A 288,358-nucleotide genomic window follows, 5' to 3' on the forward strand; every position below is an offset into this window, starting at 1 on the left:
CAAAAATTCTTTTGACATACGTAAGATTTATGCCAAGTTTTGTCAGCCTACGTCAAGTGGTTCGGCAGTTAAAGAGTTTTTACCCAACATTTGGGTAAATACTCGAAATCGGGGTACCCTTATATGGGGGCTATTAGAAAACGTGGACCTATGTTGACAAATTTTTGCAAGGATATTTTCTTCATATTGAGAACTTATTGTGCCAATTTTCAGCCACTATGATTGTACAATGAGGCAAATAGACAAAAAATACCTTAAATCGGGAGGTACGGTTATATGGGGGCTATATCAAAACATGGACCCAGAGACCCCATTTTCAATGCTAGATATTCTCTTGACATAAGTAAGATTTGAGCCAAATTTTGTCAGCCTACGTCAAGTGGTTCGGCAGTTAATGAGTTTTTACCCAATACCCGAGTATTTACCCAAGTATTTACCCACTTGTTTAAAGTATTGTAAAACACCGACGTAGCCAGGGGGGGGGCCCGGGGGGCCCGGGCCCCCCCCGAAATGTTTGGGTTCCCATAGGATATTAGCGTATGTTACACATTTTTAAATTTTTTAGTAAAATTTTAAACTGTTTTAAATTGTTCAAGAAATATGTAAAGTAGTTGAAAGTATTACACATAAATATTTAACTACATTGGTATACATATTATCCAACATATTTGAAAATATAAAAATAATGAACAAGTGAGGCTTTTTGATCAATTTTATGCATAGTTCTTGTTAAGTTTTAAGGTGTGTTTAAGCGTTTAATCGGAATTTTAGGCTGACTGTAAGTGTTACTGAGTTCAGAACAAAACGTATATTTGTATTTATTGAACGTTTGTAACATATTTCGTCCAAAACTTTGGCTTATAAACAACATCGACAAAAAACATTTTTGCAATATTTTGTTTTTGACATTTTTTATAAGAGTAATTCAACAGTGTTTGTATATTTTCTCTAACACGTTTTTATAATGAACTATTTTGAAATTCATAACAATTACAAATTCTTTATTATGTTTGAAATTTGCAATAGAAAAACTATATCAACCATTTTTTATGATATAATTTCTGTTCCACCGCAGTGTCGTAAATGTCTATTGGACAAAAAGATTTTTCTGTCGAATTTTGTTTTGTTCGACCTTTGGAATGTTAACAAAATCAAAATTATTGAGCTTGAGGCCAATGTTTATATTTTACTAGCTGAACCCGGTGCGCTTCGCTACCCCGAATAAGGTAAAATATATTTTGACAAATTTATTTGTAGGCCAATTTTCGTCACTCATTCCAACTTTCATTAAAATCGGGTATATAAAGCGTGTTTGGTGCATCAAATACATGAAATCGAACGAAAATATATATGGGCGCTATATCCAAATCTGAACCGATTTCAATATAATTTGGCAAATTGATTTCTAGACCAAATTCCTGCACAGATCCAAAATTTGGAGACATTATCTGTTACCATTCTATAGATATTTGCATAAAAAATCTAAATTTTTGGAGGTACCTCCGATTCTGATGCTATTTTTCCGGATCAACGCGGAATTTCAGACAATTTTATAGCCTATGTTACTTTCAGACCATGTAGTGATATACTCTGAAAATTTCAGGAAAATCAGTTCAGCGGTTTTTGAGTCCATAAACTTCAAACAAACAAAAAAACGTACATTTGCAAAAACACATTTGCATTTGAAAAACGATAAGTTCTAGGACAGAGAAGCCATTACATAGTCGATACGTCCGAAGATTTGCTTTACCACCAATGAAACCAGGTAACGTAATTTGGTGACTATGTGGGTTCGAGTCCTTGGCTTTCCTTTTTCACTAGCAAATAATTTCCGATCATCAAGCTTAACTCTAAACGAGAAAATTAATAAAAATCATTAAAAATGATATTCGCCCTTACAGGCAAAATTTCAAAAAACAAACGTACAAACATTTTTCTACTTTATATATATTGATGATTTATTACATATTATTTCCAATATTTCAAAATTACAATGAATTTCATCTTCAATGATTTTTCTGTCGATTACTCTTTGAATAAAACCAGAAGAAAACGTCATATAAACCCACAGCAATTGTATTTTGGGTAGTACCTTCAACTTTGCGGACAGGAATATACCATGAGCCTGTGTGAATTGAAACTTTCATCTATAGAAAGATCGAATAGCATCTACACAGCCAAAATACTTAAATCAAAAAACTATGTATTAGGAGATTTTCAGAAATTTGTAGCCATTTTGGACGTATGAACTTGCAAACAAAATATGCGGAGGAGGTATGGAGAAATGAACTGGACCGACATAGTTCATTTTGGGAGTAGATCTTATTTTGGGAGTCATTCATTTTAAAAGATATTGCGCCCACCAGTCATTTCAGTTCGCCACAGTATAATTTTCATCTTTTGACCCTTATGTTAGGAAATATGGACTTGCCCACGAAAAACATAATACCGCTCTAAACACAAGGAATACCTTCAGTAAAATTTTCTAATGATCCTCAAATAGACCTTAAACTGCATTTAAACGACTATTTTGAAGGTTTGTGAGAGAGGTACCCCAGTACGGCCCATTTTCGAACAAAAACTAAGTTTGGGAAAAATATATTTATAAATCCAAAGTTTGAACCAAATCTGTTGCTCCTTTCAAGAAAACTCGCGCATACCACTTTAGCTAAAATTCTTGAAATTTGGGGGAAAATACCTGAAGAAGTAGACCGTGCGCACTAGTCACTACACATGATTGCTTTAGGAGTTCTTTACAGCTTTCGGGCCATTTGCTCTGGAAGTATAGACTTGCCTCTGAAAAACTTGTACGGTAGTAATAGGAGCCCCGAGAACACTTGTTGCAAAAAAGCAGAGCGTTTACAGAGAGTTTTTTATTTATTAATTTATTTATTTCATATTTTTACTTATAACTAATTATTAGCATAAAGGAAGTGAAGTCATGACCATTGAGGTCTTAAGCTTACACAGCTTATCCAGAGAGGTCTTAAACTGCACTTCGCTGAAAATTTTTGAAATACTCTGCGGAAGTTTGCCGAAAGAGCAGATAGATCAAAATATCACGAAGGCCAAATTTTGGACCGAATCGGTTGATCTGTTTGAGAATTATCGTGCCCCCAGGCGGCTACGCAGACGAACGGCCATAGCTAAGTCGACTCCAAGTTTTCTGAAACAGATTTCTTCCAAACACACTTTGGCCCTAAAGCCATTATTTCGATGAGGCACATTTTGGCTAAAGGCTGAGAGTATAAAAAATGTAGATTGGGAAAAATTGTGTTTATGGATTTTTGCTAAAAGAATGTATAGATGTATAGACCTTGGAGTGGACGACATAATTTCATTTCAAACGAAGTTAAGACTGTATTCCATATGTTCCCTTGTTCCTGATAAATTTATGAGAAGATCCAGAATTTCTATAAGTGAAGTCCGACGATTAGACGCCAAAATTAGTCTTTTGACAGATGCACGATTTGGCGACAGAATTTGTCATTTACATAACCGCGATTAGGTGCTAGAATTCCTTGATGGATAGACTAACTATTGCTCAGCATTAGTTCTCGGCCTTCAGAAATTTCTTTGCGATATGTAGACATCGGATTTTTGCATATTTCTGAAAATTATAATGTTGAGATATTTGAAAACTAAATGTTATGATATTTCTAAGGTTTTCCATTGTATTCGCTTTTTTTGGTCTTACCGAAGTGATATCACTGAATTTCATAACATTCACTGTAGATGTGAATTATATTAATTATATATGGCAGTGATGGCCAAAATCACACATTTGCAGATTTTAGCTTGCGCTAGTGTGAGTGGAAACGTAAACAATGTGTTAACCGAACGAATGTGTTTACAGTGTACGTGTGTGTTGTATGCTCGCGGGCATAGGGAAGTTGTTGTTGGTGGCCATCACTGATATATGGCATTATTAATGTATTCATTGTTATTGTCAAAAAAGTTCAAAAAAAAGATAAAATTGGCCAAGAAGTCTTGCGCCATATGAACTAAAAAATAGCATTGAAAATTATTTCATCAGTAGAATAAGTCTAAAATAAGGTTTACATCTTTGCTAAATAAGACATTTTCGCTAACATGAACTTTCAAAATTTTGGTCAGGTGGGCCCCCCCCGAAATGAAATCCTGGCTACGTCCCTGTTGTAAAACTATCCATTTTGAATCGATTTCATAGCCTAAACCCAGAAATAGGGTCTAAGATGTTGTATTAGCGATTCAATATGGTAAATACCCAAATAAATACCCACAAATGGGTATTTACCCAATTTACCCAATTTACCGGGTATTTACCCATTGGGTATTTACCCACTGTCCATCTCTACTGTCGCCAAAAATTCCTATGCATAATATGCATCATTATGTTTTTGGCTTCAGATGGACAATTCCGAATTACCTTGTCAATTCGTTTTTTATATCCTCCACCATATGGAGGGTATAATTAAATTTGTCATTCCGTTTGTAACACATCGAAATATTTGTCGGAGACCCTATAAAGTATTATTGAACAGCATAAAATTCTATGTCGATTTGATCATGTCCGTCTGTTCGTCCTTCCGTCCGTCTGTCTGTCTGTTGAAATCAAGATACAGCTCACAATTTTAAAGATAGAGAGTCAATATTTTGTACAGACGTTTTTATTACTTGCAGGATGGTTGGTATTGAAAATGGGATATCGGGTACCTCCCGATTTCGGTATTTTGAAGGTTTTAGCTTCATATCACACCGAAATGGCTGAAATTTGGTACTTTGGCTACGTTGGTGGTATAAAACTTTCCCCCAGAACTTTGTCGGTATCGGTCCATGCCTTCATATAGCCTCCATAGAACGGTACCTCCCGATTTTCGGTATTTTGAACGTTGTGTCCTTAATATTCCACCGAAATGGCTGAAATTTGGTATTTAGACTTCGTTGGGGGTACTTAAGCTTCCCCTTAAAAAGGGTCGGTATAGGTCTACATCTCCCGATTTTCCGTATTTTGAAGGTTGTGGCTTCAATATTCCACCAAAATGGCTGAAATTTGGTATTTAGTCTTCAATGTGATATAAAACTGTTCGCCAGTAATTTGTCTGTACAGGTCCACGCTTTCATATTGCCCCATTTCCGACTAAAATTCGTCGGTATAGGTCCACGTTTCGATATAGCCCCTTAGAACGGTACCCCCGATTTTCGTAATACTGAAGATTGTGACATTAATATCCCACCGAAATGGCTGAAATTCGTTATTTAGTCTTCCAAGAGTTATAAAATATTCCAGAAGAGTATTATCAGTATAGGTCCACGTCTTCCTATATCCCCATATAAGCGTATTTCTTGATTTTCGGTATTTTTAAGTTTTAGCTTTCATTCTCTTACCGAAATATAGGAAATTTGGTATTTAGTCTTCTTTGAGTCTAAAAACTTTCCGTCAGAAATTTGTCGGTATAGATCGACGCTTTGAAATAGCCCCCATAGAACGGTGCCTCACATTGTTTTACCGAAATTGCTGAAATTTAGTATTAAGTCTTCTTCATGCACGAAAGGAAACTAATTATTCCATTTTACTTCAATACACCTTGTGGTGGAGGGTATAACAAGTTCGGCCCGGCCGGTGCCCACTATTGGCCACCATAATATTGCTCGATATGTGAGACTTGGTGTAAATATACTGATGTACATCCATAACGTAGTGGATTAAACTTCCTGACCTCTCTCAACCTGGGGAGCTGCCTTTAACACCCGTTAAAGGTAGTGAGCTAACATGTGCCTCGCGTTTACCCATAAGAACGACGGAAACTTGGGTTTGGTCGTCGGGCATCCTACTATGAAAATGCCAAAATTGGAAAGGCGAATGCCAAATTTGGACTTTACAGCGTTAAAAAACATGGTAGTTAGCAGCACCAGATTTATGCATCTCGATATTCATAAGGGCAAAAAACGCCCTGACTGTCTCTAGATCAAAGAACAATAAATCAAATTGATTACGTTGTGATGAATGGAAGTCATTCATCCAGTGTATTGGATGTACGATCGTTTCAAGGAGCAAATATAGACTCGGACCACTACCTTGTGGCAGCAAGGTAACGTCTGAACTTTGCAAATAAAGCAGGAACAGATATAACACGGAAGTTTGACATCGGTAAGCTGCAAACACAACATATAGCTAAAGCATATTCCACTCAACTAGTCCAATTGCCTAATGAAAGCACTCCTCTTCCCGATAACATATTAGCACAATGTCAAAATTGTGTCCATGCAACAGTCGCAAAATCCATACTTGGACCAGAGACCTCCACCAAGAAACCCATGATATGACCAGGAGTGTCGTGCTGCTACCGAAGAGAAATATACGATACAAATGGCTACTTTACAATCAGTAGCAACGAGTAGCGCAAGAGAGAGGTATCGGGAGAAAAAGACAGAGGAAAAACGTCTTTTCCGCAGGAAAAATAAAGAAATTGAAAATCGGGAGTGTGAATAAATCGAAATGTACAGGAGTCAGAATGTAGTCGGAAAATTCTACATCAAAACATCAAACTGATGGCTTTGGTACAGGCACATCCTCCTGTAGGGACCAACTAGGTAATTTGCCAGCTGATACATATAGGGTTCTCGGGATATGGAAAGAGCATTTTCCAAACTGTTGGTATCCGATAGCAGCAAAGACGGCGAATATAACACAAATCCAATCCCAGAAGATGGCATGGAACGTATACCGCCCAGCCAAGATGTGGAAAAGACAGCAATAAACCGACTGAAGAATAATAAGGCAGCAGGGGCCGATGGTCTATCAGCAGAAAACAGGAGGCAACACGCTGATAAGGTGTATGAATCAGCTAGTTAGCACCATCTGCCAGGAAGAACGCGTAGCAGGTTTTTGGAACCTGATCATCCTGTGTCCCTTCCACAAGAAACGAGATTAGACTGTATGCTCTAATTATAGGGGCATAAGTCTGCTCCCTATAGCTTATAAGATAGTGTCAAGGATATTGTGCGATCGACAAGAGCCTATGACGAACGAAATAAGTGGACCATACCAATGCTGCTTTAGATCTGGCAAGCCCCTCCATTGACCATATATTTAACCTGCGGCAAAACTTGGAGAAGACCCAACCCATCTTTTTGTAGGTTATAAAGCAGCCTTCGACAGTCCCTACGCTTAAAGGTATTCCAATACATGTCTGAATTTGGTATCCCCGCAAAGCTCATTCGGCTTTGTAAGATGACTTTAACTGATACTGAATCCTCAATCAAAATAGGAAAGAAGCTATCGGAAGAGTTTAGTACCAACAGAGGTTTCAGACAAGACCAAGTTGAGGGTGTCGACGCGCAATTCCAAGAACTCGGACCAACTGCGGAAGTTCGTTTCTATAATTTTGAGGTAGTTATAGACTTCGTCTACATTGCCACCGCCATAAACACAACAAATAATTTCAGTAGTGAAATACGAAGAAGAATTGTATTGGCCAACAGATGCTACATTGGCTTAAGTAAGCGGTTTAAAAGCAAAGCCAAATCTCTTCCAAAAAAAGTAAATAAATAATTTTGCAGTGCTTGGTGTGTTCGAGAGAAAAATTCTTCGAAACATCTACGTCGTATGAACAACGAGCTGTATCAACTATACAACGACTTCAGCATAGATAAACGTATCGAGATACAACGATTGCATTGGCTGGGCCATGTGATAAGAATGAGTGATGATGGACCCGTTAAAAAGGCATATAAATACGGGACAAATGAAATAAGACATTGGGAAAATACAGCATAGAGAAATTGAGATATTTTCTTAGTTCGGCTTATGGAACAAATGTTCTGTAAAAAGTGAGTAAGTACATCCATAACAACATTGTGATATAAACTACGAATCCAATATGGGATTTGGTTGAAACTTTACATCTGGTAAAATTTCTTCCACAATTACATCAAGTTCCAAGAATGTCTATACCTCAGTCACAAACGTTTGAAATTTTCGCTTAAATGTAGTTAAAGGGTCGATTTGTAAATTTTACGGAAGGTATTTTTTGCAGTCCTGTTTACAATGATATAGTGTTTTTCGTGGGAATGTCCATGCTCCCAGACCTAGTTGTCCTAAAACTCTTATTAATCCTGTCGGCACTAAGTAAAATTATTAATGAGCACAATAACTATCAAAAGGTGTGACTGAAATAAGCCCAACTTTTGCGCATTTTAATATTTCTCTCAAACTTAATCAAATTTGAACATGGACTATATCGGATAACTCCTACCACTACCTTCCACCCAAAAGTTAAAAAATTTCGCTTAAGTGAAGTTTAAGAGCTATTGGAGGATTGTTTTGAAATTTTCACCGCACGTACTCCTTGTGGTCCTGTATACAGCGATAAAATATTTTTCGTGTAGTTCAGTTTAAGGGATGTTTCTTTTGTTTGAACATATTCATCGAATGTAATCCTTGTGATTCTGATTACAACAATAAATTTTATTCGTTTTCAAGTCCATGCTTTCTGCCAGAAAAATTCTACGATATCGAAAGGCATGACTCTAAGAATTGGAACCCGTTCCAAGATGGAACAAGTGGGTCTTTTACTTCAGGCATCTCCTTGGTTGAACACCTTTGGATTTAAATCCAGTTTAAGACTTTAAGCGGCTGTATTGTGTTGTGTTTCATTTTAATTTTTTCTAGTGAAGGTGATACTCCCCTATATATGGCCCCTGAAATATCCCGATATAAAGGTCTCTTAATATACCTGTCGCACAAAAGTGGTTTTTTACTTTCTGGTCACAATAATGGACTGTCAGTGGAATAAAAAAAGCTGGATGTTTATGATACATATATTCGTTAAATATCTGAGTACAATTATGTAGGATGAGAAGTTACGCCACATTTTGGCCTATTTACCATCGTCATTGATTTTATTTTTTAATAAATTGTAAAATGAACTCTTAGCACATGGCATACGAGTACAATCCACCCCTTTGCACACTGATTCGTCATATAACTGGCATTTTATAAATATGTGTACATTTTATTTCAATTACACAACTCAAATCGAAGGAAGTCGGTCATGGAGCAATTCTTTTTGTGGCTTTAATTAAATAACCTTTTAACCTCAACTCAAAAGAAAAACCCAATTCACACACACGTTCAAAGATATTTAGATAAAATGGAGACAAACAATCAACGGACGGACAGACAGACATACATATGGAGAGACAGATATTTATCATATCATTTACATTCACTTTAGTCTAATTTATAATACATGCCAAGTGTCAAAATGACCAAAAGTCTGGCAAAAAAAATCATTTCAAACCGATCAAAATATAAACTACGGCACACAACAACACCGATGACAAACTAAAAATAAATACAACAAAAACCATAACATAACAAAACAACAACCACAATTCGGGGCACCCAACTATGTACTCCATTCCCGAGGTATCGTTTCCAATTGCTGTGGTTGGGGCCAACAGAAAAAAAAAACAAATGAAAACGAAAGTCAATGAACGAACGCAATGTTCTGTGGTGCAGACTGACGTTGCTACTTCTAATGGTGGTGGTTCGGCTGCTGTGGTTGTCGCCAAACAAACAAACAAACTTTGCATTACATTCACGGGTATCACATAATGTTACGGTTTAATAGATTGCTATGCCGATATCCCAATGCAAATACACCGAAAGCTCCACCTTTAGGCCTGGGTAACCTAATTTTTTTGTTGGCTCTGCTTGTTTGTTTTTAGGCTCAGCAAACAAATGGAAATGCACATTCAAATACACATTGCCAGAGCGCCAATACGGCTTAGGCTAAAACAGGCAGATCTAATGATTTTGAATTTACCTCCACCTTCAAACGTAACAGTGAAGTAATAAAAGAAACAATAAAAAAAAACAAAACGAACAAACGAAACACCCAAATGCAATTCAAGAAAGGCACACCTTAAGACATTTTGAAGATTAAAGAAAATTTACAAAGCACACACACAATTTGGCAATAAGGACTATTGTGGATGAGATATTCAATATTTATACCTTCAGACTTTAGGCCAAAGAGGATACGATTAAAAATGTGCCTCATCGAAATATTGGGTTTAGACCCCAAATATGTTTGAATGACATCTCTTTTAGACAACTTGGAACCGATTGAGCAATGTCAGTTCGTCCGTCTGTCTGACTGGCTGGTGCGCATGATAGCTCTCGAACGAAGCAACCGATCGGATCCAAAATTTAGCATCCCTAATATTTTGTCCAAGATTAGTTTAAGTTCCAAGACGGACCGATATGGTCCACTCCTTCCGGTACATCGCTACAAAATCTTTCGTTTGGTTTTTCAAAACATTCGCTAAAACTGTGCGCACGATAACTCTCGAAGCGAGTAACCGAATTGGTCATAACTTTGCATATGGTAATATTACTTTCAGCATTTTGCTGGAAAAGGTAATACGAGATGCAAATGTCAGAAGAAATGGCACAATTTACACCAATAGCCACATGTTACTTGCTTATGCTGATGACATAGACATCATGGGAGATCAGTAAAGGAAGTAACTGATACCTTTAGGAAGGTCGAAGCAGAATCTGCGAAAGTGGGTCTGGCGGTAAACTGCGAAAAGACCAAATTGATGGTGCCGACGCGCAAAATTTTGAGGTAGTAAAAGACTTCGTCTACCTCGGCACTGCCATACACACAACAAACAACATCAGTTGTGAAATAAGAAGAAGAATTGTATTGGCCAACATATGCTACTATGGTTTAAGTAAGCAATTTAAAAACAAAACCACATATCGTCAAACAAAAATAACGCTTTACAAAACACTGATACTATCCGTGCTAATGTATGGCTCCGAAGCATGGGTACTTGCGCAAGCAGATAAGGCAGTGCTTGGGGTGTTTGAGAGGAAAATACTTCGAAAGATCTACGGGCCGATTTGCGTTGACGGTGAATATCGACGTCGTATGAACCACGAGCTATATCAGCTATACAAAGACATGAATATAGTTAAACGTATCGAAATGCAACGATTGCGTTGGCTAGGCCATATCATAAGAAGGAGCGATGATGAACCCGCTAAAAAGGCGTATGAATACATGCCACATGGCGGTGCATGCAGAATCGGCAGGCCTAAGCTTCGATGGAGCACACAAGTGGATGAAGAAATGAAAAGGCGCGGTATTCCAGAAAGCGAAGCTAAAAACAGTGAGAATTTGAGATCTTTTCTTAGTTCGGTCTATTGAACAAATGTTCTGTAATGGGCCAGCTAAGTAAGTAATATTACTTTCAGGCATAGATCGGGTTTGAATATGGACTATATCGGTCCAATCCTTCGGGTATCTCCAATATAAAATTGGGAAAAGTGAACTTTAAGTCTCCTCTCTGACCTTCTCGCATTTTTTCATCATATTGTCCTTGAGGCCCCCTTTACGATGGTACAATTTTTTTTCGGGGCAAATCCATACTTCCGGAGATAATAGCCTAAAAGCTCAAAAAAAAAAACCTTTGACAGAATCAACTAAAACGGCAAATCCGCAAGATAATTCTCGCAGGGAGTTTCTGATTGATCCAAACTTTGCACATCGTATTATTACTTCTAGTGATGTATTAGGTTGGAATATGGACAATATTGGTCCCGTCCTTCGGGTACTTCCCTCACAAAATTTGGGAAAAGTACAATTTAACAGCTCATCTCGGATCGTTTTTAAATTTTTTCTTGCGGGCCCTTTTACGACGGCTCATTTTTTCAGAGGCAAGTCCATACTTCCTGAGGTAATGGCCCAAAGGCTCCAAAAAAGCCTACCGGCGCCAACTACACTGGGTAGCACGTAAGATAAACCTCGAAGGGAGAAGCCGATCTGGTCCAAACGTTGTATATCGTTTTATTCCTTACAGCCTCGAATTATGTCTGAATATGGGACCACTGTTTCGGGTACCTCCCATACAAGAAAGAGTGCAGCTAAGGACTCGTCTGAGATTGTAAATTACATTTTCTTAAATTTTCGCAACATAGTTCGAGGCTGGGGGTATATCTCTGTCGACGCAGCTGACCGGTACTTTCTTACTTGTTTCAATTCATATTTGCTGGTTATTCCCATCAAAGGAAATTGATCGCTTGTTAACTTTTGAATTTTCCTTTGCAATGAGCCGTGAATATCGGAAAGAAATTGTCCTTTCCTTATAGCAGCCAAGATACCCAAATCGGAAGCTGCAAACATAAACGTTTGCAAAAATACAACACTCCTTGTTCCAATAAAGCAATGGCAAAAAATAGTCAATTTCCTTAAAACAGCCATTAATCTATATTTGGTTACCAAAAATCCCACAAATATGACGAAGAGAATCTGTTAACTCAAACAGACACTTAATATCTGAAAGAACCCCTGTAGCTAGCTATTTGTATCAAATGGTAAAGACGCCAGAACCTAGCCAAAGAGAGGACAGGGAATTAATTTTTCGACTTAAGAATAATAAACAGAAGGGGCTGATGTATCAGGATAATCACAAAATCTGCTAGTCCCGTTCAAAATATGTGATAAGGCAGTGTGTTTAAACTTCAAATGCATAAGCGTCGTACCCATCGGATATAAAATCGGATATGTCAAGCATATTGAATGAATTGACTAAAATCTATATGTAGTTAATGAAATCCGACAATCGGGAGTATGATGAAAATACTAATAATATATTGTTCACATAGCTAATTATCTTCAAACGTCAACCCATCTGTCTACTTGTGACTTGGTGACCTCTGTTCGCGCAAACGAGGCTCTGGTGACCGATCATGGGCGGTATTACCCTAACTCGCTGCATGGAAGAAATACCTGCAGCACTACCAAAATATCTGTAATAGCCAACTCGAAATATTTGGGGAATAAGGTCTACAGATAACTGCGTTATTATGACGGACAAGGCGGATGAGCCCGTATAGGTCAACGGTGGCAACCACACGCAGAGAAAAAAATATGATTGATCCAACAATATTCGAAGAGCAAAATATGTATTGTAAAGATATTGTTAAATTCCAAATGTAGTATTGTGATTCCAACAATTGGGTTTTGTTAAATCCAAAAATTGTTTTTGTCAACTGGACAATAGTTCTCTCTTTTCTTCGACAATTTTTTCTCTTCTCTCGCTATTCGATGCCGTGTTGAAAAAACAATTATGGTGAGTTTTGTTTGTATGACATGATTGCCTTTATTTTTGTTTTTGTGTGTATGTATACCAACAAGGAGACTCTTGTTTTTATTTGTTTCTGTTTTGTTTCATTCTTCTATCTTCATTGTGCTTTGAGGTTTGGTGTTATACCGGAGTTTGTGTGTTTAATTATTCCTTATGTTGTGGTGGGTGCTTGTGGCTTTTTGTTTGTCTTTGTTGTCAGCCAATGCAGCAAAACACGTATTGTGTTCATCAATGATTGCTATATTATACGCGACATTTATAACCAAGTTATGCGAAAAGTGTATATGAGAAGTATACACACTCAAATCAAAAATTTCTGGGCTGGTTTTCTGGGTTGACAATACTTTTTGTAAACAAAATTAGATTATGATAGTTCCTACAATCGGTATTGTTAACGATTTTTACAATATTGCGGAAATTCTAAAGTTGTTTTTGTTTTCTATGTTTGGAACAAAAGATGGTATTTTTCGATTTAGATTACAATTACAATTAGATCTCAGGATGTTTGGACTTTCTCCAGAAAATTTGTCTTTATTGTGATCAGGACCATGGTAACATTTTCTATTCTTTTTTTTTTAGTTTTGTGATGAAGCCGGGTTGGAAGAAATATTACTAGGTGAAAAATTTACTCTAACTCGGCTCTTTCAATCGACAGTTATCTTGGATACCATTCAGGCGGACAGACATGGCCAAATTTATTCCCCATCTGCTGTAACGGATAAGGTTTTAACATACGTGAGATTGTGAATTTACCGCATGATCTTTTTTCATGATTGTAATGGGTATTTGCAGATATTGGGATAGTCCTTAAATATTATTCTATGACAACGTAAAATTTCATATTAAATTTATGAATCGAAACCAACAATCATTGTGTGTGAATTTATGGTGTTGCCGCAGTTACGCATGCGTGGTTGGATTGTTCTGTTGTCTATTTTTTAATGGTTTTGTAACACTACAACGTAGTGCGTACATACAAACAAACACACATATGTGTCATTGCAGTTTTTGTTGGTTGTTCGATCAGTTCGATCATTTAACTAGGAGTATAACTTTATTTGTTGTTCGGAGACACTGCTAATAGAATTGAGTTCTTTTGCTCTTGTCTGGGCCCAGACTCTTTAGTCTGCAACACCAAACAGTCAACAAGTCCAACAGCTAATATACAATCTACGAACATTGTTGGCAAGAGAGCAATGTGCTTAGGTGGTGGGTTCATGGTTTCGGAAATGTTGTTGTTGTTGCTGTTGCTGTGGTAGTCGATGTTTGGTTGCCCGAGCATGGGCAGCAAACATTGTGTTTGTTCAAAAAATAAAGTTAAAGCTTGATTAGAGATTCAATTCAAAGGTTTCTAAAAAGCAACACCAGCAACAACAATATTGGATGCTGTGTTCGCCGTTATTGTTAACAATTGCAGCGTGTTCTCTGTAAATTGCTGGCTGTTGGGAGTTAGGCTGCTAAGCTATAAGAAATTAACAATTGTAACGTGTATATAAAGCGTTTTGGTCATTTGGTAAAGTCATCAGTTCAGCGTTTTCTTGCAAACGGTTGGTATCTTTACCAAACTATTTTCGATTTTGTTCTAAAGGAAGAATTTACATTAAAATTGAAAAATAATTTGAAAAATACTTTGCTTTTCTTTAATAAAATTCTGTTGTTGTTTGTTATAGATCACCGATTTAATTCTAGTTATTATTGCTTGGTCGTAGTTGTTGTATTGCGTGAGTGCGTGTCCTTTTGTTCTTCATTTGTGATAACTAACTTGGATTAAAAAAACATACTAAGATGAAGGTATATAAATATTACAAAGAATTTAAATGAATTAAAATAACGCATGAATAACGAATAACAATAAAAAACTGTAAATAGCTGAATGTGGAATAAAGTGAATAATGAATAAGATAGACTTTAATGAACAATGATGATGATGACAATAGTTTTAATGTATCACAGTGATAATGAACTGAATAACTTCGGAGTGTACCTTGATTGAGAAAGACCAACTTTTATCTTAAACTTGAGATTGGTTAAGTCAATGCAATCGTAGATTCGATAATTTGTTCAATACCATAATTATCGAATATATTATGTTTATGTATTATGATCGGGGGACCCAATCGACATAATTTGAGGGTTTTCGAGTAACATATATAAAATTCGTCCTAAAAACGTGGACCTATATTAACAAATTTCTGGGCGAAAGTTTTTCAAAGAAGAATAAATACCAAATGTCAGCCATTTCGCTAAAACCTTTAAAATACTAAAAATCGGGAGGTATCGTTCTATGGGGGATATACATATATCCCCCTAGTCCATTCTCAATACCAACATCGGTACCAAATTGTAAAGCTCTAACAGACGGATGGACGGACAGGTCATATCGACTTAGAATTTCATGCTGATCAATAATATATTCACTTTATAGAGTATCCGACGAATATTTCGAAGTGTTATAAACGAAATGACAAAATTATTATACCCTCCATACTTGTACTTCTAACGTATATAGAGTTTTTTTTGAGTTTTTTGGGCCAATTTCTCAGGAAGTATGGATTTGAAAGGAAAAAATGTAACGCCTTAATTATGTTGCAAAAAATTAAAAACAATCCCAGACGTGTCCTAGGCTGTACTCTTTCTAAACTTTGTGTGCGAGGTACCCGAAAGAGTGGCCCGATGTAGCCAATATTCGGACATAATTCGAGGCTGTATTTACAACGTTTGCACCAAATCGGTTACTGCCTTCGAGGGTTATCTTAAGCACTGCCCAGCTTAGTTGGTAGCGGTACACTTTTTTTTGGAGATTGTGGGCCATAACCATGGACTTGCCCCCGAAAAAATCACGCCATCGCAACAGGGCCCACAAGAAGAAATTTTTAGAAAAAAATTTCAAAATGATCCAAATTTTGTATGGTAGGTATCTGAAGGACGGCACCAATATTGTCCATATTCCAACCTGATACATGGCTAGATGAAATAATACCATGTGCAAAGTTTGGACTAATCAGAAACTTCCTGCGGGAGATATCTTGCGGATTTGCCATTTTAGTTGGTGCTGTCAAGGGTTCTTGGAGCTTTTAGGCTATTATCACAGGAAGTATGGACTTGCCAGATATCAGATACTAGAAAGAGCGGACCGATATGGCCCATCTTAGAACTTAAACAAAGTTTGGATAAAATATTACGAATCCCAAATTATGGATGGTTGATTCGAGAGTTATCGTGCGCACCAGCCGGACAGGTGGACGGACGGCCATTGCTCTATCTACTCCAAATTGTCTGAAGGCCGTGCTAATAAAACGTTTGTCATAGAAGCTTTTGTATAGAAACGAAAAAACTCACGTCGCTGCAGAACTAAAAAAACTTCCTGCGATGCAAATTTCGAAATTATCCGCAAAGAAACCTTAAACCAGCGAACATGTTGGAGCTTTTTTAGGACTGATATAGTCTATCTTTGTATTACGCTGTCTAAATTTGAACCAAATCAGACAATCTCCTCGATAGTTGTCGTAAACACCCACTCTTTCCATCAGCTCCCCCACAGAAGTTCAACAATTTTTCACTGAAATAATGCCCACGATACTTCGGATCGATCAACCGATTTGCTCCCAAATTAGGTTCTCGTAATATTTCTTCCAGATATAGATCAGTTTCGAATATGGACTATATCGGTTCACTACAGTGGACCCACAACATTTTAATTTTTTTGGAAAAGTGCAGTTTAAGAACAATTCTCGAATCGTTGTTGTCCTCACGGTGATTCAAGGCCCAAAAACCTTGCCGATTTGGCCGAAAAAATTTCTTGCAAACGTACATCAAGTTCCCAGAATGTGTATAACAGGTAACCCCTTCGTCTACCTCCGTCACAAAAGTTCAAAATGTTCGCTTAAATGCAGTTTAAGGGCTGTTTGAGGTTTCCTTTGAAATTTTAATGGAAATTAGTCCTTCTGATTCTGATTACAGCGACATACTTTTTTTCGTGGACAAGTCCATCCTTCGGCCTTATTGAGCACGAAAAATAACATTTTTCATTAATTTTTTACAAGAAATCTACCAATTTTTTTCTGAAGATTTTGTCTTCACCTAATAGGTCACACCTTGAGCTACTTTCGATTTTTGTTTTTGTGAAAAATATTGCACAGTGTTCTGACAAATGGCCGCCTACGAAACACTGTTTTTTACTAAAGCAGTTTGCGGTGCCCACTCTAGGTAGAAAACGAATGAACCGATCACCATATGCTTTTGTGGGATCATTAAGAACCTAATAATCTTGTACTTAAGCAAAACGCAATTCAAAAACCTCACTTTTTAAAAAATTGTGAACTGGAAGTCGAAATTCCGATTTTAACTAAAACAAGTAAGAAAAGCGTTAAGTTCGGTCAGGTCGAACTTTTCATACCCTCCACCACCAATTTCAGCCATTTCGGTGGATTAATGTGGGCACAACCTTCAATATACCGAAAATCGGAAGGTACCGTTCTATGGGGGATATATGATGGCGTGGATCTATACCTACAAATTTCTGGGGGAAAGTTTTATACCCCCAACGAATACTAAATGCCAAATTTCATCCATTTCGGTGTTATAATGAAAATGTCAAAATACCGAAAATCGGGGGGCTATATCAAAAAGTGGACCTATATAAACATTTTGTGGTAGAAATGTTTCTTAGCCTCTGGAAACACAAAATACAAAGTTACAACCGATTCTATGGTCAAATGGGACTAATACATTCAAAATATGTTAAAGTGACGCGTACTTTATATGGGGCGTTATATGGGGGCTATACCAAAACGTGGAGCTATATAAAAAAACTTTGGTAGAAATGTTTTTGGCCTCTGGAGACACAAAATACCAAATTACAACCAATTCGGTGGTAAAATGGGACAAATATCTTAAAAATTCCTTAAAACGACGACGCGTCACGCGTTATTTTGTACGGGGGCTATACGTGGACCTACATAGCCCCCTTTCAAAACCAAAAGTCCTACGTACATATAATAGATTTTATCAATATTTCATCCACCTACTTCAATCCGTTCGGACGCTATCGGACGAATTGCACGCTGATCAAGAATATATATAGTTTGTGGGGTCTACAATGATTATTTCGAGTAGTTACAAACGGAATGACAAACTTAATATTCCCCCATCCTATGGTGGAGCGTATACAAATTGATAGTTTTTTTGCCGTAAAACCATCAAAATTTGTAAGTGGCCATAACCCCTTGAAGACCTAAAAAGATCCTACTGTTACCAACTAAAATGGCGAAAAAGAAAGAAAGAAAAAAATAATATAAATCATAGAAAAAATCAAATATTTTTTGTTTTCTGTTTATCATCATATGGACTGATGCGGTTACCTTGTTTCATATACCTTGTACTATGTAAAGTTTGGGGTCTAAAACTATTATTTCAATCAGGCTAGACAATATCACAAATTGTCTGCGGTGGCAAAAAAGTTGTCTCCGATCGGGCTAGACAACATCACAAATTCTCTCCGGTGACAAAAAAACCTTCAGTGTAATGCTGATTTACATTTATTATGTGGAGTCTTTAGACATGCTGTTTGGACTAGTCGATGAAAAGGATTCCCATATCGCAAAATAGAATCGGGCAGCACTCATTGACGTTGTGACTTCAGGGCTGTTCATGGGAAATTTATTTTGAAAATAGTCTCGTTTGGGTTGTTTTTCCTATGTCTTTTTATTTAATTTATGTCAGACGTTAGCAGCTTCTCGTCAAGATATTTTAAGATATTTATTATACATTGACTAGGGATGAAAATATTAAGCTAATTATTCCGTTTGAAATCACTGGATACAAACCTATTTATGCCCAATAACTCTTTTTATGAATGTAGTTTAGATATAACAGCTACATCCTGTAGTGACATATTTTGAGGAATTAAGGCGTATGACATTCTAGCCGGAGATAAAAGTAACTTATTTACACAAAGTGTGTCACAACTCAAAAATATCGATTTTGCAGAATAACACAACTTGTTAACTCGAAAAATGCATGTGTTGAGTTATTTATGACACTCTTTGAGTAAATTAGCACAGGTCCCTACTATAAAAAACTATTAATGAACAGAATTATAAAGACTTTCGGCTTTATTTTTTTCAGTTCTTGTAGGAGCCTAAAACATTAAAATTTTGCAGTACTAAACCTAAACCTAAAGTACTAAACTTTAAATTTTATTTAAATTAAAAATTTAAATTTAGAAACTAAAAAACTCTTTTAATAATAATTTAATAATGTTTTGTTGTTATTTATTATTTATTTTAAAAAGTTCTTCATTGCAATTGCCTTACTGGTCGCTGTCGCTCAAGCCATTCCAATTGAATTGGGTCATTATGGTCATGGACCACTGCTACATGCTGCTCCTGTTTATGCTCATGCACCCATTGCAGTACATGCTCCCGAACCAGTGGTATGTAACAAATTGCACCAAGCATTCTAATAATACACATTATTGCCCACAATCTTTTTTTATTGACAGGCTTATCCCAAATATTCATTCAATTATGGCATCAAAGATCCCCATACAGGTGATATTAAATCACAAACCGAAGAACGTGATGGTGACGCTGTAAAGGGTCAATATTCATTGGTTGAACCTGATGGTTCAGTACGTACCGTCGACTACACCGCTGATGATCACAATGGCTTCAATGCTGTTGTCCACAAGACCGCACCCAAGGTTATTGCTGCTCCAGTCCATGCTATTCATGCTGCTCCCGTATATGCTCATGGTCCTGCACCATTGCTTCACCATTACTAGAAGACAAAAAACGAATTAAGTGAAAGGAAGAAATGATGAACTATGCTGTCAGGGATGAAGGATTTTATTGTGATGACTCTTTGTTGGAGTCATTGTAGATTGTGTTTTTAGTGGGGGTCAGTGGGCAAAGAAATTGATCATGAGCTGGATTACGGTATGGCCTAGAATTTATAAAAATTTTATTTTTTAATAATGATTTTTTTCATACACAACAAAATACGTATTTAAGTTTTAGACATTTACGAAGTTGTTTTTAAATGACCGCGAACATCAAGGCGAGAGAAGTATCATTGTATTAATTATAAACGGAACGAGAATGAAACAAACATAATATACATTTTCTTATAACGAAAGGTATTTCCAGTAATTTAATTATTTTACTTTTGCATAATTTGTCATATTTATTTTCCATCTCAAACACAAATGGTCCATAAGAGCAAGGAAACAATTGGGAGATTTACAAAGAAACGTTTTGCACACATGGCCAATATCCATAAAATCGTGTAGGCATTTTATTGGAAAGCCTGGTAACAAAGAAAACCACCGTCTTTATTTTTATTGTTCTCAATACTCATAGTCTATCTTAACTTTAATTATATTTCACTTTTGTAAATAATTTATTTATTATCTCAAACTGTCTAGTGAGCTTTGTTGCTTGGGTGAACAATGAAAGTTCTGCAGGATTTTATTTGCCAAAAATTGGCAATGTGCTTATTGTTTCGGGAAACGAAAACGATTTTGAATCGCTTTTTTAGGTTTTGCATAATATTTATGCGGGCTTGATTTGAATCTCGAAGTGCCATTTAAACAATAAACACAAGAATCGCAAGTGCATTAATTGTAAATCTTCCAATACAAACATCCGTTCTTTTGTATTTCTTTTACACCATTTGTATGTATCTTTTGAACTGTGTTTCATGTGCATTTATTATATAACGTCTAGAAATTCTCAAATCTCATAATAATCTTAACTTTTATTTCATAAAGAAGAACTCAGTCGTATATTCACTCCCTCTCTTCTACTCTGTTTATTTCTAAATCCCATACTTTTGTTTTCCATTTTCATAGAGATTTCTATGTTACTCCCATGTTTCTTCTCTATGAATTCATTACTCGCTCTTTCCCTCACTCAACCACTCATCTATTTTTTGTAATATTCTTATGTGTATATTTTATAATTAAATTTCACAAATCGTTTGCAACAAAACAAAATGTTAATGTAAATATTAAAAAAAAAAAAAGAAAAAATATTAAAATAAAAATAAAATGAAAAAATAATTTAATGTGTTTTTATTCAGTAACAACGGTTATGTATTTTATAATTTGTTTAAATCTCTAATTGGAAAAAAATCATGTTTGTTTCTTAAGTCTTTTGATTGTAATTCGTCATTAAATGAAACAAGTAAGAGCGGCGTTAAGTTCGGCCGGGCCGAACTTGTTATACCCTCCACCACGATTTGTATTGTAAAATGGAACAATTTCCCTTCGTGTATGAAGAAGACAATATTTTAGCAATTTCCGTAAAAAATGTGGCTAAATTTCACAATAACCACATTCGGGAGGTACCGCTCTGGGGGGAAAGTTTTATACCCCCAACGAAGACTATGTACCAAATTTCAGCCATTTCGGTGGATTATTGTGGACACAAACTTTAAAATACCGAAAATCGGGAGGTACCGTTCTATGAAGGAGTGGACCTATACCGACAAAATCCTGGAGGAAAGTTTTATACCACCAATGAAGTCTAAGGACCAAATTTCAGCCATTTTGGCGGATTATTGTGGCCACAACCTTTAAAATACCGAAAATCGGGGGGTACCGTTCTATGGGGGCTATATGAAGGCGTGGACCTTAACCGGCAAATTTCTGGGGGAAAGTTCTATACCCCCAACGAAAACTAAGTACTAAATTTCAGCCATTTTGGCGGATTATTGTGGCCACAACCTTTAAAATACCGAAAATCGGGAGGTACCGTTCTATGGGGGCTATTGGAAGGCGTGGACCTATACCGGCAAATTTCTAGGGGACAGTTCTATACCCCCAACCAAGACTATGTACCAAATTTCAGCAATTTCGTTGGATTATTGTGGCCACAACCTTCAAAATACCGTGAAGGCGTGGACCTATGCCAACAAATTTCAGGTGGAAAGTTTTATACACCCACCTACCCATCGTTGTAAAGGTGATATTTTATACTCTCATTGTCAGGGTTTGTTGTAACATTTGTCATTATAATTAAAATTTCAAAAATTAAAAATTGGGTTGGATTAGCGATTATTGCAGCATCTTCGTTGTTTGACCACCTACGCCAACCTTCTTTACATCATTGTAAAGCTGATGTTTTCTACATCCATTGCTTTCTCTTTTGCTATACACCGTACAGAAGGGGAGATATTCGTTTTTTGCCCACTCCGGCCCCTGAATATTATCCGACCATCACCAAAATCATCATCAATAGGCTTCTCCCCTTCCGGGACCCCCATCAACCCACAAAATTTCGTGACGATCTGATCAAAATTGCGACCTGTAGCTTGATTACAGGGTTTAGATGGACAGACGGACGGGCGGACTAATATAGCCATATAGATTCAGTTCGTCGAGACATGAATTTTGGTATATATGTATATGTAAGTATAGGTCTACGACCATTATTTTAATGTGTTACAAACGTTTAAGCCAAAACCAACTTATAATATTCTCCCCACATAGCACTATAGGTAATTTGCCCAGTTTTTGAGGCAAAAAGTCGATTTTGCAACTTTTAATAATAATAATTTTTTAGTTGGCATTGAAAGAAGAACATGTCAAAATTTATTAATATGAATGATATTTTTCAAAATAGAGTCATTATCGCGGTTTAAATTGCAGTCAAAGTGAGAATTTCGATGAAGAACTAAAAAAATATATATTGTAAGGTATATTTCAATGTATTTAAAACCGCGGAAATATAAACCAAATATAAATATGTGTAATATGGAATAGATTGACAATTGCGAGAGGAATTTATCTATATATATAAAAGAGCTTAGTGAGTGACTGAGTTACTGAGTGACTGACATATCATCGCCCAGACGAAACCGCTGAAGCTAGAAAGCTGAAATTTTGACTGTGGGTTGCTGTCGGTGTGTAGGGGTGAGATAAGGCTGGGTTTTTGGAAATTCGACCTAGAAGGGTACGAAAAGTACTAAAAGGTACTAAATATGGTACCCTTTGTATTATGCAAACGGGAAGAGCTAGAATTCTGAAATTTGGAATGAGGGTAACTGATGGAGATTTAGAAAGATGTACCAAAGGGTTTTTGGAAATTCGACTTATAAGTGTACGAAAAGTTACTAAATTTGGTACCAATTGTATATTTTGAGCAGATATAGCTACAATGTTCATATTTGGTAAGGAAATCAAGGTTAGGAAGTGGTGTTGATATATGGAAATTATTTTTGAAGTTCGTACTTATGTGAACGAGTAGTACTAAATGGTACTAAATTTGGTACAATTTGGATTTGGGTGAACGGATAGAGCTGAAAACCTGAAATTTGGAATTTAGATTACCGTTGAAGCGTACGATTGAGATATGGGTGTACTTTTGGAAATTCATACTTGTGTGTACGAAAAGTACTAAATGGTACCAAATTTGGTACAATTTGGATTTGGGTGAACGGATAGAGCTGAAAACCTGAAATTTGGAATTTAGATTACCGTTGAAGCGTACGATTGAGATATGGGTGTACTTTTGGAAATTCATACTTATGTGTACGAAAAGTACTAAATGGTACCAAATTTGGTACAATTTGGATTTAGATAAACGTGGAATCCTGAAATTTGGAATTAAGATTACTGATAGAGTGAATTTAGATAGACATGGAAACCCGAAATTTGGAATTAAGATTTTGAAAATGTTTACTTATGGGTACGAAAAGTAGTAAACCGTACTAAATTTGGTACAAATTAGATTTGGGTGAACGGATAGAGGTGGAATCCTGAAATTTCAAATTAAGGTTACTGTTGGAGTGTAGGATTGAGGTAGTTTTGGAAATTCATATTTATGGGTACGGAAAGTACTATATGTACTAAATTTGGTACAATTTATATATGGGTGAACGGATGGAGTTGGGATCCTGAAATTTCAAATTAAGGTTACTGTTGGAGTGTAGAATTGAGGAATTTGGGGGAATGAATAGAGCTGGGATCCTGAAATTTGGAATTAAGATTACTGTTGGACTGTAGGATTGACTTAGTCTTGGTAATTCGTACTTATGGGTGCGGAAAGTACTAAATGGTACTAAATTTGGTACAATTTAAATTTAGGTGGACGGATAGAGATGTAATACTGAAATTTGGAATTAAGATTACTGATGGAGTGAAGGATTGAGGTAGTTTTGGAAATTCTTACTTATGGGTACGAAAAGTAGTAAACAGTACTAAATTTGGTACAAATTGGATTTGGGTGAACGGATAGAGCTGGAATCCTGAAATTTGGAATTTAGTTACTTTTGGAGTGTAGGATTGAGTTAGGTACGGAAAGTACTAAATGGTACTAAATTTGGTACAATTTAAATTTAGTTGAACGGATAGAGTTGGAATCCTGAAATTTCGAATTAAGGTTACTGATGGAGTATAGGATTGAGGTAGTTTTGGAAATTCATACTTATGGGAACGGAAAGTACTAAATGTACTAAATTTGGTACAATTTATATTTGGGTGAACGGATAGAGCTCGAATCCAGAAATTTGGAATTAAATTACTTATGGAGTGTAGTTTTGGAAATTCATACTTATGTGTACGAAAAGTACTAAATGGTACCAAATTTGGTACAATTTGGATTTAGATAGACATGGAAACCTGAAATTTCGAATTAAGGTTACTGATGGAGTGTAGGATTGAGTTAGTTTTGGAAATTCATACTTATGGGAACGGAAAGTACTAAATTTGGTACAATTTGGATTTGGTTACAGAGATAGTATACAATGATAAAATTTGGAATTAAGATTTCTGTTGCAGTATAGGATTGAGGTAGTTTAGTCAATTCCTACTTATTTGTACGAAAAGTACTAAATGGTACTAAATTTGATACAATTTGGATTTGTGAGAACTGATAGAACAGGAAACCTGAAATTTGGAACAATGATTACTGTTGGAGTATAAGAATGAGGTTTAGGAAAATCGTACATATGTGTATTAAAGCTACGAAATGGGACTAAATGTGGTACAATTTGGATTTGGGTGAACGAACAGAGTTGGAGTTCTAAAATTTGGAATTAAGATTACTGTTGGAGAGAAGGATTGAAATATAAAAAAATATTTGGAATCGTACCTTTCTGAACTAGATGGTACATGGTACTAAATTTGGTACATTTTGGAGTTGGGTGAACGAATAGCGCTGGAATCATGAAATTAAGACCTAAAATTACACTTGAAGTGTAGGATAGAGATATGGATGTAGTTTTGGAAACTTATCTTTTGTGTTCGAAAAGTAATAATTGGTAGTAAATGGGGGTACAATTTCAATTTGGATGAAAGAATAGAGCTCGGATCCCGAAATTTGGAATTAAGATTACTTTTGCGGTGTAGGATAGAGATATGGAGGAGGTTTTGGAAATTCGTACTTATGTTTACTAAATTTGGTACATTTTGGATGTGTGCGATCGCATAGAGCTGGAATCCTGAAATTTGGAATTAAGTGTGGGATTAATATATGGAGGTAGACTCGGAAATTCGTACTTATGTGTATGAAAATTTATAAGTGGAACTAAATTTGGAACCGTTTGGTATTTGCTAAACTAAGGAACTGGAATTTTGAATTTTAGTATTAGTGTTGGTGTGTTAAGGAATAGAATTGGGATTCGAAAATTTGGTGTTAAAGTCGCTGTTGGTGCGTAGGGATGTGGTTGTGGAAATAAGTTCCATAAGTATACGAAGAGTACTAAATCGTAGTCAATTTGTTATTGGATGTACGGATAGAGCTGGAGTGTAGCGTTGGTATATGGAGGTGGTTTGGGAAATATGTATGTACCATGTATGTGGTATTTGGTATACGGATAGCGCTGGAATTTTAAAATTTGGTTTTAGAGTCCCTTTTCGTATGTGGGGTTTTAATATCGAGAAGGTAGAGGTGTATGGTTGAGGTTTTGGAAATACTGTAAGTACTAAAAGAGTTGAGCTGGAACTTTGGGATAGCAGTTGGTGTATAGAGTGGAGATAAGGAGGAGGTTTTGTAAATTCGTACTTATGAGTACTAAATGGTACCAAATTTGGTACAGTTTGGATTTGTGAGAAAGAGCTGGAATCCTGAAATTTGGACTTAAGGAAATTACTGAATGGTACAGAATTTGGTATAGTTTGTTATTGTGTAATGAGGATGAGATAGAATTTTGAAATCTTAGGAGGAGATTTTGGAAATTCGTACGTATGTATATGAAAATTGTATCTGGGGAAACATATAGAGCTGGAAATGAGAATCCCGGTTGGTACATAGCGTTGATACCATTTTGGTATTGCGTGTGAGAATAAAACTGAAATTATGTAATTTGGAATTATAATATTAGTGTACTAAAAGTTCCAAAGGGTAATAAAAATTAAGTGTACTAGAAGTACTAAATATTACTAAAATTTTTAGTATTAATATTGAGTGAACGGCTAAATCCAGTGCTTTGAGATTTGGGATTTCATTAAAATCGTTATGAAAATTCGAACTTAAAACGTATGACATGTTTCTACATGTAATGCCATAGGCATTAGGTGAACAAGGAGTGCAAAAACTGTTAAATTTTAGATGAGGTCCAGGATTTGAAAAGTTGTTTTATATATTGTACCATTGGTTTTATGTGAACGCGAAGTAACTTACTGAAATTAAGTAATTAAATTAGAGATATGTGATCATTTTTTTACAAGAAGGTTTTTATCCCTTAATTGAAATACCTTAAATGAATTGACAGCTGTTGATGTTTTGTGGTGAGGTATACCTTTTTTTTGGAAATTCAGACTAAAGGGGTACGAATAGTACTTAAATGAAATCAAGTATCAATTAACAACAAAATTTTCATACCTCACCATTTCCATATGAAATATTGTTTATTCCTTTCCGCATACGAAGTAGCGGGCATTTTGCTAGTTTAATATATAATATAGCTTAAACATTTTGGGTAGCGACCAAAAAACGCAAAAAGTCAGAAATAAATATTTTATTTTTCTTAAACTCACTTCATATAGACTTATACTAAATTGGCCGTGTTTGGCCGTGATTTTGCCACCTAGAACACATTACAGAAAGTCTTCTGCATTGGTATTACTAGGTTTCAAACCCCGATTTTGCCCGTTTTTTGATATTTATGAGATTTTATTAGGTTACTTCCCAGTAAAAAGTCCTAAAATTGTGGAAGTTTAGTTTGAGAAAATAAACAATAAATGTAAAAAATATTGTTGTTTACAATTTCATTGCAAGTAAAATAAGTAATGGCGACAAATTGTTCGGTATATCCGTGGTTTTCTATAAACGGTGCGGCAGTAGTAAGCTTTATTTTATGTCTCTATTACATATTAATCATTGATACGGTTTAAGGGAGTACTAAACTCTTCTTTATTAGCGTATATTCAAAAAATATACAAAACTGTAGTATCAATTCGTTTAAAAATCTACTCGCGGGTACAAAATTTTTGTTACTTACTACCGTGATCGTTTTTAACAGTTTGTTGTGTATAAGAAAACTAATAAAAATGGCATTGGAAGAAATAGCTTTGTTCGTTATATACGTAGTTGCTTATAACCGTTGTTCGTTATATCCGAATTTATCTGTAAAAATCTTTGTTTTATCTCACTTTTACACATAACCAATTTAAAAAGTTAAAAAATCCTTTAATTCCGCTGTTATTAATTTTTGTCTCAAAAACAGGGCAAATTACCTATAGTGCATAGTGGTGAAGGGTATAAAACAACACAGAAGTTGGACATCAGTAAATTGCAATCACAACAGATAGCCATTGCATATGCCATTCTAGTGCCCAATTTCTTAATGAAAGCACTCTTTGGACGCGTACCCGACAAGAAAGGAGATAAGACTGTGTGCTTAGTCTGCTCCCTATTATGTACTTATAAGACAGTGTCAGGGATATTGTGTGTACCACTATGATCAGCGAAATAATTGGGCCAGACTAATGCGGCTTTAGACAAATTCGGCAAATCCTGAAATAGACCCAAGTGATGTCGATTATAAAGCAGACCTACGTTCACATTTCCAATGTCTGAATTTCTTATCCCTGCAATGCTCATACGGATATTAACTGATACCCGGTCCTCAGTTAAAATAGGAAAGAACCTTTTCAAACAGTTTAGTACCAAAAACGGTTTCAGACAAGGAGCCTATTCAACGATCTGCTGGAAAAGGTCATACGACATCCAAACGCTAAATAAATTGCACAATATACACCAATAGCCACGTGTTACTTGCTTATGCCGACATCGTGGGTCGCTTATTAAAAAAATAACTTATACTATTAAAAAAGTCGAAAGAGAATCTGCTAAAATGGGTCTGGCAATGAATGACTACAATGCCAAGTTAATGGTATTGACGCGCTGTGGAAGTTGGTTCCTATAATTTTGAGGTAGTTAAAAACTTTGTCTACGGTTCCAAAGCCTGGGTACTTGCGCAAGAAGATAATTCAGTTCTTGATGTGTTTGATAGAAAAATTCTTCGAAAGATATACGGGCCATCAACGCCGTATATCTCACGAGCAGTATCGGCTATACAACGAAATAGTTGCAGTTAAGCGTATCGATAATAGTATCGATTGCATTGGATAGGCCATTCATTGCATGGCGGTACACACAGAACTGGAAGGCCAAGGTTTCGATGGAGAAAAGAACAAACAGAGAGGAATGGAAATATTTTCTTAGTCCATTTTTATATTAGGCAATTTTACTTGCGGCAATTGACAGTTTGATGGAGAGAGGTGAGGCATATGGTAACCTTTTGCCTCTCAACACCCTCTCTCACCAACAAACTGATAATTGCCGCAAGGAAAATTGCCTACTGGACAACTGTTCTGTATACCAACTATGTAAGTAAGTAAATAAGCAAGTAATATGCATGTGTCGATGTGTTACAAACTACTGAGTCAATACCAATTTATAATACTCTGCCCAGATATTGGTTTAGGGTTAAGATCATATTTGTGTTTTAACTCTTTTGATTATAATTAGCCATTAAATAGAAAGATCGGTAAGTGGTTGGTTAATAATGAAATATTAGTAATTCCTTTCTTTCCACAAAATTGCTTATAAGGTTATAATCAGGACAACATGAATGAATAACGTTAAAAGTTGCAGCACTATTAACTTTATTTCAACTGCAACTGTGTAGAAAATCAGTTACTAGATTTGAACGAAACGGACACCAAAGCGAGTTAAATAAAACACTGTAAAAATAGACCTATATTGGTTTTGGTTTCATATTCATGTATTGTCATCCAAATGTGGAAAGTGTGCAAAGTTTCAGTTCGATTGGCCAACTGCAACTGTGTTAAGAGTGAGTTAATAGATTTTAACTAAAAAGCGTGGTACTGTTATATGGGGGCTATGGGAAAAAATGGAACCATATTGGTTTTGGTTTCATATTCATGTATTGTCATCCAAATCTGAAAAGTGTGCAACGTTTCAGTTCGATTGCTCAACTGCAATTATGTTAAAAATGAGTTAATAGATTTGAACAAAACGGACCCCAAAGCAAGTTAAATAAAACACTGTAAAAAATCGTCGGACGGATTTTAAATAAATCGCAGTCAAAGTTCACATTTTTAGTTTTTTTTTTAGATTTTCACGATTTTGCTTGGAAACCGCTAGTCCTATCAAAATGGGATTAGAGAAAATGTTGTAGCAGTGACCTCAAAAATGATGAAAACCTAGGAACAAATCATAGAGGTCAATCCTCTAGAGAATTTTCAAATCTACAACATTTTTTTAGCCCCATGTCGATAGGACTCGCGGTTTTTAAAGCAAAATCGCAATAAACCTAAAATAAATTTGAACTTTGACCGCGATTTATTCTTGTTTCTAGATCTTTCTCATCTATGAGCATTGCTGTTAGAGAATCCGCAAAAACTTCCCAGGTGTAAGCGGCTTTCATTTAAAGTTAGTTAAGGTGCACTGTACATGACATTGCCTTATAAGGTGGCGATACATTTGAACTTTTACATCTTAAAAATGGTAAAACCAACAAAAATGTCATAAAGGCCAATCAATTTCACAGCTACAACATTTTCTCTAACCCCATTTCGATAGGACTTGCGATTTCAAAGCAAAATTGTGAAAACCCTAAAAATGTGAACTTTGACCGCGATTTATTTAAAAAGCCCTCCAGCAATTTTTTTGTTTTTGGATTTTTCTCATCTATGAACATTGTAGTATACTATGCAACACTGAAAATGCAAACAACTTCTAGTATGCATTTTTTGAAATTACATATTGAGACTACAAAAATCCTAGTAGGGTTTTGTCCTGTCAGATCCAGTTCGGATTTTATGGTCTCATCTAAAACGGGCTAAAACTACAGTTTTTTTGCATTTATCTGGCCTTTATTTCAAAAAAGATTAGAAGTTTGACCTTGCTGTCTTTGACAATATTGTAGCCCTTAACTAATAGAACTTATCCATGTAAGTCATCAAAGTCGATAACATATAGAAAATTTTACATAATTGCTGAAATTCTGTCAGTATCAGCTAAATTATTGGGAGTTGAACCAAGTTACCTTTTGCAAAAGTCTTCCAAATAAAGGTCCCATATCATTGAGCTAATTTTAATCGGTGTACCCTCATGATATGAGAGAAGTCTCCCTTGTCCCATCTGGGATGTTTGTGAAACAATTATTATTATTATTATCTTCAAAACAGTAAAATTTGCTTGATGTTCTTAATATTCGCGGAAATGTAATATACAACTCTTCAAAACATTTCATTGTTGTAAAATTCCTCTGACGCGTTGTTTCCAGCATTTGATAAACATATCATCAATGTATTCAGATTCTAAATATGATAATAAATTGCTTGTGTGAACATTGTTTGAAATATGTTTTGTAGAAGGTATGATATGAAATACCGATTAAACAATGTAAAATAAGCATTTTAGAGTTTCAGAATTTTCTAAAGAATTGTTGGAGACATTATTTGGAAAATTTTACGAAAATTTACTAGGTTCAACTAGCAACTGTTCAGCTGCTACTGATCAGAATTCCAGAAATTACGTAAACTTTTGTATATTTATCGATTTTGATGTGCCAAATGCAGTTCTTCCTAGTTCGTCTGTTTGACATAAAGGTTCTACTACATTAGGGCTACAATATTGTTGAAGACTGCAAAGCAAAATTCATTTTAGTTTCTGGGATAAAGGAGTGATCAGTAGAAAAAGGGTCGGTTTAGCCGGATTGAGATGAGGCCATAAAATTCAAACCCGATTCAACAATACAAAACCCAACTCAGGTTCTCAATATGTAATTTCAGAAAATGCCCACTAGGAGTTGTTTGCATTTCCAGTGTGGCACAGTGTAATTATCTAAGTAAGTTTTTAATAATTTAATAAAAACAAGTAAGCTAAGGCTATAGTGGGACGGGGCCGACCATGTGATACCCTACGCCACTACCCCTGGTGGTGTAGGGTATCAAATCAAAATTTCTTTTTGGAACAAATAAACTTATTGTAAGAAATAACTTTGTGGATTCTGCCACCTTATCACATCAAGCTTAAATAATAATATAATTGTTCCACAAACATCCCAGAAGGGATAGGGAGTGCGAGTCCGAGTCCGAACGGTGTGCCCTAAGACACCATCTGTAAAGAAGTTTTACATAACTAATATACTCGTTAAATGTCGCCAACATTACTGTGGGTATTTTGCCACCGTTGAAAATTTAATTTTAGAAAATCCAGGTCAGGCCACTTCAAATTTTCAACGGTGGCGAAATACCGCCAGTAATGTTGGTGACGTTTCCTGAGTATTTCAGCCATGTAATACTTTTCTAAAGGTGGTGTCTTAGGACACGCCGTTCGGACTCGGTGATAATCAGTAAGTCCCATACATCGGAGTGCACTCATTGATATGACAGAAGCCTCTCTTGTCCCTACTAGGATGTTTATGGCACAAAATTGACTAGTTTAGCCACTGCTGATAAATATTTAAATTTTCTTAAAAAAATTTATAGAAAATCCAATGGGACTCGACGTAATTTACATGATAGAGACAATTTGTAGAATGATAGTAATATGTGGTTATCTACACAAAACCCATTATATATTAGACAGCAGGCTCGTTACCTAGCAGATTGGCATCAGGGGGAAAGGTTAGTAATTCTTTTTCCATATGTAGGCTACTTTGGCGGTATATGCTATCCAGGAAATAAAATATAGACCAAAAATATTACTTTTTTATTTTTTTATACCCTACACCACAATGTGGAAAGGGTATTATAAGTTTGTTTTGGTAAAAATTCATGTAACACCGCGAAATATTCGTCGGAGACCCCCAATGTGGTATACCAATCTTCATATCTCGACGAGATAAAGCGATTTTGAGATGTGTGTCCGTCCGTCCGTCTGTCCATTATAAATTGTAAACACGCTCCAGACCGCAATTATGGACCGATCGTCACGAAATTTTGTATGGAGGTCGGGTTCAGGCCAGAATAGATCCCTATTCTTATTGGTGATGATCGAGAAATATTTAGCGGGTGAAATGGACCAAAAACAAAATTTTTATCCGATTTTGTAGCGGCTCTGTATGTCGCAATTATAGGCCGATCGCGTCGAAATTTTAAATAATGTAAGATTATATGACAAAGAGGAAGCTTGCAATTTGAGATGGTGATCGGATGATGTTTAGAGGGTTAAATGGACCACAACTTTTGTGTGAAAATTGTGAAAATTTTTAATATACCGGAAATATCTTTATTCCTGGACCACACATTCCGCCCACATAAATAATATTTGGAAGGACAACTCTTGCCCTTTCAATTAATGCCAATTATGTTGATTTATGTGGTCAGATAATATATCCAGTGTTTTGCTTGAAATGTAATCAAAAGCATACTAGAGGTCGCAATTATCAATAGTCACGAAATTTTGCACTAGGTAGGGGTTTAGGTCGAAGAAGATGCCTACAATTTTTGATGATGATCTGATATTATATAGAGGGTGCAATGGACCATTACTTTTGTATGCTAAATAAAAACATTTTATTTTTGGTCCATATTTGAAACCCTGGAGGCCACATACCGGCAAAGTCGCCTACGTATGAAAAATTAACTACCGATCTTTCCTCTGATGAAAATTGCATTATAATGCGTGCTTGGTAACGGACCTACTTACTTACTTAGCTGGCCCATTACAGAACATTTGTTCTATAGGCCGAACTAAGAAAAGATCTCCAATTCTCCCTATTTGTTGCTTCGCTTTCTGGAATACCGCGCCTTTTCATCTCATCATCCACTTGTTTGCGCCATCTATTCCTTGGCCTGCGTGCACCGCCAAGCGGTCCGTGTTTATACGCCTTTTTAGCGGGTTCATCATCGCTCATTCTTATGATATGGCCTAGCCAACGCAATCGCTGCATCTCGATACGTTTAACATTATTGTTGTGGTTGTATAGCAGATAAAGCTCGTGGTTCATGCGACGTCGATATTCACCGTCAACGCAGATTGGTCCGTAGATCTTTCGAAAAATTTTTTCTCTCAAACACACCAAGCACTGCCATGTCTGCTTGCGCAAGTACCCAGGCTTCGCAGCCATACATCAGCACGGGTAGTATCAGTGTTTTGTAGAGCGTTGTTTTTGTTTGACGAGATGTGGCTTTGTTTTTAAACTGCTTACTGAAACCAAAGTAGCATCTGTTGGCCAATACAATTCTTCTTTTTATTTCACAATTGATGTCGTTCGTTGTGAAATAAAAAGAAGAATTGTATTGGCCAACAGATGCTACTTTGGTTTCAGTAAGCAGTTTAAAAACAAAGCCACATCTCGTCAAACAAAAATAACGCTTTTAAGTCTTTTACTAAGTCTTTTACTACCTCAATATTATAGGAACCAACTTCCACAGTCGGTCCGAGCTCAATGGACGCATTGCGCGTCGACACCATCACCGTTTACCGCCAGACCCACTTTAGCAGATTCTCCTTCGACCTTCATAAAGGTATCAGTTACTTCCTTTACTGATCGTCCCATGATGTCTATGTCATCAGCATAAGCAAGTAACATGTGGCTATTGGTGTAGATTGTGCCACTTCTTTTGACGTTTGCCTCTCGTATAACCTTTTCCAGCAGGATGTTAAAGAGATCACACGAAAGGATGTCTCCTTGTCTGAAACCTCTTTTGGTACCAAACTCTTCCGAGAGGTTCTTTCCTATTTTAACTGAGGACCTCGTGTCAGTTAAAGTCATTTTGCAAAGACGGATGAGCTTTGCGGGGATACCAAATTCAGACATGGCTTGGAATACCTTTGAACGCAGCGGGCTGTCGAAGGCTGCTTTATAATCGACAAAAAGGTGGTAGGTGTCGATCTGCATCTCTTGGGTCTTCTCCAGGATTTGCCCCAGGGTAAATATCTGGTCAATGGTGGACTTGCCAGGTCTAAAGCCGCATTGGTATGGTCCAATTATCTCGTTGACCATAGGCTTTAGTCGTTCGCACAATATCCCTGACACGATCTTGTAGGCAATAGGGAGTAGACTTATGCCCCTATAGTTAGATCATACAGCCTTATCTCCCTTCTTGTGGACGGGGCACAGGATACTCAGGTTCCAATCGTCGGGTACTCGTTCTTCCTGCCAGATGGTTCTAACTAGCTGATGAAAACACCTTATCAGCGTGTCGCCTCCGGTTTTGAACATCTCGGCTGGTAAGCCATCGGCTCCTGCTGCCTTATTATTCTTCAGCCGATTTATTGCTGTCTTTACCTCATCTTGGCTGGGCGGTATACATTCAATACCATCTTCTGGGATTGGGACTGTGGTATCTTCGTCGTCTTCGCTGCTATTGGATACCAACAGTTTTGAAAAATGTTCTTTCCATATCCTGAGTACACTATCTGTATCAGTTACCAAATTACCTTGCTGGTCTCTACAGGAGGATGTGCCTGTACCAAAGCCATCAGTTTGATGCTTGACTCTTTGGTAGAATTTTCAGACTTCATTCTGGCTCCTGTACATCTCGACTTTTTCAGCCTCCCGCTTTTCCATCTCTCTCTTTTTCCTGCGGAAAAGACGTTTCTCCTCTCTCCTTTTCTCCCTGTATCTCTCTCGTGCGCTACGCGTTGCTACGGATTGTAAAGTAGCCCTTTATGGCGCATTTTTCTCTTCGGTGGCAGCACGACACTCCTGATCATACCATGGATTCCTTGGTGGAGGCCTCTGGTATCCATGTATGGATTTTGCGGCTGTTAGCATGGAGTGGGCAATGCTTTGCCATTGCGCTGATATGTTATCGGGATGAGGAGTGCTTTGATTAAGCAATTGGGCTAGTTGAGTGGAATATGCCGTGGCTATCTGTTGTGATTGCAGCTTACCGATGTCTAACTTTCGTGTTGTGTCTGTTCGTACTTTGTTTGCTACGTTTAATCGGGTGCGTACCTTTGCTGCAACAAGGTAGTGGTCCGAATCAATGTTTGCGCCTCGGAACGATCGTACATCCAACACGCTCGATGAATGTCTTCCATCTATCACAACATGATCAATTTGATTTCTTGTTTCCTGATCTGGAGACAGCAAGGTGCCCTTATGAATATCGAGATGATTAAATCTGGTACTGCTAACTACCATGTTTTTTGCAGCTGCAAAGTCTATCAGCCTCATACCATTGTCAGATGTTTCACTGTGGAGGCTGAATTTCCCGACTGTTGGGCCAAAGATATTCTCCTTTCCAATTTTGGCATTAAAATCGCCTAGAATGATTTTAATGTCATGGGCAGGGCAACGGTCGTATGTTTCTTCTAAGCGCTCGTAAAATATATCTTTGGTCTCTTCGTCCTTTTCTTCAGTGGGAGCATGAGCGCAAATAAAGCTGATGTTGAAGAATTTAGCTTTTATTCGAATTGCAGCAAGTCTGTCATTCACTGGAGTGAAGCTGGATACCAGATGTTTTAGTCTCCGACTAACTACAAATCCGCAACCAAACTCATGCTTTACGTCATGGCAGCTATAATACAGTGCGTCACCTTTAGGTGTTGTTGTGACGCCATTCCCAATCCATCGTATTTCCTGTATGGCAGTAATATCGGCCTTGTACTTTTCAAGTACGTCTGCCAATGTGAAGACTGCACCTTCTCTATAAAGAGTGCGAACATTCCAGGTGCAGATTCGCAGATCATGGTCCTTAAAACGTTTGCGGGGTTCGTCAACTTTAGAGGGGGTTGTTTTTCTCTTCTTTCGTTTTTTCATAGTATGCTGTTTTTTCTAGGGGAGGGTTACTAACCCGACGCCCAAACCCAAGTTTTTAACGTTCTTATGGGAAAACGCGCGGCACATGTTAGCTCACTACCTTTAACGGGTGTTAAAGGCAGTTCCCCAGGTGTCACCACGGGTAGGTCAGTGTCCACTTGAGATGAAAGAGGGACCAAGATAAATCCTGGGCTTTGCCATGTTAAAACCGGTCAGGACCGTTGCTTGGTATCTTCCATCCCCTACGTCACCCAACGGACCTACTACCTACGATATAATGAGTTCTGTGAAGAAAACCATAATGTTACAAACTGTCTCTATCATGACAGACAAATTCCCAGTTTTTACAAATTGCGTGGAACCCTATCATATTACCTGTCCAAAATTTAAAGATGTAGCACAAATTGCTAACAACGCCAATTTTCAAATTTAAGAATATTTCTTAAAATGTACTGTATATAATTGTTCCACAAACATCACAGTAGGGACAAGGGAGCCTTCTCTCATATTTTTGGCTTCTAATTAAATTCCAGTCGAAATATATCACATATGCAAAAATATGCGAAATGTATAAATTATGCATATGCAAATATAATTTTTGCATATGGAAAATTTCTGTATTTCACATATTTTCGTATGCTACATGTATTACAATAATATCTTCTAAAATGTTTATGTGTACATTTTTCTGTTTGAAATTCACTTCAGACAAGTCAATAAAATAGAGAAATCTGAAACCAGAGCCACAATCTTCAAAATTTCGAAAACGGGGAGCTTTCGTTGTATGGGAGCTATATGAACGCCTAGACCTATAACGACAAATTTCAGATGGAAAGTTTAATACCGCCAATGAAGACTTAATACCAAATTTTAGCCAATTCGGAGGGATATTGAGACCATAACCTTCAAAGTACAGAAAATCGGTAGGTTCTGGTTATGGGAGCTATATGAAGACGTGGACATATGTATAACGACAAATTTCAGGTGGAACGTTTTTTTTTACCTCCAACGAAGTTTGAATACAAAATGTCAGCCATTTCAGTTTGATATTGAGACCACAACCTTCAAAATACCGGATATCGGGAGGTACGGTTTTATGGGAGCTATATGAAGACCTTGACCTATACCGATAAATTTCAGGTCGAAAATTGTGATGAACGAATACTTAATACAAACTTTCAGCCAATTCGATGGGATATTTAGGACACAAAGTCTTGCATATGGTTTAGCAAATATGTCAAAATATGCAGAAAATTATGTCCAGACTAAATGTCCGTTCTAAAATTGCTTATTGGTGCCACCATGGTACAATTGTTTGCACACCCGCCTTGCACGCTGAAGGTCGGGCGTTCGATTCCCGGCCCGCAAACATCAAATTTCCAATGATGGCAAAATACCCCTCAGTAAAGTTGGCGACATTTTCTGAGTATTTCAACCATGTACTTCTCTACAGGTGGTGTTTTAAGACATGCCTTTCGGACTCGGCGATAAACAGTAGGCCCCATACTATTGCTGTAATATGAATCGTGGTACACGCCCTGTCCTTCTGCGATGTTTATAGAACAATTATTATATTGTTATTTAAGCTTAATGTGATAAGGTTGCAGACTCCAAAATTTATTTCTTACAATGAGCTTATTTGTCCAAAAGAAACTTTGATTTGCTGAAAGCTAACTGGCCGGGTAGTGGTGTAGGGTATCGTATGGTCGGCCCTGTCCGACTATAGCATTTGCTTACTTGTTTTTTTCATACAAAAGTAACGTTACATTGCACCCGCCAAAATATCAAATCATCATCCAAAATTTTAGGCACCTTCTTCTACCTAATCTCTTATCCCGTGCAAAATTTCGTGATTATTGAGCTATAATTACGACAATTAGCGTGTTTATGATTACACTACAAACAAAGAACTAGGTACATTAGACTGTAACTCTGTTATATTATCATGTACACCAACACAATTTACATCAATAGAAAGGTCAAGCGTTCCTCTTCAAAGTATAGCTTACTTGACCGGAATATATCTTCCAGGAATAAATATATAAGCTGTATATTATATTTTTTCACAATTTTCAAAATGTTGGTCCATTTAACCTCCTAAATATTACCTGATCACCATCTCAAATTACAAGCTTCTTCTTTGTCATATACTCTTACCTTGTTTAAAATTTCGCGTTGATCGGGATATTATTGCAATCTACAGAGCCGCTACAAAACTTGATTTTACGTTTTTGGTCCATTTCACCCGCTAAATATTTAAATAAAATATATAAATAAATAAAAATAAATATTTTAAATATCTATTCTGGTCTGAACCGGACCTCCATACCAAATATCGTGGCGATTGGTCCATAATTGCGGCCTAGAGTTTAATTACAATTTATAATGGACAGGCGGACACACATCTCAAAATCGCTTTATCTAGACGAGATATGAAGACCGGTATACCAAATTGGGGGTCTCCGACGAATATTTCGCGGTGTTACATGAATTTCTGCCAAAAACGAATTTATAATATGCTTTCCACATAGTTGTGTAGGGTATAATTACGGTGTTCTTTGGACGAAACTTCGTAATACAGTCGAGATCATCGTGCTTACCACGATCACCCACAGTTAGTTTACTAGGTTACTCTAGGGTTAGGGTATCATCTCCGGAAACACGGATTTTATGTCAAGGAAGATGCCAAAACAAATGAAGATAATCATCGGCTAGTATTTGGCGTATTTTGTCTGAGAATTTTTGGTACGTATTGTAATTTGTGCTGGACACATTTCGGTCAAGTAGCTTACATATAGAATATAACTGTTGATCTTTCCCTTGCAGCATAATACAACAAGGAAGCGGTTAGATAACGGCACTTCTGTCTAATATATAAGTGTGTTCTTTCACTTTATACGGTTTGTGTATAAAAAAACACATTTTCCGGTTTGTGTATAAAAAACACATTTTCCTTCTATACGAGTACTACAAAATTTAGCTGTATCAATAGATTAAAAATCAAAAACAGTGGTTTTGGCCAGGAAAATAGAATTTAACCAAAGTCGTGCCAAGGGGATGGCGGGCATGCTTACCATTGCACCGCGGCGGATCTAAAATATTGCGGATTAGAAAATACCTTTTTAACATTAAAGTCCCTACGAAGTCTATCAAAAGCCAAGATTGGCAGACTCACCAAGAGTGAATACCTTGTATTATGACGTTTAGGACCTTTTAAAATTTTAAATCTTTTTTACAACAATTGTGTCATATGTTTGAGAACAATTCGTCCTTATAACTCAATTCCTAGTGTGCCACTGATGTACATCGGCACCTGAGTTTTCCTTTGTTTTGAAATGCTAAGGTGACAAGTGATGTAAAATAACTCCACTTGTATCTTGATGTCTGTTTGTTTGTTTTACAGAACTTCTCTTAAAGTATTAATTTTTGGCAACATAACAATACCATTCTGCAAGCCAGAGCAAAGTGCAGCTGCAGACATTAAAAAAGAAAATAAATAGCATGGCTTTTTTGTGTTTGAGAAAAAATAACGCCGCCTTGCTATTGAACAGAATTTGTGCAAATGTGTTGCCATTAGAAAAACATTTGTGAACTGTGGCGTGAGATTCAAATGCTCCAACATGAGCTGGTGCAGTATTTTACTTAGCTGACAACTAAACGACTAGACTATGTGTCATGAATGGTGGCGGTAAGAAGCAATGTACTACGTGTACGTACTTACATATAACTGGGAGCGTAAATTTTCTTGGGCTGAATAGCTAGCTGCTATAAGCCAGGTTGCCTTGCTGGCTGGCTAGCACAATTGGTGTGTGTGTGTGTGTGTTTTTTTGCATCTTTAAAGTTTTTTGTCTGCCAAAAACTGCAGTCGTCAGTCTGTACAACAAAAGCCAGCATTAAGGTTTTTGTAACAGCATCAGATGGATGCTGTAGTATTCAATACGCGCCGTAAGCAGAGCCAGCTGTATTATTTCTAACCAAACAATGGAAACGCGAAACGTATATAAATACTTTTGGTCATTTGTTGTAGGCATCAGTTTAAAATTTTTCTTGCAAACGGTTGGTGTTAGTACCAGAAATATTTTGCTTTGATTCAAGTGTTCAAAGGTTGTGCTGTTCTGTTTGTAGGTCGTTCGTTGGAAGTTTGCGGGAGTGTTAACGTGAATGCGAGTCCTTTTTATTTTTTGTCTGCAACATTTTTAACGGAATAATTGCAATATGAAGGTATTACAAAATAGTAAAAAATAAAAATGATTTTCAATAAAGCAAATGAACTGAAAAAAGCAAATCCTTATTGTTATTGAAAATGTAAAGGACAAGTGATTTTATGACAATTTTAAAAAATAATAATAATAATTGCGAGTATACGATGGCAATAATTGTGGGAGTTGAGAAACTAATGGAACATTTTTAATATACAACCAATATCTAATTGTGTTAAAACAAGTAAAAAAGTACCAGTCGGCTTTGCCGACAGAGGTATACCCTCAGCATGTGCATATTGAAACAATTTTTTCCCAAAATACGTATGTATTTAGGGGGTTTTAAAAAATTTGGCCGACAAAAATGTTGATTAGGATTAAAGATCAAAAGTTTTGCGGAGGAGATACTAAAAGGAATGGATCGACATTGACCGTTATGGAAGTGGATTTCCAGCCACAACATATGGTGTCATAAGGGGTTTTTACACTCTTCGGGCTGTTTGCTCAAGAAGTATGGACTTGCTATTTAATATCGTAATTGAGGCAGCGAATGCAAGTTGCTTCAACAAAAATCAAAGTGATTCAATATCAGGTCTTAAAGTGAACTTATCCGAAAATTTTGTGTGGGAGGTACCGGATGGAGTGGACAAATATAGTCCATATTTGAACCTGATCTATATCTGGTAGATATATAAGGATGTGTAAAGTATAGACCAATTCGGCCACTCCCTTCAAGAGTTACCGTACGAACAATTTTTCGAACATTTTTGAACTTTTGTGGGGAAGGTACCCGAAGGAGTGGACCGATATGGCTTATCTTCAAACTTAAACTATGTTTGGACAAAATATTACTAAGGCCATATTTTGGACCGAATCGGCAGATCCGTTCGAGAGTAATCTTGCGCTCCGGTGTCATAGGGGTTTTTCTGCAACTTTCATGCTATTTTCTCAGGAAGTATGGACTTGCCCCTGATGAAACTTGTACCGTCGTATGTAGGGCAGTGAATACAAGTTGCTAAAACAAAAATCAAAGCGATTCGAGAGATGGACCTAAACTGAACTTTTCCGAAATTTTGTGTGGGAGGTACCCGAAGGAGTGGACCTATTGAGACCATATTGTTACCTCATATTACTCTGGTAGAAAGTTTACGCTATACAAAGTATGGACCAAATCGGTCGCTCCCTTCAAGAGTTATCGTGCGCACAAACTTTCCGAACATTTTCGAACTTTTGTGGAGGTATCGGAAGGAGTGGACCGATGTAGCTCATCTTCGAACTTAAACTAAGTTTGGGCAAAATATTACAAAAGCCAAAATTTGAACCGAATCGGTTCATCCGTTCGAGAGTTATCGTGCGCTCCAGCCAGCAGGACAGACAGACAGACGGACGGACATGCGTCCAAATATACTTGGGGTCTAAAACCATTATTTCGATGAGGCACATTTTCATCGTATCAAAGTGTATATACCCTCCTTAGCCTAAAGGCTGAGGGTATAAAAAGATACAAACAAAATAGTGTGGAAGCGGGCAGCACTAAACCCCTACTCTTCCAAAAGTACTAAAAATATATTTCCACGAGTATTCCAAACTAAAGAGGAAAACTTCAAGTGATTGATATGAAAATTTACTGAATTCACGCTGAAGATACCTTAGGAGTTGAAAGGATATTCCAAAAAATCGTGTTCGTCAAGAAAAATCAGTTAAAATTTTTAAATGGCATCACTGATTAAAATTGGTATACAAAATAAATGTTGAAGTTCGAATGGGTAGAACATTCAACTCCTTCCAGTATGAGGCATATTTTTTACTTTTAACTAAACTCAGGTCAATTTTGCATAAAATGTAGCTAAAAAACTGTGCTGCTGTATGGGGACAATATCATAATGTGGACTTTTAGGTCAGCTGAGAACTCAAAATTCAATTTTGCAACCAATTCAGATGGCTAAAGGAAATGCATGTTGCAACTTGTTTCAGATGAAATATACTGGAAATATGCCTACAAATTCAAACATTACGAATTAGTCGTAAATTTTATGGTATTTAAGCCAAAACTGTATTTACGCTGTGGGAATCTGTAATTCAAAATTGATTGGAAATGTAAACATAGTCTACAAATAACGCATAAAAACGTGAACGAGTGCAAATTTCCTAAAAAATAATAATATATTTTTGGGAATTATGCCCAGAGATGGTTAGCGGACATAAGTCGCAAAATCACTTTTGGAGTTATGTCCAGATACCTGTGGGATACACCAAAACGGGGAGATACACTTTTTAAAATGATTTCATCAGAAGCATTTTTTACAACTTGAAATGAGTCAGAACAACAATTAATCGATTGAGAAAAGAAAATTAGTACGGTAGTGAAAGGTGGAGGACATGATGATATGTAAATCTTTATGAATATTGGACTAGATAAACCATGTTTTAGCATGGCATCCCTGTAAAATTTATAGGACTATATAGGATAATCTTAAGTATTACAAAATCAGTGATGATTTCAGAGAAGTACATCGTGTTTTTTTAACCGCCTACATGGATAAGGTCTCATTCTTTATTTTTCATTAATAAAATATTTTCAAAGGCAGAAGTCTGAAGCTTTAACATAATTGTTTAATACCTGCAGCCTTTAGCTTTATGTGGTTACATATACTTTGTTTTGAACCCCAAGTTTGGACGAAAGCCGTGCAGACAATAATGCTTGGTTTACATTCGGCGTCGTTTCGTGATTTCGAAGGCGTTTCGTGATTTCGCGCGGAATCAAGTAAAATTTATCATGATTTCGCATACAAAAATTATGAATCGTTTGCTTTTGAAAACAAAAAAGGACATGTTTATTAGGGCTTTATTCTTTTCAAGTTTAACAAAATACCACACTTATTAACAAATATTGTACTGCCTCTATAAGCGGTGTTTTAGTGTGCGGCATGTCGTTCGGACCTGGAGGAGGTTACATGTCAATGATATAAAGCCGTCTTTATGGGAAATAGTTTTTTTCTTATGAATAAATTTGTTCTTCAAAAATATATATCCCTAATATACATCGAACATAGAAATAAATACATAAAATGTCGTATGGAATTTGACACTAACACTACAACCCAGTTCAGTCAGCTGGGTATTGCTGCTACCTTTTCTTGTTCTACCATGTTATACACAGGAATTCATGATGCCTGTTCCAGCACCTACAAGAATCTAACATTTTTACTACAATATCAATTTTTCATTATGTTATCGAAAAAATAGAAACATTTTGTAGATTCTTGCAGTACTACGCGAAATAAAGCAGTAAATTTCTATATTGTCGTATATTTTTAACAACAAATTAAAATTGCAAAAATTTGTTTTGAAAATTCATGTTCGATCAGATGCACATATGCATCTACCTTGATTATTGTGATATGTTTGAAATCAACAAAAAATTAGTGTAAACAACGGGGTGTATTTCAGGATTTCGTGAAATCCAGTGGATTTCGGAGCATAGGTATAAACCAGCTATAAGAAAGTCCAGGCCGGATAGGGCTAGTAAGTCTGAGTGGCTGGTGCGCACGACAAATCTCGAACGGATCAACCGATGTGGTCCAAACTTTGAATCTAGTAATAGTTTATCTAAACTAAGCTTAAGCTCAAAGATGGGTCATATACTTCTGGACCTCATCAGAAAAGTTAAACATTTCCCGCTAAATATTACGCATGATAACTCTAGAAGGGTGCCACCGTGGTGCAATGGTATGCACACCCGCCTTGCACGCTGAAGGTCGTAGGTAGGTCCCATATCATTGAGCTAATATTAATCGGGGTGCACACATTGATATCAGAGAACTCTCCCTTGTCCCGTATGGGATGTTTGTGGAACAATTATTACTCTAGAAGGGAGTAATCGATTTAGTCCAAACTTTTCAGGTTCAAATATGGACTATGTCGGTCCACTCCTTTTAGTATCTCACACACAAAATATCAAAATTGTTCGCAAAAGTGCGATAGTTTTGATTGTTTTTGCAGCAGATTGCCCTCTCATCCCCTATTACGACGGTAAATCCTGAGATTATGACACAAAAGCTTGAAGAGAATTCACTCGAAAACTTAAATTTTTTTCAAACTACATCATGTTTAATTGTGCCCTATATTGGACAACACCTTCGGGTACTTGCCTCATAATAGTTCAACTTTTTCGCGGAATAACGGTACATTTAAAATTGATATTTTTAACAATGTTAACGATGACCTTTTTTTGGCTGTAAAATTGCGATAGACGTGTAAATTCTGTGAACATATTATTGCGGAATCTTTTGTATTTTTGACATACCGTAATACCCTAGACAGACGGCAGCGTTAATTTGCATTAACTGCCTTAATTCAAATTAATTCGTGCATTATCCACATTCTTAATGCACAAAATCAAAGGAAATTTAAACTGAATTTAGGTATTTCAATATGGCAATGCTGTAAAAGAGAGCCCATATTCATGTAGGAGAGAGAGAGAGCATATTAATGCTCTGAGACACAATTTGCATTGAAAATCAAATTTCCATGTTTAAGAAAATAAAAAAGGAAAACAAATCAGAAATTTTCGAGTTTCTTTCAAATAAGTAGTGGTCTTTTTCGAATAGAATAGCAGCTAATCGTTTTTCAAGCCTTCTAACAAATCTCTTTTTAAAATTTTTATTTTCACAACAATTTGCATTACCCAACATACCAATTCTATCGAAAATTATATCTTCTACAAATGTTTTTTAAAATTTTGCAATATTTTTATAATATTAAAAAGTCTCAAAAATATCGCGAATAAATTAAATTTATTTTTGCATTATCGTGGTGAAAAATGCAATGGTAGAAAGTATATTTGTTTCGCATATTTTGGCGAACTTTTGTAAAACTTTATGAAATAGTCTGCTGGGTACAAAAAAAAACACAAACAGCTGTTTCATAAATGCAGAAACTATCGTCTGTCAGGGTAAAAAGTTAATTCAAATTAAGGAATTTTTAATGCAAATTAACTCTGCCGCCTGTCTAGGGTATAATAAATTCTTCAATTAAAATAGAGGTTTAGTATGGAAATTAGTCGAGTTTAGCTCTGATTCTTTTTTCAGTTTTTCATGTATCTTGTCTAGAATAATGTCTTAAATTTTTACCTGCGAATTCCTGCGACTTTTAGTTTTATAGCAATTTTTAGAAAATATGCCAATTAGGGAAGGAAGTTTTTTTTTTTAAGTTTGGTTCAAATAAAACTACGATTATGGGAAACATTTTGATAAATAGAATCAGATTTCACTTGAAATTGATCAAGGCATAGCAAATAAGAAATTACAAAATGAAAAAGTCCGTCCTACGGTTCCCACGATATGGGTCGAAGTAGGAAAGTTAATGCAATGATGTGTCTCCAAAAATTAAATACAAGTTTTTATTACTAAAAATTGCAGAAGGGGTTCACTTTTATTTCCACCATAAACTACATATGTACATTCAAATCAGATTTCAGCTATTTCGGTCAGATGATGTTGGTGATGTTGGGGCTATATCAAAAAGTGGATCTGTACCGATAATTCTCTGTCAGAATATTTTTTACCCCCAACGAAGACTAAATGGCAAATTTCAGCCATTTAAGTTAGATAATGCGGCTAAAATCTTCAAAATTACCAAAATTGGGCGGCACCTTCCTATGGGAGCTATATCAAAAAGTGGACCTGTACCGACAACTATCTCTCGGAATATTTTATACCACCAATGAGGACCAAATGCCAAATTACAGCCATTTCAGTTGGATAATGCGGCTAAAATCATCAAAATTGAGAGGTATCGCCCTATGAGAGTTATACCAAAAAATATATAAAAATACAAATCGACCAAATATATCAATAAATGAAGTAAAATTGTCAATCTAAAGCTATTCTTATCATAATTATGGATAAACATAGAATAAAACATCGATTTTTATTGTCTGCACGCTAGATCTGCATTTTTTCCCACTGTACTACGGTTGCCAACTAAAAATGCTGGTATTGTGACAACCAGAAATATCAAAAAAATTAGCCCCAAAATTAGGTACAGTTCCAAGATGGACTATTTAGGTGTATTCCTTCAGGGGTTTCACCCGCAAAAGTTTTTTACTTGTAAGCTTTATACCAGTTTAAGGGCATCTCTCGGATAGTGTTAAATTTCAATAGTAGTGTTATGAATACAGCATTTTAATTTTTTTGCTAGGGGCACACCGCTCGGCCCTTAAGTTGCTTGTAGGTGTTGTGGTATTTGTTAAAACGCTATAATTTTTTTCCATACTTCTCTCGGTAATGGGTCCATCTCGAATTGTTGAATATGGTCGGGCCTTCTCAGTATCAGACTAAGGATGATAGTAATAGAGGCTAGGAAAACCACGCATGTTACTTGCAAAGCATCGATTTGTTGGATTTTACTCACGAGTGAAAATATTCGCGTGGAAGTACTCGAAGAGTAAGAGTAATACAAGAAGATTACTCACACGTCCCTTACAATACATTCTTTTGTTCTCTTTTTGGCTTTTGTACACGTACGTGGTGGATACACACGACCATACAAACGGTGGAAAATACATTTATCATTCAATCCCACGGCAGCGGGTTCTTTCGTACCGGATTGACCCGAAAACATAGTGTTTCGGCCGCCGGCTGCCAACCCAGCATCAAACCTATGCTTCTACGTAGGTTTCATGCTGCTAAAAGAAAACAACAACAAATTGATTTCTAGACAAGACACTAGGGTGACTTGATAAAGAAAAATACTTCATATCTACACATTTGTAAAAATGTTTGTATAAATAGAAGGTATCAAAATCAGCCTTTGTCTTCTAGCCATCAATTAACATTCAAAATACCCCTGACGAGCTTTGGCAACCACCAAGCGAAACGGTCCGTAGGGTAATTGGTTGAATGTGTGTTGTGGTATAACGCTAGAATTCATTTTTCAATACAAAAACTCCTTAGGCCATGTTAGCTCGATTAATCCATAATTAATAAACTTTCATAAATAATTGGCCTTCGTCCTAAAAAGACAATAATAAAAATAAAAATTCACAGCAGAGCCCGGCTGCCCCGGCTGAGGTTTGAACCTGGGTCCTCTCCAACAAATAGACAATGTTGTCGAGGTCCTAGCGCTCTAGGCCACAGCCAATCTATCATCATAACTACTGAAAAAGTAGGCATTGCAATTCATAAAGGAAAACCCCCTTTGATTGTACGTGTGTATGTATTGAGAAATTGATTTCTAGACAAGACACTAGGGTGACTTGATAAAGAAAAATACTTCATATCTACACATTTGTAAAAATGTTTGTATAAATAGAAGGTATCAAAATCAGCCTTTGTCTTCTAGCCATCAATTAACATTCAAAATACCCCTGACGAGCTTTGGCAACCACCAAGCGAAACGGTCCGTAGGGTAATTGGTTGAATGTGTGTTGTGGTATAACGCTAGAATTCATTTTTCAATACAAAAACTCCTTAGGCCATGTTAGCTCGATTAATCCATAATTAATAAACTTTCATAAATAATTGGCCTTCGTCCTAAAAAGACAATAATAAAAACAACATTTATCGTTTGACTCGCTTTCGCTCTTAGAGTAAACTCTTACTCTATTTCTAACATGTTGACTCCCACTCTTATTTCCTTGTAAAACTCGTACTCTTCAAATACTACCACTCGGGAGTGGTATGCAGAAATAGAATAAGTTCGATTTATTTATCCACTCGCAGGAGTACTCCCTCTCGAATTCGAGTAGAGAGTGAAATTCTCTCGAATTCGCGTATTTCGTCGCTTTTACCAAAATTTAGAGTCTTCTATAACGTGTATATCAGTAAAAGGTAATATGATATCAAAACAAAACACATCTACTTGGAGTTTAAAACAAGAATTTTGTGTTAGTCAGTGCTCCCAAAACATCCGCGAAGAGACAAGGGAAACTTCTCTCATATTAATGAGTGCACGCCGATTCCTAATGATTCAATGATATGGGACCTACTTTTTTCACATGGGAAATGTAAGCCAATATTACACTGAAGCGATTTTCCACCGCCGAAAATTTTGACGTTCTGGTCGTAAATTTAACCGCAGACTTTCTGAGTGCAATGCGGACGAGCTTACCACTTAACACCACGGTGGCTGCTAAAACACAACTTTGTTATTTTTAGAATTAAAAAATATTTTTTTGCCCAAACAAATACTACACTCTAGAAGGCGTGGTACAATCCATGCCATTGTATGTTTCCAAGATATGGGTATCGGATGAGACTGTATCTTGTGTAAGCTTACGATGAACATCTGTGAAGTCTCATACGAATTTTTCAAGGTCTTGCAAACGGAATGACAACATTAAGGAACTGTTCATTTTATAATTGATGGTGTAAAATAGGCATTAGTTTATGCGGTTGCAATAAGTTACTGAAGCTTTGGGGGTAATGAGGTTATGGTTATATAAAGGCAACATACTGGAGTAATAACTGTTTCTCATTTTCGATTTCCTGTTTTTTGTTTTAAACATCCGTTTTTTCTTTCAGTTCTTTATTGCCATAGCATTATTTATTGCTGCAACACAAGCCAGTCCCGTTGAATACGGACACTATGGCCATGGAGCAATTTTAGCACATGCTCCAGTGCATGCTGTTCATGCAGTCCATGCGGAGCCGGTGGTATGTTTTAATTTAATTGTTTTTTGTTAATTGCATCTTTTCATATATTCCATAACAATTTCATTTTAGGCTTATCCCAAATACTCCTTCAATTACGGCATCAAAGATCCCCATACAGGTGACATAAAATCTCAGGCTGAAGAACGTGATGGTGATGTGGTCAAGGGTCACTATTCGTTGGTTGAACCAGATGGTTCAGTGCGTACCGTTAACTACAGTGCCGACGATCATAACGGGTTCAATGCAGTTGTTCATAAATCTGCACCGGCAGTACATGCAGCACCAGTTGTACATGCTCCCGCTCATGGTTATGGCCATGCCCCCTTGTTACATCATTATTAAAAGGAATCAACGAATAGCTGAACATTGTGTGAAAGTAGGATGATAATTTGTAAATTATGGGTGTTGGAAGAGAAATTAAAAAGGACATTGGATTGAATACATGAACTGGAATAATGTTTGACATAGGATTTTTTTCTTAAAGTTTTTTCTTAAACTAAAGATATGTATATAAGTTTTTTTTTTTTTGTTTTTGTAACTACAAATCAGCTGTCATATTTAGGATCACTTACAATATTTTGTTTATTATTTAGATTTAAGATATGAATTTATTTGTCTGTTAGTACAAGATTGAAACAAACATTCTGTTTCCTTTTCTCCGAACCTCTTATATGTATTTATTTCAATATTTCACTCGCTACAACTTTTTCTATACGTAACTCAGTTTGTGGAGAAATCACACGTTTTATTAGAACATTTCAATTTGCCACAATGTCCATTAGCAAAGCCAAACCACCGTCTACATTTTATTACGCTCAATACTCCTAGTCTGTCATAACTTTAATTTATTTTCACTTTTGTAAATAATTTATTTATTTTCTTTAACTGTCTAGTTAACTTTGTGATAGGAATTTGTGGCAATTGGATTCTAATACCGGACAAATGTTTGGCTTATTGCCTCTAGAAAGTCAAAAACAAAGGTTATGGAATTTGCATAATATTTATGCCTGGGTTTGTAATCTCATGGTGCCATTGAGGCAGAAGCCAACAAAGTTTCTCTAGCTGAGTTGCATTTCTTTTTTTCATCTGTAAATTTCTATCTTAGGATCAAAAACTCGTGCCGGTTACTGTGCATTATTACAACTAATTGCGAAATTTATCTCTTGTTTCACTTACGCGTTAGTTTAAGCTGCAAAATATTCCAATCCTTATCAGTTTTATTAGTTGTAAATAATAAAAATATTCCTTACTCTATTTTAAGCATCTTTGTTATCATAATTTTCATGGAATATATATACACCTGTGTATATTCAATTTTTACTTTTTCTGGCGTCTCTCTCTGTTTCTTATATTTAACATTATCACTCTCTCATTATGTTGTATATAATACGTGTATATATTAAAGGATTTACATCCTCCATGCATTTACAAGAAATAAACTGTTTTTGTTTAAACAAAATATGAAAAAGCAAATAAAAAAAGTTAATATATTAAAATCTTTGTGTTTTACTATGATATAAACCGTTTGGAAAATAAGAAAGAAGATATCAATGGTGTTTCCCAAAATAAATATACCCTCAGCCTACACGCAGAGAAAAAATATTTTTCGCTTTTGTTGGAACAATAATATCTATTTTTGTTCCAACAATTAATTTGTTTTGTTTAAGCATTGCAATTGCAAATCCAAAAATACCAAAGTTTGCTCCTAAAAACAAAAACAACTTGCAAAATTTCTCAATATTGTAAAAATGATTGACAATACCTATGGTAGGAACTATCATAATCTAGAATTTTTCAAAAACTATTGTCAGCCCAGAAAACCTGTTACTGAAATTTTTTATTTGATCGTATACACTTGACAAACACTACACATAGCCAGGTTTTGCCAGGTCTAGCTAAAAAGACAACAAATTGGATGAAGAAACATAACTACTCCATTGTGCTCATCCTCCAAGCACCTACCCCAACATAAGGAATACCACACACGCACAACAATTACGAAAAGAAAACACTAATTACGACCAAAAACACTTTTCAGATTGTGGTGTAACTCAACTACCAAAATACAAAGAAGAAACAAATAAAAACTAAAATTTCATGGTGTACACACACAGTAAAGAACAAAGATAAAATAAAAAACAAAGATAAGGGGAACTCATACAAACAAAACTCACCAAAATTATATATTTTTCACCGCGCCATCGAACACCTAGAGAACAGAATAAAACTGTCGAAGAAAAGAGAATAATATTGTTCAGTAGTCAAAAACTATTGTTGGATATGACAAAACAATTATTGTAATTAACAAAAACGATTGTTGGACTCACAATATAACATGCGGAATCTAACAATATCTTTACAATACATATTTTGCTCTTCGAATATAGTTTGATCAACCATATTTTTTTCTCTTCAAGAAAGTCATACAGTCTGATGGAGCCAAATATGAGATATCCTACACCACTACTACTGGGGGCATGTTTTGGTTTAAATTATATGGAAAACAAGTAAAAAATTATCAATCGGGTTTGCCGACAAAAATATACCCTCAGCCAGTCTGAAATTAGATTTTCTTTCGTGGACAAATCAAACACCGGCTACACAACCAAAATCCTTGTCGTTAATTGAATTAATCGAGTTAACATGACCCCTAAGGAGTTTTTATACCCTACACTATGTGGGGAGGGTATTATAAGTTGGTTTTGGCCAAAAAGTTTGTAACGCATCGAAATAATGGTCGTAGACTCATACTTATATATATCAAAATGAATGTCTCGACGAGCTGAGTCGATCTGGCTATGTGTGTCCGTCCGTCAGTCCGTCCGTCCGTCTGTCCGTCTGTCCATCTAAACCTTGTAATCACGCTACAGGTCGCAATTTTGATCGGATCGTCACGCAATTTTGGGTGTTGATGGGGTGATGGGGGGGGGGGGGGGGAGGGGAAGAAGCCTATTGATTTTGGTGATGGTCGGATATTTAGGGGTCGGAATGGGCAAAAAACTTATGTGGATAAAAAGACAACGTTTTTTTCCAAAGCGAATATCTCAGCTTCTGTATGGGGTATACCAAAAGCAAAACCTGACAATGAAAGTAGGAACTATCACCTTTCTAATGATGTAAAGTAGGTTCTTGTAGTTGATCAATCAACGAAGATATCACAATAGTCGCAAATAAACCCCAAATTTTCATGTTTGCGATTTTAGTTATAATGACGAATATCACAGATTTGGCTGGGGACTTTCCAAAAGCAAAGCCTGACTATGAAAGTAGAAGATTCCACCTTTACAATGATGCAAACTAGGTCGGCGTAGGTGACCAAATAGCGGAGATATCACAATAGTCTCTATTTCATCCCATTTTTCCATTTTTTTGGAAATCACGCTACAGGCCGCAATTTTGATCGGATCGTCACGAAATTTTGAGAGTTAATGGGGATCTCAAAGAGGAAGAAGCCTATTGATTTTGGTGAGGGTCGAACAATATTTAGGGGTCGGAATGGGCAAAAAACTTATTTGGATAAAGAGACAACGTTTTTTTCCAAAGCTAATATCTCAGCTTCTATAAGGGGTATACCAAAAGCAAAACCTGACAATGAAAGTAGAAAATATCACCTTTCTAACGATGTAAAGTAAGTTCTCGTGGATTATCAAACAACGAAGGTATCACAATAGTCGCAAATTAAACCCAAATTTTCATTTTTGCGATTTTAGTTATAACGACGAATATCACAGCTTTGGTTGGATACTTTCCAAAAGCAAAGGTTTACTATGAAAGTAGAAGATCCCATCCTTACAATGATGCAAACTAGGTTAGCGTAGGTGACCAAATAGCGGAGATATCACAATAGTCGGTAATTCATCCCATTTTTCCATTTTTTTGGAAATCACGCTACTGGGCGCAATTTTGATCGGATCGTCACGAAATTTCGAGGGTAAATGAGGGTCTCACAGAGGAAGAAGCCTTTATTTGGAGAAAAAGTGACGTGCTGACATGTTGCAAAATATTTTGATTTTGGTGTTTCTTTGGAAAAGCCGAAAAGTGAGTGTGATTCTCATTCATATGGGAATACTAGACACTTAAAGAGTTCGGTTTTTCGCTAAAAAAGGCATCATTTCAAAAACTGAGAAGCCAATTGATAATTCCCTTCGCCGGGATGAAATCATGATATTGGTAGCGATCAGTAAAATTTTGCAACACTGTCAGTTCGTTTTGAAAAACATTACTCTCTGTAATAGAGGGTAATAAATGAAGTTGAGCCAATGGGGGAATACTCCACTCAAACAATCGAGAATGAGATTGAACTTCAACAAAAAAAACAAAACAAACAAAAAGTCAATATATATAAAATATCACCTTTACAACAATGTAACTAGGGTTGTGTCGTTCCGGAACGAACTAGTTCAAAGGAACTACTCCACAAAAAGAACGACCGGTACTAGGTCCGACTATGCGGTTCAGCTAGTTCCTTTTGCTTCCTCGTTATTTTTCTCCCATTCTTTTTGCTCTTCTCTTTCAGTTAGTTCCATCAGTTCATTTAACATCAGTTGTCTCTCTCTCCCTGTCTTTTATTAGTGAATAAGAAATCTCATAGTGTCATTTCGTTTTTCATTTCTTACTAAACTGATCATTGCCGAATTAAAAAAAAAAACAATTGAAGTATTTTTAATTAGCAAAACGACTGTAAATTTGTTTTAAATATTTGTTATCTACCATGAACGAGTATGAGTGTGGGTATACATATAAAGGTTGGTACTAAAAGGAACTATGGAGCTAACTGAACGACCTAGTTCCTTTTGCGGAACGGAACGGAAAAGATCGAACCGCAAAAGGAACGAGATTGCCCAACTCTAAATGTAACGTAGGTTGTCGTAGGTGGTCTAACAACGAAGATATCGCAATAGTCGCTAATAAAACCCTACTTCTAATTTTTACGGATATCACACCTTCGGTTGGGGACCTTCCAAAAGCAAAGCCAGACTAAGAAAGTAGAAAATCCCATCTTTGAAATTATGCAAAGTAGGTTGGCGTAGGTAGTCAAATAATAGAGATATCGCAATAGTCGTTAATGCATCCTTTTTTTCCACTTTTTGTGCCATCACACTACAGGTCGGAATTTTGATCGGATCATCACGAAATTTTCTCACAGAGATACAAGCCTATTGATGTTGGTGATGTCGACAGTAGTCAAATATAAAATTAAATATTAATTATTTTGGCTCAGTTCGCCTTAAGTCATTTGGTATAAAAGCCAGATAGGTGAAAACGTTCGTATCTCCATAAAAGAAATGTTTTCGAGTGAAAAGATTATTCACAGAGGTAGTGGTGTAGGGTATCGCATAGTCGGCCCCGTACCGACTATAGCCTTTTCTCACTTGTTAGTATTAATAAATTTAAAATACCGTTTGGTTTTTAGAGCTCTTTGGTCATTATTTCAAGAAGCATGGACTTACCCCCAAAATATGTAGGGAATTCTAATTGAAATCGGACACTTTTGCAAAAAGTGGTTTTTGATCTCCTTTATTATACCCTACACCCCTATGTGGGTTGGGTACTAAAAGTTGGTTTTGGCACAAAAGTTTTTAACGCATCGATTTTGATTTGATGTTGATTTTGGTGATGGTGATGGTCGCATAATATTCAAGGATCGGAATTGGCAAAAAACTTATTTGGAGAAAAAGTCAATATCTTATTAGAATGCGAAGGGGTATAACAATTGCCCAAAAAATCACCTTTACAACGATGAAATGGTGAAACAACGGAGATATTGCGATAGCCACTAATCAAACCTAACTTTTTATGAAAGTAGAAAGTAAAGTAAAGTAGTAGATGAAAATAGTAAAATCCCACCTTTACAATGATGCAAAGTAGGTTGGCGTAGGTGGTCAAACAACGGAAATATCACAATAGTCGGTAAGGCATCCCATATTTATTTTTTTTGTAATCGATAATATAGGATAAGATATTCTCTACATTGATGCAAAGTATGTTTGCGTAGGTGGTCAACAATGGAGATATCGCAAAAGTCGATAATGCATCTGATTTTTATTTTTTTTGTAATAGCCCTACAGGTCACAATTTTGATCGGATAATTACGAAAATTTGGAGATTCATGGGGTCCCAGAGAGGAAGAAGCCTATTGATTTTGGCAATGGCCAGATAATATTCAGTGGTCGGAATGGCCAAAAGTCTTATATGGAGAAAAATTCAAGGTTTTATTCTTATGTGAATATCTGCGCTTATAGTAGGGGTATTCCAAAAGGCAAAAAATAGAGTTATAATGACGCAAAAATATGTTGGCGTACATGCCGATAACATATCAGCGCAATGGCAAAGCATTGCCCACTCCATGCAAACAGCCGCAAAATCCATACTTGGATACCAGAGACCTCCACCAAGGAATCCATGGTATGATCAGGAGTGTCGTGCTGCCACCGAAGAGAAAAATGCGGCATATAGGGCTACTTGCAATCCGTAGCAACGCGTATCGCACGAGAGAGATACAGGGGGAAAAGGAGAGAGGAGAAACGTCTTTTCCGCAGGAAAAAGAGAGAGATGGAAAAGCGGGAGTGTGAAAAAATCGAGATGTACAGGAGCCAGAATGAAGTCCGAAAATTCTACCAAAGAGTCAAGCATCAAACAGATGGCTTTGGTACAGGCGCATCCTCCTGTAGAGACCAGCAAGGTAATTTGGTAACTGATACAGATAGTGTACTCAGGATATGGAAAGAACATTTTTCAAAACTGTTGATATCCAATAGCAGCGAAGACGACGAAGATACCACAGTCCCAATCCCAGAAGATGGTATTGAATGTATACCGCCCAGCCAAGATGAGGTAAAGACAGCAATAAATCGGCTGAAGAATAATAAGGCAGCAGGAGCCGATGGCTTACCAGCCGAGCTGTTCAAAACTGGAGGCGACACGCTGATAAGGTGTATTCATCAGCTAGTTAGCACCATCTGGCAGGAAGAACGAGTAACCGACGATTGGAACCTGAGTATCCTGTGCCCCGTCCACAAGAAGGGAGATAAGACTGTATGCTCTAACTACATAAGCCTACTCCCTATTGCCTACAAGATCGTGTCAGGGATATTGTGCGAACGACTAAAGCCTATGGTCAACGAGATAATTGGGCCATACCAATGCGGCTTTAGACCTGTCAAGTCCACCATTGACCAGATATTTACCCTGCGGCAAATCCTGGAGAAGACCCAAGAGATGCAGATCGACACCTACCACCTTTTTGTCGATTATAAAGCAGCCTTCGACAGCCCGCTGCGTTCAAAGGTATTCCAAGCCATGTCTGAATTTGGTATCCCCGCAAAGCTCATCCGGCTTTGCAAAATGACTTTAACTGACACGAGGTCCTCAGTTAAAATAGGAAAGAACCTCTCCGAAGAGTTTGGTACCAAAAGAGGTTTCAGACAAGGAGACAGCCTTTCGTGTGATCTCTTTAACATCCTGCTGGAAAAGGTTATACGAGAGGCAAACGTCAAAAGAAGTGGCACAATCTACACCAATAGTCACATGTTACTTGCTTATGCTGATGATATAGACATCATAGACCGATCAGTAAAAGAAGTAACTGATGCCTTTATGAAGGTCGAAGGAGAATCTGCTAAAGTGGGTCTGGCGGTAGACGGTGAGAAGACCAAGTTGATGGTGTCGACGCGCAATGCGTCCATTGAGCTCGGACCGACTGTGGAAGTTGGTTCCTATAATATTGAGGTAGTAAAAGACTTCGTCTACCTCGGCACCTCCGTAAACACAACAAACGACATCAGTTGTGAAATAAAAAGAAGAATTGTATTGGCCAACAGATGCTACTTTGGTTTAAGTAAGCAGTTTAAAAACAAAGCCACATCTCGTCAAACAAAAATAACGCTCTACAAAACACTGATACTACCCGTGCTGATGTATGGCTCCGAAGACTGGGTACTTGCGCAAGCAGACATGGCAGTGCTTGGTGTGTTTGAGAGAAAAATTCTTCGAAAGATCTACGGGCCAATCTGCGTTGACGGTGAATATCGACGTCGCATGAACCACGAGCTGTATCTGCTGTACAACGACATCAATATTGTTAAACGTATCGAGATGCAGCGATTGCGTTGGCTAGGCCATATCATAAGAATGAGCGATGATGACCCCGCTAAAAAGGTGTATAAACACGGACCGCTTGGCGGTGCACGGAGAATTGGCAGGCCAAGGAATAGATGGCGCAAACAAGTTGATGATGAGATGAAAAGGCGCGGTATTCCAGAAAGCGAAGCAACAAATTGAGGGAATTGGAGATCTTTTCTTAGTTCGGCCTATAGAACAAATGTTCTGTAATGGGCCAGCTAAGTAAGTAAGTAAGTACATGCCACTTTTACATTTATTTATTTGAATTGTACTGACGAATACCCCATCTTTGTTTGGTTGCGTTTCAACAAAAGTAACCTATATCAATGAATACATTCTGAGCAAAATTGGTCAAATTCTAGTGACGCAGAAAAAATCCGTAGATATCCCAATTTCCAATTTGTGGAATTTTATCTTCATGGCGGGTTTTTCTGTTGGACATATTTCAGAGGGAGAGGTTGATAATGAAACCAGAACATCTGAGTTTTAAATCAATACTTAAGGTGGCATTGATGGTGAAATATTAGCGTTATAGCGCCTTTTGCAATTTTGAAGTTTTTATTTTAATGACAAATACCTCTGTTTCTACTTGGTGTATGTCGACAGTAGTCAAATATAAAAATAATTAATAAATTATTTTGGTTCAATTAGCCCTAGTTATTTGGAAAAAAGGGAGGGTGGATAAATTTTATCTCCCAAAAATAAATGTTTACCAGTGAAAAACTTATGCATGGGGTAGTGGTGTAGGGTATCATATAGTCGACCCCGATCGGACTATAGCCTTTGCTCCTCAGCAAAACATTTCAGTATATTTCAAATTTTTTGACAAAGATATCGCGTCTTGAATAAGTGAAATTCTGTAAACACTATATGCAACGAAATACCTATAACTTTAATATTGGTCCAAATTGCACGACGGGTTTTGGTACAATTTTCCGATTTAATATTGAAAACCTTTTTTATCAGTGAATGAATTTCAATTTTCTTGAAATTTGTTGGTACTTAACTACGACTAATTGCAAAAATTTTAAGTCCTATTTGGTAGTGGGATTCGAATAATTACAATTTTTTCTTTTTTTTTTAATTTTTCAATACAAATTTTCCTTTATACCAGTGTGAAACATTTGTTTTTTTTAAACTTATATATGTTTTATTGTTTTTTAGGAATTTATGTAGCTTAAACATCATAACATACTTAATTTATGGATTTTGAAACTGATTCAGAAATTATTGTACCAGCATTAGTGAGAAATGTAAGCCTGCACTACACTGAGGGGATTTGCCAACGCCGAAAATGTTGATGTTCTGATCAAGGATTGAAACGCAGACTTTCCGGGTGCACTGCACCACGGTGTCTCCCTGTTGGTTAACGCATGATATTTTAGAGCCTTTCGACCATTATTTGTGGAAACATGGACTTGCTCACGAAACTCATTACGTCGCTGGAAACAGGATCTAAAGGAGTAGCTTCGGTAAAAATGTCAAAACAATCTTCGACCAGCCCTTAAACTTCACTTGAGCTTTTGTGACGGAGTTGCTTTTCGATATGGACTTTCTTCGAACTTGATGTATGAAACTTTCGGCTGAATCGGACACTCAATTCGAACGCAATCGTACTCATGATACAGTTTAGTTGTTGTAGTTTAGTTGTTTCCAAAAATTTAGTTGTTGTAGTATTTCTTTTCTTTCAAAAAATTTCACAACTTTTCGAGATATGCTGTTAACCAGAAATTGTGTGGTATAGCCCATATTGAAATGCTGTCGTAAATTCTGTTCAATTTAGATGAAAGTTGGAAAATGCCACCGAATCCGGACTAGAGATAAGTTTGCAAATTATATTGAAATCGGTTTAGATAGCTTCCATATATAGATATGTTCAGCCGATTTCATGTATTTGATGCACCAAACACAAAATTAGACATTTTGATAAAATTTTACACAAAAATAATAAAAATAAATAAAAATAAGCACTAAAATAACATTCTAATATGCCTGATGATCGGACTTAACTACCAGTGAAACGTAGCATAATGGTTGAATGTGTGGGACTTCGGTGGATTTCTAATATTTCAATGTACCTCATAGGTCATAACGACTCAACTCGAAAAAGAGTTAATTAAAAAACTGTATCGTTTTTTTGGGCCACCCTAATGTACCGATATGGTCAATACATAAACTTAGTTTGAAACAAGTATTTGGCTGTACAGTCAGGACGCGGGTTCAAAGGAAATTGAATGACACTTGTAGATTTTAAACGCAAAAAATAGTTTTTTTTAGGGTAATTCACGCATCAAAATTTGGCCTTTAGACTGCAATTACTAGAGTGATGTGAGGAGCACACTCATGAGATATACATTAAACGACAATATGGGATCCCTCCTAAAACACTTAATTTTAAAGAACTTCAGTCATACTTTATAGAATATGTTAACAGTTCGCGAATTCTGAATGGGTGAAACTCGGATTCATCGATTGTAAAACATTTTTGGTTTTTACCATATACTGGATCTTAGGCCATTATGTCGATATAGTACCTTTTTGATCATATCTTTAGTCATAAAACTGATGGAAGTAAGCACAGAGAAAGGTCGCAAAATAAATTCTTTTTAACCATACAGGACATATTCAAATTGATTTTCACATCTCATTTGCTTGTGCATGTAAATTCTACATTCTTGTTTTCCGGCTTTCTTTGGAAACTATTACGCCACATACATATATATGTATGTATGTACAAACATGCTGCTGCAAAAATGTTATTTAATTTCTCGTGTAATCAAAACATAAATTTTGTAACAAACCACTTTCTGATTTGTTGTTGTTGTTATTTTTTGTAACCGATTTAAAGTTGGATAGCATCGATGGCACACACATCGTAAATCGCAAAATATTGTTAATTTGCCGACTACACATTTGGATATTACATTTGCAATAAAATGTTTGGGAGTTGACTGTTTGAATGCAGGCGTCGTTCGTCCGTCTGTCGCAAGTGAGAGTATCCAGTCGCCAGATTTATTAATTATCGTGTTTCGGAGCAGAGCACAGTAGAAATTTCCCAAAGAAAGTTAATGTTTCAACTTTACCATGCGATGAATCCCATTGTTGTCATCCATAGGCCCACTGTATCATGACCAAAAAGTCTATCTCATTACAAATTATACGACGACGACCAGTCGATAGATGAAGCAGTGCCTTCATTTTTCTGCATATTTGGCATGATGGCATACCAAACACAATTGACGACCAGCATATAAAGAGTTTTGGTCATCTGAAGCATTCAACAGTCAAACGTAATCTGCCAAAGAGATTGGAACCGTAGCGAAAGTGTTGCAGAAATCGTGAACAACGTTTTAGTGTATCAATAATAAAATCGGAAATAAACTCTCCATCACAAAAAAGTGAAAAATGAAGGTATATTTTGTGTTATATAGATGGCAAGATGAAATAAAATAAAAACGAATGAAGCTATTATATCAAAAATGTTGAATTATTGACAAATTATCTATATGTGCCTACGAATGAATGTGTGTAATATGAAAAAATATTGTTTGAAATACCGTGCCTAACGAAAGATAAAATATTTTCCATCCACAATGTTTGTAACACTAAAGAAACTATTTTAAGTAGATGAAAAACATTGTATTGTTGAAAAAATAAGAAACAGGGAGCAGCACTGCAAGACAGCTTATCCTAACATAAGTTGCATTAAATAAATTCGTCCTTATAAATACTTACAAAGTGTTTAAGAAATATGTTAAAACTTAAATAAATATTTTTACACAAAGCAAACCTGATTTTCTAAAATATCAATAAATTAACCTCGAGACATCGGCAGATCGTTTGTTCCCAAACCGAACTAAGAATATATTTCCGAACGAGTGTTTTCTCGCAATTTGGTACATTTTTCTATTAATTTGTTACCGCGTATATGATCGAATTGTGCGTATATATGTGGCTTTCTGGTGGCGGTATTTTCAATTCATTCTCATGACATGACCTAGCCAACGCAATCGTTTAACTTTGGCTATGGAAGTGTACAGCTCCTCATGCTTCAGATGCTTCGCGGCAAAATCGATTAGTTGTCAATGAGAGACGTACCTAAAATTTTTTGAGCGACATTTTTGAACATTTCGAAGCTGAAAATCTTCATCTTGTCGTACTTTTATAGCGGCTCTTAAAATAAAGCACGAAAAGTGCATTGAAGGAAGCGAGTTAGAAGGTCGAAGTGCTCTATGAAAATAATCCTCATTCGATTTGACTGCAGACATGTCATCTCAAAAATAAGCTAAAACAACAGTGAACAAAGATATAACGCTAATTCCCGATGGCTAACAGGGTCTCAAGCAACAACTTTATCACGCCATAACGTGGAAGTTCGACTCACGGCGGATCTGTCCTTCGGTGTTCTTAATATACTCACCAAGGCCTTTCTTCCCAAAGAGGAATTTTCCGTGCCCCAGACTTTCACCTCCATTTTGTTGCACAGTGATATAAGTAAACAAACATTTCAACAAAACTGCCAAAGTGAATCTAAAATTTATTTCAAAACTTGTGTAATATTTTTATACCCTACACCACTATGTGGGGAGGGTATTATAAGTTGGTTTTGGTAAAAAAGTTTGTAACGCATCGAAATAATGGTCGTAGACATCTAAACCTTGTAATCACGCTACAGGTCGCAATTTTGATCGGATCGTCACGAAATTATGGATGTTGATGGGGGTCCCGGAGGGGAAGAAGCCTATTGATTTTGGTGATGGTCGGAAAATATTTAGGGGTCGGAATGGGCAAAAAACGTATGTGGATAAAAAGACAACGTTTTTTTTCCAAGCGAATATTTCAGCTTCTATATGGGGTATGCCAAAAACAAAACCTGACAATGAAAGCAGAAAATATCACCTTTCTGACGATGTAAAGTAGGTTCTCGTAGGTGATCAAGCAACGAAGATATCACAATAGTCGCAAATAAAACCCAAATTTTCATTTTTGCGATTTTAATAATAATGACGAATATCACAGCTTTGGCTGAAGACTTTCCAAAAGCAATGCCTGACTATGAAAGAAGAAGATTCCATCTTTACAACGATGCAAACTAGGTCGGCGTAGGTGACCAAATAACGGAGATATCGCAATAGTCGGTAATACATCCCATTTTTCCATTTTTTTGGAAATCACGCTACAGGTCGCAATTTTGATCAGATCGTCACGAAATTTTGAGGGTTAATGGGGGTCTCACAGAGAAAGAAGCCTATTGATTTTGGTGATGGTCGGATAATATTTAGGGGTCGTAATGGGCAAAAAACTTATTTGGATAAAAAGACAACGTTTTTTCCAAAGCGAATATCTCAGCTTCTATATGGGATATACCAAAAGCAAAACCTGACCATGAAAGTAGAAAATATCACGTTTCTAATGATGTAAAGTAGGTTCTCGTAGGTGATCACACAACGAAGATATCACAATAGCCGCTAATAGAATTCAACTTTGAATTCTTGCGATTTTAATAATAATGACGAATATCACAGCTTTGGTTGGGGATCTTCCAAAAACAAAGTCCGACTATGAAAGTAGAAAATCCCATCTTTACAGTGATGCAAAGTAGGTTGGCGTAGGTGGCCACATAACGGAGATATCGCAATAGTCGGCAATACATCCTTTTTTTCATTAATTTTGATCGGATCGTCACGAAATTTTGGGGGTTAATGGGGGTCCTACAGAGGAAAAAAATTGATTTTTGATAATGGTCGAATATTATTCAGGGGTCGGAATGTGAAAAAACTTATTTGGAGAAAAGGCCAACGTTTTATTTCAAAGCTAATATCTCTTAAGGCAAGGTAAGGGCAATAGCAAATATCATAGGTGGTCAAACAACAGAGGTATCGCAATAGTCGGTAATGCATCCCTTTTTCAGTTTTTTGTGCAATCACACTACGAAATTTTTCAGTTAAAAGCTTATGAACAGGGGTAGTGGTGTAGGGTATCACATAGTCGGCCCCGACCCGAATATATAGCCTTGGCTCACTTGTTTTTAATTATGACGTTGCCGATGTAAATAAAATCAAAATTTTACTTTTGATCTTTCTTTTGATCACGGTAGACTCCGTGATTTTTTAACACTTCAACAACATCTTTTGGCGACGAAAATCGTTGACCACACATTTTTGTGAGGGAATCAAATGAAGTAATTGGGTTCCAAAGTCATGGCTGTACGGGGATGAACATCAATAGACATCGGATTTTTGCATGTTTTTTATTTCTTAACCGATTAGACTCAAATTTTGTATCTACTCGCATATCAAAATCATGCAAAAAATATGCAAATGAGTACGGCAAATTACAAAGTAGTTAAAAAAGGTTTTTCCCATAGTAAGAAGTATTTCCGGAAGACCGGAGAGAAAATTTCAACACGATAATGTTCCATTTTAAACACTTCGATTAGCCGATAGCCTTAGATGCGAGTGCTATTTTTTTTTTTTATATAATTTTATTGTTATACCCTACACAGTATGTGGAAAGGGTACTATAAGTTTGTTTTCCGAAATTGCATGTAACACCGCGAAATATTCGTCGTATACCCCACATGTGGCATACCAAAATTCATATCTCGACAAGATAAAGCGATTTTGAGATGCAGCAAAGACGCTTTGTATGTCTAATGTTGATGAAATTTGGAATGTGTGACGGTGTTTGGTCTAGAAATATATGTGGCAATTATATCGTAATCTGTTCACATTTGGATTTAGCTCTTATATCTATTCACAGTGGTGTAGGGTATCATATATTCGGCCCCGAGAACTTTGATCCTTTCCTTACTGGTTTCCCTTTGAGTTAAAACCAGCCTTTTTATCATGTATGTATGTAATCTTATGTATGAATGGCCGGACTGGTACGATAAAAAAGTCATATAAAATAAATTCCGTGGAAAACTAATACCCAGGGTTAGTGGTGTAGGGTATCACATGGTCGGCCCCATCCGACTATAGCCCTCTCTTACTTGTTTTTTATGTAGCGTTACGTTGAACTATTTAAAAAGGGGTTTTAGGTAAATATTGACACAAATTATATAAATTCGATAGAGAGAATGCACAATATTTTAGATACAAGTTTGAAATTTGGAACAGAGTATACTATATTAGTCCTTGGATGTTTAGAATTGAAAAAGAGCCATATCAAACAACGTTCTGTATAGTCCCCATACAAAGGTTCCGTCCAGTACTTTCAAGATTTAAACCAAATTCTCCAACAGCATTGACGCAATAACTAAAACATCGTTCAAATGAATATTACCCTTACAGTTTGGTATATCTCAGAGTTTTCAACCATATTACCTATAATTCCCCAGAGAATTGCTAAAATAGGTCCACGTTTTCGATATTTCGGAGCTATTTCCTAACTTTTAAATGTATATATCCGCCTGTAATATATACATTTAAAAGTTAGGAAATAGCTCCGAAATATCGAAAACGTGGACCTATTTTAGCAATTCTCTGGGGAATTATAGGTAATATGGTTGAAAACTCTGAGATATACCAAACTGTAAGGGTAATATTCATTTGAACGATGTTTTAGTTATTGCGTATATATCCGCCTGTAAGGGTGACGTAGGGGATGGAAGATACCAAGGAACGGTCCTGACCGGTTTTAACATGGCAAAGCCCAGGATTTATCTTGGTCCCTCTTTCATCCCAAGTGGACACTGACCTCCCCGTGGTGTCACCTGGGGAACTGCCTTTAACACCCGTTAAAGGTAGTGAGCTAACATGTGCCGCGCGTTCACCCATAAGAACGTTAAAAACTTGGGTTTGGGCGTCGGGTTAGTAACCCTCCCCTAGAAAAAACAGCCTACTATGAAAAAACGAAAGAAAAGAAAAACAAACCCCTCTAAAGTTGACGAACCCCGCAAACGTTTTAAGGACCATGATATGCGAATCTGCACCTGGAATGTTCGCACTCTTTATAGAGAAGGTGCAGTCTTCGCATTGGCAGACGTACTTGAAAAGTACAAGACCGATATTACTGCCATACAGGAAATACGATGGATTGGGAAAGGCGTCACAACAACACCTAAAGGTGACGCACTGTATTATAGCTGCCATGACGTAAAGCATGAGTTTGGTTGTGGATTCGTAGTTAGTCGGAGACTAAAACATCTTGTATCCAGCTTCACTCCAGTGAATGAAAGACTTGCTGCAATTCGAATAAAAGCTAAATTCTTCAACATCAGCTTTATCTGCGCTCATGCTCCCACTGAAGAAAAGGATGAACAGACCAAAGATATATTTTACGAGCGCTTAGAAGAAACATATGACCGCTGCCCTGCCCATGACATTAAAATCATTCTAGGCGATTTTAATGCCAAAATTGGAAAGGAGAATATCTTTGGCCCAACAGTCGGGAAATTCAGTCTCCACAGTGAAACATCTGACAATGGTATGAGACTGATAGACTTTGCAGCTGCAAAAAACATGGTAGTTAGCAGTACCAGATTTAATCATCTCGATATTCATAAGGGCACCTGGCTGTCTCCAGATCAGAAAACAAGAAACCAAATTGATCATGTTGTGATAGATGGAAGACATTCATCGAGCGTGTTGGATGTACGATCGTTCCGAGGCGCAAACATTGATTCGGACCACTACCTTGTTGCAGCAAAGGTACGCACCCGCTTAAACGTAGCAAACAAAGTACGAACAGATACAACACGAAAGTTAGACATCGGTAAGCTGCAATCACAACAGATAGCCACAGCATATTCCACTCAACTAGCCCAATTGCTTAATCAAAGCCCTCCTCATCCCGATAACATATCAGCGCAATGGCAAAGCATTGCCCACTCCATGCAAACAGCCGCAAAATCCATACTTGGATACCAGAGACCTCCACCAAGGAATCCATGGTATGATGAGGAGTGTCGTGCTGCCACTGAAGAGAAAAATGCGGCATATAAGGCTACTTTACAATCCGTAGCAACGCGTAGCGCACGAGAGAGATACAGGGAGAAAAGGAGAGAGGAGAAACGTCTTTTCCGCAGGAAAAAGAGAGAGATGGAAAAGCGGGAGTGTGAAAAAATCGAGATGTACAGGAGCCAGAATGAAGTCCGAAAATTCTACCAAAGAGTCAAGCATCAAACTGATGGCTTTGGTACAGGCACATCCTCCTGTAGAGACCAGCAAGGTAATTTGGTAACTGATACAGATAGTGTACTCAGGATATGGAAAGAACATTTTTCAAATCTGTTGGTATCCAATAGCAGCGAAGACGACGAAGATACCACAGTCCCAATCCCAGAAGATGGTATTGAATGTATACCGCCCAGCCAAGATGAGGTAAAGACAGCAATAAATCGGCTGAAGAATAATAAGGCAGCAGGGGCCGATGGCTTACCAGCCGAGCTGTTCAAAACCGGAGGCGACACGCTGATAAGGTGTATTCATCAGCTAGTTAGCACCATCTGGCAGGAAGAACGAGTACCCGACGATTGGAACCTGAGTATCCTGTGCCCCGTCCACAAGAAGGGAGATAAGACTGTATGCTCTAACTATAGGGGCATAAGTCTACTCCCTATTGCCTACAAGATCGTGTCAGGGATATTGTGCGAATGACTAAAGCCAATGGTCAACGAGATTATTGGACCATACCAATGCGGCTTTAGACCTGGCAAGTCCACCATTGACCAGATATTTACCCTGCGGCAAATCCTGGAGAAGACCCAAGAGATGCAGATCGACACCTACCACCTTTTTGTCGATTATAAAGCAGCCTTCGACAGTCCGCTGCGCTCAAAGGTATTCCAAGCCATGTCTGAATTTGGTATTCCCGCAAAGCTCATCCGGCTTTGTAAAATGACTTTAACTGACACGAGGTCCTCAGTTAAAATAGGAAAGAACCTCTCCGAAGAGTTTGGTACCAAAAGAGGTTTCAGACAAGGAGACAGCCTTTCGTGTGACCTCTTCAACATCCTGCTAGAAAAGGTTATACGAGAGGCAAACGTCAAAAGAAGTGGCACAATCTACACCAACAGTCACATGTTACTTGCTTATGCTGATGATATAGACATCATGGGTCGATCAGTAAAAGAAGTAACTGATACCTTTATAAAGGTCGAAGGAGAATCTGCTAAAGTGGGTCTGGCGGTAAACGGTGAGAAGACCAAGTTGATGGTGTCGACGCGCAATGCGTCCATTGAGCTCGGACCGACTGTGGATGTTGGTTCCTATAATATTGAGGTAGTAAAAGACTTCGTCTACCTCGGCACCTCCGTCAACACAACAAACGACATCAGTTGTGAAATAAAAAGAAGAATTGTATTGGCCAACAGATGCTACTTTGGATTAAGTAAGCAGTTTAAAAACAAAGCCACATCTCGTCAAACAAAAATAACGCTCTACAAAACACTGATACTACCCGTGCTGATGTATGGCTCCGAAGCCTGGGTACTTGCGCAAGCAGACATGGCAGTGCTTGGTGTGTTTGAGAGAAAAATTCTTCGAAAGATCTACGGACCAATCTGCGTTGACGGTGAATATCGACGTCGCATGAACCACGAGCTGTATCTGCTATACAACGACATCAATATTGTTAAACGTATCGAGATGCAGCGATTGCGTTGGCTAGGCCATATCATAAGAATGAGCGATGATGAACCCGCTAAAAAGGCGTATGAATACATGCCACATGGCGGTGCACGCAGAATTGGCAGGCCAAGGAATAGATGGCGCAAACAAGTGGATGATGAGATGACAAGGCGCGGTATTCCAGTGTGCAAAGCAACACATAGAGAGGAATGGAGATCTCTTCTTAGTTCGGCCTATAGAACAAATGTTCTGTAATGGGCCAGCTAAGTAAGTAAGTAAGTAAGTAAGTATCCGCCTGTAATATGAAGTTTGGAAATCCTTTTGGTGGGAGAACCTCCATGCAGAAAGTTAATAAAAAAGATCCACGTTTGAATACAGGGATTGCATTCGCGAATATGGTTTAATATGGTGGATGATATAAACAGTTCGGCCAGAACATGACGCCTTTTCATCTTCTTAAAAGTACGTATCCAGATATCACACTCTAACTTCTTTCCCATTAAGAATGCTTTGTATTACTTTTGCCTTATTAAGTTTTCAATTGAACACATTTTTGACGACGAGGACTGATTCTGATAAAAAGATCTATCTCAAAAACATTTTATTGTTACCATTAATTAATTAATTGAAATAAATAAATCCGAGGGCAGATTAGAATTGGATCGAATATTTCCAATCAAAAATTCTCTAGCGGGCACATGCTAGTTCTATATAGTATGACTGAAATTCTTTAAAATGAAGTGTTTTAGGAGAGATCCCATAATGTCGACCATTAAAATTAATTTACGTGGAAGCTGTGTTGGCATCAATGTTGAAAAATGGGTTGAAGCCAACAAGTTTCTTTCCGATTTCTGGCTTAACCTTACATTTTATAGACCTACGCCCAAAGTAATTCGAATTCTTCCATTTGTAATTTGGATTTTTCCATTTGTAAATCGAAGTTTTTCATTTGGAATTGAAAAAGTTTAAATTACAAATGGAAAACTTCGAGTTTCATATGAAGTAATTCGAATTACAAATGAAAAATTTAATTTGCAAGTGAAATAATTCGAATATCAAATGGAATTCTCAAATAACAAATGAAATTATTCGAATTCTAATTGAAATTCTCAAATTACAAATGAAATAATTCGAAATTCAATTGGAATTCTCAAATTACAAGTGAAATATTTCGAATTAAAACTGAAATTTTTCGAATTACATGTGAAAATGGTGTAGACAGAATTCAGTTACACATTCCAAATTTTATCAAAATCGGACGTATATCGAAGCTTTATCCAAGTAATTCGATGTATATGCCTAGAAGGAACTATGGGCCTATCTCGTTTCCTTTTGTATGTTACATGCAAATGCACAAAGTCAAAATACCTCTTACCACAATGTGGTGTAGTGTATAACACTGTGTGTAATTTTTTGAGTCATGGTAAATTAACCATATTCTGACACCTCAGCATGATAGAGGACCAAAAATAAGAAGACACGTGTCCCGGCGTTTTTCCCTATCACTTCGAGTTTCGCGGTTATGGGTAGAGATGTACAGTGGGTAAATACCCAATGGGTAAATATCCGGTAAATTGGATAAATACCGGGTAAATACCCATTTGTGGGTATTTACTATATTGAATCGCCAATACAACATCTTACACCCTATTTCTGGGTTTAGGATGTGAAATCGAAATGGATAGTTTTATAGTACTATAAACAAGCGGGTAAATACTTGGGTAAATACCCCAGTATTTACCCAAATGATGGGTAAAAACTCTTTAACTGCCGAACCACTTGTCGTAGGCTGACAAAATTTGGGTCACAACTTTCTCATATCAATAGTATTAAAGGTATTGAAAATGGAGTCCCTGGGTCCATGTTTTGGTATAGCCCCCTTATAGCCGTACCTCCCGATTTAAGGTATTTTTCACCTATTAGCCACATTATACAACCAAATTGGCTGTAATTTGGCACAGTGAGTCCTCAATGAGTATAAAATATCCTTGCAAACATTTGTCAACGTAGGTCCGCGATTTCTTATAGCCCCCATATAAGGATACCTCGATTTCGAGTATTTACCCAAATATAGGGTAAAAACTCTTTATCTGCCGAACCACTTGACGTAGGCTGACGAAATTTGGCTCAAATCTTATTTATATCAAGAGAACATCTGGTATTGAAAATGGGTTCTCTGGGTCCATGTTTTGATATAGCCCCTATATAACCGTACCTCCCGATTTAAGGTATTTTTTTATCTATTAGCCACATTTTATAACCAAATTGGCTGTAATTTGGCGCAGTGAGTCCTCAATGAGTATAATATGTCCTTGAAATTTGTCAGCGTAGGTTCACGTTTTCCTGTAGCCCCCATATAAGGGTAACCCGATTTCGAGTATTTACCCAAAAGTGGGTAAAAACTCTTTAACTGCCGAACCACTTGACGTAGACTGACGAAATCTTGCTCAAATCTTACTTATATCAAGAGAACATCTGATATTGAAAATTGAGTCTCTGGGTCCATGTTTTGATATTGCCCCCATATAACCGTACCTCCCGATTTAAGGTATTTTTCACCAATTGGCCACATTTTACAAACAAATTGGACGTAATTTGGCACAGCGAGTCCTCAATGAGTATAAAATATCCCTGAAAACATTTGTCGACATAGGTCCACGATTTTTATAGCCCCCATATAAGGGTACCCCGATTTCGAGTATTTATCCAAATATAGGGTAAAAACTCTTTATCTGCCGAACCACTTGACGAAGGCTGACACTTACGTTAAGTGGTTCGGCAGTTAAAGAGTTTTTACCCACTTTTGGGTAAATACTCGAAATCGGGGTACCTTTATATGGGGGCTACAAGAAAACGTGGACCTACGTTGACAAATTTGTGCAAGGATATATTATACTCCTTGAGGACTCACATTGCCAAATTTCACCCAATATGATTGTAAAATGTGGCTAGTAGTTGAAAAATACCTTAAATCGGGACGTACGGCTTTATGGGGGCTATATCAAAACATGGACCCAGGGACTCAATTTACAATACCTATAATACTATTGATATGAGAAAGTTTTGAGCCAAATTTCGTCAGACTACGTCAAGTGGTTCGGCAGATAAAGAGTTTTTACCCCATATTTGGGTAAATACTCGAAATTGGGGGACCCTTATATGGGGGCTATAAGAAATCGCGGACCTACGTTGACAAATGTTTGCAAGGATATTTTATACTCATTGAGGACGCATTGTGCCAAATAACAGCCAATTTGGTTGTATAATGTGGCTAATAGGTGAAAAATACCTTAAATCGGGAGGTACGGCTATATGGGGGCTATACCAAAACATGGACCCAGGGACTCCATTTTCAATACCTTTAATACTATTGATATAAGAAAGTTTTGAGCCAAATTTCGTCAGCCTACGTCAAGTGATTCGGCAGATAAAGAGTTTTTACCCTATATTTGGGTAAATACTCGGGTATTTACCCAAGTATTTACCCAATTGTTTAAAGTATTGTTAAACTATCCATTTTGAAACGATTTCACATCCTAAACCCAGAAATAGGGTGTAAGATGTTGTATTGGCGATTTAATATAGTAAATACCCACAAATGGGTATTTACCCACCGTACCTTATATATCAATAAACAACTTTCTAGAATACGGGAACTTTGTAGAAACGGTTCTTAATGTCCAAAATAGGAAAACAAGTGTTATTTTTATCCTCTTTTCTCCGATTTCGGTTCATAGCTACCAAACCGCTCAAAATTCAAGAACACAATCCGCTACAATAATGTAACAAAGATATCAGTAAACAACTTTCTGGAACATACGAACTGTCTATGAACGGTCCTTAAAGGTGAAAATAGCAAAAAAACTTTTAAAAATATTACATTTTTATACTTTTTTCTCCGACTTTGGTCAACAGATATCGAACCGCTCACAAATTACGTATACATCCAACTACTAAAATCTACCTAAGATTTCAATAAACAACTTTCTAGAACATATGAACATTCTAGGAATGATTCTTTAAGTTGAAATTCGTCAAACAAATTCCATTTGTTTGCAAAGTGGCTGTAAACAACAAAACACACGGACGTATGTCTATAGCAGCAGCCCATCATTAGTTGATTAAACGCTGTTCTGACTTCATCTTCAATAGGTGATTCTGAATCAGTTGTCATATTCCCCTTATCATATTTGCAGGGGAAAGTGCCTGGACCATGACCATCAGTAAAGTGTTTTACTCTTTGGTAAAATTGTGTGGCTTCATCTGGTTCATGTACAACTCAATTTTTTTCATTCTCACATTTCTTTTCTTATTCTTTCTTTTCTCTTTTTTCCCGATATTTTTCCCTGACATTTCGTGTTGATACTGGCTGCAAGATTGCGGCGTTCTTTTTTCAAAAGCTTTTCGACATTCTTGATCGTACCACAAGCAGTTTTGGGGGGTCGTCGTTGGTACCCCAGCGTAGTTATTGTATCGGTTTAAAGGAAGGAGCCTATTATTTCCCATTACACTTCCACATTATTCTTATAGAAGTTTCGTTGTGTTTGCAGCTTCTTCCAATCGATGTTCCGATTTTACCCTCTAATTTTTACATAAAAATCTCCTAGGTCAATCGTAGAATAGAATATGTCTGTAATTTCTTTATCTTCGGTCGGACATGGGTGCAGACTCGTGTAGAAACTTTGCTTCAATGTGGATTATTGCGATTCTTACATAGACTGGATTATTTGTGGAGACAATAAATTTCATTTTTCGATTTACCATGGATCCAACACCTAACTCATGACTCGTTTCATGGCTGCTATAATGCAGTGAAAATTTGTTTCTCTCTGTCTGATTTTTTTATGAGTTCTTCCATCGTAATTACAGCAACGCGATAATATCAATGTAATACTTTTCAATGCATACGTAGGTTCGCAGGTCATGGCCCTTAAAAGGTCTGCGGGTCCGTCAACATTAATGGAGTTCGTTATTGTTTTCTTTATTTTTTCTTTCCTAACATGACAAAGCAGACACTGAACTGTGAGCAGCTTTTTCCGTAACAGACGCTCTTGGGAGTCGTTAACCTAGCGCGGTCTTTAAGCACGTCACCTCTTGTTATACCCTCAGCTTTTAGGCTAGGAAGGGTGTATACACTTTGATACGACCACAAATGTACCGACTCCAGACAATTTGGAGTCGATTTAGCCATCTCCGTCCGTCTGGCTAGATGGCTGGGGCGCCGATAAATCTCGAACGGATCAACCGATTCGAACCAAATCGGTATCGGCATTGTAATATTTTACAAAACTTAGTTTAAGTCCGAAGATGGGCCAAATCGGTCCACTCCTTTGGGTACCTCCCCCACAAAAGTTCAACATTTTTCTGTAAAATGGTGTGAAGGATAACTCTTGAAGGAAGCAATTGAATTGGTCCAAACTTTGCACATCGTATTATTCCTTCCACTCCATATAAAGAGCACCTCTCGGAACGCGTTGAAATTTTTTTCAGTAGGTTGTCCTTGCGGCTACCTTTATGACGGTACAATTGCGCAACCCATACATCTTGAGATATTAGCTTAAAAGTTCCATGAACCCTGACGGCACTTATAAAAATGGCAAATCCGCAAGATAATTCTCGCAGGAAGTTTTTGATTAGTACAGACTTTGAACATCTTATTATTTTAACCAGTCATGTACCAGGTTAGAATATGGGCAATGTCGGTCCACTTCTTTTGGTACCTCCCACACAAAATTCGGAAAAAGTGAAGTTTAAGAGCTCCTCTGGGTTTTGTTGTTTTTTTTTTGGTCAGTGGCTGAGGGTGTATCTCCGTCAGCACAGCTGACCGATACGTTCTTACTTGTTTAAAGGAATGTTCCTGTGACTTGACTTACAAATTAATTATGGTAAAAAGGCTGATGCAAAACTTCACACCATGAATTAACATAATGTTGGAGGCATTTTAATATTGTATTATAATAGTTTCATGCTTCGCAGATTCGGCTGTGATATACCCATGTCTGTGCTTGGTTGTTGCGAAATATTTTTGTACAAACGAACAATTCAATGTCCAAAACGGCTAGTAAACGACTCTTTCGTAATGCCTTCGCAAATATACGCTTTCATTGCCTCAATAGTCAAGCTTTACGCTGTACTGACAGGATGGCCGATTTCGTCAACTCTGTCTTAGTTATCTTGGCTTCAAGTTGGCTAGACGATATAAATCCATAATTTTACCTACATGAAAAAAACAACTACAATTGTTTTCTTTCTTTGCAGTACTTCATTGTTCTAGTCTTGTGCTTTGCTGCTGTTCATGCTATTCCTATCGAGCATTATGAACATGAAGCTATTTTGGCAGAAGCTCCAGTTGCATATCATGGTCATGAAGAACCAGCAGTAAGTTACATCATGCACAACAATGTTAGTAATATCATCAATGGCTACAATAAATAAATTGTTACTTTTTCAGGCCTATCCAAAATATTCCTTCAGTTACGGTGTCAAGGATCCCCATACAGGCGATATAAAATCCCAAGTTGAAGAACGTGATGGGGATGTTGTTAAGGGACAATATTCATTGGTGGAACCAGATGGTTCAGTGCGTACTGTGAACTATAATGCCGATGACCACAATGGTTTCAATGCTGTTGTCCATAAGACTGGCGCTTCTGCTCATCCCGCACCAGTTTATGATCATCATTACTAAAATTCAATTGTAAAATCGTAGATGTTTTGTTTTTGTATTTCTAGTTTCAAACACAAATGTATTTGTTATTCAAAGTATTTTAAGTGATATTAATATTATTAATATATAGTTTTAACTTTAATATACGAACTTATTGTAAATAAGATGTGGGTATGTAGTAAACCAATGATAATATTTCGTAATATATATTTTTAAATATGTGTAATTGTAATAGTCAAATATATGTATGTATTTTCCAAAGTTTATATAAATATTATGTTCTGTATCCTATACGTTCTATACACATACTGAAACCTATTTGTCTCTCTCTCTCTTTGGTATAGGAATAAAGAATAAATTGTTATGCCATGACTACGGTCTTCAAGAAATTTGATTTACTTTTGTATTAACGAATGACAAATGTGGGACAAAAATAGACTTTTGTTATAAAATACGCGCATTATTACGTCGGACTTCGCGATGGTGGCAGTAGCTTTTACAGATAATATGCTAGTGTGGGTCTGGCGGTAAACGGTGAAAACGTCAAGTTAGTGATACAAAGTCACAAAACATCCGCAGGATAACAACTTTGATGTAGGAACATTCAGTGGTAAACATTAATAAGAAAATCTGGTAAAAGCGTCAAATTTTGCGAACGATTGCACTACTATGGAAGTTTTATAAAGAAACAAGTAAAAAACAAGTAAGGACGTATCAGTCAGCTGTGCTGACGGAGAAATACCACTGACCAAGAAAAAACAACAAAACCAAACCAAACACAATAATTATGCCCTATATAAAATATATTGATTTTATATCACGAGTTTGTTTTAAAATCTGTAGGTACCGTCACGTGGGCTTATACCAAATCATTGACATATACCAAAAATTTTGGCAACCAAACTTCCTCATAAAGGACTCAAAGTATTAAATAACATTAAACTTAGTTTGTAAGAAATTTTTGAAAAAGTTTTAGATTTATCTTGCACAATATCCGACAGGGTTTTGAAACGTTTGGGCCATTATCTTAGGAAGTATTGACTTACTCCGGAACAAAATGTGCCATTGTAAATGAGGCCGCTCTAACAATCTACTGAAAATGAGTCAAAACGATGCGAGAGAAGCTGTAACGTGACGTTATCACGTACATATATAACACAATAACACAATACTGGCTACCACTAAATTCTCTGCACAACAACACGATACCAGCCACCAGCCAGTACGCTGCAGACATACTGAACAGCCATTCAATAGGCAGCAGTCATCACATTTCATCCGTTTACATGTTGTGTTTTAAGATGTAACCCAAAGGAGAATTCAATTCCAGTGTAGTTTCGCAGTTACAATTTTAACGCACACTGTGAATAATTCTCATTTACTCTGTACTCCAGGCCACTAAAGTATTTCAGGTTTACTTGAGAATGGCGAGTTTACTACTGCAGGGAGTTTGCTACACGGGCTGGAACAAAAGGTTGCTCTAAGTCCCCCAACTTACGCCTAGGTGCCTAGTGTTGGGAATACTTTTTGAGAGCTACCATTAAGTTGTGGTGGCTGATACATACACAGGGCCTTCGGGTCAGGTGTTCCACTGGGCCTTCTGGTCAGCAGTTCCACAGGGCCTTCGGGTCAGCTGTTCCACTGAGCCTTCGGGTCAGCAGTTCCACAGGACCTTCGGGTCAGCTGTTCCACTGGGCCTTCGGGCCAGCAGTTCCACAGGGCCTTCGTGTTAGCTGTTCCGTACTCAGTAGCGCATGGTAGATACTAGATCGTAGCCTAGACTAACTCCCGAACATCAACAGCCGAACGCCGAAGCCAACATTCATCGTACTCCCGAGCATCAATAGCCGAACCCCGAAGCCAACATTCATCGTACTCCCGAGCATCAACAGCCGAAGCCGACATTCATCGTACTCCCGAGCATCAACAGCCGAAGCCGATATTCATCGTACTCCCGAGCATCAACAGCCGAAGCCGACGTTCATCGTTCTCCCGAACATCAACATCCGAGCGCCGAAGCCGACATTCATCGTACTCCCGAGCATCAACATCCAAGCGCCGAAGCCGACATTCATCGTACTCCCGAGCATCAACAGCCGACTGCCGAGCCCATCGTGTTGCCGAACAACACCAACCGAACACCGAACCCGTTGAACAACAGCAGTCTCCTGCCGAACTCAACAATCGGCTGCCGCACGCATCTCATACCCGATCACACATAACCTATCACCGAGTACACCGATTGCATCGAACGTTGATCCCATAAACGTCCATTGACCGCCCTCCTGATTATATACAGAACCCGTCCCGATTATCCACGAACCGTTATCCTGATTACCGTCACACCAGGTTCCCGACTATCTACGAACTGCAGACTTCGGCAGCCTACAAGCAAATCAACAACAGCCGATTCCTACGAGTCGCCAGAGTAAGGATAGCCACTGTATTGATACGTCCACTCATCACGAAGCCCAGCTCTCGAATCCCAGCCCTCCTGGTCACCTTCACGCCAACGATTGTTTCATTACCATTCAACATATTCTTATCGTATTTATTCCCGAGTAATTGTAAATTAGTGCTTTGATCAATAAACTCTGAATTAAATCCCCAGGAAAGGGAGAATACAAGTCTTATAATTTCACAAGGTTTAGTGGGTCCTTATGGAGACCCTGGACGCGACTGGCCCTACCCCAGCCAACGAGAAAACCACGTTACAAAGCTCCTAAACTTCACTTTATCCGAATTTTGTGTGGGAGGTTTCCGAATACTGGACTGGATGAAATAATACGATGTGCAAAGCCTCCACCAATCAGAAATCCCCTGTGAGGATTATCTTGCGGATTTGTCATTTTGGTTGGTGCCTTCAGGGTTTCTTGGAGTTTTAAGGCCAATATCTCAGGAAGTATGGACTTCCGCAAGAAAAAAATTGTACTGTCATAAAGGGAGCCGAAAGGAAAACTTACTGAAAGAAATTGCAAACCCATCCGATCCCTTAAACTTCACTTCATCCGAATTTTGTGTGGGATGTACCCGAAGGAGTGGACAAATATTGTTCTTATTCGAACCAGATCTATATCTGGAAGGAATAATACGATGTGCAAAGTTTTGACCAAATCGATTGCTCCCTTCGAGAGTTATCGTTCAGACCATTTTACAGAAAAATGTTGAACTTTTGTGGGGGAGGTACCAGAAGGAGTGGACCGATATGGCCCATCTTCTTAAACTAAGTTTGGACAAAATATTACGATACCCAAAATTTGGTTCAAATCGGTTGAACTGTTCGGGAGTTATCGTGCGCACAATCCAGACAGACAGACATTTTTGGTATCAAAGTGTATATACCCTTCTAGCCTAAAGGCTGAGGGTATAATTACACTGTGCAACATTTTTAAGGTGATCTTGTGCAAACAATTCGAACTGAGGATTTTTTGAAAGTACATACCCAAACGACAAGAAACCCTAGTTGGGTTTTGTTGTGTCAGATCCAGCTCGGATTTTATGGCCCCCATCTAAATATGGTTAAATATTGAGTTTTTAAAGAAATTCGGGGCTATATCTCTGAGACCAATGCGAATCTTCTTCTGACCTCTGAAGCAAATTTGTAGGTTAGGATAGGAATAAAATATTTGGAGAAAGAATGAACTTACAAAGCTGTGATTGAAATACGTGTTGTAAAAGATATGCTGCAAAATACCGCTGAAACAACATGAAGTAACCATTTTAGAGTTTCAGAATGTTCTAAAGAATTAATGAGAACTTTATTTGGAAGATTTTTGCAGAAGGTTACTTGGTTAAACTCCCAATAGTTTAGCGGATACGGACCAGAATTTCAGCAATTATGTAAAATTTTCTATATTTTATAGATTTTGATGCCCTAGATGGAGTTTTTCTTATGTGGTCTTTTCAAAAGATAAGATCTACCAGTTTAGGGCTACAATATTGCTTAAGACAGCAAGGCCAAATTCCTATTCGTTTCTGAGATAAAGGCCTGATAAATGCAAAAAAGTGTCGATTTGGCCCGGTTTAGATGGGGCCATAAAATTCGAACTGGATCTGACAGGACAAAACCCTACTAGAGTTTTTATAGTCTAAATATGTACTTTCAAAAAATGCATACTAGAAGTTGTTTGCATTTTCAGTGTTGCATAGTGTTATCAGTCGGCTTTGCTGACAGAGATAAATTCAAAATTTCATCTACGGCAAAAACTGCACTTAGATACAAATGTTGAACTTTTGTGGGGGATGTAACCTATGGTACCTCCATTTTGGAAGTTAAACTACATTTGGACAAAATATTAGGAGATCCAAAGTTTGGATCAAATTTGTTGAAGAGATATCGTGCATTCCATTTAATTGACATTTTTTAATATTCGGGGGAAGTACCGGCAGTTGTGGACTTGGAACTGCAACTATGACAAAATATGACCAAGGATAAATTTAGGCCCAAATCGGTTGATCAGTCCGCATCGGATTTCAGTGTACACCATGTAAGTCTACTATATATTTCAAGGCGGTTAATAAAGAACATTTGATGTAGCATCACACACTATAATTGGGATAAAATATGTGTAAATCGCGTAATTATCAAAATCGTTTTGCCTGCATGTGATTTTCATTTAGAGCAAAGCCATACCATTCGAAATAAAATTTGGACGCTAAGATGTAGCATCGGCTGCATCTTAGTATTAAAAACCCCATATAACTTCGCTAACTTCAAAGTGCATACAATTTCTGTTCGCATACGGTTTCGGTGTCACCATGAAAATCTACATCCATATATATCTACAAATTTCAAGGCGATCAATCAAGAATCGTGGATATAGCATCATACACTATTTTTTATACCCTCAGCATTTAAGCTAACGAGGGTATTTACGGGGATTTCTGAGTGAAATCGGACACTTTTTCAAAGTGAGGTTTTTGATTTCCTTTATTTTTTGCTGTGGTGATGCTGCTTATCCGTAAAACATTTTAGTATATTTTCAGATTTTTTTGACTAACGCGCCTTTAAATTGTTAAATTCTGTAAAAACTATTTGAAAAGAAATAATCATAACTTCTTTAACATTGGTCCAAATGAAAAAAATCGTATCTTTTGTATTTTTTGTTGTTTTATCAGCTATCTAATAAAAATATAAAAAAAAATGAAAAGTGGAATTGGAAGGAATTTTCGCGACTTTATATTTAAAATCAATTTTTAACAATAATTGTACTCTTCGATTTTCTTTAATTTTTTTTTTGCATTCGCGTTTTTTTGTGTCCGCGGCAGTTTTAGCCATTTAGTATTTCAAATTCAAATCCTCTTGGTCGATTATTCGTCTCGGATGCCTGTTCATATAATTCCCAAGCTGTAGTTTTTTGAGCATCAATTTAGTTAGTTTATTGTCCGGCTAGTACCATAGACGATGTTTGACGATGTTTAAGATAAATTCCCAAATAAAAGTACAAATGTTGAAAAATTAATTTTTTTATTTTTTTTATACCCTATACCACAATGTGGAAAAGGGTATAATAAGTTTGTTTTCCCAAAAATTCATGTAACGCCGCGAAATATTCGTCGTAGACCCCTCATGTGGTATACCAAACTTCATATCTCGACGAGATAAAGCGATTTAGCGATGTGTGTCCGTCCGTCCGTCCGTCCGTCCGTCTGTCCGTCCATTAAAAATTGTAATCAAGCTAGAGGCCGCAATTATGGACCGATTGTCACGAAATTTAGTATGGAGGTCGGGTTTGGACCAGAATAGAACTGATTAGTTTTTGGCGATGATCGTGAAATGTTAAAGGGATGAAATGGACCAAAAACAAAATTTTTGCTCGATTTTGTAGCCGCTTTGTAGGTCGCAATAATAGTCCGATCGGCGCGAAATTTTAAACGTAGTTTTGGTTTGAGATGAAGAAGTAGCGTGCAAGTCAACGGTATGATCGGATAATATTTAGCGGGTTAAATTGATCAAAACTTTTGTGTGAAAATTGGTAAAATTTCTAATGCACATCTTATAACTTTATCCCAAGAAGACGCGTTTAGTGGTATAGGGTATCACATGGTCGGCCCCGTCCGACTATAGTCTGTTCTTACTTGTTTTTTGGTAAAATAACAAATGTTTCACACTGGTAGAAAGGAAAATTTGTATTGACAAATTTTTAAAATTTAAGAAAAAAAGTTGTAATTCGAATCCCACTACTATATAGGACCTAAAATGTTTGAAATGAATCGTAGCACTGTGTGACACGAAAAAAATTAACCATATTCTGACACCGCAGCGTGATAGAAGACGAAAAATAAGAAGACACATGTCTCGGCGTTTTTCCCTTTTACTTCGAATTTCGCGGTTATGGGCCCCCAAAGACCTGAGGCTTTGATGTCAAAAAGGACCATTTTGTCAGGCTCATATCTTCTAAACCGCTAAGAATTTTGGTTTACTCGTGGAGGCAAAGTTGTAGCTCTCATCTTAAAGAATAATAATTGTGAAGACGTAAAATCCATTCAACCTTATCTTCAAGGTCAAAATCGTTATGGTCAAGTTTCCGTTATAATTTTTTCTCAGATTTTGGCCTACAGATATTAAACCGATCAAAATTGAATCAAACTACCAACTACAAAAATGTACCTTAGATCTCAATAAACAACTTTCTAGAACATACGAACCCTGTACAAATGGTTCTTAAAGGTCAAAATAGCAAAACAAATGCAATTTTTATTTTCTTTTTTCGGTTTCTGCTCCGTAGAAATTAAACCATTCAAAATTCAAGAAAACATTCAACCACAATAATGTAGCGAATATATCAGTATACAACTTTGTGGAACATCAGAGCCCACTACGAATGGTTTTTAAAGGTCAAAATATCAAAAAACTTCAGAAAATATTCGATCTTTATAATTTTTTCTCCGATTCTGGTCCATAGATACCGAACCGTTCAAATTTCAAGAATACAAGCAACAACAAAAATTTACCTAAGATCTCAGTTAACAACTTTGTAGAACATATAAACATTCTAGGAGCGGCCCTTTAAGCTCAAAACCATTAGTTTTACTCATTCTTTCCTGGTCAGGTCCGTAAATAACAAACCTTTCAAATTTTCTAGAGTGTTGAACAGTTTGTTATTTCCAGACCTGAGCATTAACCATAATATAATTGTTAGTGAATTTTGAACATGAAGGACCGTTCCTAGAATGTTCATATGTTCTAGAAAGCTGTTAACTGAGATCTTAGGTACATTTTTGTAGTTGCTTGTATTCTTGAATTTTGAACGGTTCGGTATCTATGGACCAGAATCGGAGAAAAAAGTATAAAAATCGAATATTTTCTGAAGTTTTATGCTATTTTGACCTTTAAAAACAGTTCGTAGTGGGCTCTGATGTTTCACAAAGTTGTATACTGATATATTCGCTACATTATTGTGGTTGAATGTTTTCTTGAATTTTTAATGGTTTTATTTCCATGGAGCAGAAACCGAAAAAAGAAAATAAAAATTGCATTTGTTTTGCTATTTTGACCTTTAAGAACCATTTCTACAGGGTTCGTATGTTCTAGAAAGTTGTTTACTGAGATCTAAGGTACATTTTTGTAGTTGGTTGTTTGATTCAATTTTGATCGGTTTGATATCTGTAGGCCAAAATCTGAGAAAAAAATATAACGGAAACTTGACCTTAACGATTTTGACCTTGAAGATAAGGTTGAATGGATTTTATGTCTTCACAATTATCATTCTTCAAGATGAGAGCTACAACTTTGCCTCCACGAGTAAACCAAAATTCTTAGCGGTTTAGAAGATATGAGCCTGACAAAATGGTCCTTTTTGACATCAAGGCCTCAGGTTTTTGGGGGCCCATAACCGCGAAATTCGAAGTAACAGGGAAAAACGCCGAGACACGTGTCTTCTTATTTTTCGTCTTCCATTACGCTGCGGTGTCAGAATATGGTTAATTTTCCATGACACAAAAAATTACACACAGTATAGTTTAATACAAAAAAAAAAAAAAATCAAGAAAATTGAAGAGTACAATCATTGTTAAAAATTGATTTTAAATAGCGAAATTTGCATCCAAGACCACTGTACAACAATTTTTTTATATTTTTTATTATATTGCTGAAAAAACAACAAAAAATACAAACAAATATTTTTTCTCTTTGGACGAATATTAAAGATGTTATGAGTATTTCTTTACATATAGTTTTAACAGAATTCGACTATTTCAAGGCCGATATCTTTGGAACCTTTAGTCAAAAAAATTTGAAACTATACTAATATGTTTTGCTGATGAGCAGCATCGCCACAGCAAAAAAATAAAGGAAATCAAAAACCTCATCTTGAAAATGTGTCCGATTTCACTCAGAAATTCCCATATACATTTTCATACGGGCAAAATGTGCCTCAACGAAATAACGGTTTTAGACCCCAAGTATGTTTGGACGAAATCATTTTCCGACAATTTGGAGTTGATTAAGCCTTGTCTGGCTGAGGCTCACGATAACTTTTCAGTATGGACTTAATAGGTCCACTTTCGGAAAAGTTAAATTTAGGTCCTGCTCTCGAATCACTTTGATTTTTGTTGTAGCAACTTGTTTTCGATGCCCCCACACGACAGTACACTTTTTTTCAGGGCAAGTCCATACTTCCTGAGAAAATAGCCTGAAAGTTGCAAAAACCTCTTTGACACCGTGTGTAGCGGTTGGAGCGCAAGACAACTCTCGAACGGATCTTCCGATTCGGTCCAAAGTTTGGCATTCATAATGTTCTTTCCAAACATAGTTTATGTTCGAAGATAAGCCATATCCGTCCACTCTTTTAGGTACCTCCTCTATAAAAGTTCAAAAATGTTCACTTAAATGGTGCGCACGACAACTCTTAAAGACAGTAACCGATTTGGTCCTTACTATTCATATCGTAATATATCTACGGGACATAGATCAGGTTCGAATATGGAGTATATGAACCTATGTTCACTCCTTCGAGTACCTCCCACACAAAATTTGGGAAAGTTCAGATTCGGACCTGCTCTCGAATCGCTTTAATTTTTGTGTTAGCAACTTGTATTCGCTGCCCCCATACGACAGTACACTTTTTTTCAGGGCAAGTCCATACTTATTCGAAAGCTGTAAAAAACCCCTATGGCACCAAGTGTAGCGGCTGGAGCGCACGATAGTTTTCGAAGGGTTCAGCCGAATCGGTCCAAACGAATCCCTTTGATTTTTGTTGTAACAAATTGTATTCGCTTTCCAAATTATGACTGTACATGTTTTTCGGGAACAAGTGCTTACTTCTTGAGATAATATTCCAAAAGCTCCAAGAAGCCTGGCGGAACCAACTAAACTGGGTAGTAGGTAAGATAACCCTCGAAGGGAGAAACCGATTTTATCCAAACGTTGTATATCGTATTATATAGACGGTAGAAGTATTGTGAGTTACTTCTTTTATTTAGGTCTGAGGCTGAGGGTATATCTCTGTCGGCCAAGCCGACTGTTACTATTTTACTTTTTTGGGATAAAATGAATGTAGCTTCCCAATTGGTGATGTTACCCTTTTTGAGTTGGCTTCTACTTTTACCTTGACCGGAAAATCGTAAAAAGTGTGGTTTAGTCACAAATCGAGGGATAACCAAAACAAACACGTTGGCTTCAAGCCATTTTCACCCATTTTTAACATAAATATTGTAATTTTATTTTTTGAAATTTTGCCTGTTAGGGCGAAGATCATTTTTTTAATGATTTTATTAATTTTCTCGTTTAGAGTTAAGCTTAATGATCTGAAATTATTTGCAAGTGAAAAAGGAAAGCCATGGACTCGAACCCACATAGTCACCAAATTACGTTACCTGGTTTCATTGGTGGTAAAGCAAATCTTCGGACGTATCGACTATGTAATGGCTTCTCTGTCCTAGAACTTATCGTTTTTCAAATGCAAATGTGTTTTTATACATTAACGAATATTTGGCCGTTGAAATGTATTTTCTTCACAACAACCGCTTTTTGCGATGCCTTTGAAGTTATGAGTTTTTGGCTTTGAACGCTAACACGCCGTGACAACATTTTTTTGATATGTTTTCAAGGACGTGGGTTCAAATCCCAGCCGGGCTCAGCCTATTTTTTATTTTTTGAAATTTTGCCTGTTAGGGCGAAGATCATTAGCCATTACCATTACATAGTCGATACGTCCGAAGATTTGCTTTACCACCAATGAAACCAGGTAACGTAATTTGGTGACTATGTGGGTTCGAGTCCATGGCTTTCCTTTTTCACTTGCAAATAATTTCAGATCATTAAGCTTAACTCTAAACGAGAAAATTAATAAAATCATTAAAAAATGATCTTCGCCCTAACAGGCAAAATTTCAAAAAATAAAAAATAGGCTGAGCCCGGCTGGGATTTGAACCCACGTCCTTGAAAACATATCAAAAAAATGTTGTCACGGCGTGTTAGCGTTCAAAGCCAAAAACTCATAACTTCAAAGGCATCGCAAAAAGCGGTTGTTGTGAAGAAAATACATTTCAACGGCCAAATATTCGTTAATGTATAAAAACACATTTGCATTTGAAAAACGATAAGTTCTAGGACAGAGAAGCCATTACATAGTCGATACGTCCGAAGATTTGCTTTACCACCAATGAAACCAGGTAACGTAATTTGGTGACTATGTGGGTTCGAGTCCATGGCTTTCCTTTTTCACTTGCAAATAATTTCAGATCATTAAGCTTAACTCTAAACGAGAAAATTAATAAAATCATTAAAAAAATGATCTTCGCCCTAACAGGCAAAATTTCAAAAAATAAAAAATAGGCTGAGCCCGGCTGGGATTTGAACCCACGTCCTTGAAAACATATCAAAAAAATGTTGTCACGGCGTGTTAGCGTTCAAAGCCAAAAACTCATAACTTCAAAGGCATCGCAAAAAGCGGTTGTTGTGAAGAAAATACATTTCAACGGCCAAATATTCGTTAATGTATAAAAACACATTTGCATTTGAAAAACGATAAGTTCTAGGACAGAGAAGCCATTACATAGTCGATACGTCCGAAGATTTGCTTTACCACCAATGAAACCAGGTAACGTAATTTGGTGACTATGTGGGTTCGAGTCCATGGCTTTCCTTTTTCACTTGCAAATAATTTCAGATCATTAAGCTTAACTCTAAACGAGAAAATTAATTAAATATTGTAATATTTGCAATAATTATACCCTCAGCATTTATGCTAACGAGGGTATATACACTTTCATACGGGCAAAATGTGCCTCATCGAAATAATGGGTTTAGACCCCAAGTATGTTTGGACGAAATGTGTTTCAGACAATTTGGAGTCGATTGAGCAATGTCCGTCCGTCTGTCTGTCCGTCTGTCTGTCTGTCTGTCTGGCTGGCTGGAGCGCACGATAACTCTCGAACGGATAAACCGATTCGGTTCAAATTTTGGCTTTCGTAATATTTTACCCAAACTAAGTTTAAGTTCGAATATGGGCTATATCGGTCCACTCCTTCCGGTACCTCCCCCACAAAAGTTCGAAAATGTTCGGAAAATTTGTGCGCACGATAACTCTTGAAGGGAGTAACCAAATTAGTCCATACTTTGCCCATCGTGAAATATGTACCAGGCTTAGATAAGGTTTCAATATGGACTCAATCGGTCGTTTCCACTGGGTACCTCCCACACAAAATTTCGAAAAAGTTCAGTTTAGGGTCATCTCTCGAATCGCTTTGATTTTTGTTGTAGCAATTTGTATTCACTGCCCTTCATACGACGCTACAAGTTTTATCAGGGGCAAGTCCATACTTCCTGAGAAAATAGCCTGAAAGTTGCAAAAAACCCCTATGACACCGTGTGAGGTGGTTGGAGCGCAAGATAACTCTCGAACGGATCTGCTGAGTCGGTCCAAAATTTGGCCTTAGTAATATTTTGTCCAAACATGGTTTAAGTTTGAAGATAAACCATATCGGTCCACTTCTTCAGGTACCTCCCCCACAAAAGTTCAAAAATGTCCGGAAATTTTTTTCGTACGGTAACTCTTGAAGGGAGTGGCCGCATTGGTCTATACTTTACACATTAGGGTGGGGCGATTTGTGTGGAAGGAAAAAAACCTTAATGAGCCCTTCGCGTTTCTGATTCCTGGGATTGAACTGAGCAAAAAAGTCCACTGGACCATATATCTACCGTGAAAATCGAGCCTCCCGATTTTGACTTTAAGTTTTTTATTGACGTTTTTTGGATATTTTGGCATATATCAGCCAAATCATTGAGATTTTCGATTCAACACAAAGATAAAAATTGTAGCCAAGACAGTAATTAGGAACTCTCTAATACATCGTGAAAGCAGTGGAACGCTCCTTCAGGCAGTTTTGGTCTTGAGAAAGTTCAAACTTTTCGGAATATGTCGATAAATGACATTGTGCTACAAAATTTGACCCGAAAAATATTCAAGTGTTCTGATGCAAAATTATATCGTGTTGGGATCCATGGACAACGACAATGCCTTTATTTCGTTTGGGTCACTTCGTTTTATTTTTTTATAACGGTAAAAGTAGTGAAAATCTGGGTTTCTTACATTTTCAAATTTAAACGGGCATATCTTATTTTTTCCACAACGGATTTCTTTTGATCCTTCTTCCTTTTAAAGAGGTGAATAATGTCTTTTTAATAAGCTATTATTGTTTTAAATCGGGTAACAAATGGCTAAGTTATAGTGGTTTATGTCTGAAAACCCCCACAAAAAAACCTATAAAGGAATTTCTCATAATTTTCAAAAATATAATGTTTTTTTTTGTTTTGTTCAATATTTATTTTGAAAATTATGAGAAATTCCTTTATAGGTTTTTTGTGTGGTTTTTCAGACATAAACCACTATAACTTAGCCATTTGTTAACCGATTTAAAACAATAATAGCTTATTAAAAAGACATTATTCACCCCTTTAAAAGGAAGAAGGATTCAAAGAAATCCGTTGTGGAAAAAATAAGATATGCCCGTTTAAATTTGAAAATGTAAGAAACCCAGATTTTCACTACTTTTACCGTTATAAAAAAATAAAACGAAGTGACCCAAACGAAATAAAGGCATTGTCGTTGTCCATGGATCCCAACACGATATAATTTTGCATCAGAACACTTGAATATTTTTCGGGTCAAATTTTGTAGCACAATGTCATTTATCGACATATTCCGAAAAGTTTGCACATTCTTAAGGCCAAAACTGTCTGAAGGAGCGTTCCAATGCTTTTGCGATGTATTAGAGAGTTTTCAATTACTGTCTTGGCTACAATGTTTGTCTTTGTGTTGGATCGAAAATCTCAATGGTTTGGCTGTTATATGCCAAAATATCCAAAAAACGTCAATAAAAAACTTAAACTCAAAATCGGGAGGCTCGATTTTCACGGTAGATATATGGTCCAGTAGACTTTTTTGCTCAGTTCAACCCCAGGAATCAGAAACGCGAAGAGCCCATTAAGGTTTTCAAATCGCCCCGGCCTATTACACATCCTAATATATCTACCAGATATAGATCAGGTTCAAATATGGACTATATTTGTCCACTCCATCCGGTACCTCCCACACAAAATTTCGGATAAGTTCACTTTAAGACCTGATATCGGATCACTTTGATTTTTGTTGAAGCAATTTGCATTTGCTGCCTCAATTACGATGGTAAAAGTTTTTTAGGGGCAAGTCCATACTTCCATACAGCCCGAAGAGTGTAAAAACCCCCTATGGCACCATATGTTGTGGCTGGAGATCCACTTACATAACGGTCAATGTCGATCCATTTCTTTCAGTATCTCCTCCGCAAAACTTTTGATATTTAATCCCAATCAATATTTTTGTCGGTTCAAACGCCCAACATTTTAAACCACCCTAAATATATACGTATTTTAGGAAAAAATTGTTTCAATATACACAGGCTGAGGGTATACTTCTGTCGGCAAAGCCGACTGATACTTTTTTACTTCTTTTATCCAAAAGCACTTAATTTGTGTAGTATAAAACCACAATTCGCGAGCTATAAGAGGGCAAACCTTGGCTTCAGCTATGTTAAATTTTCAAAAATATTGCCCACAGATTTCTGTCATTATAAGATATATCCTAAGAGTCCCCATCAGTCGGGAAATTCAGTCTCCATAATAAAACTCCCCCTCCTTTCGATAATATATTGGTAAAGTGCCAAAGTATAGCCTCTATGCAACCAGTAGCAAAATCCATATTTGGTTACCAAGGAACCGATGGTATGACCACGACTGTCGTGCTGCTACCGAAGCGAAGAATGAGGCATGTACATGGGGCTACTCTGCAATCAACAATTCGTAGCACAGGAGAGAGTTCTCTGGAGAAAAGGAGAGAAAGGTGTTTTCCGCAGGAAAAAATGAGTGGATATCTATTTTTAGTTAGTCCGTAGAGGATCACCTAAGTAAATAAGTACTTATTTAGTCATGGGTGTACATCGGTATTTTTTGATGGAAAGTCCTAAGAAAGGCAGAATAGCATTGAATTTTTCATACTTGGTCGAGTATATGTTATAGGCCCATATAATTTAGGGAACTGAATGGCAATCAGTTGTAATTTTGTATTTCAAATTCTCAACGCTTTTTAACTTGGTCACAAAAATATCAACATATTTATGTGTTGAATTTTCTAGCCAACTAATCAATGCGACTGTTTTGAAATTCTATATCTTAAGACAGTATTTCATTTTACCTTCATTTAATTGCATATCTATGTCACCTTCCGGATGTTATTATTACACATGAGTGCACTTTTATCTTTCCTCTCTTAAATTCCTCCGCTATTCCTCTCCGTTATATGGAAAACATTTCTTTGCAAACCTTTCCAGCGCGTGTGATATGATTTCATGTTAAAACATGTCTAGATTATGTTGCAACAGAATATCTGTTGCAGTATTCAAAACTTCAGTTGCACTTAACAAGAAGGTGAGGCGAGGCGTAGTTTTCACATGAAAGATTTCTATACATTGGCGAATTAGTGGGTTGTCGTCTGTGTTGCTGCTGCGTCTGTGCATACGTATGCTCCAATTAACAGTGGGCTTGTGCCGTTGATGTTAATGACATAATGGATATTTATTATGAAATGACCAGTGAGTTGTCAACGTCAAACTTTCATAAAATCTAAAGTTAACCACTGTTTGTCATATCAAAAGTTTGATTTACTTCGAAGGTTTCTTGTTGTTTGTTTGGTTTCTAATTTAGCAACAGCAGAGTTTGATTTAGATGCTGCACTAGCTGCTGCAAATTAAAGTTACGGTAGCTTAAGCGGCAGCAACAACAACAACATCCTTGGGTGGCATTTGCCCACAGTGTCTACGGCCATGGAAGGAATTTTGTATATAAAGTGTTTTGCATATTTGAAAATTATAACAGTTAAACATTCGCCACCAGTCGGTTAATAGCACCACGAAAAAAAGTATTACGAAAATTGTTCGAAATATAAAAATATTCTTGGAAATTAATTTTGTGTTTATTTTTATTAAAATTTCAGTTTTAAATCCTTGTCGTAACGAGTGAAAAAATAAATAATACTTGCCATAAAATGAAGGTATAAACACAACAAGCGTTTTAAAATAGTGTTTAAAATTAGACAAAATTAAACCGGTATTCGTAAAGGATAATGACTATCGAAATCGTAAATAACACCTAAAAATGAGTTAAATTAAATAATTACACGAAAGGATAAATAAAGTGGAATACATATTGTGAAATATATGAAATTTAGCCTTTTAGGGCACCCTTGGTCACCTTCTGTGTAAATGCCTACATGTAATAGGGATAAAAAGGATTACCTGCGGTAATAATTTCAAAACTATACCGGACATGGCCTTAAACAGCACATATAATTTGATATTTGTTTTCCGGCAGGTGTCAGAAGTGGTGGCCGAAAAATACAACTGCGTCTAAATCCAAATTCCCTTTTGAACGCCATTTTGATTGATGGCTTTAGGGTTTTTAGAAAATTTCGTGGTCTCTGTCATGGGTGGTAGGAAACCATACACCCTACAACAAAATATAGTATTGAATATGGGATCACAAGAACTATCAGCTGTACAAAAAATTAACACGACAGAATAAATGGTTTTAAACTGGATTAAAGCCCAAAAATTTTGAACACTTTGTCTTCAGATTCACATCGGTGGATGAACGCCTAAAAAAGTAGGATTAAAGCTATATTCTTCAAATGATATTAATGTTCAACGAACACGTGTATCATTGGAATACCATATTTTTATACGTGGATACCTATTGCGTACAAAGTTTATGAATAACAGCAAACTTTGAGATCCGGAGATGGCAGCTTTTTAGCACCATATATGCATAAATCTACAAGACTTATATTGAGGCAACGTCGAACTTAATTGAAACAAGAACAAAGTTGTTAGGTTGGGCCGGGCCGAACTTTTTATATCCATATAATATTCTTAACAAAAATGGAATAATTAGTTTCCTTTCCTGTTCACAATTTAAGGTGCAAAACTTTTTCGACCACGGATACTCCAAATGCATAAATTACCTAATCTAAAAATGTAATCAATCAGTGCGTACTTTTATATCGGGTCTATACCAACGTGTGAACTTATCTTGACAATTTTTGTAACTACCGAAAATCGGGAGGTACGTCTGAGAACCTCAGATGGCAGATTACAGCTAGTTCAGTTAAAATTTGTAGCTGAAACCCTAAAAATACCGAAATTCGGGAGATATCGTTTATTGATTTTTATTGAAGAAGTTTAGTGACCACTGATAAGCTCAAGTGTCAAATACATACAGCTAGTTCTGTTAAAATTTTTAGGTAAAATCCTAAAAATACCGAAAAACGGGATATGGGGGCTATATCAAAACATGGGCCTATTTTGACGATTTTTCGAAGAGAAGTTTCGTGGCCACAAAGAAACACAAATGTCACATTACAGCTAGCTCGGTTACAAATTTTAGCTAAAACACTTAAAAATACCGGAAATCGGGAGGTACTGTTATATGGGGGCTATAGCAAAACATGAACCTATGTGGACGATTTTAAGTGAAGAAGTTTCGTGACCACTGAAAACCTCAAATGTCAATTTACATACAGCTAGTTCTGTTAAAAATTTTAGCTAAAATCGTCAAAAAACCAAAAATCGGGAGGTACCGTTATATGGGAGTTATATCGAAACATGGAACTATATTAACTATTTTTCGTGGGGAAGTTTCGTGGGCAAAAAGAAACTCAAATCTCACATTACAGCTAGTTCGGTTAAAAATTATAGCTAATACCCTCAAAACCTGAACCTATGTTGACACTTTTTGGTTGAGAAGTGGTAGAACCACTTACTTACTTAGCTGGCCCATTACAGAACATTTGTTCTATAGGCCGAACTAAGAAAAGATCTCCATTTCTCTCTGTCTATTACTTCTCTTTCTGGAATATCGCGCCTTGTCATATCTTCATCCACTTGTTTGCGCCATCTATTCTTTGGCCTGCCAATTCTGCGTGCTCCGCCAAGCGGCTCATATTTATACGCCTTTTTAGCGGGTTCATCATCGTTTATTCTTGTGATATGGCCTAGCCATCGCAATCGTTGCATCTCAATACGTTTAACTATATTGATGTTGTTGTATAGCAGATACAGCTCGTGGTTCATGCGACGTCGATATTCACCGCCAACGCAGATTGGTCCGTAGATCTTTCGAAGAACTTTTCTCTCAAACACACCAAGCATTGCCATGTCTGCTTGCGCAAGTACCCTGGCTTCGGAACCATACATCAGCAGGGGTAGTATCAGTGTTTTGTAAAGCGTTATTTTTGTTTGACGAGATGTGGCTTTGTTTTAAAACTGTTTACTTAAGCCAAAGTAGAATCTGTTAGCCAATAAAATTCTTCTTTTTATTTCACAACTGATGTCGTTTGTTGTGTTTACGGCAGTGCGTGGGTAGACGAAGTCTTTTACAACCTCAAAATTATAGGAACCAACGTCAACAGTTGGCCCGATCTCAACGGACGCATTGCGCGTCGACACCATCAGCTTGGTCTTCTCGCCGTTTACCTCCAGACCCACATTAGCAGATTCTCCTTCGACCTTCATAAAGCTATCGGTTACTTCTTTTACTGATCGTCCCATGATGTCTATATCATCAGAATAAGCAAGTAACATGTGGCTATTGGTGTAGATTGTGCCACTTCTTTTGATGTTTGCCTCTCGAATAACCTTTTCCAGCAGGATGTTGAAGAGATTACACGAGAGGTTGTCTCCTTCCCTGAAACCTCTTTTGGTACAAAATTCTTCTGAGAGGTTCTTTCTATTACAACTGAGGACCTCGTGTCAGTTAAAGTCATTTTAAAAAGCCGAATGAGCTTTGCGGGGATACCAAATTCAGACATGGCCTGGAATACCTTTGAACATAGTGGGCTGTCAAAGGCTGCTTTATAATCGACAAAGAGGTGGTAGGTGTCGATCTGCATCTCTTGGGTCTTCTCCAGGATTTGCCGCATGGTAAATATCTGGTCAATGGTGAACTTGCCAGGTCTAAAGCCGCATTGGTATGGCCCAATTGTCTAGTCGTTCGCACAATATCCCTGATACGATCTTGTAGGCAATCGGGAGTAGACTTATGCCCCTATAGTTAGAGCATACAGTCTTATCTTCTTTCTTATGGACGGGGCACAGGATACTCAGGTTCCAATCGCCAGGTACTCGTTCTTCCTGCCATATGGTGCTAACTAGCTGATGAATACACCTTATCAGCGTGTCGCTTCCGGTTTTGAACAGCTCGGCTGGTAAGCCATCGGCTCCTGCTGCCTTATTATTCTTCAGTCGGTTTATTGCTGTCTTTACCTCAACTTTGCTGGGCGGTATACATTCAATACCATCTTCTGAATTGAATGGTTGAATCTGTGGTATCTTCATCGTCTTCACTGGATACCAACAGGTTTGAAAAATGCTCTTTTCATATCCTGAGCACACTATCTTTATCAGTTGCCAAATTACCTTGATGTTCTCTACATGAGGAGGTGCCTGTTCCAAAACCATCAGTTTGATGCGTCACTCTTTGGTAGAATTTTCGGACTTCATTCTGGCTCCTGTACATTTCGATTTTTTTCACACTCCCGCTTTCCCACCTCTCTCTTTTTCCTGCGGAAATGACGTTTCTCCTCTCTCCTTTTCTCCCAATACCTTTCTCGTGCGCTACGCGTTGCTATGGATTGAAAAGTAGCCCTATATGCCGCATTTTCTCTTCACACTCCTGATCATACCATGGATTCCTTGGTTGAGGTCTTTGGTATCCAAGTATGGATTTTGCGGCTGTTTGCATGGAGTGGGCAATGCTTTGCCATTGCGCTGATATGTTATCGGGATGAGGAGTGGTTTGATTAAGCAATTGGGCTAGTTGAGTGGAATACGCTGTGGCTGTCTCTTGTGATTGCAGCTTACATTTAGGTGTGGTTGTGACGCCTTTCTCATTCCATCGCATTTCCTGTATGGCAGTCATGTCGGGCTTGTACTTTTCAAGTACATCTGCCAATGCGTAAACTGCACCTTTTCTATAAAGAGTGCGAAAATTCCAGGTGCAGATTCGCAGATCATGGTCGTTAAAACGTTTGCGGGGGTCATCAACTTTGAAGGGATTTGTTTTTCTTTTCTTTTGTTTTTTCATAGCGCCCAAACCCAAGTTTTTAACGTTCTTATGGGTGAACGCGCGGCACATGTTAGCTCACTACCTTTAATCCTGGACTTTGCCGTGTTAAAACCGGTCAGGACCGTTCCTTGGTATGTCTCATCCCCTACGTCACCCAGAACCAGCAAGAACATCAAATGTTAAATTACAGCTAGTTTGGTTAAACATTGTAATAAAATCCTCAAAATACCGAAAATCGGGAGGTACTGTTATATGGGGGCTATACCAAACCGTTGATCGATGCAGCCCATCTTCGAACTTGACCTTTCTATGGCAAAAACGCTCTCTGGTGCCAAAATATAGCGTTCTAGCTCAATTATTGTGGTTACAACAGACTGACATGGCTATATCGACTCAGAATTTTATCCTGATCGAGATTATATCGTCATCATAAATGCCCAAAGTTGTAACTAACAAAATAATAACTTTACAGGAGAAGCAAAAAAATTTTATCAAATGAGAAACTGTTTTATGGAATATTAATCTTATGAGGGCGAATATTCGGGATATTATCAATCTATACGAATGGGAGTAAGTAATGAAACCAAAATGCGTTACAAATCAAAAAAAAAAAAAAACTTAATTTACCCTCCATACTATGGTGGAGTGTATAAATAGCTATGTTGATCTCTAAAATACATGGAACTACTAACTAAATAGCCCTCTAATGATGACAACGTCTAAAATAAATTTCTGTATTGAAATCCCAGTATCTAATTTTAATAAAATTTCTAATACAACATTCACTTTCAGTTCATCATTGCCATTGCTTTCCTTATTGCTGCTGCAAATGCCATTCCTATTGAGTTGGGTCATTACCAACATGGACATTTGATTCATGCTGCCCCGATTATTGCGCATGCTGTGCATGCTCATGAACCTGAACCAGTGGTAATATAAAAAAACAATAACACAATACATATGACTTCACATATTTTCCTTTCTCCCCACTTCTAACCTACATAGGCCTATCCAAAATACTCCTTCCACTATGGTGTTAAAGATACCCACACTGGTGATATCAAATCACAAGCTGAAGAACGTGATGGTGATGTGGTAAAGGGTGAATACTCTTTGGTGGAACCTGATGGTTCAGTACGTACCGTGCACTATACATCCGATAAGCATAACGGCTTTAATGCCGTTGTTCACAAGACTGCCCCTGCTGTACATGCTGCTCCAGTTCATGCCATTCATGCCATACATGCTGCTCATCATTATTAAAAGAAGAAAGAACGAAACAAACAGAATTGATCTAGAAACGAGTTATAGTCAGGGATTTAAGAAAAGAAGTGGATTCTGGCTGGCAGAACAGAAAACAATATATTACAAAACCCCTAAATGAGTTGTTAGGTTGACACAAGACACAAATTATTTTTGTTTTAGTTTTTTTTTTTCATTTGTATAAGTTTACTGTAAAAGGTAATGCAATTTAAAAAGTCACTTGATAACAATTATGGAAGTTTTTTATACAAAATAAGTTCCATGTGGAAAATGTTTAAATTGCATTATTTTTATTATGCGCTTAAGATTTTTCTCTTTTTTCATTCTCTTTATTTCTTTTTATTTTTCATTAAATTTTATCTTCCTTTTTGTGTAAATATTTTTGATTCTCTTGTCTTTTGTTATTTCTGCAATTGTATTGACTGACAGGATTAAAACTAATCCTTCATTTTGATGTGCCATTTCAAAGTTGTTATGAATTTTGTTTTAAAAATTGTGATATTTCTGATAAATTGACTTTTTCTTTACTTGTCTATATTTAACTTCTAATTTCTCATATCTTACTCATACATATGCTAACTTTGTTATTCTATTTTTAATCTTCATCTAAACATCCTTTCATATGCAGTCCATTGTACATAATATTGAAGCTTTTGAAATCTATCATTTATACACATTATGTAACATTTTCTCATTGTATATAAACAAGCATTTTTTAGTTTTTAAGGTATACCATACATGCAAGAATAAATAAAAAAGAAAATAAAAAATTAAAAATTAAATACATATTGTTTTAATTAATTAATTTTAATTTTTTAGCAACGCGAAAGTGTCCACCATTCTGGCTATAGCCGAATTAATGATTTCTTCTGCTTTTCGGCACATATACATCCCAAGTCTGCTATAAATCAATATAACGGAATTCTCTATATAAAATTTAATCGGTTGTTGTCGAGAAATTTGCCATCGTTCAGAAAATTTTGCCACATTTACCCAAGTTCATCCTCCCATATTATAGGCAGTGCTATATTGATGTGCAGTGCTGTAAACATTGAAACAACATAGCACATGATGCATGCTGTGCTTATGAAATTTTCGCAGCATACCACATAACCATGGGTGCCACTGTGGTGCAATGATATGCAAACCCGCCTTGCACGCTGAAGGTCGTGGGTTCGATTTCCCGACCAAGCAACATCAAAAATTTTCAACGGTGGCAAAATACCCCTCAGTAATGTTGGCGACATTTCCTGAGTGTTTCTGCCATTTAAAACTTCTCTACAAGTGGTGTCTTAAGACACGCCGTTCGGACTCGGCGATAAGCTGTAGGTCCCATATCATTGAGCTAATATGAATCGGGGTGCACTCATATGTTGTCGTATGTTGTTTTATAAGGTACTAAAATTTCCCTCAGTGTATTAAATAGCGGTTATTTTCATATCAGATTATTTTCCTCTAAATCTGGGGCATATTTCCAAACCATTAAATGGCAGACATGTTCGCGGAAAAACCATTTTATTGAACAAATCATCATGGTTTTTTAAAAAATTTTGACCTTTTTCATAAATATTTTGAAAATATTCCATTTTATCAGCATCCGAAGCACTCGATTGTATCCGTCGAGGTTGTCTGTGTCATATTCTATCTTATTGTGAAGAAATATGACATAATTGCGCGACTCCTATTGATATTCCGATATGTTTCCAATATCTGTCAATTTAAACCCTTTAACGCTGGTATTTCGGTGTCCGCGGAATAATTTATAGGTTTTCTTTGGTGAAAAATTATTAGAAAGCCTTGCTTTATCGACTGAAAGAAAATTTGGCTTTAATATCTCAAAAATTCGCGAAAATAAAGTGACTGTTCTATCCTGATGACCAAAAATAAATGCCTATTTTTCATAGTACTATCGGAAAAATGATCAGAAAATCATTTCGCGAAGAACTAGAAACATAATTTTTTCTGTTTTTGATATGGAACATTATCGACTTTACATCCCCACAAGATTGAAAACGCAGATTCATTCGTTTTGGGATAAATAAGCTAACATTAACAAAAATGTAGGTGTTCTATTCTACTGACGTGGAGTGTATACTATATAGGTCCTCTTCTTCGAGTACTTCCCACCCAAAAGTTGTAAAGAGTGCAGTTTAAGCCCGTTTTGCTTCTTTTTGTAACAACTTGTTTTCGCCGCCTCCATTACGACTGTACACGCTTTTTCAGGGAAAAGTCAATACTTCTTAAGGAAATAGTCCGAAAGTTTAAAATACCCCTATGGCACCATCTGTAATGGCTGGAGCGCACGATAAGTCTCGAATAGATCAAAATTTGGACTTGGAATCCCTTTGGTTTTTGTTGTAACAACTTGTATTCGCTTTCCCCATTACAAGCGAATACAAGTCCTTATTTCTTCAGATAATGGCCCAATAGCTCTAAAAAAATTGCCGGCACCAACGAAACTGGGTAATACGTAATATAACCCTCGAACGGAGAAAACCGGTCTGGTAAAAACATTGTACATCGTGTTTTATAAACGTAAGAAGTATTGTGTGGTACTTCTTTTCTTTAGGTCCGAGGCTGACTGATACTTTTAACTTGTTATTTAATATGTTGTGTTCTAATTGCCCCATATTTCCATGTTTATTCACGTTTCCGCTATTGCAAGATTTTCACTATTTCGAAGATCTTAGTCTAGTTTTTAAGAATATAGGCTATAATGTCGATTTTGGGATTCCTTTTGATTAGAGAATCTCCATGTAGAAAGTTGTTCAAAAACTACTTAAAAGTTAAGAAATTTACATTAAGAATAAAGTTTTTGTCAGGAGTAGGGCGATACAGACTGCGTCTCGAACACTCCGAATCCTATTAGCAGTATTGATGGGCTTTCCCAAAACTTAGTTGAACAAATATCTCAAATTTAATATTTGTGAACTCGGCAGAATGTTAGCTAAGTCCGGAAAAAAATTCGATTTGGTCTGTAAAAATTTTTGTTCCTGCTGTATTTTCTACTTTTGTTACGTAAGATGCGTATCTTTCGTAATTGAACGAGTAAAAATTTTTCGACTCCATGACATTAAAAACTTTGCTGGACACCGTTAGCTATTTACTGGAAGAATTCAAATATTTTTAAAATTATTATTTTTTCGAAAGTTAAATAGTTTTTATAAATAAGATGTAATAATGTAATGGGAAAACAGACACTGACCTATTAACCGCTCGCTCCGAGACAGTCGCTCACGGAATTCACATGGGGTCCGCGGGGTCGTTAAGCTCGCCATCCCTTTTAAAGGAATGTCCCTGCGGTAAACTTTCAGGCCCTATACTCCACAGGGAGTGAAGGATAATAGAGGATGAGGATTTATTTGACGTATTCACAATGGAATTGACATTTAAAACCCAGTGCCTTTATTAAGTCCGGTTATACATAAACGTACTATAATAACGTAATAGTTTAATATATTAATGATTCTCACGTCCTTCGTTTTTTGGCTAGTGTCGGTCACGATTGAATTCATTAAACCAGTTTTTCATAGTGCTATAGGATGGTCCTTTATCGACATACAAAGATTTTATTTCATCGATGCACTCTTGCCGTGATTATCCACGTCGAAAGTTGTGAAAAATGATCTTCAAATGGTAATGTCTGTTTTTTTTGGACAAAAAATCGCCAAAAAACCGATAAATCGGCAAATCTGGCATCACTGCTTTGGCCCTCTAGCTGAGCGAGCCTTGACGTTTCTCGTAGCGTCTTGACGTTCCATTGTCCTATTCGTAGCCGTGTTCGTATTCCAATATTCGTCATCAAGTTGGGATTATGATTTTCTCTTGTAGTTGTTTCGTTAATCGTTGAGTTTCAGATAAGTGGGTGATCGGCCCTCTGTATCCTATGATGGTGTTGGGGCTGCCAACTAAAGACACCATCCCGCCTTTAAGGTAAACACATTTGTATAGCGAATCGCTTGATCCAAAAAATACATACATACATACGAATTTCCAAAACTACCTTAATTCTACAGTACAACAGTAATCTTAATTCAAAAATTCTGGATTCCAGCTCTATCCGTTCCTCCAAATCCAAATTGCGCCATTTGGTACATTTCGTGCCCATAAGTACGAATTTCAAAAACTACCTCCATGTCTCAATCCTACACTCCAACAGTAGTCTTACCAAATTCCAGGATTCCAGCTCTATCCGTTCCTCCAAATCCAAATTGTACCAAATGTAGTACCACTTAGTACTTTTCGTACCCATAACAAGGAATTTTCAAGACTACCTCAGTCCTACAACAGTAATCCTAACTTCAAATTTCAGGACTCAAGCGCTATCCGTTCACCTAAATCCAAATTGTACCAAATTCAGTACCATTTTGTACCCTTACCTACCACCTTAAACCTACACTCCAACAATACTCTCAATTCCAAATTTGAGGATTCCAGATCTATTCGTTCACTCCAATCCAAATTGTACCAATTTTAGTACCATTTAGTACTTTTCATACACATAAGTACGAATTTCCGAAACTTCCCCAATCCTACACTCCAACTGTAATCTCAATTCCAAATTTCAGGTTTCCAGCTCGATCCGTTCACCCAAATCCCAATTGTACCAAATTTAGTACCATTTGGTACTTTTCGTATACATAAGTACGAATTTCCTAAACTACCTCCGTATTTCAATCCTACGTTCATACAGTGATCCTAATTCCAAATTTCAGGATTCCAACTTTATCCGTTAGCTCAAATCCAAATTGTACCAAATTTAGTACCATTCAGTACTTTTCGGTAAATGGTACAATATTTAGTACCTTTTAGGACTTTTCGAACCATTCTAGTTCGAATTTCCAAAAACCCAGCCTTATCTGACACCTTCGGACCAAGAGTGACCCTCACCCAAAATATGAAGATTCTAGCTTTACCCGTTTATCCTTGGCGTTGATTACGACTTTTGTTTCAACCGAAGTTGTTGTTGTTTTTAAATGAAATCGGCGAGCTATTTTCAAATCTGGTCACGGTTTTTCTCTTATTCATGAGATATTTCGATTTTTACGAGTTTTACCCAGAATTTCGTTATTTTCGTATACAAACAAATATTTTTTTGCGGGTTTTTCGTCACTAATATATTAAGAAGATGTTAAACGCTCGATACAAAACGTTTTTTGAAATAATTGTGGCGAATATATATCAAAAAATATACAAAACATACGATGCATCTTGTAAAAATTGCATATTTTGAATACTTTAAGCTGTAATTACGTCATCGGGGGAAGTCATAGGAGCTTCATATGGCATTCCGGATATGCTCAGGGTGTCTACTATATAGTCCTGTATTCAAATATATAATATAAAATTCATAGCGCCCACGATTCGCCAATAACCTAAAAATCGTCATGATTTCATTTAGAAACAACAACAACTTCGGTTGAAACATTCAACTTCTTCAATTTTGTTGAGCAGTGTTATCAGTCAGTCAGTCAGTCAGACAGTAATCATTACTGAACTCTTTTATAATATTAGATTATTTAATTAATTTATCTCTTTTAACTTTAATATAGACCGAGAACTAGAAATCTGGCTCGAACAGTAAAAGAGGTGACATTTAATAACGGGCATTAATATATTTTTATTAAGTTCAATGAAATACTACAAAGAAATCGAAAGATAAATTAAAACAAGAACATTTTGAATAGTTGTTCTTAGTGTCTGTGAAAAATAAATTAATATTCAGTCAAATTGTGTAGCATTTTTATAACTATTGATACCGTTTTAGTAAGAAATTAAAATCAAAATGTTTTGTGATATTCTTCACAATAAATTTTGTGCAAAGAGTCAAATACATTTTAAAACGAAAGACTTAGGCAACAAACACGCAATCGATATACCATCTATGATATTCCTCTTCCTCAATCTAACAACTTTACATTCTTATGGTCTTCCCCTGATTAATTTGCATTTAATTCTAATTACCATTGCTCAATAATTCGTATAGAATTCATAATTATTTTTTTATTTCTATACTGACCATCTTTCGTACGTTTTTCCATTGTCTTCTTCTTTTTTGTTGCTTTCAGTCATAGAATGTGCGAAAAATTATGGCAGCTATTACGCCACCTCAAGCTATAACCATTCAATTTACAACTAACCACAATAATTGAGTATTTGCGTGTGTTTGTTGGTTTGTTTATTTGTTTTTAGAAAACTTTCTTGACAGCGTAACTGAGTGGGTAGAGTTCTATTGGTTAGCCCTGCGAGTATTCAGTTTAATTTCAAACGCTATCGAGTCAATAAGTTAATAGAAATTGTAGGGAAATTTTAAGCGGACAATTGTTAAAAGCAACATTGATATTCAAATAATGAATCGGCATGAGCGTTTATCATTTTGTGTTCGAGTAAGTTTGTTGAACTAGAAGTCGATGTGATGTCATTAAATGGCAATTAAAAAATTTGCTTGACAATGAAAGTGAAATTGATCAAAATATTGTTTTGACGTAAAAATGTGGTGTCTTTGCTGTGTTTACAAGATTGTGTGGAATGTAATTGAAGTAAATTCCTTTTTGGATATTCTTTAAAAAAATTACATGGTTATAAAGGGAGAGCAAAAATTGTGTAATAGATGGAATTGATTGTGGAAATAGAATGTTTAATTAGTACAAAAAATATTCTGGATAATGTGCTATGTTATATCGGCAAAAAATAATATTTATTATAAAAAAATTAATTAATTAATTAATTAAATTATTAAATTATTATAAAACAAGTAAGCAAAGGCTATAGTCGGACAGGGCCGACCATACGATACCCTACACCACTACCCTGCGAGTTAGCTTTCAACAAATCAAAGTTTCTTTTGGACAAATAAGCTCATTGTAAGAAATAAATTTTTGGAGTCTGCAACCATATCACATTAAGTTTAAATAACAATATAATAATAGTTCCACAAACATCACAGAAGGGACAGGGCGTGCACCACGATTCATATTACAACAATAGTATGGGGCCTACTATTTATCGCCGAGTGCGAAAGGCATGTCTTAAAACACCACCTGTAGAGAAGTTGTACATGGTTGAAATACTCAGAAAATGTCGACAACTTTACTGAGGGGTATTTTGCCATCGTTGGAAATTTGATGTTTGGTGGCCGGGAATCGAACGACCGACCTTCAGCGTGCAAGGCGGGTGTGCAAACAATTGTACTATGGTGGCACCAATAAGTAATTTTAGAACGGACATTTAGTCTGGACCTAATTTTTTGCATATTTTGACATATTTGCTAAACCATATGCAAGACTTTGTGCCCTAAATATCCCATCGAATTGGCTGAAAGTTTGTATTAAGTATTCGTTCATCACAATTTTCGACCTGAAATTTATCGGTATAGGTCCAGGTCTTCATATAGCTCCCATAGAACCGTACCTCCCGATACCCGTTATTTTGAAGGTTGTGGTCTCAATATCAAACTGAAGTGGCTGACATTTTGTATTCAGTCTTCGTTGGAGGTAAAAAAAAACTTTCCATCTGAAAATTGTCGTTATATGTCCACGTCTTCATATAGCTCCCATAACCAGAACCTACCAATTTTCTGTACTTTGAAGGTTATGGTCTCAATATCCCTCCGAATTGGCTAAAATTTGGTATTAAGATTTCATTGGGGGTATTAAACTTTCCATCTGAAATTTGTCGGTATGGGTCTAGGCGTTCATATAGCTCCCATACAACGAAAGCTCCCCATTTTCGCCATTTTGAAGATTGTGGCTCTGGTTACAGATCTCTCTATTTTATTGACTTGTCTGAAGTGAATTTCAAACAGAATAATGTACATATAAACATTTTGGAAGATATTATTGAAATATATGTAGCATAAGAAAATATGTGAAATACAGAAATTTTCCATATGCAAAAATAATATTTTCATATGCATAATTTATACATTTCGCATATTTTTGCATATGTGATATATTTCGATTGGAATTTAATTAGAAGCCAAAAATATGCAAATTTTACAAAAATAGGTGTTGCATAAAATTCCACTGTCTACATATCATTGAGCTGATATTAATCCGAGTGCTCTCATTGATATGAGAGAAGGCTCCCTTGTCCCTACTGGGATGTGTGTGGAACAATTATATACAGTACATTTTAAGAAATATTCTTAAATTTGAAAATTGGCGTTGTTTAGCAATTTCTGCTACATCTTTAAATTTTGAACAATTGGACAGGTAATATGATAGGGTTCCACGCAATTTGTAAGAACTGGGAATTTATCTGTCATGATAGAGAAAATTTGTAGCATGGGAGGAAGATGTGGTTCTCTTCACAAAACTCATTATATCGTAGGTAGTAGGTCCGTTATCAAGCACACATATTATTGCAATTTTCATCAGAGGAAAGATCGGTAGTTAATTTTTCACATATAGGCGACTTTGCCGGTATATGGCCTCCAGGGATTCAAATATGGACCAAAAATAAAATGTTTTTATTTAGCATACAAAAGTAATGGTCCATTGCACCCACTAAATAATATCAGATCATCATCAAAAATTGTAGGCATCTTCTTCGACCTAAACCCCTACCTCGTGCAAAATTTCGTGACTATTTATATATAATTGCGAACTCTAGTATGCTTTTGATTATATTACAAGCAAAACACTCGATATATTATGCTGTAACTCTGTTATCTGACCACATAAATCAACATAATTGGCATTAATTGAAAGGGCAAGAGTTGTCCTTCCAAATATTATTTATGTGGGCGGAAGGTGTGGTCCAGGAATAAAGATATTTCCGGTATATTAAAAATTTTCAAAATTTTCACACAAAAGTTGTGGTCCATTTAACCCTCTAAACATCATCCGATCACCATCTCAAATTGCAAGCTTCCTCTTTGTCATATAATCTTACATTATTTCAAATTTCGAGGCGATCGGACTATAGTTGCGACATACAGAGCCGCTACAAAATCGGATAAAAATTTTGTTTTTGGTCCATTTCACCCGCTTAATATTTCTCGATCATCACCAATAAGAATAGGGATCTACTCTGATCTGAACCCGACCTCCATACAAAATTTCGTGACGATTGGTCCATAATTGCGGCCTGGAGCGTGTTTACAATTTATAATGGACAGACGGACGGACGGACGGACAGACACACATCTCAAAATCGCTTTATCTCGTCGAGATATGAAGATTGGTATACCACATTGGGGGTCTCCGACGAATATTTCGCGGTGTTACATGAATTTTTACCAAAACAAACTTATAATACCCTTTTCCACATTGTGGTATAGGGTATAATAACTACAACAAAATATGGACTAAAGCTGAAATAAACACATAGATGTAAAATTCTGCAGTCCAACAATAAAAAAACGCCAACAACAATAATAGGCATCAGCACGGCCTTGTTGACCAATGCGTAATGCAAAAACAACTTTCTTGTTGTTTTTACCCCCGCTTATTGAAGCAACACTCCTATGTTCGTATTCTTTGCGAAGCAAAGACGACATAAAAAGAGTGGTGGATATGAAATTCTTTAGTTCGACTCAAATTGTAGGGTAAACAGCTTTAGGGCCATACAGCAAATTTCTCATTTTATTTAATTTGCTAGATGGCTTTATTGACCTGTTTATCTATACAGAGTCGGCGAAAAAAGGGAACTGATGAAGTTGTTTGGTGACAACTGAAACTATAGTATTCCCTACCCTTCGCCCGCAACTAATCAATTTCATATCCACTTTAAAATATTTTGTTGTTATTCAAACAATTGAATTACAACAAAATATGGACTAAAGCTGAAATAAACACAAAGATGTAAAATAATAACATTTATTTACAAAATTTGTGTTGTGTTTGTGTTAAAATAAAATGTTTATAAAAGAGATCTTTGTGGGATATCACAAAAAATTGTAACGGATCAGATTGAGGTGTGCTGTTAGTAACGTGAAAGCCTGACTGATGCGATTTTCTTCTTGCGCTCTATCCAAAAATAATCGGCGAAATTCCAAAATGTCGAAATTGACTGGATTTTCAAAAATTATAGTTATTTCTTTTTGAATTCGTGTCTTAAATCTTCTAAATAACTGAGTGTACCTAATGCCGATATGTTGTGACAGGCCAAGCCGTTGTAACGCATAGCTTTAAATGTTTCTGCAAAGGATTAACCAGTAGGCGAATTCAGGCCTTAGTCCAACGAAAGAAGGAAACTATAAAATATTCTTCGCGAAGCTTAAATAAAGATGTTGTACACATATATTCTTGATAGAAATATTTGTTATTTATTTTTGATTTAAAAATAGGTTTTGACAGCATATGAAGGCTACACGTATTGGTATCAACCAAAAAATTTTAAAAGACATTTTAAGGAAAAATTCTTCTTTCTTAATGGTATACGTTAGCATGGTTTTTAAAAATTGCGCTTTTTTATCTATAATAAAAGAAAATTACAAATATCTCCAGATTATTGGGAATAGTATTGTAGGATATTGTTAACAACTCCAAAATTTAAAAAAGCGGTCGTGAAATTGTATAGGAAAACCACTAAACCAACAATTACGGACTGGTTGTTCTACTTTAACAAACTCTTTTATAATTTAATTTTTCGTTTTAGTTTCTTCTCCTAAGCCTGATAATATGCTATGCCGCGGCTCAAAATGTGCCGGTAAAACATGAAGAACATCAAGAGACAGAGCATAACGGCAGCGAACGTAAACGTCCGGTAACATCATACTACCGCCACAATATTTATGGTAAGTAAGCACAAAACAAAGCTTTGTGTATAGCTTTCACAGTAACAAAAGAGTAAATGTTCAAACCAAACTTATCATCCACACAGGTCCCAATACATATGCTTTTGGCTTCGAAGTGCATGACAAAGCCACTGGTAATATACAATTCAGAGATGAGAAACGTTTTGGCAATGGCAGCATTAAAGGCTCCTATGGTTATGTTAAGCCGGATGGCAGTGTTACCGTAACACATTTTAGGGCTGACAAAGATCAAGGATACTCAAGTCAGACGGAAAATTTCCAACCAGGAGAAAGCGATAAATGGGCAGATAATTGGCCCACCAAAAAACCAGACATTCTTACGGAAAAGCCACCAGAATCTGTTCAGCCTGAAGTAAAATATGATGAAAATGAAAAATTAAATTTAACTTCAGTACTATTGCCAGTGGAACCCCTAAAAGCTGAACATGGCATTGACTTGAATCCCTCAAAATTGGAAAAGGCAATAGTCAATCCGGCGGTATTGGAAGTTATTAATGGTGAAACTCCTCTCTTGGTCAATGATAAGCAAAAATCAACGGGTATAGGTTTTGCAACATTTAATGAATTTATACCACCCGAATTTCCCATAGCACCATTTGAATTGCCTGCATCCCCAGCAAATGAGGTAACTCCTAAGAAAATCGAAGATTCCAATGAAAAAAGTGACAGCAAATCCCACAATAAATATGATGAAAGAAAAATCAACAACTCTGAGAAAGTTTTAAATGCTCCCGATTTGGGACCTTCACCTATCGATAAATATGTCAAGTCCAAAGAAAATAATGCCGAAAAATCTTTGCCTCCAGAAACTTTACGAAAAGTTAATGATGTTGAGCCAGACGATGCCTTTTATGGTGCAGCAGACCCAAAAAAATTAGCAAAAGTTGACAATGTTGAGATAGATGAAGATGTTTATGGTGCAGCAAAGGAAGCAAAGGGACGATCATTAAAATTTGAAAACAGTGCCGATTGGTATGATCGAATTATTAGTCAAACTCGTAGGGAATATTTGCAAGATGTGGAGTAATGAGTATTTGTAATAATAAGTTTAATTAATGTATGTATATCCACAAAAAGAATGAAGTTCTTTAAAATGATTGAACTTCGAAATTAGCTGGTCTATTAGATATTTAATGTAATTTATTTATATTGTGAATAATAAATAGTTTAGAAAATAATTGCATAATGCGATATATTGAAATTTAATCTGTTCTATTGGTGTCAATTTTATTTTGAAATGGTTCTAAAATAGTCTTTTAATTTTATTTGTTATGTCCGAAAGTACTACAATAAATATGACCGACTCTGTTTAAAGTTTTCTCATTGGAGGAGATTTTTTTCCTGGCTAAGATCTACCTATAATGACGAATGGTCAGCCGACTCTTAAATATGTAGCGTGGTTGTCGATTATGCCTAACGAAAAAAAGATTAGGCGTAAAAAGCGAAATAAGCAACAATGTACAAAAATAAATATGCGTTCGGTTGCTTATTTAGCCGTGTGTGTGAATATTGTGTAGCAGTCGAAGTGTACAGCTAATGCTAATGTTTTTCGATGCTGGCTTTTAAACCCTGATTTTGACGATTTTAGCCAAATTTTCCAGTCGATTTGGCTGTAATTTTGCATTCTGTGTTCTGAGGGAACAACATACCACCTTGCACGAAATGTTTAATATAGGACCACGTTTAGATATAGCTCCCATATAAACGTACCTCCCTATATTCGGTATTTTGACGATTTTAGCCAGATTTCCTAACCGAGTTGGCTGTTATTTTGTATTTTGACTTCGGAGGGAAGATCATCCGTGCAAAAAATGTTCAATATAGGTCCAAGTTTATGTATAGCTCCCATATAAACGTACATCCCGATATTCGGTATTTTAACGATTTTAGCTAAATTTTCCAACCTATTTGGCTGTAATTTTGCATTTTTAATTCTGAGGGAACAGCATATCTCCTTGCAAAAAATGTTCAATATAAGTCCACGTTTCGGTATAGCTCCCATATAAACGTACCTCCCGATTTTCGGAATTTTGGCGATTTTACAGGCGTGATATAAGGGGAATAACTTACAGGGCGACAAATGGTGGCAGCTGGATTTCTTTTTATCGTAAACTAGAGACTTCCCCTGTATTTAAAAAAAAATATGGACTTGCCCTTACGGGGCTAACATTAGTAAAACACAACATAAATTTTTAGCAATGATATTAAAAATAGCACAAAAAGACATTTACAAAGAATTTATTTTTAAGGAACTTAGAAAACGAATTATGATTTTCTTTTTTCGTAAGAATATTGTCAATGCCATCAACTATAAATTTCATTTTGGAAATTGTACATTTACCTCTTAATTTTTTATAATTTCACTCATAAGCTACGAGTGTTTTGCGGATCTTTTTCTTTCGTTTTTAAGGTACCACATACAAATCTCAACTTCTTCGACTTAACTTGGATAATAAAAAATAATGTGTTTAGAGAATATTTATTTCAATCGCAATCAAATTTGTCGACATAAATTTTTCGATTTTTGTCCACGTGCAGAACCACAGTGGGTAGTTAGGATTGTTGTCTTTAAGAAACTTTAAAAAAATACCGCAGCGTTTACATGTAGTGAGGTATTTTATTTTTCCACAGGTACTAAATTTTAGTGAAATTTAAAATTTAGTGGACTAGAACTTTTAGGGAACAACACCGAACAATATTTCAACAATTTTTTTTGAGTTTATGAAGAACAAGAACACTTAAAGTCATGCTTGATCTTGCACAGAAATTTAGCACTGACATCTGGCTAGCTGTTTGCAAAATATGGTCCAAGTACTTATATTTTGTGTAATAATCTTGTGATGTTTGGAAGTCAAATTTCAGTGGCCAACTTAAAACGCGCTTTTTTCGAAAATTGATTTTTTGCGATGTTTCACTCTGAAATAAATGAGTTTTTATAGGAGTTAAAGGAGTGTTATGAAAACCTGAGGAGCTGTTTTTTTTTTAAATTTTAAACAAATTTTACATTGAAATATTACGTATTTTTATAGTTTATTCATTGGGGTTTGATCTTTTTTAAAATATTGGATCATTTAAACAAGTTACAGAGTTTTGACCAGTAGTGGAATTCTGTAACAAAGTTTTTGAGTTACGCACAATAATCGTTAAAATTAAAACGCAAAATTATGAATGAAAAGTGTCAATAACAGTTGACAACACTATAAATATCGGTAGGACATAGCGACAACTTTTTTATGGTTGTTAACTGAACCGAAAATTTTCGTTAATTACCGAAAGTATGAACATTTTAATTTTACCGATTTTTGTCGGTAACTCGAAAAATGAGTTGCAGAATTCCACTACAGGAAAAAGCAATTCTGAACTACTGTGCGGCACAAACAATTCATTATGTATGCGATATATTATGTATGCGATATTTCTTAAGACACGTCATTAGTCTCGGCGTTAAATATCAGCCCATATTAATCGGGATGCACTATTTGATATTATTGAAGTTTTCCACAGGGTGACGTAGGGGATGGAAGATACCAAGGAACGGTCCTGACCGGTTTTAACATGGCAAAGGATTTATCTTGGTCCCTCTTTCATCCCAAGTGGACACTGACCTCCCCGTGGTGTCACCTGGGGAACTGCCTTTAACACCCGTTAAAGGTAGTGAGCTAACATGTACCCATAAGAACGTTAAAAACTTGGGTTTGGGCGTCGGGTTAGTAACCCTCCCCTAGAAAAAACAGCCTACTATGAAAAAACGAAAGAAAAGAAAAACAAACCCCTCTAAAGTCGACGAACCCCGCAAACGTTTTAAGGACCATGATCTGCGAATCTGCACCTGGAATGTTCGCACTCTTTATAGAGAAGGTGCAGTCTTCGCATTGGCAGACGTACTTGAAAAGTACAAGACCGATATTACTGCCATACAGGAAATACGATGGATTGGGAAAGGCGTCACAACAACACCTAAAGGTGACGCACTGTATTATAGCTGCCATGACGTAAAGCATGAGTTTGGCTGTGGATTCGTAGTTAGTCGGAGACTAAAACATCTTGTATCCAGCTTCACTCCAGTGAATGAAAGACTTGCTGTAATTCGAATAAAAGCTAAATTCTTCAACATCAGCTTTATCTGCGCTCATGCTCCCACTGAAGAAAAGGATGAACAGACCAAAGATATATTTTACGAGCGCTTAGAAGAAACATATGACCGTTGCCCTGCCCATGACATTAAAATCATTCTAGGCGATTTTAATGCCAAAATTGGAAAGGAGAAAATCTTTGGCCCAACAGTCGGGAAATTCAGTCTCCACAGTGAAACATCTGACAATGGTATGAGACTGATAGACTTTGCAGCTGCAAAAAACATGGTAGTTAGCAGTACCAGATTTAATCATCTCGATATTCATAAGGGCACCTGGCTGTCTCCAGATCAGAAAACAAGAAACCAAATTGATCATGTTGTGATAGATGGAAGACATTCATCGAGCGTGTTGGATGTACGATCGTTCCGAGGCGCAAACATTGATTCGGACCACTACCTTGTTGCAGCAAAGGTACGCACCCGCTTAAACGTAGCAAACAAAGTACGAACAGACACAACACGAAAGTTAGACATCGGTAAGCTGCAATCACAACAGATAGCCACAGCATATTCCACTCAACTAGCCCAATTGCTTAATCAAAGCCCTCCTCATCCCGATAACATATCAGCGCAATGGCAAAGCATTGCCCACTCCATGCAAACAGCCGCAAAATCCATACTTGGATACCAGAGACCGTTACCAAGGAATCCATGGTATGATGAGGAGTGTCGTGCTGCCACCGAAGAGAAAAATGCGGCATATAAGGCTACTTTACAATCCGTAGCAACGCGTAGCGCACGAGAGAGATACAGGGAGAAAAGGAGAGAGGAGAAACGTCTTTTCCGCAGGAAAAAGAGAGAGATGGAAAAGCGGGAGTGTGAAAAAATCGAGATGTACAGGAGCCAGAATGAAGTCCGAAAATTCTACCAAAGAGTCAAGCATCAAACTGATGGCTTTGGTACAGGCACATCCTCCTGTAGAGACCAGCAAGGTAATTTGGTAACTGATACAGATAGTGTACTCAGGATATGGAAAGAACATTTTTCAAATCTGTTGGTATCCAATAGCAGCGAAGACGACGAAGATACCACAGTCCCAATCCCAGAAGATGGTATTGAATGTATACCGCCCAGCCAAGATGAGGTAAAGACAGCAATAAATCGGCTGAAGAATAATAAGGCAGCAGGGGCCGATGGCTTACCAGCCGAGCTGTTCAAAACCGGAGGCGACACGCTGATAAGGTGTATTCATCAGCTAGTTAGCACCATCTGGCAGGAAGAACGAGTACCCGACGATTGGAACCTGAGTATCCTGTGCCCCGTCCACAAGAAGGGAGATAAGACTGTATGCTCTAACTATAGGGGCATAAGTCTACTCCCTATTGCCGTGTCAGGGATATTGTGCGAACGACTAAAGCCAATGGTCAACGAGATTATTGGACCATACCAATGCGGCTTTAGACCTGGCAAGTCCACCATTGACCAGATATTTACCCTGCGGCAAATCCTGGAGAAGACCCAAGAGATGCAGATCGACACCTACCACCTTTTTGTCGATTATAAAGCAGCCTTCGACAGTCCGCTGCGCTCAAAGGCATTCCAAGCCATGTCTGAATTTGGTATTCCCGCAAAGCTCATCCGGCTTTGTAAAATGACTTTAACTGACACGAGGTCCTCAGTTAAAATAGGAAAGAACCTCTCCGAAGAGTTTGGTACCAAAAGAGGTTTCAGACAAGGAGACAGCCTTTCGTGTGACCTCTTCAACATCCTGCTAGAAAAGGTTATACGAGAGGCAAACGTCAAAAGAAGTGGCACAATCTACACCAACAGTCACATGTTACTTGCTTATGCTGATGATATAGACATCATGGGTCGATCAGTAAAAGAAGTAACTGATACCTTTATAAAGGTCGAAGGAGAATCTGCTAAAGTGGGTCTGGCGGTAAACGGTGAGAAGACCAAGTTGATGGTGTCGACGCGCAATGCGTCCATTGAGCTCGGACCGACTGTGGAAGTTGGTTCCTATAATATTGAGGTAGTAAAAGACTTCGTCTACCTCGGCACCTCCGTCAACACAACAAACGACATCAGTTGTGAAATAAAAAGAAGAATTGTATTGGCCAACAGATGCTACTTTGGATTAAGTAAGCAGTTTAAAAACAAAGCCACATCTCGTCAAACAAAAATAACGCTCTACAAAACACTGATACTACCCGTGCTGATGTATGGCTCCGAAGCCTGGGTACTTGCGCAAGCAGACATGGCAGTGCTTGGTGTGTTTGAGAGAAAAATTGTTCGAAAGATCTACGGACCAATCTGCGTTGACGGTGAATATCGACGTCGCATGAACCACGAGTTGTATCTGCTATACAACGACATCAATATTGTTAAACGTATCGAGATGCAGCGATTGCGTTGGCTAGGCCATATCATAAGAATGAGCGATGATGAACCCGCTAAAAAGGCGTATGAATACATGCCACATGGCGGTGCACGCAGAATTGGCAGGCCAAGGAATAGATGGCGCAAACAAGTGGATGATGAGATGACAAGGCGCGGTATTCCAGTGTGCAAAGCAACAAATAGAGAGGAATGGAGATCTCTTCTTAGTTCGGCCTATAGAACAAATGTTCTGTAATGGGCCAGCTAAGTAAGTAAGTAAGAAGTTTTCCACATCCATCTGGGGATGCTTGTGGGAAATATATGAGGTAATTATGTCCATGTCAGTTACATAGAAAAAACTTTTCCGTTTATCAAAATATGTATTTTATAACTACCTGAAATGTAACTAACTTTTTGAAGGACGATGAAATAAATGTTATTATATTTTCAATAAATAACTACGGGCATGCCAAAAAACTGAAAATGTTTGGAGAACTGTTTGATAAACACAATTCGTTCATCGGCAAAAAATCAATAAAATTTAATTGAATATTTGAATAAGTTCATCAAATCTTTATCATTTTTGTTTTGTTCTGACAGGCAACATAATTAGTGTGACGTTAAATAGGTTACATGGTAGACTGCCACTTTGTCTGATATCCATTCAATACAAATGACTTTGAGAGTTTTTTCCTTTTTTAATAACCAGTAAACTTTATCCAGCTCAACATAATTATAAGAACGTCAAACTCATGAATGGCTTGGAACACTTCTTATCTTATTGGGATGTCTTTGACATATGGGTAGAATCATGAAGATTGAAGATCTGGTTTGTACGGGATATTGCTTACTAAAGTTCTAATCGCTGGGTTTGGGTGATAGGTGTATTTCTTGGCTTAGTAATCGTGGTAGACTAGATGCTGCATATTTGGCTTTCGTAATAAATACCGTCATCACAGTTTTTCCAGGGCTTACCTCTAGCACATTACTTGTGGGCCAAGTACCTAGTGATTTCAGGGCCCCGTTCATTATGTCACTCAGCACGAATGAAAAAAATCAGATTCATGTATCACAACATCGTCCTTGTAAGCAATTAACTTAATCCGCATGTGGTCAAGTTTGATTAGAATTCCGTTAATATCAAGAAGTAAACTGAGAAAAACTCGCTTTATGAAAATATATGCCTATTTTAGTATTTTTACATGGTTCACCAGAATAGAACCGTGCTAAACATTTACGTAAATCGATTGTTGGTTGCGGCAAAACAAGTAAAAAAGTTTTATAAAACAAGTACAAGTAAAGTAAAGGCTTGGCCGACAGAGATATACCCTCAGCCTATGTATATTGAAACATTTTTTTCCCAAAAACCGTATTTATATAGGGGGTTTTAAAAATTTTCGGCGTATAAACAGACAAAAATATAGATTAGGATTAAAGAGCTAAAGCTTTGCGGAGGAGATACTTAATGGAATGGATCGACATTGACCATTATGGAAGTGGATCTCCAGAAACTACATATGGTGCCATAGGGTGTTTTTACACCCTTCGGGCTGTTTGCCCATGAAGTGTGGACTTGCCCCTGAAAAAAATTTTGTGTGGGAGGTGCCGGATGGAGTGGACAAATATAGTCCATATTTGAACCTGATCTATATCTGGTAGATATATTAGGATGTGTAAAGTATGGACCAATTCGGCTACTCCCTTCAAGAGTTAACGTACGAACAATTTTCCGAACATTTTTGAACTTTTGTGGGGGAGGTACCTGAAGGAGTGGGCCGATATAACCCATCATCGAACTTAAACTAAGTTTGGACAAAATATTACGAAAGCCAAATTTTGGACCGAATCGGTTGATCTATTCGAGAGTTATCGTGCGCTCCAACCACCTCACACGGGTTTTGTGCAACTTTCAGGCTATTTTCTCAGGAAGTATGGACTTGCGCCTGATGAACTTGTACCATCGTATGGGGGGCAGTGAATACAAGTTGCTAAAACAAAAATCAAAGCGATTCTAGAGCAGGTCCTAAACTGAACTTATCCGAAATTTTGTGTTGGACGTAACCAAAGGAGTGGACCGATTGAGTCCATATTGGAACCTCATCTAAGTCCGGTAGACATTTCACGATTTGCAATGTATGGAGCAAATCGGTTACTTCCTTCAAGAGTTATCGTACGTACAAATTTTCCGAACATTTTCGGACTTTTGTGGGGGAGGTACCGGAAGGAGTGGGCCGATATATCTTCGAACTAAAACAAAGTTTGGACAAAATATTACGAAAGCCAAATTTTGGACCGAATCGGTTGATCTGTTCGAGAGTTATCGTGCGCTCCAGCCAGCCAGACAGACATACGGCGGACATTGCTCAATGACTCCAAATTGTCTGAAACACTTTTCGTCCAAATATACTTGGGGTCTAAAACCATTATTTCGATGAGGCACATTTTGCCCGTATGAAAGTGTATATACCCTCGTTAGCATAAATGCTGAGGATATAAAAACATATATAATTCAAAATAAAGGCCGAGAGTGTCCATTGCTAACAAATATTGGGCTGAAAATTTGTAATAGGGTCTAGGAAGATAATGAAAATCGATGTTTAGAAGTTTAAGAAATTCGTATAACAATTTCCAAGAGTATCTATATTGGATATAGAGTTTGGGGTTAGGAATTCCTGTCCTGGGATTTCCCGATTTTTTTTGGACGGGATTTCCCGAGAACATTTTTTGAAATTCCCGGGAAAAGGGGTATTTCTATTTTCATATATAAGTCATATAATATTTGCCTTATAGTTATTTCATGCTGGAAATACAGCGATAATTCGTGCGCAGATAATTTGTAATCCTCGATAATTCGTAACAAACTTGTAAAAATCGCTGTTTTAATGAATTCAATCGTTACCGACGCTCCCTCAAAAACGAAGGACATGGAGCTCGTCCAAAAACGGTCGTTGTGCCAGAAAACATTGATGCCGTGCGTGAACTGCATTATCAGATCGTCATGTCATACGAGTATATCGGGAGATAATGGCATCCTTGGGCATTTCTTCCACTAGCATACATTCGATATTGCATGAAAACTTGTCCATAAAAATGTTTGTTCTCCTTGAATCCAGCACAATTTGGCAATCGCTCAAAAAAGGCTCTTATCGATTGGTGCAAAGAAATTTTAAAAACCTACGATCGCGGTGCTTCAGAGCACGTTTATAATATCGTCACAGGTGACGAATAATGGAGCGTATAAGCCTGAAACAAAACAGCAATCGACCATGAGGGTCTTTGAAGACGAGCCAAATCCAACGAAAGTTGTTCATGGAAGAAGCACTTCGAAGCAAAGGGTCGCCTGTTTTTTCGGCTAAACTGAACATGATTATAAGGCTTGAAGAACGCTGTACCGTTAATTCTCAGTGGTGCACCACAATTTGTTTGCCTGAAGTTCGGAGAAATTCGAAAAACCACCCTGTAGGAAGTCTGGGGTCAAATGTCGACATGCCACCGTTTTGTCTACTACTAGGGTGACTTTGTCAACATTTTGTCAAAAATCTTTACTTTTACTTTCTTTAATAAAATATACTATTTAAACAATAGTGTAGTTTTTTAACTAAGTTCATTATATGTATTATACTACGTTTGAATTAACGATATCCACTGAATTTCTAATTGTACTATTATGGATCTAACTTTTAAATTTACCGAGTTTCAAATAGACCAAAAAAATCTAGTAGTGAAACTCTGGTAGGTAAAAATGTCCCCATATGGCCCTTCTTCAACTATTGATTCACTACATCCAATATCTCTATTGATTCGCTACCTCCAATGTAAACACATGGTCCCTCAGCAACTACTGATATACTAGCTCCAATGTCACTAGTGACTTTCGAATGACACGTTCATACATGTCTATAAGAAAATAACATGAATTGCCTAAGTGTGTCAGTAGTTGTGCTTATAATGTCAGTAGTAAGTCAGTATATGTGACATTTCCTACAGGGTAATAAGAGAAGACAAGTCATTGTACACCATGACAATGCGAGTACTCACACATCGATTCAAACCAGCGCCTTTTTACCGGACACAACGTGGTATTGGTACTTCGCTGTACAACTCTGACTTGGCACCCAATGACTTCTTCGTATTCCCTCACATCATGAAAAAAGGGGTGGTCAATGATTTTCTTCGTGAAAAGATTCTGTTAAAGTGTTCATTCTAAGTGGAAAAAGTGATTCAACAATTGGTTTGAGCACATGAAAAAGTTTATAAATCATGCTTTGATGATAAACATTCACGTTTTCATTATTAGGCCGAAGACTTTTATAGAACCCTCGTACTATCAAAATTGCCCGCTACTTCCAAATTTCAGAATTCTAGCTTTTCGGTGGTTTGTCTAGATTCTACGATTTCCAAACCCACATTCTTATTTCAACCTTACCCAATAAAATTACCCTAATACCAAATTTCATAATTCCAACCGTTTTTTCAATACCAAATTTTGTATTATTCATATATTTCCACATCTATTTATTCTTTATTCTTTATTATTATCTATTTACTTTTTTATTTGTTATTTAAGTTAATAACAACAATTTTATCCTTACCGACCAAAACGATAAACACTAAAACATGAATTTCTGCTCTAACACACTCTTCATTGAAATTGTGCAAATGCGAATGTAAAACCCATAAAAATAATGAATATTCAATTGTGGTCTTACACCGTTGGCTTGCTGATCCAGATAGGTGATCGATCAACAGACATACATATTTTTTTATAATAATTTTTATGTTATATGCAAATGACCGTTTTTCTATAATTTTACTTTGTTGTTTTATGCTGTATTGTTTTACACTGTGGTTCGCAGATAGGTTTTCTGTGTCTGTATGTATGCGTGAGACGAATTCCTTATGAATATCAGTCACCTTAATCACCCGGAAGATATTCCAAATATTTCACCTGTTTCTTCTATTTTATCTGTGTTCATTATATACCACTCTATGTTGGGTTGGTTTTTGTTAGATTTTCTTTTAATATTTCTTACTTTTCTTATTTTTTGTTTTTATGTCTTCTATTGAAAATTATTTTTTGATTGTTTGGGTTTTGTGAAATATTGAAAAGAAAAATGTGTTGCATACAAATACAAAAATATGTTTGCGTGCAACTAGGCCTTAATGTAAAGTGGCCAACAACAAAAATATTACTTTACAAATTCAATACGTTTATTTTTCATCATCATTAGCTGTATTTTGAGTGCCTTCGTTTATTTCTTCTTGTATAGATTTCCACACAAAAATAGTTTGCTTAATTTTTACTTTGGAAAATAGTTAAAATTTTCAAATACTATATTTTGTTTTTCTTGGACTATTGTTAATCCAAATCCCTCTGGTGATGGGTGTCTTAGGTGTATGATGAAAATTTGAGTTTAAGTGGGTTTGTCTTTTTTAATGACCAATGGAAAATTTTACCACTTTGGCTGTGTAGGATTCATAAACATAATTCTTGAAACATTTTATGTTTTCTTATTTTTTAGTTTTTGTAAATTATTGTTGAAGATATAAAATGCAACGATTTTCAATTTTTTTTCAAATTATTTAAAGGTATTCTGTCTTTGCAGCATCAATCATACCAAAAATCGATCCATTTGGAAAATTGTTAGACTATTTTCGAATCATTATTATTATTATCATTATATTTGCATTTGCCTTTTGTACAAAATTTTGAAATAGTTACCAATGTGTGTGTTTGTGTATATTACCGATTTGAAAGTGTAACAAACTATCCCGTTAAATTGTAATTATATATGTATATGTAGTTGAAAGTATTGTCTACAAAAAAAAAAAAAAAAAAAACAAAACTTGTAGATGTGGTTAATGTTGCAAATTTCTTTGTTTTTTCATTTGTTAAAAATTGCCCCAAATCGTTCGTTGTAGCCTATATATGTATTTTCTTATCCTCCCTTCTCTTGCATTCAATTGATGCGAAAGACAAATGTTGTGGGTGTTGTTTGTGGTTATTTATGCCACAAAAGCAGTGCCATTATTATGGTAATTTGATCAGACAGGTTGCCAAGTCTTTTTGCCGCACTGTTTGTGTCTTGAGTCTTTTGTTTAATGTTATACAAATGCTCGAAAAAATGAAACATGAGCATCACCTAACTTTTTTGCGGGCGAAATTTGTGTATGATTTATGGCGATGAATAAAAGGAGTAGTACAAATTTGCTACATTATAGTTTTCTTTTCAGATCGAATACAACATGTGTTGTAATATTAAAAGAAACATGTTTACATCATGTGGGAGTTTTCATCATATACATTTTCCCAGGGACTGATTGATACTCTACATAAAAAATTTCAGCCCGTCTTTATCGCGGAATATGTACGACACACCTTGGAAGTGTATAAGTAGCATTCATTGTAAACCAACCACCTATCCTGATCATTTTTATCTGGGCAAGTCTGGGACAGAAATATCGCTCATTTACTTAAAGAGTGGCATAACTCAAAAAACGCGTTTTCTGAGTCAGCGATTTCTATATTTTTTACGACTTCTACTTTATCTTGTGTCAAATTTTCATGCTGATATCTCAAAAACTCGACGAGTTACAGGTCATTTACTACGAGGTTCGCATAACTCAACACAAACGTTTTTGGAGTCTATGAAGCACTGAAACACTTCAAATCATGCTTGGTCTTGCACCGAAATTTAGCACTGACATCTGGCTACCTGTTTGCAAAATATTGTCCAAGTAGTTATAGTAGTTTTTATACCCTCAGCCTTAGGCTAACGAGGGTATTAACACTTTGATACGGTCAAGAAAGTACCTCATCGAAATAATGGTTTTAGACCCCAAGTATGTTTGTACGATATCCGTTTCAGACAATTTTGAGCCGATCTAGCAATGTCCGTCCGTCTGTCTGTCTGTCCGTCTGTCTGGCTGCGCACGACAACTCTCGAACGGATCAATCGATTCGGTTCAAATTTTGGGTATCGAAGTATTTTGTCCAGATTTGATTTAAGTTCGAAGATGGGCCATATCGGTCATTCAGGTACCTCCCCCACAAAAGTTCAAAAATGTTCGGAAAAATTGTCCGCACGATAACTCTTGAAGGGAGTAACCGAATTAGTCCATACTTTGCACATCGTGACATTTCTACCAGACATAGATGAGGTTCCAATATGGACCCTATTGGTTCACTCTTTCGGGTACCTCCCACACAAAATTTAGCTTAAGTGCAGTTTAAGGCCTGCTCTCGAATCGCTTTGATTTTTGTTGCAGCCACTTGTATTCACTACCCCCATTACGACGATATAATTTTTTCAGGAGCAAGTCCATATATCCTCAGAAATCCGCACGAAAACTGCAAACAACCCATATAATACCATGTATCGTAGTTGGAGTGCACGATAACTCTCGAACGGATCAACATATTTGGTTAAAATTTTGGGTCTTTCAATATTTTGTCCAAACTAAGTTTAAATTCGAAGATAGACCATATCGGTCCACTCCTTCCGGTACCTCCCCCACAAAGGTTCAAAATTTTTCGCCAAGATTGTGGGCATGATAACTCTAGGAGGGAATAACCGAATTGAGCCAAACTTTGCTATTAGTAATATTACTTTCAGGCATAGATCGAGTTCTAATATGGACTATATCGGTCCACTCATTTGAGTACCTCCCACACAAAATTTGGAAAAAGTATAGTTTAACAACTCCTCTCTGATCTTATTAATTTGTGACGCAGCAGGTTGCACTTGCGGCCCCTGTTACGACGTTGTAATTTTTTTTCGTGGGAAAGTCCATACTTCCTGAGTTAAAGACCCAAAAAGGTCCAGAAAATCCTACCGGCACCACCTAAACAGGCTAATGTGTAAATAACCCTTTAAGAGAGAAATCGATTTAGCTCAAACTTTGCAAATTGAAAAGTAAAATTGTAATATATTTAAATTCAGAAAATTAACTACAACATATTTAATTATATAGTCTGTAAGGAAAATATCCACAGACTAATAAAAAAAAATATTTTGTTGGGAGAACCTCCATGCAGAATGTGGTGAAAATAGATCCACGTTCGAATACAGGAATTGCATTCGCGAATATGTTGAATAGAGATATAGAGTGTTTTAATGTGGTGGATGATATAAACAGTTCGGTTCGAACATAACGCCTTCTCTTCTTTAATTAAAAAAGTTTTGTATTATTGTAAGAAAATAATATTCTTTTGTTTCATAAAAACACCAAAACTTTACTATTGTAAACATATGAAAATGCATAACTTTTGTTTTCTGGAAAACAACTAAAAAAGTATCAGTCGAGTTTGCCGACAGATATATACCCTCAGCCTATGTGGGTTGAGACTTTTATCTGAAGGCAGAATACGGGCTACAACACCAAAATATTTTTCCTAAAAATTGTGTAGTCAGGGACTTTCAGAATTTCGCGGTTTTTTTTGGACGTATAAACTTTCCGACAAAATATCGAAACATTAATGTATATAATATCACGATTGTAGGAATTGCGAATAAATGCGTATGTTGTGCTTATAAATTTGATTTCGAAAAAAGCGCAAAAGTTTTGCACTTATATACTCCATTTTGGAAAGCAAGACCACAAAAAGTACCAGGAATGCATCCGAAGATGTTGTCCCATATAGATCCTCTTGGTACTTGATATACATAGGGCAGTTCGGAAACTTCTTAGCCTAGCACAAAAAGCGCGGTATAAACAGAAAAAAGTTAAGTGTTTTGGATACTTCCATCTCTGTTATGGACACATGTTAAATTTTGTTTCGATCTGACAACTCCTTCATATAGAAACAGGTGTTCAAAAAAGACGCATCCGCAATTTTTAAGGTTTATCGGGATAAGAAATTCATAATGATATGGTGAATGTGTCAGGTGAAAGTGTTCCTTCATATGAAACAGTAAAAAATTGGGTTGCTGAATTTAAACGTGGTCGTACAAGCATTGAAGATGAACCACGTTGTGGACGTCCAAAAACAGCAACAACAACAGAAATTGTAGCCAAAGTGCATGATATGGTATTAAATCATCGACGAATAAAAGTGCGTGAAATTGTTAATATCATGGGCATCTCAAATGATCGAGTCTATTTAATTTTGCATGAAGAACTACAGATGAAAAAGCTTTCTGCAAGATGGGTGCCGCATTTGTTAACAGAATGAAAATTTCTCAAGCTTGTTTGGATCGTTTTAAGCGAAATAAAGTGGATTTTAAGCGTCGTTTCATAACTGTTGATGAGACATGGATCCACCAATATACTCCAGAGACAAAAGAACAATCCAAACAATGGACTGAAGCTGGAGGAAGTGCCCCAAAGAAGGTAAAAACTATTCAATCGGCTGGTAAGGTTATGGCGACGGTTTTTTGGGACTTCAAAGGTATTTTTTTGATTGACTATCTGCAAAAGGGTAAAGCAATAAATTCAGAGTACTATTGCAACCTTTTGGATCAATTAAATGTACAAATTCAAGAAAAACGTCCTAGCTTACAACACAAAAACATTATTTTTGATCAAGACAATGCACCAGCGCACAAGAGTGTTTTAACAATGGCTAAAATCAAAGAATTAAAGTAAGAGTTGCTGGACCACTCACCTTATTCTCCTGATTTAGCTCCAAGTGACTTTTACTTGTTCCCAAATCTAAAAAAATTCCTTGCTGGCAAGCGTTTTACCTCAAATGAAGATGCAATTACAGTTGTAAACCACTATTTTGAAGACCTTGAGGAAAACTATTTTAATCAAGGCATAGAATTGTTGGAAAAGCGTTGTACTAAGTGTATTGAAGTTTCAGGAGATTATATTGAAAAATAAAAATATTTTTGAAAAACTAACTATTCTCTTTCATTGATAGGCTAAGAAGTTTCCTAACCACCATATGTACGTCTACAAGTAATTTTAGGATGTCCAAAGTTTCGGTCAAATCGGATAATTGAAATTTTGTGTGGGAGGGACCTGAAGGAGTGAACCGATATAATCACTATTTGAACCTTGTATGAAGAAAGTGGTCAAAAATATTTCCCGTGTAAATATCCTGCGCTGGATACAGCATTGTGCTGCTGTTAAGATTGTTATACGAAACCGTGAGCGTAGCGTTATTCCTTCTTTCCCCTCTGGAGGGGGTGGGGTATATGGTATGAACTGTTTTATCCTGTTAATACAAAATGTCTTGAACAGAAGTACCGATTATCTTATGATGCAAAAATAGGCATGGGGAAACAAAACAATCTACAATACATCATAAAAATCAACGAATTTACCAGGTTAAATATACCAACATTTTCGTCTGAGAATTGGTAAAATTTTTAATTTTGATCTTATAGCGTTCATCTTGGAAAACACGTTCCTATACCCTCCACATAACACATTCTGAACTAAAATGGAATAATTAGTTTACTGATAGGTGCAAAACTTGTTCGACCACGGATACCCCAAATGCTTAAACTTGGTCAATCTGTCGATACCTTTATATGGGTATATACCAAATTTTAAATGGAGAAGTTTCGTGACCGCTGGAAAGCTCAAGTGTCAAACTACAGCTAGTTCGGTTAAAAATTTTAGCTAAAAACTCAAAATACCCATAATCGGGGAGAAGCGTTATATCTTGAGAATTTTAGTGGAACAATTTCTTGGCCAGTGGGAACCTTAAATGTCAAGTTTCAGCTAGATCGATCAAAAAATGTTGCTAAAATCCTCAAAATATCTTAAGTCTGGTGGTACTGCTTTGAAAAAAATACATTCGGGTGTCTTTATCGTTTTATCTCAATTATTGCGGACGCTAGAGTTATTAAAACAAACGGACGGACATGGCTAGATCGTCTTAGAACTTTATCGACTTTATCGTGATCAAGATGCTGGTGATGCTGCTCATCAGCAAAACATTACATGTATTTTTGTGACTAACGGTTCCTACTTCTTTTATATTGGCCCAATTTGAAAAAATCTTTTTTGTATGTCTTTTTTAATTTTACAGGCTATTTAATAAAAAATAGAAACAAATTGCACAGTGGGTTGGGATGCAATTTTCGCGATATAATATTTAAAATCAATTTTTAACAATGATTGTACTCTTCGATTTTCGTGAATTTTTTTGTTTTAAACTGCGATCAATTACAAAAATGTAAAGTCCTATTTTTTCTATTTTTTTAAATTTGTCAAATTTTTTTCTTTATACCACGGTGCAAATTGTGTTATATTACAAAAAAATAAATAAATAAAATAAATAAAAAATTACATTTTTCAACATGTGTTTTGTTATTTTATGTAGGAATTTATTTTAAACATCTTAAAAACTTCGTCATTTTACGATTTTGAAAATAGTTTAGCAGGTTACTGTACCAGCCGGACAATAAACTGACAAAATTGATGATCAAAAAACTACAGCTTGGGAATTATATGAGTGGGTATTCGGCTCGGTTAATATACCAAATATCGAAGTGATATTTTCACTACATTTTTGTAATTTATCGCAATTTAATACAAAAAAGTTCATGAAAATCGAAGACTACAGTCATTGTTAAAATTTCATTTTAAATATTTAATCGCGAAAATTGCACCCCAAACCCACTGTGCATTTTTTTATATTTTTGATTAAATAGCTGATAAAACAACAAAACATACAAAGAAAGATTTTTTCAAAGTGGACCACTATATAAGAAGTTGTGAGTATTTCTTTGCATATAGTTTTACAGATTTCGAAATCTGAAAATACACTGAAATGTTTTGCGGATGAGCAGCATCATCACAGCCAAAAATAAAAGAAATCAAAAACCTCATTTTGAAAAAGTCTGCGATTTCACTCAGAAATCCCCATATATACTTTATATGGTCGCAAATGATAAGTTTGGTGTGTTACAAACAGAAACATCATCATTGTTTATGATATAACATCATACATTTTTACGGGATCCGGATTTTCAAAATTATTTGTTTATGGAAACATTTTTATGGAAACATTGCCATTGTACTCTTTAAAAATAGCTCCTAAATTGATTTTTATGGATTTAAGAGAATTGCTACTTAAAAGTTTAATTTTTAAAAATTGCTACTTAAAAATTAGTAAAGGCCAATAGTTTTTTTTTAATTGTCTCATAGTTATCGCTCTGTAAAATAATCGACGTTATTTAAAAAAATATATATCCGTTTAATATCCTAATTAGTGCAATGATCTGTAAAATGTTCCTCATTATCTTGTTTCTTTATTCGATTTATTAATTGGTTTCAAAGTTGTCACCCTGTATTTATTGTGATAAATGAATGTTTAAAATCAATAAATTTCTGGCTACTTCCCCACAAACCGGATATTATGAAATTTTCCAGTTTTTTTTGTTTGTTTTTATAGCATTCAGGCACGGACACTTTTCCAAACGACTGCTGCAGAGGCTATGATGTCAGTTTTGTGTTTTATTACGCTGATTTGTTGTTTCGCTTTTTTTCAAAATTTTCCAATCCACATATTTGATAAGCCATGTTGTTGAACAGGCCTACATTTCATGCTAACTCGGCATTCACAAACGACAAACGGGAATGGAAGCTTGATTTTTCAGTTGATGTCAGCGATAAAAAACGTTAAAAACAGATGAAATATATTTGCAATAATTTCAGATGAAAATAATTGTAGTAGCAGTTGTTGTTGTTGTTATGAAAACAGACCACCACAAAAATGTCATTGTAAAATATGTGGTCTTATGGAGGGATAACCAAAAATGAAACAAATTAAGGTTTAGGTCAAGGTTAACTTGATTTTCCAACAATGTTGTCTCCATAATATTTTGTTGCCTCTTAAGGTGTTAAAAAGAAAAAATTATTGTTCGTGCACAATAATGGGAACAATTTTCGTTTTACTTTTCCGTTTGCATGTTTCATTGCCATATCGCAAGCGTCTAGATCGCTTTGGCATGCATTCGTACTTCCACCCACGCCCAATACGTGACGCCTTGTTTGGTTACTTTCACAAAAGCCCCCAAGAAAACTCGCTTACGAAGCTGTGCCAAATTTCGTTTTAAGATTAAGTTATTAGATGCAAAGAGGTCTGCTGCCAGCCATGCTAAGCAGTCGGTAATGTTTTGCCACAGTCATGATATAACATTTCCTATCAGTGATTTTCTAATTCCACTTAATGTTACATTGTTGAGACTTTGACTTCAAAGAAATTTTGAATTAATTATGACACAATTTTAAACATTCATTAGGCATGTTGGTCATAAAATCAATTCCCTCTTCAGTCTATGTATGCGTGTAGTTGTATTAAAGCTATAATCATATATTTTACAAGATATTGCTTAGTTTGGTTTAACTTGTGGTATTTTCATTGTTTGAAAGAGAAGATAAACAAACGCAATGCATTGAAGAAGCTCAAATGTTTGCAATTTATTCAATTTCCACTTTAAAAAGCGTTAAATTGTTGCGAAGCGAAATATTTGGCTATGAGCGAAAACTCGTGCAACAAATAATAATTATATAATTTTGGAAAATATGTTTTAATAATCATCGTGTTTTGCGAAATTGTGGGAATCAATGAAGAAATTAAATACCTGGTAAATTACTGAGAAAAAATATTGAATTAATATAATATTTTTCGCAAGTCTACATTGAAAGGAAGAGAAAGTGTGGGAATTTTTATTTATTGCTATAAACATATCAGTGTAAACTTAATTTTATATTGTAATAATTTTATTAAGAAGTACACATATTTATACCCTATACCACAATGTGGAAAAGGGTATTATAAGTTTGTTTTGGTAAAAATTCATGTAACACCGCGAAATATCCGTCGGAGACCCCCAATGTGGTATACCATTCTTCATATCTCGACGAGATAAAGCGATTTTGAGATGTGTGTCCGTCCGTCAGTCCGTCCGTCCGTCCGTCTGTCCATTATAAATTGTAAACACGCTCCAGTCCGCAATTATGGACCGATCGTCACGAAATTTTGTATGGAGGTCGGGTTCAGATCAGAACAGATCCCTATTCTTATTGGTGATGATCGTGAAATATTTAGCGGGTAAAATGGACCAAAAACATAATATTTATCCAATTTTCTAGCGGCTCTGTAGGTCTCAATAATAGTCCGATCAACGCGTAATTTTAAATAAGGTAAGAGTATATCACAAAGGTGAAGCTTGCAATTTGAGATGGCGATCGGATAATATTTAGATGGTTAAATGGACCAAAACTTTTGTGTGCAAATTGTGAAAAATTTTAATATACAGCTTATATCTTAATTCCTGGAAGCGACATTCCGGACAAGTGAGATATACTTGAAAGTGGAACGATTGACCTTTCAATTGATGCCAATTATGTTGGTGTGCAAGATCAGATAACAGAGTTACAGCCTAATATATCCCGTTATTTGTTTGTAGTGTAATAATAATCTCGCTAGAAGTCGCAATTATACATCAATAGTCACGAAATTTTGCACCGGGTAAGAGTATAGGTCGAAAAAGATGCCTACAATTTTGAATGATAATCAGATATTCTTTAGCGGGTGAAATGGACCATTACTTTTGTATGAAAAATATAAAAATTTTATTTTTGGCCGATATTTTAATTTCTTGGGGACATATATATTTCGCAAAGTAGCCTACATATGGAAAAAAACTACTGACCTTTCCTCTGATGTAAATTGCAATAAAGCGTTTGCTAGAAAACGGGCCTACTGCTAATATATAATGGGTTCTGTGTAAAGAATCACATTTTTATACCATGCTACATATTGTCTCTCCAAAAGTTTATGTAACACCACGAAATATTCGTCCTAGACCCCTTATTCGGTATGCCAAAATTCATACCTCGACGAGATAAAGCGATTTAGCGATATGTGTCCGTCCATTAAAAATTGTAAACAAGCTTAAGGCCGCAATTATGGACCGATTGTAACAATTTTTTTAAGGAGATTGGGTTCGGGCCAGAATAGAAATGATTAGTTTTTGGTGATGATCGTGAAATGTTCAGGGGATGAAGTGGACCAAAAACAAAATTTTAACCAATTTTGTAGCGGCTCTGTAGGTCAAAATAATAACCCGCAAAATTTTAAACAAAGTTTGAGTTTATGATGAAGAAGAAGCGTACAAACCAACTTGAAGATCAGATAATACTTAGCGGGTTAAATGGACTGAAACTTTTGTATGAAATTGGTAAAAATTTCAATAACGTAGCGGTTAAACAACGGAAGTAGTAGTACTACATAAGTGGGTTTCATTACATTTTAGTTTTTGTGAACTAAATGTTCCTTTCCTGTTACAAAAATGTCTTTGTCATGCTAGATAACTTTGCTTATGACCAAGCATTATACATTACATCTCTGATATTTGGTAATTAAATTTTCACAATCATTGAAAAGAAGTTCCATGGAGAGCGATTGTCCAGGGATAGTGGTGTAGGGTATCCCATGGTCGGCTCCGTCCGACTATAGACTTTTCTTACTTGTTTTTTGCTAATTACGTCAGAATTTGGTTGCCGAAAATAGAGATCGACGGTCGCAAACTGTAAAAATGACTTGTCAAAATGAATGAGGGAGACCCTTCGCATATCAATGATTCCTATTGGCTTAATGAAATGGGACCAACTTTTGATCGCCGAGTCCGAAAGGCGTGTCTTATGACACTACTTGAGGAGAAGTTTATCGTGGCTGAAATAATCAGGAAATGAATGTCAGCATTGCACTGAGGGTATTTGCGACCGAATTTTGATGTTCTGGTCAGGGGTTGAACCGCAGACCTTCTAAGTGCAAGGCGGACGTGCTTACCACTGCACTACTGTGGCTCTCAAGGGCATTTACCGATCAGCACACAACGATTGTCTTATAACAACAAAAAAAATTTAATAAACATAAACAAATGTCAATAACTTATTAATTGTTTGATATCGATTTATCGATTACCTTATAGTAACCAGGGACGTACGCAGGATTTTATTTCGGGGGGTGGGGCCACCTTGACCAAAAATCATGAATGTTGGGTAGGGTTACGTAACCCTATTTTAAAGGCTGTCAGTTGAGTTTTTATTAATTATTGAGACAAATTATATACATTCAATAGAGAAAGAGTTCACAATAAATAATTTTTAAATTTTTCACAGAGTAATATACATTCCCAACAAAATTTGAAGGAAGGGGTTCTATGTGATGACGTGATTTCATGACATATTTTGAATTGGTTCAAAGCAAGTCGTGAAAGATCCGATATTTTCATTAGCATTTAAACCCATGCAAAGGAAGTCCTGAAAGATCCGATCTTTTCATCAGCATTTGAATCATTTGTACAGATCACTATAAACAAACAAGTCGATTTGTACTTCCCTACATGTAGCGACATCAAAACAAAAGGGTATACATTTCCAAAATAGTTGTTATAAAATTACAAACTTACAAATTAAATGTAGGTTTACGAACTAGAAATTCTTAAAGGAGTGCTGTTGGAGTCCATGTCGAAATCTGAACTGGTGATGAGAAGATAGTAGAAAAGCTTTCGTTAGATGAAACAAAATCAGTGGCTGAGAGTGGACGAAGTAAACTGCAGCGGCGGTGATTAAATTGAAATTTTGGGTGTAAACTTTATGCTGATAAATTAGTTCTAGTTATTTCATGAATTAGTTTGAATTAATAAAGAGTTTGATTTGTCATGAAAATCATATTTCAATACAGAATTTTCCATTTTCCAAACAAGACATGAAAATGCCATGCTAAAGGGTTGGTGAAAATGGCATGTCAAAGCAATTGTCAAAATGGCATGCTTAGGATCCGACAATGAATGTCATCTTCAGATCCGAAAATAAATGACATCTTATGGTGGTCACGCTCATATAAAGTTCATGAGTGAAAATGCTAAAAAGATGACATGCCAGATCACTTGCACCCATGATTCAGTAGCATCCTTGGCATCGAACATTTTGCTGGGTAATTATGCATTACTTCTTTGATATTTTGAATTGAAAATGAACCATTTTTGGTATTGTTATCCATATTTTTAAGTTATTAACCACATATGCTTAACCACATTATGGTACATCCACATTCGCTCTTAATTAGCATTTTGGTTTCTAATTTCCGCTGAGAATTGCCACTGTTTCGCAAGATTTTCAGTAACCGAAGATCTTACCCTAATTTCTAAGAATATCGGCTGTTATACGGATTTTGGGATTCCTTTGGTTGGAGAACCTCCATGCTGAAAGTGACTAAAATAGATCCAAATTTTAATGCTTATCGATACATCGCTCTTTTATTTCAGCCCCATGTTCCAAAAAGTTTTTAGTTGGATAAATCTTTGACCCCCATAAATTACATCTTATAAACCTTTTAATTGGAATTTGGTATACTGTAATATGTCAAGGTATTTTATTATATCTTTTAAATTATTATGAATTAAATATCTCCAAAAAGAAGAATAACTCGCATCGGCGAGTGCATATTGGAATTGATTAAATCCGCGCAATCCAAAAAAAAAGTAAAAAAACATTAAAAAAGAAAGCGTTTGCAATTTTGGCCATTAAGAACCGTTTCTACAGACTTCCCCCCTGTTTTTGTAAAAAAATTTATTCTTCTCACACGAATTGTCAAATTTTGTAGATCGATTTACTCGCCTTAGCGCAAATGTACAGCGCTGATTTTTAAATGAGGAATTCTTTACTATATATGGAACGCGTCTACGAAAAATTATGTATGTATGTCATCTGGGGGCAGAGCTATGGATGCCTAAATTATTACGAATATAGACGAACGAACAAAAATTAGTTACAAAAACTGGGGGTTCGTATGTTCTAGGAAGTTGTTTATTGAGATCTGAGGTACAATTTTGTAGTTAATTATTTGCTTCAATTTTGATTGGTTTGATATGTGTAGACCAAAATTCGAGTAAAACTTATAACGGAAATTTGAACTTGACAATGTTGACCTTGAAGATGAGGTTGATGGCTTTTATGTGTTTACAATTATTATTCTTTACGACTAGAGCTAAAACTTAGCTTCCACGAGTGATCCCAAATTCTTAGCGGTTTAGTGGATATAGTCCTTTGGAGGACTAGACACTTGTCAGAATAGGGTTAATAATTTTTCTATCTACAGATCGAAATTCGGCTTCACAGAAAATATATTTTTCCCCAAAATATTTATTCTGTGAGTTTTCAAAATTTTGTAACCTTTTTAACGATTGTGGACGTTCCAAATAATGCTTACGTTTTTCTAATAAAATGAATTTGGATTAAAGCGCAAAAGGGTTTAACTTTTGCGGAGAATGTTTCTAAAGGAATGTGCCGAGTTAGTCCATTAAACAAGTAGATTTTATTATGAGAGTCATTCCTTCCAATAGTAATCGCGCCCACCAGCCGTATTAGTTGGTCAACGTAGAAGATGGCGTAGAAGATGGATATTTGCGCACAATTTTAGCGAAAAATGTTTAGCTTTTGTGATGTAAGTTTTCCAAACTTAGCATAAGCCATATTAGTCCACCCCCAATATGCTAAGTTTGGAAAAATATTATGTCGTCCAAAATTTGGACCAAATCGGTTAATCCGTTTGAGAGCTGTCATACGTCCAGCCAGAGAAGCAGATCGGGCTAAATGACTGCAGATTGTCTGACTCGGATTTCGTCCAAACTTATGTGTAGTCTAAAACCATTATGTCAATTTTATTGATACTTTTCATTCATAATTTTGTGTGTTTAAAGTTATCGATTTTTGTCGGTAACTCAAAAAATGAGTTACAGAATTCCACTACTGAAGTATGAAGTAAATGAGAATTTGTATTATATTATGTTAAGGATGAAGAAGGCAAGCGAGGCTGCCTATGTATCGTATATACTTTGATACGAAAAAATGCGCCTAATCGATAAAACAGATTTGGTCCAAATTTTGCACATATCAAGCTTTTTGTAGAAAATTAACTTATGTTGAAACTGATGTATGGGGTATTGTAACTCGCAATCATTTTTACTATACCATAACTTTTGACCGCATTTCGGTAAAATAAACTGTTTTAGCTCGATTCACCGAGGCTTTTCTTTAAATAATAATTTGAGCGGAAGCTGTGGTCGTACTAATGTAAAAAAATCGGAAAAAATCGTTGAAGGAAACGAGTTTCATTATGTTATTTTCCAATTAGTGATTTTACAACACAACGTAGAGCTTAATGCTCAAAGGAGAAGTTAAAGAGTACACTTCAGAGTTGAAGTTTCTAATGTATGATTTTTTTAATATATCCACTGTATCTACCTCAAACGGATGCTGACATTTTGAAGACTGAAAAATGGGTTTTTTTGAATCTTTGCTCTAATCGGGACGCGCAACTGTACTCATTTAAAAACTGATTATGAGATTGTAGTACTCGCGATTACGCATCACAGTAATCTGCGCCCAAATACGAAATTTTTATGCGTACGTTTTTCTCATAAACCTATTTTTTTGGTTTAAAATTTACAAACGTCATTCGATTTCCGTGGAAACCCGCGTAAATTTAGTTTTTTTACGTTCTGAATCTAACAAACCACGACGCCTAAAAATCCACCCAGTATATCGGCGGAAATGATACCCCTCAAATTTCGAAAATTTGTAAAAAATTATTTAAAACGCGTTTTGGATGTGTCAGTTCTACTTAAATAAATAGATCGATACGCGTGTTTAAACTGCGCGAAAGCAGATATTTAAAAATTCTCGTAAATCCACAGATATAATAGATTTTTCTAAGAATTTAGTAGGATGCTACATCCACGGTTCTTGATTGATCGCATTGAAACGGCATAGAATGATGCATTTTTTAATGGTGGTTATTGAAATCGGATGCGCATAAAATGTAAATGAACTTCGCGGAAATTATGACCATTTTATGTTTGGTTTACATTCGGCGTCTTTTCGTGATTTCGAAGGCGTTTCGTGATTTCGCGCGGAATCAAGTAAAAATTATCATGATTTCGCATACAAAAATGAAATCATCTCATTTCGTGATTTCAGCGAAATCAACATCGAAATCACAGTACACATGATATACAACCCTGTTTGTGACTAAAAAAGTACCAAAAGTTGCAACACTTTTCACGTATCACAATAAACAAGGTAGATGGTCAATTGCTGCAACAAAAAATTTTAGAATCAAAATTTGTAAACAATGTGAAACAAATATTAGATTACTTTGTTACAATGCTATTTTTCATTGTGTTCTCGTACTTTTTTAATGGTAATGTTAGAAAAAAAGAGCGAAATGTCTAAAATTGCTTCCCCATACAAATTTCTAAAAAATTCCGGGAACGAAAAAATGACGGAAATTGCAAAAACTGCAGCAAATCAACGTATCAGCTATCTTTTTTAGATGATAATGAACATGTTGCTAGTTTCTACTATGCCAAAATTGTATGGCAGAAAACAGGAGAATAGGGTGTTATTCGGCGCTATTTTTGTTTAAAGAGAAGTGTAAGTCTTGCTAGGCTTCCGAGTACGGGAACGGGTTCTATACACAATTAATACGATATATAGATAATTTTACGATAATTTTCGAAATAAAGTTGTAAAGTTCTATATTGTCGTATATTTTTGATGACTAATTCAATTTGCAACAAATTGTTTTGAAAATTCATGTTCGATCAGCTGCGCATATGCATCTACCTTGATCATTATGATATGTTTGAAATCAACAAAAAAATAAGTGTAAACACCGGGATGTATTTCAGGATTTCGTGGAATCCAGTGGATTTTAAAGCGCAAGTGTAAACTTGGCATTACTGTATTTTGCACCCTAATATGCAGCAGATGCCACATCGTGGCCGCCAAATAGAATTTGACAAACTGTACATCAAATAAAAGGGATTGATTCGCTGTGTTGGAAAATGGGATGCGCATAATGTCATTTTCATAATTACGCGGTTTATATGCGTCTCAAATGTTTTAATATTCAATATAACATAATTTTAACGTTATGCCACAATTGGAATTCCTTGTGATTTAATATATGGTTCTAATAACATTATCCAATAGGAAAACTATAAGTGAAAAATTTGTTACAACGGAATATCATCATTATTGCGTGAAATTTTTACGAAAATGCCGAAGAACTCAAACATTTTTTTTCCAACTTTTCCTATAAAACCATAAAAAAAAATAAAATTAGAATAATATGATTTTAATTTTTTCGTAATATTTTCTTCGTATTTTTGCAAATAACATCAATACTATAGGTACAACCTTCACAACTTAGCAGGATCTGAAAATGAATGTCGCATGATAGACTGCAGCAATGTCGTTTGAACAAAGGCTCTGAAAGATTTGACCTGTTTATGTTGTATTGTTGTTTAATATTTGGAGAGATAGCAAAGCATATTGGGCTGTCGGGCATGGCCTTATAGTCAATGAATGAATACTGACTATCGCAAATGTTAGTATGCAACATTGAAATCAAAATATATTGGGGATAAAAAGCACTATAACTTATTGAAAACAACAAACAATTAGTTTTGTTTGATAGATACGAAGATAGTCTTCGGTGATAACAATGAAAAGTGGGCAATATTTGCATTCATTAGAAAATGTACGGTTCAAGGCCCAAAAAGCCCAACATTTATATAGCAAAATTTAGTATGCACCGCAGATCTCTTGTGGAACTGTGTAACAAATTCTTTATATTTTTGAACAAAATATTATTAAATCTCAAGAGGATATTAGTTAGTTTTATTGATAGTTATATTACTTATAGTGACAAATCCAACGCACACTGAATCGTAAAACCCAGAAAAATTGGTCATCTTTAAATATAACTACTGTAGCGACAAAATTCCGGGTGTTATGTCCTCTTTATGAATTCTAAAGCCATGACATGCTCAGAAAAGCTAAAAAATTTCAATATGCGGTGATCGAGTTTCAACTTGTCTTGTTTGAAAAAACTCGAATTTCTTGAAGGAAACCCATAATTTTGGGGACATTGTCATTTTGGAACGTGTAATAATCCTTTATCTTTAAACATAAGGACTTTTCTTTTGAGTTAATTTTATCACAAATTGTGAACCGTTTCATATTCCCAACAAAAATAAATAGTAGGAGAACCTCAATTTACGTTTCGTGTCCTACAGTTATACTGAACTACCGGTTTTTTAACAGTATCGGATATACTTCTCGTGTATCTAGTGTCTAGAGTACTACTAAAGTGTAATGTACTTCTTTTAACTGATCTATTTAGTTGCATTGAGGTTTTCCTACTATTTATTTTTGTTGGGAGTATAAAAAGGGGCACAATTTGTGAGAAAATTAACTCAAAAAGAAAGTCAATTTTTGTAAGGATTAATGATTATTACACGTTCCAAAAATGACAAATGCCCAAAAATTCGATTAAATCACCGCATATTGAAACTTTAGACCTTTTCTGAGCATTTCATGGCTTTAGAATTTATAAAGAGGACATAACACCCGGAATTTTGTCGCTACATTATTTGTATTTTCAGATGAATAATTTTTCTGGGTTTTAAGATTCAGTGTGCGTTGGATTTGTCACTATAAGCACTATAACTGCCGTTAGAACTAATTTATATCCTCTTGAGGATCTTAAATATCAAGAATTTTTTACACAGTTCCAAAAGGATTCTGTGGTGCGATATTATTTTAGGCTTTTTGGGATTCGAACCGTACATTTTCTAATTAATGTAAATATTGCGCACTTTTCGTTGTTGTGACCGAAGCCTACCTTCGTGTCTATCAAATAAAACTAATTGTTTGTTGTTTTCAATAAGTTATAGTGTTTTTTATACCTAATACATTTTGATTTCAATGCTGCATAATAATTTTTGTGACAGAAATCTGGTTTTCAGTCTAGAACAAGATTGGTATATGATTCCATTGACTATAGGTTTTGAAAATATTTGGTATACTATGGGGGAGGAGTTTTATAATTCTATGGTTTGCAAATATCTTCTTGTCTCCATAAATTACCAATTCATATTACATTAATTTCGAATTTTTGTTTCGAGTGTTATGAAAACACTCTGAAAATAATATAAAATGTTAAACAGCGATTTGACTTAGTCGTTAAGTATATGAGGAATCATCTAATTTTTTATTTAAAACTAAATTTGGTTTACCTCTTGATCTTTCCTTAGTTTGGTGCACATTATCGTTAATGCTACTTATATAGTTCAAATTAAACTTCCCTAATGAAAATCTTATACAATAATTAAATGATTAATACTGAATAAATTTATTCATATGGGACAAGAGAAAACGCAAAGCAGATCATACCGGTCGGTGTCTTTCTTTGTTTGCAAATGTAACATTTGCTACCAAGGAAGTCATGTGGATGAGGATGTCTGTGCTGGTTTTTAGTTTGCCTGTATGTATAATACATACATAAATATATTTCTCCATATGAAACAGTCACACACAAAAGTCTCCTTCAGAGTCCATGTCATGATATTCCACATTGAATGGGAGCCGATCAGACACATGATCACGTTAACGTTAATTAATCAGGCAAATAAACAACTATTTCTTTTCTATTATTTTTTATATTTTTCAGTTTTATAATTTTTTTTCTGCTTTTGCTTTGCACACAAAGTCTAACTGCGAAAGCATGCCAAACCACATCTTGAGCAACTGTGGCGGTAAGGAAGTAAATCGGGAAAATATACTGTTCACATATTGTTAGTGTTGGTTTTGCCAGAAAAAAATGTGTAAGGGGTGCAATGAAAAAAAGGAGAAAATAAGACAAAGTGGTCAAGAAAAACAGAAAAATAATAATATATGTCAGTTTGTAGTTTGATTTAACTTAATTTCCAATCTAAATATGTTATGGGCAGGCAAAAGCCGTTTTCGCCTATTCTTGTTATGGCCGCGAAATTAATAATAATCAATTAATTGTGTTGTTTAACAACAATTTAGCAATGAATGAAATTACTTGATCATGCCATGATCCAGCTAACAAACCTAAATTGGAACAATAACAACACCTGAGTTCAATGACATGTATTTATGGTCACATGTCCATCTGTAAAAGTTGGTCATAGCTATTTCTTTTACAGCACTACCGGTCCGTCTAAAATATTTCAAGTGTGATTTAGTATTAATTTCCACAATCTTTATTATTTTAATTGGTTATGTCAAATATGAGGATAATGAAGTCGAAAACAAGTGTTATACCGGAGAAAAAAACCGGTTTTCAAATAAAGCGGTTGCCAAATTATTTGATTACGTTCCATATTAAAGAAAGTAATTACAGATGAGAGATATTAAGATTGGTAAAACATTTTGAGTATTGCACTGTTATTGTAGGGATTACATCCCACGTATTAAGGGGTGACCCCCAGTTTTAAAGCCCAACAAAGGCCTTTTTTCATGATTCATTAAAAAACTACGAAACTTTTTTGGTATTTTTTTTTTGTCGGAAGAAGGATGTCTTAATCTATTTATTTTTAAAAAATATTAGGTAGTTTTGTGACAAATGGTCGTCTACGAAACCCAGTTTTTATTAAAGCGTTTTGCGTTGCCAACTCTAGCTAGAAAACTAGTGAACCGTTATCGTATAATTATGTGGGCTTATTTACAACATAAAGATCTAGCACGGTGCTCTTGAACCAACTTTAAATGAAAGGGGCTTACACCTGGAAAGTTTTTCGGATTCTGAAACTACAATGTTTATATATGAGAAAAAAAAAAACAAAAAAAAAAAAATCGCCGGAGTGCTTTTTAAATAAATCGAGTTCAATGTTCACATTTTTAAGGTTTTTTGGTTTTCATGATGTTGCTTGGAAACCGCTAGTCCTGTCAAAATGGAATTAGAGAAAATATTGTAGCTGTGAAAATTCTCTAGAGGATTGACCGTAATGATTTGTTACTAGGTTCTGCCATTTTTGAGATATAGAAGTTCAACTTGGGACAATGCACTGTCTGTATCGCTTCGCCTTAACTAACTTTAAATAAAAACCACTTACACTGGGTTTTTGCGGATTCTGAAACTACAATGTTCATAGTTGAGAAAAATAAAAAAAAACAAAAAAAAAACCGGAGCGCTTTTCGCGATCAATGTTCACTTTTTTAAGTTTTGTTAGGGTTTCCCGATTTTGCTTGGAAACCGCTAGTCCTATCAAAATGTAATTAGAGAAAATATCGAAGCTGTGAAAATTCTCTAGAGGATTGACCGTTATGATTTGTTCCTAGGTTTTACCATTTTTGAGATGTAGAAGTTCAAGTCACATTTTAAGGCTTTTTTGTTATGTTTTCACTATTTGCTTGAAAACGGTAGGTCTTATCGAAATGGGACTACAGAAAATCTGTAAAAATTCTATACAAGATTGGATTTAAATTTTTCCTAGATTGTACCATTTTTGAGATATATATTAGTTTAAGTTGGGAAATTGCAGTCATGACATTGTTGTATAAGGGGACGATAAAGTCAGTGAATTGTCCCAATTTGAACTTCTATATATCAAAAATGGTAATACCTACGACAATATCACAAAGGACAATCTTGTAGAGAATTTTGTGGTTTCCCAGCCATGTGGCTCGAATTTATACGCCTTTTTAGCGGGTTCATCATCGCTCATTCTTATTACATGGCCTAGCCAACGCAATCGCTGCATCTCGATACGTTTAACTATATTGATGTCGTTGTATAGCAGATACAGCTCGTGGTTCATACGACGTCGATATTCACCGTCAACGCAGAGCGGTCCGTAGATCTTTTGAAGAAGCACTGCCTTATCTGCTTGCGCAAGTACCCAGTCTTCGGAACCATACATCAGCACGGGTAGTATCAGTCTTTTGTAAAGCGTTATTTTTGTTTGACGAGTTGTGGCTTTGTTTTTGAAGTGCTTACTTAAGCCAAAGTAGCATCTGTTGGCCAATACAAATCTTCTTTTTATTTCACAACTGATGTCGTTTGTTGTGTTTACGGCGGTGCCGAGGTATACGAAGTCGTTTTACTACCTCAAAATTATAGAAACAAACTTCAACAGTTGGTCCAATCTCAATGGACGCATTGCGCGTCGACACCATCAACTTGGTCTTCTCGCCGTTTACAGCCACACACACTTTAGCAGATTCTCCTTCGACCTTCATAAAGGTATCGGTTATTTCTTTTACTGATCGTCCCATGATGTCTATATCATCAGCATAAGCAAGTAACATGTGGCTATTGGTGTAGGTTGTGCCACTTCTTTTGACGTTTGCCTCTCGTATAACCTTTTCTAGCAGGATGTCAAAAAGGTCACACGAAAGCTGTCTACTTGCCTGAAACCTCTTCGGAGAGGTTCTTTCCTATTTCAACTGAAGATCTTGTGTCAGTTGAGTCATTTTACAAAGCCGAATGATCTTTGCGGGGATACCAAATTCAGGCATGGCTTGGAATACTTTTGAACGTAGCGGGCTGTCGAAGGCTGCTTTATAATCGACAAAAAGGTGGTAGGTGTCGATCTGCATCTCTTGGGTCTTCTCCAGGATTTGCCGCAGGGTAAATATCTGGTCAATGGTGGACTTGTCATGTCGAAAGCCGCATTGACACAGGATGCTCAGGTTCCAATCGTCGGGTACGCGTTCTTCCTGCCAGATGGAGCTAACTAGATGATGCATACATCTTATCAGCCTGTCGCCTTCGGTTTTGAACAGCTCGGCTGGTAGGCCATGAGCTCCTGCTGCCTTATTATTCTTCAGCCGGTTTATTGCTGTCTTTATCTTATCTTGGCCAGGTGGTATACATTCAATACCATCTTCTGGGATTGGATCTGTGGTATCTTCGTCGACTTCGCTACTATTGGATACCAACAGTTTGAAAAAATGCTCTTTCCATATCCTTAGCGCACTAACTGCATCAGTTACCAGATTACCTTGCTGGACTCTACAGGAGGATGTGGCAGTTCCAAAGCCATCAGGTTGATGTTTCATTCTTTGGTAGAATTTTCGGACTTCATTCTGTCTCCTGTACATCTCGATTTGTTCACACTCCCGCTTTTCCATCTCTCCCTTTTTCCTGCGGAAAAGTCGTTTCTCCTCTCTCCTTTTCTCCCGAGACCTCTCTCGTAAAGTAGCCCTATATGCTGCATTTTTCTCTTCGGTAGCACTCCCGGTCATACCATGGATTCCTTGTTGAAGGTCTCTGGTATCCAAGTACTGATTTTGCGGCTGTTTGCATGGAGTGAGCAATGTTTTGCCATTGTCCTGATATGTTATCTGGACGAGAAGTGATTGGATTAAGCAGTTGAGCCAGTTGAGTGGAATATGCTGTGGCTATCTGTTGTGATTGCAGCTTGTCCATGTCCAACTTCCGTGTTGTGTCTGTTCGCACTTTGTTTGCTACATTTAATCTGTTACGAACCTTTGCTGCAACAAGGTAGTGGTCCGAGTCTATGTTTGCACCTCGGAACAATCGTACATCCAACACGCTTGATGTCTTCCATCTATCACAACGTGATCAATTGGATTTCTTGTTCTTTGATCTGGCGACAGCCAGATGCCCTTATGAATATCGAGATGCTTAAATCTGGTACTGCTAACTACCATGTTTCTCGCAGCTGCAAAGTATATCAGCCTCATACCATTGTCAGATGTTTCACTGTGGAGACTGAATTTCCCGACTGTTGGGCCAAAGATATTCTCCTTTCCAATTTTGGCATTAAAATCCCCTAGAATGATTTTAATATCATGGGCAGGGCAACGGTCATAAGTTTCTTCTAAGCGCTCGTAAAATATATCGTTGGTCTGTTCGTCCTTGTCTTCAGTGGGAGCATGAGCGCAAATAAAGCTGATGTTGAAGAATTTTGCTTTTATTCGAATTGCAGCGAGTCTTTCATTCACTGGGGTGAAGCTGGAGAACAGATGTTTTAACCTCCGACCAACTATAAATCCGGAACCTAACTCATGCTTTGTGTCATGGCAGCTATAATACAGTGCGTCACCTTTAGGTGTTGTTGTGCCGCCTTTCCCGTTCCATCGTATTTCCTGTATGACAGTAATATCGGCCTTGTACTTTTCAAGTACATCTGTCAATGCGTAAACTGCACCTTCCCTATAAATAGTGCGAACATTCCAGGTGCAGATTCGCAGATCATGGTCCTTAAAACGTTTGCGGTGATCGTCAACTTTAGGGGTTTGTTTGTCTTTTCTTTCGTTCACCCATAAGAACGTTAAAAACTTGGGTTTGGGCGTCGGGTTAGTAACCCTCCCCTAGAAAAAACAGGCTACTATGAAAAAAACGAAAGAAATATCCTTCTACAGACATAATATAACGATTCTGAGTGTGGAGTACTTCATATACAATAATGAATCGACAATGACTACAATACGAATTATCATTCACCATACTCCCTCATTATGAGGAATAGTATATGTATATGAAAAACTTTTATGGCAACTCTCATAAATTATTGGGAATTCCCGAAACGCACAAAACTTGTCCAGCATGCCATAAATGTATGTCCAAAGGCTTAATGTCAAGTTTTACACTGTTTACAAGGCATACGAGTACGCAGCATAGACAATTTTATTTGAAATTGCACGCATTGATACATTTAAGCAAAATTGGTAACAAAAAATAAACAGATCTCGGGGGAAGGCAACACACATACAGAAATATACGCTGATACCAAAACAAAAAAGAGTATTTTCAATAAAAAGGTATGAAAACTGAAGTTTTCATACGTACCTACATGTTTATTTTTATGGCAACCACATTGATTATTGGTAATGAAGCAATCAGAAATTATGTCACCCATTAAAGCATCGAAAAAAAAATAGACGAAATAAACTTCAATTTATTATTTTTTTCCAAACAACATTACGAAAGTTCACATGATTTGAAACTACATAGTGAATGGTTTGTACCTGATATTATTTAAATAGCAGTGAATCGTTCGCTAGTTAACATTTAAGGATACGTGCAATGACCAGAGGTAGTATGTTGTCGTTTTTTGTTTTGAAATATATTCCCACACTAACCTATTCCTCGCATCTTTGTTGTGACCATCTACCTGACCGTACTCGGACCCTTTTTGTGTGACAATCTTGAGAACACATAAAACAAGTGGTGTCTTAACCTATTACCCATGTTCATTCAAGCGACCAACTACGTGCTGCATGCGATATAAACACAATAACGACTTGTTGGTCCAGTTCCTTGTTATAGTCTTTGCCTAAGCATATTTGATGTAAGTGACTCGACAAGAAGGATGTACTAGGAAATGCATTGTACATATGACTGGAAGAGTAACATAAATACACTTGAAAAAATATATTATTTAATTTAAATTCTTGCCTCCCCGTGTCACCGATTTATTATTCATGGTCCCAGCGGATGTTTTCGGCAATGCATAACCCACAGTAGATACAGTTATTGCAGAAGGGGTACTACTTTGCATGCCACACGACTTTTCAGCAGATATATACTCTTTCTTTGGCTTTCTTTGCAAGTGAAAAGGAAAGCCGAAGACTCGACCCCACAAAACCACTACTATGTGATTTGTTTCACCTTTGGTAGAGGCTCATCAGACGTATCGGCTGCGGAGTGGCTTCGCCGTCATCTAACTTTTCCTCTTTCAAATACAATTTTTTTTTAAAAAGATGGTCAATCGCTTAGCGTCGGCTTTGGGAATTATGAGTTTGGCTCTGAACGCCAACAACAGTTTTTTTTTTCAACGACGTGGGTTTAAACCCCAGCCTGGCACAAGCTGATATATCTGATGAGCCTATACCAAAGGTGAAACATGTCACATAGTGGTGGTTGTGTGGGTTCGAGTCTTTGTGTGGGTTCTCATTTCACTTGCAAAAATCATCGGTCATTAAGCTCGACTCCAACGGGAAATTAATATTAAAAAATTATCTTCGCCTTAATAGGCAACATTTTCAAATACACATATATTGATTTTTATTCAAGGCTTTTCGATAAATTTTTTATATGGGTATTTCTTTGGAAAAAAGTGGTTTATGATATCCTTTATTTTTTGCTGCACCTCAGCAATCTGTATATGTATTTTCATATTTTTTTTGACTAACGGTTCCAGAGATATCGTGCCTTGAAGAAGTCAAATTCTGTAAAAATTATATGCAAAGAAACATTCATTACTTCTTTAAAACTCATAAAAGCTTTGTTCCTTTACTTTTTTAATGGTAATAGTGGTAAAAGAGAAAAGTGTCAAAATTGTTCAAAATTGCTCTCTCATGAACATTTTTACCAGAAAAGTAAAGGAACGGAAAAATGGTAGATCCGGCAGCAATGTCAGAAAAAAACATAAAAAAATAAATTTTCGTCTTTTATTTCACAGTTTTTAATTTAGTGTTGTCAGTGTTCGACTTTTTCTTCGGTTTTTCGTCCATTTTGTGAAATAATCGTCAAACAAAAGTCGAAAAATCAGTTGTGCCATGTTCTATCTGCAGAAATTTTGCTGGTAGCCTGTGGTAGAAGAGAAAGCCATTTTCGCTCTCTCTCCCCTCTCACTCTCTTAAAAATTGCTTCCAGTTTTGCCACTTTTCGGGGTTAAGGAACGCTTTGCAGGTTAAAAATGGTAACAAATGGTTAAAGTGGTATCCTCAGGTAAGTAAAGGAACACAGCTAAAACAAAAACATTCCCGGAGGGACTTTCAAATAAATCGCGGTCAAAATTCACACTTTTTGTGTTTTTTTTTTAAGATTTCACGATTTTGCTTGGAAACCGCAAGACCTATTGTAATCGGACTAAACATTTCGTTTTTGTTTTAATTTTAAATTTTCCTTTTTTTATTACATTTTTATTTGAATTTTCCTTAATGTAAACTTAACATGAATTTCTTAGCTGATAATTTTAGTATTAAAATAGTATGTAAAATCGCCATTATGTTAGCTGTAATAGATACAAAATAGGAAAAGAAAATGAATTACAAAATGAAATAAAAACATTAGTTGTGTTGATACTTACCCGCTAACTGCAAGCCTTCTTCTCTTCCCGCCTAAAACCGTCAAGAAAATCCTAAAAAATAATTAAAAATTATAAATAATTTGATTTTATAATTTACACTCACCTTGAACTAAAGAGTGAACATTGACCTTAATTGTATGATCATATGGTCAAAGATGAGAAAAATCCAAAAACAAGAAAAAAAATCGCTGAGGGGGTTTTTAAATAAATTGCGATCAAAGTTCACAATTTTAGGTTTATCTTTTCTTTAGTCTCATTTCGGTATGACTTGCTGCTCCCAAGCAAAATCCTGAAAACCAATTTATTTAAAAATCACTCCAGCGATTTTTTCTTGTTTTTAGATTTTTCTCGTCTATGAACATCCGCAAAATCTTCCCAGGTATAAGCGGTTCTCATTCAAAGTTAGTTAAGGAGCTCCGTACTTGAGATTGTTTTATAAGGAGGCGATACAGTCAGTGCATTATCCCAATTTGAACTTCCATATATAAAAAATGGTAAAACCTTCGAAAATATCAACATTTTCTGGAGTTCTATTACGATAGGGCTTGCTGTTTCCAAGCAAAATCATGAAATCCTAAAAAGACCCCTGTGAACTTTGACTGCGATTTATTTAATTTTAAAATTAGTTAAGGCGCACCGTGTGTACTCTTTGATTTTCTTGATTTTTTTGTTGTATTAAACTACCCAGCAAAAATTCGTATTCGTTAATCATTATGTAACCAATTATAAAGTAAGGTAACAAGGTAAAATTACTAAGTAATGACTAGTAGGATGTACGTCTACAAATCAGAAGTTCGCATGATCAAATCCAGCAGAGAGCAAAATAAAATAAAAATATGAAGTGCGTTCCACCTCAACTGTTCAAAAAATAGAACATATATTTTTAGTTTATTTTCAACTTATAGTGGCCATAAAATAACCAGTTATTCTAGTGATTATAGTTATTCAGATGTCCTTGTTGAAGTAATGGGTTAGTAGGGGATTTTGTAGATACTATAAAAACCCATTACTTGGTAATGATTTTTTGCTTGGTAACGTTATATTTTGGCTATATCAAAAATTATTGCAGGGATGCTCCTTACTCATTAAGATTCCAAAATGTAAGTTTTAGCCAATGTGGGTCAAATTGGCTTGACCAGAAACCTTGAAACCCCTGTAATTGGGCGGGACCGTTATATGGCGGCTATAATAAAACATGGACCCACCTCCATAATTTTTGGTATAGAAGTTTCATTATCACTGGGGAGCCCAAATGCCAAATTATCACAGTGTAATTGTTCTACAAACATTCCGGAAGTAACAAGGGAGACTTTTCACATATCAATGAGTGCACCTCGATTCATATTAGTCTTAAGACACCACTTGTAGAGAAGTTTTACATGGCTGAAATACTTAGTGCCGGTCCAAATTAGAGTGATTTCATGGAAAAAATTTCATGAAATTATGCGTTCTTAGTTCCATACCAAAGTTCGAGTTCCATACCAAAGTAATTTCAAGAAATTGCTATATTGGGGAACTCGATCTAAGAACGCCTGATTTTATGGAATGATAACGATAAATCTTGATAATTTGGTCCAGACAAAATCGACAAATTTTCCCGCGAGTTTAGGTATTTTTTTAACGAAAAAAAGTAATGTTATAGGTACTGTTTCTTCAAATATAACGGTACAACTAACGAAATGTTCATTTTTCTCTCTCAGCTAGCTATTTTTCTATCACTTCGTCTAATTTTTTTTGGAAATGTTTGAAAAAAAGTATTGCTTTTTGCCAAAACATTTTGAATTAGGACACAGTGTGCAACTGAAAAACTCACTTTCCTTTTCGCCCCTAAAGGGGAATTTATTAGTTTCCTACCACAATAATAAAAACAACATACCTCTTTTTTTCTCACTAATTTTTCCAGTTTTAAGAATCATAAAAAATCGTCAACACTTTTTCAAAAGAGATACATTCGAAAAGAAAAGATGTTCATCTATTTCTATTGTCAATATCTAATTTTGTTCATAGGTGATGTGGTTTTTCGTTATGAATGAATTATGAATGAAATGAAAAGGGTCAACAAAAGATGACATTACTCTTGCTATCGGTAAACTTAGCAACAATTTTATTTTGCTAGTTAACTTATCGAAAATTTTTGTTAATTACCGAAATTATAAGCATTTTAATTTTACGGATTTGTATCGGTAACTCGAAAAATTAATTACAGAATTCCACTACTGAACAGGAACAATGAGCACCAATTATCGAGTTAAGACCTTGGAGAGCCGTTCCTAGAAATCCTAAAAAATTCATACGTTCCAGTGTTTACTAATAACTTACTTTAATTTTTTAGATGATTGTTTTTTTTATTAGAATATCCTTGAATTGTCAACGTTTCGGTTTGTACCAAATGTAGACTTTTTTACTATTTTTTTGTTACCTTTAACAACAATTCCTAGAAAATACATATGCTTCAGAAAGTTGTTAACTGTGATTTTAGGTAATTTTTGTAGTTGGTTATATCCATGAAGTTTCAATGGTTTCTATAGACCAGAACCGGAGAAAAAATTAAAAAATTACCTTCACCCCTCCATAAAAGAAGTTTTGAAAAATTATATTGTTATACAAAAATTGAAACAAAAAAAAAAAATTGCAGATGTTCTGATGTACTATTTTTTTTTATTTTATAACGGCAAATGCGTGACTAATATCTTTCGAATAAGCTATGTTTTTTTAAAAAAAAAATATAGCTTATGGTTATATAGTTACGGTATATATAGTTATGGTGATTGAAGTGTACAAAACGCTTAAAAACATTAAAATACTTTTCCTCGAGCTCTAAGCTACTTAGAAGATACCAAATAGTATAATTTATTTCTTATTTTATAATATTTAATTAATGTATTATTTACAAGTACGCTTTCGAAAATTGGAAAAATCAATGAATTCAGTTGAAAAATAGATGAGATATGTATAGTATGGAGGGTATATAAAGTTGGGGTTTCCGTTTGTAACGCATTGAAATACTTATTTGCAACCCTATAAAGTATAAATATTTTTGATCAGAATAAAATTTTGAGTCGATATAGTCATGTCAGTCAGTCTGTCGAAATTAAAATCGGTCCAAATTATTATATCGGTCCAAACTTAGTGTAACTTCGAAGAGGGCCATATCGGTCCACCTTTTAATTATTTGTGATGTCAAAATGTGTTGAATACATATTTTTGTTTAATCATTGAGAACGGTTTTATTTAAGAAAACATAGATGAAATTCTTTAAAGTATGTTTGGACGATCTATGTCTGGTAGAAATATTATGATGTGCGAAGTATGGCCCAGAGTTGTCGTGCGAGCCATTTTAACGAAAAGTTTCGAATGTTTATGGGGGAGGTACCTGAAGAAGTGGACCGATATGGCTCATCTTCGAACATAAAATAAGTTTGGATAAAATATTACGAAGGCCAAATTTTTGACTGTATCGAGAGTTATTGTGCGTCCAGTCAGCCAGACGGAAGCTAAAACGACTCCAAATTGTCTGAAACAGATTTCGTCCAAACATAATTGAGGCGCTCAGATCTAACCAGAAATAACTATTAAAACAATTCCATATTGCATTGTAGGCATAAAAATGTCATACCAAAACGTGCACCTACACGCAGAAAAAAAATATTTTTCGCTTTTGTTGGAACAAAAATATCTGTTTTGGTTCCAAAAATGTATTTGTTTTGTTCAAACATTGTAATCCAAATCCAAAAATACCATCTTTTGTTCCAAACATAGAAAACAAAAATAACTTTCGAATTTCCGCAATATTGTAAAAATCGTTAACAATACCGATTGTAGGAACTATCATAATCTATTTTTGTTTACAAAAAGTATTGTCAACCCAGAAATTTTTGATTTGAGTGTATATACTTCTCATATACACTTTTCGCATAACTTGGATATAAATGTCGCATATAATATTGCAATCATTGATGAACGCAATACATGGTTTGCTGCATTGGCTGACAACAAAGACAAACAAAAAGCCACAAGCACCCACCACAACATAAGGAATAATTAAACACCATAACAAACTCCGGTATAACACCAAACATCAAAGCACAATGAAGATAGAAGGATGAAACAAAACAGAAACAAATAAAAACAAGAGTCTCCTTGTTGGTATACATACACACAAAAACAAAGATAAAGGCATCATGTCATACAAAACTCACCATAATTGTTTTTTAAACACGGCATCGAATAGCGAGAGAAGAGAAAAAATTGTCGAAGAAAAGAGAGAACTATTGTCCAGTTGACAAAAACAATTTTTGGATTTAACAAAACCCAATTGTTGGAGTAACAATACTACATTTGGAATTTAATACAATACATATTTTGCTCCTCGAATATTGTTGGATCAATCATATTTTTTTTCTCTGCGTGTATGTTCGCAATTTTGAGGGGGATATTGTATTTTCGGTGGATACATTTTTAGAAAGCCAAATTTCAGCCAATTTAATAACTTCCAAATACCTAAACCTTAAATTCAAAATTAAAGCAAATATATTTGTAGATAAAATTTTGAAAATAACTGAAATCGGGCGGTACCGTTATATGGGGGGCTATACCTATGTCCATAATTTTTGGTGCATATTTGATCATCCTAAATGCCAAATAATGTCTAATTCCGTCTTTCCAAAACTTCAGTGTCCTATCTCAATTTTTGTGGATGATCAATTTTACCATAGTAAAATGGAAATTGGTGTTCGATATTGGGGAGAACACTATATTTGTAGAAGTAAAAAAATTGATTTATACGCTGTTTTATTGATTAATTTTATCATTTTTGAATGAAAAAATGATTAAAGAGTGGTATGGGGTCTTCTATGGGCCTAGAAAACTTTTCCCCGGAAATGTGTCAGCACTGTTCCACGTTTTTTATTACCCACCATAGAACGGTACCGCGCGATTTTCGGGAGTTTTCAGGGATTTAGCTGCATCATCCTATAGAAATGGTTGTAATTTAATGCATATTTAGTCTTCTTTGGGGCTACTAAACTACCCTTCAGAAATTTGTCAGCACTGGTCCATGTTTTAAATAGCCTATAGCGATTTTAGGAGTTTTCAGGATTTTAGCCGTACTCTCCTACAGAAATATCTGAAAGTTAGCATTTAGTCTTCTATGGGGCTATAATAATTTTTCCCCTAATTTGTCAGTACATTTCCACCTTGTGATATAGCCACTGACATTTTTGATAAGTACCAGAGTTCGAAATTTCGATCAGTCGACTTTGCACATATGTAAAGTCGTGCTTGAGCATCTAAATCATCTTCTTTATATTTTGTGGAACGGTTCCAATATATTAACAATAATTCACCATGATTACTTTTTAAATTTCATTTTTTTTTAATTTTTTCAATTAATTTAAAAAGTATCCAAAATATAGGTTTCAAAAATGTACCCCTACCACAAGGGAAGAATTTTTTATTTGTTGACAGATGAGACTTAAAATACATACATACTTGTTTAAAATTTGTTTACTGTTAAAAAAATCGAACACCAAGTGCCAAATGGGTTAAACAGGTAAACAGAGACATACATATATTAACATTATCTAGGTATGCTATATGTTTCTGTTAAGAAATTACTGTGCTCGAACCACAAGAGAATATGCATCAAATTTCATTAGATGTATATTTCGCTTGTTACGGAATATATTCTGTAAAATGGTGTGAACGATAACTCTCGATGCGAGCAATCGATTTGGTCCAAAATTTGCACATCGTATTATTTCATCCAGTCATGTATCAAGTCGGATATAGTCCATATCAAGCCCGTTCTTCGGGTACCTCCCATTCAAAATTGTTGTTTTTATGTACATTTTCTCTATAAATTGGGTGCAATTTAGCATTAAGGGTTCATAGTGATCAAAATACTTCTCCGCTAATAGTTGTGGACGTAGGCCCACGTTTTGGTATTGCCCGTAAACAACAATACCGCCCAATTTCAAGTACTGTGCTAAATTTTAGCTGACCAGATAAGGTTAGGTGGTAGGTAATTGGTTTACGAAAAGGTCAAACAAATTCGGTTAAAATTGTGGGCAATGGTACGGAAAGTAAACTATCTATTCCATATTAGTTCAGAATACTTCATGGTGGACGTTTGTTACATGTTTTTCATTAGGTAAGTACCCAAATAAAGTTTTTAAAATTTTGTATGTAAAAACTATACACATCACAAAAAAAAAGTTGCCCCCCCTAGATTTGATCCTGGCTACGCCCTTGTCAGTATAGGTTCAAGTCTTCCTATATCCCCATAGAAGCGTACTTCTGGATTTTCGGTATTTTTTAAGTTTTAGCCACATTCTCTTACCAAAAAATAGGAAATTTGGTATTTAGTCTTCTTTGAGTCTAAAAACTTTCCGTCAGAAATTTGTCGGTATAGATCGGCGTTTTTAAATAGCACCCATAGAACGGTGTTTTACCGAAATTGCTGAAATTTATTATTAAGTCTTCTTCATACACGAAAGGAAACTAATTGGGGTCAAAACCCAAGTTTTGTTATCTGGCGTTGTAAATTAAATTTAAGATGCCTTCGGCATCTATATCAAAACCAGACAGCCGGAGTTAGTCTATATTAAATAAGAATAGGCGCAGAGCTCTTTACCCATTGAATGATAAGATGACACAAAATTTATTAATACAATATTCTTCTACAATACAATATAATTCTTAGCCTACCCTCTCTAATATAATTCTTATCAATCTATATTCTTAAAATACCACCATTTAATTATCGTAGAATTTTCCCACAATGCGTGCCATAAAAAGAGACATAAAACCTTCAGTGCACACAACTGATAAACGTAACTACAGAGCAACTAGTTCAACTACCACTTCATGTGGAATCTTGGAATCTTATTTAAACTACTCAATAATCAAATCAATAGAATATCAAAATCTGTTTTTTTCAAAATGTGTTTTCATGTAAGAAGAATTTCTCTCGTGTCAGGCAAATTTTTAAACATTGCTTATCCGGTATTTTCCTCTTAAGCAATTTACATCGGTAAGGTACACACTACATATTAAACAACATCCAAATATGAAGTGGCAATTGAGTTTGTTGCTTAAATCTTCCAATTGTAAAATACGATATAATTCATTTTTTTGAGTGTATCGTCAGATTCCAATAAGTAAATCGTTCAATTTTTTTCGTTACCTTTATTTAGTTTGATTGCTTTTATTTTTAGACTTTTATAAAACCACAAGCCACCAGATGTTTTATTTGGGTAACCGGGTAATTGTTGTGTGGGCCACAAAAAGAAACACGTACAAACATAGATAATATTTGCCTATGAAAAACCTCTTCATGCTAATGCAGTTAAAGTCATCGTAAAGGCACCAAAAACAAGCAAGCCTCTGCAAACAATCAACTGTAGGCACCTAAAGCATACCACTTTTCATGAAAAAATACTCTATTAAAGAAAATTATACACACTAAAAACCAAAAACAAAAAAAGTGAAACCTAATGTTGCACATTGCACCTGCTAGCCCCTAGACGGACTGACACACAACCACAGACATCTAAGCAGACGTATAGATCACAAAGTTAACAACAAACAAACTGTTATTAAGGATGTTAAAGTGTTTGACTTTTGTTTGATATGGCAACAAGAAACAATACAAACTACGGCTACTTGTATTTGTTGGCCAACAGACAAGACAAACAGATGGACCACAGACAGACAGACTAACTGACATCATGGCAAACTGTAAATTGCTTACTACCAATTGCAATTGCAACTGTAAATTCAATGTGGTTTAATGGGAAAACACTTAAAAATCACTTGAGAGGAATTGGACATTGATTGCATTATGATTTTGTTTCACCTGGCTAAGTGTAATAAAGTATAATGTTGTAGTCATAATTATGTACTATTTTTAACAGATTAAACATCTTAAATACCTACAGACATCTATGTATGAGTTGTTATTTCATGGAAATTTTGAAAATTAATTCATTTTACGAAAAAAAAGAATGCGATAAAATTGGCATTACATTATTCTTCTTTTTTCGTGGACCACATGCTAAAAATTCCCAGGCAAATATTATAAACTCCTTTCAGAGGGAACATGATATATTGTAGTGTGTATTTCTTGTTATATACAAAAGCATTCCGCAATGCTCTAATTTATATAATTAATAACTTTATCCGCTAACTGGTGTATGCGGTGAACAAATGAAGTAAAAATACACATTTCGTTAATGGTTTTTTTTTGTTTTACTTCATAAGTAATTTTTCTATAGCAATTGAAGTAATTTCGACACATTTTCCATTTTAGCCATTGTTATTATTTTTGAAGTTATTTTAAACAACAAACAATACAAAAGCAACAATTCGCCTCGTTAGCCGAAAATTTCAAATTAGACCTTGATGTTAACATAATTGCAGTTTAACTTCGTTTAGTGACTCAATTTCGTCAAGTTATGTGCCGTCGTTTTAATGGCGATGATTGCCACTCACAATGGGACTATCTGATTTTTAACCTAAATTTGATTTGACTGCATTTCGTTATCGTCCATTGCAAGCTTAGTTTGACTGCCAATCAGCCTGTCAATTTGTGTCGTTACCGTTTGCCATTGCAATTTGGGGAATTGCATGTTCCTTAAATTCCCACACAAAAGCCAAATGACCAGAGGATAGATATTTTTGGTCGTGGATGTCATTGGAGCTGTAACATTTTAGTTTGCAATTATTTTGGTCAGTCTTGTTTAGGGAATCGTGAACATCTTGTTCGAGTTTACAAACAGCATCTGCAGCATTTTGCTTATTTGGTTAAGATGATGGAAACTCAAATGTTGAGATATTTTCAAGAAGTTACGAAATCCTTTATTTCATTATATTTTATTTTTAAAATGCAATGGCTTTAAAGATAGGACCATTTGAATTTTTATGATTATTTACACACACCAATAAGTTATAAAATACTTAAAATTTAGCACTAATTCAATAGGAAATTACATCATTTTCTTTGCCTTTCTAAAAAAACGCCAGCTCCTGTTAGTCTCACGTGATAAAATATTTATGATAAACGATCGACTTGCCACACTCAATTATCCCATATTGCAATTTTTCTTATGGTTTAATAACAATTTATTTAATTGATGGATGGATTTATTATAGAAAACTGTCATATTGAAATGATCTGAATTTAGTTAAAAGGATATAAGTATGTATTAATATGTGTATGTGCTTGTTATCAGTCTTGCATAAAATAAGTAATAAATGTAATTGATAAAGTTATAATTAACATGAACGCATTAACTTGGCTCAATATAAAAACTAGGCCAGCTGATTGCTTATTGCAAATTAAAAAAAAAAATCCCTAAATATTGTATGTATGCAGGAGTTAACACATACATACGTACACATGATCGGTTAAGCTTTATAATGTGAATTGTTATAGACAAAACTATGAAAAATGGTCAATATGCAATAATGATATTTTTTCTTAGTTTCTACTTTGCCATGTAATGGAGGTTATTATGTTTGCATTTCTCTTAGAGTTGTATTTAAAAGTGGTAAAAAACAGCTACAGTAAGCTGGTCGGAACATATGGTACCCTGCACCACCGCAGTTGAAAATTAAAGGCGTTAAGGTCACAAAAAAAGTTTAGAGTCAAGTCTTTCCTTAGAAACACAATTCGATAAAATTATAATTACACCGTAGATTTTTGAACACAAAGAGTCGTTAGTTCGATACTCCATGAATACAACATCAGAGTTGTCACTGCACAATGGTTCAAAAATCGATTTTCGTGGCCAAAACCCTAATTTTTTGTCGTAACTGATTTTTGATTTCAACATGTTTACTATCGACTATTGTATATTTTTAATCCTTTATTTATTCCGCTTGGGAACATAGGGCTCCTACAAAAGAATTCCATCTTACTTTATCGTTACAAATATGTTTTAAATTATCTAAGTTTGTATTTTGCTTTTCAATTTCATGCCGGACGGTTCTTCGTCACGTGTTTCTTGGTCGCCCAGGACGTCTGCTACCTTGTGGGTTCCATTCCAAGGCCATTCTAGCTATGCTGTACTGTGGCTTCCGTAGTGTATGGCCTATCCATTTCCATCTTCTTCTTGTTATTTGGCGGATTATGGGTTCTCGTTTGCCATTATCCATAGATCAGTGTTTGTGATTCGGCATCGGGTTATATGAAGGCATCTGTTCACGAATGTCTGAGGTCTTTGGATTATATGTGACGTAGTTTTCCACGTTTCGCTACCATAAAGTAGGGTCGATTTTACACACGCGTTAAAAATTCGTAATTTGGTCTTCATTGACAATTGTGTTGATCGCCATATTTTATTTAGTCGACCGAAAGCGGCCCGCGCTTTGTTGAGTCGGTTTTTTAAATCATTATCGATTCCTCCATCCTCTGCCATTACGCTACCAAGGTAACAAAAAACCGATACGTATTCAATTTGTTGGTTTTCAATGTGAATATGCATATTTGTGGTGTTATTTACCCGCATTGCTTTTGTCTTGTCTATGTTGATTTCTAGACCCACAGTTTTGGCCAGTTCGACGAGCTCATTGGGTTTTCCTCCACATCGGTGAATTTGTGCGATAATAAGCAGATGTCATCTGCAAAGTCAAGATCCTCTAATTTTCGGTGCAAATTCTAGACGATTCCCCTTTTCTTCGTTTCAAGTTGTAGCATAATTTGATCCAATGTTACGGCGAATAGGAGTGGGGATAACGGACAACCTTGTTTAACACCTGTATTTGTTTCAAATATATCACTTGTGGCTCCGTTGTGACGCACATGTAGTTTGTTGTTTGTATACATAGCTTGTATCATGTTTATTATTTTCTGTGGTACCCTCTTTTTTTAATGCCTACCAAATTGCACTTCGCCGTAAAGAGTCAAATGCTTTTTTGAAGTCGACGAATACCAAATAAAGAGGGGATCTCCATTCAGCCGACTGTTCAATAATAATGCGCAATGTATTTGTCTGGTCCACACAATTGCGATGTGGTCTGAACCCAGCTTGTTCGTCGCGTAGCGATTCTTCCATATATAGTGACAGTTAACTGGCTATAAAATTGGTCCTTAACTTCTTCTTCTCTATCCTCAGCCGGTGCATAGCATTGCACAATCGTAACATATTTTTTGAATCGCTGTAGAAACGGGCCATTGTAATGCGTTCGGAAATTGGGCTCCACGAATAGAGGGTTTTGCGCAGTTCCTTGCTTATTATAAAGCCGACACCGTATTCGCTTCTTGTTTCATTTCCGCTGAACAGTACAAGGTTTTCATTAGCAGACATAATCTCTCCATTCCCAGGCCAACGCATTTCGTTTATACCCAATACGGCAATGTTGTACTTTTTTGTCTGCACCTCAAGTTGCGAAAGCCTTGAGGGTTCCCTTAACGTACGAACGTTCCATTGTCCTACTCTTATCCGGTTTCGTTTGCTAAAGGTCGTCATCGTTTCGGTTGATTCAGTTTCTGTTTCTCTTGTATTAGTTTCGTTAATCGGTTTGTTTTTCAGATAGATGGGTGATTGGTCCATCGTATCCTATGATGGTACTGGGGCTGCCAGTTCATAGCCACCATCCCGGCTACATGTACACACGCTTATATAGCGAGCCGCTTGATACAAGCAGACGCCCGCTCGCAGCAAAACTAATGTTTCTATATGCATGGTATTGGTTATTTTAGGGGTGTTAAATTCTCGCCTCGTCGAACCAGGGATCTTAGGCACTTGGACATTTACTCCGAGACTCTCCCCCCAGCTCCGCTGAGCTGTCCGCGACTGCTTATTTGATTCACAGCTACCCAATATAACTGCTGGGCGTCCCACTATCCGCAACCTGTGGACGCGTCCGGCAGCACTCAGCTATACTTAGCAAAGGCGACTATTGTATACTACTGTATAACTGTATAAACTTAGGTCAAAATATTGGAAGTGGTGGCGTGGCGTTCCCCTGACAATTTGATGACAATTTTTCTCATATTTCTGAGAAACTACAACTCATTGTTTTTTGTTGTTGTTTTTGGTTAGGTAGGTAGGATTGAGCTAATTATTTCTCAGGTACTAAGTTTTAGTGAAATTCCAATTTTAGTGGACTATAGCTTCTTTCGCCCGCTAAAGCACACAACTCTACTGAACTTTTGTGAGGAAGTGGAACGATATTTTCTGAGAAAGCACTCTTGGAAAACACTTGTACATTTGCACAGCTGTTCAAGCCATTGGCTAAAAATAAAAAATCTGAATGTACATTTTTTGGTAAAACTTCTGGCATCTCTGACAGCTATTACATGGAACTTTTAAAAATATTTTAGTTTTTGTTTCGTTTGAAGGGGTTCTTCTTAAGAATAGCTCCAAAAGTCGAAACATTTGACTAATATTTTTTGTAGTGAGTACAACTTACAATTTAAGTGCAATTAAATATATTTAGAATATGGCGAAACTAATACTTATTGCCAAATATTATAAAGAATTTTGAAGGAAGATGTAATAGCTTTTTTATACCTTCAACATTTATGTTAACGAGGGTGTATACACCTTCAAACGGGCAAAATGTTTCTTATCAAAATAATAACCCCAAGTATGTTTGGATTACATCCGTTTCAGACAATTTGGAGTTGATTTAGCCATGTCCGTCAGTCTGTCAGGATGGTTGGAGTACACGATAACTCTTGAACGGATCAACCGATTCGGTCCAACATTTGGCTTTCGTAATGTTTTGTAAAAATTTAGTTTATATTCGAAGATGGGTTGTATCGGTCCACTCCTTCCGGTGCCTCCCCCACAAAAGTTCGAAAATGTTGGGGACATTTGTGCACACGATAACTGTTGAAGGGTGCAACCGATTTGGTCCATACTTTGTACATCATACAATTTCTACCAGACATAGATGAGGTTTCACGTCGGATATCTCCCACACAGAATTTCGGAAAAGTTCAGTTCAGGACGTGCTCTCGAACCGTTTTGATTACGGCGGTAATTTGGCCTTTGTAATATTTTGTCCAAACTTAGTTTAACCCTTCGTTGTAGACCTATATTGTTTGTGACATTCGTGACACATGAGATAGACCAGTAAACTTAATTAACATTTCCGTATAAAAAGTTTTAGAAACATATTCTAAGATCCTAATCTATTCTATTCTAGGATACTAATCATAAATAAATAAGGCTAATTCGTCAAAAATCACGCCGAAAAACCATATATCCATAAATAAATATTGAATATCGTTCGTTCGTAATGGCATCAGTTGAGAACCGCAGGACCGATTTAAATAAATCTTTTTTTTTAATTTTCGTCATAACCCAACTTCAATTTTCAATTTCAACTACTGAACTGATTTTCCTGAAATTGTCAGGAAATGTACAGCGATGGCCCCCGCTGAAAATAGGCTACATATTTTGTTGAATTTCGGAAGGGGCTGGGTACTTCCCCTATACCCTATTTCTTTAAAAATGCTATATCTTCTTTATAAATAACAAGTAAGCCAAGGCTATAGTCGGATGGGGCCGACCATGTGATAACCTACACCTTTACTACTGGGTATTAGCTTTTCACAAATCAAAATTTCTTTATGAAACAAATAAACTTATTGTAAGAAATAACTTTGTGGATTCTGGTACCGTACCACACCAAGCTTAAATAATAATATAATAATTGTTTCACAAGCATCTCAGAAGGGACAAGGGAGACTTCTCTCATATCAATGAGTGAGTGTACCCCGATTAATATTCGCTCAATGATATGGGATCCACAACTTATCTCCGAGTCCGAAAGGCGTGCCCTAAGACACCACTTGTAGAGAAGTTTTATATGGCTGAAATACTTAGAAAATGTCGCAAACCTTACTGAAAGATATTTTGCCACATTTGAAAATTTGATTTTGCCTGGCTGGGGAATCGTTTTGCAAAAGGGTGGCAAAGCGACCCATGCTGCAATGTATAAAAATATAGTAAAGCTTTATTGCCAGGAATGTCTCTTCCAGGAAAAAGATATAAGCTGTATATTAAAATTTTCACAATTTTCACACAAAAGTTGTGGTCCATTTAACCCTCTAAATATTATCTGATCGCCATCTGAAATTGCAAGCTTCTTCTTTGTCATATAATCTTGCCTTATTTGAAATTTCGAGGCGATCGGACTATTATTGCCACCTACAGAGCAGCTACAAAATCGGATAAAAATTATGTTTTTGGTCCATTTCACCCTCTAAATATTTTACGATCATCACCAATTAAAATAGCGATCTATTCTGATGTGAAATCGGTATGCAGGACGATCGTGACGATCGGTCCATAATTGCGGCCTGGAGTTTGATTACAATTTATAATGGACAGACGGACACACGTACGGACACACATCTCAAAATCGGTTCATCTCGCCGAGATATGAAGATTGGTATACCACATTGGGGTCTCCGACGAATATTTCGCAGTGTTACATGATTATTTACCAAAAAAAACCTATAATACCCTTTCCACATAGTGGTGTAGGGTATACAAATCTAATGACGTTCGTTGGTAATGACATTAGTTGAGAACGGCTGAACCGATTTAAAAAATTCTTTTTTTGAAATGTTTGCCATAGCCCAACTTAGGTTTTTATGCAAAGAAAATTTGACCGTGCTCAGTTTTACGACCACTTTTTTTACATTTTCAATTTTAATCTTTTCACGGAACCCCTGTACATTCCCCGGTAAAAAAGTCTACAAATTTAGTTGAGTTTCTGAATTATTATTTACAATAACTACGAAGGTATCGGTTTGGAAATTAATTTCGTCACCATAAATGCCCGAAGACGTAACCCACAAAATCAAAACTTTACAGGAGAAGCAAAAAACGTTATGAAATGAAAAACTGTTTTATGGAATAATTATCTCAGGTGGTCGAGTATTTGGGATATTCTCAATCCTATACGAATGGGAGTAATTAATGAAACCAAAACCGCAGAAACACTTGGTTTTGGGATCCGTCATTACAACAAAATCTGCAATATTATCACGTTTTTCGAAATGCCATTTCTTGAATAGGATAGTTATTTTTGACCGTAGAAGCTTGAAATTTACCCAGAGCATGTATTTTAGCTTTATGTATCAGATCCCATCAAAAAACGAATTTCGATTTGCGTGTGGGTTACGTCATCGGGCATTTATGGTGACGATTTGCTAGATAATTGTGGTTGTGTCTCCGCAATTACGTACATATTTGGACCCAAAGGCTTGACAACGCGCAAACAAAACTACTGAACCGGGTTTACTGAAATTTTCAGGGAATGTACAGGGATGGTCCCCTGTGAAAATATGCTGCATATTTTGTTTGATGTTTAAAAAAAGCTACATTTGCAATAATAACGAATGTGTCGAAAATTATGTTATCCAGGGTTATTTATGTCCAGTGCATATGAAAGGAAGCATGACTATGTGATCGATTTACTGGGTGTAAATCCTCTTTATTACATGCAAAATACTAAATATCGCACTATGTAAACGTTGAAAGACTCATCAATGCATTGACAATCCACTCAAAACCATATCTTTACCTTATATCAAATTCTTGGGAAATCTCAAGGAAAGCAATTTTTGTCGATTATTGGCTGATGTCTATATCCTTATACTTTTAAAGTTGTTCCAAACATTGTCTGAATTTTATCTTGCGGGGATTAAATGACATAAGCTGGACCTTGGTTAAAATATGAATGAACTTCTAGTAGTTCAGTACTAAACGACAAATATGGGATAAATATGGTATCTTTATCTGGTAAACTGCCATAAAATCAAGTTTATGGTATCGATGTGCAAGATTTTCAGTATCCTCTGATCAAATGTGGAAGATGTAAAACTACAATTGAAACATACAATAGATAAATTGGCAATAACAAGTAAAAAAGTGTCTGTCGGCTTTGTCGACATACATATATGAGGAAAAGTCAAAATTTTTTAGTTTCCATGAAGCCAAGGTTTGCGCTATTATAATACGCGAACTATTGTAGTTTACCAGTAACTATGACTATTGCTGGATTATTTTAGATGTTTTTGTACAAAGCTCAAAAACTTAGCAAAAAAATTTAATTTACGTGGTAGTTACGACCGCGTAAAGGAAAAAACATAGGTAAAAACACGTTGAAGCTAAACAGGTTTTTTACATTGCTATTCGATTTCTGATTAAACCATTCAAATGACGGACATCTGTCCAAAGTAAAAGTAGGAGAATACAAAATGAGGATTACACTTCTAATGTATCACTTTCCAAAATTTCCACTGCATCCACCTTTTATGGATGCTGACATTTTGAAGCCGGATTTCAGCTGTTTTTTGTATTTTTTATGTAACTGGGACGCGCATTCGGATATTTCGAAAAACCAATTATAGGATTAAAGAACTCGCGATTTCGCATAATCTGATATGTATATTGAGTATGTAGCCCACACAGCAGCAGAGTAATCTACTGCCAAAGGCCAAAATTTAGTGTGATATTTTTTCTAAAAAACCTATTTTTTGGGTACAGTGTTTACAATATCGTTTTGATTGTGCTGGTACCCCGCGATATTTTAGTTTTTCGACGATCCGGATCATATGAATCACAGATCATAAAAAGCCATCTACTAGAACGGCGGAAATGGCTACTGCAAAAATTGAAAAATTTGCGAAAAATGTTTTTCAAAATATCGCTGACTAATTCGCGTTTTATGTGGTTCGTTTCCATTTCAATGAAGAAAGTGAATCATCACTCGCGTTTGTGCGAAAACAGCGGCTTGAAAAATTTAGTGGCATGGGAGCTGTATCCGATTTATCCAAAAAATACTGTGTGATGCTACATCCACGGTTCTTGATGGATTTTATTGAAATATGTTCAGATCGATGTATTTTTTCACGGTTGATAGTGAAATCGGATGCGCATAAAAAGTGTATGCACTTTGTGCAAAATATAAGCGTTATACAGTTTGTTGCACACTAAACTGCAGACGATGCTACATCTTAGCGGCCAAAGTAAATCCTGGCAAATGTGTACAAATTAAAAGAGAAGAATTCGCTGTATTGGTAAACCGCATGCGCATCAAGTGATTTTGAGGATTTCGCGATTTACACGCATTTCAAAATGAACATTACCCGATACAATTTTATTTCAAGATTATACCCCATTTAAAGGAACCCAACATTTATTTGAAAGATATCCATATCTTCTGCTAGATGTTAGCGTGTTTTCGAGAAGTGATTAGAATAAAAAATGTGATTTATTGCGTGAAATTTAACTAAAATAGAAGAAAAACTCCGACCTACCTCCGACAAAATGTAAGAATTTTGTTCAACTAACTCACAAAATAAATTTTAATAAATATTTTCTCTTACAAAAATTTTATAAATTTCCTCAATATATTTTTTTGTTTTCGCTATAATATGAAAACCACTAAACGGATTTGTATAGTTTTGGTTTCATTTGAATCTTCGCGATGTATAGATTACGTACATATTTTTTATATATTTTTCAGAGGCATAAGCAGGTTGAATTTTATTAAAACAAGTTGCAAACTACCAATTGTTTGGAATTCTTTCCTAATTTCCGCGAAAATGCACAACTTTTTCACTAAAGTTATGGGACCTAAGTAAACATATAGTATGTAGGGAGCCCCTAATTAAGAGAGTTTCTCAATATAATGATTAGAGTCTTTTAAAGATTTTTTACTTTTTATTAGAATTGAAACCGCCATAACTTTTGCGCGCAACAACCAAAATTAGTATCACGAACAGATTTAAGAATGGCATTTTTTTCCCAATCTATGTACCAAAAATCTTTCATGTAGCTTAAAAAAAAATTTTTAATTTTTTTTTTATGGAAAACTAAAAAATTTTGTCTTTTCTTCATATATATCTTCAGCCAATGTGAAGTGAAACTTTCACCTACGGACAGATCGAATGTATTTAAGGTCTCTTCAGAATTTTCTGACCCTGTTTGGACATTTGAACTTGCCGACAAAAATTTGGATTAGGAATTAACTGCACTAAGACACAAATGTTGAACTTTTGTGGGGGAGGTAACCTTAAGGAGGACCGATATGGGCCATTTTAAAAGTTAAACAAAATTTTGACAAAATATGTATTAGGAGATGCAATGTTTGGACCAAATTGGTTGCCCCATTCTAGTAATATCGTCCTAGCATTTTAGTGTCATTTGTTAAATATTGGGGAGAAGTTGTGGACCGGTATTGCCCCATGAAACTAAGTTTGGATATAATATGACAAAGACGAAATCGGTTGAACAGTTCGTGTTCTCCGACCGCCGCATAGGAGTTTTTTACACCTTTCGGGCTGTTTTCCCAAGAAATATGGACTTGCCCCTGAAAAAACTTTTACCATCGTAATGGAGGTAGCGAATGCAAATAGCTTCAACAAAAATCAAAGTGATTCGAGAGCAGGTTTTAAAGTGAATTTATCCGAAATTTTGTGTGAGAGGTACCAGAAGGAGTAAACAAATATGGTCCATATTCGAACCTAATCTATATCTGGCAGATATATTAGGATGTGCAAAGTATGGACTACATCGGTCACTCCCGTCAAGAGTTATTGTGCGCACAATTTTCCGAACATTTTAAACTTTTGTGGGGGAGGCACCTGAAGGACTGGCTTATCTTCGAATTTAAACTATGTTTGGACAAAATATTACGCAGGCCAAATTTTTCGAATCGGCAGATCCGGTCGAGAGTTATCTTGGGCTCCAACCACTACACATGGTGTCATAAGGGCGTTTTGCATCTTTCAGGCTATTTTCTCAGGAAGTATGAACTTGCCACTCATGAAACTTGTACCGTCGTATGGGGAGCAGGTAATACAAGTTGTTGCAACAAAAATAAAAGCGATTCGAGAGCAGGTCCTAATCTGAAATTTTGTGTGGGAGGTACCCGAAGGAGTGGACCGATTGAATCCATATTGGAACCTCATGTAAGTCTGGTAGAAATTTCACGATGTGCAAAGTATGCTCAAATCGGTTACTTCCTTCGAGAGTTATCGTGCGCACAAATTTTCCGAACATTTTCGAACTATTCTCTTCCCATCTTGATAATCATGTAATATCATATCATTTTATCCAATATAATTTTCTTCTCTAATTTATCAACTTATAAAAGGGAGCGCGTCCTGCGATGCAAAATTACCGCCAAATTGTCCAGCCTTATCGAGGCAGTCCTTATGAAATTTGCCGATGTAGTAACACATCGTTGACATGACAGATTCATCGATTTGTTTATCGATCTGCTGAGAGCAACGTTATGCTAGTTTATCAGGTATTTCATTCCTGTTTCAGCTCAAGCGGTGGCTCAGCGTCGTACGATGCTATTAAACTTCCATAGACAGCTTCAATGAAAATTCATCCAATGCTGTTAGTGGGAAATTCGGAAATTGCTGTAAAGTACAGCTTTCGTGTTTACGGGGTTTATCACAATACGGTTGCGGTGATATTTGTGAATTTGTCATAGAAATGTCTTTCTTCTCAAGGAAGAAATAACGGGTGTACATCCGAAGTTTTTTAATGTAGATATTGATTGAACAAGTTGGAGATTTGCGTCGACACGTTTCTATCATAAGCTCGTAATAAGATGTCCTCTTTAATATAAGAAATACGGTCCTAGTTAATCGGTTTGAGTCAATCGTTATAAAGTTCGTATCTTCCATCTGTAGGGTATAATAATTGCGAGCTACGACCAGCAACAGCACCGACAACTATCAACCCCCTTTCTGAAATTGCAATTGGTTCAAATTTACAGAAAAAAGAACTGCTGCTTACAAACAATAGAGTGTGAATATGGAGCTCTGATGATTGTTGTTGGTTTTGTTAAACTATTTTCTTGTTGTTATTATTTTGTAAAAATAAGTTTATTTATATTCGAATGCACATATTGTGGCTGTCGTTGTTGGTATTTTTGCTGCGCTTCATTTGTGAATGTTATATTTCGTCTGCGTCTGTGCAACAGTTGCAGTCGCCACCACCGCCGTCCATACATTTCGATTTACCGCTTCTCCACTTACCCTCACACGTACCAATACACACACACAACAGTTCACTCTTTGCTGCTGATGTTGTTACCAGGTTTTTGTACAATTTGGCTGATGTCTGCTGACTGTATGGATAAAGCCAACAATTTCTTCCTAAATATATAAAAGCAACAAATTTTCATTTGAACAACATTATTCCGCGGTGGAAATTCATTTGGTTAACAACGCTTCTTGTTTTCCTGCAAAGAAATAACGAATAAAACACAAAACAGATCAGCTTTAAAATAGTGATCTCTTCCAAAAAATAACAAAAAAATAAATATTTGTTAAAAGTTTTATTTTTTAATAATTTAAAAATATATAAATATTTAAACAAAAATGGTCCTTAAGGTGAGCTGCTGTAAATGTGGATTAAGAATATTTGATGCAACAATAGAAAAAGGACTTATAACAACTGAAAAGTTAATGATAATGTGAAACTGAAATAAATTCAATTTAATAACAAAAGTGACAAAAAATTAAAAAATCACAAAAAAAGAATTAAGATACAAAATCAAAAGACTTAAGACAAAAACCCAAGGAAAAAAATAAATTTCAGAGAAAAACATAATTCACCAAACATTGTGAAAAAACATTGAAGAAAATATGAAAAATATTTGAAGTGCTAAAGGAAAGCGTGGAAAGAATAAAAATATTAATGAACTTAAGTAATATGCGAGTACGAGTATTTTTATAACAAATCCTAAAGAAAAATATTTCATATGTATATTCTAATAGTGCCTAAAATTCAAATATATTTCCCTTCGTCTCCAACAGTTTGTTATTTTCGCTTCTGCTTTGTGCCTAACTTTGGCCTATCCCTTGGATCATCATTACTACGAAGGTGGTCACGAGCAAGCCGCCTATGAAGTAGCCCATGATTATGGACATGAACATCAAATTGAACGTTTGGGTGAGGGTTATGGCCATGAGGAACATCATGAAGAGCAACATGAAGATGAACATGTTGATTATTATGTAAGTGTCGCAGCAGTAGATGAACAAGTTATTTGTCTAGAGTGCATTTAATGTGTGTGCTTTCGTTTTAGGCACCTCCCAAATACGCTTTCAAATATGGTGTAAATGATTATCACACCGGTGATGTTAAATCTCAACATGAAACTCGTGAGGGAGATTCTGTAAAGGGTAAGTTGGAAAAGGATATGCAATCCGAGAAGACAGTAAGACAGCAAAAACTTTATTAAAAAGGTTTTTGTTATCGATATAAGGCATGAGGAAATAAGAGCTTAATCCATTTTATGCACTGAAATAATTTGCTCATATTGCTCAAACACGCCTTCAAAGAAATATAAGTTCTTTCAGAAAAAATTCCGTATTATACAATTTATCTCTTCAGGGAGCAAATCTTAGTGGAAGTATGGTAACATGGGGCGCCTTCGCCACTGTGCGGCTACGCCATCGCCGATTTTCTCGCAAAATATAAGTGCTAGAAAAAATCCGTTAAAAGCTAAATTGTGAGTTTAATGAAGATCTTTCATCTCCCAAAAGTTGGCAGTTGTGTCATAGGAATGATAACAGACGCACGCGGTTTTGTGTTTTCAGGGTATTGGGAAAAATAATTATGGTTGGTATTTTTTGTGATATCTTCTTTACCTTTTGTGATATCAAAAACACATTTTATACCGTTAGAAGACAACTGCTGAAGAATACAAATCCCAATAATTCGCATGAAAAAAGCAATTGCAAATGTCAATATATTAATATTATGAAATATGTAAGGGGTGGGGCGCCTACGCCATGATAGGGGCGTGGTGGGTTAATGTTAGAAATTTGTCATGTTTATCTTAAATTCTTTATACCATAGATATACCACACTATAATATGAAGTTAAAATCAAATATTATCCTAAACGTATCTTGTTTTAGTTATATTATGATTTTTGTACCTAAATTCAAGGCACCTACTTCAATTAACCGCTAGAACCGGTTACTTTTTGTGAATTTAAAAATAATTTTTGATTATTCAATAGGAAACATGTTCCTTTTGTGCATAATGTTGATATTTAAGGAAGAGGTGTGGTAAATTACAGTTTTAGAGTCCGTTGGAGAATGTTCAATATCGATGGCGAAGCTGCCCCATGGGTGGGGAGGCTTCGCCACTTTTTACACATTTTGTAAATTCTCAAACATAATATTTTAAAAAGAAAATTATAACCATTTATATATCAAAACTTATAGTCAAGATATGCTAATATTTGTAACAAAAAAAATATTTGAAAAAACTTTAACGGTGTCGGTATGAGAACATTTTGAACAAAAACGTGGCGAAGGCGCCCCATGTTACCATATATAGTGGAATTCATTAATCTACTTCATATGAATTGTTTGGTATATTTAATTAATTGACAAAAGTCAAAAAGTCCGTATCAAAACCAGTTAAGAATATTTACTACCAACCATAATTATGGCAAAAATCTATTGTTGTTGCGGATCGGGGCTATTGGATTGAATAATTTGTTTGTAGTTGGAGCATAATTGAAATAAAACAAGTAAAAAAGTATCAGTCGGCTTTGCCCACAGATATATACCCTCAGCCTGTGTATATTGAAACTATTTTTCCCAAAATACGTATGTATTTACGGCGTTTGAAACGATAAAAATGTTGATTAGGATTAAATATCAAAAGTTTTGCGGAGGAGATACTAAAAGGAATGGATCGACATTGACAGTTATGGAAGTGGATCTCCAGCCACAACATATGGTGCCATAGGGGGTTTTTACACTAATCGGGCTGTTTGCACAAGAAGAATGGACTTGTCCCTAAAAAAATTTTTACCATCGTAATTGAGGTAGCGAATGCGAGTTGCTTCAATAAAAATCAAGGTGATTCGATATTAGGTCCTAAAGTGAACTTATCCGAAATTTTGTGTGGGAGGTACCGGATGGAGTGGACAAATATAGTCCATATTTAAACCTGATCTATATCTGGTAGATATATTAGGATGTGTAAAGTATATACCAAATCGGCCACTCCCTTCAAGAGTTACCGTACGAACAATTTTTCCGAACATTTTTGAACTTTTGTGGGGGAGGTAGCTGAAAGAGTGGACCGATATGGCTTATCTTCAAACTTAAACTATGTTTGGAAAAATTATTACTAAGGCCAAATTTTGGACCGAATCGGCAGATCCGTTCGAGAGTTATCTTGCGCTCCAACCACTCACACGGTGTCATATGGGTTTTTTTGCAACTTTCAGGTTTTTTTTCTCAGGAAGTATGGACTTGCCCCTGATGAAACTTGTACCGTCGTATGGAGGGCAGTGAATACAAGTTGCTAAAACAAAAATCAAAGCGAGTTATCAAAATCAGCCTTTGTCTTCTAGCCATTCACATCCGATTTGCCTGATGAGCTGAATTAAACCACCAGCGAAACGATCGTAGCATATTGGATGGCTGTGTGGGACTTCGCTAGAATTCACTTTTTCAATACAAACTCCTTAGGGCTTAGCTCGATTAAAATTCAAAAAATTTTTGTTTATCCTACAAAATTTAAAAATTTTTTTGATCACATACTTACAAACATTTGACCACATATTTTGAAAAATAGAACGTTAATGGCACATTCTATATTACATACATCCAAAAACCTCTATTAAAAATATCGGGAGGACACTTACACTTCATTATCCACAAATCTATGACAATCCTTTGTATAACAAAGTCCGATCTCAATATGCTTCGAGGTTAAAAAATGCGGAGTAGTGCGAAATTGTATAAATGAAGACTAAAGTTTTTTGGAAAGTCTGAGCCAAATCTTTTGACCAAATTGGCTGACATTTCACATTTATGATACTTTTAAAGATATATAGTCGACATTTTATAATAAAGAGGACAATCCAAGATTTATTTATTATTTTAATGGTTTTAGTCATATTTTCCAATCTTATTGGTAAATTGTAAATTATTATTATTTAGGACTAAACATTACTGTAATTTACGAATTTTCAAAGAGGCCAAAAATATTGTTTTTCCAAAAGATCCTACCCTTGGCAACTCAAGTGCGTTTTTGTAAAAATTACTTTTGAAAATGAAAGCCCTTAATGTATGTACAAGTTAAGTTTGTGTTACGGCGTGATGATGAATAGCTTTAAGACTCTGTTTGTAGTTATTGTACCTTCGTTTTTATATTACATGTCTTCAATCAAACGGAATGGAAAAATTTTGTAGACTATTTCATCCTTCTAGCACAGCTCTGTTTATTTACTTATTTTTTTGACAAAATTGTCAAGCAAAAGTTTTTAGGTGGGGTCTTCAAAGACAAGAAATTGTATTATATTCTTTGTGCTTTTTTCCAGGCAACCCATGTGATTATGTATTCAGAGCATTTGTAGAATATTTAAACATTAAAAAATCTCATCTTCTTGCACTTTTTCTACGGTTAAAGAAAATGGACGAATATGAACTGTGTTATCCAGAATGTGCCTTAAGCTGAAGATCTGGTCATTGCCAGGTTTAAAGAGAGTTGATTTATGCCTCTGTTCCTATAGCTTGGTTTTATTGCTGATTACTAAGTAGCACTGTTTGCTGCATTCGTCTGTACGTATCAGCACTATATACTAAAATTGGGCAAAACTGATGGCCGTAGAGATTTTACAGCTTTATTGTAATTATCTCAGTCAGTATTGACTTATAATTATTTCACAAACATCCCAGAATGGACAAGGCAGTCTTCTGTCATGTCAATGATTGCACCCCGATTCATATTAGCTCAATGATATGGGACTTACTGAACGACGTGTCTTGAGACACCACTTGTAGAGAAGTTTTACATAGCTCAAGTCCTCAGGAAAAGTCACCAAAATTACTCTAAGGCGTATTTTGCCACAGTTGAAAATTTGCGAAGACTACCATCTGAAAAAATTTCGAAACGATCCTACTGATGTCTATAAACTGCACATTTGCAACAATTTTTGAAATTTTGTGTGGGAGGTGTCCGAAGTAGTGGACCAATATATTCCATATTCAAACATGATTTAAATTTAAAAGCAATCATTTGTGTTGGAATGGCTATTTAGAGCATTTGTGACATTATCTCAGCATTCATACCTGCCTGTCCCAAAATTTTTTGTCGATACAAAAAGCTTTCCTTCACTGCGCTTGTGGCAAAAATACTGTGTGGAGGTAATCGAAGAAGTGGAACAATATTGTTCAGATTCGGAAATCTGGAAAAAAAACGTACACACGGGCATGGCTAAATCGACTCCAAATTGCTTAAAATGATTTTGATGATGATTAATGAGCTTTTACCTAAAATTAGATAAAAACTTAATTAGGTGATGCAATAAAAAAAAAACGTTCCCAAAAATCATGTTTAAATTTGTATACATCAGCACTTTGGACATTTTTTTGAAGTCACTGCAAAAACCAACAACAAAAAAAGTGATTCTAGATCTGCTATTAGGGAGTTTTTTCCGGAATTTGTTGTAAAGTGAAGATCTGGTGGGTTGTCAAGTCTAAAGATATTTTTATTATTCCATTGTCCACATGATTTTTAATCGATGGATAGTTGAATTATATCTCTTCCTTGTTACTAATGCATTCCACAGCTTGGTAAAGCTCCCTTTCTATATTTTTAGCACGCTATCTTTATCTGTAATCTGATTTCCTATTTTTAAAATATTCGGATTTTATTATTCCACTTTTCTCTTTTCCTGTCGAAAATACCATTCCGTTTCTATCAATCCTTCTCTCTTATACTTATGTGTTGTTACTGATTGCGGCGTAGCCCTGTATACTACATTCTTCTCTTGGGTAACATGACCATGACACAGTGTGGCCAAAATAGGTTTTAGTGACAAAAATCTAAGGTTTCCAAATATTTTAAGATAGAGCTTTGAAATTTGGAGGACATGTTTTTCAAATGAAAGTTTTATATGGTGCCTATATCAAAATGTGAATCTATTTTGACAATTTGTTGGCCACGGCACTCTTGAACCAACTTTAAATGGAAGTGAAGTTTTTGCGGATTCTGAAACTACAATATTCATAGATCAGAAAAATCAAAAAACAAAAGAATCGCTCGAGCGCTTTTTAAATAAATCGAGGTCAAAATTCACATTTTTATTTTTTTAGGTTTTCACGATTTAGCTTGGAAACCGCAAGTCCTAACGAAATGAGATCAGAGAAAATATTGTTGCTGCTAAACTTCTCTACAAGAATGACCTTTATGATATTTTCATAGGTTTTACCATTTTTGAGATATAGAAGTTCAAATTTTGACAATTTACTGACTGTATCGTCTGTACTGTCGATAAATTCGGTTCGAAAATATTTTCTGTAATCCCAAATTACATAAATTACAACTGTCGATAAATTCGGTTCAAAACTGTTTCCAAAACACTTTAACAACCTTATAGTGGACGGTACTGTTATGAACGGATAATGTTTTGTAATGACATATTCTACTCCAAATTTTTATCTAAATTGGTTGAATTTTGTAAGTAAAAAATTAAAATGGTGGCAGCTGAAATATTGAGATGTTAGTAGTTCGAGAACTTCTAGAAATTTGTGTACAAGTGGAATATATATGAAAAACGACTTAAAAGTATTTATTTAGAAAGGTTCCAAGGCGAATTCGGATGCCTTATGGAACTTTAAAGTAAATATAAAAACTTTATACCACATCGCAGTACACCAGACATCATTCTATTGAAAAAAAAACGAAGTACAAATTCCAATAACTTCTAATGATAAAATCCAAACAAAATCGAGCATTTTTTTGAACAAAAAAGAGCAAATTATATGGATCGTTACTTCCAAAATACATATACAACCAAATAAATTTGCTACCTTGTTTTCTATCATTATCACTTCAACTACATTTAATACAAATATTTATTTATCATTGAATTTGACCACGAACCTTTTAATGGTACTGAGGTTTACCTTGTATATGAAAGTGAGGAAAAATAATATCGCTGTGAGCGAGGGTGTCGAATATAGTACGACATTACTTATAAAGAATGATCACATGGCTAAAATACTCAAGAAGTGCAAAACCATTATTTAAAGACAGCTGAATATGTCATTTTTGTCTGCTTCGAAAACAGATATTCAGTGTAATCACGAAGTCACATACAGTCTGAACTAAGAACTCATCGGCGCTGAAAATAATTCTTAAGAAGTGTGTCTAATTCTCAATAGTTTGGAGTTTTTGATAGTGTTTAATCCCATTAAATCTTCAATAATAATAAAATACATTCAAAACAATGTAGTAAAAATTTAAATAACACTGTGCGACAACAACAAAATTACAAGAAAAACTGAGTTGATTATGAAAGTAGAGCTAAAAATATGTGACACGTGTATCGGCGTTTTTAAAGTTTACATAGGAAAGTAACCGAAGTAGATGGGGCAAGTTCCGCCCATTTCTAGTTTCTTTTCGAAATATTCGAGTGAAGATATCTTGGAATTCTTACATTTTAGGTATATAGTGTCTTTTGCAACTTTACAGAGGGGGATGTGTGGAATATTTCTGTTAAAAACTTTAACCATCATGCGGTTCATCCAAGGGGTCTTCTTGGCACTTTTTTCGAAAATCTTTCAAAAACTCCTTTAAAATGTTATCATATCAAATCCAAATATTCTACAAAATTTTTTGTCATAAAATTTTACTATAGGTCTCAGAATATAACAAATCTGTAAATCTTATCTAATCGCCAGGAATCTCTAAAAATGAAAAACACGTTTTAGGGTTAAAGTCGGACTTCATCTGAGTTTATTCAAAATTGTCCCTCAAAACATAATTTTAGAGAGATGATGTCAAAGGCAAAAATATTCTTCGTCAAATTTCACTGTGGGTCACCAAAGAAATGAAGTGTCTATTTACATTACATATCATGAAAATTTCACTATCAATTTTGCTGAAAAAACATGAAAATATTTCCCAATTTTTTTGATGACATTTTTTTCCTTCTTTTTTCGAGTTGTTACAGTAGTATAAAACTTGGGTTTAGGTGAAAAGTGTCAACAAGAGAAAAATTCTACACAAAATTAGATTACAAATGTATACATTTTAGGATGAAATCATATGTTTTAATTTTGGACTGTTAATTTTACATAATTCCATAGTGGATCAAAATCTAACAAAATCCTTCACTTTTTGGGGATATTGTTAAAGAAAGAAATGTTCTAAATCAAATTTTACTATGAGTCTCTAAATAAAAGAAATCTGTAACCATAACATGTAACATTCTTAGCAGCCCTTGTTTTTGATATAGGGCTTGGGTCTTATTTACAATTTTTATCCAGATTGTCGTTGTGATTTGACGCTATAAATATCTTATTGATGGTTTTTCCTTATAAATTCGTACAGAAGATGTTGTGCGCTCCATTTAAACAGCCTTTGAAATATTTGTGATGTATATTTGAAAAATATAGAAAACCCAGATCAGACTTCGTAAAATTGCGTATTTTTAGTACCTTTAACTTAAATTACGTAGTTAGGACAATCCATTGGTTACTTATATTGTATGTGAAAATACGTGAGAGGTTTAGTGCTATAGTCCAGTGAAAATATAGGTTTCACAAGGGCTTTCACATGCACGATTTGTCGCGGTTCAAAATAATTCAATGATGGCAGTAACTCCTGTTTTGGTGACATTTAGGGAATTAACCCTAGAAATTCACATAAATAGCTGTATCATGGATTACCATAACAAATCCAGTTAGGATATAGCCATTTATGTCAATTTCTAGGGAAAATTTCTTAAATGTCACCAAAACAGGAGTTACTGCCATCATTGAATTATTTTGAACCGCGACAAATCGTGCATTGCGACCTGTAGCGTGATTACAAAGTTTAGATGGACAGACGGACACACATAGCCAGATCGACTCAGCTCGTCGAGACATTCATATTGGTATATATAAGTATTTGTCTACGGCCATTATTTCGATGCGTTAGAAACTTTTTGGCCAATACCAACTTATAATACCCTCCCCACATAGTGATGTAGGGTATAATAAGCCATATCGGGCCACTGCTTCAGGTACCTCCCCCACAAATGTTCGGAAAATTGTGCACACGATAATCTCGATGGTGGTGACCGAGTTAGTCCATACTTTACACATTCCAATATATCTACCAGATATACATCAGGTTCGAATATAGACTATATTTGTCCACTCCTTCGGGTACCTTCCACTCAAAATTTTGGATAAATTCACTTTTAAACCTGCTCTCGAATCACTTTGATTTTTGTTGAAGCAACTTGCATTCGCTGCCTCAACTACGACAGTAAAAGTTTTTTTTTCTGGGCAATGTCCATAATTCTTGAGAAAACAGCCCGAAAGTTGTAAAAAACCCCTATGGCACCATATGTAGTGGCTGGAGAGCTCGAACAGAATACTGTGTTCGTCCACACCTTGGATATTGTAATATTTCTTCGAATATTATATGAAATTCGAAGGTGGTGCTTATAGATCCACCCCTTCCGGTTCCGCCCCACAAAAGTTCGAAAATATTCACTAAAATGGTACGCGCGATTTCTCACAGCCGTAGCAACCAATTGGGTCCAAACTTTGGATCTCTAAATATTGTCGAAACTTAGTTTATGTTCAAATGTTCAACATTTTGTGTGGTTAAGGGTCTGTTCAAGGATCCTTTGGACATTTTGACCGAAGTGGCCCCGTTTACAGCGAAATTATGTTTTTCGTAGGCTAGTGTGATAAAAAGCCCTATATATCAATATCCCCGCAAATTTTTGATCTTTAATCCTATCCATACTTTTGTCGGTTCATACGCCCAAAATGTTAAAAACCCCCTAAAAACATAAGTACTTTTTTTGGGGAAAAAAGTATTTCAATCCGCACAGGCTGAGGGTATATCTCTGTCGGCTGAGGGTATATCTCTAATTATTATTATGCAGAACAGAACAATTTTTATACAAAAGATAATCACTGAAATGACAGCACACATTTCAATATAAAATTGCAGTGCAGTGTGACAATAAAAGTTGAACAATATAAACTGTCTTAACCTTTTAACAATTATATGTCTGCTTAACCTGTGAACAAGGGAACCACACAAAAAAGTATAAACCATATAAACTCTTTATATTGTTAATTATAGACATTTAAAATTACATTTCTTTGTTAATAACATGTTTTGCAATTGTTGCGAAAAAAGTCAAGTAATTTTGCAACGAACACTAATGACTTTTTGGCAATAACGTGCACGTCTTTGCAATTATGTGCAACTGTAGCATACAATTGGTTTTTTTTTCTTGGGCTTTAAATTGTTACAATTACATTTAACAATATTTACTTTAAACATGAATAGCTTTAATAATTTAAACCATGCTTGCAGAAAATATTATTTTTAATCTGTTTTTATTGTTCGCTGTTGTTTGTTTTTAGGTCAATACTCCTTGGTTGAACCTGATGGTTCCATTCGTACTGTGGACTACACTGCCGATAAGCACAATGGCTTCAACGCTGTTGTTCACAAAACTGCTCCAGTTCATCATCACGAAGAAGCCCACGAACATCACTATTAAATGCGAACTAAAACACATGCGTACACTCTCTCATCCGTCCATTCATCCATTTTATATTCAACAGTTAATAATCCCCTTAATGATAAGTTAAAGTAAACAGTGATCATAAAATGAATAGCGGTAATTAAAAATCTTGTAACTCAAACTCCCCTCTTGATACAGGGGAAGTGGAGGAAAGATATATAGTTTATGTTAGCTTATCAAATGCCAAGTTTTGTTTTTAGTTAATTTTTTTTTGTAAATTGTTTTCTTCTTGTTCTTGTGTTCAAATAATTCGCATGACAAATCTCTAAGGCCAAAAATGAAGTCAATTTTTAAATAGCGATGCTCCTTTTATGCCATCCATCATTCACTTAAGCGCCCATACTCATCAGTACCCAATTCATAAGTGTGTCTAGCCTATATCTAATTTATAGCATTTTATCAATTTGTGTTAATAATTTATGTGTGTTTTTATTGTTCTTGATTTTATATTTCTGTGATAGCATAACTGCTAAACTTACTCTATTCATTAAACTCATCATAACCTTGAACTGAATTTCTAATTAATAAGAATTTACTGTTACTAATAATTAATGGAATCATAACAGCGATTGATGCCTTGTGATTTAATTTTACGCTTTTTCCAACTAACCCAAAATGAATTTATTACCTCCAATGGACTTCCTTTCCTTAACTCATTCATAGACTGTTCCTAGCTGTTAGAAACTTTTTCATCATCATATTTCCATGCATGTTTGTATCTAACATAATTCATACTACATATTTCATAATTTATAATTTTTAGTTTTTTTCACTAAACAAATTATAGCATTGCATTAATTATTGATGATTTCCTATAATAATAAAATAATAAAGAATGAAAAAAAATAATGTAATTTTATTTTGTTTTATTTTCCTCTGAGGTTGTATAAGATGTTCTCCAAACATAAATTTTGTGGTTCCATCTTGAACTTGATCTTGCAACTTGATCTTATTTACTCCTTGTCGTGCCCTCGAGCCTTTTTATTTGGTCACCATAGGATTTCTTAGACATCTCGGGACCCTTGACCGTCCTCGCTGGTTTTCGTACCTCTTGTTTTTATTGAAGTACATAACCTAAAAAATTTCCATTTGATCCAAAAATCGCAAAAAAAGGAATATTATTGCGATCGATTAAAGACAAAACACATCATGTGAGTCAACCTTTCACAGTTATTTGTATGAGGTCTAGGGGGATTTTCACGAAATCTTTGTAAAAGACGCATGCAATTTCCAATCGATTTGAATATTTTACCATGCCTAAGAAAATTTGTGAAAATGTGCTAAAATGCGGCATTTGAAAACTGCTGCAGATTTTAGGTATTGTGTGCCCTATATACCGATATCAAAATATTAGTTAAAATCACAATCTTCCATAGCGGTAATTGTAAATTAAATGCAACCTCTATAAATCCACTATTTGACCCAAATAAATTATTATGGAAAAATTAGGTTTTGGGACAATGTATTGTAATTCTACGCATGTGCTTCCATGTTGGACCTTAAAACCTGCTTCCATGTTTGACCTTAAAACCTGCACCAATAAAATGACACAGTGGAACAAATTTACAAATAGGTTCATTCAAACGGCGGGTCTTCTAATTTATCCTCTGTTTTTAGCCGCCATTCTCAGAATAGACCTAGTTTTTGTTACCCTGAATTTGCGCCACAATGTAATGTAGATCCATGGAATGGATAATCGTGCACAGAAACAACGGCCATCGACATTGGAACTGCAAAATAATGTTTAAATCCATGACATTAGGTTCGGTCGGGTCGAACTTTTTATACCCTCCACCATAAAATATTCTGAACTAAAATGGAATAATAAGTTTCCTGTTAGGTGCAAAAATTTTTCGATCACGGACCTAAATTAGGTAAAAAAATTTATCTTAAAATTTCATCAAACTGCTGATACCTTTATGTGGGAGATATACCAAAACATGGACCTACAAACAGTAGATCCACCCATTGGCCAAAAATAAAAAAATTAGTGTCAAAATTTTGGTACAACATCTGGCAACGCTGACAGCTATTACATAGATTTTTTTAAAAATATAATATAATAGTTTTTGTTTCATTCGAACGCGATCTTCTTAAGAATAGCTTCAAAAGTCGGAACATTTCACTAATATTTTTTGTTGTGAGTACAACCTATGCTTTAAGTACAAGTAAATATATTCAAAATATCGCGAAACGTATAGCAAAATATTAAAGTGCATTTTGAAGGAGGAGGTAATAGCTTAATTTTCATTAAAAAAATAGTGTTTTAGCGTTTTGTGGAATTCTAGTTAGCTGCATAGTTTCTTAGTGTATTTTGTAATGAAAATTCGATCATACACCTCAATTTGACCTAAGGTTTTAGTCATGGGTCGCTAACTAAAACTGCCTTAGAATAGGGTTTCTATGGATATATTAGAGTATAACTCTGTTATCTGACCACGTATATTAACATAATTGGTATCAGTGGCAAGATGAAGAAATCTTCTTCGAAATTTGTCTTACGTTGGCGGTACGTGCCTTCCAGGAAGAACGCTATAATATCTATAATAATAATTTTACCAATTTTCAGAAAAAAATGTTAATTTTTTAATGCGCTAAATTGGTTGGATTTTATGTTGTTTTGCAGATTGTTCTGTGTCCCGTATACCCCCTCCAGAGGGGAAAGGGGGGAGAATGTTACGCTCCTGGTATCTTAGAACAATCTTCACAGCAGCACAAAGCTGTAATTGCCGCATTGGCTTGATTTTTACACTCTAAATATTTTTTTCTCCATACAAGTGGATCCACTTTGCTACGTGGCAATTTTTGGTGAAAAAGTTTCTGGAACATTGCGAACCTCAAATTTCGAATTACAGCCAGTTCGGTCAAAAAATTAGCTAAAATCACAAAAATACCTTAAATAGGGAGATACCTTTATATCGAGGCTATGCTCAAACGTGAACCTATCTTGTTAATTTTTAGTGGAGAAATTTTCGGTCACTGGGAAGCTCAAATGTCAAATTACATCTAATTCGGTCAGAAAATGTAGCTAGTAGCCTTAAAAGCCCTAAAACCTTAAATCGGGAGGTACCGTTAAATTGGATCTATACCCAAACATGGACCTATCTTGACAATTTTAAGTGGAGAAAATTGTTGGCCATTTCGAAACAGAGTACGTAAAAATACTTTAAATAACATTTCTAATCGTTGCGTTTCGTATTTTCCATAGGAACAATACAAAACGAAACATAACCCTCGTTGGCCGAGCTCGCTGTTTAGTTTTGTTTATATTCGTGAGTGCGAACAAAACGAAAAGCGAAAAGTACTCAACTCCACAAGAGCAGATAGAAAACGGAATAGTACTAAACACATGTGAATAAATCAAAAACGTTTGGTGGTTGATAAAATTCACTGTGGTATGCTGATTGGTGGTTGATAAAATTCACGGTCAGAAAATGTGGCTATAGGCCTCGAAATACCTTACGCACTACACACTATGTCTCGAGTTCATATTAACTGTTGCCAAAAATAGAAGGAGTTGTCGTAGGTATATCAATTTTGGTACACACACTTATTATTGACTTACAATCTCCAGGACCGACCACCTCGGTCCACGTTTTGATATAGCTCCCATACAACCGTATCTCCCGATTTTCGGTATTTTGAAATTTTTAGTCACAATGACCAACCTAAATGACTGAAATTTGGTGGTTAGGCTTCGGCAGAGGTATGAAACATTCCAACAGAGAATTGTGGGTGTTGGTCCACGTTTTGATATAGCCCCCATAGAACAGTACCTCCTCATTTTCGGTACTTTGAAGCTTTTAGCCGCATTATTACACCGAAATTGCTGAAATTTGGTATTTAGACTTCATTGGGGGTATAAAACTTTCACCTATAAATTTGTCGGTATACGTCCACGCCTTCATATAGACCCCATAGGACGGTACCTCCCGATTTTCGTTATTTTGAAGGTTTCAGCCTCATTATCACACCGAAATGGATGAAAATTGGTATTTAGTCTTCGTTATGGGGTTATAACTTTCCACCTGGAATCTTTCGGTATAGGTCCTCGTCTTCATGTAGCCCCCGTAGAACTGTACCTCCCCATTTTCGGTATTTTAAAGGTTGTGGCCTCAATATCCACCCGAAATGACTGAAATTTGGTGTTCAGTCTTCATATTTTTGTGAGCTTATTAAATACATCAAACAAGTGTTTTTAAATATGAGAATTTTCCTTTGAAAAGGATTTTTGGTCGATTAGTGGTCAAAAACGACCGATTTTTTGTAAAAAATCAAATTTTGACTTTCGCTGCTCACCTTTTTTTAATTGATATTTTTAAAAGTGTCTCCGTTTAGAAGCAAGATTATCACGTATAATAAGCTTACAATAATATATGATGTTCGGTCCATTCGTTTAGGAGCTATAGCCAACATCGCAAAACGCTTTGTTAAAAAGTGAGGTGGTCACTGAAAAAGAGAAATAACATATTCGTCTGCAAATCTCTGCAGCTGGAACCTTTACACATTTGAAGTACTCACTTTTCACAACTCAAACAGTAAATAATATCAACATACACTTTTATACAATTTTTTCCCACTCTACCAATTTTAAAATTTAATTCACAAAAGTGCCACAGACTTGGGTAGCTGTAAACACCACATGATCACTATTTACTTCCAAACAAAATTAAATCCATGTTTACTACTTCCAAAGCAACTGTACAATTTATTTTAGAACAATAAATTACTTTAAATATGAAAATATTCGAGCATAATAAAATTTATTAATTTTAGTAAAACAAGTAAAAAAGTATCAGTCGGCTTTGCCGACAGAGATATACCCTCAGCCTGTGTATATTGAAATGATTTTTTTTCCAAAAAACGCATGTATTTAGGTAGTTTTAAAAATTTTGGGCGTTTGAACTGACAAAAATGTTGATTAGGATTTAATATCGTCTCTAGGATCTCCATCCACTACATATGGTACCATAGGGGTTTTTTAGACCTTCAGGGATGTTTGCTCAAGAAGTATGAACTTGAAACAACTTTTACCATCGCAATTGAGGCAGCAATGCAAGTTGCTTCAACAAAAATCAAAGTGATTCGAAAGCAGGTCTTAAAGTGAACATGTATCCGAAATTTTGAGTGGGAGGTACCGGATGGAGTGGACAAATATAGTCCATATTTGAACCTGATCTATATCTGGTAGATATATTAGGATGTGTAAAGTATGGACCGAATCGGCAGACCTGTTCGAGAGTTATTTTGCCCTCCAACCTCCTCACACGGTGTCATAGGGGTTTTTTGCAACTTTCAGGCTATTTTCTCAGGAAGTATGGACTTGCCCCTGATGAAACTTATACCGTCGTATGGAGGACAATGAATACAAGTTGCTAAAGCAAAAATCAAAGCGATTCGAGAAATGTTCCTAAACTGAACTTTTCCAAAATTTTGTGTGGGAGGTACCCGACGGAGTGGACCGATTGAGTCCATATTAAAACCTGATCTAAGTCTGGTACACGCTCCACAATGGGCAAAGTATGAACCAAATCGGTTACACCCTTCAAGAGTTATCGTGCGTACAAATTTTCCGAACATTTCCGAACTTTTGTGGGGGAGGTACCGGAAGGAGTGGACCGATATAGCTCATCTTCGAACTTAAACTAAGTTTGGACAAAATATTACGAAAGCCAAAATTTGAACCGAATCGGTTCATCCCTTCGAGAGTTATCGTGCGCTCCAGCCAGCCAGACAGACAGACAGACAGACGGACGGACATTGCTCAATTGACTCCAAATTGTCTGAAACACATTTCGTCCAAACATACTTGGCGTCTAAAACCATTATTTCGATGAGGCACATTTTGCCCGTATGAAAGTGTATATACCCTTCATAGCCTAAAGGCTGAGGGTATAATAAGGACACGAATGCATATTTCCAAAAATTATCGGATTTGAATCTTTACATGGACAAAACTACTTGACATAACAATACCATAATTCAAATTCCTTCGAATTGAAATGTTTACTATCAATTCTCATCAATAAATTAGTATTCTGAAGTACTTGATTTTGACCATTTTTGGCCACGGTCTCGTGACACTGTGCAACGTGAACCTACGAACTTGACCTTCCTATGAAAAAAACACTCTGGTACAAAATGTTAGCGTTCCGTCTCAATTATTGCGGACGCTAGAGTGATTAGATGCACGGACAGACGGACATGGCTTAGAATTTTATCCTGATCAAGAATATATATACTTTATATGGTCGCAAATGATTAGTTCAATATGCGTACAAACAGAAAAACGAACTTAATATACCCTCCATACTATGGTGGAGGGTATAACAATTGAAAACGGCGTTAAATTCGGCCAAGCAGAACTTCTCATACACTCCACTATAATTATGGGAGGTACCGGTCTATAAGGACTGTATCAAAACGTGCACCTATACCTACAATTTTCTGCAGAAATGTTTGTTTACCAACAAGGAATACTAAACATCGGTTGGGTAATGCGGTTATATGCTTAAAAATACAGAAAAAATGATGGAACCGTTCTTCCGTTCCCTCAATAAAGACTAAATTTCTCTTATTCCAGTCGGATAATGTGGCTAAAACTTTAAAAATTTCCAAACTCGGGGATTAGTGTTCTATGGAGGCTATATCATATACAATTTCAGCCATTTCCGTGGGATAATGATGCCAAAGCCTTTAAAATATCGACAATTGGAAGGAGCCGTTCTATGGGAGCTATATCAAAAAGTGGGTCGATAAAACCCAATACCAAATATCGTATGAGACATAATATCGAATTAGAATTTTATGCTGATCAAGATATGGTTTCATAGGATTTTTATACCCTCAGCCTTTAGGTTACAGAAAATTGTGACTCATCGAAATAATGGGTTTTAGACCCCAAGAATGTTTGACAGCTCGTAGCGTGTCGTTTTGAAATTTATTTACAACTAGTTGTTCTTGCGGGCCCTGTAACCAATAAAAGTATGTTAGTATGTAAATTGGGTAGAACGTAAGATAACTCTCAAAGGAGAAACCGATTTGATCCAAACGTTGTACATCGTATTATTTCTTACAGACTATTACTATGTCCGAATATTGAATACATTGGACCACTCTTTCGGGTATCTCCCACACAACGTTTGGAAAGATTGCAGATTAAGGACTCGTAGGATCGTTCTTAAATTTTTTTTGGCATTTTGAGCAGTTACCACGGAACAATTTTTTTCGGAAGTATGTTCGTACTTCTTGAGATTAAAAAAAAAAAAACTAAAAAAACCGTATAGACGTCAGAAGTATTATGTTTACTTCTTTAGGTCCGAGGCTGGGGGTATATCTGCCTCGGCACAGCTTACTGATAATTTCTTACTTCTTGTGGAATATTTCCATGTGTTACAAACGGAATGGCAAATAAAATTATTCCCTACATCGTACATAAAAATACCACAAGGGACTGTCAGTAGTATCCTAAGAGCTAAAACAAATGAACCAATGCTAACTTCCCCGTCACTTTTTCCAAACGTTTTGTCAGCACAGTGGTTCAGAATTGATTTTCTTTTCTGGCCAAATTCTGTAACTTTTGAACGAATATAGGAATTTTCATAGTTTTTTAGTTCAACAGATTTAAACAAAAAAATTAAAAATGTGCAAAATATGTGAAACATATATTAAATATATCTTATTAGCTTTTTTCGGAACAAGAAATTAATTATAGCTTATAATACAAAAGATATTGTCCATTTGGTATTGTAAATATTTTGTTTTTGTTAATGTCATTGTTTACGTCGAACTTCAAATGCACATTACATGTGCGACCTCGTCATACCGGTCAGTTAAACAGCAACCTGGAAATTGTCCAACTTGTCTGAAATACGCACATACACTCAATGCAATCCATTGGACTGCCACGCATGTTCGCACCTTGTGTAGCCACAAACGATTACTTGAATTGAGCGAGAGCCAAGTTGTTTAATAAATTACCCAAAAATAATGATACGCAAACATATTTAACTTACTCAGGCTTTCAGTGGCAATGTTGGTGGTTGTTTCAATGGTTATTGAACTTAAACTTTCTTAATGTATATGACTTAAACACTAACACACTTTAATGCCCACATGAGATTAATCCAAATGGTCCCAATGCAATGTTGGAAACATGTTATTACAACGTGTCCACTGCCAAGTGAACATATGGTGCTGTGCGGTTTGATTTTATATCGAACGATAGAAAGGCAAAGAAAAAACCAAACGGACATCCGTGCTGTGGTTCATCAAATTGTGTACCGGAAATATTATCAAACGCATTTTGTCTAGCATAAATATAAATAAAGTTTATGTTTGATTGTCAGGTGCGGGATTCCTGGCACCTATTTAGTTAGTTAGGTTGTTGATTGGCGCGGAGGAGTGAGTGTGTATCTCTGAATGTTTTGAATATTTATAATTTTTGTAAATAAACAGAATCTAAGACATTGGTTTCAATTGAAAAACATTTAAAAGGAATTCTATACCTTTATTGTCGCATTTTCAATTTACCCTGGTTTTAAATTCTTAATATAGTCTTGTACTTTAAAAATTTATTTTTCGATATATGCATATTTTAAAATTGAATGGTATGCCTAAAACTAGGCTACACTATTTGATTTATATTATAGTTTCTAACATGGCCATAAGATATGCTTCTCCACATCTTAAGGTATAAATGCATTTTTGGGAATTATCTTAAGTGTGTAAAGTGTTGCCAATTCAGATGTGAAACTCTCATTTATTTTATTTTATACAATTAACATCTTTGATAAACATGACAACGTTTACTATAAAAAATGTTAAACTAAATGTGCACTAGCTATGAGTATTTAATGAAGATAATTAAGAACACATACATATTATATTCTATAAAAAAAACTCTGATGAAGGGAGTAGAAATCACTGATATATGGCACGTTTTCGAAATTAAACTAATTGTGGACAACATTTTACGAGATCAAAAGTTTGGGTTAAATCGGTTGGTCTGTTTGAGATATCTCTTTTCGCGTTCAATTCTAGCGAACATGTTTGAACTGTTGTGGAGGTGGTACTGGAAGGTGGGGACCTATAAGCCCAATCTTCAAACTTTAAATTAAGTTTCGATAGTTGCATTGCACACCCAGTCACTACATATGTATAGGAGCCATAGGGGGTTTTTAGACCTTTCGGGCCATTTTGTCAGGAAGTATGGACTTGTCGCTGAAAAAACTTGTGCCGTCGCACAATGGTTCAGAAATCGATTTTCCTGGCCAAAAATCACAATTTTGTTTTGTCAAAGATATTTAATTTCTGTATGGGATTCGATAGTAAACATAGTGAACCAAGGAAACCAAAAAATTAGGTCAAAATTGAATTGGATTTGGGAAATAGGTAATTTTTGCAAATTTCTGGAGAAAGAAATAGCTATTACGCGGAAACTATAACAGGTATTGTGTTCATTGTTTTTTTGTAAGATAGGTAGGAAAGTGGCCTTTAAAAATAGGTTTAATAATAAAATATCGACAATTGGAAGGAGCCGTTCTATGGGAGTTATATCAAAAAGTGGGTCGATAAAACCCATTTTCAATACCAAACATCGTATGAGACATAATATCGAATTAGAATTTTATGTTGATCAAGATATGGTTTCATAGGATTTTAATACCCTCAGCCTTTAGGTTACAGAAAATTGTGCCTCATCGAAATAATGGTTTTAGACCCCAAGTATGTTTGACAGCACGGTGCGTGTCGTTTTGAAATTTATTTGCAACTAGTTGTCCAAACGTTGTACATCGTATTATTTCTTACAGACTAGGACTACGTCCGAATATTGACTACATTGGAACACTCTTTCGGGTATATCCCACACAACGTTTGGAAAGATTGCAGTTTAAGGACTCGTAGGATCGTTCTTAAATTTTTGGCAGAGCATGTTCGTACTTCTTGAGATTTAAAAAAAAAAACACAAAAAACCCGTATAGACGTCAGAAGTATTGTGGTTACTTCTTTAGGTCCGAGGCTGAGGGTATATCTGCCTCGGCACAGCTGACTGAAAATTTCTTACTTACTATAGGTTTAATAGCGTTTACACAACATGAGCTAGTTTATTTTTCCTCAGGTACTAAATTTTATGAAATTCCAAATTTAGTGGACTCGAATTTTGTGGAACAACATGGAACATTGTTCTGTTTTCACAGAAATATTCCCGAAGGTCTCCTCTTTTAGCTCATAAATACTTTTGTTCCCGTCCCGTTCCGTCCGTTTAACACTTTTTAAATTAATTGAAATTACATGGGTAAAAACATGTGTTTTTCTCATTCCGTTTCCCATATGAATTACAGATTTTTGGACATTTTTGACTATATAAGTTTTTATACGAGTTATATAAGTTTTATGAAAACCCAAAGAGTATTTTTTTAATGTTTGAAATATTTTAAAATTTTTGTAAAAATTGTTTTTAAAAAAATATTTGAAATTGTTTTAAAAAAAATTTTTGGCTTTTTTCGATTTTTTTAGGTTTTTGGTATTTTTATAGTTTATTTTTTGGTGTTTGTCCATCTTTAATATATGGGAAGATATTAAAAACAAAAAACACTCATATTTTGATGAAAAATAGAAAAAAAACTCAAACGTTTAAATTTGTCTAACAAAAAGAATTATGTAAATATCTCTATCCGTTCAAAAGTTATAGAATTTTGACCAGGAAAAAACGATTCTGAACCACTGTACGTCGTAAGAGAGGTCCTAAGAACAACAACATGATTCGAGAACTGACCTTGAACTTGAACCTTGAGCAATTGTCCGAAATTGTGTGTGAAGTCTTCTAGAAATATTGTAATCTGCTAAGTATGGACCAAATCCAAGGGAGCGGACGAATATTGCCCATCTTCGAACTTGATCTAAGTTAGTACGAAATATTACGAGGGCGAAGTTTTGGACCGAATCGGTTGATCCATCCAACCAGACAGACGGACATTGCTAAATCGACTCAAAATTGTCTGAAACGGATTTCGTCCAAATACGCTTAGGGTCTGAAACCATTATTTCGATGAAGAATATACACTACGCACTTTAACTTAAAGGCTAAGGATATAACTTCAGATTTAGTTCGAATCATTTTAGTTTTAATTCGAGAATTCCATTGGTAATTTGTATCATTTTACTTGTAATTCGAGAATTGCATTTGAAAAACCAAACATTTCAATTGTAATTCGAAATATTCCATTTGTAATTCGAATTTATCCATTCGTAATTCGAATTATTTATATTATATTTTTTAACATGGCCATAATTCGAATTATTCTATTTGTAATTCGAATTATTTAATTTGTAATTCGAATTGTTTTATTTATAATTTGAATTATTCCATTTGTATTAATTTTCTTTCGAGTTGTGCTGTTATGACCTAAGACGTGCATTAAAAAATTGGGAGTTCACCAAAGTCCGACAAATTCAGCCATTATGTTTCGTTTCAAGGGTTGTTAATTCCTATCATCAGGCATATTAGAGTGTTATTTAGTGGGTGAACGAAGGCTAAGCTTGGAAACCAGAATTTATATTCAAATCATGGCTGGTAACCCTATTTTTCAATGCTTTATTACAAATACTATGACAGCTTTTTTCCACCCTTATTTGTATTTGATGCAGAAGATCAGACGATTTGATCATCAATATTTGTCATCGGAAGCTTTGATAAGTTGATGGTGGCTTAGAACGCAGAGACGCCTGCAACCGTGTAATTCTAAAAACTAAATATAAAACCAATACAACCATTTTTTTTTAATTTTTCTTTGCAAAATGCAATAATTCGAATTAAAAGTGCAATATGTAATTCCAATTACAAATAATAATAATCCAAAGAAATTTCTAATGGAATAATACGAATTACAAATAGAATAATTCGAATTGCAAATGGGATAATTCGAATTAAAAAAGGACATCTCGAATAACAATTGAATATTTTTTGTATTACAAACGGAATAATCGAATTACAAATGAAATGTTACGAATTACAACGGGAAGGTTCGCATTACATCTGAAAAACATGTATATGTATCAAGTATCTTTGTGGCGTCGCACATTGGTTCAGGTATGCACACCCGCTTTGCACGCTTAAGGTCGTGGGTTCGTTTCCCCGGCCAGGCAACATCACATTTTCAACGGTGGCCAAATACCCTTCAGTAATGTAGACGACATTTCCTGAGTATTTCAGCCATACAATAGTTCTCTACGAGTGGTGTCTTAAGGTATGCGGTTCAGACTCGGCGATAAACAGTAGGTTTCATATCATTCAGCTAATATGAATCGGGATGCACTCAGTGATATGAGAGAAATCTCTCTTGTCCCGTTTGAGATGTTTGTGGAACAATGTTGTTGTTGTTAATTGTTCGTAATTGTGTGACATCGGGCGAAATTTTATATGGAATCTATATTCAAACCTGATCCGATATGGACCAAGGTTATTATTTTTCATTTAGGTGCCCTCATAAGTGCTTGTGGAAAAATTCATCAATTACATCACAATTACGTCACATTTTCCTTATTCAATCAATATTTTACATATATTGCGTGTTTAGTGCATCGAATACATAAAATCGGGCGAAAATATATGTAAGAGCTTTATCCAAATCTAAGCCAATTTTCGTCAAAATCACCCAGCAAAATTTGACGGAAGGGGTTCTTTGCGATGACGTGATTTCATGTCATCTTTTGCATTGGTTCAAAGGAAGTCGTGAAAGATCCGATCTTTTCATTAGGATTTGAACCAATGCAAAGGAAGTCGTGAAAGATCCGATCTTTTCATCAGCATTTGTACCCATTCCATCGCTCCAATAGAGATGATGTTTGTGTTTTTATTTACACACCTGTTTATTTTCATTTTGGTATGTTCCAGTACTGCAAAAATCTACTAATTTTTACTATTTTTTCCGATAACATAAAGGAAAAATTGTTATCGTAGTAAAAATAAGTAGATTCTTGCAGTTTCTGGAACAGACCAAAGTTGTTAGAACTGTCGTCGTGATGTCTTACATTTCCTGCATATCAAACAACTAAAACTTCTAAACAATTGGCATTATATGAAGTCCCAACCATCGAGCTAAAAATAGAATCGGACTGCACACATTGCTATTTTAAAAGTTCCCTTGTCTGTTCTAAATCTGACATAGAATGAAATCAATCAAATCTCGCTTCTTGGAATTTGAAAAAAAAGTCCGAAACGAAAAGGAACAAGAATCTGAAAATAAAGAAGAAACTACTTTTGGAAAGAAACAATTAAAAACCAGTAAGGAAAGGATCAAAGTCGGGCGGGGCCGACTATATGATACCCTACACCACTGTGAATATGTAAAATATAAATCGGAGCTATATCCAGATCTAAACCGATTTTGATATAATTTGGCACATTTATTTCCAGATCGAATTCAGTCACACATTCCAAATTTCATCGAAATCGGAAATATATAGCGTGTTTGGTACAGAAAATACGTGAAATCGGCCGAAAATATATATGGGAGCTATGTCCAAATCTGAACCGATTTCTATATAATTTGGCACACTTATTTCTATACCAAATTCAGTCAAACATTCCAAATTTCATTAAAATCGGACGTATATAGCGTGATTGGTACATCGCATACGTGAAATCGGGCGAACATATATATGGGAGCTATATCCAAATCTGAACCGATTTCGATATAATTTGGCACATTTATTTTTAGACCAAATTCAGTCACACATTCCAAATTTCATCGAAATCGGACATATATAGCGTGTGTGTTACAGAAAATACGTGAAATCGGCCGAAAATATATATGGGGGCTATACCAAAACTTGGACCGATATAGCCCATCTTCGAACTTGATCTTCCAACGGCTAAAAAAATGGTATTTTCAGCGAAATCGGTCAACAAATGCGACCTGTATGTTGCGAACGGACGGACGGACGGACGGACATTCATAAATCGACTCAGAAAGTGATTCTATGTATATCCCTAGAAGGAACTATGGGCCTATCTCGCTTCCTTTTGTATGTTACATACAAATGCACTAACACATAATACCCCTTACCACATAGTGGTGTAGGGTATAAAAATTAATTATTCATAAATGGTATTTTCCATAAAAAGTCTCTCCTCCCCGTTCGTTACATTTTGTTCTTAGAGATCCCTAAAGCAAGCCGGGTTGTAGATCCCTACATATTTCCGTCACTAAACAAAAGAGTATAAATTACCAACATGTTGTTATAAAATAACAAAATTATAAAATAAAAGTAATTTACGAAATAAAAATACTTAAAGGAGTGCATTTGGAGTCCATGTTGAAATCTGAACTGGTGATGGGAAGATAATTGAAAAAACCTTTTATAAGATGAAAGAATATCAGTTGCGGAGAACGGAGGAAGTAATCTTTTGCGTTGCAGCGGTGGTGATTACATTGCAATTTTGGATGTAAACTTTTGAAAAACTAAACTGATAAATTAATTGTAGCTATTTCATGAATTCGTTTGAATTAATAAAGAGTTTTGTTTTTCATGAAAACCATATTTCAATACAGCATTTCCATTTTCCAAACAAGACATGAAAATTTCATGCCAAGGGTTTGGTGAAAATGACATGCCAAAGCATTGGTTAAAATGACATGTCAAAGCATGGGTGAAAATGACGTGTCAAAGCATTGGTGAAAATGACATGTCAAATCATTGGTGGAAATGACATGCCAAAGCATTGGTGGAAATGGTATGTCAACGCATTGGTTAAAATGACATGCTTGGGATCCGGAAAAGAACGTCATCTTTTGGGGTCCACGCTCATATAAAATTCATCGATGAAGATGCTAAAAAGATGACATGCTAGATCACTTGCACCCATGATTGAATGTCATCTTTGGCATCGAACATTTTGCTGGGCAGTTCATCAAAATCGGCGAACCTGAACAGGGACCTGAGGAAACATCCCATGTTAAATTTGAGGGCTATTTATCAAAAATTGAGCGATTTATAGCAAAATCGGGGAGAGATATATATGGGAGCTATATCCAAATCTGAACCGATTTTTGCGAAAATCAGTGAAACTTCTCAGGGGCCTAAGAAAATATCACATATAAAATTTGAAGGCTATTCGATTAAAATTTACCGAGTTATAGCAAAATCGCAGAAAGATATATATGCGGGCTATATCCAAATCTGAACCGATTTTTGTGAAGATCGGTGTAGCTAAGATAATAACACATAATAAATTTGAAGGCTATTCGATCAAAATTGACCGAGTTATAGCAAAATCGAGAAAAGATATATATGGGGGCTATATCCAAATCCGAACCGATATGGACCAAAGTTGATATTTTTCATTCCTGTGTCGTCATTAGTATTTGTGCAAAAATTCATCCACCTAAGTCAACGCCTTCTATTTTTGCCCTGTTTTGTATGGAAGCGGCAACACTGTGCGTCATTCGGACTGAGTAATAAAAGGGGGAGCAATATCAATGAGCCAACAGTAGAATTTGTCTGCACTCATAGTCTGAAGAGAGGTTATTTAGTTCTAAATCATAATAACCTTTATTCGGACAAAGGGCTTTCTTTCCGTCAATCCGCTCAGAAGCATGAACATATAGAGAAACAGACTATTTGACGAGGCTGAGAGAAAAGTACATACAGTATCGGCCAAAACTAAAGCACCCCCTCAGTAAATTTTTTTGAAATGATAATTTTTTTATGAAAACTAAATTATACATTTATTTTTATTTTTCTTTTTATTTATTTATATCTTTATAATTGAAAAATACAAAAATAAGGAGATCAGAATTTAATAAACAAAAGTTAAAATTCAAAAAACATTTTAGGTCGCAAATATAACCGGACAAAACTAAAGCACCCCCCCATTTGAGGTACAGCAAAACCTATTGAAATCAATATTTCGTTGCTTATCCTCTATTCTGGATGACACAATCACATCTTTTAGGCATAAAGGATACTAAATTATTAATTACTGCAGGCGAAATAATTGATTTTCGGAAAATTTAGCTTAAATCCTCAAAATACTGAAAATCGGAAGTTACCGTTATATGGGGGCTACACCCAAACGTGAACCGAGGTCCACGATTTTTGGTGAATATGTTTTGTGACCACTAGGAACCCTAAGTACCAAATTACAGCTAATTTAGTAGGAAAATGTGGCTTAAATATCCGAAATACCGAAGATCGGAAGGTACCGCTATAAGGGGGCTATACCAAAACATTAGCCGATATTGTTCATATTCATCCAAGAATGATGCTACAGCATTCTCTGGTCAAATACTAAATCCCTTAGGTTTAAAAATTAGCAAAAGAACGAATTGCAAAAGAACGGTAGACGCCGGCTTATTCAGTCGACGACCAGCAAAAAACCTTCCGCCTCCATGTTTTACAGCGTCTTTGCAAAATTTAGGATTTAACGGTTGCTCATTTGGTCCAAGCCTTTTACCATCTGAATACTTTAAATTAAACATAGATTCATCGGAAAACAGTTCAAATGGGTCTTGGCGAATGCCAGTCTGGCTCCTTCTTTTTTAGTCGATATGAAAGGTTTTTTTTGCTGGTCGTCGACTGAATAAGCCGGCGTCTATCGTTCTTCTGCAATTCGTTCTTTTGCTAATTTTTAAACGTTAGCGTATTGTATTTGACTAGTGGATGCTGTAGCATCATTTTTGGATGAATATGAACAATATCGGCTAATGTTTTGGTATAGCCCCCTTATAGCGGTACCTTCCGATCTTCGGTATTTCGGATATTTAAGCCACATTTTCCTACTAAATTAGCTGTAATTTGGTACTTAGGGTTCTTAGTGGTCACAAAACATATCCACCAAAAATCGTGGACCTGGGTCCACGTTTGGGTATAGCCTCCATATAACGGTACCTTCCGATTTTCAGTATTTTGAGGATTTAAGCTAAAATTTCCGAAAATCAATTATTTCGCCTGCAGTAATTAATAATTTAGTATCCTTTATGCCTTAAAGATGTGATTGTGTCATCCAGAATAGAGGATAAGCAACGAAATATTGATTTCAATAGGTTTTGCTGTACCTCAAATGGGGGGGTGCTTTAGTTTTGTCCGGTTATATTTGCGACCTAAAATGATTTTTAAATTTTAACTTTTGTTTATTAAATTCTGATCTCCTTATTTTTGTATTTTTCAATTATAAAGATATAAATAAATAAAAAGAAAAATAAAAAATAAATTTATAATTTAGGTTTCATAAAAAAATTATCATTTCAAAAAAAGTTACAGAGGGGGTGCTTTAGTTTTGGCCGATACTGTAGGTACTTCACAAAATGTATGCACATAGTGCGTTTGGTAGGAGCCTTAGGCACATATCGTTGTGTCTCCTTTCTTGTGCAAGGTACTAAGTAAACTGACGTTTCATGGCTAAGATTACGTTCCCCTAGCCAACATATCGCCACCGGTCTCGAACAGTTCGACTAAGAGCCCATCAGATTTTTGGCCCAAGCCCATGTTTTTATAGTTCATAGGGATGAATACTTAAGCTCACTTATTACCTTCATAAATTTCGAAAAAATGTCTTTGCCAAGCGTGTAGTCTTTATTAAGTTACCATTCCACCTGTTCTCCTTAGACTCCACCCAAAATCTCTATTTCTTTTTTGATACAATTTAATAACATTTAAGAAGACAAATGATATGACATCTGTCAAAAACACAAACTGGGCGGCACGTTCTCTTCCCAGCAATTTGTTTACATAGCTAATGGCCTACGCAGTCACAAAATTTACTATCTCTCCTATGGAAGGCGTGTTGGTGATTTGTCATAGAATTAAAAGGCATTACAACTCATTACATGGCTGAAGACAATGGTGATTGTAAATTGATTTCGATCTTAACAATCGTTCAAATTACCAATACAAATGCCAATATTTCAATGTCAGGCTATAATCCATTCCATTCAAACCACACAATAATCTGACAAAACAATTGTGATAATGAATTAAAAAAAAATAAATGAAAAGAAACGTGCAATTAAAACCCTGACTATTGATTGTAGAATTTTGAAAAAAAAAACTAATCAAAGGTTACTCATACCCTTTAGTGAAGTGGAATGGAAATGAAACACGGCGAATGCATTTGTCTGTTTGTCTTGTGGCCTTACTCATGTTACCCCAATGGCCAGGAACAATTTTAGAACTCGTTGTAATTTTTGCACATTGTTTTGGCAAATAGCCAATAGCCTATTGACATTTGGCCAAATTGCATTCACACACAGACTCATATACATAAAACTGCAGTCATAAAGCTAAGTCTAAAAGTATAAAACTGTGTTGTGGGCGTTGTTTCTAACGCCTTAACAATTTGCGGAACTGTCATGCTCTATGCTGGGCTATTTAATTTCAGGATATCCATTTAAAGTAGTGTATGTTTTTTGGGGGTTTTACCAAAAACACAACCCTAGAATTAGTTGATTGTAATCAAGACATAAACCACTGTTGGTAATTGCACCACCAATATTCATGTTCCGTCACAACTGATTAGTCATAAGGAATCATGGAAAAAAATAAAACAACGAATTGTCTACTTTGTTGTCGTGTGAATTTTTATATTCACGATTAATGTTGGCTTTAATGTGCCCTATAATTGCACGAGAATTGTATACAGCAATGATCAACATGAAAATGCAAGTCATATTTTCCGTGTATTTTAGGTATGAAAAATAAATCGTTGATTCTGTCTTTAAATCCAGGTTTCATAATACAATTTTAAAATAATAATTTTAACACAAATATCCCGGAAGGGACGAGGGAGGCTTCTCTCATATCAATGAGTGCACCCTGATTTATATTAGCTCAATGATATGGGACATACTGTTTATCGCCGAGTCCGAACAGCGTGTCTAACGACACCACTTGCAAGGAAGTTTTACATGGCTGAAATATTCAGGAAATGTCGTCAGCAATACTGAAGTGTACATGCGCGGTCCAAAATATTGATGTTGGCTGGACTGGGAATTGAACGGCTGCACCTTGGTGGCACCCAACGAGGTTTCAAATCTGGGGTTAAAAGGGAGTCGGGCTGCATTCCTTGGTTTTATATCCTGATTAAAATAAAACTGTCTTTCGTTTTATATTCTCCTTAGGACCAAAAATTCCTTGTATTGGTATCGATTTTGGAATCCCAGATAATGTCCATGATTTTAATATGTCTTTTGTTACAAACATTTGCAACGGCCAACAACAACGTAACCAACACATATAGAACATCTCAGTTTCATACTAAATCAAGCATTAAATGTTTGTTGAACTATTTAATTGTTGAAACTGAAGCTGTAGTAATTGACACAGACACCCGCAGTCGCCAGGGAAAACAATCGAAACCACACCAACGCTCATGAACTTAAAATCGAAACAAATAACAACAAAAACAATCTCGATGACTATTCATAGAATACGTGAAAATGACTTCTGTCACAACAAACAGACACACCACACTCAATACGTACGATACGATTATAGCTTAGTCGCCTTTGGAAATAAACAATACAACACTCAGAATGTCCGCCTTTCTGGTTATTTCGTTGTGTTTTAAGTGTAAACGTAATAAAAGTGTTGACGATTGTGGGAAAAATGCAAAAATTCATTTTATTCTGGTCAACCACAAATCGTTCATTCGTTTGGCTGGTCGGTCGGTCGGTGTCTCGACCAATATGAGAAATATGAAAATTACTTTAACTCTCAAATGCACACTTATAACCCCCACTCTATGCACAGAATTGCAGTTGGCAGTCGGTTATTAATCGGCCATAAAAATACAAAACCTCAGCAGTAGCTGCTTAAAGCTACTGCAGCAATTGTGCATGCATGCTGCGGTTGTGGCTAGATCACAGATACAGATGTTTACTCTAGAACATGGCTTTGATGGCGGCGCATTGTAGATGACCACTATGTTAACCTTGTATGTATCTACTTACTCAGAGGTACGTGGCAGAACAACCAGTCTGCAAAGACAATGTTCATTCATTGACTCTTAAATTTTACTACATACCACCACCGACGAACTGACAATCAGTCATTCACATTCACCACCATCGGTTTCGTAGTAATTGCGGTTCAGGTTTTTTTCTTTTCAAACATTTGAACTTAAATTTAGATTGATTTTTTATTAAATCAAGTGTATAAATAACAATGAATGACCATTACAGTGGAGGATGACGGACATTATTTCATGGAGTTCTTGGTAGGGCACAGATTTATCTTGCAATACCATCACGATTATTTGTTCAGCTGAATCATTTGGGAAAAATATGAAATTTTATGAAATTGTGACATGGCATCGTGAAGTATATGATCGATAAAATCATACATTATTGTTCTTTTCTTTTTCTTCAAGGAAGTGTTGATTGAATTTGAAAACCATTGGAATATCTTTTCAAAAACTGTATCTTACTTACATAGGTGGCTATAGCATCTATTCATAATTTCATACTCAGGCTAGAACGTACACTACAATTGAAACCCAGTTTTGAGGAGACGTGCTTCACTTGATCTTTCCAATTTAAACCATTGTCAGCGAAATCAATTTTCCTGGACAAAACCCAATGTTTTGCCGTCACCGATTGGTTATTTATGTATGGGATTTGATAGTTATCATATTGATATAGGGAAACCAAATAATTCAAAATATTGGATGGTGTGGCCGTAACGCATTCCAAAAACCAAAAAATGTCCCCATATTTAAAAATACGCAATTTCTGCAAATTTCTGGGGAAAGAAATTGCTGTTTCTCGGATATTGTGTTAATTGTTTTTTGTTAGGTAGGTAGGATCGTTGTTCTCAGTAGTTCTATTCTCAAACACATTTTTTGAGTTACCGACACAAATCGGTAAAATTAAAATGCTTACAAATTCGGTAATTAACAATATTTTTCGGTAAATTGGCGACCAAGAGAAAGTAGTCGTAAAGTTATACCGATAGCAACAGTGTTGTCAACTTTTATTTGAATTTTCCTTTCATAATTTTGCGTTTTACTTTTACCGACATTTGTCGGTAACTCAAAAAATGGGGTAGAGAATCGCACTACATGAAACGTTTCAATAAATTACGGTAAAGACACATAAATAGCTATTTTATTTTTCCTCAGGTATTAAATTTGAAATGGATTATGGAACAATATGGAATAATGTATTGTGTTCCCAAAAAGATGCCTGTGAGGGTCCTCCTTCTGTGTATGTACTCTCAAATTTCCGTCCGTTTAACACTATTTAAATTTATTGAAATTACATGGGTAAACATGTGTGTTTTCTATTACCGTATAACGAGTGGTTTTATCGAAGCCTGAGGTTAGCTCACCCTTTAGGACCCACGAACCTTAAGTAAGAACAACAGTTAATTGTGCTTCAATGCTTTATTGATACAATTACGTAAATATGAATATTCAATGGTTTGAGCTGGATGCTGTCGGCTCGATGGAGATCGGGATGATATAATCGGCTCGATGGCAATCGTGTGGTTGCTGTCGGCTCGATGGGGATCGGATTACACTGTGCAACAAAATTCATTTTTTGTTCAAAATGATGAAAAAAGAGAAAGTAGAGCTAAAAATATAAGACACGTGTATCGGCGTTTTTAAAGTTTACGTCGGGAAGTAACTAAAATAGGAGGGGCAAGTTCCGCCCATTTTTAAATTTTTCGAAATATTCGAGTCTTTGGCAACTTTACTAAGGAGGGTGTGAGAAATATTTCTGTTAAAAAGTTTAACCCTCATGCGGTTCAACAAACGGGTCTTTTTGTCCTTTTTTCGAAAATCTTTCAAAAACTCATTAAAACTGTGATCGTATCTAATCCGAATATTCTACAAAATTGTTCGCCATAAAATTTTACTATAGGTCTCAGAATACATCAAATATGTAACTCTTGTCTAATCGCCAGGAATCTCTAAAAATGAAAAACACGTTTTAGGGTTAAAGTCGGACTTCATTTGAGTTTATTCAAAATTGTCCCACAAAACATAATTTTAGAGAGATGATGTCAGAGACAAAAGTATTCTTCGTCAAATTTCATCATAGGTCACTAAAGAAATGAAATGTCTATTTACATTCTATATCATGAAAATATCAGTATCAATTTTGCTGAAAAAAAACATGAAAATATTTCCCAATTTTTTTATGACATTTTTCCCTTCTTTTTTCTAAGTAGGAGTGAGTCCCATTATTGTAGTTTTTTTGGACCACACCAAATTGTACAGAAATATTTCCCAAACCCTCCTTAGTAAAGTTGCCAAAGACACTATATACCTGAAATGCAAGGATTCCAAGATATCTAAACTCGAATATTTCGAAAAATTTAAAAATGGACGGATCTTGCCCCGCCGATACACGCGTCTCATATTTTTAGCTCTTCTTTCATAATCTACTCGATTTTCCTTGTCATTTTTTTGTTGTTGTCGCACATTGACATCGATGACAATCGAATTGTTGCTGTCGGCTCGGCTGCCATCGGGTGTGTGGCTCGGCTCTGTGATATTCAGGTTGCTGTCGGCTCGTTGGCAATCGAGTTGTTGCTCGACTCTGTTGTAGTCGGATTCTGTCGGGTCGTTGGCAATTGTCGGTTGTGTTGCTCGGCTCTGTGGTAATCGGATGCAGTCGGCTCGTTCGCAATCGTCGGTTTTGTTGCTCGGCTTTGTTGTAATCGGATGCACTCGGCTCGTTGACAATACTCGGCTCGGCAGAACGATCGGTTTTCGGCTAGGTGACGTCCGGGTGAATGCTAGTAGTCGGCGGTGTGACGATCGGTTGTGCTACTCTGTAAACAGAAGAGTCGGGAATGGTTAGGGTACGGAGCTAACGAATCGCGAGGAGCGAACAAATCGCATGGAGCGAACAAATCGCATAGAGCGAAAACATAGCATAGAGCGAACAAATTGCATGGAGCGAACAAATCGCATAGAGCGAACAAATCGCAAGGAGCGAACGAATCGCAGTGAGCGAACGAATCGCAGGGCCGATGGCTGTTGTTAGATTAGGTTCAAGCGACTGCGGTCAATGCCACACGTCTTATCATGTACTTCGTTTAACGCCAGCACTTCAGCGACGAAAACTAAACGTTTTATCCGTCTAGCTGTATGGAATGAATAAGAATTAGGACCGAACTTAACTCACAGATTGTGCGTTGAAGTTTAAATCATGTATGCATGATGTTGTAGTTAACCCTCCGATGAGTGAGAAGGTCCCTAGGGAACTTTTTGCCTTTTCAAACTGAAATTACTCCTACTTGTACTACCTATGCGTGCACTAAAAGGTAGTTTTGTATTTTGTATTCATACGGAGTGGGGCGGCTGTCCCATGTAGCGGACACATTACAACCATTTCCATGTTAGCTTTTTTACACAAATGAATTTTATGTGTTTTAAGGAAAAACAAGTAAAAAAGTTTCAGTCAGCTTTGCCGACAGAGATGTACCCTCAGCCCATGTGAATTGAAATACATTTTGGACATTTGAACTTGCCCACAAAAATGTGGATTAGGATTAAAGTTCAAAAGTTTTGCGGAGAATGTACATAAAGGAATGGACCGACATTGTCCATTATCGAACTGAATCTTATTTTGGGAGTCATATCTTTTCGACAGATATCGCGCCCACTAGTCATTTCAGTGGGTCATCGTATAATTTTTGGAGCAGTATGCCAGGAAGCATAGACTTGTCCACGGAAAACATAATATCACTGTAAACAGGACCATATCGAACAGCATCGATATGCATTTCCAAAGGATTTTCGAACAGATCCTAAACTGCACTTGGACACAAATGTTGAACTTTTGTGGGGTAGGTATCCTAAGGACCGATATGGGACATTTTAGAAGTTTAACTAGATTTGGACAAACTGTAAGGAGATCCAAAGTTTGGACCAAATTGGTTGACCCGTTGAAGGGGCATAGTGCATACCATTTTAGTGAATTTTTTTAATATTGGGGGAAGTACCGGAAGCTGTGGACAAGTATTGCCCATTTTCGAACTGAAACAGAAGTTTGCACAAAATATGACGAAGGCTAAACTTTGGACCAAATCAGTTGATCAGTTCGAGAGTTATCGTTCTCTCCAGCCACTACATATGGTGCCATAAGGAAGAAGTATCGACTTGCCCCTAAAAAAACTTTTACCGTCGTAATTGAGGCAGCGAACGCAAGTTGCTTCAACAAAAATCAAAGCGATTCGGAAGCAGATCTTAAAGTAAACTTATCCGAAATTTTGTGCGCTAGGTACCCGAAGGTGTGGACAAATAACGTCCATATTCAAACCTGATCTATATCTGGTAGATATATTTGGATGTGTAAAGTTCGGATCAAATAGGTCACCCCCTTTAAGATTTATGGAGCGCACAAAGTTTCCGAACATTTTTGAACATTTGTAGTAGTGGATCAATAGAGGTTATAGCTTACAGGGTTTTTTTGCAAAGAGATTCGAGAGCAGGTCCTTTTCTGAACTTATCCGAAAATGTGTGTGGGAGGTACCCGAAGCAATGGACTGATTGAATCCATACTGGAACATCATTTAATTCTGGTAGAAATTACATGATGTGCAATGTTTAGATTAAATCGGCACAAATTTTCTGAACATTTTCGAACTTTTGTGGGGGAGGTACCGGAAAGAGTGGACCGATATAGCCCATCTTCTAACTTAAGCCAAGTTTGGACAAAATATTACGAAAGCCAAATTTGGACCGAATCGGTTGATCCATCCGAGAGACAGACGGACGGACATGGCCAAATCAACTCCAAATTGTCTGAAACGGATTTCTTCCAAACATACTTGGGGTCTAAAACCATTATTTCGATGAGGCACATTTTTTCCGTATGAAAGTGTATGTATATACGCTCATTAACATAATATATCAAGGAGTATTTATTTAATTTTTAAACAAATTAAAATTTGTTTTTTTAATGTTATTTTTATAATTTTTTTCGTGTTGCTATTTATTTTGGAGCAGCCATCTTCCATCCTTACCAGCATGAACGATTGTGAGTTAGTGGATTTTTTGTATACCGAGGTGCTTAAATCATGTGTAGGTCGGGAGTCTTTTAAGTAATATCGATTTTTTTATTTCCTCTCTGTGAAGAGAGCTTCCTATATTTATTATACCCTACACCACTATGTGGAAAGGGTATTATTTGTTTTGGGAAAAAAATCATGTAACACCGCGAAATATTCGTCGGAGACCCCAATGTGGTATACCAATCTTCATATCTGGGCGAGATAAAGCTATTTTGAAATGTGTGTCCGTCCGTCCGTCCGCGTGTCAGTCTGTCCCTTAAAAATTGTAATCACACTCCACAATTATGGACCGATCGTCACGAAATTTTGTATGGAGGCCGGTTTCACATCAGAATAGATCGATATTTTAATTGGTGATGATTGTAAAATATTTAGCTGGTGAAATGGACCAAACACATAATTTTTATCCGATTTTGTAGCTGCTCTGTAGGTCGCAATTATAGTCGGATTTCCTCGAAATTTTAAATAAGGTAAGAGTATATGACAAAGAAGAAGCTTGCAATATGAGATCGCGATCAGATAATATTTAGAGGGTGTACATGATAAGGTAACAGAGTTACAGCCTAATATACCCAATTATTTGTTTGTAGTGTTATCATAATCACGCTAGAGTTCGCAATTATAACTCAATCATCACGAAATTTTGCACGAGGCAAAAGTTTAGGTAGAAGAATATGCCTACAATGTTGGATGATGATCTGATATTATTTAGCGGGTGAAATGGACCATTGTATGAAAAATACAAAAAAAAATATTTTGGTGTATATTTTATTTTCTAGAGGGCATATGCCGGCAAAATAGACTACATATGGAAATAGAACTGCTGATCTTCCCCCTGATGCAAATTGCAATCACGTGTCTGCTAGATAACGGGCCTATTGCTTAATATATAATGTGTTTTGTGTAGAGAACCACATTTTCCTATACCCAGTTTTTGTATTATTGCAAATTACATGGTGCTCTAAAGTTTTAATTGTCCAATTGGATTTCAACATCCAATTTTCAACGGTGGCAAAATGACCTTCAGTGATGTTACCGACATTTTCTGAGTATTTTAGCCATGTAAAACTTCTCTACAAGCATGTCTTAGGACACGCCGTTCGGACTTGGAGATAAGCTGGGGGTCCCATATCATTGAGCGAATATAATTCGGGGTACACTCACTCATTGATATGAGATATGTAAGTCTCCCTTGTCCCTTCTGAGATATTTGTGAAACAATTATTATGTTATTATTTAAGCTTGGTTTGATACGGTACCAGAATCCACAAAGTTATTTCTTACAATAAGTTTATTTGTTCCATAAAGAAATTTTTAATTGTGAAAAGCTAATTCCCAGTGGTAAAAGTGTAGGGTTTGACATGGTCGGCCCCGTCCGACTATAGCCTTTGCTTACTTGTTTTTCTTTGGAAATGTAACTCTAGCAAAGTTATAATATGTACATCCAAACAATATGTTAAAATACGGTGTGTCTAGCCACTCACATCTAATACGCCTGGTATGATTGAGAAAATAGCGTATTCACCCGAAGAATATGATGGCTACATTCCTTGATTATATTCGGGCATGTTGGTACATATATTCCACAAGTGGTAAATACAATCCACAAAGTGGTCCCATATAATTGATCTAAAAACGGAATCATTGAAAGGAATGGGGGACTTATTCTTCCCTTCGGGTATGTTAATTGTTTTCTTAATTATCGTCTGCTGCATAGAAATACTCCATTCTTAATACAAACAAAATAATATCATTCCAAGCCATTGACCACAAGCTCCACCTTTAAATAAAACAATATTGTTATTTCCCCAAGAACATTAATCGTTTAATGATTCATGTTAAATGTTAATGCGACAAATTGTTTTTAATTTTCTCCCCCCGTATCACTTCGTCCCCTTCCCTTAATATGTCACATTTAAAAGTCTCACCTGTGATTAAGTTATACCAATAATTCACATAATGTAATTCTAGCTGGGACAATATAAATATCAATCAGATGTCTTTGTAATTATCATTCATTTGAGTATTTTATTTCTTTACTTAGCCGCTTTTTGTATGCAATCAATTGAATTATCCATTCTAAATTTAATGCAAAAAATGTTTAATATATTTTTTATTACACATCTCTCACAGCGTAGACTAACGAGGAAGATATTCAAATAAGGCATATTGTTAAATGTAAACAAGATTTGTGGTAGACGATGGATAGGAATGTTTGCGGGTCGAGGCATGATGGAACACGCTATCATTAATTATGAATAATCGTAATTCTGTGATATGATTAAAAGGTGAATTTCCCACGATGATCATACCCCCAGACGACAATGATTTGTGTGAGTGTATGCAATTTTGTTGTTATTCAAAACCAGTACTTATGCATTTGCTTGCACATGACACCTTTAGGCGTTAACAATTTCTTTTGTACAATGAGGTCGTCAATGTTGTATTACATATTAATATTGCCTTGCAATGAATTAGACTTGAATTTGGATTACGTACATTTTCAGATAAAAGCGTACAATAGTGTCACTTTGATATTCTTATTGATTGAATGTTAATCATGTCTTCGCTATTGCACCAAAAATAGAGAATTTGGAGGGATTAAAGGTTCAATCAAACAATAAATACAGTTAAAGAAAGTCATTTAACCATTGTCGAAAGCCAAAGCATAAATATTGAGACACTATTTCCTACAGTGCTTAAGTTAAATGATTTCCTGAAAGTACTTCTCATATTCCTGTCTAGTCATGCAATTAGTCATGGTCTCCACTTCTCATAATAACAAATAATTAAGAGGCGACACAATATAAAAGTTCTAGTTTCATTAGCTCTATAAACCATAAATTTGATCTTTATTTATGTTTTACATTAGTATTGAACGTTGTTGCCCTTGTCACTCTCCACCTACTACCTTTTTTAAGGTTTCAAATAAATTTATGCACAAAATATTGTAAAACTACTGATTAAGTGTCGCCAAACCTCCCAACTTTTCAGTTAGATAAAATTGATTTTATGCATGCGTTTCGTGGTACTCAAAATTGCACAACGTTTGGAACGGTTGTGTGCCAAAGAGGCGGTTTGAACTAATCAAAACGTAGAAGCAAATTAAAGCCTTACTTTTTCCTTTGTTTACCGAATTTTTATGTTTGTGGTTAGACTTAATTTTATTGTGGCGGTGGCGTTGCATTATTATGATTGGTGTCTGGAGTGGGTGTCACCACAACTGTCAAATTCGGTACTTAACAGTTTCTTGCTTGCATTTGTTTTGTTTGTTTTCCTCGTAACCCAGAAACGTTAAAACTTTGGCCAGTTGCTTTATTACTCAACCAAAGCATTTACATTGCAAACAATTAATCGAGAGAAGTCAATTTTTACAGTGAATAATTGAAGTGAATGACATACAGTGGGCAAAGAAAATGATAGATAAATAAGTGGGAAAAATAGACAAATTAATGATTTCATGCTTTCTGACGAGGGAGCAAATCTTCAAAAAAAATTTCGATTGAAATAATGAACAGGAATGTTGGATTATACCACTGGTATTAATTCAGTTCCTTACAGTATGATTTGTTAATAATAAGATTCTGAACCGTTTACATGCGAGTATTCAATAAATACAAAATCACGTAAGTTATCCAACCCTACTTGAGTTTACATCGAAAAAGCCCTATGTTTGTTTTATCTGAATACTTAATGCTTATGTATACAGACATTTCGTGTAAACAAATTGTTTGGTAAACAAACACACTGTGCGTAATGTTGTGGCCGAAAATAACGTGCTGCATACATAGTGCTGCAACATTTTCTATAACACGATTAAGGAGTAGCTAACGAAATTATCTTGTAACTTAATCGACAGCAAAACGAAATGTATTTACGGTCTTGTGAAATATGGACCACGATGAAAGGAATACCCACCATTTAAGTTGATGTATGAGTTACAAAGCAAGTGAACTTAAATTTCAGAATTTTTCGAAAGGCTAAATCATACAACACAATTAGAAAATTAAAAACAACACTTACCCGAAATCTTTTCAAATGCCTCTATTGTTTTTGTTTTACTTTTAAAAGGAACTTACAAATACTGCCATGTATGGCAACAGCGTACTACATTTTGCCAATATTCTTTTCATATGTTTGCTGGTATGTTTACATAATAACCAATTTAACCACTTTATTTTGTGGGCCAGTTGAATGTACCAAATACAAACCTGGATCATGTGCTCGATTTGTGCCAGGCTTCATTTCAAATCAAATGCATTTGTTAAAGTTGGTGGGGACAGCGCCCATACTAAAACACTTTCTACACAAATTATGAGCAACACATAAAGTGAATTAAAAACCCAAAAGCATAACAAAAAGTATGACAAAAATGCAGCTGTGGTCAAAGGAAACCGAAGACGTATGGCTTTAAAGATATTCAAATGGAAATTGTATCCGAAATTAATTGAATTAATAATCCAAATGGTTAGTTGACGCAATTCTGTAAAAGTTCCATTGTTGAGGGAGGTTTGTTGCTTAAGTCTTTTGTTTTTTTATTGGGAACTGCAAAATACATTGTTGCAAATATTGTATTATGCAAATTTTTGAAAGTATTACTACATTCAGATTTATAACATAATAATAACTGTTCGACAAACATCCCAGAAGAGTCAAGGGAAACTTCTTTTTATTAAAGAGTTCAATCCGATTCGTATTAGCTAAATATATAGAACCTACTCTTTACGGCCAAGTCAGAACGACGTATGTTGAGAGAAGTAGAGAAGTTTTACATGGGATATATCTATGTTTCCTGGCCTGGTAATTGAACCCGTGCATTCAAAATACAAGGCGTGACCTGTTTTTCAAACACTATTCAAAATCAAATAATTCGAATGCTACAAAACTTCGGTTTAAAAAATTGTTGTAAACCTATCAAAAGTGGTTTACAATAACAGGAGTTTTATAATATTTCGATAGAAATATTACTGAGCTATATAACAACACGAAAAGAGTTCCTGCTCAGTCCAAAGTAGCATTATTTTCTCAATACTGCTTTCGGCTGATTGATCCGCTTAACATTCCCCAGCAGGATGTTGAACAGATCACACTATAGACTGTATTGTTTGATAAAACTGTGCAACATTTTTAAGGTGATCTTGTGCAAACAATTCGAACTGAGGATTTTTTGAAAGTACAGACCCAAACGACAAGAAACCCTAGTTGGGTTTTGTTGTGTCAGATCCAGCTCGTATTTTATGGCCCCATCTAAACATGGTTAAATATTGAGTTTTTAAAGAAATTCGGGGCTATATCTCTGAAACCAATGCGAATCTTCTTCTGACCTCTGAAGCAAATTTAATAATGAACTCGAAAAACTACATTTATTGCCTCAAATTTCAAAATATATGCAAAAATTTCACAATTTCTATACATTTTGCACCGTATCTCCAAAACCGTTAATTTTTTCTGAATATTTTCTTTTGGAAATAAAATAAAAAAATATAATACACAACTCTTCAGAACATGTCATTGTTGTAAAATGCCTCTGTGCCGTTGTTTTCAGTGAAATAATGTAGTGAAATTCGAAATGCGGTGATAAACTGTTGGTGTGAACTGTGTTTGAAATACGTGTTGTAAAAGATATGATGCAAAATACCGCTGAAACAACATGAAGTAAGCATTTTAGAGTTTCAGATTGTTCTAAAGAATTGTTGAGAACTTTATTCAGAAGATTTTTCAAAAGGTTACTTTGTTCAACTCCCAATAGTTTAGCCGATACTGACCAGATTTTCAGCAATTATGTAAAATTGTCTATATTTTATAGATTTTGATGACCTAGGTGGAGTTTTTCTTATATGGTCTGTTCAAAAGATAAGTACTACTAGTTTAGGTCTACAATATTGCCGAAGACAGTAAGGCCAAATTACTATTCGTTTCTGAGATAAAGGCCTGATTAATGCAAACAAGTGTAGATTTAGCCCGGTTTAGATGAGGCCATAAAATCCGAACTGGATCTGACAGGACAAAACCCTACTAGGGTTCTTGTAGTCTAAATATGTACTTTCAAAAAATTCATACTAGAAGTTGTTTGCATTTTCAGTGTTGCATAGTGTAATTAATTGCTTTAGAAGGAAACGAAACACATATATGGGTTAGATGACAAAAATGGTCATTAGAGTTCTTTCAACTAATTAACGTATCTGATCCGCTAAAGTCGGTTTCAAGCCCGGTTGAGAAAGGACGAGTGGCTATACACTTATAAGATCACACTCTTAACATCAAGATGGTGGAGTTTCCTGAGGATCTTAAGGACGAAATGTAAGGTGACTAAATTTTCGCTTCTATACACCAACCCTATAAACCAGCCAACCCTCTTGCATACGGATTTAGTTCTTTTCGTTGGAACTTTATCAATTACTCTAACGGAAATAGTTCTCATTCATGTCATATCATCTGAGTCTATATTTCAAATTTCGCCGTTGAAAGCAAACGGTCCTATTAAAACATTGATGTCCTATTAACGTCCTATTAACATAGTACACACAGAGACTTTTGTTTTCTGTCCCACACAGATGCTTCGGCTTTCTGTCTCACTCTGAAGTTTCGGTTTTCAGTCCCGCACAGAGACTTCTGTATTCCGTCTCTCGCAGAAACGGCGGTTCCTTGTTTGTATATGTATCTAATAGTCTGTACGAGAACGTACCTACTCGTTACAATCGTCTTTAACGATCATCATCAGCCGAGTTCCCGAGCCACTCCATCATCGTCGTTAATCCAAAAATTATTAATTGACCCTTTCAGGGAGTGGTAGCTAGCCAACAAATCGTAGTCAGCATTTCGACTCTAGCGGGATAGATCGGTGTTTCAGGGCAATCAAATATCCCCACCTTCACATAAACATGGTTCCAGGATAGCTGACAACACAATCCCGGCTTTGCAAGAGATATCCGCAAAGATTGTTAATGACTTAAATTAGCGATGACTATCCGAACGGACTATTGTGACATCACTTTATCTGTCCAAAGTATTCAATACGGTCGAACATTCGATGCTGATATCCGACATCATGAACTGTACCCACACTAATGATGTTAAATGGTAGGCAAGCCTTCGGTGAAATCATAGGCAAAAAATCGAAGTTTATGAAAACCCAATGGGTATATTTTTAATTTTGGACCAAAATTTAAAATTAAAAAAAAAAATTAAAACATTTTTTTCCAAAAATTGTTTTATCAATTTTTTGCATTTTTATAGTTTGTATATTGGTCTTTCACCTTTTTTAAATAGTCAGAGCATATTAAAAACTCAACAACAATCAAATTTTGATGCTAAATATGAAAAACCTCAAGTTTTTAACTTTGACTCTGAATTCCTATGCATCGGATAGGTGATTATGTTACAGGTCGAACAAAAAAGCTATGAAAAGATACAGAGTTTTGACTAGGAAAAAAACGATTCTAAACCACTGTTCGACGTAAGTGCTAAAATTTCCAGATATTTAATTACCATTACAAATTCTTCCAGGAGCGCTAAAGTAATCTCCGACAACATATACAGTGTCCTTATTCACTTTCTTGACGAAAAAAGTGTAAAATTTTGGCGGTATAAGAAATCCAGGAACGACGGATAGGAATAAAACACACAAATAAACTTCCGATTGAATAGTTATTAGATGTTAACAGCAAGACAATTTTAAAGACTCTAAAAGCAAAACAATGTTTACATGACGAACAGAAACCAAAACAAAAATGTATTAGCCAAGGCCTACTTCGTACAATTCAATATTGCAACAGAACAAAAACAAACATTAAACAATTTCAAACAATCCCATAGAATTTACAAATTTAAAATGTTTTACTTTACATAAATTTTTAGTAAGAATAAATGCCATCATTTCATTGGTTGGCATATACTTGACTTCGACTTCTCCTTTAGATACCATGTCCCGGACGTGCATGATATGTAGGATTTTTTACAAGACATTGTGCGCTTTGATTGCCGTTGTACATTGCTATAGGACCTTCTTTTGAAAATTGTAATTCAGATAACATCTTCTGAATATACACAGCTTCGGTTGCAGCTCCTGATATTGCAATATATTCGGCTTCTGTTGTGCTCAATGATACCACGTTTTGCTTTTTCGCCCTCCAAGCGAATACACAACCAGCTATAACAAAAACATAGCCTGAAAATGATTTTCGATCGACCGGATCACCTGCCCAATCAGCATCCACGTAACATTCAATAGGCTTTCCTGTTCTCTCGTAGCACAGCTTGTAATTTATTGTCTTTTTTTAAATACCTGAGTATATGTTTATAAGCAGCTTCATGCTCCGAATGTGGGTCGCAGTTCATTTGAGACAACTTCACAACTGACAGGAGTATATCCGGACGAGTAGATAATGCCAAATACATAAGGGTTCCAATTGCTGACTGATAATATGTTTTTTTTTCAACTCGTTTACATGATTCATTTTCGCAATTTACCTTAAATCCTGGATCCAATGGTGTTGACGCCTCTTAGCAGTCCAGCAAACCGTATTGTTCAAGTATGTCCAATATATACTGTTTCTGGGATATTGTTATTGGACCAAGATCGCCCTCTCGGTTAAACTCCATGCCTAGGAAATATGAAAGTTCACCTCCATCAACAATTTCGAATTCATTAGCTAGGATTTTCTTTGTCTTGTTCAACTCTGTCAACGATGTACATCCAACAATTAAATCATCAACGTAGACGACAATTATATTATAAACCACGTTTATTTGCTTTGTGTAGATACATGGTTCAGTTACGCAGCGTATAAATCCATACTTTTTCAAAGCATTATCTAATTTGGCATTCCATTCACGGCCACTCTGCTTCAACCCATATAACGACTTCCTTAGGTTTAAAACTTTGTTGGTGCAAATACATTCCGTGCTCAACAGCTAAACCAACTACCAATCTGATATTAGCATATCGAACAACTGGTGAGAATGTTTCCTTATAATTTACTCCATATTTCTGGCTGCAGCCTTTTGGTTTTTCCACTTGTTTTTATCTGGACGTTGTTTTTTGGTTTTTTATACGGCTTTCCCTTTGTTTGCATGAGCGTTTCTCCAGCTTGGCTACCATTTGCCTCAATCCCGGATTCATCTAGTCTTGCTCCTTCTTCCAATAATTTCACCTTCAATGTGCTGAAAGAAGGTAGGCCATCGCGAGTCTCTATCGCAACCACAAAGTTTTCGTAACTCTTCGGCAAGCTTGATAACAAAATTATTACCAAATATTCTTCACCCAATTGCACGTCCACTTCATTCAGACTTTCCAAAATATTGCTGAATTCATTAAGATGATCCACTATCTTACCTCCATCTCGCAATTTTATTTCCAACAATTTCTTGAACAGCATTATATTGCGTGCCGGTCCTCTCGGCTGATGTATTTCTTTTAGCTTTACCCATGCTTAAGCCGCCGATGTACACGCTTTCACATGATTAATCTGATTTGCCTTCTCGTAGAGCAATATCAATGCCAGAGCCTTTTCATCCTTCGTTTCAAAAACTGTTGCTCCACTGCCTTCAGGCTTTACTTCTCTGCCGCATCCATAAATCCGAATGAATCAGAACGCTTTTCATCTGAACGCTCCATGTGGCGTAATTTCCGTCGTCTAATATCTCGATTTGCAAATTCATTGTCAAAATTATTTTTTTTACACAGAAAATTTTCTTCCAGGACAATTTACACAATTATTTTCCTTTCCTCTCTAATTTATTATAGATTCACACAGAATTCCTTATCTTATGTCCTGTCTGGGTCGTGGAAGAGGCCCATAACCTATTAGAAATCCAGGAATGACGGATAGGAATAAAACACACAAATAAACTTTCGATTGAATATTTATTAGATGTTAACAGCAAGACAATTTTAAAGACTCTAAAATCAAAACAATGTTTACATGACGAACAGAAACCAAAACAAAAATGTATTATCCAAGGCCTACTTCGTACAATTCAATATTGCAACAGAAACTTACTATTGCGTCATTCTTTTATGCAAAGGCTACTATTTTAACAATTGTGTTGCATATTTTTAACAGGCGCTGTTCATAATCCAATTATGCTTGGGGTGCTCTGTGCTAATTTCCTTCACATCTTTTCGTCTTCTTGCGTTTAGATGACGAGGAGACCACGATGCTGTAAGTCAGTCAACATAACGTGTTATCAACCGAGTCACCCTAACCATCATGTTTTGATGGAAGATCCACCAACAAGACGAAATATTTCGATGTGCAAAATTGTCATTGGCACCAGCTACTACATTTGGTGGCCTTAGGGGTTTTTAGAGTGAACTTGGCCTGAAAAATACTCATAATGAGGGCTGCGAGGACAAACTATTACAAAGAATATAAAACGATCCAAGAAGCTTAAACTGAACGTTTGCAAAAGATTTTGAATTTTTCCATTTTTAAATTTTTTTAATGTTCGTCTGCCAATGCAACATTAACGACATACATATCTTCCAGTCCAGCTATTATAATAATTGCTACATAAACACCCCAGGAAGGGACGAGGGAGACTGTTCTCTATTATTTTGTGCAATTTTCTCGTACTGTTCTGGCTAGCTGCTTCATCAGGGTTTTAAGACAGTTTCTCGTATCTTTATTCATGTTTTAGTTGTTGATATTACTACCTTATGGTGTTGTTGTTATTGTCTAGAAGTACCTTAAGCTCCCATCTTGAAATCAGGCTAGAAGTCCCCTAAAATTAACACAAATATCTATTTAAATTATTACAATCATGGAATATTATGACTAAAGACGCCACACCAACAATCCATTAGTTTTGTTTAACACCTTAATTTGTAATTTTTATGGCAACTTAATAGAGCTTGAAGATAATTATTAAAATTTGTTCAATGTTAACTTGGAGATTATCAATTATTTAGTCGCCTTGATTATCGCATCGTTAAAGAAAATGTATTTCTCTGTTTTTTTCGTCTTTTATTTTAAAACATAAAAATTATTAGCGGCCAAAAAGTGCTGGATTAGTTGTACAACAACAACTAACATACATATTTATTGAATTCTTTACTGAATCATAATGTGGAGAGGATAAATATATTGGTGTGTATGTGTGTCTGCTTGTTTTTGTTTTTTTTTTTTTTTTGTTTATTCCCAAGCTTGAATAATAAAGTTTGAATGAAACCACAACTAATGCAAAAACGGTTGCTGAACGAAAAAAATATTATGTGAGCAGATTGTTTGCTTGATTGTTAGGCGACATGTAGTTTGTACACGCCGCTCTGTTGTTTCCACTAGATGTGGTAGCGTTCCAAAGTGGCCTTGTCAATGTCGTTACATACATATGTGCACACCATCAATGTTCACAAAGAAAAAATCAACATTTCCAGAAATTACACAGTTTCTAAAGACAAAACTTTTCTGTGTGTGTTTGTGTGAGACGTGAGTGAAAAATACTTGCAGCAAAAGACAAAGAATAAAAAACGCAAAACAATTGCAAGTTTAATTGTGAGAGTGTGTGTTTGAGGCGGCAGTTGCGGCATATTCACAAAAGTCCCCAATGCTGTAAAACACAGATGCCGAATGGCAAATACAAAAGGAAAACCAAAAGACAAAATATTAGAGCACAAAACCATAGTTTATACCACACCTTTGCCATAATGATTGGCAATAATTTGTTGCCATCAACACTGTGAGATGTATACGGCAACCCAATAAAAGCCACAAGGTGCCAGTTTTTTTTAGTTTTCCAAGCTATGATGGCGTTGGATGCATCTTGAAGTGTGTAAGTCATCACTACTAGATGGGTTATTAACCAAAAACAAAGTATCACATGAAATTTACTACGTAATGATATCGAGTACTAGCGACTAGTATGTAACTAGGTTATTATTGTTAGTCATTCAGTATGTCAGTTTGAGAGCCTACATTTGGATTGGTCCAGACAAAGAGTTGAAAACAAAAGACTATGTGAAATGGTGCTCCTATTGTTTGTGACCACCATTGTTCGAACTATATTAAAATATAAATGTTGTGTTGTGGTCGGCAGACTTCGATTCGATAAATCATTTTGTGTTCGAAGTAAAAAAACATGACTTAAATTCAGCGATAACCCATTGTGACACTTACCTATTGACTTATTATTCTCAGACATATTAACCGAATTAAACAATAACTTAAAATTTTGCCAGGGTTTCTCAAACCGTGGTAGAAAACAAGGATACAATCTTTCTTTTTTTAAAGAATATTTTTTTCGTGGAATATTTTTATACATATATTATATAGAATATTTTTTAAGGACTATCATAAGCGTGGATTTTTCAAAGAATATGTTTTCAAGGACTATCACAAGCGTGGATTTTTCAAAGAATATTTTCTCAAACTGGTGTATACATTGGAAGTACTATAACATCAAGTGCAATGCCTATGGTAAAAATTATGAATATGACAAACAATGATATTGTCATTACGGATCCAAAAATTAAATTTGAAAAATTAAGTGACTATGAAATAGTAAAAAAGAGCAATAAAAATGAAAATGATAAAGAAAAACTGAAAAGACTTTCAAAAAATTTTCCAAAATTTGTTGAGAACAAACTCAAAAATTTATGCTCTGAATTCATAGATATATTTGGTTTGGAATCCGAAAAAATAACAACAAATAATTTTTACAAGCAAAAACTAAGATTGGTAGACAATGATCCCGTATACATAAAAAATTATAGAACACCACATTCTCATAAAGAGGAAGTGAATAGGCAGGTCAATAAACTGGTAAATGATGAAATAGTAGAACCTTCAGCATCGGCATACAATAGTCCAATTTTGTTGGTTCCAAAGAAATCCTTGCCAGGATCTGACCAGAAAAGATGGAGATTAGTCGTGGATTATCGAGGAATAAATAAGAAACTTATAGCCGACAAATTTCCACTTCCTCGCATAGATGACATTTTAGATCAGTTAGGCAGAGCCAAATATTTTTCTTGTCTAGATCTTGTATCTGGATTTCACCAGATCGAACTAGAAGAAGAATCAAGAGATGTGACATCCTTTTCCACAGATAAAGGTTCTTTCAGATTTAAGAGATTACCATATGGTATTAAAATTGCTCCAAATTCATTCCAACGAATGATGACCTTAGCTTTTTCTGGGCTTTCACCAGCCCAGGCTTTCTTATACATGGACGATCTTGTAGTAATCGGTTGCTCGGAACAGCATATGTTGAAAAATTTAAGAGACGTATTTGGCATGTGCCGGAAACACAATCTTAAATTACACCCTGAAAAATGTACATTTTTCTGTCGTGAAGTGACATTTTTAGGTCACAAATGTACGGACAAAGGAATTTTGCCCGATGACAGTAAATATTCGATAATTCAAAATTATCCCACACCAAAAAATGGTGATGAAGCTAAACGCTTCGTTGCATTTTGTAATTATTACAGACGGTTCATTCCAAATTACGCCGAATTATCTAGACACCTCAATAGACTGACTAGGAAAAACGTCGATTTTGAGTGGACCGATGAATGCAACAAAAGCTTTGAAAATCTTAGAAATCAACTACTCAGTCCAAGGATTTTACAATACCCAGATTTTCAAAAACAATTTTGTATCACAACAGATGCAAGTAAACATGCATGTGGTGCCGTGTTAAGTCAAGACCACAATGGTATTCAATTACCAATTGCATATGCATCTAGATCATTTACTAAGGGAGAGAGCAATAAGTCTACAATAGAACAAGAATTAGCAGCCATACATTGGGCCATTCAATATTTTAGGCCTTATATATATGGGAAGAAATTCTTGATAAGGACAGATCACAGGCCACTAACATACCTGTTCTCTATGAAAAATCCGTCGTCGAAATTAACTAGGATGAGACTTGACTTAGAGGAATACGACTTTACAGTCGAATATATTAGGGGAAAAGAAAACAATGGTGCAGATGCACTATCGCGCATTGAATTCAATGATATTAAAAATATTGAAGTCAACTCGATTATGAAGGTGACTACGAGACTTCAGTCGAATCTAGGCAATTCAAATGAGATAAAGAAGAATCCATTGCCTAAAGAATTGGAAAAATTAAAGGTGTATGAGGCAGTAAATGCCCAGGAGCACAGAAAAATGCCAAAATTGTATTTTTCAAAGAATAATGTAGTTATCCAAAGGGGAAAGGTTATCCTTTCTAAATTCAAGTTGAAGGACATTGTTATTAATAGAAATGTAGATCTAGATCACCTCTTTCTAAAGCTTGAAAAAATAGCTTATAACATGGGTCTGACAATCATAACACTATCCATCGATGATAGCATAACAAAAAACCTAGGAACAAATGTAGAAACATTTAAAACTATAGGAAATAAAATCTTGCAAGATTCCAGTTTAACAATTGTGCTCACTCCTAAACTTACAAAAGTTACATCCAATTCAGAAAAAATAAAAATTATTCAAAAATATCATGACGATCCCATAACGGGCGGACATCCAGGGATCTCAAGAATGATAAAGAATATAAGACTCAAGTATCATTGGAAAGGTATGGTTAAAGACATAACTAAATATGTCAAACAATGCCGAAAATGCCAAATCTGCAAACACTCCATTAAAAACAAAGAGCCGTTAATAATAACGCCAACTCCACAAAAAGCATTTGACAGGGTTATAATCGACACTATTGGACCTATACCTAGGTCGAATTCACAGAATGAATACGCTGTGACAATTATGTGCGATTTAACTAAATATCTAGTGGCTATACCAATTTCAAATAAATCCGCTAAAAATGTTGCGTAAGCCATTATGGAGAATTTTATTTTGATATATGGTCCTATGACTTCAATATTGACTGACATGGGTACGGAATACATAAATCAGGTACTCATAGAACTATGTCAACTGATGAAAGTTGAAAAATTAAATTCAACCCCATACCACCATGAGACACTCGGTACTGTTGAGCGATCTCACAGAACCTTTAATGAATACTTAAGATCTTATATTTCATCAGATAAATCCGATTGGGATACTTGGTTAAAATTTTTCCTCTACTGTTATAATACGACTCCGTCTACAGCACATGGATATTGTCCATTTGAATTAGTATTCGGAAAAATACCAAAATCCTTAGATTTCACGCAGCAAGAGCGCATAGATCCTGTTTATAATATTGATTCTTATGAGAAAGAAATAAAGTTCAGGCTACAAGTAGCCCAACGTAGAGCCGCTAGTCTCATTGAAAATGCTAAATTGATTAGACAAAAAGTCTCCATTGAGAAAGCTAATGCAGCTGAAATAGCGTTGAATGATTTTGTTTGGGTCCGTAATGAAAGTGGTCATAAATTAGACCCACTCTATAAAGGACCATATAAGGTTATCAGAATTGATAACCGTAATAATGTCGATCTTTTGGACGAAAATGGAAAAGTATTTAAAGTCCATAAGGATCGAACGAAAGTGTGTAAATAACTATTTATAACTAATTATATATTTATATTGACTTTCTCGGTAATAAGATAATACGTACTATTTTCAATTTTTCCTTTAATTTTTCTGATCGGATCCCATATTTTTTTTTACAACTAATTAATAATAAACCTAATATAAATCTATTTAAAACCTAAATTGATTTCTAAAAAAGAAACCGAAAAATAGTTTCCGGAGTATTTACCAATTTAGCACACATTTGCATAAGGTTATCGGTTTTGTATGTAAAACAATACATAATAGTTTTAAATATTCAATAATTTTGTTTAATTTCAATATTAGAAACCAAAAGATTCAAAAAATAAAACTAAATCAAATTCAAAAATATATATACATATGTATACAAATAAAATAAAAAAACAATAGATATAATGAAAAATATTATAAATAATACTTATATAATGCAATAATAATATTATGAAAAATATATAAATAAAGCTAAGAATAATCAATTAAAATCATTGATTATTCTTCGTAAAAAGGGAGGTGTAGTGTGTTTGATATGTTCACGTTGCCATACCTTCAGTATGCAACGTATGATACCTAATATGACATATTTGTCGAACTAGCATACCTTCTGTATGCAACTAATGGTATCAAGTTATCATACCTCCAGTATGTAACTTTACACTTTCAATACCTAGATTTGAGTTATCCACACTACGCTAAGACAGCAAGCATGTATTATGCTTACTGTGCTTTTTCCCACGTTTAGTTTGTACTTCCATAGCTTAAGATAGTTGTAGAAATACTGTTAAGATTCATTCTAAATAAAGCTGTCCAAAACAACTCAACGCGTTTTACCACAGACTATCAAAAGCGTGGATTTTTCAAAGAATATTTTTTCAAGGACTATCACAACCGTGGATTTTTCAAAGAATATTTTTTCAAGAACTATCACAAACGTGGATTTTTCAAAGAATATTTTTTTAAGGACTATCACAAGCGTGGAGTTTTCAAAGAATATTTTTTCAAGGACTATCACAAGCGTGGATTTTTCAAAGAATATTTTTTCAAGGACTATCAAAAACGTGGATTTTTTCAAAGAATATTTTTTCAAGGACTATCAAAAACGTGGATTTTTTCAAAGAATATTTTTTCAAGGACTATCAAAAACGTGGATTTTTCAAAGAATATTTTTTTCAAGGAATATCACAAGCGTGGATATTTTAAAAGAATATTTTTTTCAAGGAATATCACAAGCGTGGATATTTTAAAAGAATATTTTATAAGGACTATCACAAGCTTGTATTTTTCATAAAATATTTTTTCAAGGAATATCACAAGCGTGGATTTTTCATAAAATATTTTTTCAGGGACTATCACAAGCGTGGACATTTTAAAAGAATATTTTTTAGGACTATCACAAGCGTGGATTTTTCAATGAATATTTTTAAGGACTATCGTAGATTTTCCAAAGAATATTTTTTCAAGAAATATCACAAGCGTGGATTTTTCAAAGAATATTTTTTCAAGGACTATCACAAGCGTGGATTTTTCAAAGAATATTTTTTCAAGGACTATCACAAGCGTGGATTTTTCAAAGAATATTTTTTCAAGGACTATCACAAGCGTGGATTTTTCAAAGAATATTTTTTCAAGGACTATCACAAGCGTGGATTTTTCAAAGAATATTTTTTTAAGGACTATCACAAGCGTGGATTTTTCAAAGAATATTTTTTCAAGGACTATCACAAACGTGGATTTTTCAAAGAATATTTTTTCAAGGACTATCACAAGCGTGGATTTTTCAAAGAATATTTTTTCAAGGACTATCACAAACGTGGATTTTTCAAAGAATATTTTTTCAAGGACTATCACAAACGTAGATTTTTCAAAGAATATGTTTTCAAGGACTATCACAAGCGTGGATTTTTCAAAGAATATTTTCTCAAGGACTATCAAAAGCGTGGATTTTTCAAACAATATTTTTTCAAGGACTATAAAAAGCGTGGATTTTTCAAACAATATTTTTTCAAGGAATATCAAAAGCGTGGATTTTTCAAAGAATATTTTTTCAAGGATTATCAAAAGCGTGGATTTTTCAAAGAATATTTTTCCAAGGACTATCAAAGGCGTGGATTTTTCAAAGAATATTTTTTCAAGGATTATCAAAAGCGTGGATTTTTCAAAGAATATTTTTCCAAGGACTATCAAAGGCGTGGATTTTTCAAAGAATATGTTTTCAAGGACTATCAAAAACGTGGATTTTTTCAAAGAATATTTTTTCAAGGACTATCAAAAACGTGGATTTTTCAAAGAATATTTTTTTCAAGGAATATCACAAGCGTGGATATTTTAAAAGAATATTTTTTTCAAGGAATATCACAAGCGTGGATATTTTAAAAGAATATTTTTTTCAAGGAATATCACAAGCGTGGATATTTTAAAAGAATATTTTTTTCAAGGAATATCACAAGCGTGGATATTTTAAAAGAATATTTTATAAGGACTATCACAAGCTTGTATTTTTCATAAAATATTTTTTCAAGGAATATCACAAGCGTGGATTTTTCATAAAATATTTTTTCAGGGACTATCACAAGCGTGGACATTTTAAAAGAATATTTTTTAGGACTATCACAAGCGTGGATTTTTCAATGAATATTTTTAAGGACTATCGTAGATTTTCCAAAGAATATTTTTTCAAGAAATATCACAAGCGTGGATTTTTCAAAGAATATTTTTTCAAGGACTATCACAAGCGTGGATTTTTCAAAGAATATTTTTTCAAGGACTATCACAAGCGTGGATTTTTCAAAGAATATTTTTTCAAGGACTATCACAAGCGTGGATTTTTCAAAGAATATTTTTTCAAGGACTATCACAAGCGTGGATTTTTCAAAGAATATTTTTTCAAGGACTATCACAACCGTGGATTTTTCAAAGAATATTTTTTCAAGGACTATCACAAACGTGGATTTTTCAAAGAATATTTTTTTAAGGACTATCACAAGCGTGGATTTTTCAAAGAATATTTTTTTAAGGACTATCACAAGCGTGGATTTTTCAAAGAATATTTTTTCAAGGACTATCACAAACGTGGATTTTTCAAAGAATATTTTTTCAAGGACTATCACAAACGTGGATTTTTCAAAGAATATGTTTTCAAGGACTATCACAAACGTGGATTTTTCAAAGAATATTTTTTCAAGGACTATCACAAACGTGGATTTTTCAAAGAATATGTTTTCAAGGACTATCACAAGCGTTGATTTTTCAAAGAATATTTTCTCAAGGACTATCAAAAGCGTGGATTTTTCAAACAATATTTTTTCAAGGACTATCACAAGCGTGGATTTTTCAAAGAATATTTTTTCAAGGACTATCACAAGCGTGGATTTTTCACAGAATATTTTTTCAAGGACTATCACAAGCGTGGATTTTTCAAACAATATTTTTTCAAGGACTATCACAAGCGTGGATTTTTCAAACAATATTTTTTCAAGGACTATCACAAGCGTGGATTTTTCAAACAATATTTTTTCAAGGACTATCACAAGCGTGGATTTTTCAAACAATATTTTTTCAAGGACTATCACAAGCGTGGATTTTTCAAACAATATTTTTTCAAGGACTATCACAAGCGTGGATTTTTCAAACAATATTTTTTCAAGGACTATCACAAGCGTGGATTTTTCAAACAATATTTTTTCAAGGACTATCACAAGCGTGGATTTTTCAAACAATATTTTTTCAAGGACTATCACAAGCGTGGATTTTTCAAACAATATTTTTTCAAGGACTATCACAAGCGTGGATTTTTCAAACAATATTTTTTCAAGGACTATCACAAGCGTGGATTTTTCAAACAATATTTTTTCAAGGACTATCACAAGCGTGGATTTTTCAAACAATATTTTTTCAAGGACTATCACAAGCGTGGATTTTTCAAACAATATTTTTTCAAGGACTATCACAAGCGTGGATTTTTCAAACAATATTTTTTCAAGGACTATCACAAGCGTGGATTTTTCAAAGAATATTTTTTCAAGGACTATCACAAGCGTGGATTTTTCAAAGAATATTTTTTCAAGGACTATCACAAGCGTGGATTTTTCAAAGAATATTTTTTCAAGGACTATCACAAGCGTGAATTTTTCAAAGAATATTTTTTCAAGGACTATCACAAGCGTGGATTTTTCAAAGAATATTTTTTCAAGGACTATCACAAGCGTGGATTTTTCAAAGAATATTTTTTCAAGGACTATCACAAGCGTGGATTTTTCAAAGAATATTTTTTCAAGGACTATCACAAGCGTGGATTTTTCAAAGAATATTTTTTCAAGGACTATCACAAGCGTGGATTTTTCAAAGAATATTTTTTCAAGGACTATCACAAGCGTGGATTTTTCAATGAATTTTTTTTTCAAGGATTATTAAAAGCGTGGATTTTTTAAAGAATATTTTTTGAAGGACTATCAAAAGCGTGGATTTTTCAAAGAATATTTTTTCAAGGACTATCACAAGCGTGGATTTTTCAAAGAATATTTTTTCAAGGACTTTCACAATTTTGGTTTTTTAAAGAATATTCTTAGAAGGACTTTCACAATTTTGGTTTTTTAAAGAATATTCTTTAAAGGACTTTCACAATTTTGGTTTTTTAAAGAATATTCGTAGAAGGACTTTCACAATTTTGTTTTTTTTAAAGAATATTCTTAGAAGGACTTTCACAATCTTTTACAAGTGTGGAATTGTTAAAGAATATTCTTAGAAGGACTTTCACAATCTTTTACAAGCGTGGATCTGTTAAAGAATATTCTTAGAAGGACTTTCACAATCTTTTACAAGCCTGGATTTGTTAAAGAATATTCTTAGAAGAACTTTCACAATCTTTTACAAGCGTGGATTTGTTAAAGAATATTCTTAGAAGAACTTTCACAATCTTTTACAAGCGTGGATTTGTTAAAGAATATTCTTAGAAGAACTTTCACAATCTTTTACAAGCGTGGATTTGTTAAAGAATATTCTTAGAAGCGTGGATTTGTTAAAGAATATTCTTAGAAGAACTTTCACAATCTTTTACAAGCGTGGATTTGTTAAAAAATATTCTTAGAAGCGTGGATTTGTTAAAGAATATTCTTAGAAGCGTGGATTTGTTAAAGAATATTCTTAGAAGAACTTTCACAATCTTTTACAAGCGTGGATTTGTTAAAGAATATTCTTAGAAGAACTTTCACAATCTTTTACAAGCGTGGATTTGTTAAAGAATATTCTTGGAAGAACTTTCACAATCTTTTACAAGCGTGGATTTGTTAAAGAATATTCTTAGAAGTACTTTCACAATCTTTTACAAGCGTGGATTTGTTAAAGAATATTCTTAGAAGCGTGGATTTGTTAAAGAATATTCTTAGAAGCGTGGATTTGTTAAAGAATATTCTTAGAAGAACTTTCACAATCTTTTACAAGCGTGGATTTGTTAAAGAATATTCTTAGAAGCGTGGATTTGTTAAAGAATATTCTTAGAAGCGTGGATTTGTTAAAGAATATTCTTAGAAGAACTTTCACAATCTTTTACAAGCGTGGATTTGTTAAAGAATATTCTTAGAAGAACTTTCACAATCTTTTACAAGCGTGGATTTGTTAAAGAATATTCTTAGAAGCGTGGATTTGTTAAAGAATATTCTTAGAAGAACTTTCACAATCTTTTACAAGCGTGGATTTGTTAAAGAATATTCTTAGAAGAACTTTCACAATCTTTTACAAGCGTGGATTTGTTAAAGAATATTCTTAGAAGAACTTTCACAATCTTTTACAAGCGTGGATTTGTTAAAGAATATTCTTAGAAGAACTTTCACAATCTTTTACAAGCGTGGATTTGTTAAAGAATATTCTTAGAAGCGTGGATTTGTTAAAGAATATTCTTAGAAGAACTTTCACAATCTTTTACAAGCGTGGATTTGTTAAAGAATATTCTTAGAAGCGTGGATTTGTTAAAGAATATTCTTAGAAGAACTTTCACAATCTTTTACAAGCGTGGATTTGTTAAAGAATATTCTTAGAAGCGTGGATTTGTTAAAGAATATTCTTAGAAGAACTTTCACAATCTTTTACAAGCGTGGATTTGTTAAAGAATATTCTTAGAAGCGTGGATTTGTTAAAGAATATTCTTAGAAGCGTGGATTTGTTAAAGAATATTCTTAGAAGAACTTTCACAATCTTTTACAAGCGTGGATTTGTTAAAGAATATTCTTAGAAGCGTGGATTTGTTAAAGAATATTCTTAGAAGAACTTTCACAATCTTTTACAAGCGTGGATTTGTTAAAGAATATTCTTAGAAGAACTTTCACAATCTTTTACAAGCGTGGATTTGTTAAAGAATATTCTTAGAAGCGTGGATTTGTTAAAGAATATTCTTAGAAGAACTTTCACAATCTTTTACAAGCGTGGATTTGTTAAAGAATATTCTTAGAAGCGTGGATTTGTTAAAGAATATTCTTAGAAGAACTTTCACAATCTTTTACAAGCGTGGATTTGTTAAAGAATATTCTTAGAAGAACTTTCACAATCTTTTACAAGCGTGGATTTGTTAAAGAATATTCTTAGAAGCGTGGATTTGTTAAAGAATATTCTTAGAAGAACTTTCACAATCTTTTACAAGCGTGGATTTGTTAAAGAATATTCTTAGAAGAACTTTCACAATCTTTTACAAGCGTGGATTTGTTAAAGAATATTCTTAGAAGCGTGGATTTGTTAAAGAATATTCTTAGAAGAACTTTCACAATCTTTTACAAGCGTGGATTTGTTAAAGAATATTCTTAGAAGCGTGGATTTGTTAAAGAATATTCTTAGAAGAACTTTCACAATCTTTTACAAGCGTGGATTTGTTAAAGAATATTCTTAGAAGAACTTTCACAATCTTTTACAAGCGTGGATTTGTTAAAGAATATTCTTAGAAGCGTGGATTTGTTAAAGAATATTCTTAGAAGCGTGGATTTGTTAAAGAATATTCTTAGAAGAACTTTCACAATCTTTTACAAGCGTGGATTTGTTAAAGAATATTCTTAGAAGAACTTTCACAATCTTTTACAAGCGTGGATTTGTTAAAGAATATTCTTAGAAGAACTTTCACAATCTTTTACAAGCGTGGATTTGTTAAAGAATATTCTTAGAAGAACTTTCACAATCTTTTACAAGCGTGGATTTGTTAAAGAATATTCTTAGAAGAACTTTCACAATCTTTTACAAGCGTGGATTTGTTAAAAATATTCTTAGAAGAACTTTCACAATCTTTTACAAGCGTGGATTTGTTAAAGAATATTGTTTCAAGGATTTTCACAAGCGTGGGGTTTTTGAAGAATATTGTTTCAAGGACTTTCACAAGTATGGATTTTTTTAAAGAATGTTCGGACCATAAAATCAGTTATGACACGTTCCGCGAAACAAACATATCACCAAAAGCATAACCATACATATTTCTCTGTTTCTAGAACAATTTGTGACTCTCTGTCTTGGCGCTTAGCTTTATAACTCCCGCAAGGCATTTTCATAAACTGTTTATTTGCATAAAGCACGTTTTTGCTCTAGTATTTTTTCCTCATTTCATTCAAATTTTTATTGACTATTTACAAAATATTTACAGCTTCGAGAAACTGAGAAAACACCCTGGCGATTAAACAGCTGTGTGTCTATTTTGTACCCCCATTGTCCGTCTCAGTATGTTATCAAATGAGAAATATCTTGAAATATGAACTTTTCCTTTCAGTTTCCAATACAAAATATAGAGCAATAACTAAAGTTAAGGCGACGTCACACCACTGCAGTCGTTAGTCTGAGCACTCTGTGTTCGGTACTTCGTTACGAAAGCATTTTAACCAACCCAACACACCCGCAGTGTTATCGAAATGGTAAAGGCTTTCTTATAATCGCCATAATTTGGAATCAATTTTTGACTACTAAACAAATGGTTACAACATTATAATTGATGCCTTATATTACAGATTAAGTTGGATAATTGAAGGCGTATAAAATAATTTCTTTTGTTGGTTGAATAATTTTAGTTGTAGTTACATACAATATAAATTACTTAACAATGAGTCAATGTTTCTGTTTTCAATTTTATTACTATTTCCTTATCTTATTTAAGATGTTTTTTGTTTCGACAACTGACAACTTGTTGAACATGAACTACGCACATGACATTTGTCAATAGCTGTTGCTGATATATTTGTTTATTTGTCTGCAGTTTTTTTGTGTTATTTTACGATATCACGTTTTTCAGATTCCATATGGCAAAATAAAACATACGTGAATAAAACTTGCAAAAAATCAATATAACTGTAAAGTGCGTGCCCCGAAACAAGTTATCCAAAATGTTTCTTACTATCAATGAATTCATAAAAGTCTAATGGCGTTCTCGTAAATTGCGTGCGACTTGTAACAAACACACACACACACTCAACGATATTACAAATGTGTATATCTTTGAGCTACATGAAAAAGTAGATGCTAATGAAACGAGTTTCTTGTGCAAGTATTTATTTAGCATTACAGCATTTTCCGCAGTACACAGTTTTTTTTATTGTGTAATGCGAATAATTTGGAATTTCTTGAACTTGACACACATTAAACCCTAATGTGACAAGGCATGTGAATAAAACTAGTTTTTTTTTCAACATAAATTGTTGATGTGTGGTAATTGGAAATACGAGAACAAAAATGGCAGAAGCAATATTCGGTGACCTTGAGAGTATAATTTTTGATTTATTGGAAAAAAAGAAGATTCTTTCTAAAACTAAAAAAAAAAAATTCAGCATATGCAATGTTTATCGACTCTACTTCATTCAAGAACTCTGAGTTAGTCAGCTAAAACCGGCCAAATATGCATATTGGGGTGAAATCATATTCCTAGCCGATTTTCAGGAAACAGCCACAACAATGGTAAAAACAGTAAATTTTTCACCGATTGGAAAATAAATAGAGCGATTTCGTGAGGATTAACCTTTTGTCCCAAACATGTTATTGTGGAAATGAAGATCGATCAAGTAACCCATGTTAATGTTAATAGATCGGCATCTAATTTTCATATTTAAGGTTTTTTGATCAAGTGCTGATTTTTTCCCATATCTCGACAAGATAAAACGATTAAGCTATGTGTACTTACTTAGTTGGCCCATTACAGAACAATTGTTCCATAGACCGAACTAAGAAAAGATCTCAATTCCTCTCTGTTTTTCGCTTGACTTTTTGGAATACCGCACCTTTTCATTTCTTCATACACTTGTATGCTCCATCGAAGCTTAGGCCTGCCGATTTTACGTGCACCGCCATGTGGCATATATTCATACGCCTTTTTAGCGGGTTCATCATCGCTCATTCTTATGATATGGCCTAGCCAACGCAATCGTAGCATCTCGATACGTTTAACTATATTCATGTCATTGTATAGCAGATACAGCTCGTGGTTCATGCGACGTCGATATTCACGGTCAACGCAGATTGGTCCGTAGATCTTTCGACGAATTTTTCATTCAAACACACCAAGCACTGCCTTATCTGCTTGCGCAAGTACCCAGGCTTCGGAACCATACATCAGCACGGGTAGTATCAGTATTTTGTAAAGCGTTATTTTTGTTTGACGAGATGTGGCATTGTTTTTAAATTGCTTACTTAAACCATAGTAACATCTGTTGGCCAATACAATTTTTCTTCTTATTTCACAGCTGATGTTGTTTGTTGTGTTTATGGCAGTGCCGAGGTAGACGAAGTCTTTAACTGCCTCAAAATTGTAGGTACAAACTTCCGCAGTTGGTCCGAATCTCTATGGACGCTTTGCGCGTCGACACCATCAATTTTGTCTTTTCGCCGTTTACCGCCAGACCGACTTTCGCAGATTCTGCTTCGACCTTCCTAAAGGTATCAGTTACTTCCTTTACTGATCGTCCCATGATGTCTATGTCATCAGCATAGGCAAGTAACATGTGGCTATTGGTGTAAATTGTGCCATTTCTTTTGACATTTGCATCTCGTATTACATTTTCCAGCAAAATGTTGAATAGGTCACACGAAAGGCTGTCTCCTTGTCTGAAACCTCTTTCGGTACAAAATTCTTCGGAGAGGTTCTTTCCAATTTTAACTGAGGACCTAGTATATCGGTCTACACCTTCGAGTACCTGGGGCTCAATTCTGTTTCTACGAAAATGTGAAATGAAAACTTGTATAAAGGAAACAACTGTCAAATGAAAAAACTTATAAAAGAAATATTTTTCATTTAAAATTTTCATAGAACAGGAATCCAGACCTTGCTCTCAAATCAGGTTAATTTTTTTTGTTCTCGGGCCTACGACAAGTTTTTTTCAGGCGAAATTCAATACTTCAATACTTCCTGAGAAAATGGGTAGAATGGTGTAAAAATCCCTACGGCCGTAGTTTGCGTCCGCCGTCTTCATGTCCAACCTCAATGTGTCGCCATCTGTCAAAAGATTGTCTGAACAGTCTCCTCTGTTTGGGGCTTGAAGAGCTTGACGCAGGGTAGTTGCAGGTTAGAAACTCTTTTCGTTCCCGCTCACCATCTTGTGGACTTCCCCTTTAATTGGTATTGCTGTCGGAGTCGGAGTTAGAGTCGATCCCAGTGTCTGATGGTTGGGACAAGATTAGACTCCCCCTTAGCATCTCTGTCTCTCCCTATATTTTTTCCCCGTAGATTGAGTGTTTCCCGTAGGGATGCGCCCGCTAGTTGGGATAATTTATTATATCCTACACCACTATGTGGGGAGGGTATTATAAGTTGGTTTTGGCCAAAAAGTTTGTAACGCATCCAAATAATGGTCGTACTTATATATACAAAAAAGAATGTCTCGACGAGCTGAGTAGAGTAATCACGCTACAGGTCGCAATTTTGATCGGATCGTCACGAAATTTTCGGTGTTGATGGAGGTCCCGGAGGGGAAGAAGCCTATTGATTTTTGGTGATGGTTGGATAATATTTAGTGGTCGAAATGGGCAAAAAACTTATGTGGGTAAAAAGACAATGTTTTTTTCCAAAGCGAATATCTCAGCTTCTTTATGGGGTATACCAAAAGCAAAACCTGACAATGAAAGTAGAAAGTATGACATTCCTAATGATGTAAAGTAGGTTTTCGTAGGTGATCAAACAACGAAGATATCACAATAGTCGCAAATAAAACCCAAATTTTCATTTTTGCGTTTTTAAATATAATGACGAATATCACAGCTTTGGTTGGGGGACTTTCCAAAAGCAAATCCTGACTGTGAAAGTAGGAGATTCCATCTTTACAATGACGCAAACTAGGTCGGCGTAGGTCGTCAAATAACGGAGATATTGCAATAGTCGGTAATACATCCCATTTATCCATTTTTTTTGGAAATCGCGCTACAGGTCGCAATTCTGATCGGATCGTCACGAAATTTTGAGGGTTATTGGGGTCTCACAGAGGAAGAAGCGTATTGAGTTTGGTGATGGTCAGATAATATTTAGGGGTCGTAATGAGCAAAAAACTTATTTGGATAAAAAGACGACGTTTTTTTCAAAAGCGAATATCTCAGCTTTTGTATGGGGTATACCAAAAGAAAAACCTGACAATGAAATTAGAAAATATCGCTTTTCTAATGATGTAAAGTAGGTTCTCGTAGGTTATCAAACAACAAAGATATCACAATAGTCGCAAATGAAACCCAACTTTTCATTTTTGCGATTTTAATTATAATGACGAATATCACAACTTTGGTTGAGGACTTTCCAAAAGCAAAGCCTGGCTATTAAAGTAGAAGATCCCGTCTTTACAATGATGTAAACTAGGTCGACGTAGGTGACCAACTAACGGAGATATCGCAATAGTCGGTAATAATCCCATTTTTCCATTGTTTTGGATCGAATCGTCACGAAATTTCGAGGGTTAATGGAGTTCTCACAGAGGAAGAAGCCTATTGATTTTGGTAATGATCGAATAATATTTAGGGGTCGGAATGAGCAAAAAATATATTTGGGGAAAAAGTCAACATTTTATTCCAAAGTAAATATCTTAGCGTCTATAAGGAGTTTACCAAAAGCAAAACCTGACCATAAAAGTAGAAAATATCACCTTTCTAAAATTGTAGAGTAGGTTGTCGTAGGTGGTCAAAAAACGAAGAAACGAAGCAACAATAGTTGCTAATAGAACCCAATTTTTAATTTTTGCGATTTTAATAATAATGAAGAATATCACACCTTTGGTTCGGGACCATCTAAAAGCAAAGCCTGACTAAGAAAGTAGAAAATCCCATCTTTAAAATTATGCAAAGTAGGTTAGCGTAGGTGGTCAAATAATAGAGATATCGCAATAGTCGGTAATACATCCCTTTTTTCACTTTTTCTGCAATCACACTACAGGTCGGAATTTTGATCGGATCATCACGAAGCTTTCTCATAGAGATAGAAGCATATTGATGTTGGTGATGTCGATAATAGTCAAATATAAATTTAAATATTAATTATTTTGATTCAGTTCACCTTAAGTCATTTGGTATAAAAGCCAGATAGGGGAACACTTTCGTATTTCCCTAAAAGAAATGTTTTCGTGTGAAAAGATTATGCACAGAGGTAGTGGTGTAGGGTATCACATAGTCCGCCCCGTACCGAATGTAGCCCTATCTCACTTGTTTTTTATATTTTTGTTTCATTAGTATTTTAAAGAGATAAATATAGGCCCTGCTAAGAGTATTAGAGTTGAATCTGTGTTCATGCGATTTTACAAAATTTGTACTTGGATTAATAAACATGTTTACAGGAATGTACTCCTTATGATAAATTTCAATTCAATTTCAATTCAATTTATTTAACTTTTAATTCAAAGCCAACCGGCCCATCAGTGTAAATTACAAAAATGCATAAGAATTGCTTAACCAAATAAAAAGGAAAAACTACTCGAGAATACTCCTTCCAAACGTATTCTGAAGTCACGTATCGTTAAAAAAATGGAATTAAATTGAATGGCCGATAGCTCCTTTGCATTGAGTCAAAAGGGGAATCCTAATTTCCATTTACTGCATTTAATAGTTCTTTCATTTTCTTCAAAAATGTTCTCTTCGACAGCCAATGCGGGTAAACACTAGTAAGATTTTGCACAATACTCTATTTTATATCGATATAAGTCGATATTGATGCTCGAATTAGCCCCAGAATAAAGTGGACAGCTATTGCTACTGGTGAAAATTTAATTAGTCTAAATTCACCCGGGGTGGCTTCGCCAAGCAAGACTGCTGAATATTTATCTTCAAGTAACCAACTCGCTCTTCCAGCGCCATATTTAAATGCATCAAAATTTAACCTCTGTTGAAGGTACTGAAAATGAAATTTAATCTTCTAATCCCTTCTAGTTCCCAAAAATATTTCACCGCACAACCAATGGGTGTCATTATAATACATCAGTAGAAAATATTTGTAATTACATATAGTTTAAACACCTTAATTAAATCTCACATTCAACGGATCATTTCGTTCTTTAAAATTCGTGAACCATCTGCCATGTTTGACAAGATGGTGAATACTTCATTCTGGCCTAAATGTGTGTTGGTAAAATATTTTCTACCCCAAAGTGAAACATCAAGCTATTTACTTGGCTCACAAAAGTAAGCACTTAAGCTATAAATATGTTATTCATTTTTAACTTAAATAAAATAATATTGATTGACCTTCAAAATTCAATATCAAATTTTCGTTTTAAAAAACCAACTAATTCTAACTGGTGCAATAATTCATTTAATAAAACATATTTTTAAACATAAAATTCATAATTGAAAAAATATAAAAAAAATCATTAATCATATCCAATATATTGGTTTTCGGAACTGGGCGTGAAACTAATTATATTTTCCATTTTGCTTCTTCTGAAATTTGCATATCATTTGCTGACAGAATTGCAAAATTAAATGTAAAACACGAAATGTTTCTTCAAAATGATTTGCCTTTTGGCTTGGCTTTCTGTTTCGTACGATAATATTTTACTTGACAGGCTAAAAATGAAATTTCTGTTAATCTCAGTTTTCTTATATGACTTATGATATGACACTTAAACAGTTTGGTGTTATGGTTAGCTTCCTGATTGGGATTTGAGTAGTCTGATGGTGTTGTGGTAAATTTTATAATCATTTGCATAATACCAAAGAAGATGAAAAAGAAGTTGCTACCGTTGTCTAGACGGTAGTTGTGATTTGGTTTGGTTATTTGATGGGGGGTATTTAACCTATGATTACTCAACTATTAATGGTTGTTGATAATTTCTTTCTTTTTCCACATTGGAGATCTATAAATGGGGAAATAAATTATGAGTAGTTCTTTATTTGTCTTATTTTTATTTAATCAGAGTTATTCTTACTATGTTGTCTTATTAATATTTTGAAGGTTATTTGGCAAACATGTAAAGGTGTGGAGATTGCGTGTGAATTTGCCATAAGGAAATAATTTTTTGAAATTCTTGGTAATTTCAATAAAATTTATTCACGCAACAAAAATTTCCCTTGAAATCTCTAAATTCTATATTTTTAATTGACGTCTCATATTTGGCAAGCAAAACTTTGTTTATAGAAGAAATATATAACTTCTGAACCATTATTTAATTATTTTGTAAATCAAGTCAAGCTTTTCTCTAATTAAAAAATCAGTAGTTTTGAAAAAGTTAATTGTATGCAAAAATATACGACTGCACAAAATCAAAAGACTTAAGCAACAAACTTCAATTATTTTTGTGACAGTGCCGCAAAAATACTTTTTAACAAACATTAAAGTTGTTAACAACACAAAATTATTTCTTACCATGCAAATTTGGTCCAGCGTACCGCACTCTACTAATCTGCATTTGTATATCCATTTCTCGATGTACATTTCAATTCCTGTAGAGCAATTTGTAGCATATCATTAATGCACCGAAAAGCTCAGTCATACAAAATACATTTTTGCATTGAAAACAATTGAATAAACACAATTATACATATAAAAAACACAAAAAATTATTCGACAAAACAATAGAAATTGGTTCATTGCTTGGTTCAAATCAATAAATTATTACTTGGACACACCCATTTTCGGCGTTCACAAGAATTTACATTGTATTTAAACGGATTTTGAAAATATTCCAAAAAAATTCCTTCACTAGGATTTACATAGAGGATGGTACGCTAAGGGTCATTTTTGCCTTCGTTGCTCACTAGAAAATAATTTAAGTTTATAATGATATACGGAGGAGATAGTACCATATAATGGTTAGGGGAATTATAGATATGACACAGAACATGACTTAGCTTTGTCCAGGGAGCTACCGCGCCATCACGTTGACACATTGCAGAGACAAAAACTTTTATTGAAGTAAGGGGATAGCAACCATGGCTTACCAATTCCATTATCTCATTTGCACCCATGCTCCGACCATAATTTTGTTGGTGCCTAAAAAACATATTTTTTTTTAGAAAAAGCAGATTAAAACATCTCTACAGAAAACCACAGCTGCTCAAAGTCCCCAGTTGTTTCGTGAAATCACACCACAGCAAAATGACAAAGCCACCCTATTCAGACAGTCAGAAAATTCTTATATTGGCCTCAGTAAATACGAGAGCTATCGAGCCTAGATAACACCAGGTGTTGCTAGGCGTTATTTGAAATCTTTTTTGACAGTTTGACAGTTTTTAGCGTATACGTTCTCATGGCAGTTTGCCATACGACAATGACTTGAAAAAATCACTTTGCAAAAAAATGGAATTTACTTGTGAACATTTTCGTCTTTTTTTCACGTCTTTCGAAAATCACGGTAAGAGTGCATCGATCAAATTATATCTTTGTATGTTGATAAATGGCCATCCTATAGCATTATGAAAAACCGGTTTAATGAAATCCATCGTGACCGACGCTAGTCCAAAAAAAGAAGTTCGTGAGGGGTTCCACCAACAAACATTTGAAAGTGCATAAACAGGCATAATTATTTTGACAAGTTTGAAAAATGGTGCGTTTGGTTTTTTACGGTATTAGACTTCTACAAAAATATGAAAAAATATTCTGCCTAACCCTTTACTAGAGTACTTACAATTAGTAATACATTTTATCAATTCAAATATACGCTTGCACTTTTGTAAGGGAAATTAATTTTTACTGTGTGGTATAAGTATTTTGACAAAATTGTTCTATTGGCTTTTAGACCTCAAAAATTAAAAATGTATTTTTTATACATTTGATTATTATCAGTTACGGTAAAAATAATATATTTCACACACATCTGTACCATTATGGACCCATTCACGGATCGATATTTCAAGGATATAGGAATATTCAAGAGATTTATCATTAAACAACATTTACGATGCCTTTCTCCCATTATTTCGGAATATTTTGTGGATTTCGACTTTTTTATGATAGAAAGAACATTTTTTCTCATAAAAATGTGATATTTGAAGGAAATAGTTTAAAGTTTGAACCCGAAATACGCTGAAAACGTGATCCACACAATTCAGCCTTACCATAGTAGCAGTGTTCGGCAAATTAATACATAACACTTCGATCAGTTTAATACCATGTTGTTATGAAAGATCGTTCAAAGTGCTAAAATATTCATTATAGACCACAGCATTGACGATAAAAATTAAATATCACAGTATTTTAAACGGTGAATCAGACTATTCTAATGCCTGTCAGCATTTGGGCATGGAAGTAGCATCACAAGGACATTTATTTCACAAAGATACCAAACTTCTTGGAAAATTTTTGACTCAATTTTACCAAAACCTGTATTTTACGATAAATTATGTTCAAATATATTTTTATCAGTCCACAATATGCTTCGCCATAATCATTGTTGGGGATAAATGACCTGTATTGAAAATCTAATTGACAATTTTTGTAGGTATGCCTTATCAACCGACTAGAATATAAAAATATGACTTCGAATTAATTTTTTTTCTAATGTCTATGGGTTCTTGGCTTAATAGAGAACTTGTTTTGACATCTAAATTGCTCAGAAGATAAGGATTTTGTGTGCATAAATAAGATTAGATTTGCAATTCTGCTCTATTTAGCGGAGATCAACGTCTGTAATTTCACATTTTCTGCCTAGATCGTGCATATTTACAGAGTTTTCAGTATTTTGATATTTATTTGTTACAAAATAAGTATATAACTGCAGCAATATCTAATCATTAGTTTCACTTATCATCGAGACTGTAATTTTAAATTTCGTTACAACTTTTGACAACAACATTCCCTATTTTAATTTAAAATTTTTTACTTTCAAGTACATTTTTACTTAAAAGTTAATAATTTAGCTAAATCAATTAATTTTGATACCAAAAGGCACGATTAAGTACCAAAAGTAACATAATTATGACGTGTCAAAATACTTATGCCGTTTTGCTTTTGCCTCCCTATTTAAACATTCGCCTACCCAAAACAGAAATTAAGCTTGAATTTCTTTGATCCATTAATTACCATACGGACAATAATTACATTCCTTTTAAGGCAAATGTAGATTTTGTCAAAATAATTATGCCGGGCACTGTATGGCCGCAAAAATGAATTTTTCTCCTTATATTTAGCAAAATTGGCCAATCGCAAAAAAGATCGCTGTGCTTCAAACGACGTTTATAAGATCGTCAAATACAACGCATTATGGATATATGGTTAGCAGCCCGAAACAAAACAGTTCTTCGAAAGCGAGTCAAATCAAAAGAAATTTGTTCACTTCGAAACAAATTGTTGCCTGTTTCTTCGGCAAAACTGACCGGCTTCAGAAATGTAGGAGGTTAATTGTGAGATTACACTACAATTTGTTTGCCAGAAGTCTCCTAAGAAATTCGAAAAAAAAACGAACAAGAGAAAACGAATCATTCTGCACAACGGCAATGCGACCTCTCACACATCGTTTAAAATCAGCGCCTGTTTGTTCGGCCAAAGCGTACAGAATTCGCTGTTGATGGGTTCAAAAACCATGTTTTGGAGGTGTCTCAATCGGGGTGGAAAAAGTGATTCAACAATTGGTTTGAGCGCATGAAAAAGCGTATAAATCAAGCTGGAGACTATTTAAGAAAACAATAAAACTGTTTTTGATGGTAAATATTCGCGTTTTCATTGTTAGGCCAGATAGTTATCGTTTAGCCCTCGGTGTGATAAAACCAGTAAAAAAGTATCAGTCGATCGAAGTGTAGCCTACTTTCGCATTCGTACAAAACTACATCTCGCCAAAAAGGACAATCTTCAAAATATCAGATTGACTGGGGGATACATACTTGTAGCAAGATGGATGGTAGGAAAAGATGATGTTGATTGATGATCGGTAATGACGATGTTCAGGATTGACGATGTTTGTTAATGACGGGTTGTGTTGAAGATCGGAAAGACGAATTTGATAATCGGGTTCTACCGTTTGTTGATTGATGATTATTCGGATGACGACGGCATGGTGGAGCTTGGGAACTCAGCTGATGATGATCGGGTACGATGATATGATTGTAGCAACTAGCTGATACTACTAAAATTAAATCTACAATTTCGTACAAACTACTAGGTACATTTAGAAATAGGGAATCGGTGTTCCTTTGTGGGACGGAAAACAGGAACTTCCGTGTGGAACAGAAAACCGTATTATCTGTTTGGGACCAAAAGTCGCTGAGCTCAATATAGAAAAATTAAATACTAAATATTCAGATGACATGAAGCGATACATATACATTTGTGGTGGGCTGTGTTATGGATTTGATGTATAGAAAAATATGTCCATGCAGGTTTATGTACATGAACATTTTGTTACCTTGCGATGTACTTATCAAGAATTAATTTTTTTTATTTTGCCTTATTAAGGCGAAGGTCATTTTATAATGATATTTGAATTAATTCTTTTTCGAGTTCAGGCATATTAGAATGTTATTTTAGTAGGCGAAGCTGGGATAAGCCGGGAAACTTGCATTCATACGCAAACTAGCCGACCCGGTAATTTTCAGAAATTTTGTTGTCGGTATGCAATTTTAACATACTGGGAAAGAACTGATGACTTGAGGCAAGCATTTATATCATCTGCAGGAATAGTATAACTGGAAGTGTTTGTCTGAAATCTAAACGTGAATTGCTTCTTAAATCCTCCGAGAATCGATATAAAGCTTTTAGCGAATTTTTATGTGCCACCGTACGTTTGTTTCAGATAATAACTTCCATTTATTATTGCATATTTTCCCTTAGTTCAAATGAATGTTCAGTGGCAACTGTGACTTCCGATAAGACCAAAGCTTCGTTATGCATAACATCTGGTATTTCCATTGATTTGTAACATATTTAAGAAAGAGGGAGTGTTCGGGTCTTGTATATAAAATATGTACCCAGGGTCGGTGAAACGAACACGTTCGTAAGTTTTACATATATAGCGCAATTAAAAAATAGGACACCGTGGTTCAATGGTTAGCACGTCCGCCCTGCACTCAGAAGGTCTGCGGTTTGAATCCCAGGCCAAGCAACATCAAATTTTCAACGGTGCCAAAATTCCCCCTCAGTAATGCTGGCGACATTTCCTGGCGTGTACTCATTGATATCAGGGAAGTCTCTCTTGTCCCTTCGGGGATGTTGTGGGAACAAATGTATGTATGTCTGTACACAGGGGTTAACCCGGTACTCCGAAATTCAACAAAACATATCGAGCCCTTCCCGCGAAAAGATGTAAGCGACATTTTTTCGATTTTCGTTTTTTTACGGAAATCTATGAAGAATATTCCAACACACCATCTCCCAAATTTTTAGAACTCAGCCAAGTACCGTTACGAAATTAGGGCAAAAACAATTTTGATGTAAGCGCCATTTTTGCTTTTTTTGTACATTTGTTTGTGACAGCGAATTGTCGCTTACATCAAATTGCACATTTACATACCATGTCGTTATTCAACTATATTACAAGAAATGCGTTTTAATCTTATAATTCTTCGAAGAAATACTTGCTATAAAATTAGTGTGCTTTGTTTTTAAATTGTAGATAAGAATTACTCTAAAAATGATTTGTTTCAAATAATTTTTTTGATGCAACCGCCACTTCTCAAAGTAAAAGCCTGATTGCGTGACAGCTAAAAAGATGTAAGCGACACAAACTACCGCTATATTGAAGATATTCCACATTTTTTTATTTTTTCAGTAAATAAGATTTAATAACAGAACTATACCAAATTTGAATAAACAATTTTGGTTATATCAAAAGTTATTCAATAAAAACCATCTCCTGTAAAATTAGATTTTGTCGCTTACACCTTTTTCGCGGGAAGGTCTCGATATAGAATACTTCCACCATCATCTGAAAATGACATACAAATCGGTTCAGAAGTTTTGGAGATATAACATATTTAAACAAGTGAGAAAAGGCTATACGGGGCCGACTATGTGATACCCTACACCACTACCTCTGTGCATTATCTTTTCACTCCAAAACAATTCTTTTAGGGAGATACGAACGTTGTCACCTATCTGGTGACACAACAACCATTGCCTCGCAAGTTAATTTTTTAACAGATATGTTCGTCAGTTTTGCTAACATTAAAAAATAGGACATAGGTGAGGTACTCCGACGCCTCCGAAATTCAACAAAATATGTTACCTATTTTCACCACGGGTCCGCCCTGTACATTCTCTGAAATTTTCAAGAAAACCGGTTCAGCCGTTTTTGAGTCCATAAGTCCACATACAAACATACAGCCATTGTTTTTTATATACATATAAGATCATTGGCAAATTGTATATACGAATTAATGTCAGTTATTTAATTCAAAACTTTTTCTATGGATTGACTTGGTTAGCAACCCTATTTTTTATACTTTATTACAAATACTATGGCAGCTTAATTCCACTTTTAATTGTATTTTTCCTTCTTTATCAAAAGATTTGATCATCAATATTTGTCATCGAAGCTTTGAAAAGTTAATGGTGGCCCAGAACGCTGAGACGCCGGCAACCGTGCCGCTTTGTTGTCAGAGACCCAGGTTCTCATCCCAGCCTGGTTAATGCTGAAATCAACGCGAAAGGTCATTTTATAGTGATATTTGAAATACTTCTCTTCCGAGGTGTCCTTAATTTGGGGTAAACCCGCACAAAGAGTGAGTGTAAAAAATAAAATAACTATGTGGACCATATTTCGCAATGAGCTAGCCAGATGTCTGTGCAAGATCAAGCATGATTTGAAGGGTTCTAGTACTTCATAAACCAAAAAATTAGCTGTAAGTCTTTGAATTTTGGAAATATCAACAAGAAAAATAAACACAAGATAAAGTAGAAGAAAAAATAGAAATGCTAACTCAAAAGACTCATTTTTTTAGGTATGCCTCTATTAGAGTAAATGCGTGATATGTAGATTTCTGTGAAAACCACAGGATAGGTAGACATGGGGATTGTCTTTGGGGTCGAACTTTTTTATAAAATTATAATCGTAATGTATCTCAAAAATGGAAGCAGTTGCACTCAACTTTTGTAATATTCAGTGATACCTTGGATTTATTATAGTAATATTTTATATTTAAAACTTTTATATTGCAATTTAACGTTTAGTAAACTATTATATTGTCAACAAATCCATAACGTTTAATGAGGAATCATTCCTTTGTTGTTTTTGTAAAATATTTTAATACAGTCTTAGTCATCATCACACCCCTTTGACCTAAAACTAAAATCACACTCTCACTTTTGCATTGAGCGAGGAAGTGAACCTCAGTCTGACCTTCCCAGAGGCGGTTATATTTGAAACACTCGCAATAAACCTTACACAAAACTAAAATAAATGATTAAGTAAAGCACATAACCCCGTGTATTTTAGATTATTCTGTGGTCAAAATCATAATTTAATAATTAATCAAAATACCTTTTTTGCTAATGATGATGGTTACAATTCCTAAAATACAAACAAGATCTTTGATTTGATTGAAGACTAAAATACGAAATCCACAAAAAAATGCTGCACCGCAGATTGATTTTATGCTGCCAAAGCGATAATAAATCATAACCGAAAAAATATTCTACAATAGACTACACGATGCCGAAATATCTGCCTCAATTCAAGTTAATTGACATACAAATGAAATAATAATTATTTAAGAAAAGAGAGACACAGCCGCAACGCAAGCCCAATCTTGTAATACAATATAGTAATTTGTACTAAAAGAAAAGAAACAAGTTTTTTTGTACAACTTGATTGGGTGCATGTTTCTTAATGTCCGTCCAACACATGTCATTTGTGACAACACTGGAAGCCACCAAGTAACCACATAGTGGTGATCTACTTAGGAAACAATTGTTGCTGAAATTACCATAAGAAATGACCAACAATTAAATTATCAAATAATCATACGATCACACACATACTCACTCACAGCACTGACTGACATCTTATGACAGCTGACGTGGCTTCTCGGATTTGGCCACTTGGAGACATAAGCCATTTCGTTTGTATACTTTTCTGGGTGCTACTACAAATAATTTGTTATTGCTGTTGTTGTTGAAATAACTCCAGCCAAAATATTAATTATTTTCTGTTCACAGTTTTTTTTTGTGTCGTTGCTGTTGTATCTGTCGGTGTGGTTTATTTTCATGAAATTGTTTAATTAAATGTTATTTGTTTCAACAAGTTTGTTGCGATTACTTAATACAGTAAACATGTTACAAAAATGTTTGTTGTTCCTTACAGGAAAATTGATTAGAATTGAAAGAAAATTATGCAAAATTGCGACAAAAATAATAGAGAACTACTGAACTTTGTTAAGAGTGCGGAAAATAATTTGATAAAAAAGATTTTGGTACAGGAACATACACCTAGAATAGGATCTGTATAAATAAAGTACCCAATACGATAATGTAATTTATTTTTATTTTGCCTCATCATTATTGGATCGAAGAAATGGGTTCAAATGCTCATGAAAAGATCGGATCTTTCACGGCTTCCTTTGCACGGGTTAAAATTCTAATGAAAATATCGGATCTTTCACGACTTCCTTTGCATGGGTTTAAATGCAAATGAGAAGATCGGATCTTTCACGACTTCGTTTGAACCAATGCAACAGATGACATGAAATCACGTCATCGCATAGAACCCCTTCCTTCAAATTTTTCTGGAAACTACGTCCTAATTTACATGAGGGTAGTTTTCTTGTTGCAAGTCTGTCGGGAATGGAAGTGGAAAAAATTGGTCGAATTGAAAACAAGAAAACGAGAACAAGAATGGAATTGCATGAATAGACGCAGCAGGCAATTTTAAAAGGAAATGAGACACATCGTATATTCTAGGGTGGTGTGAATTGAACATCATAAGGGGCGCTTCGCGTTTCTGATTCTTAGGATACGTCTACGGTGAAAATCAAGCTTCCACATTTTAACTTGCAGTATTCTTGCGAAACTATTTGAAATTTTGACTTATTTTCAAAAGTAACGTTGTGTAATTGTCTCTGGCGAAAATGTGTACGAGGATTTCTGCGTGAAATCGTACACTTTTTCAAAAAATGGTTTTTGATTTCCATCATTTTTTTGTGTTATATCCACAACAAAATTTCAAGGAAGGGGTTCTATGCGATGACGTGATTTCATTCCATTCTTTGCATTGGTTCAAACGAGACGTGCAAGATCCGATCTTTTCATTAGCATTTGAACCCATGCAAAGGAAGTCGTGAAAGATCCGATCATTTCATCAGCATTTGAACCCATTCCATCGATCCAATAAAGATGCTGTTTGTGTTTTTATTTACACACCTTTATATATTATTTTATGCTTAAAGCTATACAAGGTTTATTACACTGTGAACACAAATTTTGGGGCAGAGATAATTCCTTTTGGAGATGAAAGCCCTTGGTGAGTATATTACGTATACCAATGGACAGATCTGCCGTGAGTCGAACTTCCGCGTTATGGCGAGATGAAGTTTTTGCTAGAGACCCTGTAAGCCGTCAGAAATTATGTCTATGTTCACTTTATCGTTATCGTTATATCTATGTTCACTGTTGCTTTAGCTTATTTTTGAGATAACATGTCTTCAGTCAAATCGAATGAGGATTATTTTCGTAGAGCACTTCGACCTTTTAACTCGCTTCCGTCAATGTCCTGTTCGTCCTTTATTATAAAAGCCGCTGTTAAAATACTACAATATGACGTTTTTCAGCTTCGAAATGTTCTGCAAAAAAGTCGCTCAGAAAATTTTAGGTACGGCTCTCATTGACAACTAATCGATTTTTTCGCGTTTTCGTGGTCGTTTTGTGCATTTACCCTGTTTTTGTTCAGAAAAAGACTATATTTAGTTTTTTGTATATTCGTCACAGAACATACAAAAACACAAAACACAGTTTTTTCTGAGCAAACAAATGTCAAAAATGAGTATAAAAATGCGACAAAATCGATTAGTTGTCAATGAGAGCCGTACCTAAAATTTTTTGAGCAACATTTCTGCAGTACATTTCGAAGCTGAAAAACGTATCTTGTGGTACTTTTATAGCTGCTCCTAAAATAAAGGACAAAAAGGACTATGAAGGAAGCGAGTTAGAAAGTCGAAGTGCTCTATGAAAATAATCCTCATTCGATTTGACTGCAGACATGTTATATCTAAAATAAGCTAAATCAACAGTTAACAAAGATATAACGCTATTTCCTGTCGGCTTACAGGGTCTCTAGCAAAAACTTCATCACACCATAACGCGGAAGTTCGACTCACGGCGGATCTGTCCTTCGGGGTTCTTAATATACTCACCAAGGCCTTTCGTCCCCAAGAGGAATTTTTCGTGCCCCAGACTTTCACCTTCATTTTGTTGCACAGTGTTATTTACAATAGGGTTGATGTTGTCTCGTCAATATGTTGTCTTACATTTCCTGTATATCATACAAGTACGACTTCTAAACAATTGGTGTTGTACCTAGCTCGAAACTTTGTTCAGGCACTGCAATAAGAAGGAAGTCCCAATCATCGAGCGAGAAAAATAGAATCGGACTGCACTCTTTTGTATTATAAAAATGCCCTTGTCTGCTCTACATTTGACATAGAATGGAAACAATCAGATGTCGCTTCTCGAAATTTGAACAAAAGTCCGAAAAGAAAAGGAACAAGAATCTGAAAAGAAAGAAGTAACGGTTTTTGAAAAGAAAATGTTATAAATTAAAAATAAATTAATAACGCATAAATTATATTTTCCTGAAGAAGTCTCACATCTCCTTTCGTTACATTTGATTCAGTAGAGCAGAGTAAGGCAGTTTGACTCATGTGAGCCTAAATTTACACCCGCTCACAACTTGTGTAGACTCTAACTGGTGGTGAGCGAAAGTAAATTTACGCGCACGTGAGTCACATTGCCTTACTCTGCTCTAGAGATCCCCAAAAAGCAAGTCGATTTGTAGATCCATACGTAGCGATATAATTTCTTCCCGAAATAAAAGAGTATAAATTTCGTTTTTTTTTTATAAAATTGAAAATAATTCACGAACAAGAAATTCGTAAAGTTCGAGTCTATATCGATATCTGAACTGGTGTTGGGAAGATAATAGGAAAAACATTTTGTAAGATGAAACAAAATCAAACAGCGATGAGCGGAGGAAGTAAACGCTGTTGAGGTACAGCGACGGTAATAAATTGCATTTTTTTGCTGTTAAATTAGTTGTAATTTTTTCATCTATTCGTTTGAATTAATAAAGAGTTTGGTTTGCCATGATAATCATATTTAAATACAGAATTTTCCAAACAAAACAAGAAAATTTCATGCCAAAGCATAGGTGAAAATGACATGTCAAATCATTGGTGAAAATGACATATCAATGCATTGGTTAAAATGACATGCTTAGGATCCAAAAGAGAACGTCATGATTTGTCATCGAACATTTGGCTGGGGGTCGGTCCGTTATCTAATGAAACATGGGAAAATTTTTGGACAGGGCTTGCATACAATTTTCGGGATTAAATGTTAAAAACCAATTTTTATCAATGATTGTATTCATTGAATTTCTTGACATTTTTTTGTATTAAACTACGATTAATTACAAAAAATTTACGTGCGATTCGAATAATTACCACTTTTTCTTAATTTTTTAAAATTTTTCAATACAATTTTCCCTTTGAAAAAGTCTGGAAATCGAACTCGGGTATGCAGAATGCAAGGCGGGCGTACTTACCATTGGTAAAGTAGTGCGAACGATAACTCTCAAAGGGTTCGAATATGGGTACCATCCCGACCAAAAATTGGAAAATTGTTCTAAAAAGTGTAGTTTAATCGAATCGTTTTAATTCGTTTATAAAGGGTGTTTTTTTAAGCCCGATAGAACTTGAAATTGTAAAAAATAACACAAAAAATTAAATTGTAATCAAAAATTTTTTTTATTCGAAAAATCAATACGTGACATTAACATTTGAAAATGATTTCGGGCATATGGGCACCGCGACTGTTCTTGACGAAGTGCATTCTGGACGTCCAATTTTTGGCCACTTTTTCGAGCACTGCTGGCCGTATGTCACGAATAACACGAACAATGCTGGCCTCCAAGGCATCAATTGTTGCTGGTTTATCAGCATAAACCAGTGACTTCACGTAGCCCCACAGGAAATAATCGAGAGGTGTCAAATCGCACGACCTTGGAGGCCAATTGACAGGTCCACTTCTCGAAATCAACTTATCGCCAAATTTTGATTTCAATAAGTCGATGGTTGCGTTCGCCGTATGGCACGTAGCGCCATCCTGTTGAAACCACATCTCCTCCGGATCAATGTCATCCATATTTTCAAACAAAAAATCATTGATCATGGTGCGGTAACAATCTCCATTGACCGTAAGGCGAGCTCCGGCCTTATTTTTGAAGAAATAAGGTCCGATGATGCCACCAGCGTGAAAACCGCACCATACGGTGCATTTTTCTGGATGTAATGAAGTCTGTAGGGTCTCTTGTGGATTGGTCTCACTCCATATGTGGCAATTTTGCTATCCACAGTTCGACGAATCGATGGACGATTATGTACGCCATACAAATGACAAAGTCGTCTATAAGTTGCGCGAATCGACGACTGATTTTCAAAGTAAATTTGGATAATTTCGTAGCGTTGTTCAAGCGTGAGTCTATTCATGATGATTTGTCAGAGTATACTGAAACAAATAAAAAAAAGTTTCATCAAAATTTAATTTTTTTGTGATACTTTTTACAATTTAAAGTTCTATCTAGCTTAAAAACACACCCTATATTCTTTTTTCAATAAAATATCTTCGCTGTCCCTATTAAAACGGTAAAGTTTTTTTTTGTTTTTCAAGGGCAAGTCCGTATTTCCCGACAAAATGGCCAGAAAACTGTAAAAAAACCCACGCCCACCTTTTGTAGTGGCCGGTATTTACGATAACTTTCCAACCGGATACTGTGTCGGTCCATGGACATTCAATTTTAACTTCCCACACAAAATATCAAAATGTATCACAAAGGTGAAGTTAATTGCACATGTTTCGGATCTTTTCGATTTTTTCGCAGTATGTTGACCCCATGGTTTTTATTACGACGCACAGTGGATCCACTTGTATGGAGAAAGTGGCCAAAAATACTTAGAGTGTAAAAATCAAGCCAATGAGTCGGTTACAGCATTGTGCTGCTGCGAAGAGTGTTTTAAGAAACCACAAGAGTAACATTATCCCCCCTTTCCCCTCTGTTAATTCAAAATGACATAAACAAAGGTCCCGATTATCTTATGATGCAAAAATAGGGTAGGGTAAACAAAACAATCTTCAAAACAACATAAAATCCAACCAATTTAGCGGATTAAAAAAAATCAAAATTTTTGTCGGAAAATTGGTAAAATTTTTAATATAGATTTTATAGCGTTCTTCCTGGAAGGCACGTACCGCCAACTTAAGACAAATTTGGAAGAAGATTTCTTCATCTTGCCACTGATGCCAAGTACGTGGTCAGATAACAGAGTTATACGCTAATATATCCATAGAAAGTATACGATCGAATTGGCATTGCAAAATACACTAAGAAAATATGCAGCTAATTAGAATTCCACAACACGCTAAAACACTATTTTTTAATAAAAATTAAGCTATTACCTCCTCTTTCAAAATCCACTATAATATTTTGCTATATATTTAGTTTCGCGATATTTTGATTATATTTACTTGCACTTAAAATATATGTTGTACTCACAACAAAAAATATTAGTCAAATGTTCCGACTTTTGAAGCTATTCTTAAGAAGATCACGTTCGAATGAAACAAAAACTAATATATTTTTAAAAAGGTCCATGTCATAGCTGTCACAGTTGCCAGATGTTGCACCAAAATTTTGACATTCATTTTTTTATTTTTGGCCAATGGGTGGATCCACTGTGCGACGGTACATTTATTTCGGGAGCAAGTCCTTACAACCTGAGATAATGGACCTTAGACTCCAAAAGCCTGTCAGCACCAACTTAACAAACTGATGAGCACGATAATTGAGGAATGGAGTATCCGATCTGACCTTTCCACATCGTAACATTTCTTGCAAACACACGTCAAGTTGCAAGAGAATCTATATCGGAAAATATATATGGGTACATCATAAAAGTTCAACAGTTTTGCTTAAGTACAGTTTAAAGTCTCTTCGAGGATCCCTTGCAATTTATTTATCGAAGTTACTCCTTGTGATCCTTTTTACAGCGATATTATATTTTTCGTCCAATTGGTACAAAAGTCCTAAATTGACTGGTGTGTGCAATATCTATCGAAACGAATGACTCCCAAATTAACATAACTTCCAAAGTGGACTATATGTTTCCTTTGCAGCACTTTCGTTCTTTAATCCAACTCAAATTTGTTTGCAAAACTTAAGCATTTTTTCGCACATTCATTAAGATAAATACCCGACAACTTGTCATATTTTTGTCGGCAAGTTTATGCTTCCAAAAATTGGCCACGTAACACGGGTTGAGATATATTTGTCAGTAAAGCCTACTGATATTCCCTTAGTTGTTCCAGTATACTTCACATTGCTACTGACTCCAGTTTTGTCACGTATGTTATGTTCTTCTCTTCAGTAGCCTTACGATGCTCCTGATCCTAGAGTACATTTTTATGCCCTGGAGGTTGGTATCCATGGTCAGATTTTGCAGCAGCGTGAAGGCTGTGAACTATTATTGCCACGTTTTTGCAATCTGTTATGTTTTAAACTTCTCCACGTACACTTTACAGTATGATTAATTTATTACAGTATGATTAATCTCTATTCTATTATCATCCTTGGACTATCAGTCTTAAACCCACGTGGGTTTGAATTGCACCCAAAATAAATTTATTCTCTAACAATTTATTTATTTTGTTCATACTTATTATTTCTTAATATTGATTTAGAACATTAAGACTTTAACTACTCAACATACATACGTTTCTTACATGTATATGCAACAACGACTACTTACTATTTCTCACTCATTGTTCTACTACTCAAACAAATTTTAAAATGCATATCTCACGCCATTCGAAAATAAAACAATTTTAGCCTTGGAAGCAACTTCAAATAAGCCACCATAATTTGTCACTGCACTAAATAATTGTGCGCAGATTTGCATATTCGATGCAAATAAAATTGCTAATTTGATCAAATTGGTTTAAGGATATTAAAAGGTTTTGCAAATTCGACAGCAGTTTAAATAATTGCAATTCCAATAATTGTTTCCAAGCCATTACACAGCCGGATTTTCATATCATAAATCATGAACGATTTTCGTATTAAATGGTAAAATCCAAATGGAAGCATTTTAAAATGTTTGCAAATGTTATGCAAATAACCACGATTACTTGTGCGCATTGACAAGATCTTATTTTGATGTTTAACAAATAAAATTCCCCACAAATAAAACACATTGTGTGTGTGATTTTGCTACGTGAATTGTGGTGCGCCGCTCTACGTCGATTTTATTTTTAGACTTTAAAAGCATCACATTGAGTTGAAGTCTATTGGGAATTTTCTCTATGGCAAATCGCCACAATTACGTTAAATCATGCCTGAAATCTATAACGGTTACTTGACATCTGTGGTTGGGGATTTTTTTCTGGTTCTCCCTTCATTTGTCGACCAATATCTTATTTATGTCTTTTTTCGATATTTACAAATGACCAATTGTTTATGATTTGTTAACTGTTTTTGTCGTAGAGCCGCTCTTATTGATCCGTTACATGTCGTGCTAACCTTGATACGATTACATGAATTTAATTATAATTCTGCTTAAAACAATGAAAAATTGTTACAAAATGATTATTGCACAAAGGAAATACAAACAGCAACAAAAAACTCAAAAATGATACAAAATACCATTTTGTGGCTGTGACATATAATTTTGTTATAATTCGTTGACGTCAAGAGAGGCAAACATTAATAACATTAAATGAAGTATGACTTAATATTTTTCAGAGTTGTATTTGTGCACTTTTGTAAATACAACAACATTAAATGCAAACCAAAAGAAATATCTTCGGTTTTGTGGTCTCAAATAAACTCCCACAAAAAGAGAACTGAATAACAAATATAATCTTCGTCACCGAAGTATGCGAACCAAAATAATTGAGTAACTAATTTGCAACAATTAACGGTGTGTAATAACTGTATTGCAATGACTGGCTAATAAAATTATTGATTTTATATCGAGTTTCATGAAAACTAAATTTGACACTTGCCACAAAATTGCACAGCAATGCATTCTTTGAATTCCTTTTCATATCAGTTCAGAAAAGCATATGAACAAAAGTTAAGAAAATGTCATATGCATTATTATAATTAGATACAAATATAAAATGTTTAAATAAGTCGACCGATTATTAAAATTAATTTATTTAAACAGAATTATAATATGACTATATAGCCTGTATGTAAATACAAATGGAGTGCTGAAGATCTGGAACATAGATTTCCTATAGATAGAATATAAATGGAATATTATTCACAAACATGGGTGTACCTGCGTAATGAAATGTTTGGAAGAAAACGTATTTGAAGGAACCATGGACGGCCGATCTTCGCTGATGGTTCGTCCTGTGTTTTTATTGATTAACTTTGATCTGAATAGATTTTATTGTGTTTCACTGAAATTAGATGAGGGTATATTTCTGGTCCCAAAATAGCACTTAGCATTTGGCCAACTATTCATTTCAGACAATTTGAAGTCGATTCAGCCATGATAACTTACGATTCATTTCAGGCAATTTGGAGTCGATAACTATCGAATGGGTCAAAGAATTTTGGATGTCGTGATATTTTGTATACCTTCTTCAAAAATCGTGAAATGTTTTCTAAACGTATCTCCACTTACAAGAAACTATGAATCGCACAGCCCCTTCGGACAACGGCACATAGTGGTTCAGAACCGTTTTTTTCTGATCAAAATTCTGTAACTTTGAATTATTTATACAGAGGATTTTAAAGTCAAAGTATAAATTTGATTTTTTATATTTTGCTTCAAAATAGGAGTGTTTTTGAGTTTTTCATATGTTTAAATTTATTAAATAAAAATAGTCAAACCCACAAAAAACAATACAAATACAACCAACTAAAAAAAAAATTAAAAATTGTTTTCAAAAAAATAAAAATTGGTTCAAAAATTTAAAAAATATTCCTTGGGTTTTTACATAGACTAATTAATGTATAGACGAAGAAATCCTCTCTGCGAGTATGTTCGATCCAAATCATGTCATTTACACCAATGCTTTGACATGTCATTTTCAACAATGCTTTGGCATGTCATTTCCACCAATGCTTTGGCATGTCATTTTCGCCAACCCTTTGTAATGACATTATCATTACGACGAGAGTTTTAACAACCTTGGTTGTGATTTCGAGTCTCCGAGTTATAAATAATTAATCTTATATATTTAGAAAAATGTGTAGAAATAAAAACACAAAATTAATCTTTATTGGATAGTTGGAATGGGTTAAAATGCTGATGAAAAGATCGGGTTTTTCACGACTTCCTTTGCATGGGTTTAAATACTGATGAAAAGAGCGGATCTTTTTCGACTTCGTTTGAACCAATGCAAAAGATGCCATGAAATCACGTCATCGCATGGAGCCCCTTCCTTTAAATTTTGTTTTTTTTGTTATTAAGTACCTCGCACACAAAATATCGGGAAACTTCAGTTTAGAACTTTTATTCACTGCCTCTATTAGACGGTACAAGTTTCATCAGAGGCAAGTCCATACTTCGTGAGAAAACAGCATGAAAGGTGCAAACAAACCGCGATGACACCGTGTGAATGCCTCAAGTACAACGGTAACAGCTTTTTCGGGGCAGGTCCATACTTCTTTAGAAAGATGTAAAAGACCCCTATAGCACCATATTTAGTCGCTGAGGATAACGATAACACTCGAACTGATCAACCGATTTGGTCCAAAATTTGGCTTCGTCATATTTTGTCCAAACATAGTTTCAGTTCGTAGATGGGCAATAATAAAGCTTGCGGCACTTCTCCCCAATATTTAAAAAAATTTCACTAAAATGAACGGGCACACAAATTGGGTCCAAACTTTGGATCTCCTGGCCCACATCAGTACTGTCCTTGGGTAGCTCCCCCACAAAAGTTCAACATTTTTACCTAAGTGTAGTTTAGGGTATGTTCGAAAGTCCTATGGAAATGTATACCGATGCTGTGCGTTGTGGCCCTTTTAACAGCGATGTTATGTTCTCCGTGGACAAGTAAAACGATGACCCACTGAAATGACTAATGGGCGCGATATTTATCGAAATTATAATAATACAATAATTGTTCCCGAACCATCCCAGGCGGGACAAGGGAGACTCCTCTCATATCAACGAGTGCACCCCGATTCATATTAGCTCAATTATATGGGACCTACAGTTTATCGCCGAGTCCGAACGGCGTGTCCTAAGACACCAATTGTTGAGAAGTTTTACATGGCTGAAATACTCAGGAAATGTCGCCAACATTACTGAGGTGTATTTTGCTACCGTTGAATATTTGATGTTGCCTAGCCAGGGAATCGAACCCACGAACTTCTGCGTACAAGGCGGGTGTGCATAACATTGCACAACGGTGACACCCGGATAGAAACGACTCCCAACTCGCCTTTTATAATGGACTATGTCGGTCCGTTCCTTCAAATATCTCCTTCGCGACACTTTTGAACTGTACTCCTAATCCACATTTTCGTCGGCAAGTTCACAAGTCCAAAAAGGGTCACAAAATTCCAAAAAAAAAAACTAAATACATTTTTTAATTAATTTCTCGTTTGAGACGAGCTTACTGACCAAGATGCTTTTTGAAAAAGGAAAGCCGACGATACGAACCCACACAATCACCACTGTGTGACATGCATGTTTCGCCTTTGGTTTAGGAAGGCTCCTCAGACACATCGACTGTGGGGCGGCTTCGCTATCCTCTAACTTATTTCCTCTTTCAAATGCAAGTTGTTTTTTTACAAAGTTGAATTTTTTGTTCAAATCATTGTATGGCTTTCATGACAAACGCTTAGCGTAGCATTTGAACCAAACTCATAACTTTCAAAGGCTACGCTATGCGTTTGTCATGAAAGCCATACAAAGATTTGAACAAAAAATTCAACTTTGTAAAAAAAAAACAACTTGCATTTGAAAGAGGAAATAAGTTAGAGGATAGCGAAGCCGCCCCACAGTCGATGTGTCTGAGGAGCCTTCCTAAACCAAAGGCGAAACATACATGTCACACAGTGGTGATTGTGTGGGTTCGTATCGTCGGCTTTCCTTTTTCAAAAAGCATCTTGGTCAGTAAGCTCGTCTCTAACGAGAAATTAATTAAAAAATTAATAAAAAATGACATTCGCCTAATAGGCAAAATTTTCAAAAAAAAAAAAAACTAAATACATTTTGTTCGCAGCTGAAAGTTTTAATTCACCTAGGCTGAGAGTATATATCGGCCGTGAGGGTAACCTGCTGCAAAAAAAACGTAACAATAATACGAAATATTCGAGCTTGGTCTATATCTGGAAGAAATATTACTAGGACTACGTTTTGGATCGAATCGTGCACCATTGTAGCTAAACATTTTGAACTTTTGTGGGCCAGATATGGGAAAGACCGTAGGTTGGACAAAATATTACGAGGACCAAATCGTTTGATAAGTTTGAAAGGTATCGTACATCAGCTAGGCTGACAGAAAGACACGGCTAATCGATTCCAAATTTTCTGCAACGAATTTCATTGGGGTCTAAAACTATTTGTTCTATGAGGCAAAATGATACCTTATACCACAATGTAGAAAAGGGTATTATAAGTTTGTTTTGGTAAAAATTCATGTAACACCGCGAAATATTCGTCGGAGACCCCCAATGTGGTATACCATTCTTCATATCTCGACGAGATAAAGCGATTTTGAGATGTGTGTCCGTCCGTCCGTCTGTCCCCTATAAATTGTAAACACGCTGCAGGCCGCAATTATGGAACGATCGTCACGAAATTTTGTATGTAGGTCGGGTTCAGATCAGAATAGATCCACATTCTTATTGGTGATGATCGTGAAATATTTAGCGGGTGTAATGGACCAAAAACATAATATTTATCCAATTTTCTAGCGGCTCTGTAGGTCTCAATAATAATCCGATCAACGCGTAATTTTAAATAGGGTAAGAGTATATCACAAAGGAGAAGCTTGCAATTTGAGATGGCGATCGGATAATATTTAGAGGGTTAAATGGACCAAAACTTTTGTGTGAAAATTGTGAAAATTTTTAATATACAGCTTATATCTTTATTCCTGGAAGTGACATTCCGGACATGTGAGATATACTTCAAAGTGGAACGCTTGACCTTTCAATTGATGCTAATTATGTTGGTGTGCATGATCAGATAACGGAGTTGTAGCCTAATATATCCCGTTATTTGTTTGTAGTGTAATAATAAACTCGCTAGAAGTCGCAATTATACATCAATAGTCACGAAATTTTGCACCGGGTAAGAGTATAGATCGAAAAAGAAGCCTACAATTTTGAATGATGATCTGATATTCTTTAGCGGGTGAAATGGGCCATTACTTTTGTATGAAAAATATAAAAATTTTATTTTTGGTCGATATTTTAATTCCTTGAGGACATATATATATGGAAAAAACTACTGACCTTTCCTCTGATGTAAATTGCAATAAAGTGTTTGCTAGATAAGGGGCCTTCTGCCTAATATATAATGGGTTCTGTGTAGAGAACCACATTCTTATCCCATGCTATTGTCTCTCCAAAAGTTTATGTAACACCACGAAATATTCGTCCTAGACCCCTTATTTGGTATGCCAAAATGCATATCTCGACGAGATAAAGCGATTTAGCGATGTGTGTCCGTCCATTAAAAATTGTAAACAAGCTTAAGGCCGCAATTATGGAACGATTGTAACGATTTTTTTATGGAGATTGAGTTCGGGCCAGAATAGAAATGATTAGTTTTTGGTGATGATGGTGAAATTTTCATGGGGTGAAATGAACCAAAACAAAAGTTTAACCAATTTTGTAGAGGCTCTGTAGGTCAAAATAATAACCCGCAAAATGTTAAACAACGTTTGAGTTTATGATGAAGAAGAAGTGTACAAACCAACGTGAAGATAAGATAATACTTAGCGGGTTAAATGGAATGAAACTTTTGTGTGAAATTGGTACAAAATTTCAATAACGTAGCGGTTAAACAACGGAAGTAGTAGTACTACATAAGTGGGTTTTATTACATTTTAGTTTGTGTGAATTAAATTTTCCTTTCCTGCTACAAAAGTGTCTTTGTCATGCTAGATAACTTTTTGGTTTTGGTCATAAGTATTATACATTACATCTCTGATATTTGATAATTAAATTTTAACAATCATTGAAAAGAAGTTCCGTGGAGAGCGATTGTCCAGGGATAGTGGTATAGGGTATCCCATGGTCGGCTCCGTCCGACTATAGACTTTTCTTACATGTTTTATCCTATCAAAGTCTATATACCAGCGTTAGACTAAAGGTTGAGGATATAAAGATTAACCATATCGAGCAACTCCTCCCGGTTCTTCCCTACAAAAGTACATAATTTTCGATTTAATGCAGTTTATGGACTGTTTTGAGATTTTCATTGAAGATAGTCCTTCTGATTCTGATATCATTTTATTCGTTAACAAGTCCATGCTTCCAGCAAGACCCCAAAACACTCCTGCAGCGATCAACTGAAAGCTGGTTAACATGACAAAGAAAAGGAAGGAATCCAAAAATTATATCCTATTCCAAGATGAACTATGTCGGTCGATTCCTTCAGGAATCTCAACCGTGTCATCAAAACTGACTTATACCTATGTAGATAATATAACTTACTACCATGATCTGTTACTGTCTGTCTGAGTTTAATGAACGTTACAGAATCATGTCGTTTAGCTCAGTTGGGTACCACTTAATGAATCTTCTGCAAAAGGCGATATCTATAATTAGCAAGAAGCCTTGATATACATATCTCACGAAGGGCCACAAAATCCATAATTTGCCACAAATTGCATAAACGATTAAATAAACCATGGTAATACAACGAGTGTAATGCTGTAGCAACACTTAGTACACCAGAGAGGTATCGGGAGAAAATGAAATGTACAGGCGTCAGAACAAATTTTGTATAATTTCAAAGTGAGAAAAATCGAACAGATGAAATGGCTTGAGAAACATCCTTCTATCGAGGATGACATAACCCCCATAAAATAAAAACATCTGACTTAAGCTGTTGGGAAATTTTTCGCTATATTTTCCAAAGGCTTGGCATTATAAAGGAGCATACAACTGGTGTCGTACTCCATACAGCCTCGTGCGACTAGAGGGCGGCATATTATTGGATGCAATCATCGATATGAGATAATTTTCCTCATGTAGAAAAAAATTTAATCAAAGTAACACATAAATATTTTCCTAGGTGTATGTTCACAATTATGCTTGTGTATAAGCCAAACAACTGTAATTAAAGCTTAAAACATTGCCTTATTAAAACTATTTTATTAAGACAATTTTGTTTCTCTCTTTATTGCAGTTTATAGCCATGAAATAAGTTTATAATTATAGCACTTAATGTGGATTAATTAACCCAAGTTCATGGTAAATAAAAATTTATGTTTTTAAGTATAACATTTTACCGTGGGAAATATATTAACATTTTCTAAATGTTATATTTTATTTTATTAGAGGTCTGATAATTGAAAAATAGCTTTAGAAACATTTTTCATGCCATTAATTTCATATAAAGCAATTCCTTCCTTTTGCTATCTATTTCAATAAGTCATATTTTTCAAAACAACCATACGTAATTAAATTTAATTGCCTTTAAATTATCACATCTTTATTCAAGCGAAGGTTCCATTCTCCAAGTGCTCCATACAATTCATGACGCTTGCTTAATTAAGCATACACAAATTGATCTACTGACAGTTTCATTGCAAGGTGTGAATTTAACTATTATTTATGTTACCAATGTGTGAGTACTGTAATGACTGAAAGACACTATTGAAGTATAGAGTTTTTAATGCAAGAACTTTATTAGTGGTACCGCCAAAAAGTAAAGACAAAAAATTGAAATCTTTTACACTCCACCAAAAAAGAAATCCATTCCATTCATGCATCCGTTTTGCGAGAATAACTAGCATGCAAATTTTCAAATCCGAATCTGTCGAACATGATTTTTCTTTAGAAACCAATTACTTAACAAATCAAACACTAATCGTAGACTGATTTCTATATTTTACTCTAGCTTTCAATAGCGTATTGATTTTCGAGCATAGATCTCATGCAAGCGAGCTGCTGTTCTCAACGTAATAACTAACGCTAACAGTTGTCTGAGCAGCAGCAAAAAATAAAGGTTGGTTAACTAAACGTATACTCGATGAATGACCACCAGCTTATATGAAGGTGGTATGATATGAAAGAGAATATTTTAGGATCGAATTAAAAAAAACGGGAGAGCTTTGTTGAATTGCACAGGAATTGCACAAAGGCAGGTGTTAGAGCTTACATCATGTACCACATATGTAATATCCGTCACTGATAATCAAAATCAACAGAAATGGAAAGAAGAATCCCGGTAAACGTTTTAAAAACATTGTGTTACCTATTTTTACAAAGAATGTCCGAACCATGGGATGGGTGCAATGATTGCCTTGCCTGTCTTACATACATTATATATTGCTTAAGACTATTGATCTATGCTATTTCAAACAGTTTTAGTATTGATGCAATCTTTGCTGAAGTTTAAGAAAGAAACCTGATGAATAGACAACAGGGTTTTCATGTTTTCAAAATTTCAAATTGTAAAATTGATATTACTGGGTGATTTTATATATGGGGAATTCTGAGTGAAATAGTACACTTTGGAAATAAAGTGGTTTTTGACTTTCTTTATTTTTTGCTGTGTTGATGCTGCTCCTCAGCAAAACTCTTCAGTACATGTTCAGATTGTTTGGCTAAGGGTTGGGGACATATCGAAAGTCGAATTCTATAAAAAGTACATGCAACTTAATAACTTCTTTCATATTGGTCCAAATAGAAAAAATCTATGTGTACTCTTCGATTTTTTTTGTACTAAACTACGATCAATTACAAAAAAATTAAGACCCTTTTAGTAGTGGTAGTGGAATTTGAATAAATACTATTTTTCTTAATTTTGTCTACAACAAATTTTGGAAAATAAAAAACTTATTTCTAAAAAGAAAATACATATGAGGAACATTTTTTTTAAAATCGAGTTATCCATGTTAAAAAAATTCCAAAAAAATTTGATGTTACATCAATGATTTTTGGTACATAGATAAAGGAAAAATCGTCATTACAAATATGTTTTTGTAACTAACCTTGACCATTGCGTGCCAAAGATATCACTTTTTAATTTTAATATTTAGAAAAAAAATTAAAAAAATCTCGGAGTGATGTAATGAGCTGTTATAAGTCATTGCCGTTAACTGAATTTGTACCCTTTGCGATGATGTCAACATACTCCTGAAATGTCTCAAATAATTTTGAAATAATAGAGCTTATGCTTCCAAAAATGATGTAAAAAATACAACATTCAGACGTTGTGAGAAATAAAATGAAGACTATGGCTTGAAGGTCGGAGCTATATATATATCAAGCTTTTTGTAGAAAATTAACTTATGTTGAAACTCAGGTATGGGGTATTGTAACTCGCGATCAGTTTTACTATACCATAACTTTTGACGGCATTTCGGCAAAATAAACTGTTTTAGCCCGATTCACCGAGGGGTTTCTTAAAATAATAATTTCAGCGGAAGCTGTGGTCGTACTAATGTAAAAAAAATCGGAAAAAATCGTTGAAATAAACGAGTTTCATTATGTTATTTTCCAATTAGTGGTTTTACAACACTATGTAGAGCTTAATGCTCAAAGGAGAAGTTAAAGAGTGCACTTCAGAGTTGAAGTTTCTAATGTATGATTTTTTAATATATCCACTGTATCTACCTCAAACGGATGCTGACATTTTAAAACCTGAAAAACGGGGTTTTTTGAATTTTTGCTCTAATCGGGACGCGCAGCAGGATTTCCCTAATGGCTTATTATTGGATTGTAGTACTCGCGATTTCGCATTTTTTAATGTATAACATGAGGGTGTAGCCCTCACAGGATCACAGTAATCTGCGCCTAAACACGAAATTTTTGTGCGTAAATTTTTCTCAAAAACCTATTTTTTTGGTTTAAAATTTACAAACGTCATTCGATTTCCGTGGAAACCCGTGTAAATTTAGTTTTTTTACGTTCTGAATCTATCAAGCCACGACGCGTAAAAATCCACCCACTAGATCGTCGGATATGATACCCCTCAAATTTCAAAAATTTGCCAAAAAATTTTTTGAAAATATCGCATATTAAAACCCGATTTGGATGTGTCAGTTCTACTTAAATAAATAGATCGATACGCGTTTTTAAACTGCGCGAAAACAGATATTTCAAAACTATCGCTAATCCAGAGATATAATAGATTTTTTCTAAAAATTGAGTGCGATGCTACATCCACGGTTCTTGATGGATCGCATTGAAACGGCATAGAAGGATGTATTTTTTAATGGTGATTATTGAAATCGGATGCGCATAAAATGTAAATGAACTTCGCGGAAATTATTACCATTTTACTGTATTTTGCACCCTAATATGCAGCAGATGCTACATCGTGGCCGCCTAATAGAATTTGACAAACTGTACATCAAATAAAAGGGATTGATTCGCTGTGTTGGAAAATCGGATGCGCATCATGTCATTTTCTTAATTACGCGGTTTATATGCGTCTCAAATGTTGTAATATTCATTATAACATTATTTTAACGTTATGCCACAATTGGAATTCCTTGTGAGGAAAACTATAAGCGAAAAATTTGTTACAACGGAATATAATCATTGTTGCGTGAAATTTTGACGAAAATTCCGAAGAACTCAAAAATTTTTTCTACAACTTTTCCTATAAAACCATAAAAAAATAAAATTAGAGTATTATGAATTTAATTTTTTTCGTAATATTTTCTTCGTATTTTTGCAAATAACATGAATTCTATAGCTCCAACCTTCACAACTTGGGTTTCATTTTATTTCTCAAAATGTATGGATGCTGTTATAATTTTTTTATATATTTTTCGTAACTATGAGCGCTATTGTTTCAAACATATTTTTGTAAATACGAGAAATTATTTAACAAATTTGATTTTTCGCGAATCCATTGATACTTTGCGATTATTTTTTGCATCATCGCAAAGGGTACGAATTCAGTTAACGATAATAGGATATAACAGCTAAATATATTAAGCCGCGATTTTTTTAGAATTTTTTCTAATTATCATAATTAAAACGGTCATATCTTTTGCGCGCAACGATCAAAGTTAGTAACGAAAACAGATTTGGAATGCTGATTTTTTCTTAATCTATGTACCAAAAATCATTGATGTAGTATCAAAATTTTTTTTTGATTTTTTTGAAATGGAAAAGACAATTTTAGACATTTTTCCTGATATATCACCAATTTTTTTGAAAATTTAACATAGCTGAAACCAAGGTTTACCCTTTTAGAACACGCGACATGTGATTATATATTATACAAATTAAATATTTTTGGATAAAATGAAATGTTTTTGGACGTGGCAAAAAATATTGGCATTAAAAGATAATATGCGTGGAAGCTGTGGCTATATTTATGTTAAAAATGGGTTGAAGCCACCATGTCTTTTTTTGTTTTCTCTCGATTTGTGAGTAAACCACACTTCTCTCGATTTTCCTGTCAAAGTGAACTAAATAAGGATCATCTCACTGATGTATTACTTTTCAAAATTTGAACTGCTTCTACCATTAAATGATGCTGACATTTTGAAGCCAGATTAACAGTGTTTTTTGAAAAAATTTTCTTCTAATTTCATTCCGCAAACAGGTTTTTCAAAAAATTATATATAGGATTGTAGTACTTGCGATTCTGAGTTATTTGATACGTATATTGTGAATGTAGTCTGCACAGCTTCATAGAAATCTGCATCCAAATGCGGAAATTTTATGTGAACATTTTTCTAAAAATCATATTTTTCGGGTCTAATATTTGCAATTATCTCTAGAATACCTCGTACTCCATTGCACATTTTAGTTTTTTACGTTCCGGATCCAATAAATCATTCCTCGTGAAAATCCATCTACTAAAACGCGAGTTACGAGAAATTCCAAAGTAGAAAAATCACCTAAAATTGTTTTTGAAAATATCGCGTATTTTATCCCGTTTTCTGCGGATCGTTTCCACTGCAATGAAAAAAAAACTAGTGCAGCATCTTCGTTTTAGCGGAAACAGAGATTTGAAAACTTCACTGATAAGGAAGCTACATAAATTTTATCCCAAAATATAATGTGTGATGCTACATCCACGGTTCTTGATTGATCGCTTTCAAACAGATATATATCGATGTAGATTTTTATGGTGAACACTGAAATCGGATGCGGACAAAAATTGTATGCACTTTGCACAAATTAGCGATATTTTATAGGTTTTTTAATGCTAAGATGCAGCCGATGCTACATCTTAGAGTCCAAATTATATTTCGAAAAATATATACAACTTAATAGATATGGCCTTGCTGTACATGAAAATCACATGCGGACAAAATGATGTTGATAATTACGCGACTTACACGTATTTTAAAATGCATATAAATTAAAATGTGTTATTTGACCTCTATTTCCATTTCAGAAGCTTTGAGATATATCCTCATCAACCCAATTACCTTCCCTAACGGGAAAGCTTTAATATGAATGTCAATAAAGCAAAATCCGTCTATTTTATTGGGAGATTTTAGCAAAATGAAGGAAGTATTTCTACAGATTTTTACAATATTTTCTACTACATAATGCATGTGAAAAAATATTTTTTCAAACAAAAAATTATTTTTTTGACCAAAATATGTGCTTATTTTGGCTGTAACATCGAAACTATAACACCAACCTGTATGATTGTAGTCTCATTTGATTCGCCGTGAAGTTTTGATCCACAACAAATTTTTATGTAATTTTATGACCACTAAATGGGCCTTAATTTTGATAAAAGTTGACTTATATTCAATAATTTATCAATTTTATGTACATTTCGCGAATTCTGTGTAACATTTTGCAGGTATTATGCAATCTACTCGCTGAAGACACTTCGAGGGAACTTTTTTATAACAATTGTGTTCATTAAAATAACTAGCGTTTTTGTAATATTTTCTTTCTTAAAAAGCGAAATAAAAGCGCCATAACTTTTGTCCGCAACAACCAAAAATTGGCTCGCGACCAGACTCTTACTGGGAATTTTTTTCTTAACCTACATATCAAAAATTGTTGATGTAGCGCGAAAAAAATGTATTCTTTTTTTCTGAAATGGAATATGAAATAATTGACAATATTCCTGATATATATATATTCATGTTATATGCAAAAAATGCGAAGAAACTATGAGGAAAAAAATAATAATATAATTTTTATAATGTAATTATTTGCTTTATGGTTTTTAAGGAAAAGTTGCAAAAAAACGAAAAACAGTAAATGTCCATGATTTCCACGGAGTACATAAACATTTTATGCGCATCCGATTTCAATGATGACCATTAAAAAATACATCATTCTACGCCGTTTCAGTGCGATCCATCAAGAACAGTGGATGCAGCATCGCACTAATTGACCGACTGGGACGCGCAGCTTTTCAGATTCGGAACTCAAAACATATTTTTTTTTTGTTTCAAAATGTCGACATACTTTTGACGCGGTTACAGTGAAAATTTGAAATAAATTATATATTGGAAACTTAATGTATGAAGTGTATGCTTTAAGTTTCTCTTTGAGCAACAAGCTATTCCCTGCGTTCCAAAGCCAATAATTGGACAATAACAAACAAAATGGTGTTTGTTTCAACACATTTTTCCATTTTTGTATACCCTCAACCTTCAGGCTAGAAAGGGTATATGGCAAAAACCAAAAATGTTTTACAATCGATGAATCCGAGTTTCACCCATTAAGAATTCGCAAACTGTTTACATATTCTATATAGTATGACAGAAATTCTGTAAAATGAAGTGTTTTAGGAGGAATCTCATAAGTTCGACCATTTAAATTAATTTACGTGGAAGCTGTGTTGGCATCAATGTAGAAAAATAGGTAAAAATGGGTTGAAGCCACAAGTTTTTTATGCTCCCTTCCGATTCTGGCTTAACCTAACATTTTATAGACATATGCCCAAAGAAAGACTCAAAGAATACTTCATGGGCAATATGATACTAGTGTATAACTTTTTCGATATATTCAAAAAACCTATTTTTTGTGTTTAAAGTTTACAATTGCCGCATAATTTCCTTTGCCCCCCCCCCCCGTGAATTTGGTTTTTTACGCGACGGATCTAATGACACCTTCCGCGATCGAATCCATCCACTAAAACCGCGGATATAGTGGATACCTTGGAAATACGAAGATCGCCAAAATTTATTTTGACAAATCGGCGTATTAAATCATGATTTGCGCGATTTTTACCCACTTTAGGGTTTTTTGCATTGTGTGATGCAACTGGCGGCACACTTTGACCGCTAAGTGAAACATCGAAATATGCATAAATATTGAAAGAGATTGATTCGCCGTATCCAAAAACGGATGCGCATCAACTGATTTTAACTAATTCGCGAATAATAGGCTTTTTAATTTCCACATTTTTTGAATGATTGTAATTTCACTATTATCTTAATTTCCTATCCTTATAAGTTACCACAGTAAGCAAATAAGCTTTCACGATGGTAAACCATATTTCTTGGTGAAGTTTTAGCAGTACACATTAATTATTGTATGGGATTTTAGCGAAATTGTTGGAGAACTCCCAAATATTTTTTTCTAATTTTTTTAATCAAACAAAAAAATATATTTGCCACAATATTTTCCAACAATAAGTTTTTCCCTTTTGTTGTTGCTATAATATGCAATTTATGTACCCAATCTCTATAAATTTGGTTCCATATTTTTCTACACATTGTCTAGATTCTGCATATATTGTTTAATTTATTTTTTGAGGGTTTGTACTGACTCTGGGACAGGATAATTTGGATTTACTTAATTTTAATATTAATATTTAAACATCTACGAATAGATATGGAATGCTGTAAACGATTTACGCATACTTTTTCTCAAAGCAACAAATAAAATATGTTTAAATATTTTTTCTTTATATGAGAATAAAAACCGCTATAACCTTTGCGCGCATCGTCCAATTTTGTGAACGCGAACAGATTTGAAATCAGAATTTTCTTCTTAATCTCTGTGCAAAAATTGTAGATGTGCTCGCAAAAAATTTTTTTAATTTTTTTTTTCAAATGGAATTGCAAAGGATTTTTGGTTTTTGCCATATACACTTTGATACCACCAAAAAAAGTGTCTCATCGAAATAACGGCTTTAGGCCCCAAGTATGTTTGGACGAAATTCGTTTCAGACAATTTGGAGTCCGTCTGTCTGGCGGCTGGTGCGCCCGATAACTCTCGAACGAATCAACTGATTCGAACCAAATTTTGGGTATCGTAATATTTTGACCAAATTTATTTTCAGTTCGAAGATGGGTCATATCGGTCCATTCCTTCGGTAACCTCCCCCAAAAAAGTTCAACAATTTTCTGCAAAATGGTGTGAACGATAATTATGGAAGGGAGATATCGGTTTAGTCCAAACTTTGCACATCGTATTATCGTATTATTCTTTCTAGATATATAACTGGTTCGAATATGGAATATATCGGTCCACTCCTTCGGGTACCTCCCACACAAAATTCGGATAATGTGAAGTTTAAGAGCTCCTCTCCGATCGTTTTGAATTTTTTGCAGTAAGTTGTCTTTTCGGTTTCATTTACCGCCGTACAATTTTTTTCTTGAGCAAGACCATACTTCCAGAGATATTGGCCTAAAAGCCACGAGAAACTCTGACGGCAACAACCAAAATGACAAATCCGCAAGATAGTTGTCGAAGGGAGTTTCTGATTAGGACAGGCTTTGCACATTGTTTTATTTTATCCAGTCATGTATAAGGTTGGAATATGGACTATATCGGTAAACTCATTCGGGTACCTCGCACATAAAATTCGTACAAAGTGAAGTTTAAGAGCTCCTCTCCCATCGTTTTGATTCTTTTTTAGTAGGTTGATATACGCATTTACAACGCTAATTTTCCGGAGTAAGTCAAAAATTCCTGAGATGATGGCCCAAACCCTGCCAGCACATACTAAAATGGCTATTGTGCAAATAACTCTAAAACTTTTTAAAAAATTTCTTTCAAACTTAGTTTTACGTAATTTAATATTTCGAGTCCTTTGTGAAGATGTTTGGTTACAAAAATGTTTGGTATATCTCAATGACTTAGTATAGCCCCACATTACGGTACATACATACATATTTTAAAGCAAACTCGTGATACAAAATTAATATATTTTATATACGGCATAATTATTTTGTTTGTTTTTTTTCTTCAGCACAGCTGACTGATACTTTCTTACTTGTTTAACCTTAAAGTGGCCACAGTTTCCGCGCAAACAATTATTTTAAAAAATCCATCGGTGAATCGTACTATCGAAATGCATTTATGTTTCCGCGTAATAATACCCAGTTCCCGCGTAATAATACCCCAAACATGCGGTTCAACATATGTTAAATTCCTACGTAATTGCCCATATGTGTGACATTGCTTCCGAATATTCATTAACTGATACAATGCAAACAGTTAAACTACTACTAACCTATCTGAGTCTTTCAATAACAACTGTAGTTCTCACATAGTGATAGTTTATCCTACAACCTTGTATACCATCCTACTTGAAAGGGTCATAAGAAGTACAAGGGTGTATAAAAATATAGGTATTAAATTTATGTGTTTGAATTAATAAAATAATTAAAATTATAACTCGCCATCGAATTACAACGATTATGTTAGCTAGTTCATGCAGTCATGAATCTATGACTAATATAATGGCACGCCAAGGCGGTTCAAAAAGCAGATCATTACAAAAAAGGTCTTCAATATGCAACATTGACTAAAATTTTAGTGATGTTCCGATAAAGTTGATAACTCTAGGCAACTTGGTAGTCCAATTTCCTAAATTTATTTAAAGAAATATCTTGGTATGGGATAGATTGTGGGCATTAGGGTGGTTTTAAAAAACGATATGGGATTTATGCGGCACCTCCTAATCTATTTAGTTTTGTTACATTTTAAGATTGCCAAAGATTGAGCACAATCGGAATGTGTCAACACGTGGCTCTGGGTCCTCACAGTTTCCATACCAATTTGTACTGGGCCAAAAGTGAATTTTCACGAAATCACTCTACAGATCACATTTATTGTCCAATCGAAGAGAAAATTTTACCAGTTCATTTCTGTGGCTAAAAACGAAAAAATTATGAAAATCGGGTAAAATTTGCATATTGCTCCAATAGCATATTTGTGCAATTTTAGGTAATTTGGTCCCTATGTAGCTGATATTAAATTCCGAGCCCATTTTAAAATATTTTGTAGGATTAGTTTTTTTAGCCACAGCAATGAATTGGTAAATTTTTTCATCGATTTGACAATACATGTGAACTTTAGAGCGATGTCGTGAAAATTTGTCGTTGGTCCCATATATGTTACTATGGAAATAAAGATGGATCTGGGGGCACGGGTTACCGATAACCGATCATCATAAATTTTTGCAATATGAAGTCTCACGTGTTCCTTCGGGGATGTGTATGAGAATATATGTACATTTTGTAGTGTATCCCAAAAACTTCGAATCCCTCATTAAAATGTTGTCACCACAATTGCCATACTAACCTTTCCATATGACGTAGAGTGCAATCGACAACGTCATGCATTATTTGAGCCAGGCTCTTGCTCAGCTGTAACTGTATGATTTTTTTTTTCTATTTATTATTTAATCTAATTCTGCCAACTTTGACAGCGACAATGTTGTTGTTACTCTTGCCGCAGACAATTTTTATGCTGAATGATGTCGTCGGCGTTGTTCGTTGTCGTTGCTGAATATGTCGACTTGTAGTCGATTTTAATGTTTAATATTTAACCCTCCTAATGGTGCAGAGAGGCTAGTAGTGTGGATATACGAATGAATTGGTTTTTGTTGCTGTTTTTTGTTAATGTTTTAAAGTTTGCGTTTTATCACGGGTGGAGTCTGTCTGTTTGTTTGAAAAAAAGCAAACGTAAGTATGTTTCTCGTGCATAGTTAGAGTGCTGTTGTTTGTCGCTTTTTGCTGATTTTTCGGTGGTTTTGTATATAAAAGCGATTTCCTTCTTGGTTCTAGTTATCAGTTGTCTGCAATACAGCGAGTCGTTAAGACGTTTACAACTAAATAATTTACAAAAGAATAACTAAACAAAACCTAGAAATGGCTTTCTTTAAAGTGAGTCGAAAAGTGTGGTGATGTTGAAATAATATAAAAAATATTAAAAAAAATTAATTAATTAGAATAAAACTATGTAAAACATAATCAAGTGTGACATTTTGTATTTTTTATAAAAAAGTGCAAATTATTAAATTGGTGTTTTCTAATTTGTTTTATTCCATATACAAAAAGTCCTTGATCTGTTTGGCTGTCGTTGGTGTGGCCACAGCTGGTGTTTTACATGGTGCTCATGGTGGTCCTGGTCTGTATGCAGGTGCTCCAGCTGTCTATGCTGGTCATGGCCATGGCCATCCCGATGAAGGTTTAGATTATCATGTGAGTATTTGTAATATATTTTTGGAATAAACAAGTGAGACTTGAACACTTTGACAATATTGAATATTAGGAAATTTTACCTATTAACATTTTTCATTTGATGACAAAAGGTTGTATTATATTAGAATAACCAAGGCGAATTTAGGAAGGCGATACAAAAGACGAATTCAGGCCTTGACAGCAAAAATTAAGTTGTTAATCAAAAATAAATAAAAAATATTTCAGTCCTATCAGGAATATATGATTACAATCTCTGTATTAAAGTTTCGCAAAGAATATTTTATCGTTTCCTTTCTCCTTTGGTGGATTCTTCGCACAAAAACTTTTGAAAGCAAATGAAAACTAAAGTGTGAATTCGCCTTCTGGATGACCTTACTAAATGAACCTTGAAGATAGCTCAGTCCATAATGAATACCATGTGGTGAAAAAATATTGTAAAAAATACTATTGCATACTAAATAAGTTCACTCTCGGCTCTTCTGAAGGCCCAAGTTATATAATATACTCAATGGGGACTGGGGAAAATCGTACGGCTGACTAAATACTTCTTCGAGTGCCCTCTTTTCGGACTTACATTTATTTGAAATAAATAATACTCCTTCCCAAAAAAAAAATTAAATAAATAAACTACTTACTTTCTGATGAAGGAGTACTCAAACGGCTACTTTTCCAAGCATTCCACGGAGTGTCTTGTAATTTTCAGCCCGTTCTTCATCTGTTGGCACATTCCGATTTGCATACGTATAATCGGATTTATTGAATATAAAAAAATCGAAAACGACCTTTGCACAGTGGATCCACTTGTATGGAGAAAGTGGCCAAAAATATTTAGAGTGTAAAAATCAAGCCAATGCGCCGGTTACAGCTTTGTGCTGCTGCGAAGAGTGTTTTAAGAAACCATGAGCGTAACATTCTCCCCCCCTTTCCCCTCTGGAGGGGGTATACGGTAAGAATTATTTCATGCTGTTAATACAAACTGACATGAGCAAAGGTCCCGATTATCTTATAATGCAAAAATAGGCTTGGGGAAACAAAACAATCTCCAAAACAACATAAAATCCAACCAATTTGGCGGATTAAAAAAATCAAAATTTTTGTCTGAAAATTTGTAAAATTTGTAATATAGATCTTATAGCGTTCTTCCTGGATGGCACGTACCATTAACATAAGACCAATTTGGAAGAAGATTTCTTCATCTTGCCACTAATACCAATTATGTTAATGTACGTGGTCAGATAACAAAGTTATACGTTAATATATCCGTAGAAACCCTATTCTAGGGCAGTTTTAGTCAGCAGCCCACCATTTATAGTCTGGCACTAGATGTCAGCTGATTTTAATACTGAATAATCTCAAACCCATGAACTACATTGGAAAATTATTCCCGAGGTGGGCACTGGTGGGCATCATGACTAAAACCTTAGGTCAAATTTAAGTATATGATCGAATTGGCATTACAAAATACACTAAGAAAATATGCAGCTAACTTGAATTCCACAACACGCTAAAACATTATTTTTTAATGAAAATTAAGCTATTACCTTCTCCTTCAAAATCCACTATAATATTTTGCTATACGTATTAGTATCGCGATATTTTGAATATATTTGCTGGCACTTAAAATATAGGTTGTGCTCACAACAAAAAATATTATTCAAATGTTGCGACTTTTGAAGCTATTCTTAAGAAGATCGCGTTCGAATCAAACAAAAATTAATACATTTTTAAAAAGGTCCATGTCATAGCTCTCGGAGTTGCCAGATGTGGCACCAAAATTTTGACATTCATTTTTTTATTTTTGGCCAATGGGTGGATCCACTGTGCTTTGGTTAGGAAAAAGTAACAAAATTAAACTTGATGGTAAACAATTTGAGTATCTATCATGAAGATGTTCCATTTTCTTATCAACAATTACATTTTGGAATGTTGGAAACAATAATTATCAAATATCCCATGAAGCCGATTTTAGTACATTTGAGTTGGCAGGAAGAAAATGTTATTGATTTTAAAAATCGAAAGATCTAAATGTCTTGGAAGCAAGGGCCAAAAAATAAAAAATACGACGTTAGTTTTCGATGACGTATACATACTTCATATTTCCTTGGTTGAAGGTTTTAATAACCAAATTTGGTCCACTCGCATGTACTTAGAAATACGAATAACTATAAGTGACAATATGGACTTTTTTGTCTATACCTCGTAATGCGTTAAAAACTGATACGTGGCTACAAAGTTTTTGCCAGGATATTCACCCCTATCGAACTTCTTGTTCACCCCTATCGAACACTATATTTGAAAAATTAAAATAAATGGGTTAAATTGAGGGATTTAGGATATACACATAGGACATGTATTTCTGAAAAAAGTGATCATCCGGGCTTCATTCATTTTATTTACTTTTAAAAATATTACTATTATCTTTTAGAACATCTATAGTCATATTACTTATCACAACGATTACAAATGGTTTCATTCAAGTTTGAAATCAACTACCAATTAACGGAAAAAGTACGTTTAATATTACGGCAAATGTAGCAGTTTTAATTAAGTAATATTTTAATCCACTTTCATCAAAATCACATTCCCACCCAAATTGTATAACAATTCTTCTTATACTACACACACCCCACACTTATTTATTAATGCAGACAAGTGCATAGAAATCTGTCACATTCAATTTGCCACAAAAAACATTATTGGCCACCAGCAGATTTATGTAATAAAAAGCTCCGGTTACATTACCAGTCATGGCTTTACATAAATTGTGGTTAATCTCCCACAATTTTTGCGTCAATGCTGTTTTTTTTTTTGTCTCTTCACATTAAATGTTCACATTTCAACAAACATTCCAATTCCCACAGTTTAAACACCCAGTAATCATATTTCTTTGGCAAACCAAACCAATGCAAGTCATAACAAGAAGATGAAGAAGAAAAAAACCGAACAACACAATTTGCAAATGTTTTGTGGTTAATTTTTTTTTTTTTTTTGATTTGCAGCCAAAATGAATTCATATGACTTGTGATGACATCGATAATGTAATTCATTTCATTTATTCTCCCATTCATTCATACCGTGGTAGACATGTCTGTCGGTGTTTGGCAAATTGCGAAAAATTTGTAAGAAGACACCTTCGAAAGGGAGTTGGCAAAAAATTGTTACAAATGCAATGATTTCAGTTGTAATAGTACAGTTGATTGAAGAAATGAAAATTATGAAGATGTATTTTATGTCAATCAATGTGTGGGTTTTATGGCAGACAAATATGACACGAGATGCAATGTTGTCACATTCAAATGTATATGGGTCAAATTGGGAAAATTGTGTCAAATGTCTGGTGTTAGTAGGTAATGCATATATATCAGCGAATGATGATGAGGTGGATAAATGTGATACATTCACTGAGGGGAACTCTTTATCAGGGATGCCAACTGTTCCATAGGTCTGTAGCGATTTTTACCTTAAAACAGTTGACATTCCTCTTCAAACAGTGGTTTTTGTACGTCAAAAATCACCACAAGTTGCGGGAAAACCACCAACTTGGCACCCCTGCTCTTTATAATAATTTATTTGTGCTCTAAGGCGAAACAGTCATAAAGTTCTGCTGAAATGTTCTGATGTAGCTTAATCCAAATATAAAAGCTTCACAATAAATTACAATTTTTTATAGCCTAGTACTTCAGGCTATATAGCCCATTATGGTGACCCAAAAAAGGAAATGTTTTTTTTATAAGGCCCACCCAGTAATTTTTTTTCCATTTGATCCAAAAACCCTAAATATGAAGTTTTATGGCGTTCAGTGAACGCTAACTCGTTCCCTCTGAGCGATTTTTATTTATTTCGGACTGGGCGATAATCATTAAGCCAAACCGGTGTTAACTCATTGATATGAAAGAAGTCTACAGGGTATGTTCTGAGACACACTTCGCCTCTCACTTCACACCTTAAGCATTTTATTCACCCCATTTACTTATATTTTTTGCGACTTTCTTGGAGCAAATATTCATTATGGTATTAAAAAAGAAGAGTACACTCTAGTCCCTCCATAAAATATTCGAAAAATAAGCGTAAATGGTGTAAACAAAATGCTTGAGGCGTGAAGTGAGAAGTGAAGAGTGTCTTAGAACATACTCGTACATTTTCCATTCGGGGATGTTGTGGGGAAATATGTATGCATGTATATAATGACCTAAAATTCCGAAAGAGACCTGCCAACACCATCAAATTAAGTGATGATTTGGTCCAAATTTTGTACATCGTAAAATTTCGGACAATACCTTCTGTTACCACCCTCACAAAAAAGCTCAAGTGCATATTAAAGGTTATTCGAGGATTTTTCCTTAGGCAGCTATTTTCCTATAAGCGAACTAAGAAAACCAAAAGCGTGCCAGGAATTAATATCGCGTGGGGCCGGGCTCTTGGAATCTACCTTGAGTACGTCCCTGATTTCCATTCCCCTCTATTTGTTGTCTTGTTTACAATATGTCGGGAGCCCGGTCTTCGCATACTGTGTGTACCGCCCGTATTTAAGAGTCTTTCTAGACAGTTTAAAACCTCGCATTATTATGGTCTATCCAACGCAATCGTTGTAAATCGTTACGTTTAACTAAGCTGATGTGGTTGTTTAGCCGATACAACTCGTAAAACTCCTAGAATTTTTCCACCTTAATGTTAAAAGAATCACACGAATGGCAGTTCGCAGAGATTTTTTCCAATTTTCACTCATCGTATAGGGCTGTCGAAGGCTGCAAAAGAGAAAAATATGATAAGTGTGCATCGACACCTGTGCATCTTCTAGGACTTCCCGCAATCAATCGTGGCCTGAAACCACTCTGATGTGGCCCAATGTTTTCAATGACCATAGGCCGTAGTCGTTCACACAATGTTTCAGAAACTGTCTTATATCTATTCTTGTGGACGGAATATAGAATGCTCATGTTGTAGATGGCCCTAACTAGTTTATTGTTGTCTTTACCTCGTCGTGGCCAGACGCACAGTGGTGCCACCTGTATCGAAAAAAGTGCCGAAAATAGTTTTAATCGAGCTACCGCCTCCAAAGGCTTATAATAAGCCAATAATATAGAAAACAATTTTTAGTGGATGTAGGTCCATATTTGGGTATAGCTTCCATAGAAAGGTACCGCCCGATTTATTGTATTTTGACGATTTTGGCCAAATTTACCAACCGATTTCGATGTTATTTTGCATTTTGAGTTCTGAGTGAATAAACTACCGCCTCGCAAAAAAATATTCAATATAGGTCCACGTTTAGGTATAGCCCCCATATAAATGTACCCTCAGATTTTCGGTATTTTGACAATTTTAGCGAAATTTTCCAACTGATTTGGCTGTAATTTTGCATTTTGAGTTCTGAGTGAATCAAATACCTCCATGCACAAATTGTCAACATAGGTCTACGTTTTGATATAGCCCCCCATATAAAAGTACATCCCGATTTTCGAAATTTTTACGATTTTACCCACATTTTCCAACCGATTTGGCTGTAATTTTGCGTTTTGAGTTCTGAGTGAGCAAAATACCTCCTTGCAAAAAATGTTCTGTATAGGTCCATGTTAAGGTATAGCTCTCATATAAACGTGCCTCCCGATTTCCGGAATTTGGACGATTTTACAGGAGTGGAATAAGAGGAATAACTTAGCGGCTGGCAGATAAGGGCAGCTGGACTTTTTTTAATCGTATGTACTTTTTGTTTTGAAGGTCTCACATACAAATCACAACATCTTCGACTTAACTTGGCATATAACCGCTGTAAATTTACAAAAATAATGCTGGATGTTAAAATTTTGATATGTTTAGAGAATATTTATTTCAATCGCAATCAAATTTGTTTCCATAATTTTTTTGATTTTTTTCCACGGGCGGAATCACAGTGGGATGGTATATACTCAATACCATCTTCTGGGATTGGATCTGTGGTAGTTTCTCGTCTGCGTTAGCATTGGATACCAAGCTTTTAAAATGCTCTTTCCTGTTCGAGAATAGTTTTGAATTTATCGGAGGTAGTTCTTGTGGTCTTGTTTACAGTCATCTAATGTTCGTGGCGAGTTCATGGACGAGAACTTCTAAACACATACAGGGACCAACTCAAACGACTGATTGGCACTACGACAATCGAAATAAATTACTTACATTGGTCCAAACATCGCACAACGTAATATTTCTCTTAAAACTTAATCAAGTTCGATGATGGTCTATATCAAACCACAACTCCTTCCGGTACCTCCGCAATTTAAACGCTGTTCGAGGATTCGTTTGAAAAGGGATATAAAGTAGATTCTGATTACCGTGATATAATGTTTTTCGTAGGCAAGTCTGTGTTTGCTGACATACGGTGACCAACTGAAACGTCTGGTTGAATGACTATGTCTCTCTTTTCTCGCGGGTACAACCTATTCAAAAGTTCAACCCTTTTGCGCTGCTAAACTTTTACTGTCGTAATTGAGGCAGCGAATGCAAGTTGCTTCAACAAAAATCAAATTGATTCGAGAGCAGGTCTTAAAGTGAATTTATCCGAAATTTTGTGTGGGAAGTACCCGAAGGAGTGGACAAATAAAGTTCATATTCGAACCTAATCTATATCTGGTAAATATATTAGGAAGTGCAAAGTATGGACCAAATCGGTCACTCCCTTCAAAAGTTATCGTGCGCACAATTTTTCCGAACATTTTTGAACTTTTGTGGGAAAAGTACCTGAAAGAGTGGACCGATATGACTTTACTTCGAACTTAAGCTAATTATGAACAAAATACTACTAAGGTCAAATTTTGGAGCGAATCGGCACATCCGTTCGGGAATTATGTTGAGCCCCAACCACTACACACGGTGTCATAGGGGTTTTATGCACCTTTAAGTCCATTTTCTCAGGAAGTATGGACTTACCCCTGATGAAACTTGTACCGTTGTATGAGGGGGAGTGCATACAAGTTGTTACAAGAAAAATCGAAGCGATTCGAGAGCAGGTCCTAAACTGAACTTTTCCGAAATTTTGTGTGGGAGGTACCTGAAAGAGTGAGTACATATTGGAACCTCATCTAAGTCTGGTAGAAATTTCAGAATGTGATAAGTATGGACCAAATTGGTTACTCCCTTCAAGAGTTATCGTGCGCACAAATTTTCCAACCATTTTGAACTCTTGTGGGGGAGGTACCCGAAGGGGTGGACCAATATAACCCATCTGCGAACTTAAAGTAAGTTTGGACAAAATATTACGAAAGCCAAATTTTGTACCTAATCGGTTGATCCGTTCGAGAGTTATCGTGCGCGTCAGCCAGACAGACAAACGGACGGGCATTGCTAAATCGATTTTGTCTGAAACGGATTTCGTCCAAACATACTTGGGGTCTAAAACCATTATTTCGATTAGGCACATTTTACCGGTATGAAAGTGTATATACCCTCGTTAGCATATACGTTGAGGGTATAAAAAGTATTATGTTTTTTTTTTGCTGCTGATTGGGTCTGTCAGTGGAAAAATTGGATTCAGTGCTTTTGATAGCTACCAAACACCTAAAAATTTACGCTGTGACTTCCAAAACGTCTTTTGTCACCTACGAAAATACTATTTATTTTTAAAACTAGAATATTTAAGTGCAAAATATTTAATTGTATTACTCCTGTTATTTTTGCTTTTGTACGGCAATAGGATCAGGGCATTTAGCTGCCGAAAGCTGACTGTTTCGTTTTGATTTGTTAGGTATTAAACAGCGAATTGACATTCTGCATTTCGTTAGATTGCATATATCTGTACAAGTTTAATATTTTCTAATAAAACAATAAATTTCCAAATTCAGCCTTACTGGAATTATAAAAAAGGGAAAAAAGTTTCATTTATTTCATTCATTCTCGAGTATGTATCTTAAGTCTTTTGTTTTGCCCCTTCAATTTCACCACTAGATTCAATAACAAATATTTTGCCTAACAATTTTGTTGAGATATGAAAAAACGATGCACACACAAGCACAAGATTATCTAAAACTTTTATTTTCATTGTGGAATTGTGCAAATTGCAATTGTATCTCTGATAAGTATTACAAAATGTTGTTGTTGTTTGTTTTCATTGCTAAAGCCTATGTACGTAATTCACCTATATTTTTTATTGAGTTTACTTGTGTTGTGTTCATTTGTTTTTCTTTTTGTTGTATCTTAACATCTTCTTTGACTTAGTAATGTTATTGTGTTATAATCTTTTATTCATTCATTCCATCATTGCAAATTCATGTAAAGTGGCACATCGTACTTTATCAAATGTAGCACATCACCGATGGTGGTGATGGAGGTAGTGGTAGCGGTGGATGCATAGGTTATTGCAAGCAATGGATGGATGAATATATGCCTAAGGGGGGATTTATTACAATTAAGACTACAATGGCTGAGTGACTGCATCAAGCTTAAAAAATGTGATTTTGCGTGTCGAACATAATCTCAGATGACTGACTGTGTGTGACATCAATTGTCGACAACTTAGCTTTGAACCAATTGTAAGATGTGTTAATAAAATGTATGTGTTTTGTGCCATAATAACCATAAAACAAATTGGGCAATTTTTATCTGTGGTCGAAGATGATGGTCATTGTATCATATCATATTTTATGGTAAATGATAATGGAAAACCGAATTTAATTGTCATTAAATTTACCCACAGATGTGTACAAGGCTGCATATAGATTATTTTATTTGGGTACGAGGATTTTTCGGAGGTAAAATAGTTGATATATAAAAAAGATATGAATGAAATACCGATTGTTTACAGATTTAGCTTATCTCAAGGATATTAATCTCATTTCTTATTTATAGTGAACATTAAACAAATGCTGAAAACTTCCCTGTTTTATACCTCAACTCATTTTTCATTTCGTTATCTTTTTTCTTTACAGGCTTACCCTAAATATCACTACAATTACGGTGTTGCCGATTCACATACCGGTGATGTGAAATCCCAACATGAAGTACGTGATGGTGATGTAGTCAAGGGCTCCTACTCCTTGGTTGAACCTGACGGTTCAGTGCGCACTGTTGAATATACCGCTGATGATCACAGCGGCTTCAACGCTGTTGTCCACAAAACTGCCCCCACTGTACATGCTGTTGCCCACCACGCTGCCCCAGCTGTAGTACATGCTGCTCCTGCCGCCCCTGCCTATCATGCTGGCCCAGCTGTATATGCTCATGCCGCTCCCGCTGTTGCCCACCACGTTGCTGCCGCTGGTCCCGCCTATGCCTCTGTAGCGCATCATGCTCCCGCCGCTATTGCTGTCGGTCATGGTTATGGCGGTTATGGACATGGTGCTCATGGTCATTATTAAAAAGCCATTTTCTAACACTCTCTTTAAATGTAAATTATTTAGTTAGTAAGTAACAAACAACAACAACAAAAACCACCCTATAAAACTAAATGTCACTGCCGCCCCTCGATGACGACCCCACGACTTACAAATGGCTAAACGCGATATGGCAAAGAAAACGAATGAATGAAAAAAAACAAAGCAAGGAAGAAGACAAAGAAGAAGTAGTTGTAGATAAATACAAGGTATAAGCATTAGGAAAGCAGTGAAATGGCAAAGTTTCGGTAAACTAAACCAAGAAATACTCTTAACTTTACAAACAAATACTTCTAATGTACATAGTTTTCCCTGAGATCTCCTCAAATAATAAGGGGAATTTCCCTTTTTCTGAAAACCCAAACTTACATTAATTTCAGCTCATTCTAAGTTTCATCCTAAACCATTTCCATCTGTGCTCTCTCATTAGTCACTCTGTACTTAGTTCCATCACTGCCCATTCCTCATCATCTTCATCGCTCAAGTCATACATCTCTCTCCCTCTCATCTCTGTTTGCCCCGCTACAATGCGTGATTTCATTTTCGTTCGTATCTAACGTCAAACTGTCTATTATGATTTTGAATTGCCTCTAGTGCTGGAAAAAATCCACATAACAAAATACATTTGTAAACTATTAAAGCGAGTATTTAATTATGTACGTTTTGTATAATACACTCACATACACTCTGCATAAAAACAATATTGTTAATTTATAAGTTTTATGTTTTTTTAATATTTTTTATTATTAATCGAATGCGTTAATGCTATGAATTAAATAAAGGAAAAATGTAGTGAATTTGAAAAAAATAATTAATTATGACATTTAATCATTTAATTGGTATTTGTTGGTAAAATTCCCCACATTAGCTACCCAGAATTGAAGGTCAATTTTAATTTGAAAGGAAGTGACTAGATATCCAGTAGTAGAATTGTTTAAGTATTAAGTATTCTAATAAGAAAATCCGTGTTGACGGTGAATATTAAAGTCGTGTAATACACGAGCTGTACGACATCAGCATAGATAAACGTATCGGGCTACAACGATTGCTTTGGCTAGGTCATGTCATAAGAATGAACGATGATTAACCCAGCTGAAGAACCCGATGATGAACTGGTGTATAAATACGAACCGCATGGCGTTGCACACATAACTGGAAGGCCAAGGCTTTGATGGAGTAAACACGTTGAGGACGAGTTCAGAAAATGCGGTATTCAAAATTGGGAAAGTAAACTCACAAATAAAGAGGAGTGGTAATACATAAAACACATGTTTTGTAGAGAGTCATCTAAGGAAGTATGTAAGGACATAGGCAAAGTAGACTATTTGACAATAATGTGCTTCTGGCGGTCTTAATGATATACATAGATTTAAATTATATATAATAATGCCCCAATTTTCATCGTTTGCTGAATATGACTAAAGGACGCATTCATCCATCTAGGTAGTGTTTTTGGTACTTTCAGTTCATTATGAAGAAATAATGGGGAATAAGATTAGAGCATTGTGATATATAATACAAAGGCTACCTGCAGTTGAAACCTTGACTTAATATTGGCACATTTTGAGGCTCATATCTCGGTAAGTATTAGCTTCTCCTAAAGAACTAATGTTGTAGTTATTTTTACAACTAATATTGGGTGCCACCGGGGTGCAATGCTATGCGCAGAAGATCGCGGGTTCGATACCCCGGCCAGGTAAACAGAGGTAATTCTTAATATTTTAGGAAAAAATTGTTTTGAAAAAGTCTTGTAGAAATGTGTTTAAAAAATTCGTCAAAATGTGTCCAGATTTTGCAAAATTTTGAAATGTATTGAAAATGCTTGCGCATTTTGAGTTATGCAAAAATTGGTGAAAATATCCTTGGGTCAAATTTTTGCATTTTGGGGTTTTTGTCTTCATTTTCTGTGATATTGTTGTACATTATGTCGTGTTTTGGCTTAATGTCTGTGTTCTCCCTACATAAGACAATGTGTGCACGTCCACCATTGTGTTATAGGTACTATATAATGATTTATATAAAATGATGGCGATGCAAAAAATGGAGATTAATTAAAAAATTAAATTCGGTTTTTGGTATAACTGTCGTTACATGGTAATATGTTACAAAATTCTAAGTCTCATTGTGTGTCACATTGCCCCAATGGGTTTCCAATATCATTGAGCTAATATGAATCGGGGTGCACTTATTGATATGTGAGAAGTCTGCCTTGTCATGTCTGGGATATTTAAGGAAAAATTACACTGTGCTACACGAAAAATTTGCAGAGGTCCTGATGCATAAATTCGGGTGTGTGGGAGTCCATGGAAGACGAAAATACCTTTGGTTTCTTTGGGTCACTTCGTTTTTTGATTTTATAACGGAAAATGTAGTGAAAAACAGGGTTTCTTGGAATTTCAACTTTAAACGGGCATATCTTATTCTATAGCCACATTTTGATATCTTCTACGCAGCCCAGAGCACGAGCAAAAACATTTTCCAGTTTTTTAATGGGTTTTCTTACGCTCTAATCACTATAACTTAGCCATTTGTTAATCGATTTTGAAGATCTACGGCATGTCTGAAATACAATATTCTGCCCTTTCAAGGAAAAAATACGCTTTAGAAATACGTTGTGGAAAAAATAAGATATGCCCATTTAAGTAAGTAATCGCGCTCATCAGAACTATGAACTTGGATCCGTTGTAATAGATGTCACACACTGTCGCGAGTTCATATTAACTGTGGCCAAAAATAGAAGGAGTTATTGTAGGTGCATCAATTTTGGTACAGGTACCTATTATTGACTTACAATTTACAGGACAGAGAATTGGGATGATCGGTCCACGTTTTGATATAGCCCCCATAGAACCGTACCTCCCGATTTTCGGTATTTTGAAAATTTTAGGCACAATGACCAACCGAAATTACTCAAATTTGGTGGTTAGTCTTCGGCAGAGGTATAAAACATTCCAACAGAGAACTGTGAGTGTAGGTCCACGTTTTGATATAGGCCCCATATAATGGTACCTACCGATTATCGATATTTTAAAGATTTTAGCGTCATTATTACACAGAAATTGGTATTTAGTCTTCCTTGGGGGAATAATACTTTCACCTTGCAATTTGTCTGCATAGGTCCTCGCCGTCATATAGCCCCTATAGAACCATCCCTCCTAATTTTCGGTATTTTAAAAGTTGTGGCCTCATTACCCACCCGAAATTACTGAAATTTGGTGTTTAGTCTTTATACACGGTGCTCTTCTTACACCTAGGAAGTTTTGGCGAATTCTGAAACTAAAATTGTTATAGATGTGAAAAATCAAAAAAAAAAAAAAAAAACGCCGAAGCGCTTTTTAAAAAATCGCGATTTAAGTTGACATTTTTAGGGGTTGTTTAGGTTTTTTTTTGATAAGAAACCTCAAGTCCTATCACAATGGAACTAAAGTAAATGTCGTAGCCATGAAACTTCTCTACAAGATTGGCCTTTACGGTATACTCGTCGTTCAATTTTTTGTAAAAAATCAAATTTTTAATTTTGCTGTTCACCATTTTTTTTTTTAAAAAAAATTTATATTTATAAAAGTATCTCGTTTTTAAGCAAGATTGTTAGGTAGTTAATAAGCCCACAAACATATATGATTATCGGTTCATGCGTTTTCGCGCTATAGCCAACACCGCAAAAGGCTTTGCTAAAAAAGGAGGTAACCCCTGAGTGAGGTGGTCGGTGAAAAAGAGAGATAACATGTTCTGCAACCCTCTGCAGCTGCAACCTTTATACGTTTGAAGTACTCACTTTTCACAACTCAAACAGCAAATAATATCAATATACACTTTTATACATTTTAACCCAATCCACTAATTTTAAAATCGATTTGCTAAGTACCACAGACTTGAGTAGCTGCAAACACCATATGATCACTATTTACTCCCAAACAAAATTAAATCTATATTTATTACATCCAAGGTAATCATAAGAAGTTATTTTAGAACGATAAATTACTTTAAATATTAACATTTTGCAGCAGAATACAAGTTATTAATTTAAGTAAAATAAGGACAAAAATACACATTTCCAACAATGATCGGATTTAAACCTTCACATCGACAAAACTACTTGACAAATCAATACCATAATTAAAATTCCTTCAAATTGAAATGTTTACTTTATATTCTCATCAATAAATTTGTATTCCGAAGTACTTGATTTTGACCATTTTTGGCCACGGTGGTGACGCTGTGTGTCGCACAAAAAATTTTAAAACGAGATCTGTCCTTAATCTGCACTTGTGTGAACTTTTTTGAACATTTGTATAAAAGGTACCTAAACTGATCTATGTCGGGAAGCAGACAGATCAACGGACATTCAAATTGTCTAAAACAGAATTCGTTCAAACATATCGCTTATTTACTCAAAGAGTTGTAAAACTTATTTTCTGTTTTTTCTACGACTTCTATTTTATCCTGTGTCAAATTTTCATATCTCCAAAATTTAACGAGTTACAGGACATTTACTACGAGTTTGGCATAATTCAACACTAAAAGGGAAGTAGTTATTTCACTTTTGTGTAATAATCTTTTCAAGTTGAGAAGTCAAATTTCAATCGCCAACTTTAAATTCGTTATTCTCGAAACTGGATTTTTTTAGATTTGTCACACATTGAGTAAATGAATGATATATGAAACTTTTATAGCATCAAATTGTATACATATATCGTCGTTAACCTCAAGGATAAGGATGTAAACAAAATGTAAAATATATGACTGGATTTGGAAGAATAAGACAATGTGCAATGCAAACATTAATGAATTCTTTATTAAATTCACATTTAAAAATTTAAGATTTAGGAATTATGAAGAAAATCAAATGATTATAAGTTCTATTATATTTTCTATTAAAACATGGATTTGGAAGAATAAGACAATGTGCAATGCAAACATTAATGAATTCTTTATTAAATTCATATTTAAAAATTTAAGATTTAGGAATTATGAAGAAAATCAAATGATTATAAGTTCTATTACTGTACATCTGAACAGTGATAGCATAAACATATATATGTAGCGTGATGTTTAGAGTCTAAAAATAAAAAAAATAATTTTAGGCCACATATTGAAGGATGCACGTTAGCTTGGAGACGATGAACTGAAATCCTGTCTTCGCAAATACTTAAGAAATGTACAATTCGCCCAATTTCGATGAGCGAAAGCATATAATTTCACTTAGAACATATCTTTTTGTGGAATTAAGATGCTTGCAATATCTCTAAATAATTTGCTAAAACTATTCAGACTTTCTAATTATTTTAATTTTTGTCATAACATTTGAATTTTTAAATTTTTCGCTGGAAGCTATTCTCTAAAGTCTTTATTGTAATAAATTACAGGTTTTGTCTGGTGCAAATCGCACAATTAATATTGCCTTTTCTATGTTTTGAGTGGTGTTAAAAAACTCATTTTAGAATAAGTACATTCCTATTATCCATTTAAATCAAAAATATGTAAATGAATTCTATTCTTGATGAGATTAAGAAAAGCAAAGCAAAACCCTTCTAGACTTCAAAATTGTATCTACATATTGTTAAATTTATGTTCATGTTGAGAAAAACGTAGCAAAAATTAAAAATATTTTGGTCATTACAAAGAAAAATAATTTTCGAGAGTTCGTGTCTTAAGTCTTTTGTTCTTTTCTTAACATATACCTTTCAGCTATTGTGAATTTATAATAAAGCCCAAAAATACACATCAAACCTAACATAAAAAATTGTTGTAATATCATAACCCTTTTAAAGCATATGTTGAGGAGCAGCGAAAATAACATACATAAAATTTCCATAATAAACACAATGGTTAAACTGATTCAGTTTCTGATTTGCTTTAACTTACTTGAACTCTGAGTCATTTCCTGCTTCGACACAAATAAAAATCATAAAAAATAAAAATATTATGATTTCTTGATTTGTAAAGCAACAGTTTTACATCAATAAATAATAGCATTGCAATTAATATAATTTGCTTGACAAGGTAGGATGTAGTTTTTTCGCTTAAAACAATTGTGGAATTTTACTTTGTATAGTGTTTTCAAAAGAAGTTATAACTTGTTTTTATGACATTGTGACTGTACATATATTATTGGGAATAAATTAATTGAAATAACATTTTTAGAAGAGAGCTGCTTTTATTTGAAGGACTTCTTTCCAATATTCAGCTTACTGATTGTATTTCCATACTAGCGAACAGGTTAATATCTCAATATGGCGCAATCAGTCGGATATTTTACTAGCATTTAGGCCAAAGATAATCATCTTCCATATTAATTGCATAATTAAAATCGCCTTGAACAATTTTAGTATACAAATTTTGTTCATTTTTGCGTTCGGTCCACGTCCCGGTCGTGATAAGAGAACGTTGACGAATTTTATCTGAATTTTTGTACACCGGGTTGGAGTAGTTTATACATCCCTCCTTTATTGCATTTGAGATACTTTATTATTGTAATTTAAAATTTGTTTTTTTTTTACATTAGACTGCAGTATACAGCCCTAAGGTCGAAAGACTGGGAATATAAGAAATGAAATAAATAAATAAAAAATACAATAACTGTTAGAGTCGGTCTAATCATAGACACAGTCAATAACATGTCGAAGTTTTTGTCAACTATAGTACATATGCTTTAGATAGTAGTAACATCCGCCTTACACTATGAACTTAGCCCAAGGTGTCACATAAAGACATTTTTGAGGAAAAGTTACCAACCGAGCACTCCCTTGTACCATATGGGATGTTTGTGGAACAATTATTATACTAACCGAGCTGTAGGGTACGCCTTTCAAATTCAAAGCGTTGCAACAATTGGATTAGTATTAAAGCTCAAAATGTTGCGGAGGAGGTAGTTAAAGGAATCGTATAAATTTTGGACTAGGAAGTATGGGTTTGTCCACGGAAAACATAATATCGCTGTAACTGGACCACAACGACTGTTATCGATATACATTTCCAAAGGATCTTCGAAGAGACCCTAAACTGCACTTAGATTCAAATGTTGAACTTTTGTGGCGGAGGTACTCTAAGGAGAAGACCGATATGGGCCATTTTAGAAGTTAAACTAAAGTTTCAAGAGATATCGTGCATACCATTTTAGTGACATTTTTTAACTATTGGGGGGAAGTATCGGAAGGTGCGGACTGGTATTGCCCATCTTCAAACTGAAAGTAAGTTTGGACAAAATATAGAGAAGGCCAAATTTTGGACCAAATCTGTTGATCAGTACGAGAGTTAACGTGCTCTTGAGCCACTACAAATAGTGCCGTAGGGGTTTTTTTAAAACTTTCGATCTCTTTTCTAAAGAAGTATGGAGTTGCTTCAACAAAAAATCAAAAAGATTCGAGAGCTGGAATTAAATTGAACTTATTCGAAATTTTGTGTGGGAGTGGACAAATATAGTCCATATTCGAACCTGATCCATATCTGGTAGATATATTAGGATGTGTAAAGCATGGACCAAATCGGTCACTCCCTTTAAGAGTTATCGTGCGCACAAATTTTCCGAACATTTCTGAACTTTTGTGGGTGAGGTACCTGAAGGAGTGGACTGATATGGCTTATTTTCGAAGTTAAACTAAGTTTGGACAAATATTACGAAGACCACATTGTGGACCGAATCGGCATATCCGTTCGAGAGTTATCTTGCGCTCCAACCACTACACACTGTGTCATAGGGGTTTTTTTGTCATATGTAATACAAGTTATTACAACAAAATCAAAGCGATTCGAGTGCAGGTCCTAAACTGAACTTTACCGAAATTTTGTGTGGGAGGTACACGAAGGAGTGGCCCGGTTGAGTCCATATTGGAACCTCATCTAAGTCTAGTAGAAATTTTACGATTTTCAAAGTAAGGACCAAATCGGTTACTTCTTTCAAGAGTTATCGTGTGCACAAATTTTTCGACAATTTTCGATTTTTTGTGGGGGAGGTACCGGCATTAGTAAACCGTTATACCCCATTTTCGAACATAAAATAAGTTTGGACAAAATATTACGAAAGCCAAATTTTAAACCGAATCGGTTGATCCGCTCGAGAGTTATCATGCGCTCCAGCCAGCCAGACAGACGGACATGGCTAAATCAACTACAAATTTTCTGAAACGGATTTCATCCAAACATACTTGGGGTCTAAAAAGATTATCCCTATGAGGCACGTTTTGTCCGTATGAAAGTGTATATACCCTCGTTAGCACAAATGTTTAGGGTATAATAATTATCTATATAAACCCAGGTTATGATGGCCTAAAAACGAATATAGGAGATTTTGAAGGTTTTGCTAAACACCAGGACCTCGCTTTGCGTCGTTGATACGTTATATGAGGACAATATATATAACAAAAGGAGGACCTTATCAAGAATATATATACTTTATAGGGTCGCAAATGATTTTTTCAATTTGGTTATAAACGAAAAAACAAACTTAATTTGCCCTTTATACTATGATGGAGGGTATAAACTGAAACTTAAAACAACGCAACCTCGAAAATCGAACGACGCATAGTGAAAGCCGTTAATAACTAAGCAACGACGCAACTTCGAAAACAACGCGTGTATTTCCTAATGGGTTTTATTGATGTTTTGTATTTTTAGATATTTGTGAATAAATAAGTAAAATAGAATCAGTAGGTTTGGCCTACTCGTACAGGTAAGTATCCTCAGCCAATTATAATTATAAAAAATATATAACAGGAGTGGTGGACCATAATCTTGGATGTAAATAGAACTTACTTAGGTGATAGAAAATGGTTTGGAAGATTCCAGAGTAAACGTTTATGTGTTTTTGGGCTAGGCACATTCCACTGACAGAAAAAATAACCAGGGTTTAGACCAAAAAAAGAAAACTTAATCTTTCCATGAGTAGGGTTTTAGGGGAACAGGAAGTATTGGAAATTTAGAGCTTTTTTGTTATTATGACAGAAAGTATGGACCGGCGGTACAAGAAGAAGTTGTTCGATTACTCTATCTTAGAATGATGTGAAAAGGTTGGACCAACGTCAGTCACTCCTTTCGATCTTTATCGTACCCGCCAGTTATTTTAGATAGTGTTTTAGAGCTTTGGGACCATTATGTCAGGAAGTATTGTTTGCCCACGGAGAACATTATATTCAAAGAGCTTTGAGTCCATTATATATAAATATATATAAACAGTTTTTAAGCCACAACAATGAACTGGTTAGTTTTTCATCGATAGGTCCATAAATGCGGCTTTTATGGCATTTTCGTGAAAATTGACCTTTGTTCCATATAAATTACTATGGAAACATGGGCGGCTTAGCCGCTGGGGTACCTCCGCCATGAAAAACCAAAACTACGTTAAAAAGAAAATTTTGAGTTTAACGGATATCTATCATTTCCCAAAGTTGGCAATTGTACCAAAGAAACGATTGATTGATTGATTGTGTTTTTCGGGGTATTGCGAAAATAGTTCATGGTTCACTATATTTTATACCGTTAAAAGACAATTACTGAAGAATAGAAATGCAAATAATTTGTATGAAAAAAAAAAAAATAATTAGAAACGCCAAAATCATTCATTTTATGAAATATGTTGGTGACGGGGCGCCTTCGCCAGGACGGCGATGGGTATTATTGTAGAAATATTATGTCTTTGTACCAACTTCAATCGAATGGTAGCATCTGTTTCTTTTTGTCAATTTTAGTATCAGTTGTGGCGATTCAGTAGAAGGAAGTCCCTTTTCCGTATAATGTTGATATTTAAGGATTAGACATCCTTTGGGGTATGTGCCCATATCGCCACATTTCAGACATTTTGTAAATTCTAAAATATAATATTTTAAAAATAGAAGTATAAACATTTATACTTTAAAACTTACAGTAAAGATATGCAAATACACTCCACGTCAGTAGAATAGAAAACCTAAATTTTTGTTAATGTTAGCGTATTTATCCCAAAACGAATGAATCTACGATTTTAATCTTGTAGGGATTTAAAGCCTATGATGTTCCGTATCAATCACAGAAAGAATTATGTTTCTAGCTTTTCGCGAAATTATTTTCTGATCATTTTTCCCATAGTACATAGTACTAATAGGCATTTATTTTCGGTCATCAGGATAGAACAGTCATTTTATTTTCGCGAATTGTAGAGATATTAACGCCGAATTTTCTTTCAGCCGATAAAGCGGGGCTTTCTAATCATTTTGCACCAATAAAACCACATAAATAATTCCGCGGACGCCAAAATAACAGCGTAAACGGTTTTAAATTGACAGATAATTGAAACATCTCAGAATATCAATAAGAGTTGCGCGAGGTTGTCTGTGTCATATTCTATCTTATTGTGAAGAAATATGACATAACTGCGCGACTCTTCTTGATATTCAGAGATGTTTCATTATCTGTCAATTTAAACCCGTTTACGCTGTTATTTTGGCGTCCGCGGAATTATTTATATGGTTTTATTGGTGAAAAATGATTAGAAAGCCCCGCTTTATCGACTGAAAGAAAATTCGGCGTTAATATCTCTACAATTCGCGAAAATAAAATGAATGTTCTATCCTGATGACCGAAAATAAATGCTTATTTTTCATAGTAATATCGGAAAAATGATCAGGAAATCATTTCGCGAAAAGCTAGAAACATAATTTTTTCTGTGTTTGATACGGAACATCATAGGCTTTAAATCCCTACAAGATTAAAAACGTAGATTAATTCGCTTCGGGATAAATAAGCTAACATTAACAGAAATTTAGGTGTTCTATTCTACTGAGGTGGAGTGTATTTTACCAAAATAATATTAGAAAAACGTTAACGGTGTCGATATGAGAACATTTGAACAAAAACGTGGCGGAGACGCCAGATGTTAACGTATACGATTTTTGGATTTTCTAGGCATATACATAGAATCACTTTCTGAGTCGATTTATACATGTCCGTCCGATCGTTCGCAACCTACAGGTCGCATTTATTTTCAGCTGAAAATTGGGGAATATCATTTTTTAGGAACAACGCTTTTGCTTTTGGTGAAAACCTGTTCAGATTTGGATATAGCTCCCATAAATATTTTCGGCCGATTTCACGTATTTTCTGCACCAAACGCTCTATATATGCTTGATATCCATAAAATATGGAATGTGTGACTGAATTCGGTCTAGAAATAAGTGTGCAAATTATATCGAAATGGCTTCAGATTTGGTTATAGCTCCCATATATATTTTTGGCAGATTTCACGTATTTGCAGCACCAAACACTCTATATATGACCCATTTTGATGAAATTTGGAAAGTGTGACTGAATTCGTTATAGAAATAAATGCGGCAAATTCCATGCAAATCGGTTCAGATTTCGATATAGCTCCCCTATATATTTTCGGCCGATTTCACGTATTTGCTGCACCAAACACTCCATATATGTTTGATTTCCATAAAATATGGAATGTGTGACTGAATTGGGTCTAGAAATAAGTGTGCAAATTATATCTATATCGGTTCAGATTTGGTTATAGTTCCCTTATATCTTTTCAGGCTGATTTTACGTATTTGATGCACCAAACACGCTATATACACACATATAACCGATATATAACATATAACACCCTATATCTATCCAATTTTGATGAAATTTGCAGTGCGTTACGGAATTTGGGTAGAAATAAGTATGCAAAGTTCTATCTAAATCGGTTCTGATTTAGATATAGCTCCCATATATATATTACATATACACAGTGGTGTGCGAAACACGCTATATATACTGGTTTTAATTAAACATAAACGCTGATATATCACGGTACGGGCACTTCTTTAACGGTAGGGGAAAAGTGACAACACATTTTGCTGGTCATCTTAAAAAAACGAAAAAAATTACAACCATCTTCTACATGAAGAAGCAGTCGGTACTCTGTCCTGTATAAAGTTTTCAATGCGATTGCTCTATCGAATGCAATCGTCTAGTTTTTACGTTCCCGGTAACCAAATACCGTAAGAAATGAAATGTAAAACTGTTGCTGAAAAACTTTTGTATGTTTACATAAACACTTTACATATCCCCTTAAAAATGAATATTTTTTGTTTTCTTTTCAAATTATGAAAATTAGTTAACACATCAGTCTCACCTTCATTTCCACAAATTTACGTAATATAACACAAAATAAAGAGAATTTAATCTTTTCACTATTACTTTGATTAAATTATAGAATCTTTTGTAACATTTCCTGGTTTACATTGGGTGAAAAAGCCATATATAAATTTTGTGTTTCTAGTACAATGACCTATGCAAATTTTCTGAAAATGTCTGAACATAAAATAACAGCAAAGAATTAACATTCTTCCTCATTCCGTCATTAGATGAAGGAGGAACTAAACTTTTCTACGCTTAATTGCGACAGTAACAAATTTATCAATTTAAATGGAAGCATTTCTACCATTTTCAACTATGGTGTAGTTCTGTTTACCCTTCCATAAGAACAAAACAGAACTTTTTATTTGAAACTGAATATTTTTATTTTAGTCCAGTGATTTGGCAAATTCCATAATTAATTTATATTTATTACAAGTTCAGCGAAGCATTTAAAACTCTTTAATCAAACTATTTAACCCGCTGTTTAAAAGTCAAGCTATGGTGGCGTGGGTAACAACAAAACAAAAATTCAACATTAAGCTGTCTTGAAAATTGAAACTAATTAATTTTACAGTCTACAAGTACCTGACTGAAACAATTCAGTTTTAGTCGAACAAAAATTCGCATAGAATAATGAAATAATGAAAAATTACGTTTAAACGCAAATGAAAACAAAAGTGAACAAGGTTATATTACATAGAATTTGTACTAAAATAAAAAAAAAAAAAAACAAAAAATAGTTGTTACAATAAGTGAATTCAATTATATCGTCACTTTAAACAAAATGCTCTATTAACCTTTTACAGCTTGTAAATAAAGTCAATAAAAAAGATGAAATATTTGTGTATTTCTTAAATGGCATGGCTTGGATAGAGTATTAAATCTTCTTCATCTTTAGAGTCTATCAGTAGACAAAAAGCGATATAAAACTTCAATAATCAATAAATGACACATGGACGTCGTCATTGTCTGAGCTTTCCAGATTGTTTTGTTTTTTTTTTTTTTGTTTCTTTTGTCAACTGTTAGCACAGCACGTTTGAATATTTAGTAGTGATATAGTTATATGTACGTCGGTTGACATTCAACTTGTCGCTGGACATGTTGAAGAATCTTACCTGCTTGTGTTGCGTATTTATGTACAACATAGAGCTCGAGTGAGACAACGATTAAGTGTCACATTGTTCATTGTTGAACTACATATAAAGAAATTGATGGCTTTAAATTGAATTATTTTCAGTACCATTGGTTCATTTTATGAAATGTCAAGCATGGATTTAAAAAATCATAGATTTTAAATATATTTACAATAACAAAAGGAATTTAAACAATATATGTATGTAGAGTATAGTCTGTATAATCCGGACACCACATGTTTCGGCGATGCCTGGATTATCGAATTGTCCGGATTACCGAATAGTCACAAAAACACATAAATTGTAAGTTAAAATCATTAATATCGGACGTTTACTAGATAATAACCTGACATCTTAAGTAAACGAATTCATATTAAGCAAATATCACGGGTTGCGACCATTTGAATAGCTTTCCTGGCTACCAAATTTACTTCTTAATTTTATTCCTCCAGTAGTCTATAACTTCACTATAACTGATGTATATGTAGACATAATGATTTTAAGTGTCCATGGGGCAAGAGCCTTTTACGACTTGAGATATAACTTAAAAATTCAAATGCACTCATCTCGTTATGGTGAATATATTTTAGTAATTTCTATGAACATCAGCAACTGACTTTATCTCGTCGTCGAAACCAAATATATTGTATTGTATTGTTTAATATATATGTTACAGCCTTCGAATAAGACAATGGCATTTAAATCTATTGGTGGTATTACAAGAATACAATACAACGATCCGTAGTTGCCGGTGATTTTGTATATAACATACGTTTTTTAAATAATTTATTGAAATTTCTAAACAAGAAGTGCGTTAGACAAAAAACCGTTAAAATTAAATTGCTTATAATTTCGGTAATTAATGATATTTTTCAGTAAGCTAGCGACCAAAAAAGTGGTCGTTAAGTTCTGCATATAGCAAGAGTGCTGCCAAATTTTATTTTAACTTTTCATTCATCATTTTGCTTTTTATTTTTACCGATTTTTGTCGGTAACTCAAAAAATTACTTAGAGAATCTAAAAAATCTAAATCTTAAAACTGAGCTATTAAGCCCAACGCTTTAAATGTTTTAAACATTTCTAGGTAAAATATCATTGGAATACAATACACAGTTCCAAGGACTTTCTCACTAATCGGAGGCCTGATAAACTAATTCCTTTAGAGGAAATGAACACCCAACATCGATTTTTAAGGGAACTAGGCTACTCAACACTAGGTTTAAAATGCTGTTGCTTATCATAGTCATCCATGGATGGTTGAAGGGTAGAAAATTATTCGTCTGATTCAAATAGTTAATTCCATATTGACTGTATAACTGGGTCAGAAAGACGAGATGTGGACCGAAACTTTTGAAAAACTTAATTTTTCTTATTTATGCACCAATTGCAATTGCTAAGAACGACAACGCCAATGAAATAAATGAAAATCTAATACTCAAGATAGGAAAAATATTGATGTTCGGATTATCGAGGTACGAAAAATATGAGATGACCGGATCACCGAATCTTCAATGTAAAAAATTCTAGTGTCCAGATTACCGCGTTGTCTGGATTATCGAGACTATAGTTGTTAAACGTTACAGAATAGACCTACAGGGTTCCCTTAACATTTCAAGATTTTTTTGAGACTCCTTAGGAAGATTTAGAAAGATTGTGTTTGTTTAGTTTCCATCATGTCCTGCAGAATATTCAGACTCTCAAAACTGTGAGATATTTAAAAATTAAGAATAATGCGAAGTTGCTATATAAAATAAGTTTAGCAATCTTAAAATTAAGTAATTTGTATCCAGAATTTGTACTATTTATTACAATTATTCTATTTACTGTGACGTAAATCTCTTATTTAATCGTACCCAATTTCTAAGTGTACCTCCATAAATTACAAACATCATACATATCACATGTTTAACAAGTGATCTTCATAATTTATAACAAAAAACTCTTTAAACGAAGTTAAATCTGGTTTTTTGTTTTGATTTTTCATCGTAAACAATTTACAATATCGTAATTCATCGGATTATTGTGGTATTTTGTTATAAACATTTCAATAAACCGCAATGAGTTATTCATGTCTCAAGCGAAACATAACATTTGAATGTTTAGAACGAACATTAAATTTAATGCAGTTTACTTTTTTCTGTTTGGATGTACAGAATTATGCATATTATTTTCTATAATGGTTTACAAATCTAAATTATTTAGGCATGCTCGTCTTTAAATTAATTGATTTTAAAGGGTGTCATTTAAAATAAATCATTTATTTTGTTATAATATTAACCATATTTCAACCATGGTCAAATAATGTCATTCGAACACTCTAGACATCTAATAGAAAAAGTCTTGAATAAAGACAGTCAGAAAATATTTTTTGTGTCCACATAGATACCCAGCAAAAAGTTTGCCTCCAAAGAGGCAGTTACATGATATGTACATGTGATCTGGAAGTGCATCAAATTATGCATTTTCACTCATGATTTTTACAAGAGCGTGACTACTGAAAGAGGCACTCCATTGCACTGCATTTTAACTGACCCTTTGGCACTGCATTTTAACTGACCCTCTGGCACTGCATTTTAACTGACCCTTTGGCACTGCATTTTAACTGACTCTTTGGCACTGCATTTTAACTGACCCTTTGGCATTGCATTTTAACTAACCCTTTGGGATAAAATAGGAGGCAGTCCAAAGTACGTGTTTTGATACAAGCATTCTGCGGAAATTATGCAAGCCATTACAAAATATGCCAAAACAAATAAAATGCATTTATTATTTGTGTAAAACAAAAATATTAAGAACTTTATTACATAAACACAAAAAATGAAAATTCTCCATTGAATTCAATCGCAAACATGCGTGTTTCCTCAGCTCTCCATTTGTTCCAAGCTGAACTGTTTTTACTTCATTTGCTAAATGGGTTGCCTTCCCATCACCAGTTAAGATTTCGACATGTACTCCAACAGCACTGCATTCGGAAATTTTCTTCTCGTGAGTTACCGGAAAAATGTTCACAAATTAAATATTATTTATGGTTCCTTTACTTCTGAAAATGGTAAAACCGGCAAAAGTTGTATACTGCTCCCGTATGAATTGTGTTGTGTCTGAAGTA

The 288,358-nt window shown here is 35.2% G+C and overlaps 7 protein-coding genes and 1 long non-coding RNA gene across 8 annotated transcripts; 7 read left to right on the forward strand and 1 right to left on the reverse strand.

Annotated features, from left to right (window-relative positions):
• The first annotated feature begins 14,656 nt into the window (after nt 1-14,656).
• On the forward strand, nt 14,657-21,206 carry LOC141404153 (cuticle protein 8-like). Its single transcript, XM_073987483.1, has 4 exons — nt 14,657-14,693; nt 14,817-14,937; nt 19,439-19,579; nt 19,649-21,206. The coding sequence occupies exons 2-4, from the start codon at nt 14,932-14,934 to the stop codon at nt 19,928-19,930; spliced, it is 429 nt and encodes a 142-aa protein (XP_073843584.1). The 5' UTR covers nt 14,657-14,693; nt 14,817-14,931; the 3' UTR covers nt 19,931-21,206.
• Nucleotides 19,789-182,214, reverse strand: LOC141404157 (uncharacterized). Its single transcript, XR_012412958.1, has 3 exons — nt 182,078-182,214; nt 163,514-163,719; nt 19,789-19,926 (listed from the first exon to the last, which is right to left on the reverse strand). It is a non-coding gene; the product is annotated as an uncharacterized lncRNA (long non-coding RNA).
• Nucleotides 40,366-50,691, forward strand: LOC141404154 (cuticle protein 19-like). The gene is made up of 3 exons (XM_073987484.1): nt 40,366-40,560; nt 49,064-49,195; nt 49,265-50,691. Exons 1-3 carry the CDS (start codon nt 40,555-40,557, stop codon nt 49,535-49,537), a joined length of 411 nt encoding a protein of 136 aa, XP_073843585.1. The 5' UTR covers nt 40,366-40,554; the 3' UTR covers nt 49,538-50,691.
• On the forward strand, nt 60,623-74,578 carry LOC141404156 (cuticle protein 19-like). The gene is made up of 3 exons (XM_073987487.1): nt 60,623-60,727; nt 74,149-74,268; nt 74,342-74,578. The coding sequence occupies exons 1-3, from the start codon at nt 60,722-60,724 to the stop codon at nt 74,576-74,578; spliced, it is 363 nt and encodes a 120-aa protein (XP_073843588.1). The 5' UTR covers nt 60,623-60,721.
• Nucleotides 89,903-96,199, forward strand: LOC141404155 (cuticle protein 19-like). The gene is made up of 4 exons (XM_073987486.1): nt 89,903-89,952; nt 90,028-90,084; nt 94,947-95,084; nt 95,160-96,199. The coding sequence occupies exons 2-4, from the start codon at nt 90,079-90,081 to the stop codon at nt 95,415-95,417; spliced, it is 402 nt and encodes a 133-aa protein (XP_073843587.1). The 5' UTR covers nt 89,903-89,952; nt 90,028-90,078; the 3' UTR covers nt 95,418-96,199.
• LOC141404150 (uncharacterized) lies at nt 101,636-107,385 on the forward strand. Its single transcript, XM_073987480.1, has 3 exons — nt 101,636-101,803; nt 106,020-106,158; nt 106,245-107,385. The coding sequence occupies exons 1-3, from the start codon at nt 101,768-101,770 to the stop codon at nt 107,204-107,206; spliced, it is 1,137 nt and encodes a 378-aa protein (XP_073843581.1). The 5' UTR covers nt 101,636-101,767; the 3' UTR covers nt 107,207-107,385.
• On the forward strand, nt 163,672-174,916 carry Cpr66Cb (Cuticular protein 66Cb). Its single transcript, XM_073987482.1, has 4 exons — nt 163,672-163,870; nt 164,297-164,497; nt 164,569-164,665; nt 173,899-174,916. Exons 1-4 carry the CDS (start codon nt 163,859-163,861, stop codon nt 174,036-174,038), a joined length of 450 nt encoding a protein of 149 aa, XP_073843583.1. The 5' UTR covers nt 163,672-163,858; the 3' UTR covers nt 174,039-174,916.
• A 79,951-nt stretch (nt 182,215-262,165) lies between the features above and the next one.
• Nucleotides 262,166-272,828, forward strand: Cpr62Bc (Cuticular protein 62Bc). Its single transcript, XM_073987481.1, has 3 exons — nt 262,166-262,364; nt 262,539-262,682; nt 271,577-272,828. The coding sequence occupies exons 1-3, from the start codon at nt 262,350-262,352 to the stop codon at nt 272,003-272,005; spliced, it is 588 nt and encodes a 195-aa protein (XP_073843582.1). The 5' UTR covers nt 262,166-262,349; the 3' UTR covers nt 272,006-272,828.
• Nucleotides 272,829-288,358: the final 15,530 nt, after the last annotated feature.

Source organism: Musca autumnalis, unplaced genomic scaffold, assembly GCF_047663935.1.
Source record: "Musca autumnalis isolate F117 unplaced genomic scaffold, ASM4766393v1 scaffold_4, whole genome shotgun sequence".
NCBI classification, from domain to species: Eukaryota; Metazoa; Arthropoda; class Insecta; order Diptera; family Muscidae; genus Musca; species Musca autumnalis.

Excerpts from the sequence above, each read along its gene's own strand:
- LOC141404153 (XM_073987483.1), top strand. Across the intron at positions 19,580-19,648 it reads TACATGCTCCCGAACCAGTG|GCTTATCCCAAATATTCATT; the intron begins GTATGTAACAAA and ends TTTTATTGACAG.
- LOC141404154 (XM_073987484.1), top strand. Across the intron at positions 49,196-49,264 it reads CAGTCCATGCGGAGCCGGTG|GCTTATCCCAAATACTCCTT; the intron begins GTATGTTTTAAT and ends ATTTCATTTTAG.
- LOC141404150 (XM_073987480.1), top strand. The coding sequence starts at position 101,768 with ATGAATCGGCATGAGCGTTTATCATTTTGTGTTCGA. Across the intron at positions 101,804-106,019 it reads GTTTATCATTTTGTGTTCGA|TTTCTTCTCCTAAGCCTGAT; the intron begins GTAAGTTTGTTG and ends TTTTCGTTTTAG. Across the intron at positions 106,159-106,244 it reads CTACCGCCACAATATTTATG|GTCCCAATACATATGCTTTT; the intron begins GTAAGTAAGCAC and ends TCATCCACACAG.
- LOC141404156 (XM_073987487.1), top strand. Across the intron at positions 74,269-74,341 it reads ATGGTCATGAAGAACCAGCA|GCCTATCCAAAATATTCCTT; the intron begins GTAAGTTACATC and ends TTACTTTTTCAG.
- Cpr66Cb (XM_073987482.1), top strand. Across the intron at positions 164,498-164,568 it reads ATGAACATGTTGATTATTAT|GCACCTCCCAAATACGCTTT; the intron begins GTAAGTGTCGCA and ends CTTTCGTTTTAG. Across the intron at positions 164,666-173,898 it reads TGAGGGAGATTCTGTAAAGG|GTCAATACTCCTTGGTTGAA; the intron begins GTAAGTTGGAAA and ends GTTTGTTTTTAG.
- LOC141404155 (XM_073987486.1), top strand. Across the intron at positions 95,085-95,159 it reads CTCATGAACCTGAACCAGTG|GCCTATCCAAAATACTCCTT; the intron begins GTAATATAAAAA and ends TAACCTACATAG.
- Cpr62Bc (XM_073987481.1), top strand. Across the intron at positions 262,683-271,576 it reads ATGAAGGTTTAGATTATCAT|GCTTACCCTAAATATCACTA; the intron begins GTGAGTATTTGT and ends TTTTCTTTACAG.